Source organism: Drosophila rhopaloa, unplaced genomic scaffold (assembly GCF_018152115.1).
Source record: "Drosophila rhopaloa isolate 14029-0021.01 unplaced genomic scaffold, ASM1815211v1 contig_153, whole genome shotgun sequence".
NCBI classification, from domain to species: domain Eukaryota; kingdom Metazoa; phylum Arthropoda; class Insecta; order Diptera; family Drosophilidae; genus Drosophila; species Drosophila rhopaloa.
In genome coordinates this window covers 187,245-475,602 of record NW_025335032.1, presented here as the reverse complement: position 1 = coordinate 475,602, position 288,358 = coordinate 187,245, and the positions used below count along the sequence as shown (strand labels likewise).

The 288,358-nt window shown below is 39.6% G+C and overlaps 4 protein-coding genes across 4 annotated transcripts; 3 read left to right on the top strand and 1 right to left on the bottom strand.

Annotated features, from left to right (window-relative positions):
* Positions 1–8,839: 8,839 nt before the first annotated feature.
* On the top strand, positions 8,840–9,999 carry LOC123037182. Its single transcript, XM_044456804.1, has 2 exons — positions 8,840–9,831; positions 9,888–9,999. The coding sequence occupies exons 1-2, from the start codon at positions 8,840–8,842 to the stop codon at positions 9,997–9,999; spliced, it is 1,104 nt and encodes a 367-aa protein (XP_044312739.1).
* A 211-nt stretch (positions 10,000–10,210) lies between these two features.
* Positions 10,211–11,414, top strand: LOC123037192. The gene is made up of 2 exons (XM_044456816.1): positions 10,211–10,280; positions 10,318–11,414. Exons 1-2 carry the CDS (start codon positions 10,276–10,278, stop codon positions 11,381–11,383), a joined length of 1,071 nt encoding a protein of 356 aa, XP_044312751.1. The 5' UTR covers positions 10,211–10,275; the 3' UTR covers positions 11,384–11,414.
* Positions 11,415–11,476: 62 nt separating this feature from the next.
* Positions 11,477–12,180, top strand: LOC123037181. The gene is made up of 2 exons (XM_044456803.1): positions 11,477–11,494; positions 11,563–12,180. Exons 1-2 carry the CDS (start codon positions 11,477–11,479, stop codon positions 12,178–12,180), a joined length of 636 nt encoding a protein of 211 aa, XP_044312738.1.
* Positions 12,181–57,637: 45,457 nt separating this feature from the next.
* LOC108038176 (prolyl endopeptidase FAP) lies at positions 57,638–251,026 on the bottom strand (the record flags this gene model as incomplete). Its single annotated transcript, XM_044456814.1, has 11 exons — positions 57,638–57,891; positions 57,942–58,147; positions 58,786–58,943; positions 58,997–59,182; positions 157,184–157,570; positions 157,633–157,757; positions 222,820–223,008; positions 223,063–223,195; positions 223,265–223,559; positions 250,418–250,685; positions 250,739–251,026. Coding segments are annotated over 11 exons (2,379 nt in total), but the record flags the coding sequence as incomplete, so codon positions are not given.
* Between the last annotated feature and the right edge of the window lie 37,332 nt (positions 251,027–288,358).

Here is a 288,358-nt window from a genome sequence, read left to right as displayed (position 1 = left end):
GATGTTTGCACGTTTTACATATATCACAACGAGCTACATCGAGAACATCTGTCACCATATTTGGCCAATAGAAGTTTCTCCGAAGACGCTCGAGACATATGGCCACACCACCATGCGAAGCTGTTGGTTGGTCATGTGCTGACTGAATCACGCCTGCTCTCAGTTCGCTTGGAACCAAAAGCTTGTAGCCGGCTTCGTCAACTTCTGAATTTCCGCTAGCGAAGCATGCCCTATAATATATATAGTTATCCACGACTCGAAATCCCGGTACGCTCGAAGTTTGTACTAGGTCTCTTAACTGACGGTAGTTATCCGATTGGAATGCTTCGGACTGCAAATCAATCTCTGGAAAGACGTCTACCTCTACAGCCATGATATCTGTCGGATCCTCAAACGAACGTGATAGGGCGTCTGGGACGACGTTTTGACTCCCCTTGCGATGCTCAATTTCAAATACAAAGCCCTGCAGCTTAATAGCCCAACGGGCAAGTCTCCCGCTGAGGTCTGTCTGTTTCATCAGCCATCGCAAGGCTGACTGATCGGTAACGACTTTAAATTTATGACCTTCTACATACATACGAAACTTCTTGATAGCAAACACAACGGCCAAACACTCTAATTCTGTAACTGTGTAGTTTCTCTGGGCTCCATTCAATTTTTGGGACATATATGCGATCGGGCGTTCGTTGCCTAGTTCATCGCATTGTGCTAAGACTGCGCCAACTCCACACATGGATGCATCACATTGAATTATAAACGGCTTGTCATAGTCAGGATGGATTAGAAAAGGAGCCGAACAAAGCTTAGACTTGACTTCGTCAAAAGCAGTTTGTGCGTCCTCATTCCATCTAAAGGTTTTTCCGCGAAGTAAATCAGTAAGTGGAACTGTTATTGCTGAATATTGGGATATAAATCGACGGTACCATCCACACATCCCCAGAAAGCGTCTTAGTTGCTGTTGGCTTTTGGGGACAGGAAACTCGGATACCGCACTGACCTTGTTCGGGTTTACTTGCAGCGTTCCCTCCCCAACGACATAACCTAGGTATTCTACTTTTCTAAGGCAAAACTGACTCTTTTTGATATTAATGGTAAGGCCTGCATGGCGTAAACGAGTCGCAACTTCTAATAGATGTTTTAAGTGATCATCGAAACTGGATAACATAACAAGAAGATCGTCCAAATAGACGAATACGTGAGACTTCAGTTGATAGGGTATGACTTGGTCCATAAGACGACACATTGTCTGAGGGGCGTTGCACAGTCCAAATGGCATACGCCTAAATTGGTATAATGGCCTATTCGGAACTGTAAATGCTGATTTTGGCCGAGACTGGGAGTCTAAATTGATTTGCCAAAAGGCATCTTTCAAATCAATTTTTGAAATGCAGTAAACTGGTGGAAGACGACTTAACAATCCATCTAGATTTGGAATTGGATATGAGTCTTTTATCGTGGCCTCGTTTACCTTTCTAGAATCAATCATCAATTTAATCATCCTGTCGATCTCTACACAAAGAAGTTTTTCGCGCGCCGGTGATAAAGGGTAATGCCTCTGTTTTATTGGCTTGGCATTGCCAGTATCGATTGAAAGTTCGTAATGCCAAGACCATCTCTGTCAAATGACGGGATGAAATCTACAACACTTTTTAGTCTGGATTTCTCCACAAGCGTTAAGTTAAGCTCAGGTAGCTCTTTTCAAAAGTTCAGTTCATTCACACTGGCTCCTACGGAAACGAAAATTCCAAATTTTTCCCAGAAGTCCATTCCACAAATAACCTCTAATGTAATTGACGGTACTACTAAGAAATCCATTTCTGCCTGAATGTTATTGTAGCTAACTTGAATTGTGATAGTGCCAAGAGTGAATTGATTTGCTCCATCGGCGGTGCGCACGATGCCATGAGCCTTAGTGTAGTTATATTTTCCGGAAGCAATACAATTAGCTAATGATCCTCCGATGACGCTTTTGTTTGCTCCGCTATCTAGTAAAGCTAAGTACGGATGATCGAACAGAACTAGTTTTGCAAAAGGACGTATATCATTGCTCACTTTGCTTATCGCTGATATTAGACAACTATTGTATACTCGCTTTGTTCTCTAAAAGTCACGCAGTCTTGTTGCGGATCGACTTCTAGTGTTCCTATCTATATCGTTTGCAAACATTCTTCTCCTGATTTCGTTGTATTCTCTCAGCCGAACATGATAAGGCCTAAAATGTTGGTTATTGTAGTTGTTAGTTGACTGTTTTAAACTATCAGGGATTTCAATACTTTCAATGGTTTTATTCTTCTCCTCGTCCGAGTCTACAGTCGGGCATCCGTTCTCGGATTGGCACGGTTGTCCGCTTGGAAGTTTCCCGATTGCTGAGAACATTTTGGACACGAGGGCTTATAAATATTTAGAGCGCCACATCCGTAGCAAAAGACTCGGTGAGGCTGGGGACAATCTTTAAATCTATGACCTAAAGTCTCACAATTCCAGCATTTCGTTCGATTCTCGTTTCGGATCGCTGAAATCTGTGGTTCGTTTTCCTGAAAGAATTCTTCATCTACAGATATCTCATTAATGTTTCGCCTTCCACCTGGGTAGCGTGGATTAAGTTTAATTCTTAAATTATTGAAGAATTCTTCATGACGATGACAGTGCCTGCGTAACGCAGCTACCGTTGGGGTTTCTATATGTAATATGTCATGTCCTACGTCAGATCTTAGGTTATTCCTAACTGCTTGAACCAAATCAGAGTCTGACATAGGCTCAGATAATGCTTCTGCAATGGCTAACATTGAGTCAAGGAAATCGTCAAAACATTCATTATTTCCCTGCTTCCTTCTACGCATCGTATCTCGGATATCCTGATCCGATCTTTGGTCTTTATATCTTTCCCTCAAACGAGAACAAAGTAGACGCCAATTCATCTGCTCAGAACTCCTATGGCATCGCCATAAGAAGGTAAAGCTGGCTATGCGCCGCCTCCGCTGCCACCGGGACTTGCGGCCGCCGCCAGCAAATTCCGCGGCGTGGGGGTGCTCCTTGCGACAAAAGTTTTGGGTCGCCGACTGCAAATAGTTGCTTGCCAAGGCTTTCCCTGGCACTACCCAGACGATCGCAGGGTTTTAACCTAAAACACTTGTATTATTAACCCCTCGCGGACGATATTTCGGCCGGCTCACCTGGAGTTTTTACACAGACACACAGAGCTTCGAAATTCGGTGCGCAAGCACGGGTGCTATGCCTCGGCTGCTACGTCACTGCCTTCACTCTGATACCCTGTGGTACTGATGAGTACTTTCCACGTGGTGGGTCTTTGGATCGCACTTGGTTCTCTTAATACGTGTTGATTTCGTGAAAGCTTAATCGCAATAGAATGATGGGAATGAGCGGAAATGCGGTTGTCAGAGTACAGGGTTGCCGTACTTTATCTGACAGGCGATCGAGGTGCCAGATCGTTTGCGCCTTAACAGAACTAAAAGGGCTGTTGAGCGCGAACTGACATTGACTTATTTAATCGATTTATTTTATCAATTTAATTTTATATAAAGATACTGCAATTTATTTTAGTATTTAAATCATATCATATGCGTACCCTCACACCACAGGTTTTATCGACCTTACCAAAGATCCTTCGCATGGAAGACTCCTAACTCCTTCCCGTTGTTGTCTTCGAGCAAGTATAGTGACTGGCCCCGCTTCTCTTTTATTCTTGCTTTAATTCCAACAGGAGATAATTTGGCATTAATATGCTTAGCCTGGTTGCCTAATACAAAATTCCTTTTTATGACTTCCTGACCCACTTCAAAAGATCGATGTCGTGACCGTACATCATAGTCGTTTCGATTCTTCTCGTATGCTTTGGTTAATCGTTTGGCTATATCAGCTCGGATTCTCGAAAATTCGTCTGATTTACAGATATTTGCTGATCCTTCTCTTAACATCTGGATATTTCGCAGTAATTTATAATTTTCGCCATGCGTCACCATGTATCCCACAATCTTTGATCTGATCGAATATATGACCTCAGGGCCGCATTAATCGAACGATTAACGCACTCCGCCGCGTTGGATTGCGGGGAGTACGCACCTGTGAACGTATGTTGAATTCCATGCTTTGAAGTAAAGGCTGCGAAGTCCTGGCTTTTAAACTGAGTGCCATTATCGCTAACCAAAATCTCAGGAGTTCCGAAACACGTAAAAATATCGTCTTTTAAGTAATCGATCACTACCTTCGATGTAAACTTTTTAACGGGCTTTAGCCAAGTAAATTTGGAAAAATGGTCTAGGAGAATTAATATACCTATATTTCCGTTCCGGGTTCTTGGGAATGGACCAATAAAATCTATATAGATCCGTTGAAACGGTCTTTCACTTGTGGCTTGAAAACCCATAGTCGGTCGAAGACGATGAGTCGGATGTTTGCACGTTTTACATATATCACAACGAGCTACATCGAGAACATCTGTCACCATATTTGGCCAATAGAAGTTTCTCCGAAGACGCTCGAGACATATGGCCACACCACCATGCGAAGCTGTTGGTTGGTCATGTGCTGACTGAATCACGCCTGCTCTCAGTTCGCTTGGAACCAAAAGCTTGTAGCCGGCTTCGTCAACTTCTGAATTTCCGCTAGCGAAGCATGCCCTATAATATATATAGTTATCCACGACTCGAAATCCCGGTACGCTCGAAGTTTGTACTAGGTCTCTTAACTGACGGTAGTTATCCGATTGGAATGCTTCGGACTGCAAATCAATCTCTGGAAAGACGTCTACCTCTACAGCCATGATATCTGTCGGATCCTCAAACGAACGTGATAGGGCGTCTGGGACGACGTTTTGACTCCCTTGCGATGCTCAATTTCAAATACAAAGCCCTGCAGCTTAATAGCCCAACGGGCAAGTCTCCCGCTGAGGTCTGTCTGTTTCATCAGCCATCGCAAGGCTGACTGATCGGTAACGACTTTAAATTTATGACCTTCTACATACATACGAAACTTCTTGATAGCAAACACAACGGCCAAACACTCTAATTCTGTAACTGTGTAGTTTCTCTGGGCTCCATTCAATTTTTGGGACATATATGCGATCGGGCGTTCGTTGCCTAGTTCATCGCATTGTGCTAAGACTGCGCCAACTCCACACATGGATGCATCACATTGAATTATAAACGGCTTGTCATAGTCAGGATGGATTAGAAAAGGAGCCGAACAAAGCTTAGACTTGACTTCGTCAAAAGCAGTTTGTGCGTCCTCATTCCATCTAAAGGTTTTTCCGCGAAGTAAATCAGTAAGTGGAACTGTTATTGCTGAATATTGGGATATAAATCGACGGTACCATCCACACATCCCCAGAAAGCGTCTTAGTTGCTGTTGGCTTTTGGGGACAGGAAACTCGGATACCGCACTGACCTTGTTCGGGTTTACTTGCAGCGTTCCCTCCCCAACGACATAACCTAGGTATTCTACTTTTCTAAGGCAAAACTGACTCTTTTTGATATTAATGGTAAGGCCTGTATGGCGTAAACGAGTCGCAACTTCTAATAGATGTTTTAAGTGATCATCGAAACTGGATGACATAACAAGAAGATCGTCCAAATAGACGAATACGTGAGACTTCAGTTGATAGGGTATGACTTGGTCCATAAGACCACATTGTCTGAGGGGCGTTGCACAGTCCAAATGGCATACGCCTAAATTGGTATAATGGCCTATTCGGAACTGTAAATGCTGATTTTGGCCGAGACTGGGAGTCTAAATTGATTTGCCAAAAGGCATCTTTCAAATCAATTTTTGAAATGCAGTAAACTGGTGGAAGACGACTTAACAATCCATCTAGATTTGGAATTGGATATGAGTCTTTTATCGTGGCCTCGTTTACCTTTCTAGAATCAATCATCAATTTAATCATCCTGTCGATCTCTACACAAAGAAGTTTTTCGCGCGCCGGTGATAAAGGGTAATGCCTCTGTTTTATTGGCTTGGCATTGCCAGTATCGATTGAAAGTTCGTAATGCCAAGACCATCTCTGTCAAATGACGGGATGAAATCTACAACACTTTTTAGTCTGGATTTCTCCACAAGCGTTAAGTTAAGCTCAGGTAGCTCTTTTCAAAAGTTCAGTTCATTCACACTGGCTCCTACGGAAACGAAAATTCAAAATTTTTCCCAGAAGTCCATTCCACAAATAACCTCTAATGTTCGATGACATCATAAGTCAACATTAATTTTGATTTAATTATTATTATTGTTATGAATAACTTCGTTCAAGCTGATTAATAATTTGAATTCTTTGCCAACTTGTTATATTTAATTACCCCACACTGTAATCATATGCTTATGTTTTGAATTCGCCTTACGCTCTTTTATACATGCAGCTCACACATGTACATACATACATATCTCTCTTTATAATCTCGAAATCGAACATTAAAAATCAGTGCATATTAGAGACCGAAACAAGTCGAACGTTTTATTCTATTCTAATAACTCTGCATTCGGCAGAGTCCGCACATTTTGGCGACCGTGACAGGACTCTGCATTCGGCAAGTCCCACCATAAACCACTTCGAATCATTCCCTCTGCATTCGGCGGAGAAATAGATTCCATCAACGCCAGAATAATTGGTGTATTTCGGCACGCAGTGCAGCTCATCGGAGTATTGGCAGTGCGTTTGGCATCAGCGTTGGATCTCCGGAAGCATCGTTGGATCACCGGAATCTTCGCCACTGGATCGTCGTGGATACCTGCATACAGGGTATGCGCATCATAACCGTCGCAAGTACAGATTTGGAGACCAAAGAACAGCGGCACAAAGAGGACGAAAAACTGTAAGCTAGACTCGCAAATGCAATCGCGGTTTTGTCATTCCACTCTGAACCAAAGGGCATTGCCCATATACACACATACATACTTGTGCAGCTGGTCTGCAAATAAATAAGCCAAAAATTGAGTTATTTTCCCAAGCATCGGAGTGTTTTGTTTTCTCCCTCTGAACCAAAGGGCATTGCCAACATATTTGGAATTGCTTCACTCAATAATTACTCCACAATTAGTTTTCGCTAAATAAATCGTTGCAAAAATGACTGATACTCAACTCGTGTCTTTAAGACAACAAAGGAATACAATTCAGCGAAATATAGTTAATCTCAAAGTTCGCATCGAACTGCAGAACGACCTTGCTGCCCTTGAATGCCAGTCACAAATTTTGGAATCGTATTTTAAACAAATTCTTCAAATTCAATCACAGATCGAACGGCTGGATGCGGCTGACGACGGCCGGCAAGAATTAGAGGACGTATTCATAGAAACCAAGGCAATTATCATCACTCGTATTGGGGCGTCAAAGAAGGACCGGCCAGAAGATGCAAGTTTCTTTAATTCATCGGCAAATTGCGCAACTGGGCACCATAATCGTTTGCCTTCGTTAAAGCTGCCTAAGTTCGACGGGAAGTATGGTGACTACATGAAGTTTATTACTGCCTTTACTAGCATGGTACATGATGACGCTTCTATATCAGCTGTTGACAAATTTAACTACTTGCTTAGCTGTTTGTCTGGCCCCGCGCTGAGTGTTGTGGCCCCTTTTCAAGTGTCCGAAATCAATTATCCAAAGGCGTTAAAGCAGTTAAAGGAGCGTTACGATAAAAAGGTTTTGATTTTCATAGAGCACATATCTAGCTTATTTGATATTCAAATTATGAAAAGATCTGATCCCGCAGCTCTTCGTTGTATCTTGGATACCGTCTCCGCGCTGCGTGAATCGTTGTTGTCGTTAGGAACAGAAGCAGATGTTATGAACGCAATACTAATTCATCTTGTTTTATCTAAAATTGATGCAGATTCGAAATTATCGTACGATCGGGTTCAAGAATACGAGGTGTTGCCTACTTGGGAGGATTGTTATCGCAGTTTAAGCCGTCATTGTCAATTTTTGGAGAGCAACGTTAAACGAACATCTGATGAGAAGCCAAAGGAAAGGCCCACGCAGAATAGAAGAGCCTTTGTTACGGCACAGGGTGGTTGTAAAAAATGTTCTGTTACTGATCACTCTCTCAATCAGTGCCCTTCATTTGGTTTACTAGACTGGCAGGATAAATTGAATTTCGTCAAGCAATCCGCTCTGTGCATAAATTGTTTGCGCACCGGCCATTTGGCGAGCAGATGTCCAAGTAGATCTCGTTGCCGCGTTTGTCAAGGCTTACATCATACTATTCTGCATAGAACTGCTCATCCAGAGCAACCAACACAAATTGTCTCCCACACATCTCAGCAGCAGCGGGAACCCACACATGCTGTTTCCATGCTTTCGCGTCATTCGAGGCGCGCTTTAATTCCTACGGCAATAGTATTGATTAAGGATAAGTTCGGAATATTTCAGCCAGCCAGAGCTTTGCTTGACTCAGGCTCTGAAATAAATTTCATCTCTGAAGAGTTGGCCAAGCTCCTTCAGCTCAGATTCGAGAGACAGAAGTATGACATTTCTGGCATAGGCGATGTCAGAACGCAGATGAGATTCTCGGTCTCAACAACTATTCGATCACGATTATCTGTAAATGAATGGCATTTACAATTCGCTGTAGCCAAGACAATATCGCTTAATCAGCCAGAGCGATTCGTTGACACTTCACAATGGAACATACCCTCAGAGATTGACCTTGCAGATCCAGGCTTCTACATGCCTCACCGGATTGACCTACTCATCAGCACACAAGAGTTTTTTGATTTACTTTCACATGGCAAAATTTCTTTAGGTCCAGGCCTTCCTTGCCTGGTCAATACTGCACTTGGTTGGATCGTTGGCGGAAAGGTTTCTGATATTCCGCAATCCCAAGTCGTAACATGCAACATGGCACGTTCTACGGAGCTGCAAGGTGCATTAGAAAGGTTTTGGCTAATCGAGGAGTTTGATTCGCACGATCAAGGTTTCACCGCAGAAGAGCAGGAATGCGAACGACATTTTGTGGCAAACACAAGGTTTCTCACATCTGGACGAGTCCAAGTTTGCTTGCCATTTAAGGAGAATCCTCACATGTTAGGTAAATCTTTTGAAATTGCCAAATCCCGGTTTTTGCAAAATGAACGGAGGTTGAGCCGCAACCCGTTGTTAAAGGAGATGTACGTTCAATTCATGAGGGAATACCTAGATTTGAATCACATGCAATTGGCATCTGATTTCGACTCTCAAAAGACCCATTATGTAATCCCGCATCATGGAGTCCTGAGATCAGAAAGCACGACTACCAAGCTGCGTGTTGTGTTTGATGCATCGTGCAAAACAACGTCGAACCTTTCTCTGAATGAGTTGTTGATGATTGGCCCAAGCATCCAGCAGAATCTTATCCTAACACTTCTTGCCTTTCGCTTACATCGTCATGCACTTGTAGCTGATATCTGCAAGATGTATCGCCAGTTTGAAGTATCACCAGACGATCGTATGTATCAACTTGTTCTCTGGAGAGAATCCTCAGCTGCGCCTTTAGAATTGTTTCAGCTCAACACTGTCACGTACGGCATGTCCTGCGCACCATTTCTAGCAATCAGGAGCTTGAAATATATTGCAGATAAGTTCTCAAATCAGTTTCCCATCGGAGCAGCCGTACTTAAAGAAGATATGTACGTCGATGACCTCCTTACTGGAGCAGACAGTGTCGAAGAGCTTCATCTCAAGGCTACAGAGGTCACCAGCATACTTTCTAAGGCTGGATTAGAGCTTGCAAAGTGGAACACAAGCAAAATAGAAGGCAACGGAGCAGAGTTTCAATTTAAGGTTGATACCAAAGATGTTACGAAGACTTTGGGCATGTCGTGGCAACCAAAACTAGATGTGTTTTGTTTCAGGTATACCCTACCTACAATCTCTGTCGTCACCAAGCGGAGCATCGTTTCACTTGTAGCTCACCTGTACGATTTGCTAGGGCTCGTATCACCAGTCGTTATTCGATGCAAAATATTGGTCCAAGAGTTGTGGATGCATCGTCTAAACTGGGACGATCCACTTCCCCCTGAGCTTCAATCTCAGTGGAAGCGAATAGAAGAAGATTTGCACAATCTTCAAACCATCGAAGTTCCAAGATTCATTAACTCGTCACCTAAAAATCTATCGGAAATACACGGATTTTCAGATGCATCGCAGCGAGCTTATGGCTGTTGCCTATATCTACGAACATACATAAACGGAGAGTTCAAATCAATGCTAATCATCGCCAAGTCTAAGGTGGCCCCAATAAAAGCAATTTCATTGCCGCGGCTAGAATTGTGCGCCGCATATTTATTGTGTCAAACATGGGCCAAGATTAAGCATAAATTCGAAAAATACATTGATAGTATTTTCTTTTGGACAGATTCAAGAATCGTTCTACAGTGGCTTACCATGCACTCGTCCAGGCTAAACTGTTTCGTCGCTAACCGGATTTCTGAGATGCAATCAACCACGTCAAACATCACTTGGAGGCACGTTCCGGGCAAGGACAATCCCGCGGACATAGTTTCAAGAGGCTGCGCAGCGTCCGAGCTTATGGAAACTATATGGTTTCGTGGACCAAGCTTCTTACGTCAAGACTCATCTGGATGGCCTCAACCAGTACCAAATTCTCAGGACACCAATGAAGAGTTGGAGCTGCGAAAAGCAACAGTCCTCACATGTACCGATAGTGGAAGCAAGGAAGATGTATTCGATGAAGTTATCAACAAATTCTCATCCTATCGGCGCATTTTGCGAGTCATAGCTTTTGTGTTGCGCGTCTTTAATAGAATCAAGGTCAACAAAAAGGTGAACTTAGTCGATGTAATTCATACACCAGCAACTGAATTGCAATACGCGTTCAAGCACATCGTATCACATATTCAGCAGAAGACCTTTTTCAACGAAATCCAGCAGCTAAAGGAAAACAGGATTTTAAAACCCGAATTTCAGAAACTAAATCTGTTCCTAGCAGCGACTAACGGGCCAAACGGTTCGATAACACTATTACGTGTAGGAGGCCGCTTAGCCAAGGCGCCCATTTCACTCGATGCCAAATTTCCTGTTCTTCTACCAAAGAATCATTGCTTCACGTTGAAATTTGTTGAGTATCTCCACCGGCATCACATGCACGCTGGACCAAAGGCTCTCATTGGAATCCTGCGACTTCAGGCTTGGATTGTAAACGCCAGAGAAGTTGTGCGAAAGATTGTACGGCGCTGCACACACTGTTACCATTATAAGCCTCGTTTAATGGAACAAATGATGGGATCACTTCTAGTTGATCGCTTTCATTCACAACGACCTTTTTTTGTAACTGGAGTCGACCTATGTGGACCATTTTCCACATCATACCGCATTCGAAGCAAGGTGCCATATAAAACATACATGGCTGTGTTTATATGCTTTTGTCAAAAGCAATCCACATAGAACTCATTTCCGATCTATCTACTTATAATTTTATTCTCTGTTTAAAGCGCTTCGTCAGTCGCAGAGGCATCCCACCACGCATTTATTGTGACAATGCAACTAATTTCGTCGGTGCACGATCGCAGCTCGAGGACTTTAACCAGCAGCTATTCGACGAAGCCAACACATTAAATTTGCAGAAGTTCAGCAGCATCGTGGGATTCGAGTTCAAGTTCATCCCTCCGCGTGCTCCCCACTTTGGCGGCTTGTGGGAGGCCGCAGTGAAGTCCATGAAGAGCCTAATGATGAAAAACTTGGGCAACACTGGGCTAACGTACGAGGAGCTTCAAACGATTGCAATCGAGTCGGAGGCAATCTTGAACTCAAGACCAATGGCACCCCTTTCCGAAGACCCAAACGATGGAGAGGCGCTTAGCCCAGCGCACTTGCTGATTGGGTCCTCTTTGATGTCCGTACCGGAGCCTTCAATTGACGAGAGCAGACCATCTTATCTTACGCGGTGGCAGCGCGTAACGTATTTGAAGCAGCAGTTCTGGGAGCTATGGAGGCGTGATTATTTACACACGCTTCAGGAGCGCTCCAAATGGCTCAAACCCCACGCCAACATTCGAATTGGCCAAATGGTGATAGTTCACGAGGATAATACACCTCCCCAGGAATGGATCCTTGGTCGCATCACCAACACGCATGTCGGAGCTGATGGACGAGTACGAGTGGCCGAGATCAAGGTGAAAAATGGAACCATTCGAAGACCCATCTGTAAGATAGCGCCCCTGCCTGAGCAAACTGGTGCTTGAATACTCCTTGGATCATTCAACGGGCGGAGAATGTTCAGTCAACATCATTTTTGATTTAATTATTATTATTGTTATGAATAACTTCGTTCAAGCTGATTAATAATTTGAATTCTTTGCCAACTTGTTATATTTAATTACCCCACACTGTAATCATATGCTTATGTTTTGAATTCGCCTTACGCTCTTTTATACATGCAGCTCACACATTTACATACATACATATCTCTCTTTATAATCTCGAAATCGAACATTAAAAATCAGTGCATATTAGAGACCGAAATAAGTCGGTCTTATTCGGCAGAGTCCGCACACCGGCATTTCGTTCGATTCTCGTTTCGGATCGCTGAAATCTGTGGTTCGTTTTCCTGAAAGGATTCTTCATCTACAGATATCTCATTAATGTTTCGCCTTCCACCTGGGTAGCGTGGATTAAGTTTAATTCTTAAATTATTGAAGAATTCTTCATGACGATGACAGTGCCTGCGTAACGCAGCTACCGTTGGGGTTTCTATATGTAATATGTCATGTCCTACGTCAGATCTTAGGTTATTCCTAACTGCTTGAACCAAATCAGAGTCTGACATAGGCTCAGATAATGCATTTGCAATGGCTAACATTGAGTCAAGGAAATCGTCAAAACATTCATTATTTCCCTGCTTCCTTCTACGCATCGCATCTCGGCTATCCTGATCCGATCTTTGGTCTTTATATCTTTCCCTCAAACGAGAACAGAGTAGACGCCAATTCATCTGCTCAGAACTCATATGGCATCGCCAAAAGAAGGTTAAAGCTGGGCCTACAAAGAACAAATTTCCGTACTCATACAACAGATCACAATTTCCATTTAACGATCGACTCGTTAATGTATTTACACGATATATGAAATCGTCTACTAAAATGTCTTTTGTTGAACCGGAAAACTGTAGTTTCCAGTGGGCAATTAAGCTTGAAATTTGGTCAGGTCGGATGATATGATCCTCTCTACGATGTTCTAGTGAGGGGTTACCGGATATATTATGGTTAACGGGTAAATGACTATCAAAAGGCTGACTCGGTTGTGGGCCTGCTGGAGGTAACTCAGTGTCCCATTCCAGTGATTGTCTTTGTGATGAAGGCAGGTTAAGGTTTGGCATCGCAAGACTTATCTGTTCTGATAAAGTCGAAGAAAGTCGAGTTTGGTAAGATTCTAAAGCATTCGTTATTAGTTCCAGGATTCTACCTTCTGAAATGCTATTCGCTCTTTGCGAACCTCCTGCACGTGGTGTACGCGGATGTTGCGAGCTTGCGTTTGGACGACTATTAGCTACAGAGGTGGTCGATCTTGTGGAAGGTCTGACATTCGGACGGTTTCTTGGAACTGCACCTGTTCGCGAGTTTAAAGTAGATCCGTTTTGGACTCTCGGAACTTCTAAATTAGAGTCCTGGGATTCCCGTGCACTATTATTAAGCTGCGACGGTAAACATGGGTGCCGACAAATTGGACACGTTTCATTTTGCTGTAACCAGACAGTTAAGCACGGGCGATGAAAGCGGTGTCTGCATGAGGTTTATACTCAGCATCTGCGCTGGAGTCATTGCAAATACTGCACTGCACCGACTCAACGGGCAATCTCGAACTATTTTCAGGACTACGCCTTACTGACATTATTTCGTTTTCGATATTCCACAACAACAAAAGATAGCGATAGCAGTTAAATAATAATACTATTATTTCAACTAATCAAATTTGGAAGCCTGAATTTTTAATGGGATTGTTTGGGTCTTATCCTTTGCTGTATCGATTTCACTTAAGATATTACAATGGTTTCTAACTGTATTTTCATATTTATACTGAATCTAAAACAATCTGATGTGCTCATCCCGTTAAATGAAAGAGTATCCTGCTGAATTTTCCAGCTAGAATAATTCTCAATTTCTTTAAGCAACTTAACTGATAAACTATATATTGACGAATTTGAAACTAAAAATATTCTGAAATGAGGTATTGCTGAATTTTCCAACATCTACAATTCTCGAATTCCTATGAATATTTACAGTATAATTATTAAATCAAGTGTACAAGCAAGAGTTACTGTCGAACTATTCCAACAAATAAAATCTCAATTACTTACACCTTGAATATATCTATGAAACGCTTTCTCATGAAATGTTTCCTCTAATCCTTTAACTTATTCCCTGGTCTGGTTTTGAGGTATTTCCCAAAACACAGCAATCCTAGAAGACTAAAGAAAGGTTTTCTGATACTAAACTAACTTGTATGGGTGGATGACTTGTAGGGTAGGAAGGAAATCTGCTCGTGAAAGCATGGGCTGCGATTTTTAGCTTTATTTGTAATTGGTGATTCTGCTTTATGCTTTTGCTAGCCCCACGTTGGGCGCCATTTATTGCTGTGACGAACACGGTGAAGTGGATACCGACTGGTTGCATACTCTGCCTACGGGGTCGGCCTAGCTCAGGGATGAGGCCAGGGGTTTGGGTTACTTCCTAATCAGCATCACCGCCACACAATAAAATTTTGTAGACAGAGTTGGGAACTTAGGGAGGGGATACAGTCACTTTAAACCAATATGAAAATGAGACAGGAGACCTTGTTATTGAAGAACTGAGGTGGAATTTTCTTCAGCTTGGCCCGCCCTTCCTGTAAAGACATTCTGATTGTGGTTGCCCTTACCCTTGTACAGTGAAATCGTTCAGCTCAGGTGCCCATCAAATATAACTTTACTTAGAATTCGTGTTTCTTTTCTTTTCCTTACATCCAACTTAAACCTAAGCCCTACTCCTAATCTTTCGTAATCCTAAGTGATTAAAGTTTAATTGACAAATCTAATTACTAATTAAATAATGGGTGAAAATCAAAAGAAGCAAAAAGTTAATTAAAAGGTACGATCATATAAAGAAATGTAATTAATAAGCGCGCTCGGCACTGACAACTAGCAAACTATCGCTTTCATGAAGCTAATATTCATACGTTTCTTTTTATAGAGGCATAGATTAGCTGATCGAGTTTATGTGTGTACTCACGAACCAATCCCTCGAAGTCCGCAGGCCTGTAGACTGGAGTGCTGTATGATTTGATGAGCGTGGATAAATTCAAATTATATTAGGTGATCTCGATGTACATGAGGCCAATAAATGATTAATGCTCTATGGAAAAAGGAGTATGAGTATTGCTTCGATTCAAAGAAAATTACAACTAAATTTTATGAATCAAATTGTCTTTGACTTTCAAAGTGAACGTTCGTGTTTTTTTTCTGCGCTTCGAATTTTGCATTTTGTTTTCGTTTATTCCCATCGGTGGGCTTTATCAAAACAATTCTAATTCGCTTCCGATTTATTTAAACATAAATTTAAACTCCGTTCGCTTCGCGAGTGCACTTTGTATTTAATACTAATTAATTGTTTTAGTTTTTTCGTAATTCTTATCTGTGTTTTCTTTTCCTATATCCCCGCCGATTCTCTTTTGTGCATGCACTTTAACTTATTTACGCTCCCGCTCTCTTGCTCTCTTTGCTTTTGAAAGTTCTAAGCGTGCAGTTTCTGCGCTCTTGCGGTACTTATAACTGCTCGCTTATAAATTTCAATTTCGCTTTCTTGGTACAGTGGTAAATAAATAAAATGAATAATAAAAATTTAGTCTGCTTCTGCAAAAAATGCAGCCTCGTAATCAGGGCTGACCAGTCTAATATGACTTGCTGGCTGTGTGAAAATATGGTGCACACCAAGTGCGCCGATTTTACTGGCCGGACAAGTGATGACCTTTCAAAGGGGCCCAATTTGCAGTTTTGTTGTGACGCTTGTGTCGAGGTTGCGAACGAGATGAAATCGTTCATGCGCCAAACTAAAGGCGGCCTGATGGGACTGATTAGCTGTTTCGGAGTGGCTAGAGATAGTTTTCGCCGAGCTGATGATCTCCTATCTGCGCTGGACTCGCAGTTTAATAGTCGTAAGCTATTAGAAGAGTCCCCTAAGCGCAAAAAGGCCGCTGGTGGTAAGGAGCAAAAGGGGAACACCCCGCAACCGAAATCAAAAGAACAAAAGAGCATTCCGGCGGATCAGCAGCTGATTTCAGCAAACCCTCAAATGTTGCTAAGATCAGCAGCTAAAAAGGATTCGGTATCCGAACAATCCGTTACAGAATGCATGCAACCAGGGACTTCTAAGAATTCCGATTTGTCCGGAGTGGTTTCACAATTAGTGGATCCACTTATCTCTCAGAATGTAGCATCACCACCACAAGGGACTACTGAGTCCGGACAACCGGCTCAAGTTGGTTTTGCAGAAACAATGTCTGCTCCACCAAAATCCCTTACAGTGGTTCCACTAAAGAAACTAATTTTCGTTTCTCGGCTTTCCCCTGATCAAACATCTTCTGATGTATTGTCTTATATACAAGACAAAACTAAAGCCGATTGTAATAGTGTAAAGGTGGAAAAGTTTAAGTTTTCTTATGCTAGAGACATTTCATCTTTCAAGATAACTGTCCCTAACGAGCTTTTTGAAGTCATATGCTCGGGCGACTTTTGGCCGGATAATATGGTTGTAAACGAGTTCGAGGCTAAGATAAAGAAGAAGGGGCCCGTGGGAGTAAAACTTCCTAGTCGAGGCCAAACCAGTGTACCAATTTCAAAAAACTAACTTCTAACCTCCTTCTTTCCTATCAGAATGCAAGAGGTTTGCGTAGCAAACTCACTAAATTGTATTCTGATAGCCTTTCCTTTGCATCTCATATTATTGTGTTCACAGAAACCTGGTTAAAGCCGAAGATCTTTAGCTCCGAAGTTTTTCCAGGTAAGTACACAATATATAGGTATGACCGTCCCTCTAGACGGGGAGGTGGAGTCTTAATTGGAGTTGATTCAAACTTCCCGTCTGAGGAGTTATTTTTTGATGAATTCAATACCATTGAATTTATTTGTGTAAAGTTATCGCTTCCTGGTAACTTTATATACATAACTTGCTCTTATATTCCGCCGTTGTCTGAACTTCCTGATTATTTAAATCACCTATCCGTTATTAAGTCCGTTGCAAATAAGCTTTCCGATAGGGATCAGTTGATAGTTCTAGGTGATTTTAATATACCTGGAGTTACTTGGTCCACTGAGGATGGATCGAATGTCTTACTACCTATAGCACAGCATGATTTTATTGATGGCCTGCTTGACATATCTCTATCTCAAGTAAACCATGTTCGAAATTCATTAGGTCGCCTACTTGATTTGTGTTTTGTATCGAATCCTGAAGGTGTGTTTCTGTCCAGAGTAGCACCACTCACGCAACCTGAAGATCCATATCACCCAACAATCGAACTTTCATTTGATACGGGTAGAGTTATAGAAGAAAAATCAGAAAAATCCAAACGAATACATTGTTTTCGCAAGGCAGACTTTCTGAGGCTAAATAATTTTATTTCTGGCTTTAATTGGTCTGATCTTTACTTATGCAATAATATGTCCGATGCAGTTAATGTTTTTTACACTGCAATAAACTCATTTTTTAATTCCTGTGTTCCGTGGTACTATCCGTCAACTTCCAATAAATCACCTTGGTTTAGCAAAGAGTTGACACACTTAAGAAATGTAAAGTCCAGACTTTTTAGGAAATATAAAAATACCGGTTCTCAATCTGTTTTTACTAGATATTTAAGTGCTCGGTCAAGATTTACCGTGCTTAATGCTCAGTGTTATAATAGTTACTTAAACCGTTGTAAGGTCCAGTTCTCTCAGGACCCGAAACAGTTTTATAATTTTGTTAACACCAAGCGTAAATCTAATTATTTTCCTTCCTCGCTGTCGTTCGAAAACATGACGGCAACCACAGATCAGGCAATAGCCGATTTATTTGCCCAATTTTTTCAAACGACTTACTCTACTTTAGATTATTCATCACAGCCTTATTCTTACACCATGTCCAAGTCAAACCTCATATTCTGTCCCACTTTAACAGAAAGCTCTCTTCTTTTGGATCTTCTTCGTATTAAGCCTGTTTATTCGCCAGGGCCCGATGGTATTCCTGGGTGCGTGCTTAGGTATTGCGCTAAGGCCCTGTGCAAACCTCTTCACAAGTTGATTACCTTATCTCTAGAAACCTCCCAATTCCCAAATATTTGGAATGAATCATTTGTTATTCCTCTTCTCCAAAAAGGTAACAAGTTAGAAGCCAGTAACTACAGAGGTATTTCTAAGTTGTCAGCTATTCCTAAGCTTTTTGAAAAAATTATTACTCCTCATTTGCAGCACCTTTGCAGATCAATCATTTCTCCGTGTCAACACGGATTTATAAAACGTAGATCCACAATCACAAACCTTCTAGAGCTCACTTCATTTGTGATAAAAGGCTTCAATCGTAGTTTTCAAACAGACGTCATTTACACTGACTTTAGTAAAGCATTTGACTCTGTAAATCACTTACTTCTCATTCAAAAACTTGACCTTTTAGGTTTTCCAGTTGATCTGCTTAAATGGATTTCAAGTTATCTAAATGGCAGGTCACAAAGGGTCCTTTTTAAAAATTCAATTTCTGAAATTCTCCGTGTTACCTCCGGTGTCCCACAAGGGAGCCATCTGGGTCCGTTACTTTTTACATTATTTATTAACGATCTTCCATCAATTATAAGTCATTCTCGCGTACTTATGTACGCAGATGATGTTAAGTTGTGCCTGCAGTATAAGGACATTTCCTGCCATTTAGACTTGCAATCCGATCTAGATAATTTTCAAAACTGGTGCCGAGTTAATTTACTAAATTTAAACGGTTCCAAGTGCAAGCTGATGACTTTTTATCGGGCCAATCCGATATACGCGACTTACACGTTAAGTGGCAGCTCTTTGGATAGAATAACTCTTGTAAACGATCTTGGCGTTCTCTTGGACCCTAAACTAAAATTTTCTAATCACATTTCGTCCATGGTTAATAAAGCCAGAGGAGTGCTTGGATTTATTAAAAGGTGGTCAAAAGAATTCGATGATCCTTATTTGACTAAAACTTTATTTATTTCGCTAGTCCGTCCGATTCTGGAGTATGGCTCTCCCGTCTGGAGTCCACAATACGGAATACATATTGGTCGTATTGAATCTGTACAAAAAAACTTCCTTCTTTTTGCTTTACGGCGCCTAAACTGGGATGCAAACCTTATCTTACCTTCTTATTCTAGTAGACTTCTTTTGATTAATTTACCATCCCTAGCCAACCGTAGAACCATGCTTGGTACTATCTTTATTTATAACCTTATACATGGTGATATTGACTGCCCCGACTTGTTAAGTCGTCTAAACTTTTCTGTGCCAAGTAGATTAACTAGAAATTATTTTCCCCTAATTTTAAATCATTTTAGATCTCACTATGCCTTGCATGAGCCTTTCAGAGTATTATGTTCTGACTATAATAGACTTTTTCCTGTAATCTCAAATCTTGACTCTCTGCCGCTCCTAAAACGATTGATACTTGCTTCATTGGCACAAGATTGATCTAACTATTACTTTTTTCCCCGGACCTTTACCTTTATTTTCCTATCTCGCGTCTATCTTATCGCGAATCGTGCCGTACGATACACGGCTGCGCCCCTCGGTCGGTTGGGCGGGTAAGTGGGCCGTAAGACTCCGCGCGAAAAAAAAAAAAAAAAAAAAAAAAAAAATTAAATGTGCTGATACGGGCACTGCTTCGATTCGCGATTTCCATTGTTGTTGTAGTTAATCTCGAGATGACTGCTGCCGAGAGAGTCGAGGGTGACTTTTACTTGGTCGCGTTGAGGTTATGTTCTCACGAGGTTAGATGCCATAAGATTCGGCGCACTTTGGTTCAGCGCAGAAAAAGGAGGTTATGTTTCCACGAGGTTAGATGCCATACGATTCGGCGCACCTTGGCTCAGCGCAGAAAAACGAGGTTAAGTTCTCATTTAGGCTCCTATTAGCCAAGGTTTTAACCCGACTCCTGATACTCTGCGGCCCCAATCACGCACACACGTCCGGTTGTCACCTGGACTCCTCGCCGACCGTTGGTCTGAGCCTGGTCCGGTTCCGCGCACGTTTAGGGACTGATCTAGGTGGGTATTTCCTATACGCCTGACCAATAAGAAACAGATATGCGCCGCCTCCGCTGCCACCGGGACTTGCGGCCGCCGCCAGCAAATTCCGCGGCGTGGGGGTGCTCCCTTGCGACAAAAGTTTTGGGTCGCCGACTGCAAATAGTTGCTTGCCAAGGCTTTCCCTGGCACTACCCAGACGATCGCAGGGTTTAAACCTAAAACACTTGTATTATTAACCCCTCGCGGACGATATTCGGCCGGCTCACCTGGAGTTTTTACACAGACACACAGAGCTTCGAAATTCGGTGCGCAAGCACGGGTGCTATGCCTCGGCTGCTACGTCACTGCCTTCACTCTGATACCCTGTGGTACTGATGAGTATTTTCCACGTGGTGGGTCTTTGGATCGCACTTGGTTCTCCTAATACGTGTTGATTTCGTGAAAGCTTAATCGCAATAGAACGATTGGAATGAGCGGAAATGCGGTTGTCAGAGTACAGGGTTGCCGTACTTTATCTGACAGGCGATCGAGGTGCCAGATCGTTTGGGCCTTAACAGAACTAAAAGGGCTGTTGAGCGCGAACTGACATTGACTTATTTAATCGATCTATTTTATCAATTTAATTTTATATAAAGATACTGCAATTTATTTTAGTATTTAAATCATATCATATGCGTACCCTCACAATATATTTATATTTATCATCCGATTTGGCTAGCATCGATTTGGATTGCTTACTAATTTCCTCGTCTACTCGACAAGCTTCAATGATTTCAGCCAATGTGTGTTCTTTTTCCAATAGTTTTTTCTTTAATTGAAAGGAAGTCCAGGAATCCATAATTTCATCTTTTAAACAAATCTCTTCAATTTCGGCCTTTGTGGTTCCGAAACAGCATTTCTGCATTTGCTGACGACAATAAATTTCGCAAAACTCTCGCCCTCCAAAGGAGAAAGGCTCCTAAACAGATGTCGTTCGAAGGTTGAGTTTTGCTTTGGCGAAAAATAATCATTTAGTTTATTCACCAACACCAAAAATACATCAGTCTGTTTATCCTCGTCTGGATCGATCAGAGCATCGGGCAACGAATAAGCGACCGTTTGTAACTCAACGCCTCCCACGTAAAGTAATTTGCTCCGTCTCTTACTGGGTGTTTCAGTGTCCTCTGCGTCGATATATATTTTGAATGACCGAAGCCATTTTTCCCACTCGCTCCGCAATAAAGTCCTTTCTATTGCTTTACAAAGAAACGGTTTAATAATATTTTCGCACATCTTGTTATTTATTATCTGAAAGTAAAAGAAAAAAAATTTTTTTTTAACTTTTATTAGGGCTAACTGCCTCTGACCGTGTCAGCTTGTGTTTTCGGCTAACTGCCTCTGACCATGTCAGCTTATGATTTGGCAAACTGCCTCTGACTGTGTCAGCTTATGATTTGGCTTACGGTCTCAATCGTAACCAATAATTTGATTCAAAATTATTTTAATTTTTAACTTGAAACTAACTGTTCCTCAGTTAATTATTTCGCATTTCTGTTTTGCGTTTTCCTTTGCGCTTTTACAATAATTCTCATGACTTGCAACTAAGTGTCACTCAGTCCCTCTCTTAAGTGGAGCTATGTATTCGTTTTTGCCTTTAAATCAAAATTCTTTTTTGACTCAATTGACTTTGTTTCGATGTATTCTCGTTTTCACGAATTCCTCTGCCATCCCCACCATTCGGCAACGAATGACCGAAAGGAAGAAACAGAAGGACTGTTCTTGCAAGTCACACATACATGCGCACTAAATACTGCAATGCACTAATACTGCAATGCCAATAAAACTATTTTCATTTGCAGGCATTCCACTTAAATGTAAGTTTAGAATTCACCAATTATAGGTCTCGGTTTTACCTCGTCGCCAATGTAATAACTCATAAAATAGATATCTCTTAGCAATAAAAACACGTTTATATTCCAAACTGAATTCACTCTCTTTATGATTATTATTCCGAGACCACACACTGTTGGTTTGCTAGCGGTATATATTAGACTGCCCGCATTCCTCATGCCTCGTTGTCAGGGTTCCCACCTTCGGATCCGCTGCTGTAGGGTTCGCTATTTGCAGCGGGTTGCCACAGATATGTCTTGGAGGATGTTGAAGGTTTTCAGCAGTCCAGACTTCCTTACAAGGGAGTTTGTGAAATATCGAATATTCGACCATGGATTAATAATGTTAATAGTTGAGAGATCAGGAGCTCTGCGGTCAGGATGGCCGAATTGTAGCAAGCAGTCATACACACATGTACATATACAGCTACACTTAAGTTCTAAGGATCCTATTGTACATACATACTCTAAGATAAGTTCCACAATTATTATATCCTATATATATCTCTTTTAAACTTGTGCGAAACCTATTGTCAACCGAACACTATGTCTATCTCGGTCTCGCACGTACGATCGGTTTAAGTTCCACTCTTGTAAAATAGGCTAAGCACGCAAAATTTGGAAACGAGTAAACTCACTTTTGCTGCGACCACTGAATCAATGAGACGTATTTGTGCCACCTACAGTAGTTTTGATAGTATTTTCTATTTTTGAATTTGTTGTAAGTTTCCTGAATACCTGAAGGCATACTTTCTTTTACGTGGTACAAAGATATTTAATAACTGCTTCTGTCTCGTATTCAATGCCTTGAGCTCTAAGCGAACATTTTATGAATTGTATTTGCTTCTTGTTTGAAAACCTTAACATTCATTTTTATTTTACTACATTGTATTCGTTTTACGGAAGTTCCGAGTAAATTCCAAATTTTCCTTTATTTATATATTTCTTAGCTCTCCCGCATCATTGGAAAATTATGTTTAGCTATAAAAATCATTATTTTACCATATACCTATTTCTTGTCCTCTGTTTTGTTATTTATAATGATGATCTGCGTTTTTTATTAATGTACAGTTTTCTCCTTTATAAAAAAATGTTGAGATTCGAATTATCTTATTTGTCCATAACGTTTGCTATTACTGTTCAAACATGAACACGTCTAAATATAAGTATAGCAGGCACTTGTATAAAACAAGATATACACACAACATGTAAAATGACCTCCTGCGGAACGGTCACAAAATGTCATTGAGTACACATAAGTGCTATCAGGGTAGTTGTGATCTCCCTTATCGCACTTAAGAATGTTTTCCCAATTTAGGGGTAAACAAGACACTCCATGGGTTATTAGAAATAAGATAATAATCCCAATTATAAGATTTTATGAGCTCGTGCATGTCACATTGTAAATCGATCCAGAGCCCGAATTTACGATCTGTTACCTAAACCATGCGAGGGAACAGTTGTTTGCACTTGTAATCTGTAAGTGCAGACTACTTGAGCCTCCAAATATAATCACTTAAAAATGTTTCCTACACTACACAAAGGACTTGTGCGGGGGTCAAAATATAGCTCTCCCGCCCAGGGCAAAACAGATACGGTCTCTGCGTAGGCCATAGATAAGAATAGAATACGAATCACACCAATGTTACTTGTTAAGAAACTTCATGAAATAAAAACAGTTTGAAATTATAACTCAGCTCAAAAAGTCAGCTTCTCTATTTATGATAAAACTATATTTTTCATCAAACCCTTGCATAAGCATCTTTTTAATATTTCTCCCAATTTTTTCGTCACATATTTTATTATTAGTGTCCTTGTGCCATTTCTTTAACAGCATTCATTCGCAAGTTTTCCACATTATGAAGCTGTCAAATTTATGATACATTTTAACCTATAATTAGCAAATTACGTGATAAAGTTGTATATTTTATATTCTCTATTTCCACGGCTAGCTCGCTTACCATTTTCACTCTTAGGTCGCAGATTCTCCGGTAAATTTGATGTGCTGCGCTCTCCGGCCGGTATCTTTCGATTTGCTTTCATGGTTTTAAGCAGTCGACCTTATTGCCCTGTAGTGGTAGTGTTATTCTCAAGTTGTAATTGTTCCAGCTGCCGCTCTCTAATGTTTTAATAAATACGCCTGTGGCATTTGGGGGTTATCATTCCGCATCCTCTCTCTCTCTTATGATTTCTTGCCAGATTGAGTTGTTTCGTTTTTCAAATTTTAAATCGATATTAGTTCCATTTTGAAGTGTTCACAAATATCATTTCCTACTTATTTATAATGGAGCTTTAATGCATCTGATTTTATATTTAAGTAGTTTTTAATTTGGCGTTCGTCTGCCGATAAATATATATATTTGAATATATTTTTTTTCCCACTCTTGTTAATTTAATTTATTGTTTTTTTTTTCGATTTTAATGTTATCTTTTTATTAAAAAAATACATTAACCGCTGCGCCAATTTCGTAAACGGAGGCTAGGCTTATTACAAAAAAATATTTTTTCGGCAACATTATTAATAACACAACATTCAGGTTTCAGTGGCAAGCATTAACTGACTTCTCTTTATTCAAAATGTATTAAATTAAAGCTTTACATTGATTGCTTAGTATACGTATGTACGTGTACATTCTGTTTTTGTTGGTATATTAATTTGGAATGCAATATGATTATCATAATTTGCTGATTAGACTTATTTAACCTACATAGAAGTGTCGTACAATTTACTTTACGATGACATAGTTAATTGGAATCGGAGACGTTTGTGTTTCGGTTGTGAAACCGAATGCTTCGTTTATTTGGCATTTTAAGAGTTCAATAACTCCTGTCCTTTCTGGCTAATTGGGCTTAGTGGAAGTCTATTCCATTCCCAGAACATAACAAAAATACAGTAAGCGCTGAACTTGAACTTCACAAGATAATTTTCATAATCAAAATAATAATAATATTTTAAAATAATAAGAAAAAAATAATAACTGAAGTGATTTAACCAAAAAGTGTAGGGCTATTAACTATTAACAAATTTAGAGCTGGACAAACTAAGGGGTAAGTGGTTTAGAGCACAACACTACGTTAATTTTGTCTATATTTACTTTTGCTATTTGTAAATATTTAGGCAAGTCCTTTAAGAAATTTTTAAAATCATTAATTTTAATAAGACACTTTCCTTTAAAATTGTGAATTATTTATGTTTACCGATAATGTCAAACAGAAAAATAAATTTTATTTAAACTAAACACTAATAATCAGATGCAAATAAATAATTAATATTTTACATTCGCTTTTATTTGTAATATGTTAAGTTTCATGTTCATATTCAAATTTTTATAGATTTTTATATAAACTATTTTAGTTTAGGTTACACCCATAAGTTAATAATGACTTGGTAAACCTCTACTAAGAGGGTGCACATGGACGAAGCGGTTCAAGAGCGAAATGGAAAAAGAATAAATTGCTGTGTCCGTGGCTCTCGCACTGCTTTTGATAACCGTGTACTTTTAAGTTTCACATCAAATGTTCGAACCAGAGGCGATCGACAGTCCGACTTAAAAGAGTTCACATTTAATAAAAGGAAAGGTGGCTTGGTGGAGCATCAATTTGAAGTTTATCCGAAACGGCAAAAGCAATTTTCGATAGAGTGTTATTTTAGTGAGAAATTAAGCCACAAAAAGTTTGAGTGCAGACTCAAGAAACATCAACATCATCTTGCGAATGGCAAAGAGCGACATGGCAGACACGATGAACATCGACGTGAAAAATCAAATGTAACTTGCTACAAGTGCGGAGACTGGGGACACAAATTTACCCAATATACAAAGAAGGAAGCTGAAAGGAACAAGACATTCAACCGGGAAAAGCGAGTTGAGCAGTGCAGCGTTGCATTACCTAAAGGAAGCATAAACCACAGAGGCCACATTTTTGAAGTCACCTTTGATGCTGGAGCGGAATGATCACTGATGAAAGAAAAGCTAAGTACTACATTTTCTGGTTAAAGATTAAATAATATTGTTATGTTCAAAAGCATCGGCAATAATTAAATACGTAGTATTGTACATGTTTTAAGTAACGTTAAGATTAATGACAATTTTATTGTGATTTTGTTTTATGTAATTGGCGATGATCACATGCAAACGATGTCGTCATTGGTGGTGAAATACTGAAGCAGAGTTTTGATATTGCCATTTCATCAAAAAAAAATGTAATTTCAAGATCTAAAATAATTAATTTGTGTACCGGTAGAGAGCCAGCCGATATTGATACTGCCCTTGACGGAGAAAATAAAATAAAACTAAATTCTTCGTTGGCAAAGTAATCAGATTGTATTATAAAAGGCATCTAATGTATTAAGGTTCATGTATTGAAAGTTCAATCTAAAATTGATCCAAGAAAAACAGTTCAAAGAACGACTCTGCGTTGACTATAGAGTGCTAAATTCAAACACAGTCGAGTTAATTATTTTACATGTTTATTTATGGCCAAATTCACAAAGATGCCTTCTTTTTTTAACGCTTAGTAATGCAGGCACTAGGGGACTTAGCAAATTATTATGTTATCGTCTATATGATGATAACACGATAACTGCCACAACACAATGCGAGGCGTTTGAAAGATTAGAGATTGGTTTAAATGTTTTGACAGAGGCTGAGTTTTCATTCAAGTGTTAGTGCTGGTGAAATTCGTCCGAACCGTTAGATCTATTTTAGCGTTAACTGCCCTTCTGCCCCCACAGTCTGTAACAGCACTTAGACAATTTATTGGATTAGAATTGTATTTCTGACAGTTTATAAAGGGGTTTTCACAGTTGATGAAACCGTTATATATCTTAACTTAAGAGACAAAGACATATCCAACATTTTGAGTAAATTAAAAGATTTTTCTCTTGCTGAAGATATTGCAAAAACCTATGAACTAAGGGCAGAGGTTCTTTACCGAACAATACAGAGGAATGGCATTACCCGCTGTTTACCACTGGTGCCCCTTGCTTTAAACCGAGTTCATAAGTCGATAATGCATTTAGGTTTTGTAACGCCCTAATTAAAGGGCGCACAAACCATATTTAGTTATTATAACCATTGTAATCGTAGTCATAAGTTTTGTTATTAGCTTTAAGATCGGACATGAAGTCCCGTGTTATAAATTGAAATAATAGAAACTAAGGAAACTAATTAAACTAGTATTAATTTTGAGCCAAGACACACACCCTAGACAAAGCCCCCTAGACAAAGCCCCCTAATGCGTTATCGCAATCGTAAGGACCGCGATCGATAGCACAATCGATAGCGGGGAACTGGTTCAGCGAGCGCGACGCTCGACGGAAGTTCGATCTCTGATCCTAACCTCGGGCTTTTCGCTTTGACTTTCGCCGAGGTGACGTGGCTGAGCGTCCCTCCGGTACACCACTACCAATACACACACGTGATCCGCGCAACACCGACCAGCGCACCAAGCTCCCTCCGGTACATAACTACCGGCACACACCGAACAGTGCATCAAATTACACGTAAGCAAAGGTACCCATTGTGAGGGCAGCAGCCAGAGCCCTTATTCTTAGCAATTGCCAATAAAAAAGCCCTGAACTTAAAAACCCCGTTTGTTATTTCTACTTCTACACCCCCTCCTCCTTCACCAACCCTTTCTCGACCCAGATCAACGACGCGAGTTTGGTTTTCCAATCCGCGCGGCGCATCTTGGCCGAGAACTCCCACCTTAGAATCTTTGTAGAATCCTCGTAGTCTCCGAGAATATCCGGAGTGTAGAACCCCCGTAGATTCCGTGTTCACCCGGAGTAGATAAACCCCGCCGTCAACGCTTGGCGGAATCCTCGTAGCCAACTCATGTCGGAGTCATCCCAGTTCACCCCCAAGCAGTGCGATCGCCCTCTCAGTACCCCGTTCTGATATAAACTTCTTGTATCGCCACCACAGGCCGCCTGGCGGCGTACTAAAGTACATCTCGGGTCGTCAACTTCGCGGTACGATCGGATCCATTTACGGCTTCCCCGCCAGGAAGCATACGGGACGATTAGAAACGGTGCGGAAATCTTTACGATCGGTAGGCACCATCGAATAGCATATATAAACTTCTTGTATAGGTTCCTTGGCCCCGGTTGGGGTTTTACCCCGGCCAGAGAACTACGTGACAGTTTCGAAAAGACACTGGATAAAGTTTTACTAGTTTGACAATATGTCAAAATATATCAAACAATTTTTTGATAACTTGCGAAACGTCTAAATGAACCTCAGGAAAAATTTAGGCTGAACTGCATTCAGTCCCAAAAATAAGATCGACATAACCGGGAAATTAAGCGGAAAGAGTGACCAGAAGGAGTATGTTATTGTTCAAGTTGACGCGTTAACCAAGTATGTCTATCTTAGTCATACCCTTAAATTAGATAGAGAGAGTTGCATACATGCTCTCCAGTCCGCTGTTTCATTGTTTGGAGAAGTGAAGGTGTTTTACAGGAGCAAAGTTTAGTCAATTTTGTTCAGATGACAAAATAAACTTGCACTTGATTGCCACCGGTGCTGAGCACTTTGAAAAATATGTTAACGGCGGCTGAAACTGGAACACAGTCTTGGCAGGATGTGCTAGGAGAGGTGCAGCTAGCAATCAATCGATCGTGCGACGAAGGCAAGTCTTGTGGAATCCATTAGGATTACTTTCTGTTTAGTCTACTGCTTGTCCCGATAGTTTGCGAGCGACCCGATCAGCTGATCGTTCGCTCATCTGGACCTGTGTAGGGCAAGAGCATAGAAAAAGGAACTCAACCAGAAGCAACAGTCTGCACGGTCGAACAACGCCGCCAGTCTAACGAAATTTGCTCTTTGTCATACACTTGTAAATCTGGAATCAGAATAATTATAACGCTTTGAATTTTCCTTTTGTGTTTGCCGTTGCCTGGGAACCTCTCTTATAATGACATCTCGTTGACATAATACAAAGGGACACAACTGAACATGGTGGCCCTTGAGGGGAACCTGCAAAGCAGTTCTTAAAAAGTTCATTATAATTCCGGAAAATAAATTCCATTAGATCGCGGCTCAACAAAGCAGTGCAAAGACGACATCGATACAAAAGCACAATAACGGCAGCCCGGACTTTGCAAAGCGCCTTTATCTCATCGCTTCATCTTTGTGGTTTGGTTCTGGTAAGCAAGCTGAGTGAGTTACCAAGTTGTGTGCGAGACAAGTATTACAGATTTATCTATTATATAATTATTTGGGGTGGTGAGTTGCGCAGGAATTAGTCGTACACTTGGCAACATGAAACATGAGTCGGATGTTGCAGATTTGGACAAGTTGGTGAATCTGCAATCAAATCGTCACCAAGCTCTTAGGTCTGTGTTACAGAATTTTAGGAAAGATTCGCAGGCAAGGAAAAAAAATTTAACGCAAAAAAAGGCTGGACCAAGTGGAGGAATTACGGAACGCTTTTCGGGAGACGCACTCGGTGATCGTTAATTTGGATGGATTTAGTCATTCAAGTTACGCCACGAAGAATTTCCAATCAGAATTCGAGGAGCGCTATATGGACGCTTATTGCGATGTTTAAAAGGTACAAGAATCCTCGCCTCGTTTTCTCATACCATATGAACGCAATCTATGTATGCGTTGCCCAGATTGCAAAAGGATAGCACCGACTCTTTGCGGTCGATGCTAAGCACACGCCGCGTAGCATCGATGCTGCCCAAGGAGACCCACAACGCTTGGGAGCACCACCAAGGAAGCTCTTCAACGGTTCCATCTTATAGGGATTTGAAATAATTTCTGAAGGATCGGCTAGTCATAATGTGTGCGATTGAGAATCGAAGCTCGTCATAAGACTCCAATGCTGGCCCAGGTTCAACAGACCGGACCAAACGCGTGCGAGTGCATAATGCACAGGAGCACTCAAGGCGTTCGAATAACCCTTGTTATCACTGTGGCGACGACGACATCCTGCGTCGCTGTCCACCGTTCTTGGCGCAGGGCCAAATTATGCGTCAATTGCTTGAGTAAGTCTCGCATGCCCTGTCTCGCTGCACCAGCATCCAGAGCTGCAAGCCTTGCGATCAGCGCCATCATACGTTGCTACATTTCCCGGTTCCGGCGCAGAACCAGCCTTCGAACCACGCTCATTCGCATTCTGCCCAGCCGCCGACACCGCAGTTTGTAACGCCGGCATCCAGGGAAACAGTGTCTGCACACAACATACAGTCCATGTCGGATCAAAATCCGCGACGTCATCCAACCTTTCCTCGAGAAATTTACTTCTCGCTACGGCTCGTATTATGGTACGAAAACCCGACCAACGGCCTGTAAGCAGTAATAAACGCTCTCTCGCAACCATAGCATATGAACACGTTGTTCAGTCCCTGAAACGATCTGCCGCCTGAGCATCCATTTTTGGGGTAGCTCAGGGGGGCGGTCGTCGTTGCAAGTATACGGTCAACTTTGAAATCAAGAGTATTATCAATTCCAATTTTTCTTTAGATGTTGGTTCCGCATATGTGCCCAATTCCGTAACATCCTGCCTCCCCAGTCTCAGCTTCTCGCCGAAGCAATGGGGTCACATCCAAGGGCTCCCGTTGGCAGATCCAAATTATTACCGATCGAAACGAGTTGATCTCATCTTGGGAGTGGACCTGTTGGCACAAATCATGCTGCCAGACACGAAGATTGGATTGCCCGACGAGCTCATAGCTCAATATACTAGTTTGGGATGGATACTATCTGAACGAGCAGAAAAAGTTAGAAAATCTTCCGAACTACGCTGTCATCGAGTAACTTTGGACACGGAGTAATTGCTCAAGCGATTTTGTGAAGACGAGTCGGTTAGTACGATTGCCCTTTAAAACAAATTTGTATCCAACAATGGTATTGGGGAGATTTCATCAAATGGCGCTGAATCAGTTAATGCAATTGGAGAGGCGTCTGTCGAACAATCCGGAGTGGTGGAACAATCCGGAGCGGTGGAACAAATATGTGAAGGAGATCGAGGAGTACTTTTCGCTTGAGCAAATGGTGCCTGCTGTGGGCAGTGAGAGCAGTCTAGTGAAGCGCGCATGCATGAAGCCATACGGTCATTAAGGACCGAATCGTATTCGATGCCTCCTCAAGAACTAGTAACAGGAGACCATTGAACGACATACTTTGTATCGGATCCACTATGCAGAACAACATGTCATCGGTTATACTCAATTGGCGGAAATATCGTTTTGTTTTCACGGCGGATATACAGAAGATGTATCGCTGTATAGATGTTCACCTAGAAGACGCCCAGAATCAGCTGATTTTATGGCGGGCGGCGGATGGGACGGTTTCAGCGCCGTTCACAGCTATCAGGCAAAGGATGAGCAGCTTTCATTTCCTAAGGCCGAGGAGGTGCTGATGAACGAAATATATGTAGGCGACATTCTTTCTGGAGGACATACTAAAGACGCAGAGGAAAAACGGTTTCAGGCATCGGGTGCTAAAAACTCCGCGCGCATGGAGTTGCGAAAGTGGGCCAGTAACGATTCGAGACATTTGCTCTCGATTCCGTCAGAGTACCATTCCACTCAGACCCTGTTAAGTGGGGCACTACAGATCCTATAATGGCTTAAGGAATGTATTGGCTCCCAAACAAGGACTGTTTTAAGTACCATATCAACTTCGAGATTCCAGTCAGCTCCACGAAGAGGATGATCTTATCCAGTATAGCAAGGTTGTTTGACCCGCTGGGTCTCATTGCGCCGGTCATCATCTCGGGAAAGCTTATATTGAAGGAGGTTACCATGGCCAAGACAAGGCATGCAGATGGCATGCAGACGGTTCTGGACTGGGACGATGGGGTTCCTGATAATATCGCAGAGCGATGGCGAGTATTTCGAGACAACTTGCTGAGGATCGGCGAGATAAGCGAATCCAGCAATCCTGTTGGCCATCGAAAGATTTCGGTCAAATTGGCATTAACGACGCCGCATTAGAGGCAAAGGTGGCCAAAATGCGCGTGCACCATACAGTCCCGCGTACGAGTCACAGGCTACATCATGCGCTTCAAGGACAACGCGTCCGGCAAGGTATCAACGCTTTATTAGCCGTCGTGCGGATCCTACAGCGCGAATCGTTCGCAACCGACTTGTCTGCAGTGTAGTATGCACACATATAAAATATATATATCGACCACCCACTGTACCAAGAGTACTAAAAAGGCACGCACTGTAACACTTTGTCTCAGTGTTTATAAAATTCAGGGTCTCGGTCATCAACCTAAGTGCCCGAAATACGAACCGCTCGCTGTGCCTTGGCTCACACGCTGAAAGTGCATGTGTCAGCATAAGTGCAACACGAGCGGACCTCATGTATGTGCATATACCTCCGCGCTCCAGACTAAGTGAGCATAGCTATATACTTAAGAATATATAGGCCGTCTCTCCGCTGCCGCTGTTGGCAGCGCCGCTATGAGACTTAGACCTCTTTAGCTCCTTAGTAAATTAGGCTTGTCAAGAAACTCTTTTGAGATTAGAGCGGCAACAACGGCTGCTCTGCTCCAAATATAAATTAAATAAAAATCATTAATAAAGAATACCAAAAAGAAACCAGGAGGAACATGGAAAAAGTAATTTAACCTATTACATGGCGACCGTGACACTGGTCCTGGAGGACCTAGAAAGAAACAATGCACGAAAGGAAAATTTGCAGCTACAAATCTGGATACCAAACAACCAAAAACGCAGCGGCGATAAGTACCAGTTATAAAATGTCATAGAGTGACTTGGTGGAGCGGAAGACATTTACGGACAGAGGACCAGGAAATTGATGACGACTTCATACAAACTGCAACTGGAAACTGGAAATATAATATTATATAAATCTGTGTGGGTAGAGATGGAGTTATGGCAAAACATGGGGGCGTGCAAAAGAAAATAAAAAAAATGAGAATAGCGCACTTAAAGTGGCTATTATATAAAAACCAACCAGCACCGCCCTAGCCAACAGGCCAAAAATTACAAGAGAACTTGATTTTCTTAATTCAAGTCTTGTAAATAAAAAGCCAATAACTCCAGCTCACTCAGTGATTAAGAGAATTAATGACGATAAAAATTAGCACCTCCACCTCCGAAGCAGATTCCAAGAAGAAATTAAAGTTGCCCAATTAGCGTGTGGCCTGAAAACCATACAAAAACTAGGCAGGCTATTGTTAAAAAAAATTGTTCTCACAATTATATAGAGTGTTGAAACCAGATGAAAAAAAATCCTACGGCCCAATAAGGCAAATTTTTAACTGCATGAGCCAAACTAAATGCCAAATAAATTATAAATTAAATTACACGCTTAACATAAAAAATCCTATAAAAATTAGGAATAAAATCCAAGAAAAGGCTGATAATATTTTAGCAAATTCAAATTGTGTATTAAATTGGGATGAAATCGAAAGAATTTTGATGGCCCATTTCGCAGATAAGAGGTCAGAACCCGATCGACAAATGAAATTGAACCAGTTGGGAAATAAAAGACTAACTGTAGATTTATTTTACTCGGAGGTATCTGATGTGCATAAGGCGTTGTGTAATGTTATTGACAAGACTAAGAATAAATTATGTGAGGAAACGCGTTCATAACAGGCTTAAAAAGCAATTTAGGTAGTGATGTCAGGGGAAGAGTTCCAAGGACGATCTTAGAATCATATGATAAAGCGATTAAAGAGAGAAACATCTATACCGGTCTAAGGAAGTACCCAGAAACAATAATTCCAATACTGCAGGGGATTTAATAGGCAAAGCTTTGGTTTCAATAGGAACAGAGGGTATAATAATTACTATACCCGGGATAATGGAGGATATATGCAGAAAGGAGGAAATAATAGGAATTACAGGTGGAATAGGGAAGAGAACAGAAATAGAGGATTGACGTCCAGTCGACCTCTAATTCTAAAGGTTATAATAGATAGGCAATTATGCCAAAACAGGAGGTTTGCGAATTTTCATCAACTGGGCCTAGTGCCAAACGATGACAATCAGAACAATTAAATACGGTAGAAGGAGAAGAGAAGAAGAGAAGAGAGAGAAGCACCAGTTGAATTACATTGAGGACTATGAAAATTTTTGTCAGAATGCTTACAGAAACAACCAGGATATATAAGAAATGATACACATCAGGCGACATTACCGTAGTAATAAAAGCGAAGAACCAAAACGAACTAAAATTGTGCATTGACTCGGGAGCTACAAATGTATATTTACATCCCGCAATAGTTAGTAAAGATCAACAGAAAAACATTGGAAAAGAACTTTGTTGTAAAAACACCAGTAGGAAGCCATAAGATAAACAGTTATGTAAAAGATATTGATGGATAATTGGGAATGGACATATAATTAGGTTAGCTGCAAGCTTAGATTTAGAAAATCTATTATTAAAAACTAAGACAGGAACAGTAAATGTCCATTTGAAGCACAATAGGGCAACTGACATACATTTCCTGGAGGAAGCGACTAAATAAATTATAAACTTACCAGTCCCGATAAATAATGGGCTATTTTTAATACAAACAACACAAGTAGAAGAAGGGTTAGAGATAACTGGAGGAATTTGTTATGTTAGAAGGTACAAGCCGACCCGAGGGTAGTAAATTTCACAGGAAAAGATGCGAAATTATACCTCGAAAAAACTTTGGCGGTCACTGCATATGAGACTCAGATGAAAAAACAGGACATTCCGAAAACGGCATTTAAAACAGGCAACGGACACTTTGAACATGTAAGAATGCCATTTGGATTGACAAATGCTCCGGCAACATTTCAAAGAGTAATGAATAAACTGATGGGAGAGTTAGTAGGCAAGATTTGTCTAGTCTACATGGATAATATAATTGTTTGTAAACCAAAGAAAATAAAGTCGTTTCTAGAACTCATTTGATATAGAAGCCCTTTATTTTAACAGGATGTGTGTTATATATATACATCAGATGTGATTTTAAAGAAGGTAGAAGAAACGTTTCAGAGTTATTTTATCAAGAGCAAACTGTTTAAAGCAGTAAGATGTCTTAGCTTCCTAGCGGAAATTAGTGAGCAAAGGGAGGAAATAGGGAGGTATCAGACCTCAGGTAATCACAGAGGAATATATAATACGTTGTGAAAAATGAGAAGTGACATTTATTTCAAATTCATAAAAAAAACGTATAACTCAGGTCATTAATGCGTATGAAAATTACCAGACGTTAAAATATGATCGGCAACCAAAAAAGGTAGTATACCAGAATACAGAAACCCCGTGCAAGCCACTGACATCATACATACAGTACACTTGAACAATATTATGGAAAGCATATTGCTAGCAAAACTTCGCATTGTGTCCATTTTTTTTTTGTTTATATTATTGTTGAACACGCCACGCAAGGATGGACCTTGTTTTCGTGTATTGTGAAATTATTTCTAATACCAAAAAAATCAGGTGGTGTGGTCATAGCAGAGCAGCAAGTGATTCCTCAGTTTAAAGTTGGAAGGATAATGGCCGCACCTTGGCTTCAAGGGATAGGCCGCTACCTAGACGAAGGAGCCAGTCCATTTTGTCACTTTTTGTTCTTGCTGATCGACAAACTCGATCAATTTGTCATTTCCAACAAAGGCGACGGTCTAAGGTAACTCCGAGGTACGTCACATTATCTTCATGCTTGAGCCTATTCCCATTAATTTTAAGGCTACGCTAACGGCCAGGGCGGAGAGTAAATGTGGCATGCTGCGTTTTGTCAACATTTAGCGCAATGTTCTGTTGGGTTTCGAAAATCCGAAAGACGCTTCCCTGCGGGACACCAGCACGAATTGGGCGGCAAACTAATCCTATAAGCCTATAAGATTCCGGGCAACATGGGTCTTATCCTTTTTTTGCCACCAAGGTGATGGAAAATGACCAAGGTTCAGGCTAGCATTAAAGAGGAGACAGAGCTGTGCAATGAGAGAGCTAGGCAGAGCCTTTGCTACTTTGCCATCAATCGCGTCCATGCCAGGAGCTTTAGTAGTAATCAGTCGCTTTATATGATTACGTACCTAATCTTCATCTACTGGACGAACAGTAACAGGATAGACAAATGAAAGCTCTAACCTAGAGATTGTTGTTTGGACTTCTTCGCTTTTTGCAAATTCAAATGGAGTAAACGGATTTTCAAGATCATCAGCAAATACTTCAGCAATCTCGGAATCACTGTGGGCCCAAGTCCCATCACTACGTTTAAGGGAAAACAACTGAAGCGGCTGTCTTTTAAGGTTGCGGGTGCATTTCCAGAGAGCAAATCCGTGATTCTGGTTAGGATCAATTGCACTGAGCTTATCTATAAAAAATTCTGACTTAGCCGAACGGAGGACTTTCCTTAGCTCTGATACTGTAGCCTTCCACCCTGCCATATCGATGGTTGCCTCGTCCTCATCCAGACACGGCGAAGTGCATGACCTTTTCTGGCCAAGGCAGCAATTTCTGGCTTTGAATAAGCTCAAGATGGAGGAGGAATAGGTATACTTCTAGGAGGAGGGGCAGCTTGATGGAACTAAGACCTCAGCAAAGGAATCTACGTCGTACAGAGAATGAAGAGAAGGTTGTTCCTGAGTCAGAGCAGTAAGTTGCGTACTGAAACTTTTTAGATCAGAACACCGAGGAAGAAGCCTGGATTTGGTAACGATCGCATAGGCAGCCACGCAAAAATATATCAGGAGCGGAATATGATCAGAGGAAAGTCCCGGGCACTCTGAGATTGAAAGGTGGTTCCACGGGATGCCAATGTACACTGGAAAATCAATGGCCGTCGGGAGGTTGTCATTGATCCAAGGAAAATGAGTGGGCGAAGTAGCCAAAGTCTGCATATTTGAGCCAGCAATAACTGACATCCGGGGGCACGATCGCCTGCATCCCCACAAACTTTGATGCGAATTCCAATCCCTTCCAATGAGAAAGCGGCTACCTACAGAGCCAAATAGACGCAGATATTCCTCAGCCGTCCAAGAAAGGTGACCAGGTGGACAGTAGACAGCACCAAATGAAATTCTGTCAAACCCAGTGACCAAACTTATGGCAACTGCTTGCAGGTGAGGCTCCGATATTGTGGCGCTTAGGTGATAATTTAAAGAAGATTTGACGATGACAGAAGCACCACCAGGATGTCGATCATAAGGGTGGTTGGCAGAGTGTACAGCATATCGATTAATGTGGAAGAATGAACGGCTGGTAAAACGGGTCTCTGAGATCATTAAAATGTCAATGTTGCGTTCCTGGAGATTTGCCAACTAAGTTGTTGGCGTTCCAAATAATGATATTTGTACCGTAATAAGTCATCGCAATGCGTTGACCCTAATGGATTGGCGTGCTTAGAAATCACGCACTTTAACATTTGTAGTGTGGTCGTCATTACTGACATCATTTGATCGAAGCGTAACAACAACTTATCAATTGCAGCCGCTTGTGCTATCAAAGCGGCCTCTTGCCATAAATAAATTCCAGAAGCCTCTTCTGAGTAGGTTGTTCAATCAGAGGGGTCTTTTCACTTTGATGTGAATTAAACGCTGGCGAAGTCCGACTTGAGGTTGCAGAAAGACGCAAAGTAAACCAAGCATTTTGAACCGGGGGCATGGCAGGCTTAAAAGTACGTTTTTGAGTGGGTCTACGCTCTACAGAACCATTGGGCGTACGTCTTTCAATAGCCTCTAAATAGGCAGGAGTTCTCTGATGACGACTCGAAAGGCTCGTTCAATTTTGAACTAAAAAGTGCTGACAGGAATTCCATTATCCTTGAAAAGCTTCTGGACACGTTAAACAGTTGTCTTGAGCATTGGTCGCAGAAGATAGTAAGGCAATTAGTTGCCTAAAATCAGTGATTCCCCTCAAAAGGAAGGGTCGAGGACTGGGATCGCGTTTCTTGGTTTCAGCTTGAGAAAAGGCATTGCGTTAGGACATCGAATGCAAGTTAGCTTCAACAGGCTCAGACAATCCATGACCAAATTTAGAGGTGCTGATTGAATCATTAGTATGAGTGGAAGTCATAGTATCAAAGCTATTGTTCTTTCCTAAGTAGGTAGAGTCTTCTTTAATTGAAGAATGTGATTGTATGATCATGCCAGAGGCTGCAGCTTGAGGACGTTTATGGTCGCCAACAAGGCTTAGCAGCGATGATTTATTGATACTACTACCTCCGAGTATGTCAAGATTTCGTTTTTTCCTTAGGTCATTTACCTGAGTAAAGCGTTCATCATCGGCAGCATTCTCACTAATCCAGTTGGGGGTAAAAATGGTCATAGTCGGGACAGATGAGGTGTCTGAATAATTGAAATCATCAAATTCATCAGAAGTATCAGAGAGGCACCTATTGGCATCAAAGGAAGTCGCCTTGGCATTCTTAGAGGCTTTCATAACAGCACTTTAGCAGCTTCGTCTGTATTGGCCGGTGGTCGCGTGACTTGGTCCTTAGCAAAGACCGAGTGCTTAGCCACATGAGAGTCCTGATTGATTTCACGACAGCCTTTCGTCGAGATGTCTTGAAATTGGAAGACATCTTTTTTGAGAACTATACCAGCAACTGATATTATACTTGCGTAAGGAACTAAGAAAATAAAGAAAAAGAAAGTTTAGCACAGCATGCCGGCAAATGTTTTGTCAAAAGAAAAATCGTAGACACAGAAAAACAAAATTTTGTATAAAAGTTTTTTTTTTTAATACGGGAGCTCTGATATAAACATAACCGGTTAGTCTGACACATAAGTCGAGACAAGCATTGTGCCTAAATTTATTTTAGCCGGTGCCGAATTAAATAGGATTAGAGAGTTTGTCAAAACTGTTTCAAATGAACAAGCTTATAAGTTTATAAATATACATTCCCAAATAAATGAAGCAGACATAATATTAAGAGTAAGAGCTCGAATTCTTGAGCCAACTGCTTATCAAATATATCATGTTACACCAATTTATCTTAATGGAACGCACGTATTAGTACCACCTAATTACGTAGCAATTAATAAGTAATAAGGTTTTATTTGAATCTCGAGCCACAATAAACATCTTAATTTAAAAAACTACTTGACCACCACTCGCGCTTTGCTTTAAAGTCGGCTATCCGGCTGGTGGCCAGATTTGTGATTTAATTGTCTATGATATTTTTTTCTGCTATGACATTTTGTATACTGTATGCACATTTTCATTTGTGAAGTTTGGGTAACGTTTTTCCACTTTTGGGGGATGACTCGTTCAAGTACATGTTCTTGTTTTCGGCGGTTATGCACTGATCTTTTTTAACATTTTTAGGAACAATAAAAACAAACTTATGTTTGGTTAAATTTGTGGATTTAGTATTTATTGATTTCACTTTCATTTTGATGATATACTGTACTATTTTTAATTTCGCATCGCAAACTGAGTCACTAATAAAAGGTCCAAAGGTTCCCGATGCGTGTTGTGGCTACAATTGCTGCCACCGGTTCCTGCGTAGCTAAATACATTTTGACTGCCATTAAGTTAAAGTTTTATAATTTATTTACAGGTACAGAGTGGTTCTTGGTAAGCTTCTCTCCAGAGAATAAATATTAAATATGCAGAGTAATATGCGCAGGCCGCGCAATGTGATCCCAAGGTTGACCGTCAAACGTTATGAATGCTCGGTGTGCCGAAGAGACGGGTACTTCTCGTATATCTCTACACGCGATAGCGAAGTGCAAAAAACGTCTACAAAGACCCACTCGGCTCTCCTGTCAGTCGATACCCAAAGAACACGATCGTTGTCACCCTCTTTACTCACTGTTACTCCCACTTCAACGGCGTGGAGTTCTCAATGTTAAACCCCACATCAGCAACATGCACTGGTAAAACTTCTGCAATCGCACCAAAAGTAACAGCAACAACTACAGCAGCGGAAGCAAAACCAACAGCATCTACAGCAACGGCTCTTACCGCGGAATCAACAGCGATGTCGTCGACTGCAGCACCAGATATAACGACTAAAATTATTACTCAACAAAACCAAGTAAATATCCAACAAGCGGGAACGGCCATACAGACCGGCATGGATCGCTACATCCAAATTAAGCGTAAGCTTAGCCCGCAGAACACCGCGGTGGGTAATAAGCCAAAAATAAACCGAGTCCATACCAACAGATTTGCCCTCCTAGCTGAAACTCAACCAGAACTGGCTAAAGAGACCCAACCGAAACCAAAGCCCCCACCAATTTACATTAGAGAGAAAAGCTCGAACGCCCTGGTCAACAAAATTGTTGCGCTGGTCGGGGACGGAAATTTTCTTGTTGTTCCGATCATTAAAGGGAATATTCACGAAACCAAACTTCAGACCAAATCCTAAGAACATTTCCGAGCTGTATCTAAATACCTGGAGGAAGCTAAGAAAAACTACTACACGTACCAACTAAAAAGCAGCAAGGGCTTGCAAGTTGTACTAAAAGGGATCGAGCCCGACGTAACCCCCAATGAAGTTATCGATGCCCTCAAAGAAAATGGTTTTCTGCAAAAAACGTTAGTAACATGATAAACAGGAACAAAAAGCCGCAACCTGAAGAAAAATGAAGTGCAGTGCAATGTACAAGTATGGACACACTAGAACATACTGCACACTTCGATCAGTATGTGTAGTTTGTGGAGACTTTCATAATTACGCCAATTGCCCTACCAACAAGGAAGACCCCCAAAAGAAGAAATGTGGAAGCTGCGGAAGAAATCACACGGCAAACTACAGGGGCTGTGTGGTCTACAAGGAGTTGAAAAACCGCATGCGACGAGTGACAACAACGCGCCACCGAAACACTCAAAACGTGTACACTTACTCAAAAGGACGACGGAAGTATTTTTCGGGACGGCTGGAAGATCCTCATTTGGTTAGCTAAATACACAGAAGGGATTCTCAAACGCCGATGCCCTTCGAACAGGAACGGAAAACCAACTCCAGTCTTATCTAGGAAACTTTCAGCAGGTCCCAGGTCAATCACAAAGCCCACTTGAAGCTATGATGGTTTCTATGCAACAAAGTATGATGGAATTTATGTCATTCATGCAAACACTGGTTCAAAACCAGAACATGGTGTTACAAATGCTTGCAGTAAAGCAGTCCAAATAATTGATGGCAAATCTTCGAATAACCATGTGGAACGCCAATGGCGTTTCCCGGCACAAACATGAAATAATACGGTTCCTGAATGAAAATCATATCGACTTTATACTAACGATAGAGACGCACCTCACAAACAAATAAAATTTCCAAATAGGAGGCTACACCTTCTACCACACAGATCATCCAGATGTTAAAGCCCACAGCGAAACCGGCATCCTACTCAGGGAACGTACAAACACCACTTTCACGAAAGGTTTGCAACTAATTACTTGCAGGCCACGTTTATCAAAGTGCAGTCAGATATCGGACCGCTTTCCACAGCCGCCTCGCTTTACAATTACTGAAGGACAATTCATGGATTTTTACAACTTACTTGGAGATCGCTTCATAGCAGTAGGAGATTATAATGCCAAGCATACCCACTGGGGATCACGACTCGTGACTCCCAAAGGAAGGCAATTATATAATGCAATTATAAAACTAAGCAACAAATTGGACTATGTTTCCCCAGGTAGCCCCACATACTGGCTAGCAGACCCCAGAAAGGTCCCAGACTTAATAGATTTTGCGGTGAAAAACATTCCACGCAATATAATAGGCGCCAAAGCGCTTTCGGACCTTTCATCTGACCACTCGCCAGTGCTAATAACTCTTCTTCAAAGCCCAGAAACTACAGATCACCCCCAGAGACTGACATCGCACAGAACAAACTGGTTAAAATATAAAATTTATGTAAGTTCTCACATCGCACTAACCCCGCAGCTCAACATCGAAGCGGTATCGAAAGATCCACTGATGCTCTTGAAGATGTACTCGTGGCAGCAGCCAATATTTCAACACCACAATCGAAGGACGTGCAAATCAACCCTTTCCAAACTAATCTGCAATTGGGACAGCTCGTATGAAAAAGAGGCGTCTGCGACGTGCTTGGCAAACCAATAGATCGCACACTAAACCGAGCCCTAAAAAAAGGCGCTGAAAATGCACAACTGCGGTATATCGGAATACTTTCGCCAACCAGTACAAAACATCCTCCGTGGAGGGCTCACCCAAATCTGAGCTTTCCAATCGAAACAGTCACTCCGATAAGAAACTCATCAGGTAGCTGAGCCCGCAGAGACGAAGATAGAGCCGAAACTTTTGCTTCAGCGTTTTCCAGCTGAACCCTACCACTGGTCCATTTCTCCCACCACAATTTGAATCGGAAACTATATCCTTACCAACATTGTTTCAGTCAAAAAAGATCGCGAAAGTGATCGGGCTTCTGAAACCGAAAAAGGCTCCGGGGAGTGACCTAATAGCACCAAAAATGATAATTGAACTTCAAAACTCTGCTAATGAGGCTATTTGTAAACTCTTCAATGGGATCATACGTCTCGGCTACTATCCCAGCAAATGGAAAAAATTTACTATCATAATGATCTCGAAGCCCGGAAAAGACCACACAATTCTTTCATCCTACAGACCAATAAGTTTACTATCGTGTCTGTCTAAATACCATATCTGGAAGCACACAATGTTATCCCGGCACATCAATTTGGGTTCCGTCAAAGACATGGTACAATCGAACAAGTTAACAGAATAACATCAGAAATCCGCACTGCCTTTGAGAATCGGGAATATTGCAGCGCAATATTCCTCGATGTATCTCAAGCTTTCGATCGAGTCTGGCTCGATGGCCTCACGCATAAGATCAAAACACACTTGCCTTCATACACTCATAAACTACTTGAGTTATATTTGTATAACAGAGTCTTCGCAGTAAGGTGCAACACAACAACATCTGACGACTACATTATCGAAGCTGGAGTCCAGCAGGGAAGCGCACTTGGGCCTACTTTGTTCGTCCTATATACAGCGGATATTCCTACAAACGAGCAGCTAACAACATCTACGTTCGCTGACGACACTGCAATCATAAGCTGCTCGAGGAGCCCAAGCCGAGCAACAACACAACTAGCTAATCACCTCATTGTAGTTGAGAGGTGGCTATCTGATTGGCGTATCAAAATAAATTAACAACAAGAAAGGAAAGCTAACTTCGGGCGGAGCCGAAGTTGATATACCCTTGCAGAATACTCTGTAAATTATATTCTTCAAAATTATTCATATGATGCATTCTTAATACTCATAAAAAATCCCAACTTCCTAACTTTAAAAATACCAAAGTTATGGCATTTCCGATCGTTCAGTTATATGACAGGTATAGAATATAGTCGGCCGATCCTTATGAAATTTGGTAAGTCGGATTGATTGGCCAAAAATAAAACCTATAGAAAATCCCAACTTCCTAACTTAACAAACACCAAAGTTATGTCATTTCCGATCGTTCAGTTATATGGCAGCTATAGGATATAGTCGGCCGATTCTCATGAAATTCGGTAGTGTCAGATTGATTGGCCAAAAATAAAACCCGTAGAAAATCTTAACTTCCTAACTTTACAAACACCCAAGTTATGGCATTTCCGATCGTTCAGTTAATTGACAGCTATAGGATATAGTCGGCCGATCCCGGCCGTTCCGACTTATATACTGCATGCAAAGGAAAGAAGGGTGTGTGCAAAGTTTGAATTCGATAGCTTTCAAACTGAGAGACTAGTTTGCGTAGAAACAGACAGACGGACAGACAGACGGACAGACGGACATGGCTATATCAACTCAGGAGGTGATCCTGATTAAGAATATATTTACTTTATAGGGTCGGAGATGTCTCCTTCACTGCGTTGCACACTTTTGACCAAAATTATAATACCCTCTGCAAGGGTATAAAAATGTAAACACTTAACGTTTACTCTCAACAGGCAAAAATGCCCTCCACTATCATTAAAAAGTACGCCGATTTCCCAAGTCAATGAAGTAACGTATCTCGGCGTCCACCTAGACAGACGACTAACCTAGAGAGGACACATCGAATGCAAGAAACTACATCTAAAACTAAAAGCCAGCCACTTCCACTGGATAGTAAACCTTCGATCGCCCCTGCGTCTGGACTACAAGGTCCTGCTCTACAACTCTACTCTCAGGCTTATCTGGACATATGGCTCCCAACTATGGGGGAACGCGAGCAGTAGCAACACAATCGAAAATCCTGAGGACAAGGCCTAGGCATTCTTGCAGTAAAAGATGAAATTGACAAACAAAATACGACCTACAAAAAAAAACCCTCCGGGCTTTGCCTTGGGAGTTGGACTTTGGCGAGCCCCATACGCGCCTCCATGAATTGAAGTCGCCCAACACTATGAAGAGGCCAGAAATATGACTTAAACTATCAATTATGTCGCTACTCCTGAAAGTCTGGCAGGTTGGGACTTACATATTTACTATGGTAATGGGTCGGACCAGATGAAGCTGAAGGGCTGAGCATAATACTATATGTTCGAAGAAATCCGTTTGCGGGTATGGGGGTTGTGTCGTTTAATAAGCACTAAATACCTTGTTTGGCTGAAGGTTACAGAAATAAGATAAATAGGCCTTAGGGCAAATAAAACTATTCGAATCGTTAGGCAGATGGGTGTCCTGAATGCATATGATGTCAGGCGAATTGTCTTTATTGAGTAGAGATAGTTGGTTGTAATTATACCCTTGCAGAGGGTATTATAATTTCAGTCTAAAGTTTGCAACGCAGTGAAGGAGACATTTCCGACCCTATAAAGTATATATATTCTTGATCAGCATCACCAGGAGAGTCGATCTAGCCATGTCCGTCTGTCCGTCTGTCCGTCCGTCCGTTTCTACGCAAACTAGTCCCTCAGTTTTAAAGCTATCGGCTCAAACTTTCCCAAAATTTGTCTTTCTATTGCAGGTAGTATATAAGTCGGAACGAGCCGGATCGGGCGACTATATCATATAGCTGCCATATAACTGAACGATCGGAAAAGCCATAACTTTGGTGTTTTTAAAGATAAGAAGTTGGGATTTTCTATGGGTTTTATTTTTGGCCAATCAATCCGACATCAGTTCCAACAGAACCACCGAACCGCGTTGACGTGTCTTTTTGCTCGCCCTGCTGAAAGACTTCCAAAAATCTACAAAGTGACCACCAAAACTAACAAAAATAGCGAAAAGACGCTGGCAGCAATGCCATATCCCAAGGTCAACATCTCCTTGTGATTAAAACTAAATTGAAAACCGATCTAGCTAATCAAATCAATTAAAAATGTCGAACGCAAATAAAATACTAACAAGTGCAACCGGTAAAGCCACGAAGCCAAGTCGCGATCGGCAACAAATACAACTAGACGAACGACGGCTGTCTTCTGCACGGAACAATGCTTACATTTCAATTGACTCATCGGAGGCAACAACAAAATTAACGTCACTGACCGCTACCGAAAGAGCCCGCTCACTGTCACCAGCGATTTTATGCTCAAGCAGCGCTGCCGTTACTCAGCCGTGGAGTTCACAATGCCCGTCACCTCTCTCTCCATCGATGCACCGACTACTTCGGCTTGTGCGCCCACCAGCACTGTACCCTCTCTTACTACAGCAACGTCAACGACAACAACAACTTTAACGTCTGCGGCTACCCAGTGGCCTATCTCAACACCACAAGTAAAACTTTGCTCTACTGACCCTCTTACGAATAATACTCTCGTACAGACGGGGATCGATCGGTATGTACAAATAAAAAGAAAGCTTAGTCCACAAAAAAACGTAAACTCAAATTGGCCAAAAATACCAAAAACTTTAGGCAACACACGAACATCCGAAAACAGATTTGACATACTTGGCGAGACCGAAGAAGACAAGGGTACGGCGCCTCAAGTCATGAAAGCTGTAAAGCCACCGCCAATATATATTAGGAAACACAACAGTGTCGATCTGATTAATAAGCTTAAACAAGTAATCGGGCCTAACCACTTCTATATCAATACCCTAAAAAGAGGAAACATATTAGAAACAAAACTCCAGGTTAACAACGAAGACAACTTCCGTTCTGTAACAAGATATCTCGACCATGAGCTTATAAATTACTACACTTACCAACTAAAAAGTAAGAAAGGCCTACAAGTTGTACTTAAAGGTATAGAATCGACTGTTGCGGTAGCAGAAATAGCTGAAGGCCTCACGGAAAATGGCTTCGACGTTAAGCACATCGTAAACATAGTGAACAGGGATAAAATTCCCCAACCACTGTTTAAGATTGAGCTGGCCCCAGAGACGAAACCTCTAAAGAAAAATGCAGTGCATCCTATTTACAATCTGCAATATCTCCTTCACCGAAGAATCACCGTAGAGGAACCGCATAAGCGGAACGGCCCCGTACAGTGTACAAACTGCCAGGAGTTCGGGCATACAAGAACCTACTGCACTCTGCGTCTAGTTTGTGTCGCCTGTGGAGATTTGCATTGCATTGAAGCATGCCTGGGAAACAAAGAGGCCCTACTCTGAGGAAATGCAGTAATTGTGGGGGAAATCATACTGCCAACTACCGGGGCTGTCCCGTCTACAAAGAACTCAAGAGCCGCCTAAATCAGAGACGCAGTAATCCACTCGCGACTCAACACTCTGCCCAACCAAACATCTTCACCCCATCAACAACCACTCCTGGTGTCTCCTTTGCCAACGCACTCCGCTACCCTGGAATCTCACAAACATCTACCGCCCAACCTGCAGCATTGCGTCCACAGCCACCCATATCAAACCTAAATGATTTTCCGCTCTTAAGCCAAAATGGCCAAACAACAAGTCAACCTTCTACGCAGCAAAACCAAACTCTTCCCCCACAAACACTTAGCGGTCTAGAATCTACACTAGCTACTCTTGCAAACGTCATGATGACGATTCAAAGTTCCCTTCAAGAACTACTGCGAAACCAGAGCCTTCTAATGGAACTGCTGATCAAACAAAAGTCTGTATAAATGGACTCCTTAAGAATATGCTTCTGGAACGCAAACGGCGTTTCCCGGCACAAAAACGAACTCCTACAGTTCCTAAACAGCCACAATATCGATATCATGCTACTTTCTGAAACCCATCTAACTAATAAAAACTACTTCCATATCATCGGATATATATTCCACGCGACCAACCACCCGGACGGTAAAGCACACGGAGGTACCGGTATACTCATAAAACAACGCATAAAACATCATCCCTTGGAGACATTCGCTACTAACTACCTGCAGGCCACATCCCTACGTATAAACGTAATTGGCGGCCCACTTACCCTATCCGCCATATATTGCCCCCCACGCTTCAGTATTGCAGAAAATGAGTTTATGAATTTCTACAACTCACTAGGACGCTGCTTTATAGCTGCCGGTGATTATAACGCAAAGTATCCCCACTGGGGATCTCGTCTTATCAACCCCAAAGGCCGCCAATTATACAACGCTATTATCACTCCTGGTAATGCGCTTGACTTTGTCTCACCAGCTAGGCCTACATACTGGCCCACAGATCCAATTAAACAACCTGACATTATCGATTTCGCTGTTATTAGAAGAGTCTCGCACAGGCTGATAAACATAAAAACCTTAGAAGAGCTTACATCGGACCATTCGCCAGTTCTCCTCTGTCTATCTGAACAGCCGCAGCTTCTGGAACGCCCCCAACATCTAACATCAAACAAAACGAACTGGCTGAAGTACAAAAAATATGTAAGTGCACACATCGAACTTGATCCTGAAATTTCCTCTGAATCTGACATTGACAAGTTTCGCATTGCGAAACTATCCCCGACGGGTAATAAATTCCCACTATGGAGAGCGCACCCAAACATGCAGCCACCAATAGATCCCGATTGGCCAATTCGATCACAAACAGGTGCCTGGGCGCGCAGTGACGAAGAAAGAGCTAACACCTTTGCCCATCACTTGGAAAACGTCTTCAAGCCCCACCCGCCATCCAACCAATTCACTCTACCGAATGTCTCGCTAGCGTCGCCGTCCTCCCCAGTTACCCTTGAAACCAGCACAATACTTAAGGCTATTAAAGAACACATAAACCCAAAAAAGGCTCCTGGTCACGATTTTATTTCTCCAAAAATGATAATTGAATTACCTGCATGCGCAGTCAGATGCATCGCATTTATATTTAACTCAATATTGAAATGGGGCTACTTTCCAGACCAATGGAAAAAGTCTGTCATTACAATGATCCCGAAGCCAGGAAAAGACAAATCCCAGCCTTCCTCGTACCGGCCCATCAGTCTGCTCCCATGTCTATCAAAGCTATTTGAAAAACTGCTTCTTGTTCATCTAGTAACACATCTTCAAAACAACAGAACGATCCCTCTGCACCAATTCGGATTTAGGGAAAAGCATGGAACTATCGAACAGGTAAACCGCTTAACATCTGAAATTCGCACGGCTTTCGAACACAAGCAATATTGCAGTGCCTTATTTCTGGACGTATCACAGGCATTTGATCGCGTCTGGATCGACGGTCTGGTATACAAAATCAAAACCCTCCTACCGGAAAACACTCACAAGTTGCTTGAGTCATACCTCAGAAACAGAGTTTTCACCGTGAGATGTAAAACCTTTACTTCAACCATCCGTAACATCGAAGCTGGAGTACCCCAAGGAAGTGTGCTTGGACCAATCTTGTACATCCTTTACACGGCAGACATTCCAACAAGCCGCCAGACCCTCATCTCAACCTTTGCTGACGACACTGCCATTGTCAGCCGCTCGAAATGCCCAAAAACAGCTACAGCCCATTTAAAAGAACACCGGTAGCTGTAAAAAATGGCGAGACTGGCGTATCAAAGTCAATGAGCAAAAGTGTAAGCACATTACATTTACACTAAACTTGTCGAAATGCCCACCACTGACGCTAAACAACAAGCCGGTTCCACAAGCAGACGAAGTCACCTATCTCGGCATACACCTAGACAGGAGGCTTACCTGGAGAAAGCATATAGAAGCAAAGAAGACCCATTTAAAACTAAAGGCCAGCAGCCTTCACTGGCTCATGAACTACCGCTCCCCCTTCCACTCGAATATAAAGTACTACTGTATAACTCGTGCTTAAAGCCGATCTGGACCTAGGGTTCCGAGCTCTGGGGAAACGCAAGCAGCAGCAATATAGAAATTATTCAAAGAGTACAATCAAAGACCCTACGAACAATAACTGGAGCCCCCTGGTACATCCGCAATGCAAACATCCAGAGAGACCTGGATATAAATCCCGTAAAAGAAGAAATTGTTTCCAGAAAAATTAAATATGAAGCCAGATTATCAAATCACCCAAACCTGCTTGCCAGACAACTCAACCGGCTAAGCTATCATTCCCGTCTACAGCGGAATGATTTCCCATCCCTTTTTCAATAACATAAGTTAACGTAACATAGATTAAGATTTGAAAACTTATTGTTAGTCTCTTAAGTAATAGAGAAGATCCAATAAATAAGAATAAAGTATAAAAAAAAAAAAAAAAAACCGACATACCGAATTTCATAAGGATCGGCCGACTATATCTTATAGCTGCCATATAACTGAACGATTGGAAATGCCATAACTTTGGTGTTTTTAAAGTTAGGAAGTTGGGATTTTTTATGAGTATTATGAATGCATCATATGAATAATTTTGGAGAATATAGTTTACAGAGTATTCTGCAAGGGTATATCAACTTCGGCTCCGCCCGAAGTTAGCTTTCCTTTCTTGTTGTTTATAATTCCATTTATATTCCATTGGCTGATGTTTATGGGCATTTAATTAAATAAGTAATGGGAGGGGATATAGGGGGGAGCTTTTAGAGATCTGGTTCCATTAAATAATCTAAGTCAGTGTCATTTTTAGATTGGCTAAATTCTCAGTCTGTGGACACCTTTTCTTAATTAGAATTGCTGTGGTCTGAATTTAAACATTTAAGGAAACTTTGCGCTTTATTTGTGATAGCGCGGGATTTTTTTAGTTTTTTATTAATTTTAGATTCTGTATCTTGTGTTTGTGGTGAAGTTGGTGATGGTGGTGGTATAGGGTAGTGGTGGGAAGGGGGGGATGGGGGGAGGCCGGTGAAGGCGTTGGAGGAGAGGTATGTTTTTGAGGTTACATTGCTTGCGTTGGTGGTTGATGGTTTGTTGTTGTCTTCTGCTCGCTGAGAGTCGTTCTTCGGAATCGAAGCCGTTTTCGGTTTGAACAGGCGACCTTTGCGTAGGAAGCCGATTGATTGATTGTCGATGATGTTAGTTGTTGTTGTTTTTTAATAATTCTTGGCAACCGGGTGAAGAGGCGGGGTGTTCGCCTGATGAGTTTGCGCAATCAGAGCGTAAGCAGGGCGCGGGTGTGTGAAGAGCGAGATTGCAGGTGAAGCAGATGGTTGGGTCATCGCAGTGTTTTGTTGTATGTCCAAGCTTCTGGCAGTTTGAGCACAGCATTGGGTTGGGTATGTATTCCCTTACTTTGATATTGTACCAAGAGTCGTCCAGATTGTTCGGAAGATTATAGAGATCAAAAGTGGCCAGAATCACTCCTGATGGCTTAGTGACGTTGGCGATGGTTTTAATAAACTTGAATACCGATTATACGTTTAACAAGAGCATAACACGGTTTTGGGTCAAAACCCAATGGGTTAATTCTTCTTCTATTGTCTTTATCATTTTTATACCCTTGCAGAGGGTATTATAATTTTGGTCAAAAGTGTGCAACGCAGTGAAGGAGAAATCTCCGACCCTATAAAGTATATATATTCTTGATCAGGATCACCTCCTGAGTTGATATAGCCATGTCCGTCTGTCCGTCTGTCTGTCCGTCTGTCTGTCCGTCTGTCTGTCCGTCTGTCTGTCCGTCTGCGTTCTACGCGAACTAGTCTCTCAGTTTTAAAGATATCGAATTGAAACTTTGCACACACCCTTCTTTCCTTTGCACGCAGTATATAAGTCGGAACGGCCGGGATCGGCCGACTATATCCTATAGCTGCCATATAACTGATTGATCGGAAATGCAATTACTTTGGTGTTTGTAAAGTTAGGAAGTTGGAATTTTCTATGGGTTTTATATTTGGCCAATCAATCTGACCTACCAAATTTCATAAGGATCGGCCGACTATATCCTATAGCCGCCATATAACTGATTGATCGGAAATGCCATAACTTTGGTGTTTGTAAAGTTAGAAAGTTGGGATTTCCTATGGGCTTTATTTTTGGCCAATCAATCCGACCTACCAAATTTCATAAGGATCGGCCGACTATATCTTATAGCTGCCATATAACTGATAGATCTAAAAAATGCCATAACTTTGGTGTTTGTTAAGTTAGGAAGTTCGGATTTTCTATGGATTTTATTTTTGACGAATCAATCCGACATACCAAATTTCATAAGGATCGGCCGACTATATTCTATAGCTGTCATATAACTGAACGATTGGAAATATCATAGCTTTGGAGTTTTTAAAGTTAGGAAGTTAGGACTTTTTATGAGTATTAAGAATGCATCATATGAATAATTTTGGAGAATATAATTTACAGAATATTCTGCAAGGGTATATCAACTTCGGCTCCGCCCGAAGTTAGCTTTTTTTTCTTGTTTTTAATTTTTATTATTTCCCCTTTGCATTGTTGGTTTATATATCATTAATTTAATATGTCAAAACGATGCTGCCAATTGATCCTTCAAACTAAGCTTAACAAAAAAAAAAGGTTTGTAAAATTGAACTGTAACTTCGCCACGAGAAAGTTGTAGTGCCGGAATCCCTAATATATTAATTTTTATTAAAATGGTTACTCTTAAACTAACCACGCCTAACTTGTGCGTCTTCACAGAGAACGGTCGTGTTTTTGTTTTGCGCTCCGAATTTTCATTTTTCTTATTGAAACCACCGGGGTTTACTTAAATCTCTTCATCGTAGCTACACCTTTAAGTGTTTTCTAACAACTTTCCGTTCGCTTCGCGAGTGCATCGTGATTAACTTGTGTTTAGTAAACAAAAAGTTTTTATCATAATTTAATTCGGTGCTGGTTTGTTGTTATTGTTTTCTATTGCCCCTCTTTTCAGTCTTTCTCTTCGTCGTTGAGCGCTGTTGGAACGGCACGCACTCCAACGGTCAAATCTCTCAGAGGTGTTTTATACCGGAGTTAATCGGTTAATAATCCCGCTCTCTCTCTTTTCGTTTCTATATCGTTTCGTGGTGCCTAACATCAAAGTTATTCGGTGTTTCGCTCCCGCTCTGTCGCTCTGATTGATCTCTCATTAAAAAGTTCTTGAGCGCTTTCGATTTTTTTGTCCGCTATAGTGCACAGTGGTCCGTGGTCAGCGAAAATGGCTTTCTGTTCATTAAAAAATTGCAAGAAAGTTATCTCGGCTGGACAGCAAAGTATTCCTTGCCATACATGTGATAAAATTTATCACGCAAAGTGTCTTGGCTATTCTGGCCTGGTTCGTGATGCCATCGATAAGAGGAGTGGCCTGCGCTACTACTGCGATGAATGCATTGTATACGAGAACCAGGCAATAACTATTAGGCGGCTCACAAAAAGCAGTGTTACGGAATTAATCCGGAACTGCCGTAAAAATACGGACCTGCTCGTGGCGCTTGAATCTCAGCTCACTAGCCGCATGCTAGCTGAGCCCGATTCCCCAAAGCGCAAAAAGTCGCGGTCGGTGGGCATTCTACGGCAGGTGCTGTGCAACCTGCTGCCCGCGATTCGACTCCAGCTCAGCTGCTAATCTTAGGCGCCACTCAAATGGTACTAAGATCGGGGGCAAAAGTGATTCGGTATCCGAAGTTGCTGGAATCGATGTGGCTCCGCTAGGTACTTCCGCTCTGTCCGATCAAAATAAAGCAGTGGCCCCAACACCTCATGTAGACTTAACGTCCGGATTACCGGCCGATACTGGTAGTACAGATACAAATTCTGTAGTACCAAAAAGGGTTGCATGTGTTGTACCAAAAACGGTTACTTGTGTTCGGGTACCCCAGCTTAAACATGTATTTGTTTCACGGCTCGCCCCAGACCTCTCATCACTGGATATTACGGCTTATATCCGTAACAAAATCCAAGTTGATGATTTGAAGGTCGAACAATTTAAATTTTCTTATGCTAGGAAAGTATCATCATTTAAGATTGGTATTCCTTGTGCTCTTTTTGCATCTGTGTGTTCCACCAGTTTCTGGCCCGAGGGCATATTTGTAAAAGAGTACGAAGCTAAGAGAAAAAAAGAATAGTTCAGGGGAAATGGAAAACACCATTAAAGAACCATCCCCAGCGCCCTCCACATCCTCTTCTGTCCCAAAAAACTAGCCTCCTCTTTTCTTCTTTGCTATCAGAATACAAGAGGCTTACTTAGTAAGCTGACTAAATTGTATTCGGATAGTTTTTCTTTCCCATATAATATTATGGTATGTACAGAGACCTGGTTAAGGCCGGATATTCTTAGCTCCGAAATTCTCCCGGGTAAGTACACAATTTATAGGCTTGATCGTCAGTCCAGACGGGGAGGTGGAGTCCTGATTGCTGTCGACTCCACCTTTTCGTCTGAATTACTAACTTTCGAAGAATTTTATGACATCGAATTCCTAGGTATAAAATGATCGTTTCCCGGTAGTTTTGTATATATTACTTGTTCATATATCCCACCATCATCTGAGTTCCCTATTTACGCAAATCACCTTTCCGTTATTCAGTCCATTTCCAAAAACTTTCAGATCGAGATCAGTTAATATACCTAGTGCGACATGGTCTCCTAACGAAAACTCTAACAATTTACTTCCTTTAGCGCAGCATGACTTTATAGACGGCTTGCTTGACATTGCGTTATCCCAAGGGAACCATGTTAAAAACTCTTTAGGACGTTTTTTGTACTTCTGTTTTGTTTCAAATTCAGAAGGCGTTTCTCTATTAAGAACATCACCACTTTCACAACCGGAAGTTCCTTATCATCCAACTCTAGAGCTGACTGTAGACGCAAGAACAGAGCTGAATAAAAAATCCGAAAAGTCGGTTAAACGAATCCGCTGCTTTCGTAAGGCAAACTTTCATCTTTTAAATACTTTTATATCCGGCTATGACTGGTCCGAATTTTATTCATGCACTAACGTGGCTAAGGCCGTTAATATCTTTTATAATGCATTGAATTCCTTCTTTTATCTGTGTGTTCCGTTATACTATCCGTCAATTTCAAATAAACCTCCATGGTTTAATAAAGAGTTGTCACACCTAAAAAATATTAAGTCCAGACTTTTCAATAAATTTAAAATGTGCGGTTCACAATCTGCCTTCTCTCGGTACCTAAGGGCTCGGTCAAATTTTATCGTGCTTAACGCCCGGTGTTATAAAAACTATTTGACTCGTTGTAGGGTCCAATTTTCACAAGATCCAAAACAGTTTTATAATTTTGTTAACACTAAGCGTAAATCCGCCTGTTACCCTGCATCACTATCATTCGAAAACTCTACGGCAAATTCTGATCAGGCAATTGCCGATCTATTTGCCCAGTTTTTCCAGACAACATATTCTGTTTCATCCCGTCCAAATCCGTCTTATTCAAATGCCATACCCAAGTCGAACTTGATTTTTTGTCCGAGGTTAAGCGAAAGCTCCCTTCTTTTGGATCTTCATAAAGTTAAGCCTGTCTATTCACCGGGTCCGGACGGAGTTCCAGGCTGCGTGCTGAGGTACTGTGCTGAAACTCTGTGTAGACCTCTGTACAAATTGTTTACCTTGTCTTTAAAAACATCTCATTTCCCACTTATTTGGAAGGAGTCATTTGTCATTCCCCTTCATAAGAAAGGAAATAAATGCAATACAAGTAATTACAGAGGCATATCCAAATTATCCGCCATCCCAAAGCTTTTCGAAAACACAATTACACCCCATTTGCAACATCTTTGTAGATCGATTATATCTCCATGTCAACATGGATTTATAAGGCGAAGATCTACGACGACAAACCTCTTGGAGCTAACGTCTTTTGTAATAAATGGCTTTAGAAAGAACATGCAGACTGACGTAGTTTACACTGACTTTAGTAAAGCGTTTGATTCAGTAAATCACTCGCTACTTGTATTAAAGCTAGACTTATTAGGGTTTCCATGTGATCTTCTAACATGGATCTCAAGTTATCTGAGTGGTAGGACTCAACGAGTCCTCTTTAAAAACTCGATCTCTGATTTGATCCGAGTTACTTCAGGCGTCCCACAAGGAAGCCACCTTGGCCCACTTCTTTTTACTTTATTTATAAACGATCTCCCTCTAGTCTTGACAAAGTCGCGTGTCCTTATGTACGCAGATGACGTTAAGTTATGCCTGCAATATAACGAAATTTCTAGCAGTTCAGACTTACAATCTGACCTAAACGCTTTTCAAACATGGTGTTGTGAAAATCTTTTGGATTTAAATAGCGCTAAGTGCAAAGTAATGACATTTTTTCGGGTGAACCCACAATATGCAACGTATACGCTGGGTGGTTGCGCGTTGTCTAGAATTACGCATGTCGATGACCTTGGCGTCCTCCTTGACCCTAAACTTAAGTTTTGTGACCATATTACTTCTATGGTGAATAAAGCCAGGGGAGTACTTGGATTTATTAAAAGGTGGTCAAAGGAATTCGATGATCCCTATGTTACAAAGACTCTCTTCATTTCACTAGTCCGTCCAATCCTGGAGTACTGTTCTGCAGTTTGGAGTCCTCAGTATGGTGTACATATAGACCGGATAGAGTCTGTGCAAAAGAACTTTTTATTATTTGCTCTACGGGGCCTTAACTGGAATGCAAGCCTTATTTTACCATCCTACTCTAGTAGACTTCTCCTAATTAATCTACCATCCTTAGTAAACCGTAGAACGATGCTTGGCACAACTTTTATCTATAAACTTATTCACGGGGATGTGGAGAGTCCCGAGTTACTGGGTCGCATAAGCTTCTCCGTGCCTAATAGAATTACCAGGAACTATGTTCCTCTTACATTAAATATTTGTAGATCTAACTTTGATATGCATGAACCGTTTAGAGTACTGTGTAACGACTATAATAGACTATACCACATTATTTCTACTACCGACTCTTTGCCAAGCCTAAAATCATTAATTTTATCTTACCTAGCACAAAAATTAGTATTAGTATTAGTCTCGTACGTATTTGTAATCTTAGTCTGTCCGCTTCTACATTGTGCTTTTAACTTCTCGCGATCTCGTTTTTGCGCCTATTAGGCTCCGCGCGTAACAAGCACTGCTTGGTGTCGTAAGGGCCACTTGTTTGCGCTGATCATAGTGCATCAACGTCCGATATAACCTTTTGTAATTATAACTAAGAAAAAAGATATTGTGTTTACATTTTAGAGACCGTGATATGACTGTTTTTCTTAATGTGTGAAATTGACAGAAGAACGCACTTAACTTTGCTTCCATTTGCGTATACAATTTTGCTTAGCAAGACAACTTTTGAAATTTAAGCCTTTTTCTGATAGACAAGTTGTCCATATTTATCGGTAAATTACTATTACGTAAGCAGAACCCCATACTAAATTTGTATACCCTTGCAGATGGTATTGTAATTTTAATCACAAGTTTGCAACGCAGTGGAGGGCACAATTCTAAAATATCTAAAGTCCGCCCGTCTGTGCGTTTCTAGTTTTAAGTCTTTTTCTATTAAACTATGCAAAATATGCAAATGGGAAATAAAATCATAATTTCGTTGTTTCTTAAGATATCTGAATAATAGGCAAATCAACACAACTTCGGTGTTTTTAGATGTATTCTGAAATTTTTTTAAATTTATTTATTTTAACGATTGTTGACAAACGGGTTTTAATTTTTAAAAATATCGGTAAGTCTCCCAAGATTAATTGTTTTTAAGCATAAAAATCGTAATATAAAATATACAATTTTTGTAACAGCAGCAAGGGTATATAAACTACAGGTTGCTTCCTAAAATGTTAAAAGTGATTTTTAGCTATCGTCTGTACTTTGTACCCAAGAGCAAAAAATAAATTAAGTTGCTAATAAATCACGATTTTCTTGACCTTATGCAAACTTTTGAGGCTTGTATATATTAAGGTGTTTTCAATTTAATTATTACCAAGAGCATAATTATATAAAAGTATAATAATAAGAATAATTGAATAGGTAACATATGGAGCAAGTTCTTGATTTACCATGGCAACTTTAAGCGGAGTTATTTGACAAAGTTAAAAAAGTTAATCAGTGATACCCGCAATTCAAGCCCACGTTTGCTACGGATCTTCTTTGAGTAACATTTTTGGGCCAGGACGTTCCTCTCTCCTTAGATTTCGACTAAATATTAAACGACGTGAATGTTGTTAATAAATATGAATTGTTTTAGATACTTCCATTTCGTCTCCTCCTTCGCAAGACGATTTGCAAAGAGCGCACATTGTTATAATATTGTTATTAAATGGAGACAGATCAGATACTTAAAAAGCTTAAAGTATCGAAATTACATTAAATTATAGTTTATACAAAAACATATGTAAGCTTTCGTTTTCTTTGATTTTTTGTAATATTTTTAAGTCTTGATCGTGGGGTCATTTTTCGCTTTTCGGATATGATTTATTGGTTTTGATTCTTTAAACTATGACCTATGACAGAATTAGTAAGAAAACGAGCTATTTCATTATTGTTTTACTTTTAATAATTACTTGTAAATTTAAAGTTTATTGCATGCTTTAAATTGTAATGCTATAAGGTTGTATTTATGTTATTAAATATATACATATACAAATTTTTATTCAGCTGGAACCATGCTTTGATCTATATCAGGTTTTGTATCATCTGGATCCAAGCTTAAGCATTCTGCAAAATATTGCTCCATAGAAGAATATACATGCTCAAGCACACCATTTAATTCGTGACCTTCATCTGCATAAGTCTGAAATAATTTTTAATGAGTATACCATAAACAAATATTTTATATTTTACCTGATATCGAAAAAGAATATTAGCGCTTGTTAATGATTTAGCTAATTGTACTCCATGAACAAAAGGGGCAGTGGTGTCTGCCAAGCCGTGTATTAAAAAATATGAATTCGATTTTATTAGACGTGCTCTCTGAGTAGCATCTGCTTCAACATATCCTTTATAATTTTCGGTAGGCAGACCCAATATACGTTCAGTAAAGGCTGAATCTAAAAATAAATTATTTAATCGGTTGATCCAGGAGTTGTAGAGAAATAGCAAAAAGGCGGTCCCCATTAAGTTCTCTTGAATTTTATAGATTTTAAGGTTTATCTGGTAACTGTTTCTCAATTACTGCACAACGTTTTTCTTTATTATATTTTTAAAACGACTACTAGACATTAGCTCTTCAGTGTGTTTCCATGTGAAAACCTGTAAAACATAACACTTGCCCGTTCTTAAGGTTTAAATATTTGCAGCAAAATCTGGCTTTTATATACTATTATAAAAAAAAAACATAGTTAACTAGTATAAATATTTTCTTTTTGAGTTTCTTAAGAAATTGCGGTTCATTCCGAACAATTCAAACATAAACAAAAAATACGCTTTAATCAAGATATATTATTGTAATAGACTACAGTCATATAAATGGTCAAATTTTTAAAAATATTAGGCAAAAATGGCCCTAAAAAATTAATACAAACTTGCACGGCATAAGTAAGAGTCTTCAAGTTTAATATTAGAGTAAATAAAAAAATACAGGAATTAAAAATAAAAAACGAAACACAAGCAAATCGGAACTACTGGAAACTAAGTGGTGTGAGGACCGACTTTTAAACCTTTTATTTATGGTAATTTTATATCTTACTATAATATAGCCAATCTGCAATGGGAGAAATTGCAATTCCACATTTAAAAACGTCCTGTTGTGTACCGAGAACCATAGATGTAACATATCCTCCATAACCCCAGCCCCAAATACCAACTCTAGTTTCATCTAGAAAACCTATAGTATCAAGCAAATACCTAAAAAACAATTACTTTATATTAAAAGTGTTATAAAAAATATTATTTCTTACCTTAACGAAGATATTTGATCGACTACTTCCACTCCTCCTAAATGATGAAAGAGTATTTTTTTACCTTGTCCTTTGGACCCTCTAACATCTAGGCGGACATAAACAACATCGTTTCTTGATGACATATACGTGCCCCAGTCTATTTTAAATTTCTCGGAAACGGATTCAGAGCCGGGACGACCATTTCTAAAAGAAAATGGATTTATTTTTAAAAATTATTTCTTTACAAATAATTTAGATATTACGGTAATAAATAACTGTAGTAACTTTATTAGACTGTGAAGAAACTTGAGTCTTTCGGCTTGGAAATGATCAGGGAAAATTAAAATTGACTTACTATTTTATTCGACTTAGAAAAAATATTCGGTTTTGAAATTATCAGGAAAAATTTTTATTTTCGCCTAATTCAATATTAATTGCAAGGATATTCTTGACAGTAATATATTATTTTGTATATTATTTATCAAGCAGAAATGTCTCCCAAAACTATGTTTATCTGCACAGGGTGCGATTAGTTTTATGCATTCAAAATTTTAAACATGTCAGAAAAAGGATTTAGAATTCTAGAAATAAACAAATGATAAAGAATTAATAAACAATTGGGTGTTCAAAACGTCAATTTAATTTATTTTCTTTTTTTATACCCTTGCAGAGTGTATTATAATTTTGGTCAGAAGTTTGTAACGCAGTGAAGGAGACGTTTCCGACCCTATAAAGTATATATATTCTGATCAGGATCAATAGGGGAGTCGAAATAGCCATGTACGTCTGTCCGTCTGTCCGTCTGTTTCAATACCGTTTGCGAGCTCAGTTTAAAAGCTAGCGATCTGAAACTTTCACAGTCGTCCTAAAACAAGTGTACGCAGATCAAGTTTGAAAATCGCACCGATCGGATGTCTATATCCTATAGCTCCCAAAGGAACAATTAGCCTCTTGTTAATTTAAAATTTAATGATTTTTAGGATATTTCGCGCAGTATATAAACAATTGTCGTCAATCTTTCCAAATCGTATTTTTTTATGCATACCTTGATCAGGGTAAAAGCGCGTGACGAACGGACGTCTACATCCTATAACTCCCATAGGAACAATAGGGTAAAATCGGTTAAAATTTAATGATTTTTAGGATATTTCGCGCAGTATACAAGCTATTAACATGGATCTTTCCAAATCGTATTTTTTTATGCATACCTTGATCAGGGTAAAAGCGCGTGCCGAACAGACGTCTATATCCTATAGCTCCCATAGGAACCATTGGGTGAAATCGGTCCAAATTTGATGATTATTAGAATATTTCGCGCAGTGTGTAAGCTACTGACATAAATTTTTCCAAGTCTTATTTATTTACGCATATCTTGATTAGGGTAAAAGCGCTTGCCGATCAGACGTCTATATCTTATAGCTTCCGTAGGAAAAATTTTGAAAGATTGCGAAAGTATCCCTTTTTTCTATTTTTTATGACATTTTTGCAGTATAAAAGCAATTGACATGAAACGATGCAAATCTAGTTTACTTATGTATACTTTATTCCTTTCGCTACTTTTTCAGTTTTAGCAATTTCGGCAAAGTCTGCAAGGGTATTAAAACTTCGGCTTGCCGAAGTTAGCTTCCGTCCTCGTTATACCCTGGCAGAGGGTATTATAATTTTGGTCAAAAGTGTGCAACGCAGTGAAGGAGACATCTCTATAAAGACCCTATAAAGTATATATATTCTTGATCAGGTTCGCCTCCTGAGTTGATATAAGCATGTCCGTCTGTCCGTCCGTCCGTTTGTCCTTCTGTCTGTTTCTACGCAAACTAGTCTCTCAGTTTTAAAGATTTCGAATTAAAACTTTGCACACACCCTTTTTTCCTTTGCACGCAGTATATAAGTCGGAACGGCCGGGATCGGCCGACTATATCCTATAGCTGCCATACAACTGATTGATCGGAAATTTTTTATGAGTATTAAGAATGCATCATATGAATAATTTAGGATAATATAATTTACAGAATATTCTGCAAGGGTATATCAACTTAGGCTCCGCCCGAAGTTAGCTTTTCTTTCTTGTTTTTATTTCAATTTGTTTTGAAAAAGTATAACTGAAAAAATTTATTTTTCGGATAGTTTTGTCATTGGTTACGATTTTCAAAGGATATAATTTTTATACCCTTGCAGAGGGTATTATAATTTCAGTCAAAAGTTTGCAATGCAGTGAAGGAGACATGACCCTATAAATTATGTATATATATTTTTGATCAGCATCACCAGTAGAGTCGATCTAGCCACGTCAGTCTGTCCGTCGTCTGTCCGTCCGTTTTTACACAAACTAGACCCTCAGTTTTAAAGCTATCTGCTTGAAACTTTCCCAAAAGTTGTCTTTCTATTGCAGGTAATATATAAGTCGGAACGAGCCGGATCGGCCGAGTATATCCTTTAGCTGCCATATAACTGAACGATCGGAAATGCCTTGGTGTTTGTAAACTTAGGAAGTTGGGATTTTTATGAGTATTAAGATTGCATCATATGAATAATTTTGGAGAATATAATTTACAAAATATTATACAAGGGTATATCAACTCCGCCCAAAGTTAGCTTTACTTTCTTGTTTCTGGTGCTTTTAGTAAAAGTTATCTCAGTGAAAGGATTTTATAATTTTTAAAATAATGTATTTTTAATTCAAAAAACCATTATTTTAAAAAAGAATATTTTAAAAATGGTCTCTAGATCTTTTGTGTGCCGGATAAGCTATTGCTTCGACCTAAAATATTTTTGCTATTAATAAAAAAACTAGTAAGACTTACTAGCTCAGACAAATCCTGATAGAGGGAAACCAATTTCCAATTAATATACAGTCTCGGACAAGCGGGTATTGCAAGCAGCACCACAGACAATGCAAGTTACGCTAGGGGCCCAATTGTTAAAAATACATTTCGCCGTGCTGATGATCTCCTCTCTGCTCTGGACACACAGCTTAAAAGCCGTAAGATATTAGAATGTGACTAAGTGCAAAAAAAACATCTGTTGGTAAGCAGCAAAAGGGGACACCCTGCAACATCTATCAAAAGAACAGCAGAGCATTCCGGCGAATCAGCAGCTGATTGCAGCAAACCCTCAAAAGTTGCTAAGATCAGAAGCTAAATAAAATTCCGAACAATATCTTCGAATTCCGATTTGTTCGCTGTAATTAGTAGATCCACATGCCCCTCAAAAAGCTACATCGCCGCAGGGGACTACTGAGTCCGGACAACCGACTAAAGTTGGTTCTGCAGAAACAATGTCTGCTTTACCAAAATCGCTTTCTGTGGTTCCACTAAAGGAACAAATTTTCGATTCTCGGCTTTCCCCTGATCAAACATCTTCTGATGTATTGTCTTATATAACAGAGAAAACTAAATCCGATAGTTATAGTGTAAAGGTGGAAAAGTTTAAGTTTTCTTGTGCTAGAGACATTTCATCTTTCAAGATCACTGTCTCAAACGAGTTCGAAGCTAAGATAAAACAAGAGAGAACGCTATTGTCGAGTGCATCGACTATTAGATACCCGTTACTCAGCTAAACAACTTAATATAAATATGCCTTCTTGTGTTTTTTTTTTTTTTTTTTAACATAATGTGAATTATAGTGACCACAGGAAAAAAGGACAAAAAGTTCAAATTATCAATTTGAATTCGGCGATCTCTTAGTGCTGGCAGCTTTACAGCACGAGCATCAGCACCAGCGCTGCTTTAGCGCAGGCAGCTTTTGTCCTGCACCAGCAGCTGTGTTTATGTTTATGTTTTTGAGTGCAATAAATTGACTAGAAATATTAAACATACATACTTATATTGGCTAAACACATACATTCTTAAATAGTATTATGTATATTAAAGTCTAAATGTTTGCACAACACGAGTAACGGGTATAGCGAATAGCTTTCTTTGAAAGGAGTTATCTTTGCCGGGCAATTGCAACTGTGTACAATGTAAACACATACATATGTATATGCTTACATACATACACACATACGCCATTGCTTGACTCAGACCTCCAATTTGGCTAACTTGATTTAATTTGCATAGTTATTGGGATATAGTTCGGTATTGACAAATGAAAACCATCGCAATTTCCTTTAATAGAAATCCTTATTGAGAATTAACGTTGACTCTGTTGAGCACCTTGGCCAGCTGTTCCAAAGTCATCCGTTAGATGGCGCCGTGAAAGGCGGAAATGTAGGCGCTAGCCAGGCTTAAGCGTTTAATGGGTTTTTGGGCGTTAGAGTGGGCGTGGCAAACTTTTATTAGGCCAATCGATATTTATTGACAAAACAAATACATATCAATTAAAATTTTCATAATATCATGAAAACTGTGGCCACAGCTTGTGGCTTGTGGGCGTCAGAGGGGGCGTGGCACCATTTTGAAACAAACTTGCGCTGCGTAGGAACTCCTAAAATCTACATGCAAAATTCCAATCTTCTAGCTTTTATAGTTTCCGAGATCTCACCGTTCATACGGACAGACAGACGGACAGACGGACATGGCTAGATCGACTCGGCTAGTGATCCTGAACAAGAATATATATATTTTATAGGGTCGGAAACGCTTCCTTCTACCTGTTACATACTTTTGCACGAATACAATGTACCCTTTTACTCTACGAGTAACGGGTATAAAAAGGGTCCCGTGGGAGTAAAACTTCCTAGTCGAGGCCAAGCCAATATACCTTCGCCAAAAAACTAACTTCTAACCTTCTTCTTTCCTATCAGAATGCAAGAGGCTTCCGTAGCTTACTGAATTGTATTCTGATAGCCTTTCCTTTGCATCTCATATTATCGAGTTCACAGAAACCTGGTTAAAGCCGGAGATCTTTAACTCCGAAGAAGCTTTTAACGGGGAGGTGGAGTCTTAACTGGAGAGGACTCAAACCTTTCGTCAGAGTAGTTATTTTTTGAGAAATTCAATAACATTAAATTTATTTGCGTAAAGATCTCGCTCTATATACATAACTTGCTTATATATTCCTTCGTTGTCTGAACTGCCGGATTATTTTAATCACCTTTCTGTAATTAAATCTATTAATAAACGAGGACGGAAGCTATACCCTTGCAGACTTTGCCGAAATTGATAAAATTGAAAAAGTAGGTAAAAGAATAAGGTATACATAAATAAATTAGATTTGTATAGTTTCATGTCAATAGCTTTTATACTGCAAAAACGTCATATAACGAGGACGGAAGATAACTTCGGCAAGCCGACGTTTTAATACCCTTCCAGACTTTGCCGAAATTGCTAAAACTGAAAAGGTAGCGAAAGGAATAAAGTATACATAAGTAAACTAGATTTGCATCGTTTCATGTCAATCTTTTATACTGCAAAAATGTCATAAAAAATAGAAAAAAGGGATACTTTCGCAGTCTTTCAAAATTTTTCCTACGGAAGCTATAAGATATAGACGTCTGATCGGCAAGCGCTTTTACCCTAATCAAGATATGCGTAAATAAATAAGACTTGGAAAAATTTATGTCAGTAGCTTACACACTGCGCGAAATATTCTAATAATCATCAAATTTGGACCGATTTCACCCAATGGTTCCTATGGGAGCTATAGGATATAGACGTCTGTTCGGCACGCGCTTTTACCCTGATTAAGGTATGCATAAAAAAATACGATTTGGAAAGATCCATGTTAATAGCTTGTATACTGCGCGAAATATCCTAAAAATCATTAAATTTTAACCGATTTTACCCTATTGTTCCTATGGGAGTTATAGGATGTAGACGTCCGTTCGTCACGCGCTTTTACCCTGATCAAGGTATGCATAAAAAAATACGATTTGGAAAGATTGACGACAATTGTTTATATACTGCGCGAAATATCCTAAAAATCATTAAATTTTAAATTAACAAGAGGCTAATTGTTCCTTTGGGAGCTATAGGATATAGACATCCGATCGGTGCGATTTTCAAACTTGATCTGCGTACACTTGTTTTAGGGCGACTGTGTTTCAGATCGCTAGCTTTTAAACTGAGCTCGCAAACGGTATTGAAACAGACGGACAGACGTACAGACGGACATGGCTATTTCGACTCCCCTATTGATCCTGATCAAGAATATATATACTTTATAGGGTCGGACACGTCTCCTTCACTGCGTTACAAACTTCTGACCAAAATTATAATTCCCTCTGCAAGGGTATAAAAATAAGCTTTCTAATAGGGATCAGTGGTAGTTCTAATTGATTTTTATATAAATGAAGTTACGTGGTTCAAAGAGGATGGATCGAATGTCTTACTACCATAGCAAAACATGATTTTATTGCTGGCCTGCTTGACATTACATTACTTTAAGTAAACCATGTTCGTCAGTACAACTTCAACCTCCGAAGAGATAAGTCGTGCCAAAACAGTGTAAGGCCTAGCCTCGCGCAAACCAAAAACGTTATCAGCAAAATTTTGCACAAACAAATATCATCCACAAAGAGAAAAAAAAACCCTTCATTACCAATCATGACGGACCCACCAGACATTTTCAAAATTACCTCAAAATCAACCTGTGGAGGAGAGGTCGACGGATGCAAAAAACTAAGAGACGGCACATTATTAATAAAAACTAAAAATGAATTGCAAGCCAGAAAGCTCTTTAAACTTACAACAATCGCAGAAATCGAAGTAGCAACAAGTGAACATAAAACATTGAACTTCTCTAGGGGAGTTATTTGTTGTAACGACCTTAGATATATTGACGAAGACACAATTCTACAAGAGCTAAAACCACAAAAAGTAAGCGAAGTGAAAAATAATGAAACGACAAAACCCCAACACTAACTCTGATAGCAACAACACCACTTTAGTTGAAACAGGATTGATCATTATAACATTTGATACACACAAACTTCCAGAAATATTGCGAAATGGTTACGAAACACTTCGTGTACGTGAGTATATCCCACTTCCACTCCGTTGCAGAAAATGCCTCCGCTTTGGTCACCCAGCACCAATATACACTAATTGCTCAGAAATAAAACTCACAAACGACGGAGAAACATGCAAAAATGACAAAAAATGCCTAAACTGCAAAAACAATCCAGAACTTGACCATCAGCACAGCCCAATCGACCGCAAATGCCCCACTTTCATAAAACACCAAGAATTAACAGCTATTAAAACCACACAAAAAGTTGATCACAAAACTGCCCAACGTATTCATTTCGAACGACACGGATTTCAATTGAGGAACACCTATGCCAAAACACTTACAAACGCCACAACTCAGATGACAACAATCACCAAATACTAATATAAATACACACACAGACACAACACAACCACAACATTAAGATTCGCACACCACACTCACATCAGGAACACATATCACTCCATCGAAGGCAACAACCACCGAATTAACCAAAAAAAACTTTACAATCAAGCCAAACTCTTCGACACCATCACCACCACGATTACGACCAACTAGAAGACATGGATACTGACTGCATTACACATACCAGAAAACTAGCCTCACCCTACTCGTCACAACTCACCTAAAAATAAAAATCATCCCTAAAGATAAGTCTAAAAACCTAACAACGAATCTTAAAGCATCTAAGACAAAGGCCAAAGCTCTAAACAAAAACAAACACGTTAACAACAGCGAAGAACCTTAAACCCTAAGTAAGACTTAAACTTAAACCGTTCACACTACCAATAAAGTTAAGTAACAAGCTTTAATTTTCACTAAAATGTCAATAACTGTAATTCAATGGAACATAAAAGGATATGTAAATAACTATAGCCAACTCCTTATTCTCATCAAAAAATATTCACCGAATATAATTTCTGTCCAAGAAACCCACATAAAATACACTAATAATATACCAATCCAATAAACTACAAACTATTAACAAACATTTTTTTTTAACTTTGCTTTTCTTTATTGAATCTTCTCTTAATTTTGAGACTAACAATAAGTTTACGAATCTTAACATTAAAAGTTAACTAACAGTATAATAAGACTGCATTTTGGTTGCGCGTGCCTCAAGTCGGTCGCTGGGTGGGTAAGTCATTGCGACGAAGGCGTGATTGGTTAATCAACCTTGTAAGACCTCTCGCCAGGTGGTTAGGGTGCAACGATAGCTTGGTAAAGTACTTATCTTTCTGTTCTGCTATCACTTCTTTGACTGGTAGAATGTTTAAGACGCGATGTATGTTTTCGTTGCGACGGTGCCCCGGTGATTGTTCTTAAGATCTTCGACTGAGCTCGCTGGACTATGTCAATATTGCTATTACTCGCATTCACCCATAACTGAGAGCCGTACATCCATATAGGTTTTAGTACCGAGTTATACAGCAGAACTTTATATTCTAGACTAAGGGGAGACCGAGCGTTGATGAGCCAATGAAGGCTACTGGCTTTTAGCTTTAGGTGTGTTTCTTTTGGCTTCAATGTGCCGGCGCCATGTGAGTCTTCTGTCGAGGTGTACTCCTAGATAGTAGAGTATGGTGTAACATAAGCGGCGGGCAGTTTTGCCTGTTCAGGGTGAACGTAACGTGCTTGCATTTTTGTTCGTTCACTTTAATTCGCCAATCTTGTTGGCCAAAGCACGCTTCCTTGAGGTACTCCAGCTCCGATAGTGAAATCGTCAGTTATAGCAGTGTTGGATCGAACAGCAAATTTTCTGTCGTAGAGGTAAGACTCTAAAAGCTTATGGGTGTTGTAGGGGAGCATTGTCTTGATCTTGTACATTAGACCTTCTAGCCAAACTGTATCAAATGCTTGAGAGACGTCTAAAAATATGGCAGTACAGTACTCTCGTTTTTCGAACGCGTTCCGAATGTCTGATGTTATCCGGTTGACCTGCTCAATTGTTCCGTGCTTTTCACGAAACCCAAATTGATGTGACGGAATTCTTTCCTGGATTCTTAGGTATGTGTTTATCCGAGTCAATACGGATTTTTCAAAGAGTTTAGATAAGCATGAGAGTAGGCTTATAGGTCTATACGACGTGGGAATTGTGTGGTCTTTTCCAGGCTTTGCTATCATTATTATAATCGTCTTTTTCCATCTCACTGGAAAGTGGCCAAGTTTTGCGATGGCATTAAAAAGCTGGGTGATAGTGCAAACGGCGCAATATGGGAGCTCAGTAATCATTTTGGGAGTTATGAGGTCGCAGCCCGGGGATTTTTTCGGATTCAGCTGATTTTGGATGATGTTAACGATTTCGTTTGGGCGAAACTTAATTGGCTCATGTTGAAGCTGAGGCTCATAGGGTAAAGTCGGCAAAGTGAACGTACTAGTGGCAGGATTTGGTTGGAAGACATTTTTAAGGTGGTTGGCAAACGTGCTGGCTCTGACTGCATCGCTGCGCGCCCAGCCGCCTGTGGGAGTTCTAATAGGCATCACGGTTACTTTCGTTGAGCTTAGAGTTGGGTGAGCTCTCCATAGAGAGTGTTTTGTACTAGATGCTTACAATTGCTCTATGTAGCGTCGGTGGACATGTGCTTCTTCTTGCTGTAAAGCTTGTGTGAGTTGACGTGAGGCATATTTTAAGCGTTGCCTAGCAGATAGCGATCTGTGGAGTTGCCACTCTCGACGTAAGCGTCGCTTCTCGAGGACGAGCTGTTCTATTTGTTGATTTGTCTCCTTTTGGTTGCTTTGTGTACTTGTAGTTTGTGTGTTGAAACTCGAGCTGCAGAGCCGAGTACAGACTCCAGTGTATTAACAAATCTGTCGACGTTGGCTTCATGAGGACTTAGTTCAATTTGTGAGCTAATGTATTTCTTGTACTTAACCCAATTGGTTTTCTGTGATGTCAATTTAAACGATTGCTCCAATGCGCCTGGATGTCGGAGTAGAATAAACAGGACGGGCGAGTGATCAGATGAAAGATCCGAGAGGCATTCGGAGCTTATCAGATTTTTAAGAGTGTTGTATATTTATAGATGTGGCCTGTAGGTAATTTTTAGCAAATTTGTTATGATAGTGGTGCTTAAGACGGCTTCTGATTAGAATTCCAGTCCCACCATGTGCTTTACCATCTGGATGATTTGTTCCGTAGAATGAATAACCTCGTAGTTGAAAATTGTATTTGTTTGTAAGGTGTGTTTCTGAAAGCAGCCATACGTCGATATGGTTGTCGAGTAGGAATTGAGCTAACTCAAGTTTTTGCTGTGAGACGCCGTTAGCGTTCCACGTAGATATCCTAAGGGAAGTCATTATTTGGATTGTTGTGAAACCGCATTTGAATCAATAGATTTTTGTTTCGCATTAAATCTTGCATAGTTGTGCGCATAAACGACATATACTCCGTAAGGTTTTGTTGCAGGCTGTATGTCATATCTTCAAAGTTGCTTTTTCACTGCTCCGGGAATTGTTGCTGCTGAGCCGTGTTCGGTTCTTGGTATGCTGATTGCAGAAATGAACTTTTTGAAACAGGGTTAGCCAGTCCTGATTTTAAGGCGCTTGCGTCAGTCACATTTTTATCAGAGTTTATGGGTCCTAGTGAGGATCTGGCTGCAGTCGAGAATAAGACTTCAGGGTTTGATCTGGAAGCTGTCATCTGTTTATTTTGGGTACGGGCGGCAGTTCTTCTCTGGTGGATGCGACTTTTCAGCTCCTTATAAGCAGGGCAGCATCTGTTGTTAGCAGCGTGATTGCCACCGCAGTTGCCGCACTTTTTCGAGTTGCACTCATCTTTGCTCGCTGGGCAGTGTGCGGAGTCATGACGATCTCCACAAACTACACACACCGGGCGAAGTTTACAGTATGACCTTGTATGACCATATTCTTGGCAGTTCGCACATTGTACCGGGCCATTGCGTTTGTGCGGTTCCTCAACTGTAATTCTGCGGTGCAGCAGGAACTGAAGATTGTAAATGGGGCGCTCTTCGTATTTCTTTAGGGGCTTATTTTCTGGTTCGAGCTCAACCTGGTTGCGGCTTTCTATCCCTGTTAAGGATGTTGAAGACAGTCTTAGCGTTAAATCCCTTCTTTTGAAGCTCCTTTGTTATCTCTGCAGGCATTACGTCGGACTCTATGCCCTTCAGTACGACTGGCAGGCCCTTGCTACTTTTGATACGTGTAAAATTTATTTTTATTCTCAGTAAGATATTTCGATAATACTCTGTAATTATCTTCGGACTTCATTTGAACCTTTGTTTCTTGGATGTTGCCCTTTACTAGAGGTATTATGTGGAAGTTATCCTTTCTAATAAACTCGATAATTTTGTTGACAAGAACATTGGAACTTTTTTCTCGAATATAAATAGGCGGAGGTTTTGGCTTCCTTTTCTCGACTTCAGTAGATTCGGCCGCATCAACGTCATAGGCGTCTTCCAAGATTTTAAATCGTTTTGAGTTCATGGGCGTTTCTATTCCAGCTAGGCTAGCATTGTTTCGGGTTATTTTGCGTTGAGAATTTAGAGGGCTCAGCTTCCTTTTGATTTGGATGTAGCGATCCATACCAGTCTGCACAGCCGGCTTAGCACATTCATTGTTTTTGTTCTGTTTTTCGGGCAGCGCAGCTGCAGACGTATTAATATTTTCGCTGCTAGCTGATGATGTCATTAAACACGCAGTCGATACAGTTGCAGTTGTTGTTGTAGTTACAGTTGACGTTGTTAAAGAAATTGCGGTGCTAGTTACTGCTGATGAGTTTAGGTTATTGCATACCTGCATTGGAGCACATTCAGCGCTCTTTGGCAGCAGAGACGTCGATGGTATTGAGGGGGGCCAAGAACTCGCTCTCTCGCTCGCTAGGTTTAAGAATTCGGTCAAGTTGGGGGTAAAGGCCCTCGCTTGATCAGAGCTTGCATTATTTTCGGTTGCTTTAAAAGAGAAGTACGCGTTATTTCTTTGTACTGAGAGCCGTCTCTCGTCTTGCTCACGCTGACGTTGTGTGCGAACGTCGTTCAGACTCATTGTATTCGTGGTAAAGTTAATTAGAAATTTAAGTGTTAAGTTTTATATTAATTAAATGACCAATCAATATAAACATTCGCGATTTCATCTTTTCGCGTTATAGTAGATTTATTAAATCGGTCACTGCACTTTTGTGATTTTATTGAATACTTTTAGTTCATAAGTCAATTTAATACACTACCCCTAACATCACAGAAGACCTAGAAACAATAACCATAAATATTCAATATATATATCTCCCACCAAAAACATTACTAACCAGACAATTCAAATCACATTTAACACTCAACAAGCACCCTCACTAATTATGGGAGATTTCAATTGATTGCATCCTTCCTGGGGCTCACCAACAACAAACACACGAGGAAAAATAACTCAAAGATTTTTTGACAATGCACACCTTATTCTACTGAACGACATTTTTCAACTCACGATACTTAAACACACATCGACCTCACACTCTACTCTCCAATTTTGGCCCCCACGCTAAGTGGGAAATACTGAGCGACCTTCATGGAAGCGACCATTTTCCTATTATCATCACCTTATTTCCATCAACTAATACACAAAAATTCAACAGAACCTTCTTTAAGCTAAAAGAGGCCAACTGGGAAAAGCACTACCTACTTACCCAACAATCAAATGAAAAATACCCAACTTCCCAAAACGTAAACAAAGAAGCAGCCCAAATTAACAAAATTATTCTAACTAGCGTAAACCTTTCCATACCACAAACTTCACCAAATACCCATCCATGGTAGAACAAACACCTCGACCAACTACGAAAACAAAAAAAAATTGCTTGGAAAAAATTAAACCTAATAATTACAGTAGAAAATGTTATAGACTATAGGCGAAAAAATGTCAAATTTAGGTTTGAACTAAAAAAAAGTCAAATAGAAGCTTCCAACTCTTTCACCTCTACATCCAACCCGATACCCCCTCATCCAAAATTACACCCCCTCTGCAATAGCCCAAACCATGGAAAAAAACATAACATACTTAGAACTTACCTCAGCCCTACAAACATTAAAAGGATGTGCCCCAGGACTAAACAGAATATCATACCAAATGATTAAAAATAGCTCCCCTACAATAAGAAACAGAATAACAAAACTCTTCAATGAAATATTTAACAATCACATACCACAAGCTTTCAAGACAAGTCTAATCATTCCAATCCTCAAGCCGAACACAGACAAAACTAAAACCACTTCCTACCGACCCATTTCGCTCAACTGCTGTATAGCCAAAACACTAGATAAAATTATTAGCCAAAAGACTCTGGTGGTTCGTGACATATAATAACCTAATGAATGAAAAAAGGCAAATCGACTTCTGACTGCCTACTTTATGTAGATTATCTCATAACGAAGTCAAAAATGCACACCTCTCTCATAACTCTTGATTTCTTAAGAGCCTTTGACCGAGTCGGTGTACACTCCGTAATCGAGCAACTGCAGGAATGGAAAATAGGTCCAACAAACATCAAAAACTTCATGGCTAACAGAAAATGTCGGGCCACATACATCGAACTCATTACCCCTATTCAATGGAATTCCCCAAGGTTCGCCCATATTCGTAATACTATTCTTTATTGCCTTCAATAAACTATCAGACATTATATCCTTAAATAAAGAAGTAAAATTTAATGCATACGCCGACGACTTCTTTCTTATAATAAACTTTAATAAAAACAAAAATACAAACTTCAACCTAGACAACCTCTTTAACAATATAGGGAATTGGGGCTCCTACTCAGGGGCATCGCTATCCCTACCCAAATGCCAACAAAAAACACAATTGCGCTTGCAAGATAAGCTGCGGCAAAACACAAATTCCTACCGTTACTTCATTAAAAATTCTAGGAATAACAATAAACAACAAATATAAATGGAACACCCACATAAATACACTTCTGCCTAAACTCCTTAGTAAACTAAACATAATAAAATGCTTTTCTAGTCTTAAATTTAACTGCAATACATACACACTACTCAATGTCGCGAAGGCAACATTCATAGCCAAATTTGACTACGGTCTGTTTCTATACGGACACTCTCCCAAAAGTATTTTAAACAAAGTAAAAACACCGCTTAACTCTGCAATCCGTCCAGCCCTCGGAGCCTATCGCTCTACTCCAATAAATAACTTACTCTACGAAGCAAATATTCCTCCACTAGAAATGAGACGAGACCTTCAAACTGCCAAACTATCGCAAAACTTAATTTTTTCTAAAAACACACCAATTCACAAGCATAAAAAAACCAAAAGGAAAACGCCACCAATAATAGACCAGACAATCAAACTAAGCCTAGCACTTAATCTACCTTACAAAACAATAAAACTTCATACATTTAAACCTTCCTAGACGCTCCCCAGTCTAATATCTCCGAACGTACAAGAAACATGAAACATCCCCAGAAACATACATACACACAGATAATAAACATAAACCACATAATCTCATATTCACCGACAGTTTCAAAATGAATGGCACAATAACGTATGCCATTACAACAGAAACAAACATTTTAAAATATGGCACACTGCCCCATTATTCATCTGTCCTCACCTCCGAAACAATCGCCATCCTTGAAGCAATCGAAATTATTAAAAACCAAATAGGTAAATTCATTATCTGTTCCGACTCCCTAGCAGCAATAGACTCAATACAGAACTCAAATAACAACAACTTCTACCCAAACAGAATCAGATCACTATTAACCCAATATGCCCCTAAAATCAAAATAATGTGGATTCCTGGTCATGCAGGAATAAAAGGAAACGATCTAGCCGATCAAGCCGCAAAGTCAGAAAACAATATGCCACTTCACCCCAAACATAAATAACGTAGACCTAACAAGAAAGGAAAGCTAACTTCGGGCGGAGCCGAAGTTGATATACCCTTGCAGAATACTCTGTAAATTATATTCTCCAAAATTATTCATATGATGCATTCTTAATACTCATAAAAAATCCCAACTTCCTAACTTTAAAAACACCAAAGTTATGACATTTCCAATCGTTCAGTTATATGTCAGCTATAGGATATAGTCGGCCGATCCTTATGAAATTCGGCATGTCGGATTGATTAGCCAAATATAAAACCCATAGAAAATCCCAACATTCTAACTTTACAAACACCAAAGTTATGGCATTTCCGATCAATCAGTTATATGGCAGCTATAGGATATAGTCGGCCGATCCTTATGAAATTGGCATGTCGGATTGATTAGCCAAATTCAAAACCCATAGAAAATCCCAACTTCCTAACTTTACAAACACCAAAGTTATGGCATTTCCGATCGTTCAGTTATATGGCAGCTATAGGATATAGTCGGCCGATCCCGGCCGTTCCGACTTATATACTGCGTGCAAAGGAAAGAAGGGTGTGTGCAAAGTTTCAATTCGATATCTTTAAAACTGAGAGACTAGTTCGCGTAGAAACAGACAGACGGACAGACAGACGGACAGACAGACGGACAGACGGACAGACGGACAGACGGACATGGCTATATCAACTCAGGAGGTGATCCTGATCAAGAATATATATACTTTATAGGGTCGGAGATGTCTCCTTCACTGCGTTGCACACTTTTGACCAAAATTATAATACCCTCTGCAAGGGTATAAAAAGACATCTTAAATATGAATTTGCGATAAAAAAAAAGGAAAACATTATACATTGCAGTCAATGGTACTAATCAATTAATACAAATACCTCACACACCTGGGACTACTTAAGACAGTCCCACCAAAACTGGATCAGACTTGACCAAATAAAAATAATACGACTTCGACTAGGACACACAAACATAACTCTCCAACACTGCTTAGATCGAAATTCAACACCAATTTGTCCGTTTTGCCAAGGTGGCATTTCAATAAATCATATCCTAAACTCGTGCCCATCACTCCTACAAACCAAACAAACCATATTTAGAAACACTAACCCCCTAAGCCTCCTTAGCAACCATGACCCAGACAACATAAAAAAATCCTACTTTTCCTTAAAAAAACGGAAGTATACCACAAAATTAAAAAAAAACAAGAAAGGAAAGCTAACTTCGGGCGGAGCCGAAGTTGATATACCCTTGCAGAATACTCTGTAAATTATATTCTCCAAAATTATTCATATGATGCATTCTTAATACTCATAAAAAATCCCAACTTCCTAACTTTAAAAACACCAAAGTTATGACATTTCCAATCGTTCAGTTATATGTCAGCTATAGGATATAATCGGCCGATCCTTATGAAATTTGGTAGGTCGGATTGGCTGGCCAAATATAACACCCATAGAAAATGCCGACTTCCTAACTTTACAAACACCAAAGTTATGGCATTTCCGATCAATCAGTTATATGGCAGCTATAGGATATAGTCGGCCGATCCTTATGAAATGGCATGTCGGATTGATTAGCCAAATATAAAACCCATAGAAAATCCCAACATTCTAACTTTACAAACACCAAAGTTATGGCATTTCCGATCAATCAGTTATATGGAAGCTATAGGATATAGTCGGCCGATCCTCATGAAATTCGGCATGTCGGATTGATTAGCCAAATACAAAACCCATAGAAAATCCCAACTTCCTAACTTTACAAACACCAAAGTTATGGCATTTCCGATCGTTCAGTTATATGGCAGCTATAGGATATAGTCGGCCGATCCCGGCCGTTCCGACTTATATACTGCGTGCAAAGGAAAGAAGGGTGTGTGCAAAGTTTCAATTCGATATCTTGAAAACTGAGAGACTAGTTCGCGTAGAAACAGACAGACGGACAGACAGACGGACAGACAGACGGACAGACGGACAGACGGACATGGCTATATCAACTCAGGAGGTGATCCTGATCAAGAATATATATACTTTATAGGGTCGGAGATGTCTCCTTCACTGCGTTGCACACTTTTGACCAAAATTATAATACCCTCTGCAAGGGTATAAAAATGGATCGACGACAGACTCAAATAATATTTAATAAATCTATTTCTCAAAAGTTGGCATTACCATTAAGGAAAAGTTCGAGGGGGTTAAATTTTATTGATTGATTTTATTTATGATGATAACTATGATAGCCATATTCTATGACATATTCTATGACTAAGTACAAATTTTCTTATATGTACCAGTGCTCAATAACAATTCTAAATTAGGTTTAAAGTTAAATCTGAAAAACACACCAAAGATCCTTATGAAATTTGGTATGTCGGATAGATTGACCAAATAAAAAACCAATACAAAATCCCAATTTCCTAACTTTAAAAACACCAATGTTATGGCATTTCCGATCGTTCAGTTATATGGCAGCTATAGAATATAGTCGACCGATCCTTTTCAAATTTGGTAGGTCAGATTGATTGGCCAACTATAGAACCCATAAAAAATCCCAACTTCCTAACTTTAAAAACACCAATGTTATGGCATTTCCGATCGTTCAGTTATATGGCAGCTATAGAATATAGTCGATCGATCCTTTTAAAATTTGGTAGGTCAGATTGATTGGCCAACTATAGAACCCATAAAAAATCCCAACTTCCTAACCTTAAAAACACCAAAGTTATGGCATTTCCGATCGTTCAGTTATATCGCAGCTATAGGATATAGTCGACCGATCCATATGAAATTGGGAACGTCGGATTGATTGGCCAAAAATACAATCCATAGAAAATCCCAACTTCCTAACTTTACAAACACCAAAGTTATGGCATTTCCGATCAATCAGTTATATGGCAGCTATAAGATATAGTCGGCCGATCCTTATGAAATTCGGCATGTCGGATTGATTAGCCAAATATAAAACCCATAGAAAATCCCAACATTCTAACTTTACAAACACCAAAGTTATGGCATTTCCGATCAATCAGTTATATGGCAGCTATAGGATATAGTCGGCCGATCCTTATGAAATTCGGCATGTCGGATTGATTAGCCAAATTCAAAACCCATAGAAAATCCCAACTTCCTAACTTTACAAACACCAAAGTTATGGCATTTCCGATCGTTCAGTTATATGGCAGCTATAGGATATAGTCGGCCGATCCCGGCCGTTCCGACTTATATACTGCGTGCAAAGGAAAGAAGGGTGTGTGCAAAGTTTCAATTCGATATCTTTAAAACTGAGAGACTAGTTCGCGTAGAAACAGACAGACGGACAGACAGACGGACAGACGGACAGACAGACGGACAGACGGACAGACGGACATGGCTATATCAACTCAGGAGGTGATCCTGATCAAGAATATATATACTTTATAGGGTCGGAGATGTCTCCTTCACTGCGTTGCACACTTTTGACCAAAATTATAATACCCTCTGCAAGGGTATAAAAACAATAGTATTTTATTATATATATTTTATGACCAGTATGGAGGGTTTAGGGATTTTAATAACACCCTTTGCGTTTTGTGTGCGTCAGCCATCCTACTTCTTGAGTCGCACACAACACATTTGATGGCGGAGACCGTCTATATCCTATAGCTGCCATATAACTGAACGATTGGAAATGTCATAACTTTGGTGTTTTTAAAGTTAGGAAGTTGGGATTTTTTATGAGTATTAAGAATGCATCATATGAATAATTTTGGAGAATATAATTTACAGAGTATTCTGCAAGGGTATATCAACTTCGGCTCCGCCCGAAGTTAGCTTTCCTTTCTTGTTAAAAATAAACTTATTGTCTTTTTATTGTGGGCGGTCAATTTTTTCATTTAACACAAAAAATATCAAATATATCGACATTTTTATGTGATATTTTAAATATTATCATTTTTTTTTATAAAAAAAATATCATCGATACGATATTTTTAAAATTTTTGACAACCCTAAATAATATGTCCGATGCAGTTCATGCTTTTTAATAATAAACCCATTTTTTATTTCCTGTGTTCCGTGGTACTATACGTAAATCTCCAATAAATCACCTTGGGTTATCAAAGAGTTTACACACTTACGAAATGTAAAGTCCAGACTTTTTAGTTAGATATTTAAGTACTCTGTCAAAATTAACCGTGTTACTTAGTTACTTAAGCCGTTGTTAGGTCCAGTGCTCGCAGGACCCGAAACAGCTTTACAACTTCGTTAACATCAAGCGTAAGTCTAATTCTTCTCCAACGTCTCTGCCGGCGACCACAGATCAGGCCATAGCTTTTTTTGGATTTTCTTCGTGTTAAGCCTGTTTATTCGCCAGGCCTTATGATATTCCTGGGTGAGTGCTTAGCAGAGCTCGCATCGTTCGTATCTGTTCACCGTTTCTCGTTGTCTGCAAATAAGTGTCCTTTCCTGATTCTTTACGTAAAGACTCAGAGAGCAACCGATTTATGGGTTCTTAAATGAGCTCGCTCACGCTCAGAGCGAAACCTTTTTTTCCTATTCTGTTTGGTTCTGGTTCTTCCAAGACCGTTTTGTCGTGTTGAGTGAAGAAAAAGGTATTTTTCGTATGTATTGATATACACTAGCCATTCTAGGAGTAAATTTGCAAATGGTCCACGCAATTCTGGCTAAAACCGAGATTATTGTAAAGACATTAGGCATGATTGAGCTCGGGGAATCTCACACTGGAATATACATAAAGAACAAAATTATAGAAATCTTAAATGATTATGGAATATCACTAGATCAAATCTACAGGTAAAAATTGAACTACATAACATTTTTTTTTAAATATGTTATTTTTTTTAAAGAATTTTTATATTCATACACACAGCACTACGTTTGACAATGGGCGAAACATGATAAAAGCCGTCCAAGTGTTCAATGATGCCACAGAGGAATCCCTTTTTGAGAAAGACAAAGAAAGTGAGAATCTTCTGAATGAACTGGATACTATTGAACTTGCTAATATACACCTTATGAGATGTGCAGCACACACTCTGCAACTGTGCGTATTCGATATATAAATAAATATATATAAATAAATATATATATTTATATATATATATATATTTATATATATATGTTATGTATGATCCAATACACCCAGACTGGTGGATATATAGGCGGCCGATCACATGTGTGATCGAGGGTCCAACATCTTGTGTCCATATGTTGCACAAACAAACATTCGAAACAAAAACCGTGAAGCCACGAAAACAAGAAAACCAGAAAACAGAAAACAAGAGAACGAACCGAAGGGAAAGTGCCAACAAAAGCATCTTCACATAGAAACCCAAAGAAAAACAAAAAAATTTAATCCGAAAAGCTGAAAAAGAAACCAAAATGATACGGGCAAGTCAAAAAAAGCTGCGAAATGAATATTTTTCTCATCTGCTCGCTGCCGTTTTGTCGGTTTTGGGTGCTTTAATTTTCCTTCTTGTTTGGTTTGCAGTTGTTGTTGATATCTTCTTCTTCTTCTAGTATTACAGAGCAGCCTTCGATCAGGTCCTCATCCGAATCACAATCAGATTGCAATTCCTTTTCAAATGGGATGTTGTTCTCGGTTGACGGCAGCTCCATAAGGCTTAATACTTCTTTGGCAATTGTTTTTTTTGTGCTTTTTCGTTCTCTTTCCTTTAAACAGACACTAGATAGTAACGGATCCGAGGAATCAATCGCCCTGTGGAAAATGTCAGTGATTGTATTGATTCGACTATTTTTCCTTGCGTGTGAGAGTCGGTCTTTTTTTTAGATTTTATTGCGGGCTTCTGAAGCATTTTTACCTAAACATCCTAGTGGAACTAACGTCGAATTATTTAATTGAAAACCGTGGTAACACCACTAATTAGTTAGTACATTCAGTACTTTTCCGTCAATGAGTGTCATATGCATTTCAAAGGTAACTGTTATGTTATTAGCCTCATTTAGTGTATAATAAAACGGTTTTAGATGACCTATTTGATAGTCTAACTGATTTTTTTCCATAAGTATATGATCAGAAGTTTCTTTTACAAATTGAATTTTCAGCGGCCTGCAAAATCGAATGGATTGCGGTGTACTGTTAATCCAGATATTTCGTTGAAATGAGTCAATCATTTTTATGGGTATAACAGAAGTTACAAACAAAGACTGATCTGAGACCTGATTGTCAGGTGTTTTTATATCAAACTTCTGCTTGTATACACTTTGTACAGTTGATCCATCAAAGCCATAACTGCAAATTAATTTGAGTGCAGAACTATCCGGTGATTGCTTGAAAACATCAATTTGCATTTCAATTATTCGCTCTGCAGAATGATTCAATAGGTTTTGCAGTGATACTTGAGCAGTAGTTTCTATAACTTCTATACCCATCGGGCGACACTGCATTTAAGCTTGTATTACTTGATTGTAGCTCGGATAAAAAAACCCTACTGTTAACATATTGCTGTTGCTGGTTAAAGAATTTTCCAGAATGTAGGCTAGGGTTTCATTTGGTGTGAGTGGAGTCGGTTTTTGGATTTGAAGATGCTTTCTTAATTCTGTTGGGTATTCAGCAGGTGTTGTAATTTCTTTAAGGGCCAAGGCCACGTTTGTATTACGTTCTTTCTTAGCAGAAACTGCTGCAGCATGCATAAGAAAAGTTGTGTTGTGCTCTTTTTCATTCGCAAGCTCAGATGCCAATTTCCTTTTCAATCGTGGTCCTGCGTTTGCATAAGACAAGGTACGGCGTCCCGGTTTTGTGGTGTCTTATAGTTATTATTAATCAAAAATACAAAACATTAACATCAAAATTTATTTATGCCAAAAAAATCGACTTCTGGACCATAGAGCAATGGAACAAACTTTAGAAGAGCAGACAAAGACATAAGAGAGATTATAGAAACTTTTCCTGATGATAAACTTACGCAGTTTTTAGCAACAAAAGGTTGTACATGGTATTTTAATCCACCTTTATCCCCTCACATGGGAGGAGCCTAAAAGGAATTTGTATACCCTTGCAGAGGGTATTATAATCTTGGTCAGAAGTTTGTAACGCAGTGAAGGAGACGTTTCCGACCCCATTAAGTATAATTTTCTTGATCAGGATCAATAGAGGATTCGATAAAGCCATGTCCGTCTGTCTGTCTGTTTCAATACCGTTTGCAAGCTCAGTTTAAAAGCTAGCGATCTGAAACTTTCACAGTCGTCCTAAAACATGTGTACGCAGATCAAGTTGGAAAACCGCCCCGATCGGATGCCTATATCCTATAGCTCCCATAGAAACAATCGAATATAACTTGCAAGAATGGAAGATATTTCGCGCAGTGTAAAAGCTATTAACATAAATCTTTCCAAATCAAATAGAAACAATAGGGTACAATCGGTTAAAATTTAATGATTTTTAGGATATTTCGCGTAGTATATAAGCTATTGACATGAAACTTTCCAAATCGTATTTTTTTATGCATACCTTGATCAGGGTAAAAGCGCGTGCCGATCAGATGTCTATATCCTATAGCTCCCATAGGAACAATAGGGTAAAATCTAGGGTTGTTGATAATATATCAAAATATCAATATATCGAAATTTTTTTCTAAAAGTTATATATTTATATCGTGATATTTTATTTGCTCAAATATCGGAATACCGATATTTTTTTGTATTTTTTGATACTTTTCTCTTTGGTCACTCTGAATTCCAAAGCGTCATCGAGTGAAAGAATTCAAGCGCGAAATAAAAAATCAACTATACGGATATAAAAAACGGCGTCCGCCACCAAATGTGACTGACGAACACATAACGCAAAGGGTGTTCTTAAAATCCCTATACACTGCATACTGGTCATAAAATATATATAACAAGAAAGGAAAGCTAACTTCGGGCGGAGCCGAAGTTGATATACCCTTGCAGAATACTCTGTAAATTATATTCTCCAAAATTATTCATATGATGCATTCTAAATACTCATATAAAACCCCAACTTCCTAACTTTAAAAACACCAAAGTTATGGCATTTCCAATCGTTCAGTTATATGGCAGCTATAAGATATAGTCGGCCGATCCTTATGAAGTTTGGTAGGTCGGATTGATTGGCCAAAAATAAAACCCATAGAAAATCCCAACTTCCTAACTTTACAAACACCAAAGTTATGTCATTTCCGATCAATCAGTTATATGGCAGCTATAGGATATAGTCGGCCGATCCTTATAAAATTTGGTACGTCAAATTGAATGGCCAAATGTAAAACCCATAGAAAATCCCAACTTTCTAACTTTACAAACACCAAAGTTGCGGCATTTCCGATCGTTCAGTTATATGGCAGCTATAGGATATAGTCGGCCGATCCTTATAAAATTTGGTACGTAAAATTTATTGGCCAAATGTAAAACTCATAGAAAATCCCAACTTCCTAACTTTAAAAACACCAAAGTTATGGCATTTCCGATCGTTCAGTTATATGGCAGCTATAGGATATAGTCGGCCGATCCCGGCCGTTCCGACTTATATACTGCGTGCAAAGGAAAGAAGGGTGTGTGCAAAGTTTCAATTCGATATCTTTAAAACTGAGAGACTAGTTCGCGTAGAAACAGACAGACGGACAGACAGACGGACAGACGGACAGACGGACAGACGGACAGACGGACAGACGGACATGGCTATATCAACTCAGGAGGTGATCCTGATCAAGAATATATATACTTTATATGGTCGGAGATGTCTCCTTCACTGCGTTGCACACTTTTGACCAAAATTATAATACCCTCTGCAAGGGTATAATAACAAGAAAGGAAAGCTAACTTCGGGCGGAGCCGAAGTTGATATACCCTTGCAGAATACTCTGTAAATTATATTCTCCAAAATTATTCATATGATGCATTCTTAATACTCATAAAAAATCCGAACTTCCTAACTTTAACAACAACAAAGTTATGGCATTTCCAATCATTCAGTTATATGGCAGCTATAGGATATAGTCGGCCGATCCTTATGAAATTTGATAGGTCGGATTGATTGGCCAAAAATAAAATCCATAGAAAATCCCAACTTCCTAACTTTACAAACACCAAAGTTATGGCATTTCCGATCAATCAGTTATATGGCAGCTATAGGATATAGTCGGCCGCTCCTTATGAAATTTGGTAGGTCGGATTGATTGGCCAAAAATAAAATCCATAGAAAATCCCAACTTCCTAACTTAACAAACACCAAAGTTATGGCATTTCCGATCAATCAGTTATATGGCAGCTATAGGATATAGTCGGCCGATCCTTATGAAATTTGGTGGGTCGGATTGATTGGCCAAATATAAAACCCATAGAAAATCCCAACTTTCTAACTTTACAAACACCAAAGTTATGGCATTTCCGATCAATCAGTTATATGGCAGCTATAGGATATAGTCGGCCGATCCTTATGAAATTTGGTAGGTCGGATTGATTGGCCAAATATAAAACCCATAGAAAATCCCAACTTTCTAACTTTACAAACACCAAAGTTATGGCATTTCCGATCAATCAGTTATATGGCAGCTATAGGATATAGTCGGCCGATCCTTATGAAATTTGGTAGGTCGGATTGATTGGCCAAATATAAAACCCATAGAAAATCCCAACTTCCTAACTTTACAAACACGAAAGTTATGGCATTTCCGATCAATCAGTTATATGGCAGCTATAGGATATAGTCGGCCGATCCCGTGTTGAGTGAAGAAAAAGGTATTTTTCGTATGTATTGATATACACTAGCCATTCTAGGAGTAAATTTGCAAATGGTCCACGCAATTCTGGCTAAAACCGAGATTATTGTAAAGACATTAGGCATGATTGAGCTCGGGGAATCTCACACTGGAATATACATAAAGAACAAAATTCTAGAAATCTTAAATGATTATGGAATATCACTAGATCAAATCTACAGGTAAAAATTGAACTACATAACATTTTTTTTTAAATATGTTATTTTTTTTAAAGAATTTTTATATTCATACACACAGCACTACGTTTGACAATGGGCGAAACATGATAAAAGCCGTCCAAGTGTTCAATGATGCCACAGAGGAATCCCTTTTTGAGAAAGACAAAGAAAGTGAGAATCTTCTGAATGAACTGGATACTATTGAACTTGCTAATATACACCTTATGAGATGTGCAGCACACACTCTGCAACTGTGCGTATTCGATATATAAATAAATATATATAAATAAATATATATATTTATATATATATATATATTTATATATATATGTTATGTATGATCCAATACACCCAGACTGGTGGATATATAGGCGGCCGATCACATGTGTGATCGAGGGTCCAACATCTTGTGTCCATATGTTGCACAAACAAACATTCGAAACAAAAACCGTGAAGCCACGAAAACAAGAAAACCAGAAAACAGAAAACAAGAGAACGAACCGAAGGGAAAGTGCCAACAAAAGCATCTTCACATAGAAACCCAAAGAAAAACAAAAAAATTTAATCCGAAAAGCTGAAAAAGAAACCAAAATGATACGGGCAAGTCAAAAAAAGCTGCGAAATGAATATTTTTCTCATCTGCTCGCTGCCGTTTTGTCGGTTTTGGGTGCTTTAATTTTCCTTCTTGTTTGGTTTGCAGTTGTTGTTGATATCTTCTTCTTCTTTTAGTATTACAGAGCAGCCTTCGATCAGGTCCTCATCCGAATCACAATCAGATTACAATTCCTTTTCAAATGGGATGTTGTTCTCGGTTGACGGCAGCTCCAGAAGGCTTAATACTTCTCTTTCCTTTAAACAGACACTAGATAGTAACGGATCCGAGGAATCAATCGCCCTGTGGAAAATGTCAGTGATTGTATTGATTCGACTATTTTTTTGTAGATTTTATTGCGGGCTTCTAAAGCATTTTCACCTAAACATCCTAGTGGAACTAACGTCGAATTATTTATTTGAAAACCGTGGTAACACCACTAATTAGTTAGTACATTCAGTACTTTTCCGTCAATGAGTGTCATATGCATTTCAAAGGTAACTGTTATGTTATTAGCCTCATTTAGTGTATAATAAAACGGTTTTAGATGACCTATTTGATAGTCTAACTGATTTTTTTCCATAAGTATATGATCAGAAGTTTCTTTTACAAATTGAATTTTCAGCGGCCTGCAAAATCGAATGGATTGCGGTGTACTGTTAATCCAGATATTTCGTTGAAATGAGTCAATCATTTTTATGGGTATAACAGAAGTTACAAACAAAGACTGATCTGAGACCTGATTGTCAGGTGTTTTTATATCAAACTTCTGCTTGTATACACTTTGTACAGTTGATCCATCAAAGCCATAACTGCAAATTAATTTGAGTGCAGAACTATCCGGTGATTGCTTGAAAACATCAATTTGCATTTCAATTATTCGCTCTGCAGAATGATTCAATAGGTTTTGCAGTGATACTTGAGCAGTAGTTTCTGTAACTTCTATACCCATCGGGCGACACTGCATTTTAGCTTGTATTACTTGATTGTAGCTCGGATAAAAAACCCTACTGTTAACATATTGCTGTTTGGTTAAAGAATTTTCCAGAATGTAGGCTAGGGCTTCATTTGGTGTGAGTGGAGTAGGTTTTTGGATTGGAAGATGCTTTCTTAATTCCGTTGGGTATTCAGCAGGTGTTGTAATTTCTTTAAGTGCCAAGGCCACGTTTGTATTACGTTCTTTCTTAGCAGAAACTGCTGCAGCATGCATAAGAAAAGTTGTGTTGTGCTCTTTTTCATTCGCAAGCTCAGATGCCAATTTCCTTTTCAATCGTGGTCCTGCGTTTGCATAAGACATGGTACGGCGTCCCGGTTTTGTGGTGTCTTATAGTTATTATTAATCAAAAATACAAAACATTAACATCAAAATTTATTTATGCCAAAAAAATCGACTTCTGGACCATAGAGCAATGGAACAAACTTTAGAAGAGCAGACAAAGACATAAGAGAGATTATAGAAACTTTTCCTGATGATAAACTTACGCAGTTTTTAGCAACAAAAGGTTGTACATGGTATTTTAATCCACCTTTATCCCCTCACATGGGAGGAGCCTAAAAGGAATTTGTATACCCTTGCAGAGGGTATTATAATCTTGGTCAGAAGTTTGTAACGCAGTGAAGGAGACGTTTCCGACCCCATTAAGTATAATTTTCTTGATCAGGATCAATAGAGGATTCGATAAAGCCATGTCCGTCTGTCTGTCTGTTTCAATACCGTTTGCAAGCTCAGTTTAAAAAGCTAGCGATCTGAAACTTTCACAGTCGTCCTAAAACATGTGTACGCAGATCAAGTTGGAAAACCGCCCCGATCGGATGCCTATATCCTATAGCTCCCATAGAAACAATCGAATATAACTTGCAAGAATGGAAGATATTTCGCGCAGTGTAAAAGCTATTAACATAAATCTTTCCAAATCAAATAGAAACAATAGGGTACAATCGGTTAAAATTTAATGATTTTTAGGATATTTCGCGTAGTATATAAGCTATTGACATGAAACTTTCCAAATCGTATTTTTTATGCATACCTTGATCAGGGTAAAAGCGCGTGCCGATCAGATGTCTATATCCTATAGCTCCCATAGGAACAATAGGGTAAAATCTAGGGTTGTTGATAATATATCAAAATATCAATATATCGAAATTTTTTTCTAAAAGTTATATATTTATATCGTGATATTTTATTTGCTCAAATATCGGAATACCGATATTTTTTTGTATTTTGATACTTTTCTCTTTGGTCACTCTGAATTCCAAAGCGTCATCGAGTGAAAGAATTCAAGCGCGAAATAAAAAATCAACTATACGGATATAAAAAACGGCGTCCGCCACCAAATGTGACTGACGAACACATAACGCAAAGGGTGTTCTTAAAATCCCTATACACTGCATACTGGTCATAAAATATATATAATAACAAGAAAGGAAAGCTAACTTCGGGCGGAGCCGAAGTTGATATACCCTTGCAGAATACTCTGTAAATTATATTCTCCAAAATTATTCATATGATGCATTCTTAATACTCATAAAAAATCCGAACTTCCTAACTTTAACAACAACAAAGTTATGGCATTTCCAATCATTCAGTTATATGGCAGCTATAGGAGATAGTCGGCCGATCCTTATGAAATTTGATAGGTCGGATTGATTGGCCAAAAATAAAATCCATAGAAAATCCCAACTTCCTAACTTTACAAACACCAAAGTTATGGCATTTCCGATCAATCAGTTATATGGCAGCTATAGGATATAGTCGGCCGATCCTTATGAAATTTGGTAGGTCGGATTGATTGGCCAAAAATAAAATCCATAGAAAATCCCAACTTCCTAACTTAACAAACACCAAAGTTATGGCATTTCCGATCAATCAGTTATATGGCAGCTATAGGATATAGTCGGCCGATCCTTATGAAATTTGGTGGGTCGGATTGATTGGCCAAATATAAAACCCATAGAAAATCCCAACTTTCTAACTTTACAAACACCAAAGTTATGGCATTTCCGATCAATCAGTTATATGGCAGCTATAGGATATAGTCGGCCGATCCTTATGAAATTTGGTAGGTCGGATTGATTGGCCAAATATAAAACCCATAGAAAATCCCAACTTTCTAACTTTACAAACACCAAAGTTATGGCATTTCCGATCAATCAGTTATATGGCAGCTATAGGATATAGTCGGCCGATCCTTATGAAATTTGGTAGGTCGGATTGATTGGCCAAATATAAAACCCATAGAAAATCCCAACTTCCTAACTTTACAAACACGAAAGTTATGGCATTTCCGATCAATCAGTTATATGGCAGCTATAGGATATAGTCGGCCGATCCCGGCCGTTCCGACTTATATACTGCGTGCAAAGGAAAGAAGGGTGTGTGCAAAGTTTCAATCCGATAGCTTTAAAACTGAGAGACTAGTTTGCGTAGAAACAGACAGACGGACAGACGGACAGACGGACAGACGGACAGACGGACATGGCTATATCAACTCAGGAGGTGATCCTGATCAAGAATATATATACTTTATAGGGTCGGAGATGTCTCCTTCACTGCGTTGCACACTTTTGACCAAAATTATAATACCCTCTGCAAGGGTATAAAAATACTATTGTTTTTAAAAAGAAACTTATTGTTATACCCTTGCAGAGGGTATTATAATTTCAGTCAAAAGTTTGCAACGCAGTGAAGGAGACATTTCCGACCCTATAAAGTATATATATTCTTGATCAGCATCACCAGGAGAGTCGATCTAGCCATGTCCGTCTGTCCGTCTGTCCCCGTCTGTCCGTCCGTCTGTCCGTCTGTCCGTCTGTCCGTCTGTCCGTCTGTCCGTCTGTCCGTCCGTTTCTACGCAAACTAGTCCCTCAGTTTTAAAGCTATCTGCTTGAAACTTTCCCAAAAGTTGTCTTTCTATTGCAGGTAGTATATAAGTCGGAACGAGCCGGATCGGGCCACTATATCATATAGCTGCCATATAACTGAACGATCGGAAATGCCATATCTTTGGTGTTTTTAAAGTTAGGAAGTTGGGATTTTCTATGGGTTTTATTTTTGGCTAATAAATCCGACCTCCCAAATTTCATAAGGATCGGACGACTATATCCTATAGCTGCCATATAACTGATTGATCGGAAATGCCATAACATTGGTGTTTGTAAAGTTAGGAGGCTGGGATCTTCTATGGATTTTATATTTGGTTAATCAATCCGACCTACCAAATTTCATAAGGATCGGCCGACTATATCTTATAGCTGCCATATAACTGAACGATCGGAAAAGCCATAACTTTGGTGTTTTTAAAGTTAGGAAGTTGGGTTATTTAATCTATTTTTTTTATTTATCCGACCTACCGAATTTCATAAGGATCGGCCGACTATATCTTATAGCTGCCATATAACTGAACGATTGGAAATGACATAACTTTGTTGTTTTTAAAGTTAGGAAGTTGGGACTTTTTTTAAGTATTAAGAATGCATCATATGAATAATTTTGGAGAATATAATTTATAGAATATTCTGCAAGGGTATATCAACTTCGGCTCCGCCCGAAGTTTCCCTTTCTTGTTTTTTTATTGTGGGCGGTCAATTTTTTCATTTAACACAAAAAATATCAAATATATCGACATTTTTATCTGATATTTTAAATAATATCATTTTTTTTTTTGATAAAAAAAATATCATCGATACGATATTTTAATAATCTATTTCTAAAAATCTTTCCAAATTTGATGTTTTTCAGATTATTTCGCGCAGTGTAAAAGCTATTGCTATAAATTTTTAAAAACCGTTTTTGTTTATGCATTCCTTTATCAAGGTAAAAGCGAGTGCTGATCGGACGTCTATATCCTATAGCTCCCATAGGAACAATACGGTAAAATCGGTCAAAATTTCATGTTTTTTACAATATTTCGCGCAGTGTATAAGCTATTGACATAAATTTTTCCAAGTCTTATTTATTTACGCATACCTTGATCAAAGTAAAAGCGCTTGCCGATCGGACGTCTATATCTTATAGCTTCCGTAGGACAAATTTTTAAAGGCTGCGAAAATATCCCTTTTTTTCCTATTTGTATATGACAATTTTGCAGTATAAAAGCTATTGACATGAAACTATGCAATTTATCTAATTTATTTATGTATACCTTGCTCAGGTTAAAAGTTGCTGCCAATCAGACAAGTACATACTACAGCCGCTATTTAAAAATAAAATTGATTACGTATAGCTTATCTTTTTTATTCCCTTGCAGAGGGCATTATAATTTTGGTCAGAAGTTTGTAAAGCAGTGAAGGAGACGTTTCCGACCCCATAAAGAATATATATTCTTGATCAGGATCAAAGAGGATTCGATATAGCCATGTCCGTCTGTCCGTCCGTCCCTCTGTCCGTCTGTCCGTCTGTTTTAATACCGTTTGCGAGCTCAGTTTAAGAGCTAGCGATCTGAAACTTTCACAGTTGTCCTATAACATGTGCACGCAGATCATGTTTGAAAACCCCGATCGGATGTCTATATCCTATAGCTCCCATAGGAACAATAGGATATAACTTTCAAGAATGTGTGAAAGCAAATAACATAAATCTCTCCAAATCTTATTTTTTTATGCATACCTTGATCAGGGTAAAAGCCCTTGGCGATCGGACGTCTATATCCTATAGCTCCCATAAGAACAATAGGGTGAAATCGGTTAAAACTTAATGGTTTTTAGGATATTTCGCACAGTATATAAGCAATCGACATGAATCTTTCCAAATCGTATTTTTTTATGCATACCTTGATTAGGGTAAAAGCGCGTGACGATCAGACGTCTATATCCTATAGCTCCCATAGGAACAATAGGGTGAAATCGGTCCAAATTTGATGATTTTCTGAATCGCGTAGTGTGTAAGCTACTGACATAAATTTGTCCAAGTCTGATTTATTTACGCATATCTTGATTAGGGTAAAAGCGCTTGCCGATCGGACGTCTATATCTTATAGCTTCAGTAGGAAAAATTGTTAAAGGCTGCGATTTTTGCAGTATAGAAGCATTTAACATCAAACGATGCAAATCTAGTTTATTTATGTATACCTTATTCCTTTCGCTACTTTTTCAGTTTTAGCAATTTTGGCAAAGTCTCCAAGGGTATTAAAACTTCGGCTTGCCGAAGTTAGCTTCTTTCCTCGTTTTCTTTTAGGTTTGGCCGCCTCTACGGAATGTTATCATTAGGATTAGCTAGGTTTCTGCTTGTACACATTGAATGGCGACCTGTATCGTGCCCGCAGAAAAAGTCGGTCTTCAAAACACCTTTTGCTGGAGCCGCCATTTTGGGCACAATTTTTGACACCCTACACTCAAAAATGTTGAATTTATAGATGAAGCCTGAATAAACATTTTCCAGAATAGCGCACATGACTAAGTCAGCTTACTTCTTAAAAAAAAAAATCAAATATTAGGTAATTTTTACAATTACATAAGAGTACACCCTTAAACGCTAGTTCACTTTTTGTAATGCAGCTTCTGAACCAGCTCAGAAAGAAGCAGCAGACAGAAGCTAACGTCCTTCATGCGCTCTTCTAAGAATCGCTACCTAACTTCGGTGGAGGAGGCGAAGAAGTAATGTGACGCTTGAAGTAATTAGAGTAATAGGAATTGGAAGAGTTTTGGTCTCTAGAGAAGAATTTCACAAAATTAGGAAAGTGAAGACATCCAAAACCTAGAGTTTAGATTGCATAAGTGTGCTATGCGCAAAAGTACAAAGAAGTGTAACGTGCAACCTTATGTTACTCAGTATTGAACACAGATCTGACTTTACGGGGCACGCCATAGTATTCGGCTCTAGCTCGGCGGCTTTGGGGGTGGAAGTCTTGCTAATTCAGATCTGGTACTTGCCTATTATTATTAATCGAGAAATTGAGCGTGCTTGCGACGACGCACGAAATTAAATCGTAGACAATAGAGAGAAACCGGGAGAAGGTAAATTAATTAAACTAAGAGAAGGAAACAGGAAAAGGAAAATTCGGTAAACAAGACGCCGATGTTAGTACGCCTGCGGCCCGACCTACCTAAGATCACTGGATCCAATTTATAATTCGCGTGATCCCTTTAGATACTCTTACGACCGCCTACTCATCAGCAGAGTTCTAGCCAAATAACTACTCCATGATTTCGTTTAAATCCATTTTTTAATAATCTAAATTAAATTCTATACCTATGTTGCCAGAGCAACATTGAGTGGAATACAAATGCAAACGGTAATAATAAAAGGGAATAAGAATTTTAGAGGTCTAAATAAACAAAAAAAAACAAATAGTTTGATCTTCATAAGGATGAAGGTAATAGTATAAGGTAATCTTAAATTTTAATAAAGGCTTTTCATACATAAGATATTGAGAAATTTCATTGTTTGTTCCCTAGATAAGTTTTACTTAATGTAAAAAAAATATAACTTCGGCTTAAGGACAACAAATGTTTTACTAATGTTCATATAAATCTGAAATTTAATTCGCTTTTAGCATGTTCTCTTTTGCTTTTGTTTGACTATTTTATTAATCATTAAATTCGAATGCCGAGTATAAATTAACCAAAAAACCAGAAAGGAAAGCTAACTTTGGGCGGAGCCGAAGTTAATATACCCTTGCAGAATACTCTGTAAATTATATTCTCCAAAATTATTCATATGATGCATTCTTAAAACTCATAAAAAATCCAAACTTCCTAACTTTAAAAACACCAAAGTTATGGCATTTCCAATCGTTCAGTTATATGGCAGCTATAGGATATAGTCGGCCGATCCATATGAAATTTGGTAGATCGGATTGATTGTCCAAATATAAAACCCATAGAAAATCCCAACTTCCTAACTTTACAAACACGAAAGTTATGGCATTTCCGATCAATCAGTTATATGGCAGCTATAGGATATAGTCGGCCGATCCCGGCCGTTCCGACTTATATACTGCGTGCAAAGGAAAGAAGGGTGTGTGCAAAGTTTCAATTCGATAGCTTTAAAACTGAGAGACTAGTTTGCGTAGAAACAGACAGACGGACAGACGGACATGGCTATATCAACTCAGTAGGTGATCCTGATCAAGAATATATATACTTTATAGGGTCGGAGAATGCGTTGCACACTTTTGACCAAAATTATAATACCCTCTGCAAGGGTATAACAAAAATTGTTTTGTAGTAAAGAATGATCGATCTACCGAGCGGTGTCTGTAAAAGAATAGCGACTCTGGTTCGCAAAGGGTTAAATAAATACAAAGCATTCACATGTTTTAGCCAACCAACTATTTTCTTAATTAACAATTCCTAAAACCTACCCGTTACATGATTATTATTTTATTCTTTCATTCGGTTCAACCTACACCTTTATTTTCTGTTCCTAAAAATAATTTTTTTTTATTTAGTATTTAATTTAATTTTATTTCAAACTTTTCTCTCAGTGCGTCATTCTGTGCATATTTTGTGACTCTGGCCGATCTAGCACTCATCTGGGGTGTGTTAAATGTTAAAGAAATTCTAACACTGTGCGAATTTATACGGCTTTAAAAAGAATTAAGAAGCTGCGAATCCATGAGTTATTCGTCGTAGCACGGCTGTTGACTATTTGCGAGTGTATCGGCGATGGGCAAACCTCAGCTGCGGATTCACTTTCTGGCTCTCCCTAACCCCGTTGAGTAATTTTCCATTGCACGTTAAACTTGGGCCCATGATACAATAACATAAGGTAGTCTCGTCGGCTGTCTAAACGTTCGGGTTTTGGTCAGTGCATGTTCGTCTTTCGAAGGGAAAGGTTGTCTGCGGACGAATTTTTTAGGAAATTAACCCTTGAGCAACATGACATTTTGCAATGTGTGCCGCAAACACGTCGATGGCGTAAAGGCACCGAAATGTTTGGAAAAAGAGCGCTGTGGGAGGAATCGCTGTGATACTTTTAAAATAACAAATAATGTAAACGAAACTTTAATAATCGCAGCCGAAAATGTTAGTATAAGTTTTTATGTCTAACATTTTCGGCTGCGATTATTAAAGTTTCGTTTACATTCTTTGTTATTTTAAGATTAGAATATATTTTAGAATTAAGAATCTTAACAAAAGACTCAGTATTCAGAGACAAAAACAACGCCTAATTTCAAATTCAAAATTATTAAAAATTAAATTATAAAAAAAATTAAACTCCTCTTATTATGAAAGGCAAAAAAAAAAAACCCCTGAACCATCTAAGGGTTAATTCACACATTCTATTGTCGCTCTGCTCGCACTTACTAAACAGTTCCCATCTCACTCGCACTCATTGTTATAATAGTAGGGTACCAAAATTTTGCCGACGAGACTACCTTATGTTATTGTATCATGCTTGGGCCGACTGATCGGGAATCTTGGGGGACTACATACTCGCTCTGTACGAACTAACGAGCTGCTGCTGCTCTTGTTTGTTGCCTAATTAATTGCTGCTGCGGTTACAAAAAGAGCGGATTTTCTGTCCGCTAAGATTAAATGAACACTGTCTTTGACTTTCAAAGTGAACGGTCGTGTTTTTTTTCTGCGCTTCGAATTTTGTATTTTGTTTTCGTTTATTCCCATCGGTGGGTTTTATAAAAACAACATTAAATTTTCTTTCGGTTATTTAAACATAAATTTAAACTCCGTTCGCTTCGCGAGTGCACTTTGTATTGATACTAATAAATTGTTTTAGTTTTTCGTAATTCTTATCTGTGTTTTCTATCCTATTTATATCCCCGCTGTTTCTCTTTTGTGCATGCACTTTAACTTATTTACGCTCCCGCTCTCTTGCTCTCTTTGCTTTGAAAGTTCTAAGCGTGCAGTTTCTGCGCTCTTGCGGTACTTATAACTGCTCGTTTATAAATTTCAATTTGCTTTCTTGGTACAGTGGTCCCAATAAATATAAAATGAATAATAAAAATTTAGTCTGCTTCTGCAAGAAATGCAGCCTCGTAATCAGGGCTGACCAGTCTAATATGACTTGCTGGCTGTGTGAAAATATGGTGCACACCAAGTGCGCCGATTTTACTGGCCGGACAAGTGATGACCTTTCGAAGGGGCCCAATTTGCAGTTTTGTTGTGACGCTTGTATCGAGGTTGCGAACGAGATGAAATCGTTCATGCGCCAAACTAAAGGCGGCCTGATGGGGCTGATTAGCTGTTTCGGAGTTGCTAGAGATAGTTTTCGCCGAGCTGATGATCTCCTCTCTGCGCTGGACTCGCAGTTTAATAGTCGTAAGCTATTAGAAGAGTCCCCTAAGCGCAAAAAGGCCGCTGGTGATAAGGAGCAAAAGGGGAACACCCCGCAACCGAAATCAAAAGAACAACAGAGCATTCCGGCGGATCAGCAGCTGATTTCAGCAAACCCTCAAATGTTGCTAAGATCAGCAGCTAAAAAAGATTCGGTATCCGAACAATCCGTTACAGAATGCATGCAACCAGGGACTTCTAAGAATTCCGATTTGTCCGTAGTGGTTTCACAATTAGTGGATCCACCTATCTCTCACAATGTAGCATCACTACCACAAGGGACTACTGAGTCCGGACAACCGGCTCAAGTTGGTTTTGCAGAAACAATGTCTGCTCCACCAAAATCCCTTACAGTGGTTCCACTAAAGAAACTAATTTTCGTTTCTCGGCTTTCCCCTGATCAAACATCTTCTGATGTATTGTCTTATATACAAGACAAAACTAAAGCCGATTGTAATAGTGTAAAGGTGGAAAAGTTTAAGTTTTCTTATGCTAGAGACATTTCATCTTTCAAGATAACTGTCCCTAACGAGCTTTTTGAAGTCATATGCTCGGGCGACTTTTGGCCGGATAATATGGTTGTAAAAGAGTTCGAGGCTAAGATAAAGAAGAAGGGGCCCGTGGGAGTAAAACTTCCTAGTAGAGGCCAAACCAGTGTACCAATTTCAAAAAACTAACTTCTAACCGCCTTGTTTCCTATCAGAATGCAAGAGGTTTGCGTAGCAAACTCACTAAATTGTATTCCGATAGCCTTTCCTTTGCATCACCTAAAGCCGGAGATCTTTAGCTCCGAAGTTTTTCCAGGTAAGTACACAATATATAGGTATGTCCCTCTAGACGTGGAGGTGGAGTCTTAATTGGAATTTGATGAATTCAATACCATTGAATTTATTTGTGTAAAGTTATCGCTTCCTGGTAACTTTATATACATAACTTGCTCTTATATTCCGGCGTTGTCTGAACTTCCTGATTATTTAAATCACCTATCCGTTATTAAGTCCGTTGCAAATAAGCTTTCCGATAGGGATCAGTTGATAGTTCTAGGTGATTTTAATATACCTGGAGTTACTTGGTCCACTGAAGATGGATCGAATGTCTTACTACCTCTAGCACAGCATGATTTTATTGATGGCCTGCTTGACATACCTCTATCTCAAGTAAACCATGTTCGAAATTCATTAGGTCGCCTACTTGATTTGTGTTTTGTATCGAATCCTAAAGGTGTGTTTCTGTCCAGAGTAGCACCACTCACGCAACCTGAAGATCCATATCACCCAACAATCGAACTTTCATTTGATACGGGTAGAGTTATAGAAGAAAAATCAGAAAAATCCAAACGAATACATTGTTTTCGCAAGGCAGACTTTCTGAGGCTTAATAATTTTATTTCTGGCTTTAATTGGTCTGATCTTTACTTATGCAATAATATGTCCGATGCAGTTAATGTTTTTTATACTGCAATAAACTCATTTTTTAATTCCTGTGTTCCGTGGTACTATCCGTCAACTTCCAATAAATCACCTTGGTTTAGCAAAGAGTTGACACACTTAAGAAATGTAAAGTCCAGACTTTTTAGAAAATATAAAAATACCGGTTCTCAATCTGTTTTTACTAGATATTTAAGTGCTCGGTCAAGATTTACCGTGCTTAATGCTCAGTGTTATAATAGTTACTTAAACCGTTGTAAGGTCCAGTTCTCTCAGGACCCGAAACAGTTTTATAATTTTGTTAACACCAAGCGTAAATCTAATTCTTTTCCTTCCTCGCTGTCGTTCGAAAACATGACGGCAACCACAGATCAGGCAATAGCCGATTTATTTGCCCAATTTTTTCAAACGACTTACTCTACTTTAGATTATTCATCACAGCCTTATTCTTAAACCATGTCCAAGTCAAACCTCATATTCTGTCCCACTTTATCAGAAAGCTCTCTTCTTTTGGATCTTCTTCGTATTAAGCCTGTTTATTCGCCAGGGTCCGATGGTATTCCTGGGTGCGTGCTTAGGTATTGCGCTAAGGCCCTGTGCAAACCTCTTCACAAGTTGTTTACGTTATCTCTAGAAACCTCCCAATTCCCAAATATTTGGAAGGAATCATTTGTTATTCCTCTTTTCAAAAAAGGTAACAAGTTAGAAGCCAGTAACTACAGAGGTATTTCTAAGTTGTCAGCTATTCCTAAGCTTTTTGAAAAAATTATTACTCCTCATTTGCAGCACTTTTGCAGATCAATTATTTCTCCGTGTCAACACGGATTTATTAAACGTAGATCCACAATTACAAACCTTCTAGAGCTCACTACATTTGTGATAAAAGGCTTCAATAGTAGTTTTCAAACCGATGTCATTTACACTGACTTTAGTAAAGCATTTGACTCTGTAAATCACTTACTTCTTATTCATAAACTTGACCTTTTAGGTTTTCCAGTTGATCTGCTTAAATGGATTTCAAGTTATCTAAGGTCACAAAGGGTCCTTTTTAAAAATTCAATTTCTGAAATTCTCCGTGTTACCTCCGGTGTCCCACAAGGGAGCCATCTGGGTCCGTTACTTTTTACATTATTTATTAACGATCTTCCCTCAATTATAAATCATTCTCGCGTACTTATGTACGCAGATGATGTTAAGTTGTGCCTGCAGTATAAGGACATTTCCTGCCATTTAGACTTGCAATCCGATCTAGATAATTTTCAAAACTGGTGCCGAGATAATTTACTAAATTTAAACGGTTCCAAGTGCAAGCTGATGACTTTTTATCGGGCCAATCCGATATACGCGACTTACACGTTAATTGGCAGCTCTTTGGATAGAATAACTCTTGTAAACGATCTTGGCGTTCTCTTGGACCCTAAACTAAAATTTTCTAATCACATTTCGTTCATGGTTAATAAAGCCAGAGGAGTGCTTGGATTTGTTAAAAGGTGGTCAAAAGAATTCGATGATCCTTATTTGACTAAAACTTTATTTATTTCGCTAGTCCGTCCGATTCTGGAGTATGGGTCTCCCGTCTGGAGTCCACAATACGGAATACATATTGGTCGTATTGAATCTGTACAGAAAAACTTCCTTCTTTTTGCTTTACGGCGCCTAAACTGGGATGCAAATCTTATCTTACCTTCTTATTCTAGTAGACTTCTTTTAATTAATTTGGTACTATCTTTATTTATAACCTTATACATGGTGATATTGACTGCCCCGACTTGTTAAGTCGGCTAAACTTTTCTGTGCCAAGTAGATTAACTAGAAATTATATTCCCCTAATTTTAAATCATTGTAGATCTAACTATGCCTTGCATGAGCCTTTCAGAGTATTATGTTCTGACTATAATAGACTTTTTCCTGTAATATCAAATCTTGACTCTTTGCCGCTCCTAAAACGATTAATACTTGCTTCATTGGCACAAGATTGATCTAACTATTACTTTTTTCCCCGGACCTTTACCTTTATTTTCCTATCTCGCGTCTATCCTATCGCGAATCGTGCCGTACGATACACGGCTGCGCCCATCGGTCGGTTGGGCGGGTAAGTGGGCCGTGGGACTCCACGCGAAAAAAAAAAAAAAACTCTAGGCCTTAGATCTCGATGTGAAACTGCTGGTGCTTGGTTGTCCGCTGAGGGTGCTTCCTTGGACGCGGAGGGTGCTCCCGTAGACGCTGTGGGTATCCGTCGAACTTCCGGCGTTTGTTGGGCGCGTCCCTCGATGCACTTGCTGCAGCCGCAGTTGGCCAATGCGGCTCGCTGATCCAATAGGGTTCAAGAAAATGCCTGGATTGATTGCCGACAATATAAACAAATATCCCACTTGATTTACAAAACTTGTTTGCGTACCTTTTTGGGGACTTAGCGTGCTGCTCCCGATTTTCGAAACTTATATGTGTAACTTTTTGGACTTGGCGTGCCGCACTCGAATTAAACGCGTGTGATCGCTATGAAAACTTTAAAAGAAAAGAACGTGTCCGGAATTCGGATGTGGGTCTGTAAATTCTGTAAAGGCTGCGGTGCGGAAGCCGAGCTTTGAATTTCGACTCTGTTGCAGCTGACTTATGCCAGCTGATCTATGCAGCTGCAGCTGAGGTCCACCAATTTTGGCAACGCCAAAGCTAAGTGCATATGTATCTATGTATTCTTAGAGCCTGCTTTCAGGATCACTATATATATACGTGGTCGTACAAACGCTTCAGGCGCTGTTACAGAAGGCCAATCGTTCAATACGTTTTTAATACCCTTTAATTTTACTGGGTATCACACTGGCACAAAATATTTGCTCAAAACACGTAACGCGCAAACAATGTGGTTAACCCTATATTAAAACATAAATTCGATCACTTGCTTAACAAAACAATGTTAATGCGTAAGGCCGCTGAACATAGACGTGTTCGCTGTATTTGATTAGATTCGAGTGCGGCCATTTACTTGCATGAATTAAAATAATTAACTAATGAAAATTATCAGGTTTTTCAAAAGCAATAAAAAGGGATAATAAGAAGCTTCTAGCAGTTTCATGGAAAAGTACATTTGCGAGTAAATGGGAGAAAAGTTTTTGGTATGGAGATCATCCAAATGCTTTTATACCTTTTAGATTTAACCATACAACATATAGACAAAGAGTAAGAATCTATATAGAGGTAAGAATATATATAGCAAATGACGCCTCTATACTCTATACCATATTGTTAGGATACCAAGTATGAAAAGTAGCAAAAGCATAGAGTAATAAAGTAAAGAGGCATCATTTGCTCTGCCTGCGCTCTCGAGTGACATTTTCAGTGATGCCACGTTGGGAAAAAAACAGAAAAAACGAGAGTTTTTCATTTGTTTGCTCGAACTGGAATTGAGTCACAAATTGTTTAAAAGACCAAACTTAGAAAGAAGAGTATAAAAAAGTAAGTAAAGTGAGAAAAATTAACAAACAAACATTATTAGACACTATTTTTTCTATAAGAAAATATAAAAACAAAAAAATACAAAGAACAAAAAAAATTAAGAAACAAAAAAAATATAAAAATAACTACATTTAGATTACGTACAAAAAGTATAAAGAAAGTACACAAAAAAATAATAGTAATATAATAAAATAATTAAGTAATAACAATTAACAAAAATATAAGATACTACAATAACATTAAATACTAAATAAACACAATTGGTTAACGTCTCTCTCCCAAGTAAGTCGATCATCCAAGTCGCAACTGCTGTTCACATCTTTAAATATGATACGCCGGTCGTCCCACTCCAGCAAGGTGTGGTATGGCGCGTAAATGGAGTGTTCAAGCTCACCCACATTATTGACCTAAAACAAATACAAAATATAATTGACAAGACCGCCGATGAAACATCAGTAGTCACCGACACCAGAGTCGCTTCGCTGATATACCACCACCTAGAAATAGCTACCGATGGCATTACACACCGCGTCGGCACACCGCGCGCCTCGGTCCATAGACTGGCTGGGGTCAGCCTGGAAATGGGTTGTCGGATCACCCGACGCATCGGATTGGAATACCATCCCCAGTCTCAAGACAACGTAATCCAAAATAATTACCATCAGATACAAATTAATAAAAATGTTTGACGCTACGCACGAATCACTGCAGAAGCTTGACGTTATAATGGCAAGGGTGAACTCCATTGATGGATAAGTCCATTTGGTAACAATTTTAATGCACAAGGCAATGATTCTGCAGAAAGAGTTCGACGAAATAACTCGAGCCTGTAAACTGACGAAGGCGTCGGTAGTAAACAAAAATCTGTTGGACCAAAAAGAGGTTGAAACTCTTCTGGCAGAAACCAAAATGTGGTGGAAGCCGTGAAATTCGCAGAACCATCGATCCTAACTAACGGAACCTGCCCATTATCACTAACCATACAACATATAGACTGGTCATTTCATACAACAAAAATGGACACAAAAATATTTTCGCGGGAGGCCCCACGGCTCTTAGCGGCAGGCTCCGGACACTTCGTGTGCCTTCGGGTTTTTTGCGCTCTCGTTCTAATTCTCATTTTGACGATCGCGCGCTCATTACTCGAGTTCCGTCGTTCAGTCGTAAAGACACGCATTTCGAAGAAGGTTGCCCTGCGCTTGAATTGGGCTTTGTATGTATGCGTGTTCATGCATTCTCATACAGGGGTGCATCTGTGCGATCATTTCATTTCGATTAAGCAAGAATATTTTGTCTTTTGCTACTTTTCAGACTTGGTACCCTAACAATATGGGCGTATTCACTATTGGGTTAATGATAAAAATAAGAATATTATATGTTACCGTATATTTATACCCGTTATTCGTAGAGTAAAAGGGTATATTGTATTCGTGCAAAAGTATGTAACAGCTAGAAGGAAGCGTTTCCGATCCTATAAAGTATATATATTCTTGATCAGGGTCACTAGCCGAGTCGATATAGCCATGTCCGTCTGTCCGTCTGTCCGTCCGTATGAACGCTGAGATCTCGGAAACTATAAAAGCTAGAAGATCGGCATTTTGCATGCAGATTCTAGGAGATCCTACGCAGCGCAAGTTTGTTTCAAAAAGGTGCCACGCCCCCTTAAACGCCCACAATCGCTTATATACGATTTTAAAAATTTAAATATTTCGGAAAAGTAAAAATGCAGTTTTATTGTGTTTATCAATACCTATACCCTAAAATTCAATCGTCGGTAGGGTATGCAGGCACCATCCGCTCGCAGAACAACAACCAAAGCTGATTTGGTTTGAAGTTTTCTGAACCACTTAAAAGCAGTCGGTTTTTTTGTGACACCGACTGCGATATGCCCTGTTCGCATCTTAGTAGATTGATTTCTATTAATTGGAATACATACATATATGCAAAACATTTTACTGCTACTACTGATATGAATTTGCAAACCAAAATGAAATTTATGCTGAAATATTAAAAAAAATATACTGTAACATATAATATTCTTATTTTTATCATTAACGCAATAGTGAATACGCCCATATTGTTAGGGTACCAAGTCTGAAAAGTAGCAAGAGACAAAATATTCTTGCTTAATCGAAATGAAATGATCGCACACATGCACCCCTGTATGAGAATGCATGAACACGCATACATACAAAGCCCAATTCAAGCGCAGGGCAACCTTCTTCAAAATGCGCGTCTCTACGACTGAACGACGGAACTCGAGTAATGAGCGTGCGAGCGTCAAAAGGAGAATTAGAACCATGATACAATAACATTATTGTATCATGTTATTGATACATGTTATTGTATCACGATTAGAACGAGAGCGAAAAAAAACCCGAAGGCACATGGAGTGTCCGGGGCCTGCCGCTACCAGCTCTGGGGCCTCCCGATTCAAAAATTTTGTGACTAATTTCGTTGTATGAAATGACCAGTCTATATGTTGTATGGTTAGTGATAGCGCCTACATTTCCGTCTTTCATGGCCCGTGGTACCAATGACTTGGGGTAGATGGCGCAATGCAATAGCGCCATCTAACGGTTGACTTTGGAACAGCTGGCCAAGATCCTCAACAGAGTCAACGTTAATTCTCGATAAGGATTTCTATTAAAGGAAATTGCGATGGTTTTCATTTCTCAATACCGAACTATATCCCAAGAACTATGCAAATCAAATCAGGTTAGCCAAATTGGAGGTCTGAGTCAAACAATGGCGTATGTGTGTATGTATGTAAGCATATACATATGTATGTATTTACATTGTACACAGTTGCAATTGCCCGGCAAAGATAACTCCTTTCAAAGAATGCTATTCGCTATACCCGTTACTCGTGTTGTGCAAACATTTAGACTTTAATATACATAATACTATTTAAGAATGTATGTGTTTAGCCAATATAAGTATGTATGTTTAATATTTCCAATCAATTTATTGCACTCAAAAACATAAACATAAACACAGTTTCTGGTGCAGGACAAAAGCTGCCTGCGCTAAAGCAGCGCTGGTGCTGATGCTCGTGCTGTAAAGCTGCCAGGTCTAGGAGATTGCCGAATTTAAGTTGATAATTTGAACTTTTTTAGCTCAGTAACGGGTATCTAATAGTCGAGGCACTCGACTATAGCGTTCTCTCTTGTTTTTATTCTCATTTTGATGCTCGGGCGCTCATTGCACGAGTTCGGTCGTTCAGTCGCAGAGACGCGCATTTTGAAGAAGGTTGCCCTGCGCTTGAATTGGTCTTTGTATGTATGCGTGTTCATGCATTCTCATACAGGGGTGCATGTGTGCGATCATTTCATTTCCATGCAGCAAGAATATTTTGTCTTTTGCTACTTTTCAGACTTGGTACCCTAACAATATGGGCGTATTCACTATTGGGTTAATAATAAAAATAAGAATATTATATATTATAGTATATTTTTTAATATTTCAGCATAAATTTCATTTTGGTTTACAAATTCATATTAGTAGTAGCAGTAAAATGTTTTTCATATATGTATGTATTCCATTTAATGGAAATCAATCTACTGAGATAGGAACAGGGCATAACGCAGTCGGTGTCACTTACAACACCGACTGCTCTTAAGTGGTGAAGAAAACTTCAAGCCAAATCAGCTTTTGTTGTTGTTTTGCGAGCGGATGGTGCCTGCATACCCATCGACGATTGCATTTTAGGGAAGCGGTTAGAACAAAAACAGCTGTTTGGTTGTTGTTTTGTTTACATCTTTTAGGACACTTCTTTTGAATGTTATGTTTAATGATCTTTGGTTGATTTTTTTTTCGATTCACAGTGCAATTTGGTTAATGTTGATATTTAATGATCTAATAGAACTGCCAGGAACTATATTCCTCTCACTTTAAATCTTTGTAGATCTAACTATGATATGCATGAACCAAAGACCAATATAAACTCTAAGATGGGTAACGCCCATACATTGGTTTTGCAAGATGCAGCTCGTTTTTTGGTGGCGACGAAAATTCCGCTCTCTCCGCTCGCACAAAGTTGGGAGCGTAAAAATCTAAAAATAGAATTGCACGAATAAGGAAGTGCGTATGTGTGCGTATTTGTTTCAGAAGACGATTTTCGTCGAGAAATCATTTCTGGACTAAGAAACTAATTGTGTGTCAAAAGAACTTCTATGATTGAACAGGATGATTATTTAAATTGCATTTTTGTATATATGGCAATGAACCTTGATGAAAAACTTTTTTATATACCTTAAAAATTAATATCTGCATATTTAATTCATAGTCTCGTTTTACATATTTAAACTAGCTGTACCCGGCGCGACTTCGTTCGCTTAAAATTAGTTTTGAGTACGGTTGTCAAGACTTTCCCATTTCCACACCACCCCTGATATAGAGAAATTGGGGCGTTTTTTTTAATGTGGTATCTCCAATTAGACCTATTCCACTGAAACTTTCTAGGTTTAATAATGTTAATTAATATGATTACTTTAAAACCTCTGTGTAAACAACATTTTTAAAAGATCCTTCAGGAGCGAGAATAATAAGGCTACTGGCAGAGCTAACTCTAGAGCATGCGACATAAAATTGTCCATGAGAGAAGCAATCTTCTCTAAGATCTAGTCCAGCCAGCTTCAAAGTCTGCCCCTGCGATTTATTTATAGTTATTGCAAAGCAAACTTTTAGAGGGAATTGAAGCCTTTTAAACTTAAACGGCAGACTGGATGGTATTAATGGGATGCTGGGTATAAACACTGTTTCCCCCTTCTCGCACCCCGTAAATACTGTTGCTTCGATTACATTCTTATGAAGACCTTTTATCTGCAATCGTGTCACATTGCATAACTTTGGGGGACTTAAATTTCGCAATAACATTACGGGTGCTCCAATCCTAAGAGACAGATTATGCTGAGGAATTCAAGTTCCTCAAGCAACGCTGGAACACCAACTTTGACGACCTGGAGACCTTCTACATGAAGATCAAGATCCGGCACAACGAGACAGGTGAATACCAGCAGAAGTACGAGCACTACCCCAACTCGTACAGAGCGGCCAACATCAAGCACGGCTACTGGACTCAACCGCAGTTCGACTGCGACGGATTCGTGAAGAAGTGGCTGGTGACCTATGCGGCTCCCTTCTTCGGCTGGGACAGCCTCAAAGTCAAGCTGGAATTTAAGGGTGTGGTGGCCGTCTCTATGGACATGATGCAGCTGGACATCAACCAGTGTCCGGATTGGTACTACCAGCCAAATGCCTTTAAGGACACGCACAAGTGCGACGAGTAGTCATCCTACTGCGTTCCCATCATGGGTCGTGGGTATGAAACCGGAGGCTACAAGTGCGAGTGCCTGCAGGGCTACGAGTATCCTTTCGAGGATCTTATCACCTACTACGACGGCCAGCTCGTGGAGGCAGAGTATCAAAATATCGTTAATGATGTCGAGACTCGCTACGATATGTTCAAGTGCCGATTGGCAGGAGCCTCGGGTCTGCAATCCGCTCTGGGACTTGTGGTTGCGCTGATCGGGCTCACGCTCACCCTGCTGTATAGATTTAGTTAAGCAGCCGCACGCCAAATAACTAACGCAAACTTCCGTCCAAAAGAAACTCACATCAAATCTCTCTACAAAAGATATAACTACAAAGCAACACAGACACAAAATTGACACCCAAAAACAAAACGAGCTGCCAGCTCACCTCTCCACCGTTGCTCCCTTTGAACATTGTCATCATTTATCTGCAAGGCGATTAAGTTGTAGACATAATCTATTACAATGAATCTGGTTATTTGTCATTTCTATCAAAGGCGGTAGGAGCAGCAGCAGAAGCGGCAGCGTCGGCAGAAGAGCGCAAACAGCCGCGGCAACTGCGCTCAGATTACGGAAATGCCGTGTAGCTCGTCTTTTTCTCCTTCGGAGATCCTCTCTAATGTCCGTGAAGTCGCACGGCTGTGTGTGCGTGTGTGCGGCGATCGCAAACCTGTTAACATCGGAACCCAGTCGTACCTACACCCATCGGGGAGGTAGTCCAGGTCCAAGCTGAGGGTTGTTTGTGCCGCACGCACACCTTTTTTTCCTGCCAACGGATGGCACAAAAAATCCAACGCCTGCCGTCGTGTTTTTCTTATATTAAATCGTCGATGGTCCGTTGGTTGCGATTTTTTGCCTGAATTAAATATATATATATATGCCGTTGCTGCTGCCGCTGTGGCGTTTTTTCCGCTTTTTGTTTTTTGCGCCTTGATTATCATATGCGCTTGAATTTTTATTATCTGTACCCTGAGAACTTTTTCTATGCGCCGCAGGAACCAGTTTATCAGCCACTTGGTCTCCTACCAGGGCAAAAAAGAAATCTACAGCTTTTTTCATTAAAAACTTTATAGCCATAGGTAGCTGGACAGGGGCACAAAAAATCTTTTTCACACATTTTTCATAGTCATTTCAGGGCAGTAACTGTCTCAGCATTCGGGCAACTCCTCCATTTCCATTTGGAAAAATGCCCTCGTCTGCGGAAACACGTTCGAGTGGCTGGCCGTGTCCGCTTTTAGTTTTGTTTTTGAAAGTCCTTGTCCCTTAACATTCCCCAATAGATTTTTAGATCAGTACAAAGCAAAAATTAATCAAAAGTGTAAATTGTGCCTTAAAACTGAATGAACATTTGTTCTCGAATATCATTAATACCGCAGACTATATCGAACGTCCGTCCAATGAGCAGTCTATTTTGTATTATGTATCTATCTTAGAGTTAAGTGCCTTGAACGAAAAATTCCTGGAGGATTCAAAGAATTTAAAAATTCAACAGGGTAATGAACAGCATTATCAGCATCAGGAACAGAGTCGACCGATTTATAGGAGACTTCTAAACCATCAAATGAGTTTAGCAATAAATTATTAATAGTGGTTGCTCTTTCATTTTTCGTTGTCGAAATGGCGCGCTCAGATAGCCAATCTAAGCTTTTACATGATATGTTGGAAATGTCAGGAAATATTTTGGATGTAAGCTCTTGAAGGTTTTTGACTATATTTCCTAAGCGTGATGTTATAACTATTTTTCCATCAACTGTTGGATGGACGCCATTCCCAATTTTTAAAAGAGTTTCGCTAAAAATTCCTGCAGAACTGTCTCCTTTTAAGTGCACTCGCATATTTTTCGTGAGCGCTAGTTTGTTTATCTGTGGCCATAAAAATGAAGATTTTAAACAGGCCTTTATTTCGTCAGCTCTTGTACCTCTTGGCACAACAGGAAGGGTTTGGCGAAAGTCTCCAGCTAGCAGGACTGTAATACCACCCATCAACATAGTATTCTCATTAATATCTTGCAGGGTTGTATTTATGGCTTCAAGACCACCTTTATGTGACATTGTGCACTCATCCCAAACAATTAACTTACAATCTTTTAACACCGCAGCCATATTACATTGCTTTGAAATAGAGCAATGAGGTGTTTCTAAATCAACTAAATCCAAAGGAAGTTTAAATGTAGAATGAGCAGTTCGACCTCCATTGAGCAGGGTAGCAGCTATACCGGAAGATGCTACAGCTAGGGCTATTTTTTTTAACTTCCAACTTTTGCCAACAATAAGTTTGTCAAGAAGGTTTTACCTGTCCCTCCAGGTGCATCCAAAAAAAATATTTCACCCATCTCAGCCCCAACACTTTGTAAAATTGTATTGTATACGACTTTTTGCTCGTTCGCTTAATATTAGTTTGGAGTTAGGAAATTGGGTTGTCAGGACTTTCTTATTTCTTATTTGCGCGTTTTTTGTAAACCTTTGTGTTAACAACCTTTGTAGAAGATCTTTCAAGAGAGAGAATCAGAAGGATACTGGCAGAGCTATATAATAAATGAAAGTGATCCAAGTAAAAGTCGTGAGCTTGTATACTTTTTATCAGTTACAATGTCATCAATGCAATTTTAATTTGCGCACAAATATGTATACTTGTTTGTAAATTGGAATTTGTTATTTTACAATTTTTTTTTTTGAATGAAACGAAAACCTTTGTACACACAGTAAAAGATTGGCATCCAATACAAAAACAGCAAAGTAACGTAATATTTTCAGATTCCACATATGATCGATAAACGGGTATAATAAATCATTTTATATGTATTTAAGCACATTATCTACTTTCGAATAGAAACATACACACACATTGTATGTATGTACATGTATTGTACATATAAGCAAATCAAAACATATCCAAATATACATATGTAAATACGTATTTGGTCAAAAGTTCGAATCTTAAGATTAATATTTAACTTGGAAACATTTTGGCTTTGCTTACAGAATTTGTAGTAATTTTCTATTTTCTTCCATGGTGGAAATTAAATAAGGCTCTTTATTGATCGAAAATCATATTGATCGGAGCAGCAGTTTAAGTTTTTAAAATCCAAAACAAATTTAACTTAAATTGCCTCTTTCCCCTCCCCTTTCCCTGCAGCACTACCCCTCCCCCTCATCAGTTTTCTTGGCTGTTGCTCTCTCGGCCGTCGCTCTCTTGGCTTCTGGGTTTCGTTCTCTCGACAGGCTCCCGCAAAATGCAACGCAATGACTTAGAAAATCTAAATAAATTCGTTAAAAATACTTTAAAAAATGTTAAAAACTTGAAAAATTAAACTTAAGCATTTGGGCCATAGAATAACTATTGAGCGAAAAATCATCTTGATCGGAGCAGCGGTTTAGATTTTTTAAATCGAAAAGTTAATTTTAAATGTAGCCCCCAAATTATGGGGGATATCAAAATTTCTTTTAGATTTCTAATTAGGCCTTTTCAAAACCTAAAATTCGGAAAAAACCAAATATCGAAATTCCAACCAGTTTAGAAGTTAAGCTTAAATACATCAACTTTTTTTTGCTCAGAATAATGGATGTTGGAGCTGTTTGAGGCCACTGGGGGGACATATCGGATCTTAGTGGGCGCCCACGCCCCCAATGGAATACTGTTAAAAAATTTTGCTGCTCTTGCTCTTACGGTTTGGGCTGTGGCCGTATCCCCTTAAAAATCGGTATTTCATTTTATAATCTTTAGGGATTAAAGCTAAAAACAAAACTTTTAAATCAAAACAAATAAAACTGGTTTTTTAAATTTAAACATTTTTCTATAAAGTTTAATAGATTTGAATATAATATGTTTGTTAAACAAAAACAAAGCGAACTATATTTAAATTGAATATATTTAAAGGATATTTAATTAAATATATTTCGCTTTTTTTTTTATCCATGGCTGTTTTTATAAACATTAAAATGGAAATATTAAATTTAATTTTTTTTCAAATATATTAAACTTTGATCTAATGACTTAAAAATTTTAAGTAAATACGAATAACATCATATCTAATATTATCAACGTGCATTTAAATCTATTCTTATTTACTCAAGCAGTTTTATTTGTTTTGTGTTAAAAGGTATGTTTTTATACCCTTGCAGAGGGTATTATAATTTTGGTCAAGAGTGTGCAACGCAGTGAAGGAGACATTTCCAACCCTATAAAGTATATATATTCTTGATCAGGATCACCTCCTGAGTTGATATAGCCATGTCCGTCTGTCCGTCTGTCCGTCGGTCCGTCTGTCTGTTTCTACGCAAACTAGTCTCTCAGTTTTAAAGCTATCGAATTGAAACTTTGCACACACCCTTCTTTCCTTTGCATGCAGTATATAAGTCGGAACGGCCGGGATCGGCCGACTATATACTATAGCTGCCATATAACTGATTGATCGGAAATGCCATAACTTTGGTGTTTGTAAAGTTAGAAAGTTGGGATTTTCTATAGGTTTTATTTTGGCCAATCAATCCGACTTACCAAATTTCATTTGAATTTTCTATGGGTTTTATATTTGGCCAATCAATCCGACCTACCAAATTTCATAAGGATCGTCCGACTATATCTTATAGCTGCCATATAACTGATTGATCGGAAATGCCATAACTTTGGTGTTTGTAAAGTTAGGAAGTTGCAATTTTCTATGGGTTTTATATTTGGCCAATCAATCCGACCTACCAAATTTCATAACTGATTGATCGGAAATGCCATAACTTTGGTGTTTGTAAAGTTAGGAAGTTGGGATTTTCTATGGGTTTTATTTTTGGCCAATCAATCCGAACTACCAAAGTTCATAAGGATCGGCCGACTATATCTTATAGCTGCCATATAACTGAACGATTGGAAATGCTATAACTTTGGTGTTTTTAAAGTTAGGAAGTTGGGATTTTTTATGAGTATTAAGAATGCATCATATGAATAATTTTGGAGAATATAATTTACAGAGTATTCTGCAAGGGTATATCAACTTTGGCTCCGCCCGAAGTTAGCCTTCCTTTCTTGTTATAATTAATTTAAATATATAAAACGAAACATTTAATTTAATATGCAGATATTCATTTTTATTTATTCATCGTTTTTTTTTTGTATACCTAATAAATATTTAAAGCTAATATTATTATTTTACAAAAAGTTAAACTATTTATAATAACACGAATTGAATGCTTAATTATAAAACTAAGCTACAGGATATCCTATTTATATTTAATATTACGTACATACATATTTATAACTTTTTTCCAAGTTGTCGAAAGCGTTTTGTTATATTTTTTAGAATGTTTTTTCGGTGCCATTTTTTTTAATTTTTCAATAAAATATTATTTATTTATTAGTGTCGCTTACAATTCACCCAAAAGCGCGCGTTTTACAAATCAAATTAAAAGGCGCAAAATCATTTAACCAAATTTAATATTCATAAGAAATACTAAAAATGGGTAATTTTTATAAAATGTATATATAATATTTAAGTATGTATTTGTATATTAACTATTTTAATTAGGTAGTATAATTAATATATTAACTATTTTAATTATTAAATAGTATATTCAATATATTGACTAGTTAAATTATTTAAACCTTTTTTGTTTTCCCTTTGGGTTTCTCTTTTTTCTAAATAATTAAAATAGTTAATTTACAAATATTTATATAAATTTAATTTATATTATGATAATAATTTTATATAATGTTATTATAATACGTATAATATAAAAATTCCACATATTTTTTAATCCATATATTTAAAATACAATAAATATTAAAATATTCACCCTGTTCAATCGCAAAATTAAATGTAGTTCTAACTGATATGCATGAACCTTTAAGGTAAATAAGTCTACGAAAAAAGTAGTGCCCGGCATCGTCCTATGGTTTGATAAGGATGGTAGATTATTTAGAATAAGTCTACTAGTCTAAAATGGTAAAATATGGCTTGCATTCCAGTTAAGGGCCCATAGAGCCTATAATTGACTATACGACATTATTTCTATTACCTACGAAATATGTATTATTATTTTGTTTTGTATGTATTCTAACTTAGTCTGTCTATTGGGGATAGGGCTCCGCGCGTAACAAGCACTGCTTGTTGCCGTAAGGGTCAATTATTTGTGCTGATCATAGTACATCAACGTCCAAAGGAAAAAAAACAGAAAATTATACAATTTTTGTTGGTTCTGTTTTTCTATCGCTTAGACTGTACCTATACTGCTAATATATTTATTCATAATTTTAAGTGATGCTTCAACTGTCAGGCCAATTAAACTAAGCTGGACTTCGACGGCGGCAAAACAAGAAAAGTATAAATATTCTTGATCAGGATCGCGTCCTGAGTTGATATAAGCATGTCCATCTGTCTGTCCGTCCGTCTATCCGTCTGTCTGTTTCTAATCGAACTTGTCTCTTAGTTGTAAAGATATCGAATTGAAACTTTGCACACACCCTACGTTCCTTTGCACGCAATATATAAGTCGGAATGGCCGGTGAAAAGTTTAATACGGTTTTGTATTAACAACGCGAAAACTTGTGACTGCAGAAAATAATTTAGTTTAATTTTTTGGCGACGAAGCGACGACAGGGAGTTTGCTCAATGATGTTCATGTAACAACTGACTTTTAATTTCCATATATAAACGCTTAAGCCTAACTTAACGAAGGGGGCGAGAGCCGGGGCGAATTCGCGAGAGCGATTAAATCTTTATTGCGCTCCCGCTCCCGCCATAACCTGTTCAACAAATTAAAGAAAGCAAAGTGCGCGAACACCGCCCCCTCTGAAGGACCTCCTCCTTCAGCATGCCACAGGCAGCACCGCCAGCCTATGGACCGCTCGCCGATACGTCGCATCCTTCGTCCTCACGTCAGCCACTCGGACCTTGCCGACAGCGCCGACGTGCACCGCCACGATTCGCCCGATTATCCACTGCTGCGGCGTAAGATTGTCCTCGGCGACGACGACGAGAGCTCCCACGTCGACGTTTGGAACCTCCTGGTGCCACTTGTTTTTCGCCTGGAGGCTCGAGACGTACTCCCGGGACCAACGCTGCCAAAACCTGTGCTTGAGACACGAGTTCACTGCGCCTCGTCTAAGCAGGTTGGGCTGACTGTCCGGAGCGCTCGAGTGGAGCTGAGGGGCCCGCCGATCAGGAGATGGCCTGGGCTTAGGCTTCGCCGTCGTTTTGATCCGTGCTGAACAGGTGCTTTCAGACTTCACACCTGCCTCCCAAAGTCCGCCGAAGTGAGGTGCTCTGGGCGGTATGAACACAAACTTGCATCCGTTTTTTGATGCGAATGTTGCGATACCGCCCACCTGCTCCTCCAGACGGGCCCGGAACTCTCTCATGTGGCGATCGGCTCCGACGAAGTTCGTCGCGTTGTCGCACCACACCTTCTCCGGAATCCCGCGTCGACTCACGAACCTTTGGAATGCCAACAAAAACCCATCAGTGGTGATGTCAGACACTAACTCTAAGTGGACCGCTTTGGACGCAAAACATACAAACAATGCCACGTATGATTTGTACGGTGGCTTTCCACGGATACGATACGTTGTGTTAAATGGGCCACAAAAATCAACACCACAGATATTAAAAGGGCGGAGAGCTCGAAGTCTGTCTGATGGCAAGTTCCCCATGATTTGCGTCAAGAGTTGCGGCTTGCACCGAAAGCAACGAATGCAAGAACGAACTGTTCTGCGGCAAACTTCCTGCGCATTAACCAACCATATCTTTTCTCGCAACAGACTTACAAGAGCTGGAGGGCCAGCATGACAATTTGTAACGTGCAGGTAGGACACGTACGTTTTAACAAACTGTGATCCTTTCGACAACAACAACGGGAATTTGGCTTCGTACGGGATAGGAGCATTCAATAACCGACCCCCAACTCGCAGCAATGTCGAGGAACACCAATCTAATTTATTCTCCTTGAGAAAAGGGCTTAGTTTTTGTATATTCGTTGCTACCGGTTTATTTTTCCGAATTTTACCTATGTCGTCACTGAACTCGTGAGATTGGATCACTTCCACTATTTTCTCGAACGCAAGATTCAGTTCTTTTGTTGTAATACTTTTTTCAAAGGGCTGCGACACTTTTTTACACCTTTGAATAAACCGTAAGACCCACACGAAAACCCTTAGAAGCCTTATGTGCGACGAAAACGATTCTATTTCCTGAAGCACATAATTGGGCTCTGGGATTGTCACAAGCGCCAATGCTGATTTGCGTAGTTCCATCGACACGACATCAGCAGGTACTTCGGAGTGTAGATTTACATGCCAATCCTTTTCTGCATCGAGCAAAAACGACGGCCCAGCGAACCAAATGGAAGCTGTAAGTTCCTCAACGTTACATCCCCGTGACACGATGTCCGCTGGGTTTACTTTCGTGGGGACATGTCTCCAGTTTGCTTTTTCCGACCACTTTTGAATCTCCGCAACTCGGTTTGAGACAAAAACTGACAACGACGAAGGATGCGTTTAGATCCAATGCAAAGTGATCTCTGAATCCGTCCAGAGGAACACTTTTGTAATCGGAAAATTAAGCAATGGTCTTACACGATTATAAAGATCCGCGAGAAGTTGAGCTGCGCACAACTCAAGGCGAGGCAAAGTTTTCGTCTTGAGGGGAGCTACTTTGGATTTTGCTGTCAATAAAGATACTTTTAAACCTTCAGCGGTACTAGTGCGAACGTAGATGCACGCTCCATATGCTCGCATGGAAGCGTCAGCGAAACCATGTATTTCTGCCTGGACTTTGGCGTCTGTATGAACGAATCGCGATACCTTGATCTTGGGCAGCTGCAACAGCGTTCCCTTAAAAGCTTCCCAAGATGTCTGCAGTTGCATCGGCAGCGACTCGTCCCAATCTAACTTTCGAAGCCACAGTTCCTGCAACAACATTTTGGCCCTAGTCACTAGAGGACACAAAAGGCCAAGCGGATCGAAAAGTCGGGCAGTCGCTGACAGTATGTTTCGTTTTGTCGCACGAAGATCCAGGAAAGAGTCATCCAACCGAAATTGAAAGTAATCTTTACCCGGCAACCAAACCACGACAAGGGTTTTAGTTACGTCTGAGTCTGCCGTTAGCGGCATGACAGCGCTTTCAGATGCGGACAACTCTGGGCAGTTAGAAAACCACTTTGCCAACTCAAATCCTGCCTCTTGCAATACCTGAGAAACTTCGTCTCGAAGGCTTAGCAGGTCCTCAACGCATCTGGCGCCAGTCAACAAATCGTCAACATAAAAGTCATTCTGAATGATCCTGCGCGATCTCTCCAAGCCGCATTAAACACCGAATTGCCAGATAGGGTGCTGGCGAAGTTCCATAAGTCACGGTGTTCAGCTTGAAGATTTTCAGAGACTCAGATGGATCTCGTCTCCACACTATGAGCAGAAATTTTCGGTCAGCTTCGTCAACCATTACTTGACGATACATCTTTTTTACGTCTGCTGCAAGCACAAACTTGTGCAGTCTGGACCGAAGCAGGGTCAAATACAGCTCATCTTGAATGGTGGGGCCAACCATCAAGATGTCATTCAACGCGACCTGCGTCGATGTACGGCTCGAGGCGTCGAATACCACTCTCAACTTTGTCGAGGTGCTTTGAGGTCGCAGCACGCATTGGTGCGGAATGAAATAGTGCGAACTGTATTGATAGTGGAAGACATGTGGCCCTTGGCTTCATATTTTTCCATGAATTCCAGATATATCTTTTTTAAAAAAAGATCTTTGGATAATCTTCTTTCAAGCGACAAAAATCTACGTATCGCAAATTCATATGATGAACCAAGAACCGAAAATCTTCCGGACGACAATCTTTGAGAATTTTTCTCAAAGTGTTGCTTACAAAGTTGCTGCTCAGGAGTATGGACCTTGGCCTTGGGCGGCAAGTCCTCCACAGACCAAAATTTCTGCAGGGTTGTGTCTATTGACTCCAACACTTCCTCCTGGCAGCTGAGATGTACCAACTTTTCAGCATTTCTTATTTTTTCTGAGGCACATCTCCCTGACAATATCCAGCCGGGAACTGTTTTCTGCAAAATGGGAAACTCAGGCCATTGCTTTATCTGGCCGACTGACAATAGTTCAAAGAACGAGTCTGCGCCTATAAGCATATCTATTTTTTGGGGCTTGAAGAAGAATGGATCTGCCAATTGAATATTTTCAGGCACCCTCCAGCCGCTGGTGTTCACCGTTTGATCCGGATGATAACCAGAAATATTTTTTAATATGTAAAATTCGGACGACAATTGACTGCTACCCACTCGCGACTTGACTATCGTGAGTATTTTCTTGGTTGCTGGAGCATTAGTTCCACCAATGCCCCGCAAGCTCAAACACACGTCCTCTCTCTTAATCTGAAGTCTCTGAGTGAGCTCATCGGTCACAAAATTTACTTGTGAACCAAAATCGAGCAACGCTCGAGCCAAAACTAATTCGCCACTTTTTGTTTGGACGCTCACGATGGCTGTGGCAAGAATAACTCTATCCGATGCAGTCGCATGTAAAACATGCGAAGTGGATGGAGTATTCTGCAAGAGCGTGGGCAACGCGAGATTTGATGGCGAATAAATGTGCAGCAATGTGTGGTGTGAGGACTTACACACCCTGCATATTTTCGATTTGCATATTTTTACCGTGTGGCCCTTATGGAGGCAGTTAATGCATAAGGGAGCCTTTTTTGTGAAATCGAATCTTTACTGAACTGTTAGGGCAGCAAAAGCAGTGCAATTTCCTACTTGATGTTCTGCTGAGTTGCAAAACACACATACTTCGCGGTCGTCCATGGCAGCAACAAACGAAAAACTCTTGTTTCCATTCTTCTTTGGATAAGCCTGGCTCTGCTGAACAATTTTTGGCTTACACGCTTCTTCGGCAACCATATGCTGATAGCGCTTGTTCAGGGCCGACTCACACTCGCTCCAAAGAGGAAGCGAGGTATAATCTAACTGTTTTTCCCATTTTCTTTTAGTTCCTGAATCGACTTTGCCCATTACTAGAAGGCATTCGTAATACGTTTGTCATCCCCAATGGACAAGGGAGATTCGTACAGCGCTGTGACTGTGTCGATCAGGTTTATCAAGGCGGTAGCTGATGGCTGGGAAATCTTTGGCAGATTAAATAGTGTCGATATATTGTCAAAGAAAATTAAACAATCATTATCGTACACCCGCCTTAGGCTAGTCAGAGCTTTTGGATAATTATCCGCGGTAACTTGGAATGCCCTGACTGTTCCTAGCGCGTCTCCAGCCAAACACGATATTAGATGGTTGAATTTTTCGATATCGTGCAGCGTGTCATCTTTGTCAACAAAGGTTTCGAAAAGGCTTAAAAAATTTTCAAATTCGGAATGTTTTCCGCTGAAGGTTGGAAGAGCGACGCTCGGCAATCAGCATTGGGGTGTGCGCGTTGCCGGCGGAGCGGAATTGACAACGCTCTTACGCTTTGTTTCCGCAATTAGGAAAATTTTCAACGATTTTGCTATAATCGCAGTCTCTTCGAACTCTTCGCGGTACTCATCATCTCTATCTTTCGCTTTAATTTTATTTTGTATAAGCGAAGCATTTTCGATGTGCGTATTTAGAATTTCTAATCGACATTCTAGCTCAATCGTATTTAAAGAGAATCGACCCTCATTTAAATATCTTTGCGTTCGCTCTATACTCCTCATATATCCATCTCGTTGGTTTTTCAACTCTTCGATTTCCTGGTTGTTACTTTCTGATATTGGCATTTTTTTTTTTTTGGTATTAAAGATTTTTAAATTTAATTTATTTTAGTTTTTTTTTTTTTAATGTATGTGTGTACAAAAAAAAATGTTGTTTTTAAATTTATTAAATTTAAATAATAATAACCAACGAGAGGAATAAGCTGAACGCAAGCAGTGTAGGGGAGTTATTTAAAATGAATTAAGGAATTAATTTGAGGAATCCTAATTTATTTTAATAATTCAATAATTATAATTTGCCGAGCGCACGTGGCGTAGTGGAGCACACGCCAAGCGCAAACACCAAAAAACGAACAAACATTTAGGCAGCGGCAACGCTTGCACCGTTCCAGCGATCGAAAACGAAAACGACGAAAGAGAATTCGAAAGAACGGGCTGCGTTGTCTGTGTGTGTGTGTATGTGTGTACGGCTGGCGGTGCTCAACGCAATGCTAACGGAGAATGATGCACTGACCGCTAACTAAGGGCAACGAAAATTGAAGAAAATGGTTATGTATATGTGTTACTACAAGATTATGAAAGGAATAATATATATGGTACACAAAAAGCTATAAAAACTGGGTTGAAACGATAAGAGAAATCGAAAAAGCTATAACGTTGAGAAAACAAAAACAAACACCCTGATTAAAGGAAAACGCCTATAAAGGGAGGGTTTATCATTTGTGGTCTATTGAGACAATAAATATTGGTCCATTGAGACAAGAAATATCACGTCGGGGTCACCATGAAAAGTTTAATACGGTTTTGTATTAACAACGCGAAAACTTGTGACTGCAGGGAATAATTTAGTTTTATTTTTTGGAGACGATGCGACGGGGAGTTTGCTCAATGATGTTCATGTAACAACTGACTTTTAATTTCAATATATAAACGCTTAAGCCTAACTTAACGGAGAAGGCGAGAGACGGGGCGAATTCGCGAGAGCGATTAAATCTTTATTGCGCTCCCGCTCCCGCCTTACACTGTTCAACAAATTAAAGAACGCAAAGTGCGCGAACAGCCGGGATCGGCCGACAATAGCCGCCATATAACTGATTGATCGGAAATGCCATAACTATGGTGCTTGTAAAGTTAGAAAGTTTGGATTTTGTATGGGTTTTATTTTTGGCCAATCAATCCGACATACAAAATTTAATAAGAATCGGCCGACTATATCCTATTGCTGCCATATAACTGAACGACTAGAAATGCCATAAATGCCATCGTTAAATTGGGAAGTTGGGATTTTTTATGAGTATTAAGAATGCATCATATCAATAATTTTGGAGAATATAATTTGTTGAATATTTTGCAAGGGTATATCAACTTCGGCTCCGCCCGAACTTAGCTTTCCTTTCTTGTTTTTTAAATATTTTTTTTTAATTTCAGATACCATCGGTCATCTAGGGCCAGTACAGCCAGCAGAGAAAGTTCTCAATTAAGTAACTAGACCAACGAAAGTGCGCAAGAGCACCGAAACCTCAAAGATCCCCAACATCCCTTAGACAACTTAATTCAAGACTAAGATTTAGAATTACAATTAAAACGAGGACGGAAGCTAACTTCGGCAAGCCGAAGTTTTAATTGCTAAAACTGAAAAAGTAGCGAAAGGAACAAGGTATACATAAATAAACTAGATTTGAATCGTTTGATGTCAAATGCTTTTATACTGCAAAAATGTCATATAAAAACACAAAAAAATGGATACTTTCGCAGCCTTTAACAATTTTTCCTACTGAAGCTATAAGATATAGACGTCCGATCGCAAGCGCTTTTACCCTAATCAAGATATGCGTAAATAAATAAGACTTGGAAAAATTTATGTCAGTAGCTTACACACTACGCGAAAAATTCAGGAAATCATCAAATTTGGACCGATTTCATTCTATTGTTCCTATGGGAGCTATAGGATATAGACGTCCGATCGTCACGCGCTTTTACCCTAATCAAGGTATGCATAAAAAAAATACGATTTGGAAAGATTCATGTCAATTGCTTATATGCTGTGCGAAATATCCTAAAAATCATTAAATTTTAACCGATTTCACTCTATTGTTCGTATGGGAGCTATAGGATATAGACGTCCGCTCGCCAAGGGCTTTTAGCCTGATCAAGGTATGCATAAAAAAAATAAGATTTGGAAAGATTTATGTTAATAGCTTTTACACTGCGCGAAATATCATCCATTCTTGCAAGTTATATCCGATTATTCCTATGGGAGCTATAGGATATAGACTTCCGATCGGGGCGGTTTTCAAACTTGATCTGCGTACACATGTTTTAGGACGACTGTGAAAGTTTCAGATCGCTAGCTTTTAAACTGAGCTCACAAACGGTATTGAAACAGACGGACAGACGGACCCATGTCTATATCGAATCTTCTATTGATCCTGATCAAGAAAATATATACTTAATGGGGTCGGAAACGTCTCCTTCACTGCGTTACAAACTTCTGACCAAAATTATTATACCCTCTGCAAGGGTATAAAAACTAAGATATGAATGTAAGATATGAATGTAAGAAAAGAATATTATTAAGTAATAGTAAGTATAAGTAATAATATAGTAATAAGTAAGTAAGTTTTCCTATTTAAATAAAAAGTCTCAGTGTTTGTTGTTCTACTATAATAAGTTGATAGTTATAATTAAATGAAATTAGTGATAAGTAGTTCGAAAAATAGTTTTAGGTATTTTAATGAACTTAAATCGTATTAAACTGCGTTTTTTGGATACTTTAATCGCGTCGTTCCTTTAACTCATTCGCTTGCCTCGTGCTCGTCCAAGACTTTTCTCTTCACAAATACTTTTGATATCAGCTGATTCGAGATGGGTTGGGCTGAACGGTGCTGCCAGACCTATACCCACAACTCGGCCATCCTTCCTAAACATTCGTTCCAAATGTATCGTCGTATGTATTGAATCCATCGCTTCATATACTCGGCGCAACAGGTAGTGCATCTTGGCCCGTCAGAAGATAGAGATTCTTTTACAACATCGTAAGTGTCCATGGCTTGACTTTTGTAACTCGATAGGGACCCAAATATTTAGGTTTTAATTTAAGCCCACCACCAAGCTAAATGCGTTTGATAGCGACAATATCGCCGACTTTGTATGTTGCTGCTGGTCTACGTCGGAGATAATACGAGTGTTTGTTCTCGTTTTGTATAACAAGGATCTGTTGCTTGGCAGCTTTACGTATTGTCTTGATTGTCCTGGAAGAATATTATTAAGTATGTGGGATTGGTTTTCCTATTTAAATAAAAAGTCCCAGTGTTTGTTGTTCTACTATAATAAGTTGATAGTTTTAATTAAATGAAATTAGTGATAAGTAGTTCGAAAAATAGTTTTAGGTATTTTAATGAACCTAAATCGTATTAAACTGCGTTTTTTGGATACTTTAATCGCGTCGTTCCTTTAACTCATTCGCTTGCCTCGTGCTCGTCCAAGACTTTTCTCTTCACAAATACTTTTGATATCAGCTGATTCGAGATGGGTTGGGCTGAACGGTGCTGCCAGACCTATACCCACAACTCGGCCATCCTTCCTAAACATTCGTTCCAAATGTATAGTCGTATGTATTGAATCCATCGCCATATACATAATCCATCGAACAGCCCCCCACCGGCCCACATTCGTCCAATGTATCGTCCACGCTTCATATACTAGGCGCAAGAGGTAATGCATCTTGGCCCGTCAGAAGATAGAGATTCTTTTACAACATCGTAAGTGTCCTTGGCTTGACTTTTGTAACTCGATAGGGACCCAAATATTTAGGTTTTAATTTATGCCCACCACCAAGCTAAATGCGTTTGATAGCGAAAATATCGCCGACTTTGTATTTTGCTGCTGGTCTACGTCGGAAATAATACGAGTGTTTGTTCTCGTTTTGTATAACAAGGATCTGTTGCTTGGCAGCTTTACGTATTGTCTTGATTGTCCTGGAACATTTGGGTTTCCTTCAGCTTGATGTCAGCTTTATTACGCATCTTGATGCCTACAAAAAGCTCGAATGGAGTTGTATGTGTACTCCTGGTGAATGTCGAATTAATTGTGTGCTGAACCTGGCTGACAAACTGGTACCACTTGCTGGGGTCATCTATGGACAGTTTGGACAACACGAAAACAATTGTGGCGTTTAGGCGTTCAACTTGTCCGTTTGCTCTTGGAACTCCTGTGGTAACTGCATGCAGTTCAATACCCTCTATCTCACAATACTTTCTGAACTCGTCTGAAGTGAACGCTGTGCCTAGAACGGATAATATTTGAACAGTGAAGAGATGGGGCGTCGGGGATGATCGTCGCTTGGGGGCAGCTTCGTGGTACGTTGCGGCTGATGCACGGAGCCGGGTAGCAAGCTGGAAGAGATGGTGAAAAAAACACTCGACGATCGCGCAAAGAAAAGAACAAAAAACTCGCTGTGGTTTTCGGAAAAATAGCGCGGACCGGCCGGGCGATGTATTTCAATGCTGTGACATAGAAAGACTAACTTAAACCTAATTAAGCGCTGCGTTTCAAAGCGCAGTGGAGAGATTCCGGGAGCGGGAAGGCGGGAGAGCCTGGAATCGCACGCGTCCAGTGCGGGAGAGCGGGAGAGCCTGGAGTCGCGAGCATCCAGTGCGGGCGAGTGGGCATTCGCTACGAGGGAAGCGCGGGCAGTTTAAAAGAGGGGAGAGCGGCGTAAACATTCCGCCCCCCCTTGCAATCGCTAGCGTTGCAAAAGAAAAAAACAAGCCCACTCCTGTCGTCTAGGCTTGACTGCAGGCGCCGGACAGGATCCACCCGAATGCCGTCTTCTGGGCCACTGGGAGTCCCTCGTCGACCAGATGGAAGCCCGGTCGGATGACCTTGGCGTAGACATCCGCACCCAGGACTACCGAGATGGTTGCCGGCAAGTAAAAACGTTTGTCGGCCAACGGGAGGTCTCCGTATCTGCCGACCACGGTGTCCGAGAGCTCTCGGATGGGGGTGCGGATGCGGACGTTCGGCTCCACTTTCAAGACTACCTCTAGCTTGAAGCCGTTGTCGCACTTCGACCGAATTGTCGCCGTGCAGATGCTCTCGTCGCCGACGGTCGTAGTCGGCAAGCGGAATGCGGACGCCAATGATGCGTCGATGCAGCTTGTCGGCGTACACGGGTCAATGAGGGCGGCCGTGTCAAAGGTCTTCAGCCCGGTCTCCAAAGTGACCATGGCCGTCGGCAGGACATTCACGCTGTGCCGTTGAAGGATGGACGCAAGTGACGGAGCCGGTGCCGAGGAGGCTGAGCGCGACGGAGAGGCAAGCGCTCTGCGAGTTGGCGGATCTTGCCGGCGCGAGCGCTGCTGAGAAGCAGCGGATGCCGAGCGCCTTGCCGGGGCTAGCGCTTGGCGAGTTGGCGGATTCTGTCGGCGCGAACGCTGTTGAGTAGCCGACGGCAGGGGACGCTCGTGCATATGGAGGAGCGTGTGGTGCTTCCCGTTGCACGTTTTGCATTTGTCGCCACTGCGACAACTCCCGTCGGAGTGCTCGTGGGCGAGACAATTTGAACAGTACTTATTAATAAGCACTGCCCAAAGCCGCTTCTCTGCGCTCAGCTTTAGGAACCTCTGGCACTTTCGAAGCGGATGGATTCCACGGCAGACTCGGCATCGGTAGGAATGTATACCTCGAGTACGTCTGCTTTCCAATGCCTGAGCGCTGCGTGGACGAGGAACTATGATGTGATCTGGTAGGGAGTAATGGATAAAAAAAAAGATGATTTGAAACTGCTTAGATGGCGAGGATTGTTGGGGAATTATGTGGAGGATGTTGGTTGAGGAAGACGGTTGGAGTGTTCTCCTGGCAGAAGAACCACCTTGGTCACGGGACGCTTGATAATCCTGCGTGCCGTGAGAATGCTGACGACACGGACATTGCCGTCAACCCCCGGAAAGACAGAGTCGATTCTGCCAAGGCGCCACTCATTCGAGGGCAGATTGTCCTCCTTGACGACTACCATGTCGCCAACGCGGAGATTTGCGGTCGGGGACTGCCACTTGTTACGCTTGTGGAGCTCTTTGAGATACTCCTCTTTCCATCGAGCTTGGAATTGTTGATGGAGCGCCTTTAAGTGTTGCCACCGATTTACAATGGACTTGGATTCCCCTTTTAATTCGGGTTCCACTATGGACAGAAGAGGTCCGCCGACTAGAAAATGCCCTGGTGTCAATGCTAAGAGATCAGTGGGATCTTCAGACATAGGAGATAGCGGTCTGGAGTTTAGACAAGCTTCAATTTTCGCTAGGAGGGTTGAAAGTTCTTCAAAAGTGTACTTTCGAGTAGCGGTGGACTTGTAAAACAAGGTTTTGAAGCTTTTGACACCCGCTTCCCACAGGCCTCCCATATGGGGTGCCCCCGGAGGAATGAATTGCCAGTTGAGCTGCTGATGACTATACGCATCAGTCACAGACTCTTTACGGCTTGTAGAAAATCTCGGGAGAGCAGGGTGGCAGCGCCGACAAAGGTTTTCCCGTTGTCGGACTGCACTTGACGGGGACAACCTCTTCTGGATACGAACCGAGCGAAAGCGGCGAGAAATTTCTCGGTCGTCAGATCGGATGTAGGCTCTAGATGGATGGCCTTTGTAGAGAAACACACGAAAACCAACACATACCCTTTTGTAATTAGGCAAGCTCTGCCTGTGTAATTTTTTATGTCGAAAGGGCCAGCGTAGTCCATCCCTGTGTACGTGAATGGCCGGGAAAAAGAGACTCGCTCTTTCGGAAAACTTCCCATCATCTGAACTTGCAATCGCTTCTTATGGATAACGCAGACCTTGCAGGAGTTAATAACGGCCTTTACCAAGTTCTTAATTTTCCGAACCCAGTATCTTGACCGGGTGAAACTGGTTACCTCCGTGCAACGTTATGAGATGCGTAAAATTTACCAGTAGTCGAGAAAGTGCACATTCGTACGGGAGGATTATAGGATGTCGTTCATCATATCGCAAATTTTCGGAGGCCGTTATTCGGCCGCACGCCCTTATAAGCCCTTTCTCATCTAGAAAAGGGTTCAAGGAGAGGATGGAACTTGCCGCGGACACAGGACGCTTTTGACTCAAGCAGCGATATTCGTTAGCAAAATATCTGCGCTGAGTGCTAATGACCATGAGCCGTTCAGCGGCGACAAGTTCTTGGGCTTCTAGATGGACTTCCGGAATCGGCGACTGTTTCCTACATCGCTGGACAAAACGGTGGACATACGCAAGGACCCGTAAAGCTCTATTTAACTTGGAAAAGCGATCAAGGATGTCCTCTGTCGGACTGGACGCAACATGGGCCTTGACAGGACGCCTTTCCACTTCGGTCACCTGTAAATCGGTGCTTTGGGCAGGCCACTGATCTCGTGGCTTTTGCAACCAAGTGGGCCCATGCCACCAAAGGGAGTTGTCGACCAGTTCTTGTAATGGCACGCCCCGACTGGCCAAGTCAGCTGGATTGTGTTCGGATTGAACATGCGACCAATTGGCTGCCTCTGTGGACTGGGTGATCTTTGTTACCCGATTGGCAACGAACGTTGTCCACTGGCATGCTGGTTTGGCTAGCCATGCAAGCACAATCGTGGAATCGGTCCAACAATGGAGTTTCGAGGACAGCATCGGCATATGGGGGAGGATGGATTCGGCCATCTCGGATAGCAATAGAGCTCCACACAGCTCTAGTCTGGGAAGCGACACAGTTTTTACTGGCGCCACGCGCGTCTTGGCCGTGAGAAGATGCACTAGCGTCGTGTGCCCCATCTCGACGCGCACATAGATCGCAGCACCGTACGCCTTTTGAGAGGCATCACAGAATCCGTGATGTTCCACTCGGAATTCTGGGCGGAAGGAAACCCATCTGGGAATTCGGACTTGATCTAGGACTGAGTAGCTTTTAAGGAAATCACGCCACTTTTGGCACAGTTCAATTGGAAGTTCATCATCCCACCCTAGATCACGCAGCCAGATCTCCTGCATGAAAATCTTGGCACAGACCACGAAAGGAGCGAGCCAGCCTACTGGATCAAACAGCTTCGCAATTTGGGAGAGAACATGCCGTTTTGTGAGTGTAGCTTCGGTGGATAGGTCGGGGAGGGCGAAGAAAAACTCATCGGATGTTGCTTTCCAACGGACTCCGAGAGTTTTCGCCGTGCTTTCCGTATCTATTTCGAGGAAATCGGCATTTAAAAGATGATCGGTTCCGATATGAGCCAGAACTTCTTTGTGGTTGGAGGTCCATTTCCTTAATGGAAAACCAGCCGAATCGAGGGCACTCTGCAACTCGCGAATGGTGAGGTGAGCCTCTTCTGCAGAGTCAGCTCCCGAAAGGACATCATCGACATACATGCAACCACGAATAACTTTACTCGCCCTCGGATGGGTTAGTTGCACGTCGGTCGCCAGCTGTTGCAGTACCCGAATTGCCAGGAACGGTGCACAATTGACCCCAAACGTAACAGTTTTTAGCTCAAAATCTCGAATGTACCCTTCCCTATCGCGGAATAAGATACATTGGAACGCTGTCTGCTTCGGATCTACCCAGATCTGCCGGTACATTTTCTCGATGTCAGCACTATACACAAATCGGAAATATCGCCACTTCAGGATCTGGATGGTTAGATCGGACTGTAGGACCGGGCCAGCATGAAGGATATCATTTAAGCTGACCCCATTGTCTGAAAGGTTGGAGGCGTTGAATACCACTCGAAGTTTGGTGGTCGTACTCTCCGGTTTTAACACTGCGTGGTGTGGCAGGTAGTAACATGCTGAATCGTGGGTAGGAAGGACTTCTCTCATGTGATTGAGGTCTAGATATTCTTGAATAACTGAGTCGTACTTGGATTTTAACGTACTGTCCCTTTTTAGCCGCTGCTCGTTTCTTAAGAATTGAGCCAGCGCCTGGGATCTGGAATGTCCCAGGGAGCAATTAATGTTCTCAGGATCTCGAAAAGGGAGACTCACGACATACCTGCCGGTTTCGTCTTTTGTGGTGGTCCGAAGAAAATTGTCCTCACAAATCACGTCGGATTCTTTTGCCACTTTTACTGGCAGATCCTCCACCTCCCAGAATTTGGTGAGGAGTTTATCGAGAGACGCTTCATACGTGTGTGCAACTTGCGTGGAAAAGGATGATATTTGATCATGCCTCGGAGCTGGTACTGGTCCTGTTAGAATCCAGCCGAAAATAGTCTCTTGACCGAGAAGCGAGCCACAGATGTTCGCTCGGGTACCGCTTAGTAGAATGGATGGAAGTATATCGGCCCCGATTAGAATATCTATTTGTGCGCTCTCATAGAACTTTGGATCCGCTAGCGGAAGTTCGGGAAGGTCTCGCAGGAAATGTTGCGGAAGCGGACATGAAGGAAGATTTTCGGCTATTTGTGGAAGCACGTAGGCAGTGGTGTTTAACTGCAAGCTAGGCCGGGTTGGAGAACGGATCGTGAATTGACAGATCTTTTTGGTCTCAGCGGAGACCGTTTGATTAAGTCCTGAGACCTGTGCTCGGATAACCTGGAACGGCAGTTTAATCAGGTTGAAAAGGCGCTCAGTGATGAAGGTCGCCTCAGATCCGGAGTCTATTAAGGCTCGCGCTTGGAAATTGGAACCTCGATGGCATATATTAATTATAGCGGTGCCTAGGAGGACTGACCTAGTGCCTGCCGCAAAATAATTCTGAAGCGTTGACTGCGTGCCACTGGCAGCCGAGGGACCGAGAGTATTTGGTCTGGATCTGGGCGTTGGCGTTGGATTTGCGCGCGCTGGGGATGGGCTGCCTCGGTGTAGGAGCGTGTGATGGCGGCCGCGGCACGTGAAGAAGTTGTGTGCGCTTTCGCAGTCGCGCAACTGATGTGTCCGCGCAAAGCAGTTTAAACACAGCTGTTTTCTTTTTATATATGCGATGCGTTGGTCGACCGTCATCTGGAGAAATTTGGCGCATGTGCGTACAGGATGGTTCTCTCTATTACAGAGATCGCACCCTCTAAGTTGCCTAGGTGCTACCCTTGTCTCGTATGAATTTATTCTTCGAGACGCCGAGTTGGAAGTGGATGCCCTGGGCTGAGTCTGACTAGAACCTGATGGTCGAACATCATCTATGGCTTCTAGTGTCCTGTGACGCTCCGTTAGGAAAACGTTCAGCTCGTGCCACGTAGGGATCTCGGCTTTGTTATGGAGGGACTGCTCCCATAGGGAAAGCGTAAGCTTTGGGAGTTTGGACGAGCACATATATACCAAGAGGCAATCCCAAGTTTCGACCTGAATACCGGACATTTCTAGTGCAGTAAGGCAACCCTGGATGGTACTTTGAAGTTCTTTCAAAGCTGACCCAGACTCCTGTGTGACGGACGGTACATTGAAAAGTATCTTTAATTGACTGTTTACTAACAATCGCTTGTTTTCGAAACGCTCAGTGAGGTTATCCCACGCTGATCGAAAGCCATCATTAGTAAGGGGTGAATTTGAAACTATATTGTGAGCGTCGCCACTCGTTTTAGCATTAAGGTGAAATAATTTTTCGACAGGAGTGAGTCTGGGATTGTTGATATAAATTGCCGTGAATAGATCCCTAAAGGTTGGCCAACGAAGATAGTCGCCGGTAAAAACTTCGGTATCGCACGGCGGAAGCCGGCAGCCTGACGGAATGTATGTCTGAGAAGGATCAGCTGGCGTTGGGGAAGGTTGCGGAAGTTGCGGAGTTTGCGCTATCATGTCTGCTATCTGGGCACCGCACCTTTCGTACGCGCTGTAGCAATACCCGTACTTAGCCTTGAGGACTGGCAAGCTGTCAGCTGCACCTTCTCCGGCTGCTACAAGGCATGCGGATCCATACCTCTCGGATTTCGTCTCGGCGAATATTGAGGACGGATAACGTAGGAGGGACCGCCGAGGGAATATTTATCGGCGATTCCAATTCGGACAGTCGATCCGAGACTTCAATAAACTGGCTCATAGCGAGGTCGGCAGCCGTTGCAACCATTTTTGTGCTGGCTCGCGTGGTTCTTTCGATGGAAGAAGGAGCCTTTTTGGGAGGTGGCGTCTTGACCTTTTTAGGTGTGGGCGTCCTTACCGTGATTTTTGGTATTTGCGGTGATGGAACAGGGGATAGTTTGTTGGAACTTTCCCTGGACATACCACACTAGGATGCTGTTGGAATGTGGAATGTGCGCGCTGATATTTCGGACTTATGGACCGGTGGAAATAGGATATCGACTCAAAAAATAGTCGATATGCGTGGCTGAATTATTGTTAAAATATTCGCCAGGCTTTTGGTGGAACGATGGAGCAAGAATGGACAAAAAATACCAAAAAATACCACAAAATAAAAATACTGAAAAAATACTGGATTGGATGAGGTATTTGTCGTTTAGTATTTTATAGTGGGTGGTTGGCCGAATTATGATGGGATTGGATGTCCCCGGCAGTGTTTGGAGTTTATTGGTTTTGTTTTTCTTTATTTTAAAAAAATATTCGGAGACAAAAAATACCTTGCAGTGGAATGCGGGTGGTATTTTTCCCAATTTTTTTTTTTTTTTTTATCCCCAAAAGAAAAAATTGAGTCTCGATATATATGTAGATTTACCAAGCTCAATAAATAAGAAAAAAAAAATACTGGAATGGGCGTTTTTTTGGAAAAAATGTGAAACCGAAGAAACAAATTAATAAATCAATAAATTAATAAATTGATTCCACTAGTTCCGCGATGGCGACAGTATTTTATATTTCTCCCCTTTTTTTGTTTCCTTTTTTGGAACTGGCAGTAATTCTCAGTGTTTGTTTAATTTTATTGGAGTTGAACTTGGTGTTTATTAATTTTGTTGGAATTTATTAATTAATTTATTAATTGGATGATTGAAAAACAACTGCCCGAACTTTTGCGGGCTGTGTATTGGTGACGCTGGAATGCGCGGGATTATCGAGCTTTTTGCGGTACTGCAATTCGCGTGTATGTGTAGATGTATGGATGGATAGTGCCCAAAATATGTAAATAAGTAAAACACACTGAGACACAAAAGTTATTTCACGTCGGCTTTAGGAATTTATTTAATATATATTTATTGGATGGCCGACGGAAATACTAGAGCTTTCAAGGCCGAAATTGGCGGAACACTTAATTTTTTGTTTCACTTTTTTGTGGAAAATTAATTTGAACTCAATTTTTAAATTGATTTATTTTTTCACTGTTCACTGAATTTTTTTTTTTTTTTAAATTAATTTTTTTTTCACTGTACGCTTGACTTTTTATTTGCACACTTTAATTTGGATTTCTACTTTTTATTTTTTTTCGATTTGATGTTGGATGTATATTTAGTGGATGTACGGCCAAATGCGAATATGAAACTTGTACATCAATATGCACACGAAAAGGAATTAGAAAATAGGCAATATGGCCGCACGTTAAAAGAGAACGAAGAAATAAAAGACGGAATTGGAATTGTAATTTACTAACTGCCGTCGTCGGATTAAATCGGACTTGGATTTTAGACAAATCGTACAGAAAGTCAAACGAATTATGTTCTTCGAATGGCTGACTGTCGATCGGCAGTTAATACAAAAATTAATTAATTGGCACTTATCCGGCTCGAAGGACCAAAAATGAAGAGATGGGGCGTCGGGGATGATCGTCGCTTGGGGGCAGCTTCGTGGTACGTTGCGGCTGATGCACGGAGCCGGGTAGCAAGCTGGAAGAGATGGTGAAAAAAACACTCGACGATCGCGCAAAGAAAAGAACAAAAAACTCGCTGTGGTTTTCGGAAAAATAGCGCGGACCGGCCGGGCGATGTATTTCAATGCTGTGACATAGAAAGACTAACTTAAACCTAATTAAGCGCTGCGTTTCAAAGCGCAGTGGAGAGATTCCGGGAGCGGGAAGGCGGGAGAGCCTGGAATCGCACGCGTCCAGTGCGGGAGAGCGGGAGAGCCTGGAGTCGCGAGCATCCAGTGCGGGCGAGTGGGCATTCGCTACGAGGGAAGCGCGGGCAGTTTAAAAGAGGGGAGAGCGGCGTAAACAAACAGGATTGCCAAATATTGCGCTCTGAGCCTCCAGCCTGGTGATGACGTCCTTGGAAGAAGTTGATTTTGTGGGATACAGCCAACAAAATTTGGTGAGTACGTAAATAACAGCAAGAATGTGCTTGCATGCCTTGTGAGTCGATTCGATACAATGCATTGATTTGTCGTTGAATCTTGTCTTCGAGTTTTGGAATGTAATATTCCTTTGAGATGATCTCCTTGGTCTTCTTTATATAAAAATTTCCTTTTTCATGTGCCTGTCGAATGATGTCGGGTTGAAGGACTGGTGGTACAACCACCAGCTTATCGTCGTTCAACAATCTGTACAGTAGACCCGATCTCATAAAGAAATTGTTTTGGCAAGATTTCTCAGCAAGGATGTCAATTATAACTTTCTCGTCCTGCGATTGAACTCACTTTAGTTTGCTGTGCAAGCTTTCGTCGGAGATCATCATTACTGGATAACGGCTTAAGGGGACCCCACCCATTTTCGGTTTCAAAAAATGTAAAGTGAAAATTTCAAAAACTTTTGAAGATATAGCTGTCAGGAGACTGCGAAAGCTTCTCAAAACTTTAAGCGCATTTTTCTTACAGTATTTTTACGACTGGCGCATGAGGTTACTAAAAAACTATGAATCCAATCGGTTCAAATTTTCAGTGTGGTGAGATATGACGAACACTAACTGTCTCACGTCCAGACTACGTTGGCGGAATGAAGGGAGAAGCTATGGGAAATAAAACAAGCGTGTACCAACAAATAATCGTTATAATTTGAATATTCAAAATAATCTGCGACACGGCCTTTCTGACCTATCTCACGTCCTCGTGAGTGTACAACATAAAGCTTTACAAAATCTATTCTCTTATTTTGCTATAAAAAATAAAGTTCAAGCGGGTTTCATAAAAATAAAATATACGACGTTTCCTCGTCGCGTTGCTGCGCAGCTAACAACCAATTGTCAGTGATCTCTGTCAAATGTATATGTTTTTCCACTGTACCTTTTGACATGATGCGATCGTTTAATATGAGATTTCGGGACAGAAAATCTTCGTGAGCCATTCTTTCACCTGGCCTATACTGAATTTCAAACTCAAAAGATTGCATGTACGACCAACACCTATGGACTATCGGAGTTAGTTCTGCTTTTGTGCGAGACGCTTTGAGCGAATTACAGTCAGTAAACACGACGAAATGTCGACCATGTAGGTAGTGGCGAAAATGCTTAATAGAATTGTAAACTGCAAGTGTTTCCAATTCGTACGAATGGTAAGGCGATTCCGCTGGCGAGATCCGTTTACTAAAGTATTCGATAACTCGTGGCTTGTGTTCGATTTTATGCAAAAAATTGCGCCATAGCCATTAGCACTCGCATCGCTCAATAAGAAATTGTGGATCAAAGATAGTCAGAAAAGGTTCACTTGTCAGGATAGAAATTACTTTCTGCCGTACTTGCTCGTGCTCTAATTTCCATAAAAATGACATACTATTTGAAGTCAGAGCATAGAGGGGTTTTAGCAACTGTGAAAACTTGGGTACAAACTGACGAAAATACGAGACCAGTCCAATAAATTGTCTCAGTTGAGTGACGGAATGCGGGGGCGGTAAGTCTACTAGAGCTTGTATTTTCCTAGGATTCGGTTGAATTTCACCTGCCCTAACTTCAAAGCCTAAGTATTCGACATAAGATTTGAGGAAGGAACATTTCTTTATGTTGAAAGAAAATCCTGCTTCGGCTAGTGTTTGTAAGGTTTGAAATCGCTCAAAAGCTTCCTCCTTTGTACGTGCGACTATCATTAAATCGTCCATATAAACAATGGCATATTTATAAGTCAGATCACCTAAGGCATGATTAATAGCCCTTTGGAATACAGAAGGCGCATTTTTAAGCCCAAAAGGCATAGCCAAGTATTCGGACTGCTCTTCTGGGGTTACAAAAGCTGTCCGTTCAATAGAGTTTTTATGTATTGGGATCTGATGGAAGCCACTGGCCATATCAATACACGTGAAAAACCTAGCCCCACTCGACCTAGCTATCTGGTCAGATATAAGTGGCAACGGGCATTAAGCTCCCGATAATCAACACAGAGACGGTCTGTACCATTACTCTTCCGGACAAGTAACATCGGACTCGCGAAAGGAGAAGAACTGGGTCTTATTATGTTGGCATCCAACAGCTCTTGAATAGAATGTAAACCTTTTCTTTTTCCTCCAGACTTAATCGATAATGGCGCCTCTGAACCGTCTTATTTTGATCAATCTAGCGAATTTAGGGCTGTCCAGTAGTCACGCGGCTCTGTGGGATACCGTTTATGAATGAATTTGAGAATTTCTGTAATATTGATTGCAGTTTATCTTTATCTGGTCCATGCAAATCGGTATCAGCATCGGCCAGGTAATATAGACTTTTCATTAAACATAGTAAGCGCTTGATGTAATTGTCACGCCGATGCCCTGGCTCAAAATTTCGCGACTAATCAAAGCGTCGTATTTGATATGATTATATAGAACTACGTGAAATAAAATTTCAAAAGAACGCTTGCAAATCAAAACATTTGTCATAATCTGTAAAGTGCTACAAACGGAGTTACCACCTATACTCCTTAATGTCACTACGTTGTTTATTCTAGTCCCTGATAATCCAGCGATGCAGTCTCTTTGATGAGCAGCATTCGACTCCGGAGTCGAAGTAAAATTGGAACGACTCACCAAACTGCAGCAACGTTCCTAAGGGCTCAAGAACGGTGCATATGCTCACATCTTTGATGGTGTTGCTTTTGATTGGCAGACGCTCCGGGCAGACCGTAGATACATGTTCCCCATTTGTAACAGATGACGAATGATCGATCTCTTCCTCCAGTATATCCAGATTGTTGATTACGGGGGTGCTGACGCTGAGTTGTCTCTTTGTTAAAGCGACATTCCGCCTTCTTGTGGCCGGGTGTGCCACAGTTGTGACACGTGATGTGAGGCATAGCCCTGACTCTTTTTCCTTGTGGTGCTGGTACGTTGTAACCCGAATGCTGGCTCTGTCTGGCGTCAAACGAATAGGCTTTGACTTCCTGATGCAGCTCGTTTCGGGTTTGGATATCCGAGGTAAAAACCAAACGGCGCAATCGTTTATATATTCCAGCTGCATGTGCCAACGTAACGGATACTGCAATCTGCTCTACGCTGAGCAGAATGGAAGTGACCATTCTGCTCCCATACAACGACAAGCACTCTTCTTCATTTGGGCGTGCTGCGGCCATGTAATGCCGGGAAAACATGTCTGCGAGAGCGGTGAGTGAGATGCGGTGCCTTCCAGTGAATTGCTGAGGGCCATTACAAGAGCGCTGCCCACGAGCTGGTTTTCAGACAAAATGTAGTCGACCGTTGACACGATCATGGTTGAACTTTGGCAGTAAAATGGTTTTGACATCTTTTGGCTCATTTCGAGAGCACTGACTCTGCAACTCATCTCGGTTCCTTTTCAATTCCTCTTCACCTTCAAAAACACATGCTCAGTGTGGTGAGTTATGACGAACACTATCTGTCTCACTCATGCCCACGCTCAGACTATGTTGGCGAAATGGTGTATCCGCCTCGCACGAGAGAACGGAGAAGCAATAGGAAATAAAACAAGCGTGAACCAACAAATAATCGTTTTAATTTGAATATTCAAAATAATCTGCGACATATACGAGGGCAGTCTGATAAGTACTTAGCCTCACCGCCCGATGGCGTCACTACCACAAGAGAAATTTACTATATAGTATATGTAGTACATTCTCGTAGACGGATACTGTCGAAATGTCAGCCGAATCGGACTCGTTGTTTTGTTTTGACTGCGTGTGGAATGGGACGTGTCCGCGGATTTTAGAAAAATGGAGAAAGAGCAATATCGGTCTTCAATTCTTGTAATCGCGTAGCGATATCAAAGAGCGCTTGGATGCTGTGTACGGTGACTCTTCTCCTTTGATGGCGACCGTCAAAAATTGGTTTAACGAGTTTCAACGTGGTCGCACGTCGGTTTTGATGAGCCACGCCCAGGTGCCCCGAAAACGGCTACCACGGAGGATAACGTGACAAAAATCCACCATCTCGTATTGGCAGACCGCCGATTGAAGATACGCGAGATAGATGAGACAGTAGGCATGAGAAAGCTGTCGGCGCGATGGGTGCCGCATTTGCTCACTCCGGACGGAAGGGGAAAACGGTCACATGGCTGTGGCTGGACAGAAATTTGGGTCGAATGAGGAGGTCGTCGCCGCCGCAGAGACGTATTTTGCAGACCTCGAAAAAACGTATTTTTCAGACGGGTTTAAAAAGTTGGAGCATTGCTGGGTCAAGTGTATCGAGCTAAAAGCAGATTATGTTGAGAAATAAATCGCCACTTTTCCAAAATTTTCGTTTTTCTTTTGGAGGCTAATTACTTATCGGACCGCCCTCGTACATATAAGCTATGGCATAAACTAGGATAAATCAAATCGGCGAAAATCTTCTTTACTTTTCAACTTGTGTAGTGTACGGTTCGATAGTCGGTCATCTAACAGCGGATGGTAAATGCTACTAGAGGGGACCTTTGTACCTTCAAGCTTGGAATACGCACTCTTGCTAGGCTTGGGTCTAGCTCGCCGGATGTCGGGGTTCTTCCTTGCTTGAGATGGTACGGTTGCACGCTACCACAATTTATTAGTGCGTGATAATCAAAAGAACAATCAATCGAGAGTAAAGGCTAAGCTATCAAAACAATTAATATGATATTGAAGCGTTCCGACACGCTGAAAAGCAACTGAGAATCTGATATATTCCTTTTGGGAATCTAGATGTTGTTATTCCGCAAGTCTTTACCCTCCCTTCCATAACAATGTTACTTAAATTCTTACATTGTCCCTAGGCCAAGATTTTTTTTTTTTTGTTTTTCGCGCGGAGGCTTACGGCCCACTTACCCGCCCAACCGATTGAGGGGCGCAGCCGTGAATCGTACGGCACGATTCGCGATAAGATAGACGCGAGATAGGAAAAAAAAGGTATGGGTCCGGGGAAAAAAGTAATAGGTAGATCAATCTTGTGCCAATGAAGCAAGTATTAATCGTTTTAGGAGCGGCAGAGAGTCAAGATTTGATATTACAGGAAAAAGTCTATTATAGTCAGAACATAATACTCTGAAAAGCTCTTACAGTATTTTTACGACTGGCGCATGGGGTTACTAAAAAACTATGAATCCAATCGGTTCAAATTTTCAGTGTGGTGAGTTATGACGAACACTAACTGTCTCACGCCCAGACTACGTTGGCGGAATGGCGTATCTGCGTCGCACGAATGAAGGGAGAAGCTATAGGAAATAAAACAAGCGTCTACCAACAAATAATCGTTATAATTTGAATATTCAAAATAATCTGCGACACGGCCTTTCTGACCTATCTCACGTCCTCGTGAGTGTACAACATAGAGGTTTACAAAATCTATTCTCTTATTTTTTATACAAAATAATGTTCAAGCAGGTTTCATAAAAATAAAATATACGACGTTTCCTCGTCGCGTTGCTGCGCAGCTAACAACCAATTGTCAGTGATCTCTGTCAAATGTATATGTTTTTCCACTGTACCTTTTGACATGATGCGATCGTTTGATATGAGATTTCGGGACAGAAAATCTTCGTGAGCCATTCTTTTACCTGGCCTATACTGCATTTCAAACTCAAAAGATTGCATGTACGACCAACACCTATGGACTATCGGAGTTAGTTCTGCTTTTGTGCGAGACGCTTTGAGCGAATTACAGTCAGTAAACACGACGAAATGTCGACCATGTAGGTAGTGGCGAAAATGCTTAATAGAATTGTAAACTGCAAGTGTTTCCAATTCGTACGAATGGTAAGGCGATTCCGCTGGCGAGATCCGTTTACTAAAGTATTCGATAACTCGTGGCTTGTGTTCGATTTTATGCAATAAAATTGCGCCATAGCCATTAGCACTCGCATCGCTCAATAAGAAATTGTGGATCAAAGATCAGGATAGAAATTACTTTCTGCCGTACTTGCTCGTGCTCTAATTTCCATAAAAATGACATACTATTTGAAGTCAGAGCATAGAGGGGTTTTAGCAACTGTGAAAACTTGGGTACAAACTGACGAAAATACGAGACCAGTCCAATAAATTGTCTCAGTTGAGTGACGGAATGCGGGGGCGGTAAGTCTACTAGAGCTTGTATTTTCCTAGGATTCGGTTGAATTTCACCTGCCCTAACTTCAAAGCCTAAGTATTCGACATAAGATTTGAGGAAGGAACATTTCTTTATGTTGAAAGAAAATCCTGCTTCGGCTAGTGTTTGTAAGGTTTGAAATCGCTCAAAAGCTTCCTCCTTTGTACGTGCGACTATCATTAAATCGTCCATATAAACAATGGCATATTTATAAGTCAGATCACCTAAGGCATGATTAATAGCCCTTTGGAATACAGAAGGCGCATTTTTAAGCCCAAAAGGCATAGCCAAGTATTCGGACTGCTCTTCTGGGGTTACAAAAGCTGTCCGTTCAATAGAGTTTTTATGTATTGGGATCTGATGGAAGCCACTGGCCATATCAATACACGTGAAAAACCTAGCCCCACTCGACCTAGCTATCTGGTCAGATATAAGTGGCAACGGGCACTTGTCGGAAACAGTATTGGCATTAAGCTCCCGATAATCAACACAGAGGCGGTCTGTACCATTACTCTTCCGGACAAGTAACATCGGACTCGCGGAAGGAGAAGAACTGGGTCTTATTATGTTGGCATCCAACAGTTCTTGAATAGAATGTAAACCTTTTCTTTTTCCTCCAGACTTAATCGATAATGGCGCCTCTGAACCGTCTTATTTTGATCAATCTAGCGAATTTCTAGCTGTCCAGTAGTCACGCGGTTCTGTGGGATACCGTTTATGAATGAATTTGAGAATTTCTGTAATATTGATTGCAGTTTATCTTTATCTGGTCCATGCAAATCGGTATCAACATCAGCCAGGTCAGGAGTGCATTCGGAGACTACGACAGGTAATATACACTTTTCATTAAACATAGTAAGCGCTTGATGTAATTGTCACGCCGATGCCCTGGCTCAAAATTTCGCGACCAATCAAAGCGTCGTATTTGATATGATTATATAGAACTACGTGAAATAAGATTTGAAAAGAACGCTTGCAAATCAAAACATTTGTCATAATCTGTAAAGTGCTACAAACGGAGTTACCACCTATACTCCTTAATGTCACTACGTTGTTTATTCTAGTCCCTGATAATCCAGCGATGCAGTCTCTTTGATGAGCAGCATTCGACTCCGGAGTCGAAGTAAAATTGGAACGACTCACCAAACTGCAGCAACGTTCTTAAGGGCTCAAGAACGGTGCATATGCTCACATCTTTGATGGTGTTGCTTTTAATTGGCAGACGCTCCGGGCAGACCGTAGATACATGTTCCCCATTTGTAACAGATGACGTATGATCGATCTCTTCCTCCAGTATATCCAGATTGTTGATTACGGGGGTGCTGACGCTGAGTTGTCTCTTTGTTAAAGCGACATTCCGCCTTCTTGTGGCCGGGTGTGCCACAGTTGTGACACGTGATGTGAGGCATAGCCCTGACTCTTTTTCCTTGTGGTGCTGGTACGTTGTAACCCGAATGCTGGCTCTGTCTGGCGTCAAACGAATAGGCTTTGACTTCCTGATGCAGCTCGTTTCGGGTTTGGATATCCGAGGTAAAAACCAAACGGCGCAATCGTTTATATATTCCAGCTGCATGTGCCAACGTAACGGATACTGCAATCTGCTCTACGCTGAGCAGAATGGAAGTGACCATTCTGCTCCCATACAACGACAAGCACTCTTCTTCATTTGGGCGTGCTGCGGCCATGTAATGCCGGGAAAACATGTCTGCGAGAGCGGTGAGTGAGATGCGGTGCCTTCCAGTGAATTGCTGAGGGCCATTACAAGAGCGCTGCCCACGAGCTGGTTTTCAGACAAAATGTAGTCGACCGTTGACACGATCATGGTTGAACTTTGGCAGTAAAATGGTTTTGACATCTTTTGGCTCATGCAACAGAGCACTGACTCTGCAACTCATCTCGGTTCCTTTTCAATTCCTCTTCACCTTCAAAAACACATGCTCAGTGTGTGGTGAGTTATGACGAACACTATCTGTCTCACTCATGCCCACGCTCAGACTATGTTGGCGAAATGGTGTATCCGCCTCGCACGAAAGAACGGAGAAGCAATAGGAAATAAAACAAGCGTGAACCAACAAATAATCGTTTTAATTTGAATATTCAAAATAATCTGCGACATATACGGGTGCAGTCTGATAAGTACTTAGCCTCACCGCCCGATGGCGTCACTACCACAAGAGAAATTTACTATATAGTATATGTAGTACATTCTCGTAGACGGATACTTTCGAAATGTCAGCCGAATCGGACTCGTTGTTTTGTTTTGACTGCGTGTGGAATGGGACGTGTCCGCGGATTTTAGAAAAATGGAGAAAGAGCAATATCGGTCTTCAATTCTTGTAATCGCGTAGCGATATCAAAGAGCGCTTGGATGCTGTGTACGGTGACTCTTCTCCTTTGATGGCGACCGTCAAAAATTGGTTTAACGAGTTTCAACGTGGTCGCACGTCGGTTTTTGATGAGCCACGCCCAGGTGCCCCGAAAACGGCTACCACGGAGGATAACGTGACAAAAATCCACCATCTCGTATTGGCAGACCGCCGATTGAAGATACGCGAGATAGATGAGACAGTAGGCATGAGAAAGCTGTCGGCGCGATGGGTGCCGCATTTGCTCACTCCCGACGGAAGGGGAAAACGGTCACATGGCTGTGGCTGGACAGAAATTTGGGTCGAATGAGGAGGTCGTCGCCGCCGCAGAGACGTATTTTGCAGACCTCGAAAAAACGTATTTTTCAGACGGGTTTAAGAAGTTGGAGCATTGCTGGGTCAAGTGTATCGAGCTAAAAGCAGATTATGTTGAGAAATAAATCGCCACTTTTCCAAAATTTTCGTTTTTCTTTTGGAGGCTAATTACTTATCGGACCGCCCTCGTACATATAAGCTATGGCATGAACTAGGATAAATCAAATCGGCGAAAATCTTCTTTACTTTTCAACTTGTGTAGTGTACGGTTCGATAGTCGGTCATCTAACAGCGGATGGTAAATGCTACTAGAGGGGACCTTTGTACCTTCAAGCTTGGAATACGCACTCTTGCTAGGCTTGGGTCTAGCTCGCCGGATGTCGGCGTTCTTCCTTGCTTGAGATGGTACGGTTGCACGCTACCACAATTTATTAGTGCGTGATAATCAAAAGAACAATCAATCGAGAGTAAAGGCTAAGCTATCAAAACAATTAATATGATATTGAAGCGTTCCGACACGCTGAAAAGCAACTGAGAATCTGATATATTCCTTTTGGGAATCTAGATGTTGTTATTCCGCAAGTCTTTACCCTCCCTTCCATAACAATGTTACTTAAATTCTTACATTGTCCCTAGGCCAAGATTTTTTTTTTTTTTTTTTTCGCGCGGAGGCTTACGGCTCACTTACCCGCCCAACCGACCGAGGGGCGCAGCCGTGTATCGTACGGCACGATTCGCGATAAGATAGACGCGAGATAGGAAAATAAAGGTAAAGGTCCGGGGAAAAAAGTAATAGGTAGATCAATCTTGTGCCAATGAAGCAAGAATCAATCGTTTTAGGAGCGGCAGAGAGTCAAGATTTGATATTACAGGAAAAAGTCTATTATAGTCAGAACGTAATACTCTGAAAGGCTCATGCAAGGCATAGTTAGATCTACAATGATTTAAAATTAGGGGAAAATAATTTCTAGTTAATCTACTTGGCACAGAAAAGTTTAGCCGACTTAACAAGTCGGGGCAGTCAATATCACCATGTATAAGGTTATAAATAAAGATAGTACCAAGCATCGTTCTACGGTTGGCTAGGGATGGTAAATTAATCAAAAGAAGTCTACTAGAATAAGAAGGTAAGATAAGATTTGCATCCCAGTTTAGGCGCCGTAAAGCAAAAAGAAGGAAGTTTTTTTGTACAGATTCAATACGACCAATATGTATTCCGCATTGTGGACTCCAGACGGGAGACCCATACTCCAGAATCGGACGGACTAGCGAAATAAATAAAGTTTTAGTCAAATAAGGATCATCGAATTCTTTTGACCACCTTTTAATAAATCCAAGCAGTCCTCTGGCTTTATTAACCATGGACGAAATGTGATTAGAAAATTTTAGTTTAGGGTCCAAGAGAACGTCAAGATCGTTTACAAGAGTTATTCTATCCAAAGAACTGCCACTTAACGTGTAAGTCGCGTATATCGGATTGGCCCGATAAAAAGTCATCAGCTTGCACTTGGAACCGTTTAAATTTAGTAAATTATCTCGGCCCCAGTTTTGAAAATTATCTAGATCGGATTGCAAGTCTAAATGGCAGGAAATGTCCTTATACCGCAGGCACAACTTAACATCATCTGCGTACATAAGTACGCGAGAATGACTTATAATTGAGGGAAGATCGTTAATAAATAATGTAAAAAGTAACGGACCCAGATGGCTCCCTTGTGGGACACCGGAGTTGGGTAACACGGAGAATTTCAGAAATTGAATTTTTAAAAAGGACCCTTTGTGACCTGCCATTCAGATTAAATGATTAAATGATTATGATTGACTTAAGTACTCGACAGACCATGGTTATTATTTATTCAAACTTCATTTTTAAACAAATCCTATACTTCTTTTATAATTATATTTATCCACATAATTTCCCATTGATTTCAAAAATAAAATTATGAGCAAGACTAACAATATTTTAATGAATGTAAACTAAAGGAATTTCTCTCGACTTAGAATTACGACAGAGCAGCATTTATAGGTTTTTAAAATAGGTATTTACGCATTGTTCGTTTTAATGTGTACTCACGACCTCTTCTTTATGTTCCATAAGACGCGTTGCAAAGTTGGGCCCAAGTTCACGTTGACGTTGAGGAGCTGCTGTCAAAATTTATAATAAAACCTACATTAAATGACCTATAAAATACCGCACCATGCCAATTGAGAGTTTCTTTTAAAGGCAAATGATTGATACATGAATTTACTCCTGTGGGCGATCATCGATCGCCGGACGATGTCCGGTGGTGGTGGCTAGTCTGTCCTCGTTCACGACCAATGTATGGGTCCTTTCTGCACCTTGCGGCGGCACGATCGCTGGGTGTCCCTGGGTGGCACTAGATAAGTGTTGTTGCTCCCGCGTTGAATAATGTGATCTGAATATCATCGGCTCAACGGCCGGTGTCCAATCCAACAAACTTGGGTGGTTGCGTAATCACGCCGGCCAAGGCTAGGTTCTCCTCTGGGCCGCTTTTACAAAGAATTTTGGCAAATTGGAGCTGAGGCAATTGGGGTTAGCTGGCCTAAGACGTTCAGACGGTAACCGGCCTAAAGTAGGATAAGACTCCCTTAGTGGGGTCTACTGGTATACGTCTGACGTCACGCATTTCTATGCGGATCCCTTACGCTCACTATCACAAAATCCACTTGTTAATATTAATAACCGCCTGACTAAATTATTGACCGCAGATCGCGATTATATAATAAGTTTAACACGTGCTTTAAATATGTAACTTAGGCCACATTCGAATGATCGAACGTTTTGCCAAGAGCGTAGATCAGAATGCAAAATTGGAAACGAAGTGCAGATAAGTCACGGTCGCCGAGCTTTCCGCTGCAGTTCTAAGCAACGGTTTAATCGTATGATTTTTGGCGGTCGCGACTGATCTGCTTATCTCAACTTATTGATATTGGTATTTGTAGAGAGTAAATTTTCTAGGCCTCTGGCGCCGTTAAGTTATATTTATCTATGCGAGGGTGGGGTGAATAGTGCTTTATCGTAAAAGTATAACTGGACACTACACCCACAGATAATGGAGACAGGATTATTTCTTGTAAGCATTATCTGAAATTTTCCTGTTCTGTATATCTTTTAGATGGACTACTCCTAAATTCTTCCCTTTTTCGTTCTCTAATTCATAGTAATATGGACTACGTTTCCTACCAACTCTGGCTGCAATGAACACTGGAGCTAGTTTACTACTGCATTTCTTTATCGCGTTACTTTGAGTAAAATTTCTAGCGTAAACTAGGTCGCCGGCTTTAAACTGTATTTCACGGGCTCGTAGATTGTATTTATTTGCATTTTCTTCATGAGACTTGTTTATGTTCAGCTTAGCTTCCCCCATCTGCAGCTGTAAAACATCTGGCTTTTGTAGCCTAGTGTCATCTGCTAATAGGTTCAAGCTACGTAGAAAACTGTAATCCTTGCCGTTGAGGATCATATTCTGCCCAAACGCTAGGAAATACGGCGATGAACCTGTACTCCTGTGAAAAGATGCCCTTAATGAACCACTAATGGCATTTAAGTTGTCATCCCAATTTGTGTGATCATTTCCAATATAGGCCCTTACGGCTGCTAATACTGATCTATTCAGTCTCTCGCTGGCGTTAGCCTGTGGGGAATAGATAGCTGTAAGTGGTAAGAAAAGCCAGAAAATAACTCGATTTAAATTGACTACCATTATCAGAAAGTACTACTTCTGGAACCCCGAAAGTATAGAAAATAGCCCCCTCCAAATACTCCCAAATTTTAGGAGCCGTAAACTTTTTAAGTGGACACAGAATATGGAAACGGGTGTTGTGGTCGACTACAATGATTAAACCTATATTGCCCATCCTCGTGCGAGGATATGGCCCTAACAGGTCAATATATAGCTTTTGAAATGGCCTATCTAAAGTCAAAGGTTTTCCCATTGGTGGTCTAAGAGTAGTGCTTGGACTTTTTGTGGTACGGCAAACTACGCAGTCAGATATATAGTTGCGTATTTGCGTGACCATGTATGGCCAAAACAAATATCTTTTAAGTTTTTCTACTGGTTTCACAACAATCCAAAAAATGACTTCCCTAAGGATATCTACGTGGAACGCTAACGGCGTCTCACAGCATAAACTTGAGTTAGCTCAATTCCTACTCGACAACCATATCGACGTAATGCTGCTTTGAGAAACACACCTTACAAACAAATACAATTTTCAACTACGAGGTTATTCATTTTACGGAACAAATCATCCAGATGGTAATGCACATGGTGGGACTGGAATTCTAATCAGAAGCCGTATTAAACACCACTATCATAAAAAATTTGCTAAAAATTACCTACAGGCCACATCTATAAATATACAAACAAATACTAGCAACCAACTTACACCAGCCGCCGTATACTGCCCCCCTCGCTTCACCATAGCTGAAGATGACTTTATGCAGTTTTTCAACTCACTAGGAGACCACTTCATAGAAGCAGGGGTGACTCTAAAAGGAAAACATCTCTATAATGCAGTTATAAAAGCCAAAAACAAGTTGGACTATGTTTCTCCTGGCAGACCAACATACTGGTCGGCAGACCCAAGGAAACTACCCGATTTAATAGACTTTGCAATTACCAAAAACATTCCTAAAAATCTGATAAGCGCCGAATGCCTCTCGGATCTTTCATCGGATCACTCGCCTGTCCTGTTTATTCTACTCCGACATCCAGGCGCATTGGAGCAATCGTTATAATTGACATCACAGAAAACCAATTGGGTTCAGTACAAGAAATACATTAGCTCTCACATTGAGCTAAGTCCTCATCTCAACGATGAAGCCAACGTAGACGGATTTGTTAATACACTGGAGTCTGCACTCGTCTCTGCAGCTCGAGTTTCAACACCCCAAACTACAAGTACGCAAAGCAGCCTAAAGAAGACAAATCTCAAAATAGAACAGCTCGTCCTCGAAAAGCGACGCTTACGTCGAGAGTGGCAACTCCACAGATCGCCATCTGCTAGACAAAGCTTAAAATATGCCTCACGTCAACTCAAAAAGCTTAAGCAAGAAGAAGCACAGTCCACCGACGCTACATAGAGCAATTGTCAACATCTAGTACAAACTCATCTAGTAATCACTATGGAGTACTCACTATGGAGAGCTCACCCTACTTAAGCTCACCGAAAGTAACCGTGATGCCTATTAGAAATCCCACAGGCGGCTGGGCGCGCAGCGACCATGTTTGCCAACAACCTTAAAAATCTCTTCCAACCAAATCCTGCCTTTAGTGCGTTCACCTTGCCGATTTTACCAGATGAGCCTCAGCTTCAACATGAACCAATTGAGTTTCGCCCAAACGAAATCGTTAACATCATCAAAAATCAGCTGAATCCGAAAGAATCCCCGGGCTGCGACCTCATAACTCCCAAAATGATCGTTGAGCTCCCATATTGCGCCGTTTGCACTATCACTCAGCTTTTTAATGCCATCGAAAAACTTGGCCACTTTCCAGTGAGATGGAAAAAGTCGATTATAATAATGATAGCAAAGCCGGGAAAAGACCACACAATTCCCACGTCTTATAGACCTATAAGCCTACTCTCATGCTTATCTAAACTCTTTGAAAAATGCGTATTGCCTCGGATAAACACATACCCAAGAATCCAGGAAGGAATTCCGTCACATCAATTTGGGTTTCGTGAAAAGCACGAAACAATTGAGCAAGTCAACCGGATAACATCAGAAATTCGGAACGCGTTCGAAAAACGAGAGTACTGTACTGCCATATTTTTAGATGTCTCTCAAGCATTTGATAGAGTTTGGCTAGAAGGTCTAATGTACAAGATCAAGACAATGCTCCCCTAAAACACCCATAAGCTTATAGAGCCTTACCTCTACGACAGAAAATTTGCTGTTCGATCCAACACTGCTATAACTGACGATTTCACTATTGGAGCTGGAGTACCTCAAGGAAGCGTGCTTGGGCCAACATTATATGTCCTCTTCACAGCAGACATCCCAACAAGCACACAACTAGCAACATCTAAGTTTGCTGATGATACAGCCATTCTCAGCCGCTCAAAATGCGCGATGCAAGCAACTGCTCAGCTAGCTCTTCATCTGGTCGATGTTGAAAAGTGGCTATCAGATTGGCGAATTAAAGTGAACGAACAAAAATGCAAGCACGTTACGTTTACCCTGAACAGGTAAAACTGCCCGCCGCTCATGTTAAACCATACTCTACTCCCGCAAGCAAACGAAGTGACATATCTAGGAGTACACATTGACAGAAGACTCACATGGCGCCGGCACATTGAAGCCAAAAAAACACACCTAAAGCTAAAAGCCAGTAGCCTTCATTGGCTTATCAACGCTCGGTCTCCCCTTAGTCTTGAATATAAAGTCCTGCTGTATAACTCGGTACTAAAACCTATATGGATGTATGGCTCGTGCTTTAAATATGTAACTTAGGCCACATTCGAATGATCGAACGTTTTGCCAAGAGCGTAGATCAGAATGCAAAATTGGAAACGAAGTGCAGATAAGTCACGGTCGCCGAGCTTTCCGCTGCAGTTCTAAGCAACGGTTTAATCGTATGATTTTTGGCGGTCGCGACTGATCTGCTTATCTCAACTTATTGATATTGGTATTTGTAGAGAGTAAATTTTCTAGGCCTCTGGCGCCGTTAAGTTATATTTATCTATGCGAGGGTGGGGTGAATAGTGCTTTATCGTAAAAGTATAACTGGACACTACACCCACAGATAATGGAGACAGGATTATTTCTTGTAAGCATTATCTGAAATTTTCCTGTTCTGTATATCTTTTAGATGGACTACTCCTAAATTCTTCCCTTTTTCGTTCTCTAATTCATAGTAATATGGACTACGTTTCCTACCAACTCTGGCTGCAATGAACACTGGAGCTAGTTTACTACTGCATTTCTTTATCGCGTTACTTTGAGTAAAATTTCTAGCGTAAACTAGGTCGCCGGCTTTAAACTGTATTTCACGGGCTCGTAGATTGTATTTATTTGCATTTTCTTCATGAGACTTGTTTATGTTCAGCTTAGCTTCCCACATCTGCAGCTGTAAAACATCTGGCTTTTGTAGCCTAGTGTCATCTGCTAATAGGTTCAAGCTACGTAGAAAACTGTAATCCTTGCCGTTGAGGATCATATTCTGCCCAAACGCTAGGAAATACGGCGATGAACCTGTACTCCTGTGAAAAGATGCCCTTAATGAACCACTAATGGCATTTAAGTTGTCATCCCAATTTGTGTGATCATTTCCAATATAGGCCCTTACGGCTGCTAATACTGATCTATTCAGTCTCTCGCTGGCGTTAGCCTGTGGGGAATAGATAGCTGTAAGTGGTAAGAAAAGCCAGAAAATAACTCGATTTAAATTGACTACCATTATCAGAAAGTACTACTTCTGGAACCCCGAAAGTATAGAAAATAGCCCCCTCCAAATACTCCCAAATTTTAGGAGCCGTAAACTTTTTAAGTGGACACAGAATATGGAAACGGGTGTTGTGGTCGACTACAATGATTAAACCTATATTGCCCATCCTCGTGCGAGGATATGGCCCTAACAGGTCAATATATAGCTTTTGAAATGGCCTATCTAAAGTCAAAGGTTTTCCCATTGGTGGTCTAAGAGTAGTGCTTGGACTTTTTGTGGTACGGCAAACTACGCAGTCAGATATATAGTTGCGTATTTGCGTGACCATGTATGGCCAAAACAAATATCTTTTAAGTTTTTCTACTGGTTTCACAACAATCCAAAAAATGACTTCCCTAAGGATATCTACGTGGAACGCTAACGGCGTCTCACAGCATAAACTTGAGTTAGCTCAATTCCTACTCGACAACCATATCGACGTAATGCTGCTTTGAGAAACACACCTTACAAACAAATACAATTTTCAACTACGAGGTTATTCATTTTACGGAACAAATCATCCAGATGGTAATGCACATGGTGGGACTGGAATTCTAATCAGAAGCCGTATTAAACACCACTATCATAAAAAATTTGCTAAAAATTACCTACAGGCCACATCTATAAATATACAAACAAATACTAGCAACCAACACAAGCCCCGTATAGCCCCCTCGTACCATAGCGAAGAGACTTTATGCAGTTTTCAACTCACAGGAGACCACTTCATAAAAGGGGTGACTCAAAGGAAAACATCTCTATAATGCAGTTATAAAACCAAAACAAGTTGGACTATGTTTCTCTGGCAGACCAACATACGGTCGGCAAACACCCGATTAATAGACTTTGCAATTACAAAAACATTCCTAAAAATCTGATAAGCGCCGAATGCCTCTCGGATCTTTCATCGGATCACTCGCCTGTCCTGTTTATTCTACTCCGACATCCAGGCGCATTGGAGCAATCGTTATAATTGACATCACAGAAAACCAATTGGGTTCAGTACAAGAAATACATTAGCTCACAAATTGAACTAAGTCCTCATCTCAACGATGAAGCCAACGTAGACAGATTTGTTAATACACTGGAGTCTGCACTCGTCTCTGCAGCTCGAGTTTCAACACCCCAAACTACAAGTACGCAAAGCAGCCTAAAGAAGACAAATCTCAAAATAGAACAGCTCGTCCTCGAAAAGCGACGCTTACGTCGAGAGTGGCAACTCCACAGATCGCCATCTGCTAGACATAGCTTAAAATATGCCTCACGTCAACTCACAAAAGCTTTACAGCAAGAAGAAGCACATGTCCACCGACGCTACATAGAGCAATTGTCAACATCTAGTACAAACTCATCTAGTAATCACTATGGAGTACTCACTATGGAGAGCTCACCCTACTCTAAGCTCACCGAAAGTAACCGTGATGCCTATTAGAAATCCCACAGGCGGCTGGGCGCGCAGCGATGCAGACAGAGCCCGCATGTTTGCCAACAACCTTAAAAATCTCTTCCAACCAAATCCTGCCTTTAGTGCGTTCACCTTGCCGACTTTACCAGATGAGCCTCAGCTTCAACATGAACCAATTGAGTTTCGCCCAAACGAAATCGTTAACATCATCAAAAATCAGCTGAATCCGAAAGAATCCCCGGGCTGCGACCTCATAACTCCCAAAATGATCGTTGAGCTCCCATATTGCGCCGTTTGCACTATCACTCAGCTTTTTAATGCCATCGAAAAACTTGGCCACTTTCCAGTGAGATGGAAAAAGTCGATTATAATAATGATAGCAAAGCCTGGAAAAGACCACACAATTCCCACGTCTTATAGACCTATAAGCCTACTCTCATGCTTATCTAAACTCTTTGAAAAATGCGTATTGCCTCGGATAAACACATACCCAAGAATCCAGGAAGGAATTCCGTCACATCAATTTGGGTTTCGTGAAAAGCACGAAACAATTGAGCAAGTCAACCGGATAACATCAGAAATTCGGAACGCGTTCGAAAAACGAGAGTACTGTACTGCCATATTTTTAGATGTCTCTCAAGCATTTGATAGAGTTTGGCTAGAAGGTCTAATGTACAAGATCAAGACAATGCTCCCCTAAAACACCCATAAGCTTTTAGAGCCTTACCTCTACGACAGAAAATTTGCTGTTCGATCCAACACTGCTATAACTGACGATTTCACTATTGGAGCTGGAGTACCTCAAGGAAGCGTGCTTGGGCCAACATTATGTCCTCTTAAGCAGAATCCCAACAAGCACACAACTAGCAACATCTAAGTTTGCTGATGAACAGCCATTCTCAGCCGCTCAAAATGCGCGATGCAAGCAACTGCTCACTACTCTTCATCTGGTCGATGTTGAAAAGTGGCTATCAGATTGGCGAATTAAAGTGAACGAACAAAAATGCAAGCACGTTACGTTTACCCTGAACAGGCAAAACTGCCCGCCGCTCATGTTAAACCATACTCTACCGCAAACGAAGTGACATATCTAGGAGTACACATTGACAGAAGACTCACATGGCGCCGGCACATTGAAGCCAAAAGAAACACACCTAAAGCTAAAAGCCAGTAGCCTTCATTGGCTTATCAACGCTCGGTCTCCCCTTAGTCTTGAATATAAAGTCCTGCTGTATAACTCGGTACTAAAACCTATATGGATGTATGGCTCTCCAGTTATGGGTGAATGCGAGTAATAGCAATATTGACATAGTCCAGCGAGCTCAGTCGAAGATCTTAAGAACAATCACCGGGGCACCGTGGTACGTTCGCAACGAAAATATACATCGCGACTTAAACATTCTACCAGTCAAAGATGTGGTCGCAGAACAGAAGGAAAAGTACTTTACCAAGCTATCGTTGCACCCTAACCACCCGGCGAGAGGTCTTACAAGGTTGATCAACCAATCACGCCTTCGTCGCAATGACTTACCCACCCAGCGACCGACTTAAGGCACGCGCAACCAGAATGCAGTCTTATTTTACTGTTAGTTAAATTTTAATGTTAAGATTCGTAAACTTATTGTTAGTCTCAAAATTAAGAGAAGATTCAATAAAAAACAGCAGAGTTAAATAAAAAAAAAAAAAAAAAAGTTTTTCAACGGTTTTGCTCATACCACAATGAGCCGAACTAGGTGATGGTATAAAATATCTGGCACTAAAGCTGTAGGAATCCAGAGCTTCCAGAGGTTTTCCTGGTTGGTCTCTTCTGATGGAAACGAGGTTTTCTTATAAATGTACCCATCCCTGACTTGAAGATCGGGAAATTGTGACTGGTTGGCGGATATATTCTCTAACAAGTCCAAGTATTCCGAAGATTTAAAGTGTGCAGAGTCTAAGCCAACTATAGGGCCATTTTGGCAAAACTCATCAATGGCTGGACCGTTTTGCCGAGACGAAGTGTCAGCTACAACATTCTGAGAACCGCTACGATGTTTGATGGTAAGTGTAAACGTTCTTAACTTCATTGACCATCGAGCTAATCTCCCTGACAGGTCTTTCTGTCGCATTAACCATTGAAGAGCTGCGTGATCCGTTATAACTAAGAAATCCTGACCCTCGATATACGCACAGAATTTTTTAATACCCTTAATTACGGCCAGACATTCTAATTCGGATACAGTTGTGTCTTAGACAACTTCTCGGACATATAAGAAATTGGTTGTTCTACCCCATTTCGCTCTTGAGCCAACACGCAACCAATACCGTAAGAGCTGGCATCGCATAACAAAACAAATTGCTTTGAAAAGTCAGGTGTAATGAGTATGGGTGAGGCTGTAAGGCATGATTTTAAGGTTTCAAAAGCGAGTTGCGCCCCTTCATTCCACTCAAGCAGCTTTTTCTTTTTCAAAAGTTCAGTCAAGGGAAAACTTTTAGTAGCGAAGTTTTCTATAAAACGACGGTACTAACCGGACAATCCTAGAAATCTCCTTAACTGCTTAATGGATGTTGGCACTGGGAATTCGGCAATGGCCTTAACCTTATCTGGATTAGTTCTTATCTGCCCATTTCCAATTATAAAACCTACATATACGATTTCCTTCATGCAAAATTTAGATTTGCTTACTATGATAGTAAGATTAGGTTTACGCAAGCATAAGGATATCTCTTGTAGTAAAAGCAAATGTCGTCGGACAAAACCAATAGGTTGTCTAAATATACGAAAACCCGAGTTCGGAGATGAGCTGGTATCACTCGATCCATCAAACGACAAAGGGCATCATTTTATATTGATACAATAGTCGATTTGGTATTGTAAATGCTGTGTATTGTCGCGAATTCTCATCTAGCGGAATCTGCCAGTATGCATGTTTCACGCCGATACCGCTTATAAATTTTACTGGCGGTAATCGGCTTAAAATGCCATCTATATGCGGAAGTGGGTAAATGTCACGCTTTGTAACCTTATTAACTTCCCTAGAATCGAGACATAAACGATTTTTGTCCCCCTTCTTCACTAATACACAGTTACTACTCCAAGCACTCGTTGATTCCTCACTTCGGCGAACATCAGCTTTTTTACAGCTGGTGAAACTGGCCAATGCCGCTGCTTAACAGGACTGCTACTCCCAATATCTATGGTGTGTGTGGACAAACTAGTACGGCCTAAACCTTCAGACGCAAAAGACTGAAAGTTTTTGATAACTGCTTTAAGTCTAAGTCGTTCTCCTTCATTCAGTTGCTGATAATTTGGAGGCTCTTCATTTTCATCTAACGTTCCCATATCTAGCTCCGAAACTATTAAACTACTATTTGTAATTTTATTAAGCAAACCGAACTTTTGCCAAAAATCGATACCTAGATATACGTCTTGCTTTAGATCGGGGATTATAAATAATTCGAGATCTTCTACCTTATCTCCATATGTTACCGAAGTTATAAGTTTTGAAACTACTTTGCTTTCAGTTCCGTTCGCAGCTTTTATTACGCCAGAACAATTTTTTATGTTATTGTGTTTTAGTAAGTTCTGCGCAGCTATGCCGCCAACACAACTAATTGTAGCTCCGGAATCTAGCAACGCCTTATAAGTCTGACCTTCTATAGGAATATCAGTATAAAGTCTCTGATCCGAGCTTAACACTATAGCGGAAACTAACTTTTGTCGATCGTGATGAACTTTCTTCCAAAACTCTCTGGATCTTCTAGTAGATCATTTGGGTTTCAAACAAGCTTCAATAATATCTACCTTTTCAAATATTTGTTTTCGCTTATTCATGTAATTTTGTATTCTTATATGTAAAGGAACAAAGGAAAAATGAATCTCAGGCTGATTTAAATTTTCTGTTTCCTGGCATTCACTGGTTTGAATGGTTGGATTCCGTTTTGCAAGTCCGGATTTTATGGATGTATCTCCTTGTTGCTCAAGGGAACATCCTTCGGCTGGTTTCCCGGATTACAATTCGGACAAGTTCTTCTGTATTGTTCTTTAGCTCCACAACCGAAGCAACGGATAGTTTTCTTAGCCATGCAATCATCGTACCTGTGCCTGATTCACTTCTTCTCCTTCGTTTACTATAGCTGTCTTTTCGTCTTCCGTAGCTATTTCGTTTACGTAAGAGCGAAAAGGTTTTGGCTTGAACGTTCTGAGATTATTATAAAACTGCTCATGCCTGCGGATTTCGAATATAAGCATTGCTCTATTATCGATTTTGAGATGCAGCAACTCATGTTGTAGGCTAGGTTTTGCATTTCGAACTAATATTTCGACTAATTGTGCCTCGAAAACCCCATTCTGAAGTCTGTCTACCAGACGTTCTATAGTTTCCTGGAAATCTTCAAAGGATTCGTTTTCGCCTTGTCTACGTTTTCTTATTCCCTCCCAAATGTCGTAGTCTGTCTCAATATTTTCGAATCTTTTTCTAAATTCAAAACAAAACTCATTCCAATTGAAATTTGGATTTTTGCGATGGAATTTCCAGTACCAATCACTAGATAAGTGTTGTTGCTCCCGCGTTGAATAATGTGATCGGAATATCATCGGCTTCTAACGGCCGGTGTCCAATTGCCAACAAACTTGGGTGGTTGCGTAATCACGCCGGCCAAGGCTAGGTTCTCCTCTGGGCCGCTTTTACCAAGAATTTTGGCAAATTGGAGCTGAGGCGATTGGGGTTAGCTGGCCTAAGACGTTCAGACGGTAACCGGCATAAAGTAGGATAAGACTCCCTTAGTGGGGTCTACTGGTATACGTCCGACGTCACGCATTTCTATGCGGATCCCTTACGCTCACTCTCACAAAATCCACTTGTTAATATTAATAACCGCCTGACTAAATTATTGACCGCAGATCGCGATTATATAATTGTGTAAAGTTTAACACGTGTTTTAAATATGTAACTTAGGCCACAGACGAATGATCGAACGTTTTGCCAAGAGCGTAGATCAGAGAATGAATGCAAAATTGGAAACGAAGTGCAGATAAGTCACGGTCGCCGAGCTTTCCGCTGCAGTTCTAAGCAACGGTTTAATCGTATGATTTTTGGCCGTCGCGACTGATCTGCTTATCTCAACTTATTGATATTGGTATTTGTAGAGAGTAAATTTCCTAGGCCTATGGCGCCGTTAAGTTATATTTATCTATGCGAAGGTGGGGTGAATAGTTCTTTATCGTAAAAGTATAACTGGACACTACACCCACAGATAATGGAGACAGGATTATTTCTTGTAAGCATTATCTGAAATTTTCCTGTTCTGTATATCTTTTAGATGGACTACTCCTAAATTCTTCCCTTTTTCGTTCTCTAATTCATAGTAATATGGACTACGTTTCCTACCAACTCTGGCTGGAATGAACACTGGAGCTAGTTTACTACTGCATTTCTTTATCGCGTTACTTTGAGTAAAATTTCTAGCGTAAACTAGGTCGCCGGCTTTAAACTGTATTTCACGGGCTCGTAGATTGTATTTATTTGCATTTTCTTCATGAGACTTGTTTATGTTCAGTTTAGCTTCCCACATCTGCAGCTGTAAAACATCTGGCTTTTGTAGCCTAGTGTCATCTGCTAATAGGTTCAAGCTACGTAGAAAACTGTAATACTTGCCGTTGAGGATCATATTCTGCCCAAACGCTAGGAAATACGGCGATGAACCTGTACTCCTGTGAAAAGATGCCCTTAATGAACCACTAATGGCATTTAAGTTGTCATCCCAATTTGTGTGATCATTTCCAATATAGGCCCTTACGGCTGCTAATACTGATGTATTCAGTCTCTCGCTGGCGTTAGACTGTGGGGAATAGATAGCTGTAAGTGGTAAGAAAAGCCAGAAAATAACTCGATTTAAATTGACTACCATTATCAGAAAGTACTACTTCTGGAACCCCGAAAGTATAGAAAATAGCCCCCTCCAAATACTCCCAAATTTTAGGAGCCGTAAACTTTTTAAGTGGACACAGAATATGGAACGGGTGTTGTGGTCGACTACAATGATTAAACCTATATTGCCCATCCTCGTGCGAGGATATGGCCCTAACAGGTCAATATATAGCTTTTGAAATGGCCTATCTGAAGTCAAAGGTTTTCCCATTGGTGGTCTAAGAGTAGTGTTTGTACTTTTTGTGGTACGGCAAACTACGCAGTCAGATATATAGTTGCGTATTTGCGTGACCATGTATGGCCAAAACAATAGTACAAAGTACATAGCCTTGTTGTTTTTCAAACACATTTCCTTAAACATCGATTCTTTTTCAACCGTTTCGATTTTGCCTGTGGGGCAATTTTTAAATATGTGTCCGAAATTATTGCAGTTAAAGCATTTCCGAACGCTCCTTCAATTAGGGCACTGATGAATGGCCACTTAAACCACAGTTGTATTAATGTACCTTTCTTTGCCAAACGCATATTTCGACTTGTCTTCTTGATTTTTTGGCTTTCTGGATTTTTCACAAATTTTCTCATAGCACTTTAAATTTTCCTTAAACTCCTAGTCTTTAGCATTGTACCATATTGATTTATTGACGCTCAAATTATTTATGCACTGTTATCTACACTGCCACGAGAAGTCATTTCTTTAATTTTGAGAAGATATTCTAGAACACTTTCATTGTTTTTGATTTTCATTCATTTCGGCTTTGAACTCTTTGATCAATGCGTTTTTCAACATTTGCTAACTACCGCGCTCACTCATAATGTAGATTATAGCGAGAACTTTTAGAGAACGTTTCGCGAAAATGAATTCTTACAGGTCATCCCTGTACATAATGGAAGCCATGTCTTCGCAATCGGCAACCCAAGCAATGGCCGAATAGAATCTTCTACATCGCGGAAGTTTACTGAAAATCGCGGCGAATTCACGGCAAAACTTTGTAACGAAGCGGACACTACTGTACCAGATCGTGCGTTTTTGTTGTTCGCCTTTGCCTGCTATTCATTCGTTACTGCGTACAGAACGGAACTCGTCGTCTCTATCGTTTTTAACTTTTCTCGTCGTTGTCTTTGTCATTCTCTTCTTGTTCGTCTCTTTTATCATGTTCGTCGTCCTCTTCATCAGCGTCTTCCAGTAGTTTTTTAGACGTAAATTTCGGAAAATATTAAGCATCAGATAATTTTTGTCGTGTTGCAAGCCCACAATCCACATTATTTTTTTTCAGTTTTCAACGCCTGTTAAACCGATTCAAAATTAGCAAGGTTGCAGAACAGTTTTTTTTTCAAGTTCTTCTTTGCTCGTACTTGTTGTTGCACATACGCGTCGTTATAAGTATATGTATAGTGCAGATTACCGTGGTGTTTGTAGCGTCTTTTTCACACACTCGTACGTCGTTTTTGCAAGCTTTTCTTTTCGTTTTCCACAGTCCTCGTCGTTGTAAATCTTTGCTTCTAACAATTTTTGTCGTTTTACTTTTCACGTAGGTTGAACCCCAATATTTGTAGGAATGGTTTTCCTATTTAAATAAGAAGTCCCAGTGTTTGTACTTCCATTATAAAAAGTTCATAGTTTTATTTAAATTTAATAGTGATAAGTAGTTTGAAAAATAGTTTTAGGTATTTTAATGAACTTAAATCGTATTAAACTTCGTTTTTTTGATACTTTGTTCGTCGTTTTTATACCCTTGCAGAGGGTATTATAATTTTGGTCAAAAGTGTGCAACGCAGTGAAGGAGACATCTCCGACCCTATAAAGTATATATATTCTTGATCAGGATCACCTCCTGAGTTGATATAGCCATGTCCGTCTGTCCGTCTGTCCGTCTGTCCGTCTGTCTGTCCGTCTGTCTGTCCGTCTGTCTGTTTCTACGCGAACTAGTCTCTCAGTTTTAAAGATATCGAATTGAAACTTTGCACACACCCTTCTTTCCTTTGCACGCAGTATATAAGTCGGAACGGCCGGGATCGGCCGACTATATCCTATAGCTGCCATATAACTGAACGATTGGAAATGCCATAACTTTGGTTTTTGTTAAGTTAGGAAGTTGGGATTTTCTATGGGTTTTATTTTTGGCCAAACAATCCGACCACCAAATTTTATAAGGATCGGCCGACTATATCCTATAGCTGTCATATAACTGAACGATTGGAAATGCCATAACTTTGGTGTTTTAAAGTTAGGAAGTTGGGATTTTTTATGTGTGTTAAGAATGCATCATATGAATAATTTTGGAGAACATAATTTACAGAATATTCTGCAAGGGTATTTCAACTTCTGCTCCGCCCGAAGTTAGCTTTCCTTTCTTGTTTTAACTTCGTTCGTTCGAACGTCTTGCTCATTCGCTTGTCTCGTAATGCTCATTCAAGACTTCTTTTCTCTTCACAAATACTTTTGATATCAGCTGATTAGAGATGAGTTGGGCTGAACAGAGCTGCCAGACCTATACCCACAAATATATGGAAATATTGATAAATATATTGAATTACTGTTGAAAGTGCTGTATTGCTGAAATTGTAATGTATTGCCGATTAAAATGTGATGAATTTCTGAAGGGAACGCCGATTGTGCTGACACTTGAACTACGAGTGTTAATTCTGTACCAATGTACTAAGTCGATCTATTTGCCCAGTTTTTCAGACAACATATTTTGCTTCATCCGTCTTATTCATATGCCATATTCAAGTCAAACTTAATTTTTTGTCCGAGCATAAGCGAAGTCTGCCTTCTCATGGATCTTTAAAAAGTTAAGCCAGTCTATTCTCGGGTCCCGACTTTCCACTTATTTGAAAGAATTATTTTGTATAACCATTCTTATTTCATGTAAATAAATATTTTTTTCCGTGTCTTTAAAAGTACCTCCGAGGTATAATAAACATGTAAAGGTATTTATAACGAAGTCTTCCCTCAGTTTACTTTACAAAAAACGTTTTTAATCAGGGTGCAGTGTTTATTTTTGGGATTGAAATTTTCCAAGTCAACACACAGAATGCGTAATACAAGCTGAGTTCATCTATATGTTCGACTAGAATCATACAGGTTTATGACATTGGTGTCCTTCTGGACACAAGCTTTAGTTTTCTGCCTATATAACGTCCAATATTAATAAAGCCAGGGTAATCCTTTAGTTTTATTAAAGGTGGTAAAGGAATCTTTTACGATCTTGCAAAAACAAAAGTTTAAACCGTCATTTCCAACATCCTTTTTTCGTGTATAGTATTTATTTGCTTAAATAAAAATATTAAAGCAAATACTAAATATTAAAGTTACTTATTACAAAAGTTTAAACCGTCATTTCCAACATCCTTTTTTCGTGTGTAGTATTTATTTGCTTAAATAAAAATATTAAAGTTACTAATAATAAATAGTGGGATAGTTCACATTTGTTAAAGTCATGAACATTTGTAATGATCAAATTTTTAATAAATGCAGGAAAAGCTAATTTAAATATTGGGTTATACAACCCAAAAATTGAGTTACAACTGGGGATCGTACTGATCGGTGCGCTAAGGTAGATATAAAAGCTATAAGGTATAGTACTCGCACATATCCTGCACATGTTGAAAAGTATGAAACAAGTAAAAAGAAGCGTTTTCGACCCTATAAAGTGTCTCGATCTAGCCATGACCGACCGTAGGAATGTTCAATAGTATAAGAGCTGGAAATGTGGGATGGAAAATACAGACTATAGTGATGCAACAAATTAACGTCAAACGTCAAAAAGCAAAATTCTGTATAAATGTGTAAGAGAAAAGTTTTTTTCGGTAAATTATCAAATTGTCAATAAAATAATTGGACTCCAAAATGTAAGTCCCACAATTATTTCAGAAGTACTTAAGAAATGAAACTTAATTTCATGGTCAACAAAGTTAGCGTTGGCAGATGCAACAACATATTTGACCCACCAAATTAAAAGTATAACTGTCCTTTTCAATTCCTGACGCTCTAATAGTTCTCTTCATATACTTTTCTTTTTCTGATGAGCATGACTTTTTTGTTGTCACTTTACATGCTTTCTTCGATTACAATTGAGGAGAGTGCAACAACTAAAGCTTTGTAAAAACATATATAAATGAATTATTAATTTTTAAGCTAATATAATATTTTGAGTGAATACATAAATTTTCTAACTTGCGTACACTTCAACAATTACTGGAAAAGCAGCATCCCGCAACTCTTCCCTCCAGCTGGGGGGAAGCAGTAATTGTACTTGAGCTCGTCCTCCATGCGGTAATGGTATTTCAAAAGATCGCTGGGTCGGTAATGCAAGCTTTTGTAGCCTCTCTGTGTAAAATGGCCGTGTATCATATAAAATTTTCACTAAGCTATGCGTTTTAAGCATATGAACTCCTGATACAGGCAGTCCTGGACCTTGGCATTCCAATATGTAGAACTCAATTCCATAGTTTGTTGCAATACCAAATGATGGTGTAATAAAGGCATCAAAATGTGAACAGTTCGTATAATAGTAGCGACTACTCCAAAGATCCTCGCCTAAATCACATGTTATACATTGTGGTTCGATTCTGTTGATTAAAATAAATCAATAAATAAATAAATAATGGATAACTTGATGCCGCTTCCTTACTTTCTAGTATCGTCATGTACTGGATCTTTGACAGAATATAAGTGCCTATGACCAGGCTTTTTATCTTGAGTAGCCAGAAAGTAAACTTTGTGATTTATGGTATCCCAGCATAATATTTTTATGACCTGAAAAATGAGCAAAGAAAACTAGGGTATTATTAAAATAATAAAAATATAAATACATAATTTATTTTTGTTGATTCATTCCATTTTTTCTTTCTTATTTTTGTTTTGGTTTTTTCATTGAAGTTTAGTTATTTGAAGTTTTGTGTGTGTTAGTTAATGGCGAAAGCGTGAAGACAATAAAGTTCTCTCTGACTGTTTGTTATTTCGCACCGTCTACGCCAACCTTCGGTAAGCTCTATAAGCGGAATTGTATAGGAAATAAAACTTATTGTTGAAATTAAGTCAAAGCGCTAGCATAATTGCCCCATCCCACATCCCATTTTCCGAGTTTGCCAGACCCCACAGCTTATAATGTATAATGTATGTATATTAAAAAATCAATTCTATGTAAGCATGGTGCCTCCGGGTGGACTACAAACAATTAATTCGTAACGATCCGCGATTCAATATTTATAAGTATAAATTAAAACAAGAAAGGAAAGGTAACTTCGGACGGAGCCGAAGTTGATATACCCTTGCAGAATATTCTGTAAATTATATTCTTCAAAATTATTCATTTGATGCATTATTAATAAAAAATCCCAATGTCCTAATATTAAAAACACCAAAGTTATGGCATTTCTAATCGTTCAGTTATATGGCAGCTATAAGATATAGTCGGCCGATCATTATGAAATTTGGTATGTCGGATTGATTGATAATACCCATAGAAAATCCCAACTTCTTAACTTTACAAACACCAAAGTTATGGCTTTTCCGATCGTTCAGTTATATGGCAGCTATATGATATTGTTGCCCGATCCGGCTCGTTCCGACTTATATACTACCTGCAATAGAAAGACAACTTTTGGGAAAGTTTCAAGCAGATAGCTAGCAAACTAGTCCCTTAGTTTGCGTTGAAACGGACGGACGGACAGACGGACGGACAGACGGACAGACGGACATGGCTAGATCGACTCTCGTGGTGATGCTGTTCAAGAATATATATACTTTATAGGGTCGGAAATGTCTCCTTCACTGCGTTGCAAACTTTTGACTGAAATTATAATACCCTCTGCAAGGGTATAAAAATGGGCCAGGCATAAATATAATCCATTTACAGTGTTGGGAAAAATAATAGGAACGTGTGGTTGCGTTCGTTTACTTCAAATATTTCATAAGAAACTGAGCAGATATTTACCAAATTATGTTCTTTTACACATACTAAAACATGTTTTTCCCCTGGACAAAAAAAAACAATGGAAACAAAACACTAAAACCTAATGAACACTGAATTTTTTCCACATTTTTGAACAAAAGTAGAGGATGTAGAGATTAAGAGGCGCATCCTTCGGATATAATTTTTTCAGTGCATCAGCGAGTCCTTAATGGCATATCACTCATATGCATGAAATGGCGTAAGTACTTTTTTCCATTTTATGAATTTAAAATACTACCTTGTTGCTATTTTAGTTTCGCGACTTTTTCATTGGATTTGCATTGCGGGTAGCTACCAATCGTCTTTAAAATGGATATAAATAATTTTAAGTTTGAATTTTGGATATCCGTGAGGGATCCAAATTATTATTTATAGAAGAGAAAAATCAAATTTTTGTTTATATTTATATTTATATTTATATTTATATTTATATTTATATTTTATTTATATTTGAATATATATATTTGAATATATTTGAATTTATTAGCAGTGAAAGGTTGACAGGGATTTTAAATAGATCCTTACAGTGCAAAAAATCGGAGGCTATGAACTGATAGCGATGCAAAACCACAGTTCTCAAGGCCAGAGAATGGTACTGGAAATAATATCGTAAGTAGGTAATGGAGATAGAGTAGAAGGACTTTTGTACAGTGACAATTGGACGGACAATGAAGTTGAGGAGAAAAGCATTTCTGTTGTTTGCAATTTAAAGCTGCGAAGAGGGTGGACGATTTTACACTGCTTTTTCTTATTTGGACTTTCAAGAAATTGGCCTATTGGAAACAGGGGCAACATCACGTGTCTAGGGTAATATTTAATTGAAAAAAAAACCAACACTCAAACGAATTGGAGTCGTTGTCATAATAGCTGTGGAAAAGGGCATTTACTAGTAACATGGAGTTCGCTAACGCCGAAATTCGCTATGTTTTAAAGTTTTCCTTCGTAAAAGGTAAATCCGATTTTTGAAGCGGAGGGTGACTGGCGACTAGAAATGGATCACATACCACAATATCAAGCGAAAACGGTCGTGGTTGAAGGCCGGTGAATCGGCCAAAACAGTGGCCCAGCCGGGATTGACGGCCAGGAAAGTTTTGCTCTGTGTTTGGTGGGATTGGAAGGGAATCATAGACTATGAGCTGCTCCCATATGGCCAGACGCTTAATTCTACCATCTACTACGCACAAATGGACCACTTGAAGCTGGCAATCGACCAGAAGCGAACAGAATTGGAAGGGTGTAGTGTTTCACCAGGACAACGCCAGACCACACACTTCTTTGATGACTCGTCAGAAGCTACGGGAGCTCGGATGGGAGAATTTATCGCATCCACCATAGAGCCCGGACATAGCACCAAGTGACTACCACCTGTTCCTGTCCATAGCGAATGCCCTCACTGATGTAAAGTTGGGCTCAAAAGAGTGTTGTGAAATGTGGCTTCAGAGTTTTTCGCAAATAAGGAGGGAAGTTTCTACGAGGGGGGTATTATGAAGTTGCCGTCTAAATGGGAACACATTATCGAACAAAACGGCGCATATTTTAGCCTAATCCGTTTACTGTATCAATTTTTATAAAGCATTGAATAAAGAGCAAAGTTATTTGACAACCTAATATCAATCCGAAGAACAGCTAGTGTGCAGAATAATTAAATTTGATCTTATTATATATCCAACTCCATAGTGCGAAAATTGGCAAAATTGACGAAGTGGAAGATTACAATGGGATGCTTTCGCAAAAGTCTAAGTGTGTTTCTTTTCTACGTTGCAGGAGGATTTGAATTTGAATGATTTTGATTTGTTTGAATATGTTGACGGCATCAGGTATTTATGTGTATAAGCAAGGTTGGGGTAACGCTGTAAAATACATTTAGTGGATTCAGTTGCGAAAGGAAAAAATTTGGGAGCGGTTTAAAAGCAAGCAATGTCAATAAAGAGAGAATTATAAAAAAAATGTCTAAAATAGCGAGATTTAAGGAGGAAGAGTTAAGGTTCCAGCTACGATCGACGAACGATCCATGCCAAATAATTACAAGGCTGAAGGGCCCTGCCAAGATATGCCTTGATTCCTCAGTTCGGAGCAAACTCAGATGAGGCCGCAGTTTATTTTGATATGAAAAAAATATTAAAGAGCAAGAAAGAGTACTTATAAAAAAGTAGCAACTTGGCGCTAAAGCAGGCCACAAATGCCATAAAATTTCCAGAAGTCCCACGCAGCGTAATAATTTTATAATTTGCGCCCAAAAAATAAGAACAAATCGCGCCCCACCAGATGCAATAGATTTCACAAGCCAAATGCTGTTGGCCAAAATGCAAAAACTCCTTTGCGTAAGCCATCTATTCTAGCGAAAATGTTGGATATGAAAATGTATTGAAAAGTTTGTTCTGCTAAAATATACGTAGCGGACGACGATTTATTGCAGGGTGATTTTTTTGGGTCAGGACGTCATTATCAGCGCTCATTTAACGGCTACTCGTTAGTTTAAAAAAGGAGAAGAAAGGGTTAAATAAGCGGTTTGTTGCAGAAGCTCGCTAATGTCTTCTTCACAGGATTCCAAAGCATTAGAAAAACGAACATTGTTCAAGCAAATATCATCGTGGAGAGTGGTCAGAAGGAATCTCATGGTATTTTTATACAGAAACCTGGTTAAGGCCGGATACACTTAGCTCCAAACTTGTCCCGTGTAAGTACGCAATTTACAGGCTTGATGAGGTGGAGGTGGAGTCTTAATTGCTGAATTAATAACTTTCGAGAATTTAATGACATCGTATTCCTAGGTATAAAATGATGGTTTGCTTGTCATTGTGCTATCAAAAGTAAACCATGTTAAACCTCTTTAGGACGTTTACCTGACTTTCAAAACCAGAAGGCGTTTCTGTATTAAGAACTTCACCACAACTAAAATATCCTTATGACTCAACTCTAGAGATAACAGTAAATACAGGAGCGTAGTTAAAGAAAAGTCGGAAAGGTCTTTTAAACGAATTCGCTGCTTTCGCAAGGCAACCTTTCATCGCTTAAATACTTTTATATTCGGCTTTGACTGGTCCGAATTTTATTCATGCATTAACATGGCTGAGGCCGTTAACATCTTTTATAATGCTTTGAACTCCTTCTTTTATCTTTACACTAAACGTAAACCAAACTGTTAACCTGCGTCATTTCCAAATGCAACGGAAAATACTGATCAGGCAATTGCGATACTATTTGGCCAGTCTTGACAGACAACATATTCAGCTTCATCCTGCCTAAATCCGTCTCATTCATTTGCCATCTCCAAGCCAAACATAATTTCGCAAGCTTCAGCGCAAGCCCCCTTCTCTTAGATCTCCAAAAAGTTGAACCATTCTCTTCACCGGGTCTCCACGGATTTCCAGGCTGCGTGCTTAGATACTGCGCTGAAACTTTGTGTTGATTGTTGCAAAAATTGTTTATCCTATCTTTGGAATCCTCTCACTTCCCACTTATTTGTTATTCCCCTTCATGAAAAAATGAAATAAATCGAATACAAGCAATCACGGAAGTATATCAAAGTTGACCGCCATCCCAAAGCTTTTCGAAAACGTAATATCACCCCACTTGCAACATCTTTGTAGATCAATTACATATATCTTCATGTCAACATGTATTTATAAGTCGAAGATCTACTACGTTTTTTATTTAAATGGCTTTATAAAAGAACATTCAGACATTATTTATTAACTATCTCCCTCTAGGTGTTGACAAAGTTGCCAGTCCTCATGTGCGCAGATGACGTTAAGTTAGGCCTGGAACTTAGCGAAATTTCCTGCAGTTCGGACCTAAATGCTTTTCAAACATGGTGTTGTGAAAATCTTTTGGATTTTAATAGAGCTTGTGTAAAGTAACGACATTTTATAGGGTGAACACGCAATATGCCACGTATACGCTGGGTGTCTGTGCGTTGTCTAGAATTACGCATGTTGATGACCTTGGCGTCCTTCTTGACCCAAAACTTAAGTTTTGTGACCATATTACTTCTATGGTGAATAAATGCAGGGGAGTACTTGGATTTATTAAAAGGTGGTCAAAGGAATTCGATGATCCATATGTTACAAAGACTCTGTTAGTTTCACTAGTCCGTTCAATTCTGGAGTTCTGTTCAGCAGTTTGGAGTCCTCAGTATGGTGTACATATAGACCGGATAGAGTCTGTGCAAAAGAACTTTTTATTATTTGCTTTACGTGGCCTTAACTGGAATGCAAGCCTTGTTTTACCATCCTACTCTAGTAGACTTCTCCTATTAATCAATGCATAAACCTTTAAGAGTACTGTGAAATAACTATAATAGACTATATCATTATACTACCGACTCGTTACCAATCTTAAATGCATACATTTTTACTTATTTAGCACGAAATTAGTTTTTCTTTTCGTATGTATTTTAGTTTAGTCCTTCCGTTTTTATGGAATAGTGCTCTGCGCGTATCAAGACTTGGTGTCGTAATGGCCACTTATTTGTGCTGATCATAATACATCAACGTCCGAATAAAAACAAAAAAAAACGTCGATGGAGAAACGAGAGCTTATCGCTAAGTCGATCTCCCTGCATGGATTCGTGTGAGATGAAAATAGCATGCATTAAGATATCGAAGACATAATCGACGTAGCTGATTTGTTATGCGATACAGTTGCAGGACGAGATTTCGGACAGGATCGCCTATTTCGGAAATGTGACAGCAAGTTGTTATGGGTTGTACCGAAACAGTAACGATTCCATATTCTACACGATGGTCACTATATGTCTGAGCACATGAGCAATGACAAAACTATGACACGTATCCTTATTTTGTTTTGGTTTTATCAAATGAACTTTGTTAAGAGCTATATATAGTCTTGTGTACGAGGTGGTTCCTTCAAATGAAAATTTAAGCTGTTCAGCTGAAAATATGCAAGCAATCCCGTGGACCATCAATACCATGGTAAATAGTACTGCTTAATGCTCCCCATTTCAGCTTCTATTCTAACTAACGCAATCAAAAGCCAGGATCAGAAGATGCAGAATTGGAACAATTTAGGGCAGACGCGGTAAATACCGTAAATGATCATCGATCTGTTGCCAAGAATCTTTACGACGCCACCTATGACAAGAAAACCATCTGTAGTCTGGGTGATCTTGTTTTGGTTGGGAATGAAACATTTAACACGGGTACATTGTCCACCTCAATTATGTTTTAACTCCAGATGATGTACTAGTAGTTATACTGATTTGCTATGGACATCAGGGGTAGCCCTGTTTTAGGAGGCGCTATATCTCGCAAGTTCAGGTTCGAGACAAATCAGTTGACCCCCCAGTCGCCAAAAATAATATGGTCAAGAACGCTACGGAGTGTGCTTATTATTGTGTTCTCATGGTGAATCGGGTATCGGTGCCTCGGGGGGCCAATCACTCCTGATTCGTAGTAGAAGCAAACCTCAAACTTTATTAGCCTTGGTGAAAATATGATCAGAGAACTTTAGTTTTACGTTTAACAGGATGCCAAAATCGTTTTAGCTCTTATAAATTAAATATAAGTATAAGTCACATATTTCGGATTGGCACGATATTTTATAGATTTTTAAAGTTTTGAGCGTTTGTTAGATGGAATTGTAAGTCTAAGTGCTAAGAGTGCAGGCATAATTTAACAAAATCTGAGGAAAATAACTTATAACTAGGGGAAGGTCGTTAAAAAATAAAGTAAAAACAAGAAAGGGAATGAAATATTCTATATTTCTATTTCCACGCTTAATTATAATAAAGCTTGTTCGATTTTCCGATTTTTCCTAAAGCTGCTGTATAAGACAGTCGTCCGATTTTTATACCCTTGCAGAGGGTATTATAATTTTGGTCAAAAGTGCAGTGAAGGAGACATCTCCGACCCTATAAAGTATATATATTCTTGATCAGGATCACCTCCTGAGTTGATATAAGCATGTCCGTCTGTCCGTTTGTCCGTCTGTTTCTACGAAAACTAGTCTCTCAGTTTTAAAGATATCGAATTGAAACTTTGCACACACCCTTCTTTCCTTTGCACGCAGTTTATAAGTCGAAACGGCCGGCATCGGCCGACTATATCCTATAGCTGCTATGCAACTGATTGATCGGAAATGCAATAACTTTGGTGTTTGTAAAGTTAGGAAGTTGGGATTTTCTATGGGTTTTAGGCGGTTGCAATACAATTATTACAATTAATTACAATAACTTAGCATGCACCAAACAAGGCACAAACACGCCTTTTTGATTCAGTGGTCGCAGCAAAACTGAGTTTATTCTTTTCACAAGAGTGGAACTTAAACCGATCGTACGCGCGAGACCGAGATAGACATAGTGTTTGGTTGACAATAGGTTTCGCACAAGATTAAAAGAGATATATATGGGATATAATAATTGTGGAACTTATCTTAGAGTATGTATGTACAATAGGATCGTTAGTACTTAAGTGTAGGTGTATATGTACATGTGTGTATGACTGCTTGCTACAATTCGGCCATCCTGACCGGAGAGCTCCTGATCTCTCAACTATTAACATTATTAATCCATGGGCGAATATTCGATATTTCCCAAACTCCCTTGTAAGGAAGTCTGGACTGTTGAAAACCTTCAACATCCTCCAAGACATATCTATCATTACGCAGTACTTTAGTTACTCTATAAACTTTGGTATTAGTTTTTTCGACGCTCCTATGTGAGAGTCGAAATTTTTAATCATTACTAAATTCTCTTGCTCATACCTGTGAGGCTCTTTTCTATTAGAATCTGTTCGCAACTATAAGCCCTAAAATAGTCTTTTAACGCTAAAATTGCTTCCCTGGATTTTGTGGTTTTAGCTGGATAAAGCCTTACAAATTTCGTAAACGCATCAATAATCACTAACACGTGCTTGTTAGATCTACTTTTATCTACAGGACCATATTGATCAATGTGTATTACGTCAAAGGGAGTAGTTTCTTTGGGGATGTTGTGAAGAAAACCCTCTTTTTTTCCAGACTTTTTTGTATAGGCAATACAATGTGTAGCTTGCATTTTTCTAACTTTTGGGAACCAGTAGCTTTTTGACATCACTTCTACCATTTTATCTATACCAACGTGTCCTAACTGATCATGATAACTAAACAAGACAAAACATGTCTGACTCCTCTGCATTCACTGAAGATATTTTGGCTTTTACGGAAACTTGGCTAAAACCAGAGATATCTGACTCTGAAGTTCTGTCAAATAACTTTAATACTTATAGAACCAATCGGCCCTCACATAGGGGGGTTTGCCGTTACCTCTAGCCTAACATCTGAAAGAATTCTCACTCATATCCCAAACGAAATTGAATTTGTAAGTGTAAAAGTTTCCTTGCAATCTTTATCTATTTTTGTTACATGTTCGTATATTCCACCTGGCTCTGATCTAGTAATTTATGAGCACCATCTGTCCGCAATGAAATCCGTTCTATCACTTCTTTCTAACCTTTGATTGTTTTAGGTGACTTTTATCCACCTGATATTTCTTGGTCTCCTCCTACTGACTCACTTGTCGCTATACCTTTATCCGCCCATGATTTTGTAGATGGCCTTTTAAAATTATCGTTACAGCAAATAAGCTTTATACGAAATTCCTTAAATAGACAATTAAATCTTGTGTTTGTTTCAGACCCGTCTGAGGTCACGGTATGTAGAATTGACGCTCTTGTTGTACCTGAAAACCGACAATTTGCCTCCCCTCCTCTGATACCCTCTCTCCTTTAGTGTAGCCAACTAAAATGAGATGTTTTCGTAAATGTGACTATAATAAGCTTAACGATATGATTTCTCATTATAATTGGACAGACTTGTACAATTGTACAGACATTGAAAGAGCCACTGAACTATTCTATATAGCGTTAAATACTTTTTTTAATGAATGCGTTCCTGATAGGTTTCCTTCAAACCTAAACAAATGATCCGAAACAGTTTTTCAACTTTGTTAATGCCAAGCTTAAGTCATCGGCATTGCCTTCATCGGTACGTCTAAAATCAACGGAGGCATCGACGGATTCTGAAATTGCTGATTTATTTGCTGTGTTTTTCCAAACTACTTATAGTTCGACAGCTTGGTCAAATTCTAACTACCCTAATCCCTTAAATTGTATTTTTACCCCTTTAATTACTGAAAACTCTCTCTTAATAGATTTAGCAACAACAACGCCGATTTATTCTCCCGGTCCAGATGGACTTCCAGGATGTGTGCTCAAGTTTTGTGCGTCAACCATTTGTAAACCGATTCTTAAACTTTTTAATTTGTCTATTTCATCATCAGTTTTTCCAACTATCTGGAAGGACTCTTTTATTATTCCACTTCATAAAAAGGGTGCGAAGGCTGATGCCAAGAATTATAGAGGTATTTCCAAATTGTCTGCAATTCCTAAAGCATTTGAAGTATTATCACTTCTCATTTGCAACATTTATGTTCCTCGCTTATATCACCGTGTCAAAATGGTTTTGTTAAGCGAAGATCGACCACTTCCAACCTTCTTGAATTGTCATATATTGTAATAAATGGATTTCAGAAAAAAATGCAGACTGACGTTATATATACAGACTTTAGTAAGACCTTTGACTCCGTCAACCACTCTCTTCATTTATTCAAATTAGATATGCTTGGGTTTCCTGGTAATCTATTAACTTGGATTTCAAGTTACTTGAATGGTAGGGCTCAAAGGGTTATATTCAAGAATGCTGTTTCGAAATTGATCTACCTGACATCTGGAGTGCCTCAGGGAAGTCATCTTGGCCCTTTGCTGTTTACTTTGTTTATCAACGATCTTCCCTCTATCACACATTCTCGTGTACTAATGTATGCTGATGATGTTAAGCTTTGTTTATCATATAATGATATGCGTTGGGATTTAACTTACAGTCAGATATTGATAGTTTTCATGGATGGTGTGAGTACAACCTTTTAAAGTTGAACTACCTTAAATGCAACGCTATGACTTTTTATAGGGGTACTCATACGTTCATCAGTTACTTTCTTGAAAATACGCCACTCGACCGTATATATTCAGTTAACGATTTAGGTGTTCTTCTGGACCCTAAACTTAAATTTGACTGCCACATAATGTCCACTGTTAACAATGCCATGAGTGTTCTTGGGTTTATAAAGCGTTGGTCAAAAGAATTTGATGACCCTAATACGACCAAATTATTATTTACCTCCCTTGTCCGTCCTATTTTGGAATATTGTTCGTCGGTTTGGAGTCCACAATATCAAGTGCACATTGACCGTATTGAGTCGCCCTTCTATTTGCCCTTCGTAGTTTGAACTGGGATCAAAACGTAAGACTACCTTCCTACCAGAGTATATTACTGTTGCTTAATTTACCCACACTTGTAAATCGTAGAACAATGCTTGGTACTATTTTTATGCAAAATCTAATAAGAGGTGATATTAATTCTGCAGAACTTGTAAGCCGCCTAACTTTTAATGTTCCTGTTATGCTAACACGCATTATATTCCTCTAAATTTGCCACGATGTACATCAAATTTTTGTCTGCACGAGCCCTTTCGCGTTCTATGTAATAATTATAACAACCTTTATCATTTAATTTGCATTTTAACTTCTATCCCATTATTAAAAACTAATATTTTAACTCATTTGATTTACTCTTAATTGTGCCTTTTATTTTCATTTGTGTCTTGTCTCTATTTAATTTATGTATTTTCCTCGCGAACTCGCATTTTTTGCCCAAATTTGCGCGTAACAAGCACGTGCTTGGTGTCGTTGGGCCACTTGTTTGTACTGCTCGAAGTGCATCAACGTCAATCAGTATTTCGCTTGGTACATAAAATAAAAGAGCTTCCTTATCCTTTTTCCTGTAAACTATTTCATTACGCATTTAATAATCTTTGAGTTCTTCTCTTTGCAACTTTTCAACAATGCTTTTTATTTCCTTATCTCTACTCTGACAAATAATTAAGTTTTTTTCAAAGGAGTTAGAATCTATCTTGAGTATGTGTGTGTTTCTACTTAGTGCATTCACGTGTTGCATGCGCTTTCCAGCTCTATGTTCTAGACTATAGTTGTAATCCTGTTCAACGCCAGGGTAAATGCACTACAGTCTGTAACTATTTTAAACGATATTCCCTGAAGCTAAATCCTAAACCGTTTTAAGGAGTAAACTACTGCGAAAGTTTCTAGCTCGAAACTAATGAAATCATCAAAAATTTTATTTACAAATCTTTGGAACACTGCAGGGGCGTTTCGTAATCCAAACGGCATTCTAAGCCATTCATATTGGCCCATTGCCGTTGTGAAGGCGGTAAATTTAACTGAATCTTCATGCATATGCACGTGGAAAACCCGTTTTTGAGATCTAAATTGGTAAAAAGGATTTTTTCTGACAGTTTATTATTAAGGTCGTCTTTTAAGGGGGTGGTGTAATTATTATACCCGTTACTCGTGGAGTAAAAGGGTATATTGTATTCGTGCAAAAGTATGTAACAGGTAAAAAAAAAGCGTTTCCGACCCTATAAAGTATATATATTCTTGTTCAGGATCACTAGCCGAGTCGATCTAGCCATGTTCGTCTGTCTGTCCGTCTGTCTGTCCGTCTGTCTGTCCGTCTGTCTGTCCGTCTGTCTGTCCGTCTGTCTGTCCGTCTGTCTGTCCGTCTGTCCGTCTGTCCGTCTGTCCGTCTGTCTGTCCGTCTGTCCGTCTGTCTGTCCGTCCTGTCCGTCTGTCTGTCCGTCTGTCTGTCCGTCTGTCCGTCTGTCCGTCTGTCTGTCTGTCTGTCCGTATGAACGGTGAGATCTCGGAAACTATAAAAGCTAGAAGATTGGTATTTTGCATGTAGATTTTAGGAGTTCCTACGCAGCGCAAGTTTGTTTCAAAATGGTGCCACGCCCACAAGCCACAAGCTGTGGCCACAGTTTTGATGCTATTATGAAAATTTTAATTGATATGTTTTTGTTTGGTCAATACCTATCGATTGCCCTAATAAAAGTTTGCCACGCCCACTCTAACGCCCAAAAACCCATTAAACGCTTAAGCCTGGCTAGCGCCTACATTTCCGCCTTTCATGGCGCCATCTAACGGATGACTTTGGAACAGCTGGCCATAGTGCTCAACAGAGTCAACGTTAATTCTCGATAAGGATTTCTATTAAAGGAAATTGCGATGGTTTTCATTTGTCAATAACGAACTATATCCCAAGAACTATGCAAATCAAATCAAGTTAGCCAAATTGGAGGTCTGAGTCAAACAATGGCGTATGTGTGTATGTATGTAAGCATATACATATGTATGTATTTACATTGTACACAGTTGCAATTGCCCGGCAAAGATAACACCTTTCAAAAAAGCTATTCGCTATACCCGTTACTCGTGTTGTGCAAACATTTAGACTTTAATATACGTAATACTATTTAACAATTTATGTGTTTAGCCAATATAAGTATGTATGTTTAATATTTCTAGTCAATTTATTGCACTCAAAAACAAACACATAAACACAGCTGCTGGTGCAGGACAAAAGCTGCCTGGGCTAAAGCAGCGCTTGTGCTGATGCTCGTGCTGTAAAGCTGCCAGAATTAAGAGATCGCCGAATTTAAATTGATAATTTGAACTTTTTAGCTGAATAACGGGTATCTAATAGTCGAGGCACTCGACTATAGCATTTTCTCTTGTTATACCCGTTACTCGTAGAGTAAAAGGGTATATTGTATTCGTGCAAAAGTATGTAACAGGTAGAAGGAAGCGTTTCCGACCCTATAAAGTATATATATTCTTGTTCAGGATCACTAGCCGATCTTCCCTCTATCACACATTCTCGTGTACTAATGTATGCTGATGATGTTAAGCTTTGTTTATCATATAATGATATGCGTTGGGATTTAACTTATAGTCAGATATTGATAGTTTTCATGGATGGTGTGAGTACAACCTTTTAAAGTTGAACTACCTTAAATGCAACGCTATGACTTATAGGGGTACTCATACGTTCATCAGTTACTTTCTTGAAAATACGCCACTCGACCGTATATATTCAGTTAACGATTTAGGTGTTCTTCTGGACCCTAAACTTAAATTTGACTGCCACATAATGTCCACTGTCTGTCCGTCTGTCTGTCCGTCTGTCTGTCCGTCTGTCTGTCCGTCTGTCTGTCCGTCTGTCTGTCCGTCTGTCTGTCCGTCTGTCTGTCCGTCTGTCCGTCTGTCTGTCTGTCTGTCTGTCTGTCCGTATGAACGGTGAGATCTCGGAAACTATAAAAGCTAGAAGATTGGTATTTTGCATGTAGATTTTAGGAGTTCCTACGCAGCGCAAGTTTGTTTCAAAATGGTGCCACGCCCACAAGCCACAAGCTGTGGCCACAGTTTTGATGCTATTATGAAAATTTTAATTGATATGTTTTTGTTTGGTCAATACCTATCGATTGCCCTAATAAAAGTTTGCCACGCCCACTCTAACGCCCAAAAACCCATTAAACGCTTAAGCCTGGCTAGCGCCTACATTTCCGCCTTTCATGGCGCCATCTAACGGATGACTTTGGAACAGCTGGCCATAGTGCTCAACAGAGTCAACGTTAATTCTCGATAAGGATTTCTATTAAAGGAAATTGCGATGGTTTTCATTTGTCAATAACGAACTATATCCCAAGAACTATGCAAATCAAATCAAGTTAGCCAAATTGGAGGTCTGAGTCAAACAATGGCGTATGTGTGTATGTATGTAAGCATATACATATGTATGTATTTACATTGTACACAGTTGCAATTGCCCGGCAAAGATAACACCTTTCAAAAAAAGCTATTCGCTATACCCGTTACTCGTGTTGTGCAAACATTTAGACTTTAATATACGTAATACTATTTAACAATTTATGTGTTTAGCCAATATAAGTATGTATGTTTAATATTTCTAGTCAATTTATTGCACTCAAAAACAAAAACATAAACACAGCTGCTGGTGCAGGACAAAAGCTGCCTGGGCTAAAGCAGCGCTTGTGCTGATGCTCGTGCTGTAAAGCTGCCAGCATTAAGAGATCGCCGAATTTAAATTGATAATTTGAACTTTTTTAGCTGAATAACGGGTATCTAATAGTCGAGGCACTCGACTATAGCATTTTCTCTTGTTATACCCGTTACTCGTAGAGTAAAAGGGTATATTGTATTCGTGCAAAAGTATGTAACAGGTAGAAGGAAGCGTTTCCGACAATATAAAGTATATATATTCTTGTTCAGGATCACTAGCCGATCTTCCCTCTATCACACATTCTCGTGTACTAATGTATGCTGATGATGTTAAGCTTTGTTTATCATATAATGATATGCGTTGGGATTTAACTTATAGTCAGATATTGATAGTTTTCATGGATGGTGTGAGTACAACCTTTTAAAGTTGAACTACCTTAAATGCAACGCTATGACTTATAGGGGTACTCATACGTTCATCAGTTACTTTCTTGAAAATACGCCACTCGACCGTATATATTCAGTTAACGATTTAGGTGTTCTTCTGGACCCTAAACTTAAATTTGACTGCCACATAATGTCCACTGTTAACAATGCCATGAGTGTTCTTGGGTTTATAAAGCGTTGGTCAAAAGAATTTGATGACCCTTATACGACCAAATTATTATTTACCTCCCTTGTCCGTCCTATTTTGGAATATTGTTCGTCGGTTTGGAGTCCACAATATCAAGTGCACATTGACCGTATTGAGTCGCCCTTCTATTTGCCCTTCGTAGTTTGAACTGGGATCAAAACGTAAGACTACCTTCCTACCAGAGTATATTACTGTTGCTTAATTTACCCACACTTGTAAATCGTAGAACAATGCTTGGTACTATTTTTATGCAAAATCTAATAAGAGGTGATATTAATTCTGCAGAACTTGTAAGCCGCCTAACTTTTAATGTTCCTGTTATGCTAACACGCATTATATTCCTCTAAATTTGCCACGATGTACATCAAATTTTTGTCTGCACGAGCCCTTTCGCGTTCTATGTAATAATTATAACAACCTTTATCATTTAATTTGCATTTCAACTTCTATCCCATTATTAAAAACTAATATTTTAACTCATTTGATTTACTCTTAATTGTGCCTTTTATTTTCATTTGTGTCTTGTCTCTATTTAATTTATGTATTTTCCTCGCGAACTCGCATTTTTGCCCAAATTTGCGCGTAACAAGCACGTGCTTGGTGTCGTTGGGCCACTTGTTTGTACTGCTCGAAGTGCATCAACGTCAATCAGTATTTCACTTGGTACATAAAATAAAAGAGCTTCCTTATCCTTTTTCCTGTAAACTATTTCATTACGCATTTAATAATCTTTGAGTTCTTCTCTTTGCAACTTTTCAACAATGCTTTTTATTTCCTTATCTCTACTCTGACAAATAATTAAGTTTTTTTCAAAGGAGTTAGAATCTATCTTGAGTATGTGTGTGTTTCTACTTAGTGCATTCACGTGTTGCATGCGCTTTCCAGCTCTATGTTCTAGACTATAGTTGTAATCCTGTTCAACGCCAGGGTAAATGCACTACAGTCTGTAACTATTTTAAACGATATTCCCTGAAGCTAAATCCTAAACCGTTTTAAGGAGTAAACTACTGCGAAAGTTTCTAGCTCGAAACTAATGAAATCATCAAAAATTTTATTTACAAATCTTTGGAACACTGCAGGGGCGTTTCGTAATCCAAACGGCATTCTAAGCCATTCATATTGGCCCATTGCCGTTGTGAAGGCGGTAAATTTAACTGAATCTTCATGCATATGCACGTGGAAAACCCGTTTTTGAGATCTAAATTGGTAAAAAGGATTTTTCTGACAGTTTATTATTAAGGTCGTCTTTTAAGGGGGTGGTGTAATTATTATACCCGTTACTCGTAGAGTAAAAGGGTATATTGTATTCGTGCAAAAGTATGTAACAGGTAGAAAGAAGCGTTTCCGACCCTATAAAGTATATATATTCTTGTTCAGGATCACTAGCCGAGTCGATCTAGCCATGTTCGTCTGTCGGCGTCGGGCCGTCTGGCGTCGCTGTCCGTCTGTCTGTCTGTCCGTATGAACGCTGAGATCTCGGAAACTATAAAAGCTAGAAGATTGGCATTTTGCATGTAGATTTTAGGAGTTCCTACGCAGCGCAAGTTTGTTTCAAAATGGTGCCACGCCCACAAGCCACAAGCTGTGGCCACAGTTTTGATGATATTATGAAAATTTTAATTGATATGTATTTGTTTCGTCAATACCTATCGATTGGCTTAATAAAAGTTTGCCACGCCCACTCTAACGCCCAAAAACCCATTAAACGCTTAAGCCTGGCTAGCGCCTACATTTCCGCCTTTCATGGCGCCATCTAACGGATGACTTTGGAACAGCTGGCCATAGTGCTCAACAGAGTCAACGTTAATTCTCGATAAGGATTTCTATTAAAGGAAATTTCGATGGTTTTCATTTGTCAATACCGAACTACATAGTATATCCCAAGAACTATGCAAATCAAATCAAGTTAGCCAAATTGGAGGTCTGAGTCAAACAATGGCGTATGTGTGTATGCTGGTCGAGGACAAAAGCTGCCTGCGCTAAAGCAGCGCTGGTGCTGATGCCCGCGCTGTAAAGCTGCCGCACTAAGATTTCGCCGAATTTAAATTGATAATTTGAACTTTTTGTCCTTTTTTCCTGTGGTCACTCTAATTCACATTATGTTAATGCAAAATCTAAATCATTTGAAATGGGGCGCGCATTTTGTCTCTTTTTACTCCTATTCTATTCTCACAAGTGCATTAACCTGCGCTAGAGAGAGACGGAAGATGTGCTAGGCAGAATGCAAAGTTCTAGAAGGCACGGTTCGCTGTTAGCAAAAAGGGCGGGAATCCGTGCAGCTAAATTGGCGGTTATGAACTTTGCAGAGCTGCAACTATTCTGCTCTCGCTTTAGTCTACGACTAACCATCGTATGTGATCTCTCTTCTCGTCTGCGATTGCGATTTTTGTCAGTTTTGCCTATTTTAAAACAAATCTCCCTTAACGTAAACTATCCATTTTTACTTGCATTTTTGTAAATTCAATAAACTCATTTTTCTGTGCTTAAAACTAACGTACATTTTGTAAACAAATTGTTACGCGGTCGCGAGTTGTTGCTGCCTCTGCCGATTTGCTGCCGACGTCGCTGCCGTTGTTTGCTGCTGGGCTGGTTGCTGCGCTCGCTGCTAAGTACCCCTTTTAACGTAGATTTTGTTAATAATAATATAAGATTAAGTCTTTTTCAAGACTTACTCTTAAATTATTATTTAAGTCTTTTTCAAGACTAACTCTTAAATTATTATTTTTCACATTTGCAAATTATTAACGTAATTAATTTTTTGCCGCTCTGCCCCTTTTAACGTAGATTTGTTAATAATAATATAAGATTAAATCTTTTTCAAGACTTGCTCTTAGATTATTATTATTCATATATTTGCAAATTATTAACGTTATTAATTTTTAATCGCTCTGCCCCTTTACCCGTATATAAATAAAAGAATTCAGCCTTTTTTAAGGCTTATTCTTATATTTCTATACATTTACGTATTTATCTTAGTAATAGTACTATAACACTTAGACTTACACTTATATTTCTATTATTTATATAATTTATATTAACTATATTATATTATAAAATTTATATTATATAAATATAAGAATTTAGCTTTTTTAAAGCCTTATTCTTATATTTCTATTAATATACCTAATCAGCGTAGTCATATAAATTTAAGATTTTAAAAAATGCCTCGTTTGAATAGACCCACTGCATCTCAGCGGGCTAAGAACCAATTGTTGAGAAATAGGGCCAATAGGGAAAATTCAGAGTATGCAGAGATGGAGAGGGTAGAAAATTCTGAATCTCAGCGTAGGAGAAGGATAAATGCAGTAGCCAGGAATTCAGAGCATGGTGTAAATACAGCGTCTCGTAGGTCAAGACGCTTGAATCCGCACACTCGTGCGGGTGATCAGGGAGCAGATACTGCAAGACGTAGGGAAATTCGCTCGAACCCCGTTCTTCGGGCGGGTGAGCAAGAAGCAGATACTGCAAGACGTAGGGAAATTCGCTTGGATCCCGTTCTTCGTGCCGGAGAGCAAGCAGCGGACACTCGGCGTCGCTTTATTAGGCGAAGAAACACCGATGAAAGAGCTACAGAGCAGGTTGTTAATACCGCTGACCATCGCTTAAGGCGCTTGGATCCCGCTTTCCGTGCGAGTCAGCAGGCAGCCGATACTCGGCGTCGCGCTATAAGGCGACAAGTTAGAGAAGTCCGAGCTATCGAGCAAGTTGGTAATACCGCTGACCATCGGTTAAGGCGCTTGGATCCCGCTTTCCGTGCGAGTCAGCAGGCAGCCGATTCTCGGCGTCGCGCTATAAGGCGACAAGTTAGAGAAGTCCGAGCTATCGAGCAAGTTGGTAATACCGCTGACCATCGGTTAAGGCGCTTGGATCCCGTTCTGCGTGCGAGTCAGCAAGCATCCGATACTCGGCGTCGCTCTTTAAGGCGACAAATTAGGCAAGTCCGAACTACAGAGCAGGTCCGAAATACTGCTGACCGTTCGGAAAGGCGCTTGGATCCTGATTTCCGTGCGGGTGAACAAGCAGCCGATGCTCGGCAGCGTTCTCTGAGGCGGTTGGATGCTACGTATCGTGCGGGTGAGCAAGAAGCAAATACCCGCAACGAGCGCAGGCAAGATCAACTCAGGATCGCTTATTGGAAAGAGCGCAGGATAGGTTTAGGAGAGCAACGGCTAGGAGTTTTAGGGAACGTAGGGCCGTCGAGCAGGCGAGAAATACACTGGCTCGACGAAGTGCTCGTATAGCTGCTCGACAAGCAACTATCGATGCCATTCGAAATATTAGTCAGAGAGTTAGTCAGTATAGAAGCCTCAGCGGCAATAGGGATGCAGAAAACCTTCGGAACGCAAACCGAAGTCAGGAGATTCGACTTGATTTATCCCAGGGAAATAGGACTCCTAGAAATATACCTATTGGATTGGATGCTCACATAGCCAAATTCAATAGGTTAGTAAAACTTGGCCCCGATCAGATTTGCTTCTGCTGCAAGGGATTGTGGTTCCCCAAGCAAATACGTAAGCTTTCTAGAGCCTATTTGGAAGAAAATTGCGAGTTTAAGGAAGAGATTTACCAGAATGCAAGCCAGCTTGCTTTCACTGGGGAATCCTTTAAGTTCTGTGGCACATGCCACCGCAATATAAAAGCCGGAAGAAAGCCCAAAGGTGCCATTTCCAACGGCCTAGACTTCCCAGAAATTCCTCATTCCTTGAGGGGGCTTACTCCCTTGGAGGAGCGACTGATTTCACCTCGCCTTCCATTTATGATAATTAAGTCGATAGGTCATGAGCGTCAGAGTGCAATAAAAGGAGCTGTTGTAAATGTCCCCATTCCGGTTAGCAACATCGTGACGTCCCTTCCACGAGCTTTCCACGAGGCAGAGGTTGTACAGCTCCACCTCAAGCGAAGAATGGAGTACGGACATGATTTCATGGCAGAGACCATCAGGCCTTCCAAAATTGCTGACGCCATCAGGTACTTAGTTAGTACAGAGCTTTACAGAAAGCACAATGTGTCAGTGAACGAGCAGTGGATCTCTGATTTCACATCCGAAACTGTTCCATTCGTAGCTTCTCAAGCGGACTTAGCCTTTGTAGAGGGACAACTAGCCATCCAGCAGGAGGATGTAAACTTGGAGGCGGGAAATTCCGAAGAGAATGAAGAAGCCGAAGAGCTAAATCCTGGAGGACAGGAAACTCTGGTTGAGAATAACCAGGCACACAATGTAGGAATTCCGAGAATCACAATGGCTCCAGGTGAGGGCCAAAAGCCTCTCGACGTGATCCTCGATGTCGACTCCGAAGAATTGGCGTTCCCAAGCATTTATGCTGGCGTCAAGAGACCATTTTCGGAAAGTTATACAACCATAGTTAGATCAGAGCTTAGGAACGTAGATAGAAGAGGTTGTACTGACAAGTTGTTCTTCAATTATAAGAAGTTGGAATTGTTGAAAATTCGAAACAATATTTCAACTTGCCTACGTAAGCGGAGCGCTTCTAGCGCGATAACTGCCGCCAACGTACTCGATGAAGCTTTCATGGGAAACTTAATTTCCCACGATGACGGATATCGAATTCTTAAGGACATTCGCACGTCTCCTGCTCACTGGGAAGATGAGAAGAAGAAAGTCATGGCTATGATTCGCCAATTTGGTTTGCCAACTTTCTTCATAACTCTGTCGGCCGCAGAAACTAGGTGGCCAGAGCTGCTAGTACTGCTCAAGCGCAATGTAGATAGGATTGACATTAGTGAGGAGGAAGCTTTGAACTTACAGTTTAGAGAAAAGGCGCGGCTGATCAGAACTGACCCAGTGACGTGTGCTAGGTATTTCGATTATAGGTATAGGGAAGTTCTAAAGCTCATGAAGAAGCCGGGGGGAGTCTTTGGAAGTAACTTTGTTACTACCTATTATTGGCGAGTTAAGTTTCAACAGAGGGGTTCCCCTCACATTCACGGCATGTTTTGGCTGAAAGACGCCCCGGAAGTGGATTTCAACAGTGAAGAATCTATTGCTAGTGTAGTAGCCTTCATTGATCAGTTTGTAACTGTGGATGTTACAAACACAGATTTGGCTCCGTACATTGAATACCAAAAGCATAAGCACGGGCATTCGTGCCTTAAAAATGTGCGCGAATCCGTTTGTCGATTCGGTATTCCATACCCCCCAATGCCCCGCACGGAAATATTGAAGCCACTTCCCGAAGAAACTCCCAATTTGTCTCTTCATCACGAAAACTATCAGAAAATTCGCAGTCTTTTACTTCGCGATCAATCCGAGGATTTGATTAGCCATCTTAGCATATTCGAAAATTTACTTTCTCACAATGAGGTGAGCCTCAGTTACGAGGACTATATATATATATGCTATTAGGTCTAGTTTGAAAAAAACACAGAATTTTCTGAAGAGAACATTTGCAGAAATTCATGTTAACGCCTATAATAAACACATTCTTTCAATGCAAAGGGAAAATATGGATATCCAGTTAATTTTAGACCCTTTTGCGGGCTGTAGCTACATAATTAATTAATTAATTAACAAGTCCCAAAGGGATATTTCGAAGTTAATGCGCGAAGCAGCTAATGACATTCGAAGAGGCAACTCAAGCATTCGTCAAAAGCTACAGTATCTCGGTCACAAGTTTATTTCGGGCACTGAGATCTCTGCTCAGGAGGCCGTATATTGTTGTATGGGATTGGCGTTGTCAGAAACAAGCAATAAATGCGTGTTCATAAACACCTTCCCTCCAGAACAACGAGTTCGTATGCTTAGATCTACAAGCGTCCTGCAAAATATGCTTTAGGATTCCACTGACATCTTTCAGAAAGGTTTGCTGGACAGATACGAACAAAGACCAGATTCCCATGACGGCCTGTGTTTAGCCGATTTTGCTGCAAATTACGAGTATTCTAAAACCCGTGGTAGAGCTCAAGGGGAAAATAGTAACAATGAGGCTGAAGAAGAAAATGAGGTCTTAGGAACAGTTTTTTTCGCACTTCGCGATGGTAGTGGATATATATAGGGAAAGAAACCAGCCGAGTATTATTAGGTATAGCCCCTTTAATATTAATTCTGATAGGCCCAATTAACCTTAGTTAGGTCTCTTAATTTAAAGCAAAAAACTTTCCTTACGCATGTCTTGCACAATGCAAGAATAAATTCTAGTTTCCATGAGTTCGTAGGAGGCGGAGCAGGTGTCGGCAAGAGTAGACTTATATCCACCTTATTCCAGTCCCTTTCCAAGGAGTATAATGGTAGAGTAGGATGCGACCCAACTTCTGTTAAATTACTGCTGTGTGCTCCCACAGGCAAAGCTGCTTTTGGAATCGGAGGCTCCACTCTCCATTCCATGTTCTCTCTCCCTGTAAATCAGGCTGGGTCTGCATTTAGGAGTTTAAGCCCTGATCTGTTAAATACCCTGCGTTCAAGATTTATTGATCTTAAAGTTCTTATAATAGACGAAATTTCTATGGTCGGCGCAACCATGTTTTCCCATCTGGACTCTCGCCTTAAGCAAATTTTCTCCAACGTTGATACTCCCTTCGGAGGCATTTCGGTCATCGTGTTCGGCGATCTTAGGCAATTGCGGCCAGTTTGTGATCGTTGGATTTTCCAGCCGCCGTCGCATGATCCATACAGCGCTATATTTGGATCCCACCTCTGGAGTCCTTTTAGGTTTTTCGAGCTCACAGAGATAATGCGACAGCGAGATGACCAGCCGTTTGCAATAGCACTCAACAACATGGCGTCCGGCCAAATGTCGTCTGAAGATATTGTCCTACTTAGAGGCCGTACTTCCGTAGAAAGTCAGATTCCAAATGACGCCATTCACCTTTTTTCAAGCAATCAGGACACAGACCGATACAATAGGGAGAAGCTCAACTCGATTCCCACTGATCAGTTCATTTCGGAAGCCATTGACTCTGTAAAATCTGCACATATTACCTCAGAGCAGGGGAACAGATGTCTGGAACAAGCTAGGGCATTAAAAACATCTGAGACACAAGGTTTGTGTACCTCGCTCATTTTAAAAACCACTGCTAAATACATGATGACGGTCAATGTAGACACATCAGATGGTCTCGTAAACGGAGCCACTGGTGTCCTTAGGGAGATAGGTTTCAACACGTCCAACTCTCCAAACATTCTTTGGATACAATTTTTAGATGACAGTATAGGAGTAGCTGCACGATCAAAGTGCAGTCACGGCAAGAGGCTTCATGGACCCCAGTAGTTAAGATCATAAAAAGCTTTCAGATTAATTCTAACCAGGCCACAACCATTGACCGAAAGCAGTTTTCAGTGGTACCTGCAGAAGCAATAACTATTCACAAAAGTCAAGTCGCTACGTACAGCAAAGTGGTGGTTCACACTAGTCCTAGCATGCAGAGAGCTGCGCTGTACGTAGCCTGTAGCAGAGCCACAAGTGCAGCAGGTCTCTATTATTATATCCGCCCAGGGATCGGCTTCCGAGAAAGAGCTCCGAGAACTGCGTTCCACTAAGTTACTGAGTACCCATTTCAATTGTTTACTCAATAGTCCGAACCTTCATGTCTTTTTCCATAATACGGAAAGCTTGCACTGCCACATTAGCGATGTGTGTTCCGATCAGCTAATGCTTAAGTCTTCCATTCTGTGCTTCGTTGAGGCTTCCACATACTCAAATGAAGCATACGAAATTCCTGGCTTCGCCACAGCAGTGCGACTAGATTGCCAGTCAGTAGCTAACGGAGCTCGACCAAAAAGAGGCATTCTCGTATTCGTTCGAAACGAACTCTTTGAGAATGTCAGTCTTTGTTCAAGTGGTCGCTTTCTGGCTAATTCCTCAAATATAGCCTCTCCAGTGTTCGAGTTTGCCATCTTTAGGTACCGGTCTTTAGGGATTGTAGTTATTTATAAAAGTCCGACCTATCCGTTGTTAAAGTTTGAAACAGAGTTTAAGGAGTTATTTCAGCGGCACACATTTTTAAATAGTAATAGTTTAGTGTTAGGAGATTTCAATTTATGCCTTCACTCCATCTCTGGCTGCTGTAGGAGAGTTTTTGATTTTCTAGCAGATGTAAAAGGGTTTAGTTCGTTGCTAGATTTGGACTCGTCGACAACCAATTGCAATACGCATATTGATTGGGCGTTTTCAAATATTTTCGATAATAGGGCCACTGCGCGCACATTTGCGACTACATATAGCTACCACAGTAATATATTAGTTAGCGTTAGGGAGGCTGAATAGGTAGGGAAAATTGTATATATTATATTTATAGTATGTATATATTTAAGTTAAACAAAAACCCAAAAAAATTAAATAGTTGCATGCACAATTTTTTTTATAGTATGTATATATTTAAATTAACCAAAAAATAAAAAACCCAAAAAAATTAAATAGTTGCATGCACAATTTTTTTATAGTATGTATATATATATTTAATATAAACAAAAAATCAAAAAACAAAAAAAATTAAATAGTTGCATGCTAAATTTTATTTATAGTAACTAAATTAAACCCTAAAAAAAAATTAAATAGTTGCATGCAAAATTTTTTTATAGTATGTATATACTTAAATTAAACTAAATTTTTTTTTTATTAAAAAAACCCCAAAAAAGAAAATATAATTAGTAAGGTCAAATAAGTACTAGTAGTATTAGTAGTAAGTACATAAGTATGCCTTCCGTATGTTACGGATAAACAAAATTTTGGGGAACATGGAGATTCCAAACTTGAATAAAGTTTGGCAACTCAAGTCGACTCGTAGGTCCCCAAATTTTATTTTGGTTTGAAAGACCCCGTTGCAAATCAACGGCCTCCACGTGGTGTTCCCTGGTTACCGATTTTAACATAAAAATCGGGAGCTAATTCGAGCGGCGAAAAACATACAAGACGGCATATTTATATTAAGTTGTTTAGCTGAGTAACGGGTATCTAATAGTCGAGGCACTCGACTATAGCGTTCTCTCTTGTTTTTATTCTCATTTTGATGCTCGGGCGCTCATTGCACGAGTTCGGTCGTTCAGTCGCAGAGACGCGCATTTTGAAGAAGGTTGCCCTGCGCTTGAATTGGTCTTTGTATGTATGTGTGTTCATGCATTCTCATACAGGGGTGCTTGTGTGCGATCATTTCATTTCCATGCAGCAAGAATATTTTGTCTTTTGCTACTTTTCAGCCTTGGTACCCTAACAATTTGGGCGTATTCACTATTGGGTTAATGATAAAAATAAGAATATTATATGTTATAGTATATTTTTTAATATTTCAGCATAAATTTCATTTTGGTTTACAAATTCATATCAGTAGTAGCAGTAAAATGTTTTTCATATATGTATGTATTCCAATTAATGGAAATCAATCTGCTGAGATGGGAACAGGGCATAACGCAGTCGGTGTTACTTACAACACCGACTATTCTTAAGTGGTGAAGAAAACTTCAAGCCAAATCAGCTTTTGTTGTTGTTCTACGAGCGGATGGTGCCTGCATACCCATCGACGATTGCATTTTAGGGAAGCGGTTAGAACAAAAACAGCTGTTTGGTTGTTGTTTTGTTTACATCTTTTAGGACACTTCTTTTGAATGTTATGTTTAATGATCTTTGGTTGATTTTTTTTTCGATTCACAGTGCAATTTGGTTTATGTTGTTATTTAATGATCTAATAGAATTGCCAGGAACTATACCATGTTATTTCTACTACCGACTCTTTGCCAATCGTAAAAGAGTAATTTTATTAATCGCTGGGATGTGGATAATTACCAGGAACTATATTCCTGTTACTTTAAATCAATGTAGTTCTAACTGATATGCATGAACCTTTAAGGTAAATAAGTCTACGAATAAGGATGGTAGATTAATTAGAATAAGTGTACTAGTCTAAAATGGTAAAATATGGCTTGCATTCCAGTTAAGGGCCGATAGAGCCTATAATTGACTATGCGACATTATTTCTATTACCGACTCTTTGCCAATCTTAAACGCTTTAATTGTATCCTATATACTACGAAATACTTGTATGTATTATTATTTTGTTTTGTATGTATTCTAACTTAGTCTGTCCGTTTCGATATTGTCCTTTTTTACTTCTCGCGATCTCGTTTTTAACGGCTTTTGGGGATAGGGCTCCGCGCATAACAAGCACTGCTTGTTGTCGTAAGGGTCAATTATTTGTGCTGATCATGCACTATGAACGTCTAAAGAAAAAAAACAGAAAATTATACAATTATTTTTGGTTCTGTTTTTCTATCGCTTAGACTGTACCTATACTGCTAATATATTTATTCATAAATTTAAGTGGTGCTACAACTGTCAGGCCAACTTAAACTAAGCTGGACTTCGACGGCGGCAAAAAAAGAAGTATTAAAAAGTATATAAAGTATATATAAAGTATAAATATTCTTGATCAGGATCGCGTCCTGAGTTGATATAAGCATGTCCATCTGTCTGTCCGTCCAAAATGAAAGGGATGAATTGAATAAAACAACCTTTTCAGTTGAGTTCTGTATTAAAACTGATTTTTATTTTCTAAGTCCCTGCTTAGGAAACTAACATGAAAATATTATTCTGGTCTTATCTGTGGCCTACGCAGAGGCCGCGTCTGCCTGAGCGGGAGAGTTATTATTTGCCCCCCGCACAGGAACCCTTAGGGCAGTGTGAGAAACATCTCAAGTGATTATCTTCTGTTAGGCTCAAGTGGCCTGCACTCACAGATTAAAAATGTTAACACCTCTCCCTTGTAGGGTTTAAAATTACAGATCATAGTTTATGGCTCTGGGTCGATTTACAATTGTCATATGACGTGCACAGAGCTCATAAAGTATTATATTTTATTATACCCTTGCAGAGGGTATTATAATTTCAGTCAACAGTTTGTAACGCAGTGAAGGAGACATTTCCGACCCTATAAAGTATATATATTCTTGATCAGCATCACCAGGAGAGTCGATCTAGCCATGTCCGTCTGTCCGTCTGTCCGTCCGTCTGTCCGTCCGTCTGTCCGTCTGTCCGTCTGTCCGTCCGTCTGTCCGTCTGTCCGTCCGTCCGTTTCTACGCAAACTAGTCCCTCAGTTTTAAAGCTATCTGCTTAAAACTTTCCCAAAAGTTGTCTTTCTATTGCAGGTAGTATATAAGTCGGAACGAGCCGGATCGGGCCACTATATCATATGGCTGCCATATAACTGAACGGTGAAATGCCATAACTTTGGTGTTTTTAAAGTTAGGAAGTTGGGATTTTCTATGGGTTTTATTTTTGGCCAATCAGTCTGACCTACCAAATTTCATAAGGATCGGCCGACTATATCTTATAGCTGCCATATAGCTGAACGATTGGAAATGCCATAACTTTGGTGTTTTTAAAGTTAGGAAGTTGGGATTTTTTATCAGTATTAAGAATGCATCATATAAATAATTTTGGAGAATATAATTTACAGAATATTCTGCAAGGGTATATCAACTTCGGCTCCGCCCGAAGTTTGCTTTCCTTTCTTGTTTTTATTAGTGTTCGTCTGAACACGGGTTCTGTTCGAAACCCGTGTTAGGTTCCTTGCGATATTATTTGGGTGCAGTGTAAGCTTGTTGTGGTAGGCTGCTTTCTGCTTTGCTATTTCATCTTTGACCGGTGGTATGCCCAGATCCCTGTGGATGTTTTCGTTCCGAACATAGCATGGTGCCCTAGTGATTGTTCGCAGGATTTTTGATTGTGAGCGCTGTATGATGTCAACGTTGCTGTTGCTCGCGTTCCCCCAGAGCTGGGAGCCGTAGGTCCAAATGGGCTTAAGGGTGGAGTTGTAGAGAAGAACATTAAAGTCCAGACACAGGGGTGATCGAGAATTTATAATCCAGAGTAGGCTGCTAGCTATAAGTCTGAGATGTACTTTCTTGCATTCAATGTGCCTCCGCCAGGTTAGGCGTCTATCGAGGTGGACGCCGAGATATGTTACATCGCTGGCTTGGGGAATCTGCGAACTATTCAAAGTTAGCGGGGGGCACGATTGTCTATTAAGGGTAAACGGTATATGTTTACACTTTTGTTCATTAATTTTGATTCGCCAGTCTGATAGCCACTTCTCAACTACAACCAAATGATCAGCCAATTCAGCTGTTGCTCTAGTTGGGCATGAGAGAGAATTTCTGAAGTTATCCGGTTGACTTGCTCGATAGTTCCGTGGCTTTCACGAAACCCGAATTGATGTGCCGGGATTATGTTTTTCTTATAAATATGGTGTAGTGTACGTGAGCAGGCATTTTTCTAGTAATTTGGACAGGCACGATAGTAAGCTTATTGGCCTGTACGATGAGGGAATTGTGTAGTCTTTCCCAGGCTTCGGTATCATTATAACCACAGACTTTTTCCATTTTTTGGGGTAGTAGCCAAGTTTTGTGATCCCGTTAAATAGCTTGCATATAACATCCACTGCGCAGTTTGGAAGTTCAATTATCATTTTTTTTTGCTTCTTAATGACATTAGCAATTTCAGGTGCTTGAAACAAAATCGGGTTAATTGCAAATTCACAGCTGAGCGGCGGTAGTTGAAGAGAGTTTGTGGCGGCGTTCGGCTGAAATACATTTCGTAGGTGTAAAGTAAATGTTTCGGCTCAGTCTTCGTCACTGCGTGCCCAAGTATTTTCTAATCGGAGTGACTGATTCTATCGGAGAGCTTAAATTTGGGTGAGCTCTCTACAAAGTATGCTTTATACTGATCGGCGACAATTTCTCGATGTACCGGCGCTGCGCAAGCTCCTCTTCTTGCTTGAGGGTTTTGGTGAGTCTGCGGGTGGCTTCAAGATTGACAAGCGCGTCGTAGACGTCGTTTTTCCCGAATCAGTTGTTCGATTTGCAGATTAGTTTTGTATTGGTTGCTACGCACGAATGTCTCTTCTGGTGTTGAGATTTTGCCTGCTGCCACGAGTACTGACTCCAGAGCAGCACAGAAGTCGAAGTCGTTCTCTATGTTTAACTGTGGGGTTAGTTCAATGTGGGAACTTACGTACTTTTTGTACTTTAGCCAGTTAGTTCTAGTCGAGGTCAGCCTGAAAGAGTGCTCGATTACTTTCGGGCTTTGAAGGAGAGTTATTAAAACAGGCGAGTCGTCCGATGATAAGTCCGACAGCGATTTGGAGCTTAGTAAATTTCTTGGGATGTTCTTTGTCACAGCGAAGTCAATTAAGTCCGGGAGTTTTCTGGGGTCAGCCGGCCAATATGTGGGGCTGCCAGGGGAGATATAGTCGAGTTTGTTGCTCAAATTTATGATTGCTTTATACAGTTGTCTTCCTTTGGGCGTCACTAGTCTTGATCCCCAGTGCGTGTGCTTGGCGTTGTAGTCTCCTCCTGCTATAAAGCGATCTCCGAGTGAATTGTAGAAGTCCAAGAATTGCTCTTCAGTTATTGTAAAACGCGGTGGGAAATAGACAGCGGCTATAGTTGCCTGCTTGTAGTTTTATAGATGTAGACTGCAAATAATTTGTTGCAAACCTCTGGTGAAAGTGGTGCTTAATGCGTTCCCTGATTAGGATTCCAGTTCCTCCGTGAGCCTTACCGTCCGGATGATCTGTGCAGTATGAAGTATAACCTCTTATTTGGAAGTTGTATTTACTTGTGAGATGCGTTTCTGCCAGCAGCATTACATCTATTTGGTTTTCATTGAGGAATTGAGTTATTTCAAGTTTGTGCCGTGAAACGCCATTGGCATTCCACATGGATATTCGAAGACAAGACATCGATTATTTAGATTGTTGGGATGTGAGCAAATTTATTAAAATGTTTTGATTTTGCATAAGGTTTGTCATTGTTGCTTTCATGAAGGACATAAATTCCATCATACCCTGTTGTAAAGTCAGCATTATGGTTTCCATGCTGTTATGTATTTGTCCTATTGCTTGCTGAGGTGTTATTATATTTTGCTCAGAGCATTGAGCTTGTGGGAACCCCGTCTGATTGGCAAGTCCTGATTTTAGGGCACTGGCGTATGAAACTCCCCCATTTGTGTTGAGGGGCCCAAATGAAGATCTGGCACGTACGCATTTCGTGCATTCTGGGAGCGTGCTTGTTTTGCTTGTTGAAACTGACTCTTCAGCTCTTTATAGACCGAGCAGCCTCTGTAGTTTGCGGTATGGTTATCTCCACAGTTACCGCATTTCTTCGTCTTTGGGTCTTCTTTGCTTGCAGGGCAAGGTTCGGAGTTGTCGAAGCCCGCAGTTGTTTCTGGTGTGTCCATACTCTTGGCAGTTTGTGCATTGCAGCGGACCATTTCGCTTATGCGGTTCTTCAATAGTAATCCTTCTATGCAACAGGAATTGCAGTTTGTAGATCGGGTGCACTTCATTTTTCTTTAGGGCTCTGATTTCTGGCTCCAGTTCGACCTTAAAGAGTGGTTGCGGCTTTTTATTTCTGTTGATAATATTAATAATATTTTTGGGGAAAAATCCTTTTTCTTTCAGTGCCTCTTTTATCTCATTGGTGGATACGTCGTGCTCTATGCCCTTTAGCACTACTTGCAAGCCCTTGCTACTCTTGAGCTGGTACGTGTAGTAGGGTTTCCTAGCCTCGTCTAGGTATTTGATTAAAGCTCTGAATTGATCTTCAGTTTTAGCTTGAAGCTTTGTTTCATGAATATTCCCTTTAACAAGAGGAGTAACATTTGAGCTCTGTTCCCTTATGTAAATTGGTGGGGGCTTTGGTTTCTTTTGTACAGCCTGTCCAGCTTCGGATTGATTATTTTTAATTTCCGACAATAGGCGAATCTGTTGTTACTACTACTGGTTGTTCGCTGCCTTTACTAGGGCAATTTTGTTTTGGCTTATTTCCAACCATTTTATTTTGCGGGCTTTGCTTCCGTTTGATTTGGATGTAACGATCCATGCCAGCCTGTATAGCCGGACCCACTTGTTGTTGTTTGATATTGCCGATATTGGCACTCGTACTTACAATTGGCTTTGTAGTTTTATTTGGCGCTGCAGAATTTGCAAACGCATTCGAAATCGCGTTGTTGGTAACGGCGAGTTGGTGTGAGTAGGGCGGGGGAACTGTCAATGGTCAGTAGGGCTCAGTTGCTCTTTGAAGAAGTTCTTTCTACTTCTCTATCACAGGTTGAAAAGTAAGAGACATAACTGTTTCTCTGGTCTACGGAGCTTCTACGCTCATTTTTTGAATTGCCGCTCATTGAGCTATTACTCGTGGCACTTCTTAGTTTTTATAATAACTTTGCACCAGTTTTATACATAGCACTAATTATTATATACTATTTTATTTTCTGTATTCTCCGGGCTTCGATATGAAAATATATATCTAAAGGACTTTTGTTTAAGCCAAAGTAATTTTTAAGATTATTTTCACTAATATTAATTAATTTTTTCAACACATGATATTTTGATAAAGCTAATTGGGCTCTCAGAATCAATTAGGCATTCTACAAATAAATACTGATTAGGTTTTGTCTTAAAGTGAATTTTAAACGGTCTTACGTATTCGTTGTTGGAAATGTTTTTCTTCTCCGTGCACTGAGCCACTAGGTGTTCCAGACTTCCACATCCGTAGCAGGATCCGTACTCACGCTTGGGCTTGCGGCATACGGCTGCGAAATGTCCAACAGAGTTACAGTTGAAACATTAGTGGTGCCCAATCCAGGTCCATTCCCGGCAGCCACTTTGGGGCGTCCATGTGTGAACGGTGCTTTGCGTAACGAAACTTTCGCAAATGCCTGCAAAAGTTGTGCAGACGAGTTGAAGCAGTGCATATGCGCTTGTTGAAGCAGAAGTGTGTGCGGAATTTCTTCGATGATATTGTCAATCAGCTTCTCGTCGTCCATTGAAATAGATGGCAAAATCTTCAGATGGTTGCCACTTGCGCTCCTGAAACTTGCGTCGGGACATAATCTTGCTTTCCTTGGACTGAAAAGCCTCCGCCAGTTGAGTCAGCAATTCCTGAGCTGGCAGCGTCAAAATATTTTCTGTGGAGTGTAACCAAACTTGAGACATCACCAGCATGCGAATTAGATCGTTGCTCAGTTTGTACATCTTAATAATGGCATTAAGATGAGCAATCCATGTACTAACTGGTACTTTGTTGTTGGCAGCACCGTCAAAAACAGGGAGAATTTCTGTCACCATGGTCAGCAAAAGATTATTATTAGAAAATGATGTACCAAATCTGGCATCCTCGACGAAGACATCGAATGGGACAACATTGTTATTTGAAGTGGCCACGTTGCTCTGGCCTTGTGGCATCTCGTTGGTTGAAGACTCGGTCACACTGTCTATCGGCTGACGCCGATAAATTTCCATTTTCAGCAGCTCGTTTTCCAATTGGAGCGATTCCAACTGACGCTTCATGGATTCCAAAGAAACTTCGGGAACGTTCTCGTTGTTTGGAATTACGCCGTTGTTTTGGCAAGTAAGCGTCGTAGCCCCGGCATCATTGTTGTCGTTGCCTCGGTCTGCTGACGAATTGGGCCTTTCCTCAGACCCAGCTTCTGCCTCGGAAATGTCTTTGGGATCCAATGTTGGTCAAACCTCACGGGCCTCAGGAGGTACCCCATTCAGACGCGATGCGACCGCCGCCTTGTTCCCGCTTTTCTGCATTCCGAGGTTTTCCAACCACCTTCGAAGTTCTGCCGCACTGTAGTCGTCTACACCGATGGTTTCCATTTTTACTCACTGAATTTTATTTTAATTTTTCGTAGGCTGAGATAGTGCAAAAAAAATGTATGCAGTATCCCACTTCTGAAATTGTAGGTGGCACAAACACACCTTGTTGATTCAGTGGTCGCAGAAAAAGTGAGTTTATTCTTTTCCAAATTATGCGTGCTTAGCCTATTTCACAAGAGTGGAACTTAAACCATCTTAGAGTATGTATGTACAATAGGATCCTTAGTACTTAAGTGTAGGTGTATCTGTAAATTAATTATTTAAATATCCCCGGGTGGTCCCTCGCAGTTGCTGATTATCCAGGGGGGTGCGGGTGGCAAGGTCCGCCGCTGTGGTAGTTGGCCGGCTGGCCGAAGAATTCTCCAAGATGAATTACGAAGATTACGTTGGAAGGGTGACTGCCCTTCTTTACCTGCTGGCCTAGGGAGTCAGACAGTTTTTCAGAAATAAGAATTTAACGACGGTTGTCGGTGTAGAATTTGTATGAGCGAAAGCTCTTTATTCATATAAAGTCAAATCTAAACTGAACTTAACGCTAACAAAAAAGGGAGCGGCCACTCCAATGGGTAGTGTTTGCCGGCTATGCACGAGCTTCCGGCCAGACGCTGTGTCAGCAATTTGGCCGTCGCCCGGTTAACTTAGTTAACTACTCCCCCCTCAGAATCAAGGCCGCCCTCGGCCGACCCTATTTGGGCAATCACCTCCTTTAGCTGGGCCGTAGATCTCCTGGCCTAGGTGACTCGCCGATAAGTGAGGCCGATGCAGTTAATCGCTCCTGCGATTAGCATTATTTGGTGTGAACGATAGCCGTTGATATCTTCCCCGAACTTCTTAATATATTCCAGGTTAAGTTCACTCAAGCGGTTAGGGTATGGAAGGCTGAGTATGTTGTGCTCCAGGGTGATGTTCAGGGAAGGTGAGCTCGCCACTCCTGGTACCCTTTTCCGGGCCACGTCGTGATTGACGTAACGGGTTTCGTTAACCGTGGCACTCTGAATGAAGGTGATGAGGTGAGTTCCTCGCATGTGAACATAGGTCCCGTTGTCAACACTCACGCGTGCCTGTCGATCGTTTACGGTGATAACCCTTCGTCGACGTAGGTAATGTGCTGCAAGTCGCTTTGCTGGTTCTCGCAATGCGCAACGCCTCCAGCATGGATTTCTTGAGCGCACGAACTTCTTAGTGCCAACTGGCAAAACGTAGCCGCTGGTGTTGTGGAGCAACTCTTCACTGTGTGGAACTCTCCATTGCATTCTGCCACTACGTTGTCTACAAACCGGAGCATCGTGTAGTGATGTGAAACGGGAAAAAAAATAAATTTATTACAGGCTGTCTTAATTTTTGGAAATTTGATAATAAAATGCAAAATGTTAACGGACTGTAAGATTTTAACGGTCGCAACGGACAATACATCTTTAATAGGAGTATCGGTCGGCTCCTCCATCCACACATTTTCCAGGTCTGCATGATCTAATATGCTTGGACTCACATTGACCTTTGCTAGAGCTATCGCCATTATTAAATTTTGCAGCTCCATTGCAATCATCCTATTTCGAGATTATAACATCTCGTACAGATGTCCCGTGTCAATTTGGGAGTTTTTGGCTGACCATTTTGTTAATTTGGTCTTGTACTTTATTATTTATATCTATTTGCCTATTGTTTGCATTTATTTATTGGAATTCCGTGAATTTAGTTTTTTCAAAATCATCCGCATCTGGTGTCCCTGCAACTTCTTTCAACGCTGTTCCCAGGAAATCTAAGCTCCTAGCTACTCTATGGTGGATTCTCAACGAGTCGAGCAGGTCGCGCAGATGAGCGACGTCGACGACCAAGAGTTTCTGCATATGTGATTGGGGGAACATGTTGGTCATGCCATCAGTTTCCTCTACCACGCGCCTATATTCCGACAGATTCGTAGTGTGTCTTAGGAATGCGTATTCCTCCCACACTAAAATCTGACCATCTACGATGGGAATGTATTTAGCCTGTGAGTAGTCCGTGACGTGTGCCGATGTCATGGTTAAAAGGAAGAGCAGGGGTATGGATGTAAGCCTGTAATTTGGATAAATTGTTATGTCTGTTCTAAATGGGGTAGCCCACCACCAAAGTACAAAGAATAATCTTTACTAAGAATAAAAGCGGGCAAAAAACTTATGCCAAGTGGCTAGTGGCAAGAGTAATAAAAAATATAAAAAAATATAAAAATATGAAAATATAAAAATATAAAAATGTAGGAACTATCTGGCGAGCGATGACAAGGTTTTGCAGGGGTGGCGCATTTGAAATTTCCACACCGAAATGGTCACTCAGCATAGACGAAATCGTATGCGAATTCAGTGACGGTTCATTGACACAGTAAATTGTCTTCGTGTTCGGGAAGAAATTCATGAGCTGTAATAAGGCCGTTTTCAAATACTCAATTGTTCTGGAGGCAACCGGTTGTACCACAGCAAACTTTGAGGACTTGTCTATACAGGTGAGGAAGTATTTTTTATCTGTGAAAAAAATGTCTACATGTAACATTTCTCCCGTATGAGAGGGATCGGTGTTTCGCCTAACTCTTGCTTCTTCGGGTGCATCTCATATTTAGCCCTGGCGCACGTTTTGCAGTTAGTAACAATTCCGTTAGCTAACTTAGCCATTTTTGGGAAGTAGTACTCGGTGAGCACCTGCTTTACGTTTTCTTGGGCAGCTCTATGGGCCCTATTATGTTTAGCCGTGAGAATTTCTCTTCTTTCGCCGACCGCAAAAATGTCTGTTACACGATTCTTGCAATGCCTGAATTTTGTGGCCGGAAATGGCCGAACTAGTACGTCCTGCACCATTGCGAGCGTGTGTAAGTTGCAATGGATGGCGTTTACGCCTTTAGGAACAACTACGTCTGCGAGCTCATCAAGTAATGACTCCTTGCAGGAAAAGTTAATCGCATGTCGTCTCTTGTTTCCGAAGAGGACGAAGCTGCGTTTTAACGGAAAGTATTCCAGGTTTGTAGTAAATACGCGCACCAGACTCGGCAATTCGCGCTTTCCACCTTTTGATTTTTGCATTCGGATTGGATTCAGATACTGCAAAAGTTATTGGCTGGTGGTCGGTAAAGATATTTATATCTTTTACCGCGTGTAAGTAGTGCCTCAATTTGGCCAATGCCCAAACGATGGCTAACAGCTCCCTCTCATTTGTGGTGTAATTGATTTCTCTGTCTTTCAACGTCCTCGAAATCATTGGGATGGGGCGTCCTTCTTGAGATAGGACTGCACCAATACCATAGGCAGAGGCGTCCGTCATTAACTCAAACGCCTTCTTGTAGTCAGGGTATCTTAGCATCACATCTTCAGATGCCAGGATGTATCGTAGCTTCTGAAACTCTTTTTGCTGCGTATCAGAAAACTGTACCGGAATGTTACGTGACCCATGCCTACTAACACTTCCGTTTTCCCCTTTTAGGATGTCTGAAATGTGTTTTGCTTTTGCTGCAAAATCTCTTAGCTCGCCAGGCCGAGGAATGATCTGACTTTAAATACGGATTTTGGTTCCGGGAAGTCTTGGATGGCTTTGACCTTCTCTGGGTCGGTTGTTGCACCGATACCGGTGACTATGAATCCAAGAAAACTTACGCTCTTTTTGAAGAAACGCGATTTTTCTACTGTGTCAGTATCTCATATTGGCTTCGTAAAGACTCTTTAACACCCAATCTACGTGCGTGATGTGGGATTCCTCGTCTTCCGAAAAGATAATCACATCGTCCACATATACGTAACAAAACTTTGGGTCTGCAAAGGCTTTTTTCCTGCTTTTTAGCATTTTCAGGAATGTGTCCATTATAAAAGAGGGTGCACCAGAACAATCTACGTTAGTAAAATTGACATTGGTGCAGGTGTGGAAGGAAATTTTTTCGACTTCCGTTCCCATTTATGACTTCCCGATTCTAAGCTTAGCGACGCCCCGGCCTGTTTTAACAGGTCGAAGCCGATTATCCCATCGAACGTTGATAAGTCCGGTAGAACAAAAAATGTGGCCGTGATTATCTGGGTCGTGCCGTGAATCGAGTGAATGGTGAAAGAGGCTTCTACTGGACGGACGCCTTTTAGCCCTTTATAAGGACTAATAAAGCTCTTAGAGGCGCCCGTGTCTATAAGAAATTTTAGAACAGTCCCCGCTACTCTTCGTCTGACAACGGGTAGCAGGGATTTTCCCCTAAAAATATGTCGGCGTCGGAGTCATATTCCTCAATGTCGTCCTCGATTTTTGTCGCCGCATTGGAGGCTACGTTGGTGTAGTTTCTTCCTGCCTGATCGTCACTCTGAGTGACAAGGTTAATCCTTTGCCTTTTTTGAATATTTGTGCGGTCAGTCGCAGCTGGCCTTCTATTCTGGTAGGCTGGGGCTGGGGGTGCGGTAGCATTTTAGAGAAGGATGGGTCAACATCCATGGGCTCTTGTTGAGGTTTAATGTTACGTTGTTCTGGTTGGGCCTGCGCTTTTTGGTGCCTACTAAAGTGCGGATTTTTACTCGTCCCAAACTGCTGGTTTGGTTGGGAGGGGATCTTGTCTTGTTGACGTTCTAGCGTCTTTGGTATTGACCTTCGATCCTTATCTTCTTGGCTTCTTGCAAACGACGTTGCGAATGTGTACCTCTCATGATTTGACTCCGCTTCTTGAGCCAAGGACATGGTGGCTTTGTTGGTGAACAAGGTGAGCTTTTTCTTGACCTCGTCATAGTATTGTAGTAGCGTAAGGCTACTCTGCCTGAGGCTGCCCATCTCCTGCTCTATAACGTGAATTGGCCGTTTGTCACTATATGTGACGTCGAGTCGATTTATGATCGAAATTTAACACAGTGCCAAACGAGGACAGCACGGCATCGGCAGGGCCTCTTATTTTGCTTCTAATAATGATCACCGCCTGATAATGGCGTGAGCTGTTAACATACCCCCTAAATATGTAGTAGGCGGCTACCGCTGTTGGTGCAATCTGCACCGCCGCTACTTGGCTGGCCAGATTGTGTATAGTCTGGCGCAATTCGTTTTCCCTTCGGCTGTCTTCGGCGGCCTTTTCTGCTAAAGCCGCCTGAATGACAGCTTTAAGCTGTTGTGGATCTATAGCCATTTTGCTTACTGTTGGGGAATTTTCGGATATCTGTTTTGGAGTGGACGTAATTGGAGTCCCTTAACTATCGGACTCTGAGTCGGTCGCGAACTGTTTATTATTCCTATAATGGAGTAATGGAGAGCTCATATGGAGCTACGTACATAAATTCAATTCGACACAAAAAAAAAATTGTCCGCGTAAGCCGCTATAAATTCTCAATCATTTGTTGTAGTTAAGGGTATCGGATTGTATACCTGTTAACTATACGTCTAAGTCGGGTGTAGTCCATGTTTCTGCCCTGTGGTTATTCATTACTTTTTAATTTCAAAGGCGCTATTTCTGGCAGTGTATATAATTGTTTAGTGACATGCAGATGTTCGGAAAATATGCGAAGGGAATAGCCCACTTACATGATTTCCAAACTTTAACCTGATGGGTTTTTTAAAACTGGGCGCTAATTAATTATTTAAATATCCCACGGGTGGTCCCTCGCAGTTGCAGATTATCCACGGGGGTGCGGGTGGCAAGGACCGCCGCTGTGGTAGTTGGCCGGCTGGCCGATGAATTCTCCAAGATGAATTACGAAGATTACGTTGGAAGGGTTACTGCCCTTCTTTACCTGCTGGCCTAGGGACTCAGACAGTTTTTCAGAAATAAAAATTTTAACGACGGTTGTCGGAGTAGAATTTGTATGAGCATAAGCTCTTTATTCATATAAAGTCAAATCTAAACTGAACTTAATGCTAACAAAAAAGAGAGCGGCCACTCCAATGGTAGTGTTTGCCGGCTATGCACGAGCTTCCGGCCAGACGCTGTGTCAGCAATTTGGCCGAAGCGAGCCTTCGGACGATCGGTCATTGCCGTCGCCCGGTTAACTTACTTAACTTGTACATGTGTGTATGACTGCTTGCTACAATCGGGACCTGGCGTATAAGCAGGCTAAACACTTTAAAGATTCAAAAAAGAGAACTTTCTGTTGAATTGGTTCAAATAGTAGGTTCGACTTAGATATGTTGTAAGAATGAGGCTGTATTGAATGTGCTGGTTGCCGTCATGTTCCCAAACTGATTTTTTTATACCCTTGCAGAGTATTATAATTTTGTCAGAAGTTTGTAACGCAGTGAAGGACGTTTCCGACCCCATAAAGTATATATATTCTTGTTCAGGATCAATAGGGGAGTCGATATAGTCATGTCAGTCTGTCCGTCTGTCCGTCCGTCCGTCGTCCGTCTGTTTCAATACCGTTTGCGAGCTCAGTTTAGAAGCTAGCAATCTGAAACTTTCACAGTCGTCCTACAACATGTGTACGCATATCAAATTTTGAAAACCGCCCCGATCGGATGTCTATATCCTATAGCTCCCATAGGAACAATCGGATATAACTTGCAAGAATGGAAGATATTTCGCGCAGTGTAAAAGCTATTGACATGAATCTTTCCAAATCTTATTTTTTTATGCATACCTTAATTGGGGTAAAAACGCGTGCCGATCGGACGTCTATATCCTATAGCTCCCATAGGAACAATAGGGTGAAATCGGTTAAAATTTAATGATTTTTAGATTATTTCGCGCTGTATATAAGCTATTGACAAGAATATTTCCAAATCGTATTTTTGTATGCATACCTTGATCAGGGTAGAAGGGCGTGCCGATCGGACGTCTATATCCTATAGCTCCCATAGGAACAATAGGGCGAAATCGGTCCAACTTTGATGTTTTTCAGAATATTTCGCGCAGTGTGTAAGCTAAATTAAGTCTTATTTATTTACGCATATCTTGATCAGGGTAAAGGCGCTCGCTTCAATAGGAAAATTTGTTAAATTCTTCGAAAATATCCCTTTTTTTCTATTTTTAAATGACTTTTTGCAGTATAAGAGCTATTAACAAAATCAAAATCGTCTTTGACTTTCAAAGTGAACGGTCGTGTTTTTTTTCTGCGCTTCGAATTTTGCATTTTGTTTTCGTTTATTCCCATCGGTGGGTTTTATCAAAACAATTTTAATTCTCGTCCGGTTTATTTAAACATAAATTTAAACTCCGTTCGCTTCGCGAGTGCACTTTGTATTTAATACTAATAAATTTGTTTTAGTTTTTCGTAATTCTTATCTGTGGTTTCTTTTCTTATATCCCCGCCGTTTCTCTTTTGTGCATGCACTTTAAATTATTTACGCTCCCACTCTCTTTCTCTCTTTGCTTTGAAAGTTCTAAGCGTGTAGTTTCTGCGCTCTTGCGGTACTTATAACTGCTCGCTTATAAATTTCAATTCGCTTTCTTGGTACAGTGGTAAATAAATAAAATGAATAATAAAAATTTAGTCTGCTTCTGCAAAAAATGCAGCCTCGTAATCAGGGCTGACCAGTCTAATATGACTTTGCTGGCTGTGTGAAAATATGGTGCACACCAAGTGCGCCGGTTTTACTGGCCGGACAAGTGATGACCTTTCAAAGGGGCCCAATTTGCAGTTTTGTTGTGACGCTTGAGTCGAGGTTGCGAACGAGATGAAATCGTTCATGCGCCAAACTAAAGGCGGCCTGATGGGGCTGATTAGCTGTTTCGGAGTGGCTAGAGATAGTTTTCGCCGAGCTGATGATCTCCTCTCTGCGCTGGACTCGCAGTTTAATAGTCGTAAGCTATTAGAAGAGTCCCCTAAGCGCAAAAAGGCCGCTGGTGGTAAGGAGCAAAAGGGGAACACCCCGCAACCGAAATCAAGAGAACAACAGAGCATTCCGGCGGATCAGCAGCTGAGTTCAGCAAACCCTCAAAAGTTGCTAAGATCAGCAGCTAAAAAAGATTCGGTATCCGAACAATCCGTTACAGAATGCATGCAACCAGGGACTTCTAAGAATTCCGATTTGTCCGTAGTGGTTTCACAATTAGTGGATCCACCTATCTTTCAGAATGTAGCATCTCCACCACAAGGGACTACTGAGTCCGGACAACCGGCTCAAGTTGGTTTTGCAGAAACAATGTCTGCTCCACCAAAATCCCTTTTAGTGGTTCCACTAAAGAAACAAATTTTCGTTTCTCGGCTTTCCCCTGATCAAACATCTTCTGATGTATTGTCTTATATACAAGACAAAACTAAAGCCGATTGTAATAGTGTAAAGGTGGAAAAATTTAAGTTTTCTTATGCTAGAGACATTTCATCTTTCAAGATAACTGTCCCTAACGAGCTTTTTGAAGCCATATGCTCGGGCGACTTTTGGCCGGATAATATGGTTGTAAAAAAGTTCGAGACTAAGATAAAGAAGAAGGGGCCCGTGGGAGTAAAACTTCCCAGTCGAGGCCAAACCAGTGTACCAATTTCAAAAAGCTAACTTCTAACCTCCTTCTTTCCTATCAGAATGCAAGAGGTTTGCGTAGCAAACTCACTAAATTGTATTCTGATAGCCTTTCCTTTGCATCTCATATTATTGTGTTCACAGAAACCTGGTTAAAGCCGGAGATCTTTAGCTCCGAACTTTTTTCAGGTAAGTACACAATATATAGGTATGACCGTCCCTCTAAACGGGGAGGTCTTAATTGGAGTTGATTCAAACTTCCCGTCTGAGGAGTTATTTTTTGATGAATTCAATACCATTGAATTTATCGCTTCCTGGTAACTTTATATACATAACTTGCTCATATATTCCGCCGTTGTCTGAACTTCCTGATTATTTAAATCACCTATCCGTTATTAAGTCCGTTGCAAATAAGCTTTCCGATAGGGATCAGTTGATAGTTCTAGGTGGTTTTAATATACCTGGAGTTACTTGGTCCACTGAGGATGGATCGAATGTCTTACTACCTATAGCACAACATGATTTTATTGATGGCCTGCTTTACATATGTCTATCTCAAGTAAACCATATTCGAAATGATTTGTGTTTTGTATCAAATCCTGAATGTGTTTTTCTGTCCAGAGTAGCACCACTCACGCAACCTGAAGATCCATATCACCCAACAATCGAACTTTCATTTGATACGGGTAGAGTTATAGAAGAAAATTCAGAAAAATCCAAACGAATGCATTGTTTTCGCAAGGCAGACTTTCTGAGGCTACATAATTTTATTTCTGGCTTTAATTGGTCTGATCTTTACTTATGCAATAATATGTCTGATGCAGTTAATGTTTTTTATACTGCAATAAACTCATTTTTTAATTCCTGTGTTCCGTGGTACTACCCGTCAACTTCCAATAAATCACCTTGGTTTAGCAAAGAGTTGACACACTTAAGAAATGTAAAGTCCAGACTTTTTAGAAAATATAAAAATACCGGTTCTCAATCTGTTTTTACTAGATATTTAAGTGCTCGGTCAAGATTTACCGTGCTTAATGCTCAGTGTTATAATAGTTACTTAAACCGTTGTAAGGTCCAGTTCTCTCAGGACCCGAAACAGTTTTATAATTTTGTTAACACCAAGCGTAAATCTAATTCTTTTCCTTCCTCGCTGTCGTTCGAAAACATGACGGCAACCACAGATCAGGCAATAGCCGATTTATTTGCCCAATTTTTTCAAACGACTTACTCTACTTTAGATTATTCATCACAGCCTTATTCTTACACCATGCCCAAGTCAAACCTCATATTCTGTCCCACTTTAACAGAAAGCTCTCTTCTTTTGGATCTTCTTCGTATTAAGCCTGTTTATTCGCCAGGGCCCGATGGTATTCCTGGGTGCGTGCTTAGGTATTGCGCTAAGGCCCTGTGCAAACCTCTTCACAAGATCTTTACCTTATCTCTAGAAACCTCCCAATTCCCAAATATTTGGAAGGAATCATTTGTAATTCCTCTTTTAAAAAAAGGTAACAAGTTAGAAGCCAGTAACTACAGAGGTATTTCTAAGTTGTCACCTATTCCTAAGCTTTTTGAAAAACTCATTACTCCTCATTTGCAGCACCTTTGTAGATCAATCATTTCTCCGTGTCAACACGGATTTATTAAACGTAGATCCACAATCGCATACCTTCTAGAGCTCAATACATTTGTGATAAATGGCTTCAATAATAGTTTTCAAACAGACGTCATTTAAACTGACTTTAGTAAAGCATTTGACTTTGTAAATCACTTACTTCTTGTTCAAAAACTTGACCTGTTGGGTTTTCCAGTTGATCTGCTTAAATGGATTTCAAGTTATCTGAATGGAAGGTCACAAAAGGTCCTTTTTAAAAATTCAATTTCTGAAATTCTCCGTGTTACCTCCGGTGTCCCACAAGGGAGCCATCTGGATCCGTTACATTTTACATTATTTATTAAGGATCTTCCCTCAATTATAAGTCATTCTCGCGTACTTATGTACGCAGATGATGTTAAGTTGTGCCTGCAGTATAAGGACATTTCCTGCCATTTAAACTTGCAATCCGATCTAGATAATTTTCAAAACTGGTGCCGAGATAATTTACTAAATTTAAACGGTTCCAAGTGCAAGCTGGTGACTTTTTATCGGGCCAATCCGATATACGCGACTTACACGTTAAGTGGCAGCTCTTTGGATAGAATAACTCTTGTAAACGATCTTGGCGTTCTCTTGGACCCTAAACTAAAATTTTCTAATCACATTTCGTCCATGGTTAATAAAGCCAGAGGAGTGCTTGGATTTATTAAAAGGTGGTCAAAAGAATTCGATGATCCTTATTTGACTAAAACTTTATTTATTTCGCTAGTCCGTCCGATTCTGGAGTATGGGTCTCCCGTCTGGAGTCCACAATACGGAATACATATTGGTCGTATTGAATCTGTACAAAAAATCTTCCTTCTTTTTGCTTTACGGCGCCTAAACTGGGATGCAAATCTTATCTTACCTTCTTATTCTAGTAGACTTCTTTAATTAATTTACCATCTTTTCTTTTTTAAGCTTCTAGAACTTTGATTTTTGTTTAAAATAAAAGCTTATGCTGAAATTGTCGCAGCTCGTTGTGAAATTCAATTATGCTGACCGATGCAATTTTGATTAAAAATTTTTGTCTTTGAACGTGAGAGTTTGGCTTCGAACGGAAGCTGTTTTTTACTAATCTTATATTTATTTATCTAAGCAGAACGGTCAACGCGGTCTTGAAGTAATGAAAAAGGCGAAGGCAGAATCATAAATAAAGGCAAAGGCAATGTAGCTCAGATTGAATTTAAAAATTTGTTTATTAATCCCATAAGTGGAACCGTTGGATAATTGAATTTAAAAATTTGTTTATTAGTTCCATAAGTGGAACCGTTTCACGGGTTGGATAACTTACATGGTGATATTGACTGCCCCGACTTGTTAAGTCGGCTAAACTTTTCTGTGCCAAGTAGATTAACTAGAAATTATTTTCCCCTAATTTTAAATCATTGTAGATCTAACTATGCCTTGCATGAGCCTTTCAGAGTATTACGTTCTGACTATAATAGACTTTTTCCTGTAATATCAAATCTTGACTCTCTGCCGCTCCTAAAACGATTGATACTTGCTTCATTGGCTCAAGATTGATCTAACTATTACTTTTTTCCTCGGACCTTTACCTTTATTTTCCTATCTCGCGTCTATCTTATCGCGAATCGTGCCGTACGATACACGGCTGCGCCCCTCGGTCGGTTGGGCGGGTAACTAGGCCGTGGGACTCCGAGCGAAAAAAAAAAAAAAAAACATGAAACTGTGTAAATCTAGTTTATTTATGTACTAGCAGGGTGCCCGCAGCTTCGCTTGCGATGTCTTATGATTGCATTATTTCTTTCTCCATACAGGAAGCTCTTAAATATTAAGACAATATTTTTTAAATAGTGCAATTTATGCAATGTTTATATCGAATAATAAGATTAAAAGCTACAAAAACGCATTTATATATGTACAAAATGCAATTATGCTAATTGGTATATCACAATTGCACATAATTAAAAATAACCAAATATTCATTTAAATGTAAATCATTTATGACTTTACTAATTAAGAATAGTAAAAAACGAAACTAACTGGCATAACTCACCAAATTTTTAAGTTAACATCAGAGATATCAACAAATTTGCATATACACATATACACATATAGAAAAAATTAAAATTCCGAGAAAGGCGAACTAAAATAATAATATTATTGCTCACATACGCCTATACACCAAAATACACGGTTATGCAAAGAAATTTTCTTGATACGACTCTGGCCAAATTGAAAGTTTCCCCGTTAACTTCTTCTTTTGCGCACTTGCTACACTCTTTCCTCTCTCTCTATTTACTGCGATCTCCCGCTCTTATGTTTCTTAACAGCGCGTGGCAAAACACTGTAAAAATAAACACCGCAAAAAAAAAATTTGAATGGTATTAGGATAATAATTTTAGAACATGCCAACGTTTACGATGCAATTAAAAAAAAAGAGTGACTATAAAAAACATGAGACGTGAAAACATTTAGAATTATATTGAATTTTATATATTAATATTTTAACGGAAAAATAACATATATAAAAAAAAAATTTGTTGGTATTGTATCTGATAATTAATTAACTACTTTTGTAATGCAATAGTCATTTCAATATAAGAAAAACGGAATGCTAAGGGAAGCAGTTTTCATTAGCACTTAAATTGAATGCTAATGAACTCTCGGTTGTGGCGGCCTAGTCGGTAACTTTTATTTACTTACTTTCGGTTTAATAGGTTTGCGATAAAGTTCGGTTTTGACATTTCCTTTATTTTTAATGTGGTTATTGAAACAAATATTTTTTGGCATTCAATGCCGAATTAGCTGTTGCCTTCGGGTTAAATATATTGGTATGTTCAGTTATACACTTTTTATTTTTTAAATCAGGATAAAAGATCCGTATATGCCAGAATACTTTAACAATCTTCCAGGACGAATTTAAAGTCTATAAAAATTAATATCAAATCAGGCATAGGCGTTAGAATTCACCTATTTCATTTGAGAATGTAAATGTGGTAAGACCTGTACTTGAGACAATACTGGAGGTCTTTCTTTATCTAGCAGGTGGAGTAACAGTCTCGAAGTTCATTATATCCTATTTCGATATATAAAAGTGTCTGTTTTTTGTTAAAGAGAGACTCATATTGTCTTTAATATTGACAATAACTGTGTAATGGAGATGATCATCGAGATCAGTTGACTAAACTTGATTAGGAAGTTATAATGCCTTTTTTCTTTTTTTTTCATATTTAGTAGTTTAATTATTTTTTTTTAGGGTCTTAAATATTACTTATATACTTATAAATATATACTTATATATACAAATAAGTAATAAATTATTATTTTTATTTTTTTTTTTGTATGCGAGTTCGCGAGGAAAATACATAAATTAAATAGAGACAAGACACAAGTGAAAATAAAAGGCACAATTAAGAGAAAAGCAAATGAGTTAAAATATTAGTTTTTAATAACGGGATAGAAGTGGAAATGCAAATTAGATGATAAAGGTTGTTATAAGTATTACATAGAACGCGAAAGGGTTATAAGTATTTGATGAACATCGTGGCAAATTTAGAGGGATATAATTTCGTGTTAGTCTAACAGGAACATTGAAAGTTAGCCGGTTTACAAGTTCTGCAGAATCAATATCACCTCTTATAAGATTATGCATAAAAATAGTACCAAGCATTTTTCTACGATTTACAAGTGTAGGTAAATTAAGAAACAGTAATCTACTCTGGTAGGAAGGTAGCCTTACGTTTTGATCCCAGTTCAAACTACGAAGGGCAAATAGAAGAAATTTTTTTTGTACTGACTCAATACGGTCAATGTGCACTTGATATTGTGGACTCCAAACCGACGAACAATATTCCAAAATAGGACGGACAAGGGAGGTAAATAATAATTTGGTCGTATAAGGGTCATCAAATTCTTTTGACCAACGCTTTATAAAGCCAAGAACACTCATGGCTTTATTAACAGTGGACATTATGTGGCAGTCAAATTTAAGTTTAGGGTCCAGAAGAACACCTAAATCGTTAACTGAATATATACGGTCGAGTGTAGTATTTTCAAGAAAATAACTAATAAACGTAGGAGTACCCCTATAAAAAATCATAACGTTGCATTTAAGGTAGTTCAACTTTAAAAGGTTGTACTCACACCATTCATGAAAACAATCAATATCTGACTGTAAGTTAAATCCCGACGCTATATCATTATATGATAAACAAAGCTTAACATCATCAGCATACATTAGTACACTAGAATGTGTTATGATAGAGGGAAGATCGTTGATAAACAAAGTAAACAGCAAAAGGCCCCAGATGACTTCTCTGAGGTACTCCAGATGTCACGTAGATGAATTTTGAAACAGAATTCTTGAATATAACCCTCTGAGTCCTACCATTCAAGTAACTTGAAATCCAAGTTAATAGATTACCAGGAAACCCAAGCACATCTAATTTGAATAAGAGAAGAGAGTGGTTGACGGAGTCAAAGGCCTTACTAAAATCTGTATATATAACGTCAGTCTGCATTTTTTTCTGAAATCCATTTATTACAATAGATGACAATTCAAGAAGGTTGGTAGTGGTCGATCTTCGCTTTACATAACCATGCTGACACGGTGATATAAGCGAGGAACATAAATGTTGCAAATGAGAAGTGATAATACTTCAAATGCTTTAGGAATTGCCGACAATTTGGAAATACCTCTATAATTCTTGGCATCAGCCTTCGCACCCTTTTTATGAAGTGGAATAATAAAAGAGTCCTTTCAGATAGTAGGAAAAACTGATGATGAAATAGACAAATTAAAAAGTTTAAGAATCGGTTTGCAAATGGTTGACGCACAAAACTTGAGCACACATCCAGGAAGTCCATATGAACCGGGAGAATAAGTCGGCGTTGTTGTTTCTAAATCTATTAAGAGAGAGTTTTCAGTAATTAAAGGGGTAAAAATACAATTTGCCCTATTTAAGGGATTAGGGTAGTTAGAATTTGACCAAGCTGTCGAACTATAAGTGGTTTGGAAAAACTCAGCAAATAAATCAGCAATGTCGGAATCCGTCGATGCCTCCGTTGAGTTTAGACGTACCGATGAAGGCAATGCCGATAACTTACGCTTGGCATTAACAAAGTTGAAAAACTGTTTCGGATCATTCGAAATTTCAAATTTACATCGATTTAGATACATAGAATAGCAATATAAAATATTTCGAAAAATCTGATGGCTTACCCGATTTTTTATACTTTTTATAAGTATTTGATTTAAGGTTTTTAAGTCGTTGAGCTTCAGAAGAGACCTAATTCATCCAGCAGCACTAGGTGTACGTTTTCTGATCAATTCCTCTTATATTCCTCTTATATTATTATTAATGTATTAAGTCGTGCTCCTATCTTGAGATAGGTTCTGATCGAGTGCTTTTTCGATTCTGACCGTCGCTGAAGTTACGTATTACGTTTTATTAGTGTTTATATAGTATTTTATTTTAAGAGAGACAATTAGAAAACCATGTCTAGAAAATATTCTTAAGGGGGGTATAGTATATAATTTTTTTGCATTTTTTTTCTGTATGCACAACATCTTCAGAATATTGTGTTAAAATTTTAGATCGATCCGAGTAAAACTTCCAAAGTAATGAGCAGTTTAACGTAGGTAATTAGCTCGTTTTTTATTCGATTTTTAGGTGACCAAAACTTTAAAACGCTCTCCTGAAAAGTTGCCATTTTGAAAGTCGGTGTACACGATCCTGCAAAATCTATCGGACGGATTGTTTTGAAATTTTTTCATAGTATTTCTCTACTGAATTCCTCAGGTAACGCTGTCGAGTTTTTTTTAATCACCCTATAATTATGTCAGAAATATCAGCACAGTCCAGCTTTTGTATTTATCTTAAATTTATTTAATGAATAGCCCTATTTATTTAATGGATGTTATTAAAAGGTGTCGAAGAGTAAAAATGCAAATCAATCGAGTAGGTAGACATCATTGAAGATCAGAGAGTTCAAGAAAAGTGAGAAGTCGTCTAAAGTGTGTTGCGGTTTAGAAAAGTGAGAAGTCGTCTAAACTGTCGTTGCGGTTAAGAAGTTGGTCTCAGTTATCATTTGTTCTATCCCACAAATTGAATGGGGGCTCGTCCGGGATAGTCGCAGAAATAGTATGCGTTAACATACAAAATACGATTAAGTGAGAGCGCAAGCGTTGATCTTAGATAAAAGATAAAAAAGTCAAAACTGCTTATTAACGCTGAAAACCACTCCAAAATTTTCTTCACCCAACCTCAAAAATTATGTTGAAATAAATTTTTATATGTGTGTGCCACGTGAAGCGTCACTCGCCAGATTTATTTGCAAGCCAACTAGATTTACTTGTATAAGTGGACGCCACAGCGAAGAAAATTTTGCAATATAAGATGAACATTGGAGGAAAAGAGACAACCATAGAATAAACTGAAGACCACACCACTATAGAGAATAGCAGCGAGAGGAACGACTGAATTCCAAATTGTCGAACGAGCTGTGTCGCTTTTTGAAGCACGAGCTAAATATTTCGAGAAGACTATAAAATCTGCTGAACGACAGCTAAGTCAAAAGCATGGAATCAACCGTGTTTTAGAAAGTAGCAGCTACGCTCAACGAGGCTACAACCACAAGTAAAGGCAGAGAAGCATTAGACACGTTTGAAGTGACGCTACCAAAGAAGGACAGAGAGGCGCTACCAGAAGAAGTCCTACAAGGAGAAGTGCTAACAGAGGAGCTGACCAGAAGACCAGAAGAGCTGTGCTGTCGAAGCTGAACAGAAGAGCTGCAACTAACCAGAAGAGCTGCCACTAACCAAGGAGCACGCTAGCAAGTACCGCAATCCGAACTTAAGTATTTTCTTTTTATTTTGGTATAACAAGTACCGCAATCCGAACTTAAGTATTTTCTTTCCAATTTCTTAACATTTATTTACATTTAAACTAGAATTCGAAATTAAGTCATCTTTCTTTTGTCGTTAAACACAGCATAGTAAAGTCATCTTCATCGGAAGCATAGACTCGAAAGCTATTGATGGTGAATACATCACGCTAAATGGTTTGTAAGACCACTTTCTAATTGGTTGATAGGATTATACTCAATTAGTTCACAATAAGAATTTACGCTTTTATTTCATGTTGACAGGAAGAGAGAGAGATATCAAAGTCAGACCAGACCATCTCAAGAAAGAATATCTTACATGCTATTAAATATACTAGATTATTGTAATTAGTAGTGAGGTTCCTCAACATCCCGGCCCACCCTGAAACTAAGTTTCTGAATTAGGGAGGATGGCAATTTTAGAAAAGGGTCTAACAAGTTCTCCTGATGAAGTTCGCAGCTTTACGGCACGTACCAGCCCGTCCTTGCCTGGATAGACCTCAATTATGCGCGCCAAAGTCCAAGCGGCAGGGGGTGTGTTTGAATCCTTGATGATCGCCATATCCCCAGTAGAAATGTTCTTCCTCTCCGTATTCCACTTAGAGCGCTGTTGAAGTGTAGTGAGGTACTCCTAATGCCATCTCTTCCAAAAGCCTTGTAGCATTGCCTGTACATTTTGCCAGTAATCCAGTCGGTTAACTGCTATGTGGCCAAGATCGCCCTTTGGAACTGATGTTTAAGGGCGTCCAATAAGCAGGTGTGCGGGTGACAAGTAGGAAACTTCGATGTCTGACGTAGCGAAGAGTGGGCGTGAATTGACGACGGATTCAATTTGAGCCAGAAGGGTGTGCATTTGCTCAAATGTGAGGATAAAATTCCCGATGACACGACGCAGATGAAGCTGAACAGCTGATTCCCATTTTTCGCCCAAGTGGGGTGCGTGCGGTGGTATAAAACTCCATTTGATACCCTCGTTGGCCAACGCTTGGGTTACTTGAGTGTTATGCTGCTGCGACAGGATGAGCTTATACATTTCGTCTAACACCTTCTTTGCTCCCACAAAGTTGCGACCGTTGTCGCTGAAGATGTGGGTACACTTGCCTCGACGGGAGATAAAACGACGAAGTGCAGCAAGAAATGTCTCCGTGCTGAGATCTGTAGCCAACTCCAAGTGGATTGCGGCGGTCACTAGGCAGACGAATAGACAAATGTATCCCTTTTCCTTTCGTGGATTCCGTCCCTTGTACACCTTAAGTAGAAGTGGTCCGGCATAGTCGCACCCAGTATTTTTAAATGGGTATGCTTGACGTACTTGAACAGCTGGCAAGTCCGCCATGTATTGAGACAAGCATGTGTAAGCTTGCGAATCATGTTGCGTGCGCCAACTATCCAATATTGTTGGCGAACGATGACGAAAAGTGCTGTCACACCTGGATGAAGATGTAACCTGTGCTCGTGTTCCAAAATAAGCTGAGAAATGCGATGATGTTTCGGCAGAATAATTGGATGCTTGACTTCATCCGGTAGTAGCGAGTTTGAGAGGCGCCCACCTACACGAAGCAGGCCATTCTTGCAAACCATGGGTGAGAGTGTTCGAGGTGTTGACGAATTTGCCACAGCTTTTTCCCTTTGAAACAGGTGTAGATCGGATGAGAAGCTTCCTTGAGCCTGCCTTAGGCGATAAATGCGGGCCTCGCTGCTTTCCTCAAACGTGAGTGTGAGGTTTGACGGAATCCGTTTCTTCATTCTTCGATGCATAAACCGTAAAACATAAGCAGTGCAGCGAATCAGCTTGGTCCAGCAAGAAACAGCCACGTGGAATCGCACCAAGCATGCACAACTATATCCTTGTGATGTAAGCCTTCTTTAACAGCTCGGAGAAGGCGAGTGAGCAATAGCGCGCCACAGAGTTCCAGCCGAGGAAGACTTTGTTGCTTTAGTGGCGCAACATGTGTTTTAGCTGCCATAAGTGACACCAAGCAGGTGCCGTCTGCGTTGCTTACACGGCTGTAAACGACAGCGGAATATGCCTTTATAGGTGCATTTGAAAATCCATGTAATTCGATTTTTTCCGATTCGCTGTGTACATAACGTTGAATCCTCAGGTTTGTTATGTAGTTAATATCGTCGCGACAGGTCTGCCACCACTCAGCCAACTTCGGTGGGAGTTTTGAATCCCAGTCCAGGTCAAGTAGCCAGAGTTCTGGGAAAAGGATCTTAAACTGTTATACCACAAGCGCCAGAATACCTAGAGAATCAAACATTCGTGAGACATCTGTCAATAAGCTTTGTAGGACAGGACGTCGTCTTGGAGGTTCCATAGCATTCCTAAAACTTTAACCGCACTGGTTATTTGGAGCTCGTCTTGCCGGGTGTGGCTGATGACGCTGCTGTTAGACACCCATTTGCCAAGCTCAAGCTTAGCCTTGGACATCAGCTGGATGAGTTCGTCGCGGCGGCTAAGTAATTCGTCTTCAGCTTCAGCGCCGGTGAGGACATCGTCTACGTAAAAGTCCTCAAGCACAATTTATGAGGCTGTGGGAAACTCATCCTGGTGGTCTCGCGCTAGTTGTTCCAGTACTCTGACAGCAAGAAACGGTGCACAGCTTGTTCCATAGGTGACTGTACAGAGTTGAAAGTGTTGAAGATGATCTTTCGGAGCCTTTCTCCATACGATCCGTTGAAAGTTGCAATGCTTAGGGGCAACCCAGATCTGGTGAAACATTTTAACTATGTCCGCCGAAAATACAAACTTGTGCATTGTTGCGTTATATGCTGGGTCCGATGTGTAAAGCGTCATTTAGAGCGTGTCCGTTTACGTCTTCAAATGACCCGTCAAATACCACGCGCAGCTTCTTTCCTAGAACTGGGTGGTGTGGCATGTAAAACGATTTTGCTGATGTATTGCATTCTTCAGGGCCCAGCTTACGGATATGACCTAGGCTTAGATACTCGTTCATGAATTTTGAATATTGCTTGCGTAGCTCCATATCACTCTGCAAGCGACGTTCCACAGCATAGAAGCGTGAGACAGCGCCCTGCAGGCTGTCTCCAAACTCTTGGCATTCGTGTTGAAAAGGCAATTCAACGATGTATTTGCCGTCTGGATCTCGGGAATGTGTGGTCAGAAAGTGCTGCTCCACCTTTTCGTGCGAAGGGTCTCGTTGCGTATGCTCAGTGTTATCCTCGATCTCCCAAAAGAGTTGAAGAGAGGCGTTTATGTCAACAGTAGTCATGAGCGTGTTGGCGGTTGATGGATGCGGCATTTCAACGGAAGTGATTGATGAAGTTGTCGCATCGTTCAGAAACGTAGGAGAGCTCAGAGCCGCTATCCAAAAGCACACGGTAAATTGTGTTAGTCCCTTTAGAGTTTTGGACATACACCAAAGCTGTGGGCAATGTGCTTCTTTTGAGTCCGGTGACTGTGTTAATGAGGTGATGTTTTGCGTCTGGGCGACCAAAGTTGAACTACATCCAGAAGTTTGAGGACTGGCCTGTGCAGTGTCCGCAGGAGCAACTGTCATAGAATCCACGTTTTCAGGATGTACAAGAGAGTGATGACGGCCATTGCAGTGCTTGCACGAATGTTTCGATTGACATTGTGAAGATCGGTGGCCAGGGCGTAGGCAATTGAAGCAAAGCGACTTTTCTTTCACAAAGGAGCACCGATGTTCAGTGTTCAGATTTTGAAATTGAGAGCATCTATACAGCTGATGGTCAGCAGAGCCACACTTACCAAAATTGCCACGGTTCACTGCAATAAGTGCGCGCTTCGCTTTGGCAGGCTTGTCTGTGTGGCTGCCATGATCGAGCTTAATTCAAAATCCTCGCAACGGTCATCAAGGAATCTAAACAAGTCTGCAACGGTTGGTGTCGCAAAGCCTCTGGTGTCCTCAATCCACTTCCTTCTAGAGTCGGGATCAATTTTAGCCAGTACAAGATGAATTACCCAGCAGTCCACGAATGATTTCATTGGCGCCATCAGTAAGTTTGCGTAGGTTAGATACCTCGCCGTTGGGGGCAGCAGCCAGTGCCATGAAAGTGTCCATTAAAGAGTTCACGATATGCCTTGGGCGATCATAGCGATCATTGAGGCGTTCCCATGCTGAATCATATGCTAATTCCGTAATGGACATGTGACTGAGAAGATTGGCCGCTTCACCAACTATGAAAGACTGAAGGTAGGGAAACTTCTGAATCTTTCCCAGGTGGGTCTTGTTGTGGACGGTGCTCTCGTAAATGTCCTTAAAGGCTGGCCATTCCTTGTAGTCTCCACCAAAGGGTTTGATGTGGATTTTCGGCAACGGGTTTTCAGTTAAACAAACTGCAGCAGGCGGCGGCGTGGCCAAGGTAGATGCTCCGTTCTCAGAAAGTCGCTGAAAGAACTCAGCAATGTGGCCATGTTGTGATCCGCTTGAGGTATGGCGCTTGGCTGAAGTTCGCTCTTTAACGATAACGACGAATAAGGTAAGCGCGCGCAGGTACTTCTCTTCATACGCTTGGAAGTCTTCGGTAGGATCCTCGAAACCTTCAACGTTATGGCTCTGAAGGCTTGATTTAGCCGTGCCAGCATGGCATCGACTCCGGTATAAGTGCTCTGTGGAGGTGGATTCTCAATGTAATTGACCAAGCGAGTTACGGTCGCATTTAGCCGACCACGTGCTTGGGTAAGGCGTTTAAGCGTCAGTTGCTCCATGGTGTGTAGATATACTTAAAACAGTTTGAAGTAATCCGGCTCTCGAAGGACCAGACAATGGTGATGAATAGATCACGCTAAATGGTGTGTAAGACCACTTTCAAACTGGGTTAATAGAATAATACTCAATTAGTTTGTTTTATAGAATTTTCAAAAAACGTTTTTCTCATACTTTAAACATGTCTTCAAATATATGCAAAAAAATTATTCGTGTAAGTTTTCATTTTCCAAGTGAAAAAAAAAAATTCGGGTCATCTTATTCCCTGTCGTGCTCTTCTAATTCTGGTTCACAAATTCATTTAATCACAGCTCGTTTTGCAAGACTGCTTAGGCGATCTTAGTGTTCATTTTACATACAGTTTGTCAAGAAACTCTTTACACACTGAAAAAAGAACATATTTTTTGACTTTGCATGCAAAAATAAGGCATTTCGTTTAGTTTTTTCAATATTTTTTTAATGCAGAACTATTATATAGGAACTTTTTAATGAGTATGTACAAAAATAAAAACATAACAACGCAAGGGAAAACTTGTAAGCAACAAAATACGAGTTTACACATTTTTGACACTGTCAAGAAACTCTTTACACAAAATACTAAAACTACAGTTTAATGAATATATTTAACAACTTATACTATCTTAAACTAATTTTAATATTTAGTATGACCCCCTTAGCTTTGACTACTAGCCTAGTACGATTTTTCATCGAACTGACCAGCTTTTGTAGATCATACTCCAACGGAATTTTATGCGACTCTTCCAGTACTGCCGCTTTTAAGGCGGCGCGGTTTTTGGGCTGCCTTTTTGCCACTTCAGATAAATCCACAAATTTTCGATGGGGTTCATGTCGGGGCTCTGAGGAGTATCTATCACCTTTTGACAATTATAAAGGAGCCATGTTCGTACAGTGAGCTCCTTATGTTTGGGGTCATTGTCTTGATAAAAATTAAGTTTTGGCTTATTATCGACAATAAGCCCAAGTTTGTTCGCACTTTGCCTCAAATTTGTTTTGAGAATGGAGAGATATGGCTCAGCATTCATTGTGCATCCCCAAACCATCACCGACAATTTGCCAAATTTGACTGTTGGAATGATGTTGCGCTGATCTAATGCTGTAAGCGGCTTGCGCCATACACTAGTTGGTCCATCATTATAATATAGCATTATTTTGGTTTCGTCACAGAATATGACGTCATCCCAATAGTTGTCTGGCTGAATGCTCATGTTGACAGCAAAAGTTAGGCGCTTTTCAATATTTATTTTTGAAAGCAGCGGCTTCTTACGGGCAACTCTCGAAGAGTATTTGTTCCGCAGAATTAGTTGGCGGACTGTTTCATGTGAAACGACCGTGCCACACTCTTCTTACAACTCCTAAGCAAGGGTTCTGGTCGAAATTTGGGGGTTTTGACGCACCTTACGCATGATAAGGCGGTCTGCCCGCTCGTCAATCTTCTTTTTTCGACCACCTCCACACTTTGCTTCTAGTCTATCTTCCTTTTCAGCACGATTTAAAACATTATAAATTGTTTTTCGCGACACACGAAACATCTCCACCAGCTCAGCTACAGATTTTCCCAATTGGTGATTATAATATATTAATTGGGTAACTTCAAAGGTCAATCTGGCTCCAGACATGTTAAATAATTTTAAAGTTTGCTTTTTGACACTTGTGCAGAAAGATTTCGCAATTAAATGAAAAGAAATGAAAACATAGCGCATAGTGCATAAGCATAAACAACGGTAAAGTACCGTTTTTTCTTGAAAAAGGACAAAACAGAATTGAAAACTAAGATGTGTAAAGAGTTTCTTGACAGTGTCAAAAATGTGTAAACTCGTATTTTTTTGCTTACAAGTTTTCCATTGCGTTGTTATGTTTTTATTTTTGTACATACTCAATAAAAAGTTCCTATATAATAGTTCTGCATTAAAAAAAGCATGCAAAATCAAAAAATATGTTCTTTTTTCAGTGTGTAAAGAGTTTCTTGACAAACTGTTAATGGTATTGGGGCCTCGTCTTCGGTTGACACTCAAGGTTCCGTCAGCATTATTATCCAGTTCAGTCACAGCTTTCGTCGCACCAAGCATAGACGGGAATCAACCTTCGTCATCCTTCGAAACTTCTAATTGGACAACTCCTTCTAACATTTGTCTAGCTGATCCTTTTTTTTAATAAGTCGCAACGTATTGGCGTCAAGAACATTACAAGAGTCACTTTTCCAGATTGCCCACAGGAGAATTTTGCGTAAAGCTGCCTCTCAAGCTTCGTGAAACCCTACTTGGCGATTCCTTTTAGCAAGCATTTCGTAGGTTTCTCAATTTGGAACGCAAACTAAGCTGGCATCGAAATACGATTTTTTTTATAAAGGAATATCTTGATTTGCAGCACAAGTTAATTGATCGATGTAAATTATTTCATCCTCATCACTGTGTTGATGGTTCAGCTTGCTCTTCAACAGAATACTCGCTCAACGATACATTGATCTCTGGTCTGACTATTCATGCAAAACTAGCTACAATTAATGGGACATTTGTTAAATGTACCGTTGTGTAGCAATGTATACTCTGATGAAGTAAAAACTTTTAAATTCTTGCCTTCCGATCTATGCAGAAATTAATAGTAGAAGACAAATCCGCTTATCCCATTGGCTCACCGGTTGTGCTGAGGGATTTTAATGCAGATGACTTCCTTACTGCGGATGCGTAGGAAATTATTCGTCAAGTATCAGGCCTTCTTGCCCAAGGAAATTTTAAAATCAGAAAAAGGTGCTCGAATGAAGTTCCAACTGAAGATAAGGAGACGTTCTTAAAATTTAATAATGATAGCGATATAACGAAAACGCTAGGACTGGCTTAGAATCCCGCCTCTGATGACATCTTATTATCGTTCTCCCTAGTCTCCTTCAAATAACATAAAACGATCTGTTTTGTCAACTATAACTCGATTCTACGACCCTCTTGGCCTCATAGGGCCATTTATTACCAAGTCGAAGATTTTTCTTCAGCAGTTATGGAAGGAAAAACTTAGGAAGCCGCAAGGAAGCCACCTTGGCCCACTTCTTTTTACTTTATTTATAAACGATCTCCCTATAGTCTTGACAAAATCGCGTGTCACGTATACGCTGGGTGGCTGTGCGTTGTCTAGACTCACGCATATTGATTACCTTGGCGTCCTTCTTGACAAAAAACTTAAGATTTGTGATCATATTACTTCTATGGTGAATAAAGCCAGGGGAGTACTTGGATTTATAAAAGGAATTCGATGATCCCTATATTACAAAGACTCTGTTCATTTGACAAGTCCGTCCAATCCTGGAGTACTGTTCAGCAGTTTGGAGTCCTCAGTATGGTGTACATATAGACCGGATACAGTCTGAGCAAAGAACATTTTATTATTTGCTCTACGGGGCCTTAATTGGAATGCACGCCTTATTTTACCATCCTACTCTAGTAGACTTCTCCTAATTAATCTACCATCCTTATTAAATTGTAGAACGATGCTTGGCACAACTTTTAATTATAAACATATTCACGGGGATGTGGAGAGTCCCGAGTTACTGGGTCGCATAAACTTCTCCATGCCTAATAGAATTACCAGGTACTATGTTCCTCTTACTTTAAATATATGTAGATCTAACTATGAAATGCATGAACCGTTTAGAGTACTGAGTAAAGACTATAATAGACTATACCATGTTATTTCTACTACCGACTCTTTGCCAAGCCTAAAAGCATTATTTTATCTTACATATCACAAAATTAATTTTAGTATTTACGTATTTCTAACTTAGTCTGTCCGCTTCTATATTGTTCTAGCGATCTCGATTTTACGCCCATTGGGGAATAGGGCTCCGCGCGTAACAAGCACGTCTTGGTGTCGTAAGGCCACTTGCTTGCGCTGATTATAGTGCATCAACGTCCGAATAAAAAAAAAAGCCTACCGCTGGACTTAAAAACTTCATGGACACACTATATTTAGCAATTCGACTTAAATCAAAAAATATCATCCTTATGACAAGGATTCGTTCAAAATAACAGCGTTGAAATACACGGGTTCTGTGATGCGAGCATGTACCGCCACTCAAGACAATTACGATACCGAGTTATGCGGCGCCGCCCTTCTCGCGCCATTAATGCACGAAGTCTCCTTAATGCGATTTAGCAGTACCTATTACTGTTGGTGTAACTCCACTGCCGTTCTAGCTTGTATCAATAGTCAACCGGGTAGTTTTGTTTTTATTGCAAATAGGCATTTCGCAATTCAAGAGCTCACAGCTGGAATGACTTGGTTGCACGTTCCCACAAATCTCAATACGGCTGATTTATTATCCCGTGGAGCCCTACAAGCCGAGCTTTGCAGAACGGCATCCCATTATATTGTCCAGAAAGTATCCCATTACGTCGGCTCTTATCGGCAGGCGGGAAAAAGTTGCTTCTGTTATTCAGAAATGTCTCAGATGTTTCCGAACTAGGCCTCGAACGTTGGAATAAATAATGGCAGATCTACCTGTCGATCGTGTCACTGAATCGCGAGCGTTCATAAGCGTGCATTATTGTGACCATTTCTATATAAACCTGAATTGCGTAACCGACAAACTATAAAATGCTATCTGAGCATTTTTGTATGCCTTCCAACTAAAGCAGTGCACATGGAACTTGTGAAGAGCCTCTCAAGAATTTCCATCTGCACTGCGACGGTTTATAAGTACTCGAGGGCGCCCGAGCCGGATCTAGTCTGATAACGCTGAGAATTTCGTTGAAGCTAGAAGCGAGCTGGCTGAGTTAAAGGCTTTGTTTCTGAGCGATTCTCACCAAGCGGCTGTTCATATGTCTGAACGACGGCATTGATTGGCATTTCATTCCTCCAAAATCCCCACACTTCGGAGGCTTATGGAGGCTGCAGTTTAGACTTCAAAATACCACATTCGACGGGTCCTTGGATAAATGATGCTGAGTTTTGATGAGCTGCGCACTCTTGTCTGCAGCGTTACCGCGATTGTTAATTCAAGACCTTTGTTTCCTTTTTTAGAGAACCCAGACGATCTTAAGGTAGTTATCCCTGCCCATTTTTTGGTTGTCGCTCACTTCACGTCCTCACGAAAATCTACCGCCTATGAAGTGGCCATTGGCAAAAATCGTTCAACTCATCCCAGGAGCAAATGGGGTATCTCGTGTTGCCGTGTCAAGACCCCTACTGGTTCCACCCGCAAAACTGTTGCTAAGCTTTTCCTCCTACCAATCTGAGAAGACGTTAACAGGGGGAGGATGTTTGGGCTTACGCCAAATAGATAACTCGCAATAAAAAAAAAATAATTGAGTTTTTTGCCAGTAGTATCAAATTTAGTTATAATCTGAAGATTTATATGCCTCGTAATAAACAATTGGAAAACAACTATGTTTTGAATTTAAGCATAACGTGTATATGCATTTTTCCAACGGCAAGTAAAAAAAATAATTTAGTTTTTTTTTTAAGTTTTATAAAATAAATTATAATTATATTATTAAAGGTACGTTAAAATTCATCGGATTATAAAAATTATAAACGTATAACCGTACAATTTGTATCGGCAGATTGCTGACGTTTTCGCTGCCTGAATGCTTGACTATGTTGGCATCAAGTTATGTGATATTAGATTCTCTGTTAACTTTTGTGTCTGACATGTAATATTATTTAAGTTGATCGATTTGCATAAAATTTTCCCCGCCGAAAATTGAAAATTTCATGGAATAAGAGCCGGATGGGATATCACGGTGTCTTTCTTCGTGTGGAAATATTTCTTAAGGGATTTCCAGATTATATACCCTTTTCGAACGGTGTATGCCACTATTAGCAGGATTTAAGCTTAGTGGCATATTCAGCGATTTGATGGTGCGGCACAGTATTAAGTTGATGAACCAATTGTCTTCAGACCCTGCAGTCTGAATTGGTTGTTTGGTCGTCTGGACGTTGAGATGGTGTTAAGGAAGTCATTTTATACCTGCTTATGTTTCCAAAGCGAGTGAATGTGGAGTAAGTTTTTATCCACACCTTGTCGGAGTAAGTTTTCCCGACATGGCAATTTTTATTTTATTTTATTTTCTTAGATGCTTAGGACAGACCAGTATAAAACTAATCTTAAGATGTTGATCAAACATGTCAATTGAGCTCCCAGCACCATGTTTGCTTGCAAAGGGGGGTTGCCCTGATATATTCTATTTTCCGTCTTTATTTACGCGATGCGCTGTTCCAAGGTTTAGTCTTTATTTTGTTGTTTGGTCCTGAAGTTGAGTGGTGAATGTAGCTCTGCGTAACTATGTTGGAAATGTTTGAGGGCTGAGCTACACATTTGGGCGAGCTGATGGATTCCGGAATAGTCGTATATCGGTATTGATATGGTTCAAAATAGTCACAAGGTTCTCATAGAACAGCGTGAAGTTAATGATCTTTGCCAGTGCTACTGCAAGTCTTATGAAAATAACGGTGCTAGTCGAGTAAATAATGCGTTTGTATCTTCAGATACCCGAACACACAATAAGTTTTTATGGTTTGTCTCGACGCCCATTTCATAACCGGTATGAGGTAGTTATCTTTCTTAAGCTAGACCAGTAGTTCTTCCCATGTAAGTATTCAGCTGCCTTGAGACCAAATCCCAGCCCTTAACATGTATTTTTTCCTGAGAACCGTGTTTACCTCAGGTGGCGCCGTAAACGGTTCGGAAGAAATGTTTTGGGATGAGCGCTGTTGTATCCAAGGGATCGTTCGACATGGGTATGATATGTGTAGAATCGAAATTTGCCTCAATTTTTACGGCGACTGTAGTAAGCTTCTTAAGTGTCAGCGATGCTGTTGCCCTGATCGTGACAAGTATTGGTGCTCATAGTGGTATAAATTTAATTTCAATTTGCCGGGTATGCAATGACTTCTAATTTGTCCCTTTGCCATTCAAAACAGAATATTCCAATGTGTTAAATTGGTTGCGGGCACTAACAAAATTGGTTGCACTGTCGCAATGAATAGTTCAACACCTACCGCGGCAGCTCGGGAATATCCGCTCCCCGGCTAAAAAAAACGTCTGTGGTTAAGTAACTATATAATTGCAGATGTACTGCATTTGTGGAGAAACAGTGAAATCCAGCCATTTATGACTTGTCTGGCCTTTTTCGTTACGAAATTTTCAACAAAATTATAAAAAAATTTCAACTTTGTGGAAGAGCCAAGTGCATATTCTCCAAATTTTCCCATATTGATCTTATAACCTGATGCCAAACACTGCAGGAATGTTGAACACCGGATTATAAAGTCCTTATAAATGCACGTTAGTTCCGCAGCCAATTTTAGCTTATTAAAAACTCTCTGGCCGTATTGCCATCATTTGAGGTGGAACTTCCTCTACTCCTGCGTTTGTTCACGATAGGTCCCATTCGTATGCGAAAATCATTCTGCATTTTGAATTACCTTGTCAAAAGTATTTATTTTCCTTCTGGAGTATTAGCTCTCCGGCTCTTTCGGTCGAGCCTGTAGGAGACGGGCAAAAAAATATTCAACAAAAAAAAAACGAATATGGGAGTGAACAGAAGATAATCCAAAGTTAAAGCGTGATTCATGAACCTTCTTATTCAAGCACTTTTCCAAATCGTTGTCCTCTGTCGGTTTCGTCCCCAATAAGTAGCACTGACGTGTTACTTAGGGCACTACAAATTTTTCCATCAACCATGGCCAGCTGCAAACTGTACTTCAATTTCTTAACGTCAAGTTTAGATTTAATTTATTTTTTTGTGTCTTTAGAAAATTTCAGTCTTGATGGTCTGCAGTATTTTACAGATGATGGTCGCGGATTCTTTTAAATTATTATTAAGTTATGATTTGTTCTTCTTTTCAGATAGCTGAGTATTTTTAATGCTCATATTTTTGGCCCATGTTGAAACAATGATCCATTAAAACATAAATTATTATCTCTAACTTTTCTGGCGGTAGTTCCACTGGGCGTGACGCCACTGTGCCTGACTTGTGACTGCCTGAATTTTGGCTTTGCAGTGAGATTAATTTATGATAGTACCAATGCGGTATTCCCATAAATATCCTGAAACATCCCTTCGAGTTCTGTCGGTAACTTTTTCCTACTACTGTGGCCAATAATTCCGGTCGGGTAAGGTTTCCAGTCCGTTCGAGGCTACTCGGGATTTCGGGCAGGGTAATGAAACTGAAAAGTTGTTGTTTTTGTATGCGGGACGTAGCTAGATTTATGCGCCATGTACTCGCTCCGATGCATCAACATGTAATTCCTGCGTTTCTGAAACCTTTCCATCGTAGATGTGAGGAGAGTCTTAACCAAATTCAAAGTTTGTAATAATTGAATTTTATAGTTTTGTTTCCGAAAGTTGCTGCTAAAAAAGGTTTCGTTTTTCGACAGTCTGCGAAAAAAGACTTGAAGAAAGACTTCTGCCAACTCTGTGCAAACTACCCAATGGGTAGTTTTCGTGGCGTATCTTTTTTGGGTCCTGCCGCACAGTTGATCCCTTTGGAACATCCATATAAGAACAATCGTTTTTTCACTCTAGTTCTCAAATTTTTTATTCTTTGTTCTTCGTTGCTAGATGATCCACGAATTTAATGGATAGAAATGGTGCAGATTTTGTACCATACGGTAAGACATAAAATACTACCGATGATTAATGTCTTCTTAAGGCCTCTTTTTCAAAATTTTTAATTGGACTCATCTTTTGGGCTTACCCAAGTGTTAAGTCATTTCGCGGTGTTAGATAAACATTAAATTAAATCATGAAATAAATAAAATTGTAAGCAATGAAGTAAAACGAATGTAAGCACATAATGTTAAGCCACACCGTGTCCCTCATTTTCGGGGCTGTTTCCTGACGGAAACAGATTAATAATTGTTATTAATTTCTGACTATTCACCAAGCTTGACAGTACATTTTCTCAATGTCCGCTAGTAATAAAATTATTTCGCTCCATACCTTTTGTCTGACTTGCAGTATATCTAATATATATCTATATATTTAATAACTTGTTGTTTGTTGCTTGCAGGGAGCGTCAAATACGACTCAAAGCTTTGTTGTGCTACTATTTAGAGATATCTCTGAATTTGGGTTCAAAAGTTGAACAATTTTTTTTAAATTATTACCCATTAAAATTAAAGTTAATTTTTTAAATTATTACCCTTTTTTTTAGAATGCAGGTGAGGACATTTGTCTGTTTGTGGAAACCGAACACGTTGATGTCTTTAGTTTTTTTGAAGGCTGTTATGTTTTCAGAGTGTTCAGAACTCTATTTCGTAGTAGAGTTTGTATTTCTGACTCGCCTTTAAGTGATACAGAGCCCTATTGGTCATATTCAGCTTTCTTTAAGCATGACGACCAGCAACGGATCCTACGTTGATACATCATCATTCAGTCCCGTTAATAAGGCGAGGAATTCTTTCGTGCTGATGTATAATTCTTGTAGTGACTTAGCGCTGTCGCAGACTGCTTTGGTGCAGTGAACGGGGAATTTGCAAAAAGTCTTGTCTTATCATATGAATCCACTAGTATTTCCGATGCATCCATAACGCATTTTTCTTTAGTTCGATACGATGAATCATTTTTTCTGCCTTACCGGGAAATTACATTTTTAGGTACCACATTTTGTAATTCCCGGCATGTTTATTTCATGAGCCATCATAGAAGTATATCCAAATTCACCAAATTTCTATCAAACCTCGGGATGTAGATTTTTGGTCACGTATTTTTTACCTCTAGTAGGCTTACAAGGTAACCTTTGCCACTAATTTCTGTAGTCCATATTTTCCTTGTACCAGCACATCAAGAACGGTTTTAAAGACTTTACCATATTTTTTTTCCTCTGCGAGTTTTAGTTAAGTTTTGTCCTTTTGTACGTCTGGAATGTTCGCCTCACATCTCCTCAGATTCTTGAAGTGTCGCATATTTGACTCGAAATTTGCTCTTGGTCCGATCCATCCTTCTTGAATACGATTTGTCCGAAAAAGTAAAACTGTTTTGAATCTTTTTCAATCTGGAAATCATCATCACCCAATAACTCAAGTTGTCAACCTTGGGAAGAGTCGAAAAGAATTTTTAGAACTCCAGGTTTAAGTTCTAAAAGAGCTCTTTAGATTTGCAGGAGAAGCTTCAGCTTCACGATATTGCTTTACTTTTTCGCATTACTATTTTTTTAATCGGCTTGAGAAATTTGTATCAGGAAAAGCGACCTCATTTTGAGAGCTTGGTTGGGATAACTGCACAAATCTAGAAATAATAATAATCTAGAAATAATAAAATGCAGAATTCCAAGTTAAGAACAGTTATTAAGTATGTTTGGACTAATATAAAGAAAACGAGTTGTCTAGGAATCGCGATGGTATTTTGAGTTCAAGAGTTTGATTGAATCATCAATATTTCACTCGTGGTGGGCGATGAGTAACTTTTTGTACATTTTGAATTAATGATTCGAATAGGCAATAAGAATGTGCGGTGTAACAATAATCTTAATCAAACAACAACCTGTTATCGGAATATTGAGACACTGAAGGACAGCAAAGCGAATGCTGCAAGTTATAACTTACCAGTAATGCAGTAATGTAAAAAAAGGCATAGGGGGCAGAAATGCAAGTCCACAGAAAGGTTTTGCAGCTCGTACAGAAATGACACTTTGCCATCAACAAGTTTAGGCAGAACCTGTCTGAATTACTTAGATAGCAGGTGGCAAGCTTATAGAGTGAGAGGTCTGTTCATACTCCAAAAAGGAGGATAACTGTGAATCAGGGCCAGTCAGGAAAAGTTTATTCCACAGGAACAGTGTATCAAGAAATTCGTCTCAACACTCAGTGCGATAGATAACATTTGTCAGTACAGCCAGATAAAGCACCAAGTATTATTCAAAGCTGGTACATTAAGTTCGATGGATCCAAGGACGGCTTTTATGCCGACTGCATTACCTTATTATAATATAAACTAAATTTTTCGTCGTTTAAGTTTAAGAAGAATAAAACTTATATGGACGTTATTATGGACCAGTTATTAAATGCTCTGTAAAGTTTAAAGCTTGATATCGCCAATACCATTTAAAAACGAAAACTTTGTACATATTTGGAATAGGAAATATGTAGAAATATTGTGCACAGAATGCTAAAAATTACTTACTTCATAACGACCATGGGAAATAACAGATGCTCTTCGCTGTGATATGGTTATATGTTTTATATGTGTGAACTGGTAGTGACCTGATTCCTGAATACTTGATAGCAATAAGAAGCTGCTACCATCCGATGAAAATACAGGGTGAGGGAAAATATCCAACCATTCATCTTCTGGGGCACGTTCAGAATGAATCTGGAATATAACATAATCTTGTTCATCTTCAAATTTTAATAAAATATAACTTACTTCTGAGCATTTCCAGCTTTGCAATTTAGAACACATGGAGACCACGCTATAATTTTGAGATCTTCCCATATAAACTACCGATATTTGGCGGTTGGTGTCAGATATCCAACCTGCTGATGTGAGGTAATAGTCTCTAAAACATAAATGAACGAAATTTTCACTTATAATAACATATAAAAGCTTAGATAATGATAGTTCTTACTGTCCATCAAGAGAAGCAGGAGGTTCTATTTGAAATTTTTGGATAGCGCTTAAATTAGTTATGTCTACAGCCCACAACTGTACTTTTGGGTTGGCAGTGCCCGGAGTGGGATATCTTACATTTTTGGTTTCTGGAAAAAAGTTTTCAGGATATATGTTATTTCCAGAAAATAAAGCTCCAGACGACAGCCATGGATACGTCATCATTCCAACATTTGTATCGTTAAATACGGCGAACATGAAATGCGTACCATCCGAAGACGACCAAATGGCCTCAGGCGTTTCAAAAATTTCTTCTGAAATGAAAAAAAAATGTCGTAGTACTTTTATCAAATTTTATTTGGGATGTGTATTATGTTTAAGTTTTCAAAATAATGTTTCGGCTGTCTTTAGGTATTCCATTATATATCTATTGTACTGATGTAGCTAACATACATTTAATTTTAAAGACCAGAAATCGCTCTCTCATTTTGCGGTTCAGGTTGATAAGATCAATAGTACACGTACTAGAGCTCGTTAAAAGTAGAATTAATGTAGATTTTAATCTGTTTAATCCACCGTAGATATTGGAAAAACAAAATGAGTCTCAAATAAAAGTTTACATGACAACGAAAAACGTATTTTTATTCTTTCTTTCATTAATTTTTTCGACTGTTTCCGTAAGAAAGGTTTCAATTTAAAATAGTTTATACAATTCTTATGTATTTTCAATATTTTGAGAAATTTTTTTAAAATAAAAATAGGAACAAATATTTGTAAGTTCATGTTTCTTAAATATTTAATGATATACTCTAAAATATAACCATTTTTTACATTCCCAAAAATCTAATTTTTATAAAAATCTGACGACCCGCTCCTAAAGAAAAGATTCGAAATTTTACAAATCTTGACATAAATTCGTTATTTTTCAACATATAAGCATTCACTTCCATATTTACAGATGGTTTTTATACTTTAAAACAAGAGAGAACGCTATAGTCGGGTGCCCCGACTATCAGATACCCGTTACTCAGGTAAAGGGAGTGCGAGAGAGATGGAGATAGAAACTTTGATCACGCATAACTTTTTAACGAATGGTCCGATTTGAAAAATTTCTTCTACATTTCGATAGGTATTGATAAACACAATAAAACTGCATTTTTACTTTTCCGAAATATTAAACTTTTTAAAATCGTATATAAGCGATTGTGGGCGTTAAAGGGGGCGTGGCACCTTTTTGAAACAAACTTGCGCTGCGTAGGAACTCCTAGAATCTGCATGCAAAATGCCAATCTTCTAGCTTTTATAGTTTCCGAGATCTCAGCGTTCATACGGACGGACAGACGGACAGACGGACATGGCTATATCGACTCGGCTAGTGACCCTGATCAAGAATATATATACTTTATAGGGTCGGAAACGCTTCCTTCTAGCTGTTACATACTTTTGCACGAATACAATATACCCTTTTACTCTACGAGTAACGGGTATAAATACAGTTGACTAAAAATAAACAAATTTATTTATGGTTAATTCCGCCAAAAAAGGCCTATTTTCACGAATTTTTTACGCGATAACCATTTAAAGTACAACATTTAAACTACGTTTTCACAAATTTTCATAAGCAAAAACAATATAAATGAGCCGTTCACAGCAAAGCTCCGTAGGCGCCTCCAAGAAAAAAGGTTTTGCGGTGAACAGCATAACTCATTACTGGCTCATCAGAAAAAACCAAAAATAAAACCCATTGAAAATCCCAACTTCCTAACTTTACAAACACCAAAGCTATGGCATTTCCGATTAATCAGTTATATGGCGGCTATAGGATATTGTCGGCTGATCCTGGCCGTTCCGACTTGCGTGCAAAGGAACGAAGGGTGTGTGCAAAGTTTTAACTCGATATTTTTAAAACTGAGGGACTAGTTCCCGCAGAAACAGACAGACGGACATGCTTATATCAACTCAGGAGGCGATCCTGTTCAAGAATATATATTCTTTATAGGGTCGGAAATGCCTCCTTCACTGCGTTGCAAACTTTTGACCAAAATTATAATACCCTCTGCAAGGCTACAAAAATATGGAAAAGTGAGTGAGATATGCAGTCTCCAGGGGCATCTCGAAAAAAAGTGGTTTGTGGTGTACATCGTAACTAATCACAGAATCACCAGAATTGAAAAAATGTATTTTTTTAAAGGACCAATTACTCCAGGTAACGCTGTTACCTCGACAGAGATACCAGACGAATTTAGTAAAGAAGTACTGTACTACAATTTCAAAACGATTCGTCCAGTAAGTTTTTGCAGGATCGTGTACACCGACTTGGAAAATGGCAACTTTTCAGATGAGTGCTTTAAAGTTTTGGTTACCCAAAAATTAAAAAAACTTACCTACTTTTAACTACCCATAACTTCGGAAGTTTTACTCGGATTAATACAAAATAAAACAATTAAAACAATATTCTTTAAATGTTGTGCATTCATAGAATTATTAAGCCTCAGAAAGTCGGTCTTGCGAAAAAAATTTCTTTTATTACACTTCGATAGTGGCATTATTAGAGCTTTGCCCTCCAGTAATTCTGGCATTGCACATGGTATAATATTTAGGTTTAGGCCATACGTGTTTTCGGACCATTCCACTTGCTCCAAAAATTCCAGTGGCCTCTCGGTGCCATTGAATTTGAAAGACCAGTCTTTCACTTGCTTTGCGATCGTTGCGTAATCTGGTGCGCTAGGTCTTTGCTGCTCTGCTCTTCTGTCTTGAATTGTATTCCGTTTTTTGCCAGCCTTTTTTATGCTCTCTAAGCTAAGACTAGCTATAAGCTCGTCGGCGTCTGGGTTCAGCAATTTGACGCTGAATGGCTGACAAAGTATGGAATTGACGCCTTCCCTACTGCACTATGGACTGTAAGGGTTTAGGGATGCGTTACCGTTCTCAGACTAGTGTATATATATAAGTTAACACGCGCAAAAAGAATTTGGAAAAATGGCCAAATTGCAAACCGGATCCGACGGCCAACACGCGCAAGGGCGAAACTGCTGATCGCGCATTCCCGGGGCAGTTGCCCGAGGCTCGGTCCCAACACGCCTGCAGCGAGTGATTGTCGCTAGCTGGATACGGAATGCTGACATCGCACTTAGGCGGCTGCGCTGCAGCGCAAATAAGGGCTTCATGGTGCGACCGGGACAGACCTTCAAGTTAGTTTAAAACTGAACTCCGCAGCTATAGCTGGCGATCAATATTATAATTAACAATCCATTGTATGAATTAAAATATCTTTGGCTTGAAAAGGCTTAAGTGAAATAAAGAAATACCTTGGTATCTAAATAAATAAACACAATTAAATAACTGGCGCCCAACAGGAATAATTTTCAAAAATCCACCAAAATTAAATTAAAAAAAAAAGGAAAAAGTGGAATCAATTGAAAATCTAGAACCCAATAAAATTAAATCAAATTCCAAAAAGTGGAACGAATATTACAAAAGTGCAAGTGTTTATGTGAACGCAAATAAAACAGAACGCGCAACAAAGTTTGGCGAGAAAACAAAATATTTGCAAGTTTATAACCAAGAGAGGAACGAAAGGGAGCTGGGAAACAAACCTCGCCCCCTCCGCGGGAATAATATTGAGCAAAAGGAGTTGTAAGGAAACCCCCGCCCCTCCGTGGGAGTAACAACTGGGCAACAGAACCCTAGAAACCCCTCCGCGGGAATAATTGAGCAAAAGGGAGCTAGGGAAACCCCTTGCCCCATCCGTGGGATCTACAGCAACAGCAGCAGAATCCAGCAACAATTATAAGAATATTTAAGAAAATGTAAGTAGGCTATTTGTCCGAATTATTATATTAAATAAAAACTCAAATATAAAACCGTTCGCTAAATCTGTGAGAAATAAAACGATTGAACTTAAATAACACTTACCGTGTCGTCTCGTATTTCAAAAAATACACCGGGAGAATTGGTTCAAATTTTTACCAAATATGAAATATTTTAAAACCAAAGTTTTTGTGTAAATTTTTTTTTGGAAGAAGCCAAAATCGATAAATTCACCGAAAGAAATAATATAAAAAATACACAAGATAATATTTTAGAACTTAAAAACATTTATGAATAATAAATAAAACTTTATATTTCTTAAACAACGTTTTTAATGATATTTGATATTATTTCTCCCCGCTAATTTAATCAATAATATAAAAAAGAAATTTAATATTGAGCAAAGGGAGTTGTAGGAACCCCTCGCCCCCTCCGTGGGAGTAACTGAGCAACAGGGAGCTGTAAAACCCTCGCCCTCCGCGGGAATAATTGAGCAAAAGGAGCTGTAGAAACCCCTCGCCCCATCCGTGGGATCTACAGCAACAGCAGCAGAATCCAGCAACAATTATAAGAATATTTAAGAAAACGTAAGTAGGCTATTTGTCCGAATTATTATATTAAAATAAAAACCCAAATATAAAAACCGTTCGCTAAATCTGTAAAATACAACGATTGAACTTAAATAGCACTTACCGTGTCGTCTCGTATTTCAAAAAATACACCGGGAGAATTGGTTCAAATTTTTACCAAATATGAAATATTTTAAAACCAAAGTTTTTGTAAATTTTTTTTGGAAGAAGCCACAAATCGATAAATTCACCGAAAGAAATAATATAAAAAATACACAAGATAATATTTTAGAACTTAAAAACATTTATGAATAGTAAATAAAACTTTATATTTCTTAAACAACGTTTTTAATGATATTTGATATTATTTCTCCCCGCTAATTTAATCAATAATATAACAACTCTTGATCAATTTTTATGATGACCATATATTTTTACCAATATTAACACATGTCTGATACAGACGAGGACATTTTAGAAGAGTATAGGAAGCTCTTAGAAACCAAAATAAAAAAGCATACAACGAAAGAAAATCAGGATTTTAACGAAGAGGGTAGCCACGCGTCGACCAGTGGGAACACAGGCAAGGTACTTATCCGGAAGAGTGCCTTCGATATAGAAAATCTTGAAACTAGTAGACAGCACAGACAAGCAGAAATGCAGCCAGAACAATTAGCAAATATGGAGGCCGCAATAAATCAGGCACTTCAAACACAGCAGGCGCAATTTGACGAAAAATTAGCCGCAATTATGGGGGAGCTAAATTTACTAAGAAAAACTCCGAAAATTCAAACATTCCAAGAGATTCAAATAGAACCTGAAAAACAATGTAATGAGCCCCTGGACATTATCAAGTCCGTCCCAGAATTCGACGGGAAACAAGAAAATTATGTTTCCTGGAGACAAGCTGCTATCGCAGCCTACAGGGTATTTGAGCCCTATGAAGGGAGCAGTCGCTTTTACCAAGCGGTCGCAATCCTCAGAAATAAAGTAAGGGGACCGGCAGCTGCCGTATTAGCTTCATTTAATACGGTGCTAAATTTTCATGCCATATTGGCACGTTTAGACTTTACGTATGCCGACAAAACTCCGACACACGTAATACAACAGGAATTAAGCCTGTCCAGACAGGGCGACCTGCCCCTACTCAAATATTATGACGAAGTAGAACGGAAGCTAACGCTTCTGACAAACAAAACAATAATGACGCACGACGCCGCCGCGGCGTCTGTTTTAAACACACAATTTAGGAGCGACGCTTTACACGCGTTTATATCAGGTTTAAAAAAATCATTAAAAGTAGCTGTTTTTCCAGCACAACCACCTGATTTACCGTCGGCATTAGCATTAGCTCAAGAAGCCGAATCGAGTAATGAAAGGAGTATTTTCGCGGCCACTTTCGCTCGGCATAACGACGAAAAGACTTATAGGCCAACTAACCAAAACAACCAGCGACAGGCTGGTTGGAAAAATTCACAATACCAAGAGCAAAATCAAAATTCGGGGGCGATCAAAAAAACCCTCATTTCATAAGACCTCAAAGAGGAGGCAATAATCAAACTGGTTCGTCCCGGCAAAAAATACACACTAATGGGGGAAATAATCAGGGACAAACTAAAACAGAACCGATGGAGGTGGACGCCACCTCATCTCGATTCAGGCAACCCACGACATGGCAAAAGGGACAGTCAGCACGAACACAACAAAAAATCAACTTCATGCCAGAAGAAGAATCTGGTGGAGAAGATTATGAGTCCGTTGCTCAGGCGTCCGCCACGGAAATACAGGATGATCTAGATGCAGATGAGTCTTGTAATTTTTTAGGGTAAAGTCCCTGCTTCCATACGTCACACGTAGGCTAGCAGGAAGAGAAATAAAATTGTTAATTGACACGGGCACCTCGAAGAATTTCATCTCTCCACTCCCGGGGCTCAAAGGCATCGTGGCAGTGGATACCCCATTCGACGTAAAATCAATCCATGGCATTACTAAGATAAATAAAAAATGCCTGATTTCGGTATTCAAGGCTAAAACTCCTTTTTTTATCCTTAGCGCTCTTAAAGACTTTGACGGTATTATCGGGCTCGATTTACTTAAACAAGTAAATGCGAAACTCGATTTTACTGGAAATGTTCTACACACCAATAACGGAACTGAGAAAATTCAGTTTACAAGAGTTGAGAATGTAAATTTCATTAAAATCAATGATGGTGACGTGCCCCCCGCAGTAAAAACTGCTTTTGATAAAATAATAATAAAAAACCATAAAGCCTTCGCCGATCCAGACGAGGCGCTACCTTTCAACATTAACACGGTAGCTACGATAAAAACGGATGGGGAGCCGGTATATTCCAGATCATACCCGCACCCCATGGGTGTAACCGAGTTCGTCAACGCAGAGGTTAAACAACTTCTAGCGGACGGCGTAATAAGGCCATCCAAATCTCCTTATAACAACCCAACCTGGGTTGTAGATAAAAAAGGAATTGACCAAAACGGGTTTAAAAAAAGCGATTGGTTATCGACTTTAGGAAGTTGAACCAAAAAACAGTGGACGATAGATACCCTATCCCTATGATATTGACAATACTGTCAAATATGGGAGAGTCCAAAAATTTTTATTACTCTTGACCTCAAGTCAGGTTTCCACCAGATAGAACTGGCAGAGGAAGACCGAGAAAAAACGGCTTTTTCGATAAATAACGGCAAATACGAATTCTGTAGACTGCCTTTCGGACTCAAGAATGCTCCAAGTATTTTCCAGAGAGCCATAGATGATGTTTTAAGAGAAGGAATATCTAAGATATGCTACGTTTATGTCGATGATGTTATAATATTCTCCAAAACCAAAGAAGACCATATTAACGATATCAATTGGGTATTACAAAAACTTCTTGAGGCCGGCATGAGAGTATCCCAAGAAAAGTCAAAGTTCTTTAAAAAGAGCGTTGAATATCTGGGATTCATAGTGTCACAAGGGGGGCTGCGGACATCACCTGAAAAAGTGAAGGCTATCAAAGAGTTCCCCCCCCAAAAACTTTGTTTGAACTTAGATCCTTTCTAGGACTAGCAAGTTACTACAGGTGCTTCATTAAAAACTTCGCGGCAATCGCCAGGCCCTTAACAAGTATCCTTAAAGGCGAAAACGGAAAGACGAGCAAATATCAGTCAAGGAAAATTAATATCGATCTTAACAAAGAACAAAGTGAAACATTCCACAGACTAAGAGAAATCCTAGCGTCAGAAGATGTTTTACTTTCCTATCCAGACTTTAAGAGACCGTTCGATTTAACAACGGATGCGTCAGGCTTTGGTCTAGGGGCGGTACTATCGCAAGACGGACGCCCGATAACAATGATATCACGAACACTACGTGATAACGAAAAAAACTTTGCCACCAACGAGCGAGAACTCCTCGCCATAGTTTGGGCACTTAAAAATCTTCGTAATTATCTGTACGGAGTAAAAGACTTACGGATCTTTACCGATCATCAGCCTCTAACTTTTGCTGTCTCAGACAAAAACCCTAACGCGAAATTAAAACGATGGAAAGGGATTATTGATGACCACGGGGCAAAGCTGATTTATAAACCGGGGAAAGAAAATTTCGTAGCAGACGCATTATCTCGTCAAAATATAAATGCATTGGAAGATACAGTAGAATCTGACGCGGCTACCATGCACAGCGAACAATCCTTGACCTACACTATAGAAACAACGGACAAACCGGTAAACTGTTTTAGGAACCAAATAATAATTGAAGAGGGGAACAGTTCATCGGTAAGCACACTCATTTTGTTTAAAACCAAGGTGAGACATATAGTAAACATTTCGGATCATGACAATTTGCTAAATGTGTTACAGGATGTAGTTAATGCCAATGCAGTGAACGCAATACATTGCTCGCTCCCAATCCTGGCAAAAATCCAGCACCGACTAGTAGAATTGTTCCCAGGAACTGTATTTAGACACACGAAATATTTCGTTCAAGACATAACGGACAAAAGCGAGCAGAAGGAAATTATATTAACAGAACACAATAGAGCCCATCGAGCGGCTCAAGAAAATGTAAAACAAATTTTAAGGGACTACTTTTTCCCCAAAATGCTTAATTTAGCCACAGAAATAACCTTAAATTGCAAAACCTGTTCTATGGCAAAATACAAACGCCATCCATCCAAACAGGCTATAGCACAAACTCCAATACCAGGTTATGTGGGAGAAATCCTCCATATCGATATCTTTTCCACAGACGGAATCCTCTTTCTTACGTGTGTCGATAAATTTTCTAAATTCGCCACGGTGCAGGCCATCGCATCAAGAGCTATTGTCGACATTAAGGCCCCTATATTACACATAGTAAACTTTTTTCCAAATATAAAAACAATTTATTGCGACAATGAAAGGTCATTAAATTCCGAAACAATAAAATCAATGTTATTAAACAACTTTAATATTACTATTTCGAACGCACCACCTCTCCACAGTACCTCAAACGGCCAAGTGGAGAGATTTCATAGCACCTTGGCAGAAATAGCCCGATGCCTAAAAATAGAACACAATCTGAACGACACCACCGAGATAATCCTTTTGGCTACCAACAAATACAATAAATCAATTCATTCGGTAACTAACGAAAAACCCATAGAAATTGTCCATTCCAAGCCCTCAGAATTTGAAAGGGAAATTAGCAAGAAAATCCAACAGGCACAAGAAAAAACCCTCGACCAAATGAACAAAGATAGGACCCATAGGAACTATCAAGTCGGCGAAAAAGTTTTTCTGAAAGCAAATAAACGATTAGGAAACAAGCTTTCGCCGCTATGCTCAGAGGGAATCATTGAGGCAGACCTGGGGACCACGGTTCTCATTAAGGGGAGGGTGGTCCACAAGGACAATCTTCGATAACGATCCTTACTACGTTTTTAGTTATTCTATTCTTTTCATATTATTTCTAGGTTAAGACAATATCTTTTTATCTTGGCACTAGTGGCTGTTAGGACAGACGCGACGGTGAAACTCAACGACTACACGAACGCAGACTATATCCCGATAGAAGACAACGACATCGTAATCTGGGAGACTTACGGATACTTACAACACGCAACGAACCTGACAACTTACGAGGACTACGTGGACCAGACAGAAGCAATGACGAAAACGTTCACTGACGATCACAGGACTTCGGTAATATTAACGGACCTCCGACACATTCGCAAGTTGGTAGCTACCTTAAAAATCCACAATAGAGCCGCTAGAAGTATTAACGTAATTGGAACAGCCCTCAAAGTTATTGCAGGTACGCCTGACTTTAGCGACTGGGAGCAGATAAAAATCAATCAAGAGATTTTAATGAGAACAAACGAGGGACAAACAGATTTAAATATCAAATTTCAAGAACGCTTAAATGAACTCGCGAACGCGATGAATGAAATTCAAAAATTCGATACAGAAAAAGAAACACACCTTTTGGAAATTATTTTGGCAAAAAATAGAATCGTTATCACAGATTTAGAAAACATTCTTATGGGCTTAACCCTGGCAAAAATAAACATTGTTAGTCCGGCTATCCTGGATAGCACTGACATTGGCGAATTTAAGGACAAACAGCCTATTAACATTAGTCTTGTAGAAATATTAGAAGTATCTAGCATAAGTGTCTTCCAAAATTCAGAAATTCTTCACTTCCTAATTAAATTTCCAACTCCTAAGTTCGTATGTAAGAAGGTAACGGTCTACCCGGTCCAGCACAACAACAAGATCCTAGACTTTGAGAACGGGAACTTAGTCGCCGAATGCCCAACACAGAACCTTAACATCGGCTACTGTAAAGCGACTGTAGGCGCCACCTTCTGCAAGGAACTACAAAACAACACTTGCGCACAGCAAATCGTTTCCGGAACCACTGCGCACTGTCTCACGCTCCCGGGTCACCTAGAACCGGTTACAATAGTGGATCATGGTACCCTCATCATCAACGACGTTAACGCAACCATTACCGATGATCAGGGCCGAGACCAGGGAATATCGGGTACTTACCTGGTGACGTACTCCGACAGGGTAGCCGTCAATGGAACCTGGTTCATAAACCAACTGGGAAGCTCGAAGAAGAAACCTGCAGTATCAGCTATGACCGTAGTAAACATCACTGGTCACCATAACCGGCTAAGTCTTCCATTTCTTCATGAGCTTAGCCTGAGGAACCTCCACCACATTGGAACCCTTAATGAGCGGTACTCGATGAGATCCTTCCTCAACAATTCTCTCATCATACTAGTCGCCATTCTGTTATGCTGCACTATCTGGCTCGGCAAACATTATCTGAAGAACAAACGTCTTGCCAGATCAAGGGCTGCCGATGACATAGAACAGACGGGTCACCGGGACGGCGACCATTTAAAGGAAGGAGAAGTTAACACGCGCAAAAAGAATTTGGAAAAATTGCCAAATTGCAGACCGGATCCGACGGCCAACACGCGCAAGGGCGAAACTGCTGATCGCGCATTCCCGGGGCAGTTGCCCCAGGCTCGGTCCCAACACGCCTGCAGCGAGTGATTGTCGCTAGCTGGATACGGAATGCTGACATCGCACTTAGGCGGCTGCGCTGCAGCGCAAATAAGGGCTTCATGGTGCGACCGGGACAGACCTTCAAGTTAGTTTAAAACTGAACTCCGCAGCTATAGCTGGCGATCAATATTATAATTAACAATCCATTGTATGAATTAAAATATCTTTGGCTTGAAAAGGCTTAAGTGAAATAAAGAAATACCTTGGTATCTAAATAAATAAACACAATTAAATAACTTATATGTAGTGGCTCGATCGGATTTTAATGTTCTCAACAGTCATTGTTATTCGATGTATATAAATCGATGTAAATTTGAATTCTTAAATGATCCGAAACAGTTTTTACTTTGTTAATGCCAAGCGTAAGTCATCGGCATTGCCTTCATCGGTACGTCTAAACTCAACGGAGGCATCGACGGAGGCATCGACGGATTCTGAAATTGCTGATTTATTTGCTGAGTTTTTCCAAACTACTTATAGTTCGACAGCTTGGTCAAATTCTAACTACCCTAATCCCTTAAATAGGGCAAATTGTATTTTTACCCCTTTAATTACTGAAACTCTCTCTTAATAGATTTAGCAATAACAACGCCGACTTATTCTCCCGGTCCAGATGGACTTCCAGGATATGTGCTCAAGTTTTGTGTGTCAACCATTTGTAAACCGATTCTTAAACCTTTTAATTTGTCTATTTCATCATCAGTTTTTCCAACTATCTGGAAGGACTCTTTTATTATTCCACTTCATAAAAAGGGTGCGAAGGCTGATGCCAAGAATTATAGAGGTATTTCCAAATTGTCTGCAATTCCCAAAGCATTTGAACGTATTATCACTTCTCATTTGCAACATTTATGTTCCTCGCTTATATCACCGTGTCAACATGGTTTTGTTAAGCGAAGATCGACCACTATCAACCTTCTTGAATTGTTATCTATTGTAATAAATGGATTTCAGAAAAAAATGAAGACGGACGTTATATATACAGATTTTAGTAAGGGGTTTGACTCCGTCAACCATTCTCTTCTTTTATTCAAATTATATATGCTTGGGTTTCCTGGTAATCTATTAACTTGGATTTCAAGTTACTTCAATAGTAGGGCTCAGAGGGTTATATTCAAGAATGCTGTTTCAAAATTGATCTACGTGACATCTGGAGTGCCTCAGGGAAGTCATTATTACCGTAATAAAAGAAATTGTTTTCGCAAGACTTTCTGAGGCTAAATAATTTTATTTTTTTCGGACTTTAATTGGTCTGAAATTTTCTACAGTACAGTACAGTATTTAAATTTTTTTGTTTCTGAATGCACAACATTTAAAGAATATTGTTTTAATTGTTTTATTTTGTATTAATCCGAGCCCTTTGCTGTTTACTTTGTTTATCAACGATCTTCCCTCTATCATAACACATTCTCGTGTACTAATGTATGCTGATGATGTTGCGCTTTGTTTATCATATAATGTTATAGCGGATGGTGTGAGTACAACCTTTTAAAGTTGAACTACCTTAAGTGCAACGTTATGACTTTTTATAGGGGTACTCCTACATTCATCAGTTACTTTCTTGAAAATACGCCACTCGACCGTATATATTCAGTTAACGATTTAGGTGTTCTTCTGGACCCTAAACTTAAATTTGACTGCCACATAATGTCCACTGTTAACAATGCCATGAGTGTTCTTGGGTTTATAAAGCGTTGGTCAAAAGAATTTGATGACCCTTATACGACCAAATTATTATTTACCTCCCTTGTCCGTCCTATTTTGGAATATTGTTCGTCGGTTTGGAGTCCAAAATATCAAGTCCACATTGACCGTATTGAGTCAGTACAAAAAAAATTTCTTCTATTTGCCCTTCGTAGTTTCAACTGGGATCAAAACGTAAGGCTACCTTCCTACCAGAGTAGATTACTGTTGCTTAATTTACCTACACTTGTAAATCGTAGAAAAATGCTTGGTACTATTTTTATGCAAAATCTTCTATTTGCCCTTTGTAGTTTGAACAGGGATCAAAACGTAAGGCTACCTTCCTACCAGAGTAGATTACTGTTGCTTAATTTACCCACACTTGCAAATCGAAGAACAATGCTTGGGACTATTTTTATGCAAAATCTAACAAGAGGTGATATTGATTCTGCAGAACTTGTAAGTCGCCTAACTTTTAATGTTCCTGTTAGACTAACACTCATTATATTCCTCGAAATTTGCCACGATGTATATCAAATTTTTTGTCGGCACGAGCCCTTTCGCGTTCTATGTAATAATTATAACAACCTTTATCATTTAATTTGCTTTTCCACTTCTATCCCGTTATTAAAAACTAATATTTTAACTCATTTGCTTTACTCTTAATTGTGCCTTTTATTTTCATTTGTGTCTTGTCTGTATTTAATTTATGTATTTTCCTCGCGAACTTGCATTTTTTGCCCAAATTGAAAATAGGGCCCCGCGCATAACAAGCACTTGTTTGTACAGCTCGAAGTGCATCAACGTCCATCAGTATAGTGTGAACAGACACTAGGCTATCAAAGCATATGCCTTTTGCAGCCACAGCCTCCTGTCCCTGGCTCTGTCCCGCCTACACAGTTCTTACCTGACGGTTCAGGCGGTAGGCAGCCAATGCAGTCCCTGTGGCAGGACGCTAGGTTCACGACGAACTCTTAACATCATCGTCCATAATAATTGTTTTTGTAGAAGAAATTGCAGAACCATTTGACAATGAAGTTATCAAAGGGTTGGAGGAAATTAATAAGTCATTTAACACATCTTCCATTGTATTTTTTCCTGCAATTCTTTCTTGTTTTGCTCTCGCGTACGCTTCGGAAGTCCTTGTTCCTGGCTTCAAGAGCTTCCTCGGACATCATACCAATTGGAAGGCAAAAATGGCTTATAATGTCTGCTCCATGAATTAAAATTCTGTGAACAGACGATGGCATATAAAACCAGGGATATGATTTCACAAACAATTCGGCAGTTTCCAATGCGTAAGACCGGAATGTCTCCGAATTTATTTCGTGGCAACATGCCAGTGCTCGTAAGACTACACTGAATCGATGTATTAAATCATAGCTTACTCCTGTTATACGAGCAGCCAAATTTGGTTGTTCGAAAGACCTCCTTGCAGTGTTTCCGTTGTTCGTACTGCCAGCAGTAGCAATTGGAATATCTACCAGCAAATGCATTTCTTCCCTCAGCTTCTGCTGAATAATTCTTTTATTTTCTTTAACAACATCCTTGTCAACACAACGAGCTTGCGACTTTTGTATCGGAATTCTATATGCACTGTGCAAAACACACTCGAAAAACCTAATCCAGACGTAAAGACTTGATAAGCCATATTCAAAGAGGTTTTCATTAATAGACAAGCTCTTCACCAAATTCAGATCGTTCATATTCGTTGGAGTTGCGTTACAGATTCGGCATGTTTGCGAAGAAGATTCCGATATGACACTGAACGTTTTGCCATCAAGCATGTTCATATGAAATTGGTGATCGATTCTAGAGCCACTCACTAATGTTGGTAAAATATTTGATATTTGGCTTTTAATATTTTCACTTTCTCTGCTAATGAAGTCGCCGATTCTTTCTCGCAAAGGTCTATTGTTTTTCCATAAAACTATCGGTCCGTTCTTCACTGTTAATGGCACCATACAAATTGAAAATAAATATTGATCTATCATGTTTCCATCAAAGTCATCAAATTTTTGCCTGTACGTTGAATGGCACCTGCTGCCATCACAGCCCCATTTGTATGTAGCAGTTATTTGGGTGTTATTATTGTTTTCAATATGGGTTGGAAAACTTTCTGGGTGTGCTTCAATATTCCTAGCAATCGTATGGTTCACTAAGCTTTGTAGTGCTACTTCAGCGAAATGATCAGTGTCCGTGATGACATTTTTTTTTCGCACAACGCAGTTTATCGTAGCATGGATATTTATCAGCGTTTTGTCCTTTGGCGGCTCTCTTTGACAAATTCCATGTGTACTTTGTTTGTCCAACATCTAAAAATAGGGCCCGGGCTTTTTCATCAGAAAATTTTGACGGTAGACGCTGTGGGGTATTCATAGTTTTCATTATATTACCGCTAAACTCTTCGTCGGCGTTTACCATTGAAACCAACTGTGAAGCACTGCGTTTTCCAGCTTTATACAAGCTGAAGCTTGCAGCTACCAACAATGCATCTGATGGGACATCTTCAGTTAGGTCTGACAGTTTGTTGACTTGCTTTTTTTTGCAACAATCCGCAAAATCTTTTTGTGGACGTCCAATTTTTAGAAGATGAGATTTCCATTAATACCAGCGGCGTATCTAGCCATTCCTGATTTTTGGTTTCGAAAAAATCCTTATTTCTTCCACAGTCTTTCCACTTTACTATAAGCCTACTAGTAAAATGTTGCAATTTTTTGCCAATTTCGCACTGCTCTTCCAGAGTATATTTAAGGTTTTTCGAAACTGTACCAAATACAAAGTTTTCTATGAAAACAAACTTCTTGGTTGGGATGACTTCTGAGTGCCATACTAAAAATGGATACGTTTTTGCTACTGACATTGTGCCTAAAAAGTACCATAGTTTGAAGGCTAGCAAGTAATAGCAGTTCATATTATACATTTTGGTCGCCACTGAGTCACACTTTCGGCTAATAAAAGAGTTAGACTGAATCCACTTGAATTCGGTAAGTTCGACTCCACGAAAGACAGGTGTACGCTAATCCGGGCTCGTTGTTAATACATTGAATTACCACTACGTTTTATGAGCTACACATTTATAGACCGGTCACAAAAAGCCAAACTTTTAATAAATTCAATAAAAATTGTAAATTTCCGAGGAACTGAAAATCAATGCGCACAAAAATAAAGAATTTTGTAAAGCTCTTTGCAAAACCATATGGTGTGTTTGTCCGTTTACAGCTGACGATAAATCTAATCAAAGCATCTGTTATCGACTTGTGAAAAAATATCAACGCTTTTTTAACGCTAGCGAGACCAAATCGCACACTGTCTTGGGCCGACACAATTCTTACCTGACGGTTCAGGCGTCAGAAAGGAAGCAAACTTCGGCAAGCCAGAAACGGACAGACAGACGGACAGACAGACGGACATGGCTAGATCGACTCTCCTAGTGATGCTGATCAAGAATATATATTCTTTATAGGGTCGGAATTGTCTCCTTCACTGCGTTGCAAACTTTTGACTAAAATAATAATACCCTCTGCAAGGGTATAAAAATAGGGATGAAAGAACACAGTCAAAAGAAAAAAGTAGCAAAACAAGTTGAGTAAGGAATTAAAGACAAAATAGGAGAACCTTTAGTTTCTGAATAGCCTTATTAATTAATGAAAAAGTCGCTACCAGATTTAAATAATAAAAGATGATGTTAGTAATCGATTTTCGCCAAATAAACAATTAAATGTTATCCGGTAAATTTCCGATCTTGAACAATTGGGAAGTGCTTAATACTTTCCATGAACTCTAAATAAATTCCAGAAATATAACTATATAACTATATATAACTATATAAAATAAGCTGCACCCAAAAAAATTGCGCATTCTTTAGACCTGAATTTTTTTTTTTATTTTATTAGACAGTAAGAAATATGATGTCTTAGAAAAATATCCAGTCGCAACGGACACAGATAGGGCTGGAAGATTTGTTGTATTTTGCAATTATTAAAAACGGTTTATACAAATTTTTTCCGATTACTCACGCCACATAACCAGATGATTAAGTGAGAAACGTGTTACATTTAAATGAACAGATAAATGTCAGAAGGCATTCGAAAACCTTAAAGTTTAATAGATGAAACCCACTTTACTACAATATCATGATTTCAGCAAAGAATTTTGTATAACATGTGAAACTGTTCTAACCCAAGATTATTATTAATTTATTAGCGACTGATTTTTCTCACTTCTACTCTGTTATAACATTCGTATAAGAGTAAAGAAACGAGCATGCATTTTATACACTTTTCTTGATCTGCTCAGGACTTTAAACAACTTTTCAGTGAATTTTCGACGATTGGCGAAACCAAAACTGCTCTCTCGCCGGGCTAGCAATGGATGATTTAAGGATCACCTTACGAGCCTTATTAAACATGATGAATCTACAGATCTGAGTTGTTCGCTACCGCCAACGGTAACCACGCTATTGTTCCTTAGATAAAAACGCCATTATAAATGCCGAATGGATCACTAAAAAAGTAAAAAGAGTGTAAACACTAATGAAAAGCGTTTTTCGATGTTAATTCGGACTTTTTCCTCTGTAAACTTTCTTCTTTTGATCCTGATGGTGATCGAGGCTGTGAACTACGGAAATGCACTCGTGGGCTTAAGCAACAGCCACTTCAAAAGCTTTGCCTGCTTTAAACAGATGGTACTTTGGCTAATAAGAATGATAACGAAATTTCAGACAACCAGTTTGATTTCTGCATAGTCATGCTGAACAGATGCATATTCTTAAAGCCGTTAGGATAAAAGAATATTGTTGGTATTTTGGATGTTGGGATTTTGGATGTGAAGCAATCCTTTGACGTGTCTGGCACTGCAGCTTACTCTATAAGCTAAAGTCTCTACTTTCTCCAACATACTTTAATACCATTTCGTGTTGTTCCAAGTGAATGTTTGTGGCTGAAAATCTTCAACGCGACCATTACTTGCTGTAGTCCCTGACACTGCATTTCTGGCGACAAGTCCATTGCGAAATGAGTTTAAAGCGAGGAAACGAGATGAAATGTAGCTGTTTTTTTTTCTCTCGGAATCCCAGAGCCTACCACTCGCCCAACTGAACGAGAAGATAGACGCGAGATATTAAAGTAGAAGTAAAAGGACGGGGAAAAAAGTAAGATCAAATTTGTTATTGGAAAAAAATAACTTCTAGTTAATCTACTTGTCACAAAAAAGTTAAGCCGACCTACCAAGTCGGGGCTATCAATCTCACCATGAAAGAGGTTATAAATGAAGGCAGTACCATGCATCGCTCTATGGTTGGCTAGGGAGGGTAATTTAATTAATAGTAGTCTACTAAAATATAAGGGTAAGTGAAGATTTGCATCATAGTTCAGTAGAAAGTTGCATTGTGCTTGCTTGTAGCGGAGCGATCCTGCCGCTAAAAACTTCCTGAAGATTAACCAAATATATACAACGGCGCGAAACCTCGAAATGCGCGACAGCTTTATTTCGCTGCATACATGTAACTAACTTAACTTAAACATAAAACCGCACTCCCACCCGCTTTACTCCGCTGAAGCGATAGCGGGAGATGGGCAGCGGGCCACCTTGGAGTTCGGATCCGAACCCGAGGCCCGCGCTCCGCAGCGCGGAAGTTGCAAGACGGTGCTCTGCGACCGGAATGCCGCCGGGCGGGACTGGCGTGAAGACATCGGCGGTTCGTGGAATTGTAGGATCGTGGGATGAACCTGGCCGCACGTTTTGCAGCGATCACCTCGTCGACACGCTCCGTCGGAGTGCTCGTGGGCCAAACAGCTGGGGCAGTACCGGTTGGAAAGGACAGCCCGGAGCCTCTTCTCGGAACGCAGACGGTGGAGCCTACGACATTTCCGGTTTGGATGGATCCCACTGTAGACTCGGCAGCAGTAGGATTGCATACCTCGAGTACGTCTGCTTTATAATGCGATGGCGCAGCGTGGACGTGGAGACATCATGTGTTATCTTATTGGCGGAATAGGACAGCTGAAAAATTTGGATCAGTACTGATAAGAACTACGAATTGGAGCTACGAATCGGCACGATGAATTAGAACACTGGAGTGCAGGGCTCACTGGTTATTGCGGGCAGGCGGACGCTTCCATCCGAAGAAGGACGACCTTCGCTATGGGACGCTTAATTAGTTCCGCGCAGTGCGGATGTCGACCACACGGACATGACCATTTAGATCCTGGAATCACCGCGTCAATTCTGCCTCATCGCTACCATATCCCCGTCACGGAGATTTCTTGTAGGGTCTCGACACGTATTCCGCTTATGGAGTTTCTCGAGGTACTCCCCCTTTCATTGCAGACGAAATTGCTGATGAAAAGCCTTCAGGTGTTGCCAGCGGTTTATAATGGATGTGGAGGGGAGGAGGGGCCTTCCAACAAAAAAGTGCTTAGGCGTGAGTGCCAGTGCCTGGGTCTTCGAGCATTGGCGCGAGCGGACGCGAATTTAGGCACGCTTCGATCCTAGCCAGAAGCCTGGACAGCTCTTTGGACGCGTATTTTAGCGTTACGACCACGGTAAAACAGGGTCTTAAGTTCTTAACGCCTGCCACCCAAATGCCTCCCATGTGGGGGGCTCCCGAAGGAATGAACTGCCAGAGCAGCTGCTGATGACTATAGGCACCCGTCACAGCCTCTTTGAGAGCTTGGAGAAAATCGCAGGAGAGTACAGGATGCCATTCGTCATATTGGAGAAGTTCGGAGGCCGTGACCCGGCCGCATGCTCTCATGAGCCCTTGGGAATTAAGGAACGGGTTTAGGTTTTGAACAAGACTGGATGCTGGCCCGTGTGCCCATTTCTCCACCTCGGTGAACTGGGTGATTTAGTCACACGATTTGCCACGAACGTTGTCCAGTGGCACGCCGTCTTATTACAAAGTAATATTGGTTCGCACTTAAACAATTTTTTCGATGTGGTTGGGAAGATAAGCGAGATCGGGATGACGCTACCCGCAGAAGTTTCCGTTATTCTGTTACTATCTGGTTTAAGTGGCGTTGCATATGTTGGCGTTGCATGTGTTGAAAATCAAAAGGCTGGAAAATTTAGAGTGACAAAATAACGCTCAAACCGTATGGAAGAATAAAGATAAAACAAGAGAGTGTGATTGACGTGCGGTCGTAGAGTGCTTCAAAATGTCGTAAAAAAGGAAAAAACGAAAAAAGAGAGGTCGAAAAAATGAGAATACTCTGAATCTCCGCTATGCAGTGTGTTTCAATTGCTAGTTGCGACGACCAAACTCCAAACACAAAACGATATTCCGCGATCCGGCAAGTATCGTCGGACACTACTGCATCAACGGAGATACGGCTTGGAGATAAGTAGGGATTCATTGCATCCCGGGAAATTGGGTAATTTTCCCCCCTTGTTCCTACTCTTATGATAGAATCGTCCAAATGAAGATGAAGAGATGCGACCTTGCTGCTATTGGGTTATGGGCGTTCTAGATGACGTCGAAGGTGATAAAATTCATTTGTGAAATCAGCCTGTTGTATACAACGTATTATTATCCGCCTAGCTTGTTCTTATTCGTCAATCTCTAGTAAGACGGTTTGTTTTCTATTTTTACGATAACAAAATCGTAACATGTATGCAATTATACGTTGCAAGCGATTGAATGAATTTCCGTGTTTAATTCCATATATTTCTTCTCCATTGATTTGGACAGGTTGTATCTTGTATTTTCGACAACCTATTTCCAACGAATGTATGGAAATTCGATGCTTTTGCATTTATCCAACATAAGATTGTGGAATCTGTCCAGTAATGAAATTTAATGGATTCTGAATGTAAATTAAGATCCTTTTTCACCTTTTCAGCAAGCTCTGCACCTAACACACCTGCACATAACTATAGTCGTGGTAGGGTTTGCTTTTTAAGAGGTGCTACTTTTGATTTAGCGTCTAATAGGCGCACAGTCGTTTCTTTGTTCCTATTTATTGCTCTTATATAAGCCACAGCACCAAACGCGTTTTCAGAAGCATCCACAAATATGTGTAGTTCTTGCTTATGAGGTATTTTTCCATCATAAATGTGTCTCGGAATAGTCATTTTGTTTAAGCATAGCCAATCTTGTTTGAAGGTCTCCCAACTTTCCTTTAGGGAAACTAAAATCTCTGTGTCCCAATCTAGTTTAAGAACTAAAACATTTTGTAGAAAGATTTTTCCTCTGATTATGACTGGAGCAAATAGACCAAGTGTGTCAAAAATTTGACCCAACTCAGAGGCTACCACTCTTTTTGTAATTATTTGAGTGTTATGTTCTTGAGCTTTTCCACAAAAATTGTCATCCTAAATAATTCCCAAAGTCTTTACACTGGTATGTTCCAGTGCAGTGCCAAAATTTATGTTGCTAGCAATATCTTCAGGTTAAAATTCCTTTAGTAGATGGTGTGAATTAGAGCACCATTTGCTTAGTTTAAATCCGCAAGGTATTACGATTTTGTTTAGTTCTTCTTGAATCCTTGTAGCATCTATAATTGTGTCTGCTCCAGTTAGGCAGTCATCAACATAGAAATCGTTTCTCAGTGCATTTGATCCTAATGGCCATTTTCCTAATTTTTATTGTCCAAATGCTCCAAGCATTGCTGAGGGATCTTCAGAAAAAGGTAATCTGACAATTAACCTTCCATCTTGTGCATGCTGAAGATTTTCCAAAAAATGCTTCTCGGAATGTCTTTCCTCTGGCGTCCTGTATTTCAATATCGGTTCCATGTTGTCCAGTTTCCAGAATTTTTTTGTTCCGTAGGCTGATCTGCCACAATATGAGAAAGAACAAAGGCTTCAACTCTTGTTTCAAAATCGCTATGTTTTGATTTAATTAATACACTAACGCGTTGTTTACTTATTAGCAGCTGACCTCCAACTCGCTCAATGCAAAGGTTTGTTAGTTGTAGTAGCAACGATAACCGCTTAACGAGTCTTTCTGATATCAGATTAATTTGTGATCCGGAATCGAGCAGTGCTTAAAAACCTCCTTCTTGATTGTTTAGTTCTTGCACTATGACTCTAGCCGTTGCTAACCGTGTGTATTTGTTCTCACGACTGTTTTTCGTAGCAGCAGAAGCGGACGTTTTAGGTTCGGTATTTGCTTTTCCGTTACCTAAGTATAGAAATGTGTTGTGTTTTTTGTAACATTTTTTGCATGTATATTTAGACATGCATTGCTTGGTCATGTTGTCTGCCTTGAGACAATTGACGCACAACCTTTTTCGCTGAGCCCAGGTCAGCCTTTCAGCAGGAGTTGACTCCTTGAATTTCTCGCATTTGTATATACTATGCCCTTTTTGGCAAAACAGGCATGCCAATAAACTTGCTGTTGCTGAAGCACTTGTTTTTTGTTTCTCTTTATGCTCATACAGTGTGTGTGTAAGCCGATATAGTTTTCTTGTCATATGGAACAGGAGGACTGGATTCCATGTATCTGTTTATATTCCAATATTTTTCAAGGCTTACAATGATTTATTGATATTGTCATGCAGATTTTTTATTGACCGAGAATCATTCGTCACATTAGGGTGATCAAAGAATTTTTCAAATATTGCAGTCGAAAGGACCCGCTTATTATTGAAGCGTTCTTTAAGCATGGTCCAGGCAGTGTCATAATTAACTTCTTTTAATTCTAAATGCCTGACTAACCTTTGCTTCTCCAGAAAGATTCGCTTTAAGATACCACATTTTTTGTATTTTTGGTATCGCTGATTCATGAACCATTTTATTAAAAATGTCATGAAATTGTTGTCGTTTTAGATAGCTTCCATCAAATTTTGGAATGGAAACATTTGGCAACTGTATCGAAGAGATTGTCGAAACCGCATGATTGGTGGCTACTGAAACAGGTTCAGCATATGGATGTCAGAGTTACAACATTGCTTCTTCCGCGGAGATAAATCGGTGTTATACATAATTTGAGGATTTCAAAATAAAGACTTTCAATTTGTTTCCATAAATTATCAATTACCGTTTTATAAGTAAATTTTGTTTTCTGGATATATGTGTTTGAAGGTTCTTGACATAGATTCCTCAACCGCTGCTTGGTGCCTGATTAGCTTTTGTATACGATCAACCTCTTCTAAAGATGTTTCTGTTGCCGGTAATTGAAGAATTTTTGCTTTAAATTCTTCGATGGCTTAATGAACAATCGTCTGCATTTTTATACCCTTGCAGAGGGTATTATAATTTTGGTCAAAAGTGTGCAACGCAGTGAAGGAGACACCTCCGAACCTATAAAGTATATATATTCTTTATAGTGGAATTTTGCCATTTTTTAAGGGGGTATATAAGGTATATATATACCTTTTCCATTTTCAAAAAATCGAAAATTTTTTTTTGCTTTATCTTAAAGAACAACTCCTGGGAACATTTCCCAAATTTTCATAGAGTTTTGATCAGTAGAAAAAAAGTTACAGCGCTCCTAGATACGCGCCTCGTCTCCGCCCAAACCCAAACTTGAAACTTTAAACGCGAATATCTCGAAATGGTGTTTTTTGAAAAATGACTTTGCGGTGATATGGATTGGCGAAAAACTAATGAACCGATTTTCTTCAAATTTTTTTTTCAATGTTTGTAATGAATTTTATTAGTACTTGAACGATCGTTTTTTATTTCGCCGAAATAGATAGTTTTGTAAGAATTTTAGCGTCCAAAAACGTCATTTTTTGCATAAAACGTTCCCGTAAAAAATTTTAAAAACGTTCGTTCAAGTACAGGATACTACTTTAAACTAATGAAATATTTTTATTTTCTCGGTATCAGTTGACCCGTTCGTCCTGGGGAATTATCACCACAAGGATCTTTAAAAAAAGCGTTTAAGGGAAACAGCCACACCTTAAAAACTATTAAATATTTTTTCAAAATTTTTTGCTTAAACATTGTCAACAATCTAAACTTTCTGAAAATATAATCATTCATTTAATAAAAACAATAGTTACATACATAAAAAAATCCAAACTTTCCTATTTTTTTCGACAAAAAAAGGTATATACCCCCTTAAGCCAGTAAAAAGCCTAACAGCTATCCTAAATTATTTAGGCGAAGACTTATTTCTTTGTTTTGGTATACCCCATCGTCTGCGACAATGGAGTACAATTTATTTAAGTCCAACAGCAACTTTGGAATGTAAAATCGTATAACTTAAGAAGCCGAGAAGTATCATTTTCCGTGGACCAGGAGTTGTAAAAAGAAACTTTCAAAAAAACAAGTTTGTGAAAGGTTTTAATGCTAAACTAGCGCCAACTTTTGTGAAAGTTAGAATAAGGAGAAAGCTAGGGTTAACCTATAATGAGTTCGAAGACCTTTAAGGAATATTAATCGAAAAATACTATGCAAAGGATTAGATTTTTGTCAGTTTTGGCTGAGCCATATTTCCGTTTCGGGGTAACTTGCTAAACTCACGACCAAGTTCATTGTTTTTAATTTCCACCGCCATCAATACCAGTTGTCTGAAAAAAAATTAACTCTAACCAACAGGCGTACATGGTTTTTTATTCTTTGGTTACGAAACTATTCTATTCTTAAAATCAAGACCAACTAAGCTGAGATAAAATACACATTTAGTGCAAAGCCACAAGCTAAAGAAAATAAAACTCATAAGTGGATTTTAATAGACACTTTCTGAAAAAAAACGTGTTAAAACGGGGGCTGAGTGTTTTCTAATTCTGTGGGAAAAGAAAGAATAAGTTCCAGTTCTAGATGCCAAATCAGAATGCAGGGTAAATACTCCTTATAGTGTTCATATCATACCTTGTTCCATCTTGCCTGTTTATTTAGTGAATTCGTCACTGGTCAAATCAAATCAAATTTACATGGTTGTGTTTTGATTATACTTTTCTGAGCTTTTGCATTTTACTGCTGGCCGATGCTCGCCAGTTATTAAATTCAGACACAGCGACAAGAAGATTTTAGCATATTTACATGTTGCACATGTAAGAGCGAGAAACTAATGCGGCCTTTTACAAATTACTTACACATTTTAATTAATAGGTTTTAATAATTGACTTTCTTTATTAATCCCGTTCTTTTCAAGCAACATTAATCACTTTGCCATTAAAAACCAAAGTGAAATAGAGTTAAAAATTTGTTATAAAAATATACATTTTTGTTCTAAATAAAACACAAAATCAAAATAAATATAAATAGGAGTATGTTATTATTCTAAGTAAAACATACTGGAGTACAGTGTTAAATTTACTGTGGGCAAAAAGTAAGGTGAATTTTTAATTTAAAATTCGCGGGCTCAACATTTCGGACTAGTTCTTTTCTGAGTTGGCAGGACTGTTGATGACATCTGGGTGGTAATTTCATATCAATGTCAGTATCAGTACTATTTACGCTTCTGTTTACCAAAAGAGCAAGAGTGCATTTTTCGATTTTAAAATGTCTGACTTAATTGATCATAGAAGTGCCATCAAATTTTGTTTGCGGAATGAAATTTCGGCTGTGGAAACGTTGATGACGTTGCGGAAGGCCTTGGATGATTCTACCATGCCCCAGAAAAATGTTTATAAGTGATACTTGGAGCGCTCCGGACGACCATCGACTAGTTTTAAGAATAAGAAGTTGTTGTCCACGCTTATTAGAATCAGCTATACCTTTCATTTGGTGTTTCAATCGTTCCGATCGGACCACTATAGCAGATTTTTCTTGATTTTTTTTTTTTTCGCGGAGTCTCACGGCCCACTTACCGCTTAGCCGACCGAGAGGCGCAGCCCTGTATCGTACGGCATGATTCGCAAAAAGATAGACGCAAGGTAAGAAAGGATAGGTAAAGGTCCGGGGAAAAGAGTAATAGTAAGATCAATATTGTCCCATTGAAGCAAGTATTACTCGTTTTAGAAGCGGCAGAGAGTCAAGATTTGAGATTATCCTGTAAAACGTCTATTATAGTCAGAACATAAAACTCTGAAAGGCTCATGCAAGGCATGGTAAGATCTACAATGATTTAAAATTAGGGGAATATAATTTCTAGTTAATCTACTTGGCACAGAAAAGTTTAGCCGACTTACCAAGTCGGGGCAGTCAATATGAGCATGTATTATAAGGTTATAAATAAAGATAGTACCAAGCATGTTTCTACGGTTGGCTAGAGAGGGTAAATTAATCAACAGAAGTCTACTAGAATAAGAAGGTAAGTTAAGATATTCATCCCAGTTTAGGCGCCGTAAAGCAAAAAGAAGGAAGTTTTTTTGTACAGATTCAATACGACCAATATGCATTCCGTATTGTGGACTCCAGACGGGAGACCCATACTCCAGAATCGGACGGACTTACGAAATAAATAAAGTTTTAGTTTAATAAGGATCATCGAATTCTTTTGACCACCTTTTAATAAATCCAAGCACTCCTCTGGCTTTATTAACCATGGACGAAATGTGATTAAAAAATTTTAGTTTAGGGTCCAAAAGAACGCCAAGATCGTTTACAAGAGTTATTCTATCCAAAGAACTGCCACTTAACGTATATCGGATTGGCCCGATAAAAAGTCATTAGCTTGCACTTGGAACCGTTTAAATTTAGTAAATTATCTCGGCACCAGTTTTGAAAATTATCTAGATCGGAGTGCAAGTCTAAATGGCAGGAAATATCCTTATATTGCAGGCATAACTAAACATAATCTGCGTACATAAGAACGCGAAAATGACTTATAATTGAAGGAAGTTCGTTAATAAATAATGTAAAAAGTAACGGACCCAGATGGCTCCCTTGTGGAACACCGGAGGTAACACGGAGAATTTTAGAAATTGATTTTTTTCAAAAGGACCATTTGTGACCTACTTTTCACATAACTTGAGATCCATCTAAGAAGATCAACTGGAAATCCTAACAAATCAAGTTTTTGAACTAGAAGTAAGTGATTTACTAAAGTCAGTGTAAATGACATCTGTTTGAAAACTACTATATAACCCCTTTATCACAAATGTAGTAAGCTCTAGAAGGTTAGTGATTGTGGACCTACGTTTAATAAATCCGTGTTGACACGGAGAAATGATTGATCTACAAAGGTGCTGCAAATGAGGAGTTATGATTTTTTCAAAAAGCTTAGAAATAGCTGACAACCTAGAAATACCTCTGTAGTTACTGGCTTCTAACTTGTTACCTTTTTTGAAAAGAGGAATAACAAAAAATTCCTTCCAAATATTTGGGAATTGGGAAGTTTCTAGAGATAAGGTAAAAAACTTGTGAAGAGGTTTGCACAGGGCCTTAGCCCAATACCTATGCACGCACCCTGGGACACCATCGGGCCCTGGCGAATAAACAGGCTTAATACGAAGAAGATCCAAAAGAAGAGAACTTTCTGTTAAAGTGGGACAGAATATGAGGATATGGTGTAAGAATAAGGCTGTGATGAATAATCTAAAGTAGAGAATGTCGTTTGAAAAAATTGGGCAAATAAATCGGCTGAATATATCGGAATACATCGCCGTATGTATTCTTTGTCACTATGTGTACTGCCGTCCACAGTGAATTTTTTTCTATTAGGTACGTGTAAACTTAAATCATAATCATCATATAATCTTTACCTTGGTAAAGCCAATCAGGAACACCATTATATATTTGGTTTTCATGTCCCGAAGAGGTGATTCTTATATCTTCTTCCATTAAAGGGGACTCTCGGATAAATATATCGTTTTCCACAACAAATATAATTGCTGTCGTATTGCCAAGCCATGTTGCATACTGAAGACGAGTTCTTTGAACCTTTAAGGAGTCTTTTAATTTGACTGGCATGTGGTGATCATTTTCAACATCATAAATTGTATAAAATGCTGTAAAGGACTTCTGAAAATTCTAATGAAAGACGTTGTATTATTATTAACCAACCTTAAACAAATAATTCTTACTTTTTTTACATTGTGCTTAAATAAGAAATATTTAAGATCGCGGGAGCATGCGTATCCTTGAACATTTAATTGACGAAGAGTATGATTGGTCACTAGTACGTTAATTAAGTTTGTAGATGTATCCAATATAGCCAGCCCTCCATCATCCGATTGAAATACATACTTCTGAGTATTTACCCAAGATGGAGGTAATCTGGTTGGCGATAAGTCTCCTTGCAAATATTCGTCTAAAATCATTCTACGACCCGACCAATATAATAGCTCGTCAACATATCTGGAAAATAATAAATATATAATTGTACATTAAATCCAGAAATCGACTTTAATTTTTGTTCAATATACAATATAATTAATAGTTAAATAAATACGGTTTATTATTAGACTATTACTACTATACATTTTTATACCCTAGCAGAGGGCATTATAATTCTGGTCAAAAGTGTGCACCGCAGTGAAGGAGACATCTCCGACCCTATAAAGTAAATATATTCTTAATCGGGATCGCGTCCTGAGTTGATATAAACATGTCCCTCTGTCTGTTTCTGCGCGAACTAGTCTCTCAGTTTTAAACATATCGAGTTAAAACTTTGCACACACCCTTCGTTCCTTTGCACGCAAGTCGGAACGGCCGGGATCAGCCGACTATATCCTATAGCCGCCATATACTTGATTGATCGGAAATGCCATAGCTTTGGTGTTTGTAAAATTAGGAAGTTGGGATTTTCTATGGGTTTTATTTTTGGCCAATCAATCCGAATTTCACAAGGATCGACCAACTATATCTTATAGCTGCCACAAACCTGTACGATTGGAAATGCCATAACTTTGCTGTTTTTAAAGTTAGGATGTTGGGAAAACCCATACGGGTTTTACAATGATAATGATCAGCTGACTATATCGTACAGCTTTCATATAACTGATTGATCGGCAATGCCATTGCTTTGGTGTTTCTTATGTTAGAAAGATGGGACTGGCTATATCGTATAGCTGCTATATACCTGAACGATCAGAAATGCGATAACTTTGGTGTGTTCTTCAGACTTAACTATAAACCTAATTTAGAATTGTTATTGAGCACTGGTACATATAAGAAAATTTTTACTTAGTCATAGAATATGGCTATCATAACTATAATCATCAATAAATCAATAAAATCAATCAATAAAATGCAACCCCGTCGAACTTTTCTTTAATGGTAATGCCAACTTTTGAGAAATAGATTTATTAAATATTAATTTCCACTTTGAATCTGTCGTCGATTTATTTTTATACCCTTGCAGAGGGTATTATAATTTCAGTCAAAAGTTTGTAACGCAGTGACGGAGACATTTCTGACCCTATAGAATATATATATTCTTGATCAGCATCACCAGGAGCGTCGATCTACCCATGTCCGTTTGTCCGTCCGTCTGTGCGTTTCTACGCAAACTAGTCCCTCAGTTTTAAAGCTATCTGCCTGAAACTTTCCAAAAAATTGTCTTTCCATTGCAAGTAGTAGATAATTTGGAAGGAGCCGGATTGGGCGACTATATCATATAGCTCCCATAGAAACATTCGGAAAAAACAATTAAAAAAATATATAACTTTGTTGTTTTTTGTTTTTTATGTTCTTTGGGATTTGGTAATATTTAAATATTAATATTGAAATTGGATAGCAATATCATATAGCTGCCATAGAAACGATGGCAAAATGAAGCGCAAAATCGACATAGCTTCATTGTTTTTAGCAATAAAGGCATAAAAATCGAAATGTAGTCGATTTGTAATAACTGCAAGGGTATATAAAATTCGGCTTGCCGAAGTTTGCTTCCTTTCTTGTTTGGGACCAACTTGATCTTTAATGAGTGTCCATAGTACAAGAAATGATTTTAAAATTCAAGTTGACACCAAATTTAACCCTACCTACTGAAATCAGAATATCTTCAACACCAGTAGTCGCAGAGTTGCTTATTTATATATAGTGACATATCCATAGCACCACAAACCTCTATGTACATGTCTACACACCCACACATACACACGTACATATTACTTTAAGACACCCTCAGAGAAATCGAAACCTAATTGTAAACAAACCAATGGAAACAAGAGAGAACGCTATAGTCGGGTGCCCCGACAATCAGATACCCGTTACTCAGGTAAAGGGAGTGCGAGGGAGATGGAGATAGAAACTTTGATCACGCATAACTTTTCGATAGGTATTGATAAACACAATAAAACTGCATTTTTACTTTTCCGAAATATTAAAATTTTTAAAATCGTATATAAGCGATTGTGGGCGTTAAAGGGGGCGTGGCACCTTTTTGAAACAAACTTGCGCTGCGTAGGAACTCCTAGAATCTGCATGCAAAATGCCAATCTTCTAGCTTTTATAGTTTCCGAGATCTCAGCGTTCATACGGACGGACAGACGGACAGACGGACATGGCTATATCGACTCGGCTAGTCCCCTGATCAAGAATATATATACTTTATAGGGTCGGAAACGCTTCCTTCTAGCTGTTACATACTTTTGCACGAATACAATATACCCTTTTACTCTACGAGTAACGGGTATAAATATCCATGTTATTAAAAACTCCAGACTAATAGACTAAACAATTTGAATAAGCCGCTGATCTGACTATCGGACCTTTCCCACGATTCAGGATACTCAGATTTCGGGACCGAAATCATAAACAAGATGAGAACAAAGAACGGTCCAAAGTACAATTATGAGAGTCACTCAATAAACACTAAAACCACTCATTAAAAAGCTCCAAAGCTCAGAAACGAAGCTTGATCGTAGATAAAGTAGGAGTTAGACAGCGAGTTCAGTTTGAGACTTATAACTATCAGGTCTTCCAAATAGAAAACAAAATTGTATCGGTTTAAATAAAAATTAAATAAAGTTTTTGTTTTATATCAAACTTACGGTAAGAATATTTCATTGGCGCAGCCGGTAGGATTTCAAGTGAAAGTTAAACGTCGGTTTTAAACTGGCCTTAGGGATTGTACTATACAACTAGTAGTGAAATCCGCCAAAGAACTTATGTGCGAACCGTCGTCCAATTCTGTCAATCTCATTAAAAGTTAAATATTGAAAAACTTTGTGAAAACCAAAAACAAAAATGGCAAATTCACCCCAGTTATCCGAAATTCATCTGAACCAATTAGTTGGTCAGATAAAAGAATTCCCTTATTTCGATAGCAATCCCGCTGATCTAGGCGGATATATCGGAGGGGTTGAATATCTACTGCAGTTATAACCGACTCAGGACGTTCGTCAAACACACATCATCTACGGAGCTTTAGAGAGCTAAAGCTGTTTTATCCGAGGAGAAGACGATGAACTGGATTTCTACGAAAGTGGCCTTAATTAGACCATTCAAGGACCATAGACCATATGAAGACCTCGTTGACAACATAAACCAGACGACCTACAGAGGAAGCATCAGTAACTTCGTAGACGAGCTAAAACGTAGATCCGCAAATATGATTAATAAGTTAGAATTAGAGACAGACCCCACTGATAAATCATTTTATACAGCATCATTAAATAAAACCATTCAAAGATGCATAGAAAGGAAACTTCCAGATAGATTATTTAATGCATTGTCAAAAAGGGATATTTCCACAATTAATAATTTAAAAGAAACAACAATGGTATTAGGACATTGGGATGCAGATCCTTTTGAGAGCTATAGATCGGTGCGTTACGATAATCGCAAGAATTCGGGAAATACACACCAAAATTATTATCATCAAAAGAATAATTAAAATTATTACCCAAGACACAGTAATAATTTTAACAGTCATTCAAATTCAAATTCGTATTCAAATCCAAATCCAAATTTTAATAATTCAACAGTTCCTCAGTCCTCAACGAATCAAAATCGTTATTATCAAGAATTTAGAAATTCTCTAGCCCAAGGCAGAGCTCAAAACTCGCTAAATTACCAAGCATCAACGTCCAATAATTCTCCAAGTGCACCTGTTAAAAGACAAAAAGAAAGCGATAGCACACAGAAAAGGATGAATGTAAATTTTCAGCAAACAGCCTCGGGGCCAGAAAATTTTACCCCTTTATTAGAGTAGGCATAAAAGGTAAACTTCTTAAAGCCATGGTAGACACAGGTTCATCTATCAACATAAGGAACGAAAATTTTGGGGATCTTGAAATTAACAATGAAAAATTAAAAGTCTTTACGATAAATAGATTATTAGAATTAAAAAAGAGTGTAATAATAAAACCCAGTAAAGTTTGTCCAATTTTCAAACAATTATGATGTTCTAATGTTCCAACAATTGATTTAGCAAAAGGATTCCATCCAATTCAAATGGATCCCTATTCAATCGCTAAAACAGCATTTTCAACAAAAAATTGCCATTACCGATACCACGAATGCCATTCGGGCTCAAAAATGCTCCCGCTACGTTCCAAAGATGTATGAACAATTTATTAGAAGAATTAATTTATAAAGATTGTTTAGTTTACTTAGATGATATAATCATTTTTTCCACTTCATTGGAAGAACATATTTGATCACTAAGGAAAGTATTTGAAAAGTTACGCGATGCAAATTTAAAATTACAATTAGATAAATGCGAATTCATGAAAAAAGAAACAGCATTTCTAAAAAGATCAGTGCCATTATAAATTTCCCTATACCAAAAACTCCAAAGGAGATAAAATCATTTTTAGGACTATGTGGATTTTATAGGAAATTTATACCAAGTTTTGCAAACGTAGTTAAACCTATGACCATGAAATTAAAGAAAGCAGTCTCAATTAATATTAAAGAAAAAACATATGTCGAAAAAATGAAAACCTTAATTACTTCAGATCCCATATTAATATATCCCGACTTTGATAAAATATTTTCCTTAACCACAGATGCTAGCAATACAGCCATAGGAGCAGTCCTATCACAAAATCATAAGCCAATAGAACATTAAACGAACACGAAATAAATTATTCTACAATAGAAAAAGAACTTCGAGCTATCGTATGGGCTACAAAATACTTCAGATCATACTTGTTTGGCAGACCTTTCGAAATCTTAAGTGATCACAAACCCTTAGTTTGGTTGAGTAACATAAAAGAACCAAACATGAATTATCAAATAAAATACTTGCCAGGAAAAGAAAATTATGTAGCTGATGCATAATCTAGGGTTAAAATAGAAGAAAACATGTTAGGAGAAGTTGCTAACAGCGTAGATGAAACAGTACATAGTGCACACGAGGATAATCAAAATTACATTTCAATAACTGAAAGACCAATTAATTATTTTTCTAGACAGATTGAATTTATAAAAGGAAACGAAGAAATCAGGGATGTACAACATTATTTTCATAAATTAAAAATCAAATTAACTTACAAAGAAATGACAAATACTTTCGCAATGACTCAGATTTTCTTATATTCCAACAAGCTTATGTAGAAATAATCAATCCAAATCATTTAACAAAAGTAGTAAGATGCACCAAGAAATTAGAAGATATCCTTACGTACGCAGAGTTTAAAGAAAATATATTAAAAAGACATAAAGATTTATTACACCCAGGAATTGAAAAAACTGCTAATTGGTTTAACATTACATTATTTTCCAGACTATCAAATATTAATACAGAACAATATTAACGAATGTGAAATTTGCAACATTGCAAAAACAGAACATAGGTACACAAGCTTATCTTTCGAAACTACCCCAGAAATACAAAATATAAGAGAACAATTTGTCATAGATTTTTATATGGTAGGAAACCAGCAATTCTTGTCATGCATTGATATATACTCAAAGTTCGCCACTCTTGTTGAGGTCACAAATAAAGATTGGTTAGAAGCTAAAAGGGCCATAATAAAAGTATTCAATGAAATGGGAAAACCACAAGAAATTAAAGCAGACAAAGATTCGGCATTTATGTGTGTAGCTCTACATAATTGGTTAAGTTCAGAAGGTGTCCAAATTCATGTTACTACAAGTAAAAACGGTATATCGGTTATAGAAAGGTTTCATAAAACAGTAAACGAAAAACTAAGAATAATAGGAAGCGACACGGGCATCGAAAATAGGTATATTAAAATTGAATTAATCTTTGTATGCAGGGAAGTCCCCAGTATAACACACAAGAAAAGAAAATCAAAGAAAATTGACAAATTAAATTAAATAGACACAAGATTTAAACATTCACCACTGTAAAATCAAATACTACAAAGCCATTTAAAAAGACAGGAAGCTTGAGGAAGGTAGATGAAAAACATTTCGAAGAAACAAATAGAGGCAGGAAAATAACTCATTACAAATCCAAAATTTAAAAAGAAAAAGATAATTAATAAAAGTAAATACGATAATTCCAGGGAAGCAGAAGAAAATGGAAGGACACAACAACAATCTGATAAGAATCATCACTTTCTTGATTATAATAATAACAACAACTAAAATGACAATGGGATAAAACATTGAAATAAATCCGATTAAAGCTCAGAATGGATACCTTGTATTTAAAACCGGATCCATAGATATTCCAACGAATTTCGAATATGACTATTTAAGTATTAATATAACTAAAACAGAGCAACTATTTAAAAAACTTTTAAAAGAAGCAAATGAATTTAATGATATTATTGCTGAAAAACTTAAAAGACAAATAAATGGAATTAAAATAGCTAAACGTGATAAGCGAGGAATATTTAACATTATAGGTTCAACTTATAAATATTTATTTGGAACATTAGATCAAGATGATAAGGAAGAGTTAGAGCAGAAAATAAATAAGCTATCAGAGAATAGTATACAAAACACAGATTTAAATATAATCATTGACGTAATAAATAATGGAATCGAAGTTATCAATAAATTTAAAGAAGATGATGAAAGGGAAGAACAGGCTAACGTTTTAATATTTAACCTACAACATTTTACAGAATATATAGAAGATATTGAGTTAGGAATGCAGTTGACCAGGCTTGGTATATTTAACCCTAAATTATTAAAACACGATGATTTTACTAAAATAAATTCTGAAAAACGTTTGAAAATTAAAACTTCTACTTGGCTCAAAACAGACACGAATGAAATTTGAATAATCTCCCATATTTCTAGCGAAATCGTGAAAGCTCCAATTTTCAGATAATATATTTGACAAATATTACCTTCACGAAGAAAAAGTATATAACAAAGAAACAGGAAAAATAGTATTTGATGAATGTATAAATGGAATAATTAAACAAGAATCCACAAGCTGTAAATATACTAAAACCCATAAAAATTTCCAAATTAATCATATTGAACCAAATATTTTATTGACATGGAATATCCCTAAAACATTTTTAAATCAAAATTGTATTAATAAAGAAATTTCTATAGTTGGTAATAATTTTATTAAAATACTTAATTGTTCAGTGCAGCTATATGAATTCATACTTTCAAATACCATGTTAGAATACACACAAAGCATTTACATAAATAATAATGTAACCAAATTAGAACCCTTGTCATATATTCAGACAAAAGAAATTATAGAAGCACAACTACACTTGTAATTACAATCATAAGCATATTATTGTACCTATTCTATAAGTTTAAAACAAGAAAGGAAAGCTAACTTCGGGCGGAGCCGAAGTTGATATACCCTTGCAGAATACTCTGTAAATTATATTCTCCAAAATTATTCATATGATGCATTCTTAATACTCAAAAAAAAAACCCAACTTCCTAACTTTAAAAACATCAAAGTTATGGCTTTTCCAATCGTTCAGTTATATGGCAGCTATAGGATATAGTCGGCCGATCCTTATGAAATTTGGTAAGTCGGATTGATTGGCCAAATATAAAACCCATAGAAAATCCCAACTTCCTAACTTTACAAACACCAAAGTTATGGCATTTCCGATCGTTCAGTTGTATGGCAGCTATAGGATATAGTCGGCCGATCCCGGCCATTCCGACTTATATACTGCGTGCAAAGGAAAGAAGGGTGTGTGCAAAGTTTCAATTCGATATCTTTAAAACTGAGAGACTAGTTCGCGTAGAAACAGACAGACGGACAGACAGACAGACGGACAGACAGGACAGACAGACGGACAGACAGACGGACAGACAGACGGACAGACAGACGGACAGACAGACGGACAGACAGAGGACAGACAGACGGACAGACAGACGGACAGACAGACGGACAGACGGACATGGCTATATCAACTCAGGAGGTGATCCTGATCAAGAATATATATACTTTATAGGGTCGGAGATGTCTCCTTCACTGCGTTGCACACTTTTGACCAAAATTATAATACCCTCTGCATGGGTATAAATATACCAAGAAAACTAATTGTAAAATATGTAAAATCAAAGGAAAAAGCAACAAAAAGCCAAGAAAATGTAAACGATCAACCTACGAGAAACTTAGAAGATAATATTTTGTTGTATCCAAATTTATCGACCTGAGGACAGGCCAAATTCAAAGGTTGGGGGAATGACATATCCATAGCACCACAAACCTCTATGTACATGTCTACACACCCACACATACATACACACGTACACATTACTTTAATACACCCTCAGAGAAATCGAAACCTAATTATCAACAAACCAATGAAAAATTTCCATGTTATTAAAATCTCCAAAGCCGGTGATCTGACTATCGGCCCTTTCCCACGATTTAGGATACTCCGATTTCGGGACCGAAATCATAAACAAGATGAGAACAAAGAACGGTCCAAAGTAAAACAAGAGAGAACGCTATAGTCGGGTGCCCCGACTATCAGATACCCGTTACTCAGGTAAAGGGAGTGCGAGGGAGATGGAGATAGAAACTTTGATCACGCATAACTTTTTAACGAATGGTCCGATTTGAAAAATTTCGATAGGTATTGATAAACACAATAAAACTGCATTTTTACTTTTCCGAAATATTTAAATTTGTAAAATCGTATATAAGCGATTGTGGGCGTTAAAGGGGGCGTGGCACCTTTTTGAAACAAACTTGCGCTGCGTAGGAACTCCTAAAATCTACATGCAAAATGCCAATCTTCTAGCTTTTATAGTTTCCGAGATCTCAGCGTTCATACGGACAGACAGACGGACAGACGGCCAGACAGACGGACAGACGGACATGGCTAGATCGACTCGGCTAGTGATCCTGATCAAGAATATATATACTTTATAGGGTCGGAAACTCTTCCTTCTAGCTGTTACATACTTTTGCACGAATACAATATACCCTTTTACTCTACGAGTAACGGGTATAATTATGAAAGTCTTCAATAAACAGTAAAACCACTTATTAAAAAGCCCCAAAGCTCAGAACCGAAGTTTAATCGTAGATAAAGTAGGAGCAACATATAGACTGGTCATTTCATACAACGAAAATGGACACACAAAATTTTTTCCAGCAGGCCCCACAGCTGGTAGCGGCAGGCCCCGGACATTTCGTGTGCCTTTGTGTTTTTTCGCTCTCATTCTTATTCTCATTTTGATGCTCGCGCACTCATTGCACGAGTTCGGTCGTTCAGTCGCAGAGACGTGCATTTTGAAGAAGGTTGCCCTGCGCTTGAATTGGTCTTTGTATGTTCATGCATTCTCATACAGGGGTGCATGTGTGCGATCATTTCATTTCGATGCAGCAAGAATATTTTGTCTTTTGCTATTTTTCAGACTTGGTACCCTAACAATATGGGCGTATTCACTATTGGGTTAATGATAAAAATAAGAATATTATATGTTATAGTAAATTTTTTAATATTTCAGCATAAATTTAATTTTGGTTTACAAATTCATATCAGTAGTAGCAGTACAATGTTTTGCATATATGTATGTATTCCAATCAATAGAAATCAATCTACTGAGATAGGAACAGGGCATTTCGCAGTCGGTGTCACTTAAAACACCGATTGCTTTTAAGTGGTTCAGAAAACTTCAAACCAAATCAGCTTTGGTTGTTGTTCTGCGAGCGGGTGGTGCCTGCATACCCTACCGACGATTGAATTTTAGGGGTGGTGACAGAGACAAGAACGGCTGTTTGGCTTTTGTTTTGTTTACATTTTTTTGGACACTTGTTTTGAATGTTATGTTTAATGAGTTTTGGTTGATTTTTTTTTTTGATTTGCAGTGTAATTTTGTTTAATGTTGTTATTTAATGATCTACTTTTTATTTTTATGTATGTTTGTTCTTAAAAGTCGCCGCTCGAATTAGTTAGTTAGTAGAACGATATAGTAAAAAGTTATTTTACACAGACTCTATCCGGTCTATATGTATACCATTCTGGGGACTCCAGATGAACAATACTCCAGAATAGGAATTCACTAGTCGAATTGAATAAAATCTTTGTGACATAGGGATCATCGAATTCCTTGCACAATGGAAGTAATATGGTCAGAAAACTTAAGTTTTGGGTCCAGAAGGACGCCAAGTTCATCAAGATGCATGATTCTAGTCAACGCACAACCACCCAGTGTATAAGTTAACACGGTCACCCGGCAACAGAGAAGTTGCCAAACTGATCACGCGTAGCCGGCATGAGAATAATGCAAAGCCAGCGACACCTGCGGATATTGCACAACGACGGTAGCAGAAGCCGAAGCTTCGGTCAGCGCTATCAGCGGGCAATGCACTGCGACGCAACCGACGGCTACCCATCACCACACACGGGGAGCCGGGTCAGCACTTTCAGGGCATAGGGCTAGCTTTCATTATAAGAATTTATGTACTTAGTATTTAGTTGAATTTTGGAAATAAATCGTGACGGTCATCACCTCCCGAAACCTAAGTCTTCTCATTCGCGCAGTACCGCGCGTCATAAGTAAAAACCTGAATAAGGAAATAATTAATTGGCACCCAACGCGTTCGTAAGACCCTCGATCCGTTAAAATAAAAAATAAAATAAAAAACGCGTTCGTAAGACCCTCGATCCGTTAAAATAAAAAATAAAAAACGCGTTCGTAAGACCCTCGAACTGTTAAAAATAAAGACATTTTAAAAACCAATTCGCCAACTCCGTCGAACCGGCAGCAGCAATTAAAAGAAGGAAGATAACACGAGTATCAGCAGCAATTTAATTTTTCTACAATTAAAAAAAAACCATGTAAGTGGAGTGTTCATTGATATTTTTCCCCGAATTTTTTTAAAATCAGAATATTTTCCAAAAAGTAATTTTGACAATTATAAAATAACAAAATAAATAAAAATATTTCAAGAGTCTAAAAAATAAAAAAGGCACAAGCTCGGGAAATAATTTTTCAAAATTTTTATTTTTCCGACAAAGAAATTAAATACAGTGGGAACAAAATTTTTTGTTCTTTGTGTTAAAACATATGAGTGATAGTGAGATAGAAGAATTGTTAAAAGAATTCCGAAAGCTAAAAAGCGCGGATAATTTTCAAGTAGACCAAAACAACTAAAATATGGTAATGACCAACGACCAATTAAAGGCCATTATTGAGGGCGCGGTTGCGAGCGCACTCGCCGCACAGGAAAAAAATTTCGAACAAAAATTACAGGACGTTCAGAAGCGCCTAGGTGGTGTTAATATCGGTACACCAGATGTTGAAACATACAGAGATGCAGATATCAGAATAGGTATTACATTTAATGAGACCTTAGATATTATGAAGTCCCTGCCGGACTTCGAGGGTAAAAATGAGACGTACGTCTCATGGAGAAAAGCGGCGCACACCGCATATAAAGTGTACGAAAAATACGATGGTAGTTCCAAACATTACCAAGCTTTAGGGATACTAAGAAATAAAATAAAAAATTCAGCCGATATGGTTCTTTCGTCGTTCGACACACCTCTGAACTTTAGGGCCATAATAAACCGACTAGACTTCACATACGCGGACAAGCGGCCGGTATATTTAATAGAACAGGAGATGTCAACGCTCCGCCAAGGAAACATGACTCTCTTACAGTACTATGACGAAGTAGAGAAAAAACTGACTCTGCTTATAAATAAGACAATTATGACCTACGACAACACACTAGCTGCTCCACTGGACGAAAAATACAGAGCGGATGCGCTACGCGTTTTTGTTTCTGGAACAAGAAAATCGCTAAGCGATGTTCTTTTTTCAGCAAGACCATCTGATCTTCCTTCCGCTCTAGCGCTAGCACAGGAAGTAGAGGCTAACCATGAGCGATATATGTTCGCAAGTAATTTTGCCCGTAGCACGGAGGAAAAACTCCAAAGGTCCGAACAGAGACAACTGGACAGAGAAAGAAATCCGGTAACAGAATCTAGATTCCACCCGGAGGGTAAAAACCCCCATTTTAATAAAAGGCCAAGACAGCCACTTAGACAAGATCCGGTACAGCCAATGGACGTCGATAGCTCATCTCGCTTTAGACAGCCAACTCAAAACCAACAAAGTGGTCCGTTTCAAAGACAGCCCCAAAACAGTCAATGGCACACAAGTCCACAAAATTTCCAAGCGAACGCTTACAATAACCAGGGACTGGCAAGTAAAAGACCTAATAATAGTAGCGCTACGTACACAGGACCGAAACACCAAAGAATAAACCATTTAGCGTTAGACAACGATTTATCGAACGTAAACAATGACGAATACCCTACGGTAGCAGAGGAAGAAGTAGAAGATGTAGACGATGACCTTGTAGAATATGACGAAATAAATTTTTTAGGCATAACTCCCTGCTCCCATTCATAGAAAGGGATATTGCAGGGAGGAAAATCAAACTTTTGATAGACACAGGGGCCTCCAAAAATTATATCAAGCCTATGAAAGAATTAAAAAACATTATTTACGTAAATAAACCTTTTTCTGTAAAATCAATCCATGGTCACAACACCATAAATAAAAAATGTATGATGCACCTTTTTAACACAACTACAACATTTTTCTTACTACCGAACTTAACGACCTTTGACGGAATAATCGGACTAGACTTACTAAAAAAAACTGATGTCGTACTCGACCTTAAAGACAAGAAATTAATAACTAATAGCAGTGCAGAAGAAATTAAATTTTTAAAATGTGCAAATGTTAATTTTACAAAGGTTGAGGATATTGAGGTACCCCTGGAAATTTCAGAAAAATTCCAGGACATGATGGGAAATTGCACAGGCGTATTCGCAGATACTAATATCATTGGTACTATCCGGACAGAGAACGAAGACCCAATATATTCAAAATTGTACCCATACCCGATGGGTGTGTCCGACTTTGTAAATAAAGAAACAAAAGCCATGTTACGAGACGGCATAATCCGACCATCTCGGTCTCCGTATAACAACCCTGTTTGGGTTGTAGATAAAAAAGGGACCGATGAGCAGGGAAACACAAAAAAACGCCTAGTAACTTAAAGACAATAGACGACAATTACCCTATCCCGAATGTTGTTTTTATCCTGGAAAATTTAGGGAGGGCAAAACACTTTACCACATTGGATTTGAAGTCTGGTTTCCACCAGATACTTCTCACTGAAAACGATAGAGAGAAAACGGCTTTCTCAGTAGGAAATGGGAAATATAAATTTTGCAGACAGCCCCTTGGATTTTAGAATGCACCCAGCATTTTTCAGAGAGCCATCGATGATGTGCTCAGAGAACAAATAGGGAAATCATGCTATGTCTATGTCGATGACGTAATTATTTTTTCAGAAAATATGCACGATCATGTGAAACACATAGCATGGGTCTTGGACAAATTATATGAGGCCAACATGAAGGTTTCGCGTGAAAAATCTAATTTCTTTAAAGAAAGCGTAAAGTATTTAGGTTTCGTAGTTTCACGAGGAGGCATAAGAACATGCCCTAGCAAAGTAGATGCAATTCGTAACTACGAGCAACCAACCACACTATTTAATGTCAGATCATTCCTTGGATTAGCAAGTTACTATAGGTGTTTTATTAAGGACTTTGCATCTATTGCAAAACCTATAAGTGACATCCTAAAAGGCGAGAATGGCAAAGTAAGCGCAGGTCAATCTAAAAAAATACCCGTTAGCTTTGATGAACATCAGCGCCAGGCATTTGAGAAGCTTAAGAGTGTTCTCGCGTCAGAAAACGTAATGTTATTATATCCAAATTATAAAAAAACCTTTGACTTAACGACGGACGCTTCGTCTTTCGGTTTGGGAGCAGTCTTATCACAGGACGGAAAACCCATAACCATGATATCACGAACTTTAAAAGACAGGGAACTAAATTTTGCAACAAACGAAAGAGAGTTGTTGGCAATTGTGTGGGCCTTAAAGAGCCTCAGAAATTACCTATACGGCGTAAAAAATTTAAACATTTTTACTGACCACCAACCACTAACTTTCGCCGTCTCAGATCGCAATCCAAACGCAAAAATTAAGAGCTGGAAAGCTTTCATTGACGAGCACAATGCACAAATTTTTTACAAGCCAGGAAAAGAGAACTACGTTGCTGACGCGCTGTCCCGACAGCACATTCACTCGCTAGAAGAAGATGCGCAGTCAGATATTGCCACAATACATAGCGAATTATCACTAACCTACACCATCGAAAAAACGGACAAGCCGGTCAACTGCTTTCGGAACCAAATAATAATAGAAGAAAGCGGAATTGCTTCAGTTAGAACGGTCATTATGTTTGGCGAAAAGACTCGACATCTCTTACATTTCTCGGATAGAGAAACACTTATGCAGAAAATATGTGATGTGGTCAAGAAGGACGTAGTCAATGCAATTTTTTGCGAACTACCAGTACTGGCATTTATCCAACATAAATTAATAGAAACATTTCCGACAACCACTTTTCGTTACACAAACCGCATGGTGACCGACATCTTAGACAAAAACGAACAAAAAGAAATTACTGTGTTAGAACATAACAGGGCTCATAGAGCTGGACAGGAAAACGTGAAGCAGATCATGCAGGACTATTTTTTTCCCAAAATGACTCATATGGCAAATGAGGTCGTCGCAAATTGTAAAATTTGACAGAAGGCAAAATATGATCGACACCCTCAGAAACAGATTCTCGGGGAAACACCTATTCCCTCATACACGGGCGAAATATTACATATTGACATATTTTCGACCGACAAAAAATACTTTCTTACTTGTGTAGATAAATTTTCAAAATTTTCAATTGTCCAACCAATTGCTTCCAGAACCATTGCAGACGTACAAACCGCGATCTTACAACTTATAAATTTCTATCGACGACCAAAAACCATTTATTGCGATCTATAAATTCTATAAAATAATTTCTATAAAATCCGAAACAATTAAGTCCCTTTTAAGTAACCGGTTTAACGTACAAATCGTTAATGCACCGCCTCTTCATAGTACATCGAACGGACAAGTGGAAAGATTCCACAGTACACTGACAGAAATTGCACGGTGCTTAAAAATTGAAAGAAGTATTGAAGACACTGTTGAACTAATACTTCTCGCGGCTATAGAATATAATATAACTATTTACTCAGTAACAAATAAAAGACCCATTGACATAATACACTCATCGACCATTGAGCTCAACACAGAAATTAGGGATAAAGTCTTAAATGCCCAGAACATTCAACTACAAAGATTGAACAAAACAAGACAAGACAGAAATTTTTAGGTAGGAGACAAGGTTCTTGTGAAATCAAATAAGAGGTTGGGAAACAAACTTTCAGATTTGTACTCCGAGGAAACAGTCGAAGCAGACTTAGGGACCACAGTCTTAATAAAAGGGAGGGTGGTCCATAAGGACAATTTGAAGTAATTACAATAAATCTTATTTTTCTTTTTATTTTTATCTTCGACACACTAGGATTTGGATGATTCTACTCGTCGCCGTACCAATAGCAGCTAAAATGACCGACTACACGACCTCAAATTACATACCAATCATAGACGGGCATGTGACTATTTGGAGAGACTTCCAATACCTCAAACACTCAACCAACTTAACCATGTACTCGGAAATACTTAAAGAAACAGAAGACATGAGAAACCATTTCCCCCAGTCACATATGAGGCAAATATTAGACTCAGATTTACGACACATTAAGACTCTCATAGATACCGTAAATGTTCATCATAGATGATCATGATATGCTAGAAGCATAAATTTATTAGACACCGCATTAAAAATCGTAGCCGGTACTCCAGATTTTGATGACTTTGAGAACATTAAATTTAGGCAGAAAGAACTCATAGAATCAGAAAGTAGACAAATAAAAATTAACACAAAGACCAGGAACAAATAAACATCCTAATGAACACGGTAAACATTTTAGTAAAAAATGCAAAAGCAAAACAGATAAATACAGAAAATTTATATGAGAACTTGCTATCAAGAAATAGAATTATTATTTCCGAACTCGAGGCCTTAATGTTGTCGGTTACTCTTGCAAAAATTGGAATAATCAATCCCGCGATTTTAGACTCAAATGACTTACAAAATTTAATCAATGAACATTCCACAAATGTTACTATAACCGATCTAATGGAAGTAGCTCAAATTAAAGTTTTATTAAATAATAACTTTTTACACTTTATATTAAAATATCCTAAGCCCTACATAGCTTGTAAGAAAATAATCTTGCACCCCGTTGAACACAACGGCACTATTCTTAATTTTGCTGAAGGCGATAGTATAGCTGACTGCGGTAACAAAATCATGCCGATTGGAAACTGCAGCGCTGCCCTTACGACAACATTCTGCAGAGAACTGCCCTATGCAACATGCGCACAAAAACTCCACTCAGGAGGCAACGCACCTGTTCGACTCGCACCAGCCACCTCGAGCCACTAACAATCATCGATGACGGCGTTATTATTCTCAATGACGGAACAGCTACGGTCAATGGACAACTGGTAACTGGAACGTTCCTCGTTACATTCGACGAGGAGGTAAAAGTAAACAACACCTTATACCGAAACTTGAAGAGCTACGTAAAAAAATTCCCAGCACCCGCTGCATCAACGGTCCTTAACATTACAGACCATCAGGAAATACTGAGTTTACCATACTTACAGAAATTAAACATAGAAAACCTACGATACATTGGCGAAATGGAAAAGAGACTGGAAAACCGGCCTATAATATCTGGAGTGGCCGCGATCGCTTTCTTCGCCATCTGCTTTATCATTTTCAAGCTCTACCAAAGACGCCAGCGAGTTCGTCGCCAGCATGACCTTCAAGTTATTATTGACGGTTTCAAGAAGTCCGAGGACCTTCATCTAAGCGGGGGAGGAGTTAACACGGTCACCCGGCAACAGAGAAGTTGCCAAACTGATCACGCGTAGCCGGCATGAGAATAATGCAAAGCCAGCGACACCTGCGGATATTGCACAACGACGGTAGCAGAAGCCGAAGCTTTGGTCAGCGCTATCAGCGGGCAATGCACTGCGACGCAACCGACGGCTACCCAACACCACACACGAGGAGCCGGGTCAGCACTTTCAGGGCATAGGGCTAGCTTTCATTATAAGAATTTATGTACTTAGTATTTAGTTGAATTTTGGAAATAAATCGTGACGGTCATCACCTCCCGAAACCTAAGTCTTCTCATTCGCGCAGTACACACAATGTTTGAAAAGCATTTAGGTCCGATTGTAAGTCTGAACTGCAGGAAATGTTGCTATATTCCCGGAAATCCGTCGAGACTCGGCGAATAGACTCGTTTAGCTTTATAGAGATTCAAGACAATGGAGCCTTCGCTGAAACTTAGACAAAAATTTAAGTTTGACTTGGACAAGGCATATAAATAAGCCGGATTTAGGCAGGATCAATATGTTAAATATGTTGTCTGGAAAGACTGTGCAAATAGTACGGCAATTGCCTGATCGGTATTTGCCGTTGAATTTTCAAATGATAGCAATGCTGGCTAACAGGCTGTTTTACGCTTCTTATTTTTTAACAAATATGTCTTCCGGCCGGAAGCTGGTGGAACACACAGATGCACAATTCGCACAAGGAATACCAATCTTAAATGATGATACTTTCCTATCAAAAGAAAATTAAAATTGTTCAACCTTTACACTATCAACTTGGATTTTGTTATGGATATAAGTCGTAATATCCATTGATGAGAGGTGGGGCGAGCCGTTAAACGAATACAAGTTTTAGCTGAGGCACACGAAAACATTTTACCGTTTTTGGTCCCACACATGCCATCTTTTTTGGTTATATGGAATAAAGTACACAAAAGGAAAATAAAATAACGTAGCGAATGCTTAATCAAGGATTACAAAAAAATAGAATTTAAAGAAAAATTTAAGAAGTATTTCAAAATAAATGTGAAATTGAAACTAGTGCAGGAAGTGTGAACTTTGCAGAAGATAGTAGTAATATGCAAATTATCGAATAACCTATTAACGAATTATCGGCCGGTAGTCTGGAAGTTAAGTCAATATGAGGTGTTGGGGCCGCTACTTTATTATGATCGGATAGAGCGGACGTTCCTGACCTCTCGCATCCAGCACCTTCGGGTACCGAATTACTTTTTTCCGCCAATGTTAGTACCATTTGTGTGGACAGCGGGTTGCACGGCGCCAATCGTAGGCTGCCCACTGACCGCGACTATTTTGTGTTTTGGTGAAACAGGCTTAAATAGCATGAGACTAGTGAGCTGCGATTCAAGTTCCACAAGCTCTCACCTGCGACGGCTGCAATTGTCCTAACCTCAATTCCGGAAAGCCTCGGACATGTAGGCTGCCCACTGACCGCGACTATTTTGTGTTTTGGTGAAACAGGCTTAAATAGCATGAGGCTAGTGAGCTGCGATTCAAGTTCCACATGCTCTCACCTGCGACGGCTGCAATTGTCCTAACCTCAATTCCGGAAATATTCACCAGAATAGTCCTGATCCGTGTCACATCAGCTTTATTTTTGACATATTTTCGCGTTACCATTTGAGATAGTTGGAAACCGCCAGCACTCTATTAATCGATGTACCAGTGACCAATGCAGCGGGACAGGCGGATAGCATTTTATGGTTACCAATTGTCCACATCGATCAGGTGTTTTTACCACTCGCAGGAAAGGTCTTTTCAAAGGACATTACTTTTTCATAGTTATTTTGATTACGCATATTAAATAAAAGTAACATAACTTAACTTGTAGCAAAATCGCAATTAGAGATGGTGAGAAGTTTTCGAAGAGATTGCTTTAGCTCTCGTTTTAGTTAAAACGGAGGCGTCAGATTATGGAGATCGGAAATAAATTTGCAGCTAAACAAATCGTCAGCATCCACAATGAGCCAGCGCGTGCTTGTGTTACTTGATTTATATCTACATATACATATATCAATTTAAGCCTATGTACATGTCTTATAAACCTCCAGGCCTTAGAAAATCAAAACTTTTTTAAGCTCACTTCATTATCCAAATAATTGCCGTCAGCCATAAATTCCAGTTTTGCAGTTAAGCTGGCGAAAGATCGAACCGAGGAAATGCGATAGATAAATCAACTTAAGGTCTGAGTAAGGGGTGACGGAGGGTAAAGATAGAAGGGGTTATAACATCTCGAACACCTCCAGCTTGCTCGAGAAATACACATTATACATTTAAGTAGTAGTTTCCGAATTCTTTAACTAAACTTTAGTCCAATCTGTAGGTTTTTCTAAACTCCACGTGGTATGTATATACATAATATGGAAGAACGAAGAAAGAACCCATACCCCATATATCCCATTTGGCGAGCTTAAGTCAGAAGAAAAGGCAAGAAGTGCACGATCTCTAAATTCCCTCTGCACGAGTAGGTAAAGTTATTTTCACATCACACTTTCGTACACGTTACGGTACTCAAGGATTAATAATCCCAAACTCATTAAAAAATAAAATTATTTTAAGGCCTATGTGTTAATATTTCGAAAAATTGCCAAAAACAATGACTCTTTGCTTAAAGGAAGGTGCGAAAATAAATATAAACGATCCCAGCTTTTACAAAATGAAAAACTTAAATTAGTTCGAATATGGAATAAAGTACACAAAAGGAAAATAAAATAACGTAGCGAATGCCTAATCAAGGATTACAAAAAAATAGAATTTAAAGAAAAATTTAAGAAGTATTGCAAAATGAATGTGAAATTGAAACTAGTGCAGGAAGTGTGAACTTTGCAGAAGATAGTAGTAATATGCAAATTATCGAATAAATTATTAACGTATTTATTGACCAACTTCTATTTGAGAAGGGAAATCCAAATACTCTAATAAAACTATTAATAAAGTCCTTACAGTGACATGTCTGAACGTTTGGCAAGACATAATATTTAAATTCATATGTAAATATGTACATTAATAATGACGATGAAGAAGCCATATTTCAACGCGCCAATGAGAATTTAATCCATTCTGAATAGATTTCCTGACACCAAAAATATAATTATTATGTTATTTACTATTAGTTTATTGACCAACTTAAATTTTTGGCCCACATTGACATTCATTCAAACAAAACCATAGACTGCATTGAAAGTAAAAAAAGCAGTACTAAAAGAATTGACTATAACAAGTGACTTTTAAAATAGATTACGATCTTGCCTAGTATATATTAGTATTGAAATAACTAGTAGAGAAAATGGTATAGCCGATATAGAAACGCTTTCAAAAACAATCAACGAAAAGTTTACAAATAAAAAATTATTGAAAGCGCAGTACTAAAAAGTTAAATATGACCAAAAACTTTTAAAATGGATCAATATCGTAGTGTACATGAATATTGAAAGAACTAGTAAAGAAAGTTGTATAGCCGATATAGAAAGTGTTCAAGAAACAATCAACGTAAAGTTTAGAATAATTGAAACTCTTACATATGCTGAAGATATAATCATACAAAAATCCATGACCCCCCAGGTAAATCTTGTTTCCAAATATTCTCTCATGGTATGCAACCCAGCAACAATATGCAAAAGCAAAAATAACATATAGTACAATATATACGTGCGCGGGTTTTAGCGGGGTAAGAGGCGAAATCCGAAGTCGGAAGTTGGCCAATAAAGTCACCGTGATCCAAAAGTGTCGAGGTAAGCAATTCCAAAAAACACCTATCGGGCACTGGGGCACAAGCTAAGAATATGAAACGCCAAAAAGACACCTAGCAGAATCCAGAAGTGGGTCATAGAGAAATTAAAACAAGAGAGAACGCTATAGTCGGGTGCCCCGACTATCAGATACCCGTTACTCAGATAAAGGGAGTGCGAGGGAGATGGAGATAGAAACTTTGATCACGCATAAGTTTTTAACGAATGGTCCGATTTGAAAAATTTCTTCTACATTTCGATAGGTATTGATAAACACAATAAAACTGCATTTTTACTTTTCCGAAATATTAAACTTTTTAAAATCGTATATAAGCGATTGTGGGCGTTAAAGGGGGCGTGGCACCTTTTTGAAACAAACTTGCGCTGCGTATGAACTCCTAGAATCTGCATGCAAAATGCCAATCTTCTAGCTTTTATAGTTTCCGAGATCTCAGCGTTCATACGGACAGACAGACAGACGGACAGACGGACAGACGGACATGGCTATATCGACTCGGCTAGTGACCCTGATCAAGAATATATATACTTTATAAGGTCGGAAACGCTTCCTTCTAGCTGTTACATACTTTTGCACGAATACAATATACCCTTTTACTCTACGAGTAACGGGTATAAAAAAGAGGAATGATGTTCCTAAGTACGAATACTTAGATGTTCTATTCTAATGACCCGGAAGCCAAACCACTGGTATAAAAGATCCAAACCTGATGGCAACGAAAATCAGTCAGAGAAACAAGCCCAACACACGCCCTGTCGGCAGAAATATGTATATGTAATCATCTATGCTTGCCCTGGTCCTTAATCCTGTTCTTAAAAATTATAAGTGTATAACTGAACCTATAAATCCATGTAAATACAATACGACAGCTCATGCGGCTTTGAATGCCAAAAAAAAAAAAAACATATAGCAAAACCGAAAGACATCAAAACAAAAACAGGCAATCAAAAGACAAAATTAAATGAAAAACGTAATTCAAGACCGTAGAGAGTTCAATGCAGTGACGCAATGAAATCGCACCTTTTAAGTAAATGTACATATGTAACCAACAGAAGCACGGCTATTAAGTGCACACATACATATGTATATCATTCAATTCCTCAATTCAATGACCACCATGCAATAAAAAGAGCTCAAAACCCTGGGCAAGTTTAGGCGCTTGGTTTGGTGGGGTCCTTTCTTTTGTCATCTGCATATGTATATATTTGAGAAATCATATTTACTATGAATAATAAAATTGTGTACAAAACTTTACCAATAATGTCAACCGTATTTATCAGATGAAAATAAATGTTTAGCATATGAGATATTAAACATTAATTTTAATTTATTTTTTATTATCATAGGTTTTTAAATTTTCAAATTTGCTATTTTATTTATATTTCTGTCACTCATATAAACACCAATCTTGTAATCATTTAATTTACACCATTTTCAAAGTTTACACTAATTATACAATTCTAATAAGCCACACATGGAAAAAGAGGATGACATTGACAAAAAGGGGATCACATTGCAGGGGCAGTCAGTGTTCCAAATGGCATAAAGAATGTATGGTGGGTCAGGGTGAAACAGTCACACGCCGCCGAACAAAATTTGAGCGTACCCAGAAGCTTGGCATATCCTCCATCATTAATGGTCAGGAAAACTTTTTCTGTTTCTTTATTTTTACTACAGAATTAAAGTATAAGTTCCTTTTATATACCCTATAGAAGTTGGGGCTTGACGACAGGCAGAATTGGAATGCCTCTCAATCAGAACATTTAAGATTCAAAATTATCCATGACTGTTTCATCCTCTTAAAACACCTTTTTAATCTTATGTCCCAATTTAAGAGAAATAACATTAAGTAATTTAGAGAAATAAAATTATTGCTTATAGAAATTAAAAATGTAGGGCTTTTTCTGGGCGACGTTATCCGTTTATACTAGAGTATGACAGGTCGCTCAAGAAGTTCGAGTCCAAAAGCAGCTAATGTGTCGGAAAGGGGGCGCTGTAACAACTTGCGGTGTCAGGATGTTGAGCATACGCTCTTTGATCCTTTATCTCGTGAGTCTATAGAGAGAGGAAGCAGAGAGGCTTTATCTTCCATTCGTCTAGAATATAGCCCCGTTTGATCTGTCTGCGGGCGAGTCTACCTGTTTTCGACGACTTGAAGGGAGGGGGTTTTGGACAGATCCTTTTACGGGGAATCAACTGGGGTGGAGGCTCTAATTTTTGGAAAAGTTTTTGAGGAAAATGGTATCTCCGATCTATCACACAAAGTACATTTGCTGCTTGGAGCTGAATCGTTTTAAGCCAGAAAATACTATTACTTTTCAAGACATTCTTTTTGGTTGAATTTATTTCTCTGGCTAACACTATCCGCTTGTACTGGTAGTTACAGGTCGCTGTAAGGTTCATATCCAGAGAAACAGTAAGCAGGGAGGCTATTCCTTTCATCGGTCTAGAATAAAGACCCGACTGTCTGTTTGAGGGCTAGGCTACCTGTTTCCGACGACTGAAAGAGAAGCGGTTTCGAACAGATCCTTTTACGGGAAATCAGGGGGAAGAGGTCAGGAGGACTTGAGTAGAACTGGTATCGCTGATCTATCTCACAAAGAACATTTCCTTACCTTCTTAAAGCGAGAAGAAGTTTTAATATCGTACAAGCGACGATTAACTATAAATCCGAGCACACAGTTAATGTTCAATCAATTAAAGGAAGAGTATTTGGCTCTTGGACTGCAATCGAAGGCTTAATACCGAATAATAAGCTTTTTTTTGTCCACAAGGTACATCCACAAAGCTTAGAGTGGTAAGCTTTTTAAGGCTATGGATGCATCTTGCAAGACTTAGTCACAATTGCCGTTAAATAATCTAATGGTAGAACCAACAATACAACTATGCCACTTTTCATAGATTTCGCTGACGCAATAACTTACTTGTTGCAGAGATATCTAAATAAACCGCCAAGTGAAGGTTGGCGAGGCGCACCGAAGTGTATTTTATAAATTCATTGGCTAAATACAGTAACGTATGGAAGTGCTTAATTTTTGGCAGTTAGATTTGGAAAGTATCTTAGCCACCCCTTTAAGTTTTCAAATCTCTCTGGTTACAAGAGCTCTATAGATCAATTGGTAACCAAAATATCGATCTTGTCCTCTATCTCCACTCTTTTTGATCCTCTGATACCCAATTATAAAAAGAGCAAAAATATTTCTGCAAAAGGCATGTCCCTTTGAGGGGGTGAGCCTGTTCCCAAAGACTTTAGAAGAAGTTGGAACTCATTTAAAAACGACTTTGCGCTCTTGGAAAAATTGGTTATGCCACGATTTTTGAGAACAAAGTTTTTTTTTCTTCTACACTGGCCAATGGGTGGCGTATTTAAAAGCTGTTTGCATAAAAATTTCGTTTAACTGGATACTCATTTATTGCACCTTGCTATGTTCGTCTCTAATCGAATTGCTGATATTCAAAACATTAAATTTAATTTTCAGCCATCGGAAACGGACTTAGCACTAGAAATATTAAAGTCATGCGTTACTCCCATCGCGGCCGATGTTAAGAGAACAGTAATAAAAATAAATTATAATACTTTATGAGCTATGTGCATGACATTTGACAGTTGAAATCGAGCTGGAGCCATAAACTATGATTTGTAACTTAACACTACAAGGAAGCGGTGTTACCACTTGTAATCTTTAAGTGCAGGTCACTTGAGCCTAACCAAATATAATCGCTTGGGATGTTTCTTACGCTGCACCAAGGTTTCCAGAAGAGGTTCTGTTATTTAATATAGAATATCCCTTTCATTTTGGTCCTTTGACAACAATGCAGTTTTCCCCCATCCGTGGTAAAGGACTCAGATGTAAGGTCAGCACATTAAAAAATTTGAATTAATTGCAGTTCTTTAAAAACTACTAACTCAATGGATAATTGACTCTTGTCTTCCCCCAGCAGCGGTAGGAGACAGAGTATAAATTTCAAAAAGCACAAAAGATATAAAATAAACTTTTTATGTCTTAACAACACTTAAATCAAATATAGCGAAACAAAAAATAAGTCATTGTTCCTTGTTAAAGTGGTTAAAAAATCGACAATTTAAAAAATATATAAAATTTGCCATCGAACCCAAAAATATTTGTTGGTGTTTCCGAGGCCTCTAACATCGAGAACGTGATTTAATAAAATCAGGCGTATCCGAGTCCAGAACATCGAAAAAGTTATTTAAGCTATCAACGGTGAAATAAATTACTGTGACAAAACCAACTGGTAAGCCAATACAAATTAAACAAGAGAGAACGCTATAGTCGGGTGCCCCGACTATCAGATACCCGTTACTCAGGTAAAGGGAGTGCGAGGGAGATGGAGATAGAAACTTTGATCACGCATAAGTTTTTAACGAATGGTCCGATTTGAAAAATTTCTTCTACATTTCGATAGGTATTGATAAACACAATAAAACTGCATTTTTACTTTTCCGAAATATTTAAGTTTTTAAAATCGTATATAAGCGATTGTGGGCGTTAAAGGGGGCGTGGCACCTTTTTTTTTTTTTGAAACAAACTTGCACTGCGTATGAACTCCTGGAATCTGCATGCAAAATGCCAATCTTCTAGCTTTTATAGTTTCCGAGATCTCAGCGTTCATACGGACGGACAGACGGACAGACGGACATGGCTAGATCGACTCGGCTAGTGATCCTGAACAAGAATATATATACTTTATAGGGTCGGAAACGCTTCCTTCTACCTGTTACATACTTTTGCACGAATACAATATACCCTTTTACTCTACGAGTAACGGGTATAAAAATAATATTATTTGATTAAAATACAAAAATTAACTCCCAATATCAACAAAAAATTAAAAAAACAAAAAGAAAGTGATTCCCAAAAGCCAACAACAAATAAGTAAACTACTAAAGTTTAAAAAAATCATATCCCCAAAACAATCAAAAAACATCAATCCGCAATAGAGGAACACGACCAGTCCTAAGGGACACCCGAACTTCAAATTCAGCCAGCAACAAAAATTAACAAGCATCAACGGCGGCACCTACATCTAGAACATCAAAGACTCAGCAGTGGCGACAACAGCGGAAACAAATATATACAGGATCAGATAAGCCCTATCTTAAATAATAAAATAATTAAAAATTACAAATATATAGACAAGGATAATTTAAAACCTATTTTAAATAATTAAAAAAAATATAAAAAGTATAAAGTATTTGTAAAAAACACAAAGATTTAATTATCAAAATGTTGTCCGCTCAGACTTTCGCCCATATTAAAAGGCACGTAGAAATAACAAATGCCACTAAGGCGCTAGAAGAACTCCCATCCATAACATTAGGGTATCTTAAGAAATGAGCTTGATAGAAAATTAATGACAAACGAGCAGAAAATAGGTAGAAATGGTATCTCCGATCTATCACACAAAGTACATTTGCTGCTTGGAGCTGAATCGTTTTAAGCCAGAAAATACTATTACTTTTCAAGACATTCTTTTTGGTTGAATTTATTTCTCTGGCTAACACTATCCGCTTGTACTGGTAGTTACAGGTCGCTGTAAGGTTCATATCCAGAGAAACAGTAAGCAGGGAGGCTATTCCTTTCATCGGTCTAGAATAAAGACCCGACTGTCTGTTTGAGGGCTAGGCTACCTGTTTCCGACGACTGAAAGAGAAGCGGTTTCGAACAGATCCTTTTACGGGAAATCAGGGGGAAGAGGTCAGGAGGACTTGAGTAGAACTGGTATCGCTGATCTATCTCACAAAGAACATTTCCTTACCTCTTAAATCAAGTCCAACATGTCTCAGATCCTCGTTTCAGATGGCGAGAAGAAGTTTTAATATCGTACAAGCGACGATTAACTATAAATCCGAGCACACAGTTAATGTTCAATCAATTAAAGGAAGAGTATTTGGCTCTTGGACTGCAATCGAAGGCTTAATACCGAATAATAAGCTTTTTTTTGTCCACAAGGTACATCCACAAAGCTTAGAGTGGTAAGCTTTTTAAGGCTATGGATGCATCTTGCAAGACTTAGTCGCAATTGCCGTTAAATAATCTAATGGTAGAACCAACAATACAACTATGCCACTTTTCATAGATTTCGCTGACGCAATAACTTACTTGTTGCAGAGATATCTAAATAAACCGCCAAGTGAAGGTTGGCGAGGCGCACCGAAGAGTATTTTATAAATTCATCGGCTAAATACAGTCACGTATGGAAGTGCTTAATTTTTGGCAGTTAGATTTGGAAAGTATCTTAGCCACCCCTTTAAGTTTTCAAATCTCTCTGGTTACAAGAGCTCTATAGATCAATTGGTAACCAAAATATCGATCTTGTCCTCTATCGCCACTCTTTTTGATCCTCTGATACCCAATTATAAAAAGAGCAAAAATATTTCTGCAAAAGGCATGTCCCTTTGAGGGGGTGAGCCTGTTCCCAAAGACTTTAGAAGAAGTTGGAACTCATTTAAAAACGACTTTGCGCTCTTGGAAAAATTGGTTATGCCACGATTTTTGAGAACAAAGTTTTTTTTTCTTCTACACTGGCCAATGGGTGGCGTATTTAAAAGCTGTTTGCATAAAAATTTCGTTTAACTGGATACTCATTTATTGCACCTTGCTATGTTCGTCTCTAATCGAATTGCTGATATTCAAAACATTAAATTTAATTTTCAGCCATCGGAAACGGACTTAGCACTAGAAATATTAAAGTCATGCGTTACTCCCATCGCGGCCGATGTTAAGAGAACAGTAATAAAAATAAATTATAATACTTTATGAGCTATGTGCATGACATTTGACAGTTGAAATCGAGCTGGAGCCATAAACTATGATTTGTAACTTAACACTACAAGGAAGCGGTGTTACCACTTGTAATCTTTAAGTGCAGGTCACTTGAGCCTAACCAAATATAATCGCTTGGGATGTTTCTTACGCTGCACCAAGGTTTCCAGAAGAGGTTCTGTTATTTAATATAGAATATCCCTTTCATTTTGGTCCTTTGACAACAATGCAGTTTTCCCCCATCCGTGGTAAAGGACTCAGATGTAAGGTCAGCACATTAAAAATTTGAATTAATTGCAGTTCTTTAAAAACTACTAACTCAATGGATAATTGACTCTTGTCTTCCCCCAGCAGCGGTAGGAGACAGAGTATAAATTTCAAAAAGCACAAAAGATATAAAATAAACTTTTTATGTCTTAACAACACTTAAATCAAATATAGCGAAACAAAAAATAAGTCATTGTTCCTTGTTAAAGTGGTTAAAAAATCGACAATTTAAAAAATATATAAAATTTGCCATCGAACCCAAAAATATTTGTTGGTGTTTCCGAGGCCTCTAACATCGAGAACGTGATTTAATAAAATCAGGCGTATCCGAGTCCAGAACATCGAAAAAGTTATTTAAGCTATCAACGGTGAAATAAATTACTGTGACAAAACCAACTGGTAAGCCAATACAAATTAAACAAGAGAGAACGCTATAGTCGGGTGCCCCGACTATCAGATACCCGTTACTCAGGTAAAGGGAGTGCGAGGGAGATGGAGATAGAAACTTTGATCACGCATAAGTTTTTAACGAATGGTCCGATTTGAAAAATTTCTTCTACATTTCGATAGGTATTGATAAACACAATAAAACTGCATTTTTACTTTTCCGAAATATTTAAGTTTTTAAAATCGTATATAAGCGATTGTGGGCGTTAAAGGGGGCGTGGCACCTTTTTTTTTTTTGAAACAAACTTGCACTGCGTATGAACTCCTGGAATCTGCATGCAAAATGCCAATCTTCTAGCTCTTATAGTTTCCGAGATCTCAGCGTTCATACGGACGGACAGACAGACGGACAGACGGAGAGACGGACAGACGGACATGGCTAGATCGACTCGGCTAGTGATCCTGAACAAGAATATATATACTTTATAGGGTCGGAAACGCTTCCTTCTACCTGTTACATACTTTTGCACGAATACAATATACCCTTTTACTCTACGAGTAACGGGTATAAAAATAATATTATTTGATTAAAATACAAAAATTAACTCCCAATATCAACAAAAAATTAAAAAAAAACAAAAAGAAAGTGATTCCCAAAAGCCAACAACAAATAAGTAAACTACTAAAGTTTAAAAAAAATCATATCCCCAAAACAATCAAAAAAACATCAATCCGCAATAGAGGAACACGACCAGTCCTAAGGGACACCCGAACTTCAAATTCAGCCAGCAACAAAAATTAACAAGCATCAACGGCGGCACCTACATCTAGAACATCAAAGACTCAGCAGTGGCGACAACAGCGGAAACAAATATATACAGGATCAGATAAGCCCTATCTTAAATAATAAAAAAATTAAAAATTACAAATATATAGACAAGGATAATTTAAAACCTATTTTAAATAATAAAAAAAAATATAAAAAGTATAAAGTATTTGTAAAAAACACAAAGATTTAATTATCAAAATGTTGTCCGCTCAGAGTGCAAATTATTTTACAATAGTGCCACGCTAAAAGTTTAATGCCCGACGAACCAAACAAAGAGCTCATAAGCTCGGTTTGCCGAAGAGACAGGTACTTCTCGTATATCTCTACGCGCGATAGCGAAGTTCAAAAAACGTCTACAAAGACCAACCCGGCTCTACTGTCAGTCGATACACAAAGAGCACGATCGTTGTCACCCCCTTTACTCACTGTTACTCCCACTCCAACGGCGTGGAGTTCTCAGTGTAAAACCCCCCCACCATCAGAATCGAACCTTGGCACATCACCAACATGCAGTGGTAAAACTTCTGCTATCGCACCAAAAGTAACAGCAGCAACTACAGCAACGGTAGCAAAACCAACAACTTCTACAGCAACGGCTCTTACCGCGGAATCGACTGCGATGTCGTCGACTGCAGCGCCAAATATAACGTCAACTTAAATTATGACAAAACAAAACCAAGTAAACATTCAACAAACGGGCCCGGCCATACAGACTGGCACGGATCGCTAAATCCAAATTAAGCGTAAGCTTAGCCCGCAGAACACCGCGGTGGGTAATAAGCCAAAAATAAACTGAGCCCAAAGAGACAACGAATTACCCGTGAGAGCCAATAACAAAAGATTTGCCCTCCCAGCTGAATCTCAACCAGAACTGGGTAAAGAGAAACCAAAGCCCCCACCAATTTACATTAGGGAGAAAAGCTCGAAAGCCCTGGTCAACAAAATTGTTGCGCTGGTCGGGGACGGAAACTATCATGTTGTTCCGATCACTAAAGGGAATATTCACGAAACCAAACTTCAGACCAAATCCGAAGAACATTCCCGAGCTGTGTCTAATTACCTACACGTACCAACTAAAAAGCAGCACAGTCAGTATGATGGAATTTATGTCCATCATGAAAACGACCATACAAACACTGGTTGAAAACCAGAACATGGTGTTTTTTTTTTTTTATGCCTTTTCGTACGTTGATGCACTATGATCAGTGCAAACAAGTGGCCTTACGATACCAAGCAGTGCTTGTTACGTACGAGACTAATACTAATGATGTTCTTAATAGACAAACGCCTTCTGAATTTGAAAAAAAAACAAAAGTCCAGTAAACGTCCTAAGGAGTTTTTAACATGGTTCACTTGCGATAGTGCAATGTCAAGAAATCCGTCAATAAAGTCATGCTGCGCTAAAGGAAGTCAAATATTAGAGTTTTTGTCAGGGGACCATGTCGCACTAGGTATATTAAAATCACCTAATACTATTAACTGATCTCGATCTGACAGTTTTTTGGAAATGGACTGAATAACGGAAAGGTGATTTGCGTAAATAGGGAGCTCAGATGATGGTGGGCTGTATGAACAAGTAAAATATACAAAACTACCGGAAAACGATAATTCCATGTCATAAAATTCTTCGAAAGTTAGTAATTCAGACGAAAAGGTTGAGTCGACAGCAATCAGGACTCCACCTCCCCGTCTGGACTGACGATCAAGCCTGTAAATTGTGTACATACCCTGGAGAATTTCGGAGCTAAGAATATCCGGCCTTAACCAGGTTCTGTACATACCATAAAATTATATGGGAAAGAAAAACCAGCAGAGTACAATTTAGTCAGCTTACTAATTAAGCCTCTTGTATTCTGATAGCAAAGAAGAAAAGAGGAGGCTAGTTTTTTGGGACAGAAGAGGATGTGGACGGCTGTGGTTATTTAATGGTATTTTCCATTTCCCCTGAACTATTCTTTTTTCTCTTAGCCTCGTACTCTTTTACAAATATGCCCTCGGGCGGAGCACACAGATGCAAAAAGAGCACAAGGAATACCAATCTTAAATGATGATACTTTCCTAGCATAACAAAATGTAAATTGTTCGACCTTTAAATCATCGACTCGGATTTTGTTACGGATATAAGCCGTAATATCCAGTGATAAGAGGTCTGGGGCGAGCCGTGAAACAAATACATGTTTTAGCTGGGGCACCCGAACACAAGTAACCGTTTTTGGTACAACACATGCAACCAGTTCCAGCCTTAGATTGGCAGCTGAGCTGGAATCGAATCGCGGGCAGCAAGTTGTACGGCACCTGCCATAGAATGCCCGCCGATCGCGACTTTTTTGCGCTTTGGGGAATCGGGCTCAGCTAGCATGCGACTAGTGAGCTGCGGCGATTCAAACGCCACGAGCAGGTCCGTATTTTTACGCCAGTTCCGGATTAATCCGTAACACTGCTTTTTGTGAGCCGCCTAATAGATATTGCCTGGTTCTCATATACGATGCATTCATCGCATTAGTAGCGTAGGCCATTCCTCTTATCGATGGCATCGCGAACCAGGCCAGAATAGCCAAGACACTTTGGGTGATAAATTTTATTACATGTAAGGCAGGGAATACTTTGCTGTCCAGCCGAGATAACTTTCTTGCAATTTTTTAATGAACAGAAACCTATTTTCGCCGACCACGGACCCTTTGACACTTTAGAGAGATATTACCGTTGGAGTGCGTGCCGTTCCAACAGCTCCCAACGACGAAGAGAAAGACTGAAAAGGGAGGCAATAGAAAACAATAACAACAAACCAGCACCGAAATTAATGATACAAACTTTTTATTTTCAAAACACAAGTTAATCACGACGCACTCCCGAAGCGAACGGGAAGTTGTTGAAGACACTTAAAGGTGTACAAATGTTAAAAAAGATTTAAGTAAACCCCGGTGGTTTCAACAAGAAAAATGAAAATTCGGAGGGCATAATAAAATCACGACCGTTCAACTAATTACTTGCACGTCTATCAAAGTGCCGTCAGATATCGGACCCTTTTCCATAGCCGCCTCGCTTTACAATTACTGAAGGACAATTCATGGATTTTTACAACTTTCTTGGAGATCGCTTCTTAGCAGCTGGAGAAGGCAAATATATAATGCAATTATAAAACTGAGCAACAAACTGGACTATGTTTCCCCAGATAACCCCACATTTTGGCCAGCCGACCCCAGAAAGGTCCCAGACTTAATAGATTATGCGGGTACAAAAAACATTCCACGCAGTATAATAAGCCCCAAAGCGCTTTCGGACCTTTCATCTGACCATTCGCTAGTGCTAATAACTCTTCTTGAAAGCCCAGAAACTACAGATCACCCCCAGAGACTGACATAGCACAGAACAAAATGGTTAAAATATAAAATCAACATCGAAACGGACATCGAAAGATCCACTGATGCTCTTGAAGATGTACTCGTGGCAGCAGCCACTATTTTAACACCACAATCAAAGGACGTGCAAATCAATCATTTCAAAACTAATCTACAATTGGAACAGCTTGTACTGGAAAAGAGGAGTCTGCGACGTGCTTGGCCAACCAACAGATCGCCATCTTCAAGACAACGTCTTAAGGAAGCAACTCGCAAACTAAACCGAGCCCCCAAGAAAGACGCTGAAAATGCACTACTGCGGTACATCGGAAAACTTTCGCCAACCAGTACAAAACATCCTCTGTGAAGGGCTCACCCAAATCTGAGATCTCCAATCGAAACAGTCACTCCGATAAGAAACTCATCAGGTAGCTGGGCCCGCAGCGACGAAGATAGAGCCGAAACTTTTTCTTCACATTTCGAAGCGTTCTCCAGCTGAACCCTACCACTGGTCCATTTCTCCTACCACAAATTGAATCGGAAACTATATCCTTACCAACATTGTTTCAGCCAAAAGAGATCGCGAAAGTGATCGGGGATCTGAAACCGACAAAGGTTCCGGGGAGTGACCTAATAGCACCAAAAATTATAATTGTACTTCAAAACTCTGCTATTGAGGCTATTTATAAACTCTTCAATGGGATCATACGTCTACTATCCGAGCAAATGGAAAAAATCTACTATCATAATGAAAAGAGAAGACCACACAATTCCTTCATCCTACAGACCAATAAGTTTACTATCGTGTCTGTCTAAATTGTTCGAAAAATTACTTCTGAGTCTGGCTCGATCGCCTCATGCATAAGATAAAAACACACTTGCCTATATAAATTATATTTTTAATGTGTCCACACGTTGTCCCTCGCCGCTGTCCGCTTACTTTACGTAAGCTATGCGCGACCGGCAAGCCGACCGCTCGTGCAGCGAGCTAATGATCACCCAATATCTGAATATGCTAGGGTGGTCCTAATGATCACCCAAGATCTGTGTCAACTTATGACTACTCCTTAACAGTGTTAAAAACTCTCCCCTTAGGAATATGACCGTCCTCGGTCATCTGGAATTTTTCAACAGCTTGTTTGATCTCCCGTGCGTCTCGTCTCCTCCTCAGCATTATGATGAGTAGGAAGGAGCAGCTGATGAGAAGACTGGCTCCCACACCGACCGCGAACCAGGTGTCGGTAGTTCCAGCCGATTTCACTTCCTCCTTAAGTCCTTGGATGACCTCCAAGTTTTGGCTGTTAATTCTCTGGAGGAGTGGCAGGCTTAGCGTGGGATCGTGGCCGATGATGTTGAGTAACGGTGATGCCGCCATGCCCGGTGTTTTCCTTATGGCTTCACGTTGGTTGGAGTATTTGGTGCCATTGATGAGAGCCACTCGCTCGAACATGACGAGGTGCGAGCCGTTGGTGGTTATTTCAGGGCCATCGTCAGTGCTGACTTTAGCTGGGCTCTCGTTGATTATTATTACTCCGTCATCTATTAACGTGATGGGGCTTAGGTGACTGGCTTGCGTCTCGCATAGTGCAGTACTCCCCGCGTGCAGGCCTCAAGCACAAGTATCGTAATCCGCCAGTTTGCAAAACGATGCGTAAGTTGTTGGTACGCAATCGGTGACTGCTAGGACGTCGCTATTGCATTCGGCTACCGTGTTCTCCTTCAACTGCAGGATGGTGTGTTGGTGTGATACAGGGATTTTGCAAGCGTGACTGTAAGCATTACGTTTTGAATCTCCGTTATTAGTATTCTATTCCTGGCCAAAAGTACCTCGTACAGGTGAGAAGTGTCAACTACATTATTTTGTTTTGCCTTGATAATTATACCCTTTACTCGTAGAGTAAAAGGGTATATTGTATTCGTGCAAAAGTATGTCCTCTTGTCCTTTTTTCCTGTATTCACTATAATTCACATTATGTTAAAAAAAAAAAAAAAAAAAACACAAGAAGGCATATTTATCTTAAGTTGTTTAGCTGAGTAACGGGTATCTAATAGTCGAGTTTTATTAACGGTCTCTGTTAATTCATTAATTTTATTCTGCGTCTGCGTATTTATTATAACCTGCCGGTTATTTGATTCAATTAAACGTGCCTCGGACATTTTTAGCATATCGAAATTGGCCGCATCAGGTGTGCCCGCAATTACTTTGAGTGCGGTGCCTAGGAAGTCTAGGCTCCTGGCCATCCTATGGTGTACCTTTAAAACAGACAATAAACTTCTAACGTGTTCGGTATCGATGTCTAACAATTTTCTCATATGAGACTGTGGGAATAAATCGGACAACCTAGTAGTTTCTTCTACTATAATTGAAAATTCGGACAAATTACTTGAATGTCGAAGTAAGTTTCTCTGTTCTTCTCATACTAACGCAATTCCGTCCGTAATTGGGATGTACTGAGCATGCGAATAATCCGTTACTCTAGCGTTAACTATGGTTAACGTTATCAATAAAATTCCCGCGATCCTGTAAGGAGGCGAAAGGTTAAAACAAGAGAGAACGCTATAGTCGGGTGCCCCGACTCTCAGATACCCGTTACTCAGGTAAAGGGAGTGCGAGGGAGATGGAGATTGAAATTTTGATCACGCATAACTTTTTAACGAATGGTCCGATTTGAAAAATGTCTTCTACATTTCGATAGGTATTGATAAACACAATAAAACTGCATTTTTACTTTTCCGAAATATTTAAATTTTTAAAATCGCGATTGTGGGCGTTTAAGGGGGCGTGGCACCTTTTTGAAACAAACTTGCGCTGCGTAGGAACTCCTAGAATCTGCTTGCAAAATGCCAATCTTCTAGCTTTTATAGTTTCCGAGATCTCAGCGTTCATACGGACAGACAGACGGACAGACGGACAGACAGACGGACAGACGGACATGGCTATATCGACTCGGCTAGTGACCCTGATCAAGAATATATATACTTTATAGGGTCGGAAACGCTTCCTTCTAGCTGTTACATACTTTTGCACGAATACAATATACCCTTTTACTCTACGAGTAACGGGTATAACTACTGTGTAAGTCTGCTAAGGTATAGTATGTAAGAAAATAAAGTAAAAAAGGTAAAAAAGTTGAGGGGTATTTTTATCTAATGTTGTCCTTGTGGACCACCCTCCCACTAATAAGGACAGACGTTTCCATGTCTGCTTGTACGTAGTTGTTGTAGTTTATTTCCTAACCTTTTGTTATTTTTGATGTACACTTTTTCTCCTACCTCAAAAATTCTGTTTTGTCTAGTAGGGTTGCACCTATTTAGATTGGCCTGTTGTGCCTTTTCAATATTACTTATTATCGCCAATTTCTGTTCGGCATTGGTTGATTGCAAGGCCTGCTTGGGCGGCAGCCTTGTCACAGAATGTATTGTCTTGTTATACTCTACCGTTGCTCTCATAATAAGCTCAACCGTATCGTCAATTATTTGGCTGATTTTCATGCACCTAGCTATCTCAGTTAGGGTACTGTGGAATCGCTCCACTTGCCCGTTTGCTGCTGTGTAGAGGGGGAGCGTTAACAATGTCAATGTTATATTGATTTTTCAATAATGAGGTTATAGTCTCCGAGTTGAAAGATGCCTCAATATCACAATATATTGTTTTAATGTTTGGGAAAAAACTTATTAGTTGTAATATGGGGCTGCGCACATCGATTATGGCCCTAGAAAGTAATGGCTGTACTACAGCGAATTTTGAAAATTTATCTAAGCAGGTGAAAAAAAAAACTTTTATTCGTAGAGTATATGTCTATATGCAGCATTTCGCCAGCATATGAGGGGGTTGGTGTGATACCCAACTCCTGCTTCTTGGCGTGTCTGTTGCACTTCCCTTTGGTGCATGTCTTGCAGTTTACATCCACTTCGTTAGCGAGTTTGGACATATTTGGAAAGTAGTAATCCTGAAGGACTTGTTTGACATTTTCTTGGGCTGCCCTGTGAGCGCGGTTGTGTTCGCAGATAATTATTTCTTTCTGTTCATTTGCATCCGTGATGTCATTCACGAATTTTTTGCAATGCCAGAACTTGGTTGCTGGGAATTCGGTCACCAAGGCATGTTGGATGCAAGCTAGTGCAGGGAGGTCGCAGTAAATGGCGTTAACAACATCTACATTTACTACCTCTTTGACCAATTCGAACAGCGAGTCCTTGTTATTGAATTGGATTATGTGTCGGTTTTTGGTCCCGAAAACTATGAAGTGTCGCCGTAAAGGCTGATCTGCTTCCTCCAGGATTATTTGATTCCTGTAGCAGTTCAGGGGCTTATCAGAAGATTCGACGGTGTAGGTCAAAGAAAGTTCACTGTGAATAGTGGCTACGACAGATTGGGGTTCGTTTAGTATAGCATTTATGTTTTGTCGTGACAAAGCGTCAGCCACAAAATTTTCCTTTCCGGGTTTGTAGAATACCTTGGCGTTATGTTTTTCGATGAATGCTTTCAATCGTTTAATTTTGGCATTTGTATTTCGCTCGGATACAGCGAAGGTAAGAGGTTGATGGCCCTTAAAAATCCGGATCTCTTTTGTGCCGTATAGGTAATTTGAAATTTTCTTATGGCCCAAACAATTGCCAATAATTATCTTTCGTGTGTTGCGTAATTGATCTCGCAGTCTTTCAACGTGCGAGATATCATTGTGATTGGCCTGCCTTTTTGGGACAGTACCGCACCGATACCGCTTGCTGAGGCATCGGTTGTCAAATCAAAAGGAAGTTTGAAGTCTGGATATGTTAGTATCACATCTTCTGATGACAAAATTCTCGCAGGCGCTCGAACGCTCTGCGTTGGGTCTCATCAAATTCGATAGCAACCTCTTTTGACAAGTGTTTGTTAAAAGTGCCATTCTCTCCCTTAAGCATGGAGGTAAGTGGTCTAGCTATGGTAGCGAAGTCCTTGACAAAACTTCTGTAGTAGCTGGCCAATCCTAGAAAAGACTTGAGACTGAACAAATTTTTTGGTTCGGTGTACTCCTGAATGGTTTTTAAATTCATACTTTGCTCCGTTTATGGAGAAAGCAGTT

What these genes read in the sequence shown, in the direction of transcription:
- LOC123037182 (XM_044456804.1), top strand. Translation starts at nt 8,840, where the DNA reads ATGGCACGTTCTACGGAGCTGCAAGGTGCATTAGAAAGGTTTTGGCTA. An exon ending in CTAGATGTGTTTTGTTTCAG is followed by an intron (nt 9,832 to 9,887) that starts GTATACCCTACC and finishes TTTCACTTGTAG; the next exon opens with CTCACCTGTACGATTTGCTA.